The sequence below is a fragment of the Takifugu flavidus genome, chromosome 9, assembly GCF_003711565.1.
Source record: "Takifugu flavidus isolate HTHZ2018 chromosome 9, ASM371156v2, whole genome shotgun sequence".
Lineage (NCBI taxonomy): Eukaryota > Metazoa > Chordata > Actinopteri > Tetraodontiformes > Tetraodontidae > Takifugu > Takifugu flavidus.
The window spans coordinates 945,899-1,201,770 of record NC_079528.1 but is presented as its reverse complement, the minus strand read 5'-3'; the positions used below and the strand labels follow the sequence as shown (position 1 = coordinate 1,201,770).

Sequence of the window (255,872 nt, the reverse complement as noted above, 5' to 3'; positions counted from 1 at the left end):
CCTTCTGTTTCCTTCCTGTGCATGTGCGTGTGTGTGTGTGTGTGTGTTTTTTTTATTTTTCCTTTCCTGCAATTATATTTTTCTGCCTCCACACTTTGCCGCGTGTGGAAACGCTCTCATCTCTCACTGTTAATGCTGCTGGTGGCTCCAAGATGCTGAGGCAGTAAGAGAAAAATACAGAGAGAGAGAAAGAGAGGGGGGGGTGTGGTGGGCGAAGAGAGATGAAGGCTAGAGAGAGAACTGTTATTTCCCCTCCTGGTCCATCTATCAATATCATGTTCATCACGGAAGCTTGGCAGAAGGTTAATTAATGAGTCATTTCTATATCTACACATCTCTGAGAGAGAGAGAGCACAGGCACATTCTGCATACAGTGTGTGCACACATGTTCTTAGTGTATCTTATGCTAATGGAGGCTTTAAATTGCTTTTTGCAATTGAGCACACATACAGAGAGAGAAAGAGAGAGAAGAAGAGAGAGAACAACAAACAGCAGTAGAAAATCTCTTCAGGCTATCAGTATATCAACATCTCAGAGAGCCCACAGCCCCGAAGGCTCAGGGACAAAATAAATCACACTTTCATGGGGAGGGGAGAGGAGAGGAGAGGAGAGGAGAGGAGAGGAGAGGAGAGGAGAGGAGAGGAGAGGGAGGGGAGGAGAGGAGGGGAGGGGAGGGGAGGAGGAGGGGAGGGGAGGGGAGAGAGAGAGGAGAGGAGAGGAGAGGAGAGGAGAGGAGAGGAGAGGAGGGGAGGGGAGGGGGGGGAGAGGAGAGGAGAGGAGAGGAGAGGAGGGAGGAGGGGAGGGGAGGGGAGGGGATGGCAGGACAGGACAGGACAGGACAGGACAGGACAGGACAGGACAGGACAAGAAAGAATGTTGTCATTTTTAATTAGAAATATAATAGTTTTGATTCCCTGCCACTAGTGTTCTATTCCAGAGACCAGAATTCTGGAATTGTGTGTTTCACCAAGGAATCAAACAGAGTATGAACAGGGGTAAAACAGGATGAAGATCTGTAGAAGGGAATGCTTTTTGAAATTTTGACTGTGAACGACATAAAGCTGAGTCTTTTTTTCAGGCGCTTTTTTTTTCAACATTCTTCTAGTTTACCTCCTAACCTTCCACCCTACACACAGCCTCTGATTCTGATGAAATTAAAGGAGAAGAAAAACAAGATCTCTGTCAGCATGCAGAGAGGCTCATACAAGGACTGAAAGGACAAACGTGTCTTGAATTAATGATCGGAGTCAACACAGTTAAGAATCAGAGAAATGGCACCAAGTGAAGAAACTACTGAATGAGCAGATCATACAAGAGGCTACCTGTCAACACGAGTTCTTCGATCACTTTGATGTAGCTTATGGTTACAAAAGACCACATGATAGAAATGCCAAGTGGTGAACCAATAAAGGCAAATGCATCCTGCGCAGGTGCAGACAGGTCATACAAATCTAACGCCTCTGAATTATATATCAGCCCAGAATTAATTTTAAAAACTCTGCTTGATCCTGTGGATGGATATTAACAAATATGAAAATTGCTCTAAACATGAAAAGGATGTCATGCATATGATTAAGTGCCAATTCACTCAAAATGGGCCTTTTTGATTCATCCCGCAGCAGAATCCATTCCTGCTTCTGGGAGAGTTTCCTGAGGCTGCGATGTGTGTTAATCCAATTTTGTAATCTGCTTCTGAATCGAGCTTGAGTCGAGTGACTGAGGCAACTTCATTGGAAAAAACACCCTCCTGGAGTGTACGTCAGGGTAATTATGCATGAGGAAGATGGTTAGTGCCACACTGGATGTTAGCAGAAGCCTAACAGATGGTAATTCCCTCTCTCTCCTACACTTGTGGTGGTCCTCTGGATTACAAATAGTCTGGCATTCACACATGCAAACTATTCCACAGATGCAGAGGTGCAGAAGCGTTAGGAGAGTATTAGGAGTATTAGTATACGAGATTAAATGCATTATGGTCCAAAGAATCTCTAAGAAATTACCTAAAACCTCCATTGGGAGCGAGCTTTGATGTATAGCTTGAAGTGCAAATAACCCTTTTTAGGAGGATGGATCCAAAACACCTGAAGGACCGAGTACTGGAAAATATAGATTTCAGGCCCTAAAGTTGCAGCAAAGCAGAAAGTTAAAATAAATGAAGCAAATGTGTTTATTAACTTGATTTATATGAAATTAAAGATGACATTTAAAGTCAACAAGTTCTTTCTGCAAAGCATTAATAAACTAAAGTCGCTGCTGTTGCTTCTAATACGCTTGGTGGCCACGGACATCAAATGCTGCACATGCTGAACAAAAACAAGAGGCTCTTTGATGAATTATTTTCTGATTCCTATTTTGAGGCCGGATGCTACACAAATCTCTTCTTTTGACAGAAAGTGAGGATAAAAGAACAGCCGTGAACAATAAACCAAAGTCTCTATGTCTGTCCTGAAGTGAACGCCGACATGATTATAAAATAATAGAGTTCTATTTCATCTTGTTTATCTTTAACAACCTCTGCCAAATAGATCCCCGCTCAGCACATTCTTCTGTTTTGTGAATACAATGAGTTTACAAATGGGACACAGGCAACTCCGGCGAGTTTGGAAAGTTGATTAAACAAATAATAAAGTGTGACAAGTGCGTAGCTCTCCAGTGAGCTGAAACAAGTTTGTGCAGCGGAATGTGAGGAACTGCAGGTGCAGGAGTAGAATACAGAAGTATGCTGTGACTTTGCTTCTTAAAAAGTACAAATTATAGCAATCACCTGTTGTTTTGAACCAAATTACACTGTAGACCTTTTATAATTTGACTGGAAAGCTGAAGTAAATTCAAATTAATCTTTATTTACATAGCATCTATTCCAATCACAGTTGTCTCCAGGCACCAACAACAGCAGGGAAAAAGTCCCTTTTGACAGGAAGAAACCTTGAGCAGGACTTGGGGGGGAGGACCAGTGGACCCTCCTGCTGATGGCCGGCTGGGAATCAGGGTTGAGGACAGAAAGAGGAGAGAATAGACGTGCATCATACTTATAAATACATTTATTCCAGAGGAAACGAAGCAGGTCCGTGGGGTGTGTTGGCAGGTCAGCACACAACTATGAGGTGGGTTATACCTGGATGCCATGGATACAGAGCGAGGTCCAGCCTTTCCTGACTTGCACCGCAGCTTGCATGTGAATCTCCATCCTCTTCATCATATTCTCAAGCCAGGCGTGAACACATGGCAGCACTGTACATCCATCATATTTTATGAGTGGCTGAGCAAGGAAAACAGAAGGAAATATGAGGATGTTAATAACCATGCTGACCCCACGCTGAACTGATGGGATGCCCAGCAGCCGTGTAATATTGACCGGCTCCCGCGAAGACAAAGACTCAACTGAAACCAAAGGGAATGTTAAAAAGGGGGAAAAATGTCCAACATTTCAGCATAAATTCAACCTTTATTCTCTACACTAGGGGCGTGTTGTGGAGCTGTCCTGTTAGTATCTGTAATAACCAACCAGTTCATTATTAATTACTCTGAAGTTGACATTTTCATTGCAAACGGTCCATAAACCAGCGATTTGATGTTGATGGATTGAGTGTTTTATCACCCCCTCCCCAACCTCCCACCTTTTCTGCATAGATATTTGGTTTCTGTCCTCCACAAAGACATTGACTCTGTAACCAGGCGGTTGGGATGACAACATGTTTATGAAAAGTCTGCGCATTGTTGCACTATATCTTTCTCCCCGTGCAGATTGGAGACACATTCATATTCCATTTCTTCTATTTATTTCTCAAGTGAAGCAACTCTGAATATAAGTGAGTCACATGAATCTTAATTCTGAATATTTACATCGAAATGAGCTCATTACCGATTTTTCATTGCCGCTTTGTAAACAGATTTCGTAGTTCAAAACTTTAGAACAAACATTTCACAGAAATGTGTTCACTTTCTTGTTCTTCTTTTTACATTCTTCTTTGTACTATTAATAATATTTATCATCAGGCCAATTTACTGGTGACTAAAACCATCAAAAGCAATACCTCCACCTAGGTCAAGATGAATTACTCATGTAGCACAGATTTTTTTTTACCATTATTAAGATGGGTTTAGATTAATAAAGATTAAAATGAACACCTGATTTTGAGGAATATACCCAAAAAACCTGTGTATTTCTGCCAATGGCGACCAGCCACTGTTTCCTCTTTTACTCCGATACAGTAGGTGACACGATACATTAACTTGCAAGTTTTCTTCCTAAAGCATCTGTTACAGTCGGGATGCTCTGTATAGGGGCTTTACAGAAGCCCAAAGTCTCATCCCGAGAAAGCAATAGTAGCATCAAAACCTGCCTTTTGACCTTCACTGTGGGAGTCTTCAGTCATTGGTTCTTATCCTTTTTAAAACAATATGAGCACTGCCTTCACTTTTAAGGAATGCTACTTCTACCATACATCTACAGGATGGAGGTCAACCCAAGTTTGCTCATGAAACATGCTCAACATCCCTTGAATAAGCAGCCTGGTCACACTGGTCACACAAAAAAGGCTTTTGGGGGTCTAAGTCTATACAGGCAGAATATAGAAAATATAGGATGTGAAGGGCACTCCAGCTCATACAGTTGATTAGGCAAAGCAGCATGAATAACTAATAATGGCAACTAAAGGGGTTATTTGTCCTAACAACCTTTTGACAACATTCTCTTCTTGGCCTTTGTGGGCTTTTCCTCCCTGTGTTTCCTGACTGTGCAGCATCTGCAGCTGTTTGGTATGTGCATGGCGTCGTACTGCTCTGCCGAGACACTTGCAGTATTTCCTTATTTCCTCAGTATTTTGCTGCGTTCAAGACGTTTCTGGGCGGCAACCTTGGCAGTGAATGTGCTGCCTCCAGCCAAAATAAAAGATGAGATGCTGGCACATATGAAACTGTGGAAAGACAGATATTGCTGTTTCAACATTTCTGAACTGACCTCATATCATAAAGGTATTAAGTATTATGCTGTAATATTAGCACAGGCTGACATGTACATGGGCAGCTGTGTGTGTACGTGTGTGTGTGTGTGTGTGTGTGTGTGTGTGTGTGTGTGTGTGTGTGTGTGTGTGTGTGCGTGTGTGGATATGCTGCTGTGGATCGCCACAGCCAGGGAATGCTGAAGAACCATGAGTTCTCAGATGAACAGCTTTGGAGATTCACTCTGTTCAAGATCTTACCTGCACAGTAGCTCAGAAACAACAATTGTATGTGTGCCCATAGTTTCTGTTTTAGGATAGACCAATTGTGATGCATTGTAGAGATAAAAGCAGATGGCTCCAGGCCATGTCCTCATAGCGAGTCAGCTCATACGGTCCACATTAACAGACAATGCAAAATATCTCCTCCTCTAGGTCCTTGCTGGGGCAGATCCAGGACCTGGCTGTGATGGGAATAGGGCTATAAATAGCCTCTGGACCCCTAACAGTCAAAGAGCAGCGCAGCTGACAGGAGGACACACAGCAGACATGTTAGTAGAGAACCTCGGGCTCCATGGACACCAGGTCCCAGATTAATTTGTATGGTTCTTTTCCCGAACCCACACAAAACAAGCCCACAGCCCCACTCCTGCGAGGGGGTCTGGTTATTGCTGATTACTACTGCCACTCTGGCAGATCCGAATTCAGTGTTCCTGTCACATCAATGTGACTCAATATAATCGTGCATCTTATCAGACAGAGTTTACCAAGTTAAAAATGTTCGACAGAATCCCACAAACGACATGAAAAGTTGGAGCCGAGCCCAATGACCTCAGCGGTCTCACGTGAGCCATTATTCCTCGTGCCTTTTAACTTCACCAATCTCAAGATCTGGGCTTAATTATGCGTTATCTCCACCTACATTATTAACAGTTTCTCAAGGTCATTTTAATTGCTCCCACTGTTGCGGAAGGCAAATGCAGCGGACGTAATGGTTGAACCGCAGTGTGTGCAGATAAAAACAGGTACAATAGGCTGTCAAACGAAAAGGGTCAGCGTGTCTTTGATCGGCAAATATAATTAGATTGCAAAAAGCAGCGGATGGCGGATACAGTAGATTTCAAAGCAACTGAAACAAAACATTTGTTTAGCCTTGAAATATTTTGATCCACAACAACAACAGTGAAGAAGTGGATAAAAAAAAAATCCAAATAGATATATTTCAAATATAACGTCAAATGTTAATGTTTTGCTCAGTCTCTACCGTCTCATCAAGCCAAGTGGGAAAAAAGAGAAACGTTTACAAGGAGGGAAACCATTTTTCCTTCATGGAAACTCACAGATGAGTGTTGCTCTGCAAAGCCTTTGACTCACGTGTCTTCTTTCTATACCACCTGCAGGGATTTCATGTCTTCATGTGCATGTTATTCGGATGTTTCATTCAGTTCTCAAAAGAGAAGAACCTTCCGTCTTCGCTGCCCTGCTGAGATTGCGGCGCTTTTTGTTCCTCACACCACGACAGTGACATCATGCGACTTTTATTAATCTGTTTCCACCTTTGAGTCATTGAATCCTCTTGTGAAAAATTCCCCAAAGGCTAGACTGCAACCCGCAGTGACAAAACAAGTCTGAGGTCACTGAAAACAGTCATTTACGAGTAAAGGAGAGTGACAGCCTGTCACAGCAATACTTCAGCCTGATGGGGGGATGTGCTATTCAAAGGAAGAAGTTGGTGGTTAAAAGAGTGACTCGCTCTAGGATGTGTCCTTTGGTGGCACCTGGTGCTGTGGACTGTGACCAGTGGCAGCGGGACGCCACAGCTGCCATCATGTCTGCAAATTACACTCATGACATTGTCAAAAGTGCTGAGCACTAATAAGCTAAACTGTTCATAATGTTTACATAGAGGCAAACTGGCGCCACCACTCACACGAATAACCGTGTTGCCTTGTAACATTCAGCGAGGTCCCAGGTTTCCTCTCATTAGCTGACGAGACGGCCCCAGCGCCTCGAGCGTTTTGTGTGTTACATGCGTGTTGTTCCCTGGAGAGGCTGCCATCTTTTTTTAGAGCATCTCATTGTGGATCCACTCGGATTTCAGACCGTACGTTCGTCCACAGCTGATCGTGGGCTTATAAGTGCAACAATGGAGTTCTCCTCTAACAGAGCAGAACGGTGTGTGTGTGTGGGGGGGTAATTTAGCTGTTAATTAGCTGTTCCCAGGTCAGTGTGGGAGGGAAAAACTGAAATGAATGTGGGATTCCTCAACCATTTTCTGTGGATTCTAATACGTACATTTCTGGATTAGTCCCAGAAATGTGAAGCCATCTGATATTTATCAATTTATGCTGTATTTATAGGCCATTTGCATTTGTTTATGAGGCACATTGGAATCATTTGGAAACACAGGGACAGAAAAAATAGGTGCGGTGTGAAAAAAAAAGAAATCAAATCAATCTTAGTTAGCAAGGAAAAATTTAGAAGTGAGCGGGAAAAACCTGCCCTGGAGTCTGCTTCTGAATTAAAGCTGCAGCATCAGTATTTTCCTAACACCATCACAGAAAGTACCTGGCCTTGCTTCTGTCCTTCAATCAGTGATGAATAGCGCTGCATTTAGGAGTCCGGGGAAAAAGAATAAGAATCCAAGTGTACAACTTTTACTTTGGCAAAACTTTCTGTCTTTGTATCATCAAACATGGAAACTTCTAGAGAAATCCATATTATAGAAATAAAGAAGAAAAAAAAGGTTACATCAGACAACTCAGGGTTATTCTGCAAGAAAGATTCATATTTTTATGAAACTATTTCATTTACACTTTTTGCTCTCCCTCAATTGTATATGACACCATGGAGGGAATGACAATAACTGAGAGCCCGACATGAATAAGGCAGAAGTGTCACTCCACATTTGTTCCTTCATGAATCTCTCTGGATTGATGCTTCGCAGCAACACAGTGGCACGAGAGCAGGCAATCACATTTACACTGACCTTTGTTGATGGTCTATGTAGCTGGGAATCAGACAACACTTTTCTGTTATCGCAGAAAATGGCAAGAACAACATTGTTTGACCAAACCCTGCACGCTGACTCATAGTTGACTCAGCACTTTGACCATTCTTTCACACTAAATATCTCATTAGTGCTTGCTAATCCGATCCTTGCGGACTGATTTATTTTCTTACCACCCACTGGAACCATTTGAATTTCATGAGATAAAATATATAATAGTAAATAACAAATGTGTTGAATATGCACCAAATTATGCCAAAAATGTGCAGTGGCAACGCACTTGCAGGGTCAGCGCTGCTGATAAATAATACACCTTATCCAAAGAGAGGGAGCTCTAATCCCGGGCACTATTTAACCTGTTTATTATACGGCGTACTCACTGCTGACAGCCTGCAGAGGCGTGAGTTGGCAGCTCAGTTGTGTTAATGGAGCAGAAGAAAAACAATGACAGTTAAACGAGTGGCTTGTCTGTAACAATGTTTTTCTAGCGCCTGTATTTAACAGAGCGTCTCTCAAGTTTGACAAACACTTTCTGCCGGGAAGATTTTCGTGCCAGCAATTTGCACCAAATCTCTCCGGCCTTATTTTGTTGATCTGTTTTAGCTTTAAATGCTGAAGCAGACTGGTCTGATGTCTGTTTCCACCATCTTCGCTGGATGTTTTTATGTTCTAATTGCTGTTTATATCTTTTCTTGACATCAATGGGGTTCAAATCTACAGCACGATCTAAATGTGTTAATGTCATGATCTAAATATGTTCATGACTTTGTCAATCTGTTCTTGGTGCAGCAAATAACACAAACTTCTGTTTTATGTTACGTCACCGAGCAAGATTTAATTTTGAACGCTGTGCTGGTTTTATGTGATGAAGACATTAACTTAAAGTCAGAGAACTGCATTTATGTTATTTATTGTTATATACATATTTGGTCTTTCTGCAGATTTCCTTTGCATAACTTGAGTCAACATCACAGGTTAATACTTCTGTGATGGGAGCACACTGATCTGCATCAGTGTGCCAAATGGTTGTCTCATTATCAATAGCAGTAACGATGAACCACTTAAAAATGACATGTTAATGTTCATGAGTAGCACCTACTTTGTTCCTATATACCTTATCTATATAGTCTCTACATCCCATTCATGTCCTTTGGTGAATTTATGAAGTCACACAGTTTCAAAGAAAAATATCAGTGAATGTTGAAGGTGACCATAATCATGAATGATTATACTCTGCCAATAAAAAACAATTTCCAAACTATGAAATCAGAAATAAAAATAATATATGTGCTTCTTATTATTCTTATTATCTACAAAAGCCTCATCAGAGTGTATTTCTGTACATGCTAGTGCCAGTTATTGTACACTGCTACATATTAAGGTGTCAGCACTGGATTTATCGTGTGTAATACTCAGCATTAAGATGATCTATTATGGTCTGTTCTGTCACAAGTGTAGTTATTGCAGGTTTGCCTGCTGATCAGATATTCAGCCCCACTCTGAATCGACAGCTAAAGAAATGCAGCACAATCTGGAGATGATTCTACTGGGTGGTGACATGCTGTTACTGCTCCTGCTGAGCCTCCATCTTTGCAGCTGCTGTTTTTGTGTGTAGATCATGGATTACCCTTGAAGTCATCCATGTTGCAATGAAACAAATAGCAACATTTGCCACGAGATAAGATATTTATTAGTTTTCACGCTGTGTTGCCTCTGCGCAGCAGTGCTGGAGACATATTGACATAATTCTGCCCGATACTGTATATTAGAATAAATGTTTTATTTGCTGTTACAGGCAAGTCTGGGACCAGCCATATGCCATTGAGATATAAATACAGGCAAATGTGAGTTTCCTAGATGCTCAATGGGCAAAAATCCTGTTTATACAAAAATAAGAAGAAGGAAGAAAGCCTCAAAGGCTGAGCAGCATAAAGAGTCTGCACTGCTCTACCTTTGGGTGGGATCTGAAAGTTGTTCTCAGCAACTTGGCTGGTTAATCAAAAGCAGAATTTCCTGAGGGAGTTTTGAAATGTGCAGGAGTGAGAAGATGGAACAGAGACAGCGAGCAGGCCTCCTTACCTGTTGTGTCTCAATTCAAGAAAAAATATCAGACAATTTGGCAGAATAAATAAAGCAGAGATAAAGCACCAAAGAAAAAAACAACAGAAAAGAAAAAAAGGATCCAAGCAATGAGGATCATCGCTGTGACAAGACTTTAATCATACCCCCCCCCCCACACACACACACACACCACACACACACACACACACACACACACACACAAATGTGCACACATGCATGAGTGGACACGCCTCATGTCACAGAAATTGCGTGGTGGTGTCGTGCTCATAAAAGCCAGCAAATCTAATTATAGGCAAACTAAGAAGGCAAATTAAGCCTTTAAGTGGTTATTTAATCAATTTTCTCTTTAACATTTAAAATAGCTTCACCTCTAAAAAGCTGCCAGTCGCTATAATGACATAATAAAGTTTCCACTGACACGTTCCCCTGCAGCTTTCATATTTGATGTTTTTGACCTTCCTTCTAACCCAGATAATAGCTTTTGATATGCTGGGGAAGTGTGCAGGGAGACGTGCATGCATTCCCCAGTGCGGCGCGGCTTTACAGAACCTGACACCAACTCTATCAGCTGTGTGAATTGTGAAAATGAATTTATTGTCACAACAAATTTGTTGTGACTTAGCATCCACAGCTGGGGAGGAAGAGCAGCGATAATACGCTGTAGCTCGTTTCTCATGAGAACACATTTCCCTGCCTCCTCCTCGGGTTGTGCATCTGCACTGCTGTGTTGGTATAGACCAGCTCTCTTTAGACTGGATGGAAGCACAATTAAATGCACAGGTTCAACCGGCTCGCTGATGAAAATGACGGTAGGAAACACCTCAACAACCAGTGCAGAGAGACACAGTAACATAAAAAACCTGTGACTGCACAGAGAGCTGCTGTTAGCCTTCAGAGAGACCCGGTGCGCAGCATAAAGGAGTATATTTGTGTTTACGAGACATTGTTGTAGGGGTAATATGCATCCCATCATGACTCCTGGTGAGGGTGCAGAAACATGGCCATTTAAAAGATTAGTTTTCTTGTGGATTTCCCCAGGTGGCTACAACGCAGACAGGTTGCTTTCCTATAGCAAAAGCAAATAATGAGCGCAAAAAGCAACTGAATTAAATGCACTGAATGAAAATTGCCCTTACATAAAATACGACAGCAAAAACAACAAAACTAGAATCAGGTGAGCATTCATAGCTAATCCTGCTGTATTTGACCCATCTGTTTTCTTCTAAAGAACTTTGTAGATCTTGACCTTCTGTCTAACTCTATTTTTCCCCTTGTCAGTTCAAGACTACAAGTCCCGTTTACCCTTTCGTTTTCCCTCGTCTTTGTCCGTCTGTCATCTTCTGTCTTCTGCTGGTCTCCCTCAATACTCTTCATTTCTCCTATTCACTCTTCAGCTCAAGACGAGTCTCATTTCTTCACCTGTCTTGAAGTCTAAGAGAAAAATGAGCATGTGAGACTCAGCATTACAAATCGGTCCTTTGACAGTAATGGGCTTATGAGGCAGAGACTGAATATTCAAATAATGGATGGATGACGACAAACTGGTCTCTGAACATGAGGCTACACTGTGGTGGGCCCTGAATAAGCGAGGATGACAGGTAACGGGGAGAACAATAAAGGCTCTTGCCGGCTGTTAACTATTCCATCATGTGCCGTCTCATGCTGCGTGGATGAGAAGGAGAACATGGTAAGGCAGCACTCATGAGGAAGACATCCCATGGAGGCTGTGCTCGATCATTCAAGGACATCTCTCTAATAGAGTTGTTTTCATGCCAGAAGCACCCCTCTCTATTTCACACCTGCACACTCTACAGTCACACTCCTTTCAGTGTCTGTATATTACCTCCTCATGTCCATCAACACGCAAGCTAGCCCGTAAATATGCTGCTTTGTTTTTATTTATTTTATTTTTTTAACCACAGGATTTGTCTTGTTGGTGTATGTAACCAAGGAGTTTTGATGTGGGGCAGCCAATGCTGTATCACCTTGTAACCAGCCGGTGCAGCCAGCTGCTAATGGGCGCCGTGGCAGGAGCCATTTAGCATCCTCTGACTTTGCATCTGCCATGTGGTCTGGACAATTAGACCGCTTATTTGCAAAGAGGGTCCGTTTGATGCACAACCAGGACTTTGACACATTGCAAATATGTGTGGTGTCTTAATTTTTAGCGGTTTTACAATTTTCTTCGCGGAATCAGAGAGAATCTCTCAGAACATCCCAGTGGCAGCAGCAGCAGATGCAGTGCAAGACTGTTGGTTAATCAAAGGGGCCAGCCTCTGGGGCTTCAGAGTGAGACGCTGCAATCCTGGAGCCCGGGCGGGAACTGTCTCTGGCTGACTGCTTTGAAAATAAGATCCCAGGAGTCTTTGTCGACAAAGTCTCCCTTTGAAATGACAAATCCTGTTCTACTTGTGTGACGTGGGTTCCTTTAAAAGGCATGGAACAGTTGTCTCAGGGTGTGTTCAGGCTTGAGCAGTAGGGTTAAGGGACAGTGGGAGTAGAGTGGGGGCTTTATGCCTTTAGCAGTCATGTCGGGATGTTATTTAGCATATGGTGGAAAATGATGATTTTACAGATTGTAGATAAATATATCAGTTATAATTTGACTTTCATTTTACATCTTAATGTTTACCTGTATTTTACATTGAGGTTCAAAATAATAATTTTACAAATAAAACCTTGTTCACCTCATAGAATGAAATAATGATGATGTCCTTTCATTACAACGCAACATGTGTAGTTCAAAAGCACTCTTCTCTTGACCGGTGCTGCTGTGGGCCTCCATTGTGCAGCATAATGAAAAGGCATTTTAAGTAATCAATACCCTTCTCTTTTTGCCTGGAAAAGAAGAAATGACACTCATACTCAATCATGTCCTGAATCTATTAGGAATTATTGATTTTTGCGGGGGGGGGGGGGGGGTGAGGGAGTAGGAGATGAGTAGAGAGGAAGACAGATGCATGAAGACAAACAGACAAAGTAAAGTTGTCTAACATGCTCACAAATTTGTTGGGAGTTTGTTGTAAAAATTCCAAAGTCGGGTGAACCTCCATAGTGGAATCTGAGCAGCGTTCTGTAAAGTAAAATGTCTTTGATGCTTTGATGTTTTATCTTTCACCTGAATCGTCGAGCTGCGACGGTGACAGACGTGGACAGAGATTCACTTTCAGGGCACAGCCAGTAAACTAAGCCATAGACCATCAGGTCAGAAATGTGAGGGCTGGCAGGAGTGAGAACGCGCCCCATGAATCAGGGAAATCAAATCCCGCTGTCGCTTTTGTCAATAAAGAGGATGTGCAACCGAGGTGCCACATAAGAGCTGCTCCTCTCTCCATATCATGGCCAAAGTATTGCAAGAGAGCAGAGTGGAGCTTTCAGCCCCACAGCAGACAAAACATTTAAGAATCAAAGCACAGATAAATGTCATGGCAATATTATTCTATATATTCTGCTTTTAAAACAAAAATCCATCTGGATGCATAAATGAGTCCACCTATATTTAGAGCCCAAAGACATAAACATGGCTCCTTAGACCTCCAAACCACTTCAGGAAAAGCTTAAAATGCCTTTAAAGACACAAAGAAGAAACCTGAAGGAGAGCTGCAGATGGGGGCGGTGGGGGGGGGACAGGAGTGGACAGATGTGCAGTAGATGCCACATGTTCAGAGAACATCAGCTCTAACATCAGTAATATATACGGTGTCTAGAAAGGAAGCATGTGGGCCCAGGTGCTTACCTCTCCTTCAGAGATCTGGCCCACTCAGCCCTCGGGACTTGATGGATCGTATCCAAGATTGGCAAAACTAGAGCGATACAAGACCGGCTCCAGCAGTATTATGTACATTAATGTGACAAAAATGTATAATTTTGGGAAGGGTGGGGGACACGGAGCTAGATGTGCCAGTGTATTATAGAAGCACCAGTAGTCTGAGCCTATAGTGTCGCAGCACAAGACAGCATTTCTGTGTTCACTCTAATTATGAGCCTTATCAAAAAGGAAGGTTTAAGTCTGGGTTTAAATAACCACACTACGTCTGCCTCCTGGATCCAGACTGGGAGCTGGTTCCAGAGAACTGAGGTTCTGCCCCCTAAACTACTTTTGGAAACCCTATGAACTACAAGTAAACCTGAGTTTTGGGAGCGCAGCACTCTGGTTGGATGATAAGGAGGTACAAGTCCTTTTAAATTAGAGGGACCAAGATCATGAACAGCCTTAAATGTTACTAGGAGGATAACAACTTCTTCAGGTAACCCGATAAAAGTGAATTACAATAATCCTGCCTGGAAGAAGTAAATGCATGAAGTAATCTTTCTGCATCACTTTGGGACAGGAAGCTCCTAACTTTTATCATGTTGTGCAGGTAATAAAAGGCAGAGCTTGAGACATGCTTACTATGTAAAGAAAAATCCTGATTGAACAAGACACCAAGGTTCCTGAGAGTGGTATTGGGAGCCAGGGTAATGCTTCAGTAGAAAATATGTTCCTCAGGCATTTTGGACCTAGTGTGATAAAATCAGTTTTATCTGAGTTCAACTGCAGGAAAATTCTGTTCATCCATCCCTTGTGTCTTTGAGGCAAGCCTGGAGTTTCAGGAGTTTGGTCTGGCTCCATTAATAGATAGAATTAGGTGTCATCACCATAAGAATTGAAGTTTAATAAAGGCTTTCTCATTATGCTACAGAAAAGGAGTATGTATAAAATAAATAGGATTGGACCAAATACAGAACCTTGTGGAACTCCATGGTAAATTTTAGTGGGGAACACAGGATTCATAGTTAAGATGGCCTGATAGGTAAGATGTAAGCCAGTTTAAGACGGAGTCTTTTATCCCAAGTAATTTTACCACTCAGTCAGAAAATGTGATGGTCAACTGTCTCAAAAGCAGCTCTGGGGTAGAACAGGACAAGAACAGACATCAGTCCTTTAGCTGACGCTGTAAGAAGGTCATGAGCAACACATGTGCTGTTTCTGTACTATGATCACCTCTAAATCTGCACTCAAAGTCTTCAAAATGTCTATTGCTCTGTCCTGCTCTCACATAATTGCCTGGCAACCACTTTCTTGAGAATCTTGGACACAAAGGGATTGTTTATTAAACCTGCATTAAACGCCGCAGACCTCAGCAGACCCACCTAGCTTTAGAAGCTTATTGCTGAGTTTTGGCGATTAATCGGACACTTCACACCAGATTGTTCCCATGTGTGCGACCTACTGATTGTTATCAAGTGCATTTATAGTATTTTTCATTTTTTTATTATAAAAATCTGGATTAACATTTCTATGTTTATGTTGTGACGTGACTACCATGCATTTTGTCAGGAACTGTTAATAATTATTGAGGAATTTAGCACAGAAGGTTTTTGATTTGTTGGTGATAAAGCCCACATGTGGTGAGTTTTTTGGTGAATGCCGATACACCAGATAATGGATGGATAGTTAAAGTTGACATGTAGCATTTCGTGCCTTCTCCCGTGTTAGAAATGGAATTTGTACATAGTGAACAGCCTCCATGATAAAAACAAAGCTGTTCATGGGTATCTATCACATCAGCGGTGGTAAGTTGAGCATAAAATCATGCTGAGACGATTTTGTTTTTCATTAGCTGGGGGATGAAAAGCCTGTGGAGTTGTTGTTGGATGCTAAAAACATTTAATAGATTAAAGTTTTTTGCTCACATTAGATTGGACAGGCTCCTTTGGTTGACTCAGATGCCAGTTAGAAAAAGCATTTAGATCAGTCACTTGGGAGACAAATGGAGACAAATGTGAATGAAAAGAAAAGAATTTGAACAGCATCGCTTGCGTTACCTAATCCAGCCTCCCCTCATCTCTTGTTAACAGGTCTCCTGGTGTGTAAATATCAGCCTGGTGATTAATGGTGAGATGGAAGTGCTGGCATGTCTCTGCCACATCATTCATCATACAGTCTAGTGGCAGAGACAAGATGAATGAGGCTCAGTCTCCCTGCCAGCACCACGAGATGTTCCCCTTCTGCCTGTTAGTTTGCTCTCTGCTGCAGACACTGAAACTCCACCACCGCATCTCCAATTAATTGCTGCTATGACAAGAACAGAGATTGAGTTTAGATAATTGTAATGTACTGTTCTGCAGTTATAGAATTATGTAGTGGTGGTGCAATTATTTTTTTCTGTCTGAGGAGCAGAACAAAACTTTCATCCCCCTCTTGGATGAGAAGTCAAATGTTCATGCATATACTGATGTTTTGTGAGGAAATGTTTTAATTAGACATTTAAAAAATGCTCTTACTGACAATTAACTCAAACCAATTTATATATTTAGAGCTGAATCCATGTATCTGAAGGCCCTGACCTGCCTTTTTAAGATTTGATTTCTGCTACCCGGCTCTCGAGGTCAAAGGTCAGCCCATAAAAGGTCTTTGGAACATTACCACTGGACTCGACCCATGTTCATCAGTTTACCCAGGACCATCAGAAAGCCATCCCGACAAACCCCTCCACTGTGATGAGACAGATGTGAGAGCACATCCACCACCTTAAACCCAAAGAACAGTAATTTATCCCGTCTTCATGGAGTTTGCGCTCTGCTAAGTCCCCAGACCTCCCCAGTGGACGTCTTCACTGTCCTGAGCCAATCTGACGGACACTGTCTGCTGCTCCCAGCAGTATGAAATAATTGGCAACTGCTCTCAGACAATTGGAGGGGCCTGTCCTCAGGAGCAAGTCTGTCATTTATACTTCAGAATGTGGGAGTTCAGAGTGCAGCTCCTGGTGTTCTTAACGCTGCCCGGTTCATAAAAGATGACATGAACCACTGCTGCTTCATTTAAAAGAATCAATCACTTATATATGTTTTAGAATGTACAGGCCACACCGAAAGCTTTATTGACACTCCCTCACCAGAGAAACAGTAATAACAACGACCTTGAAGTATCTTTTGATAGGCAACACCCAGCTCAGATGGTCACTGTTCTCCCCATTTCTATTCAGATACCCTGAATCTTTCATCGTGTGTTGCTTTTAAATATTTGAAGAGTTGACTTGTGTTTCAGTCCTGTGGCTCCATCCAGTCAGAAATGATGCATCTCGCTCTGTCGGGAGATGAAAACTAGTGTCAAACTTGGCTGCATTTCCCTTCCGGCTCCACTCTGATGGATCACCTATGTTTGCGGCTACACGGTGCACTCTCCTTTTTAATGTCTTTGGTCATGTGACACACCCGTTAAACAGCAGTTTAGGTGAGAGACTCGAACCTAAATGTCTAAACACATCTAACAAAGGTGCTGTTACATGAAAAACAGGCTGACCCAGAAAATCCCTCAGAACACTCTGTAGTTAGATCAGCTGAAGGATGCACCTGTGGGGCCAGTACCTGCATCACTGCAAGTATCAAAAGGAGGGTCTGAGGAACATAATTTTATGTGCTCCACCCTAGATTGAAACTAATTCCTACTTGAGAATTCAGTGTTGATGCACCTCTGGATCTGGCTGAACATCTGTTCTGGTTATTTGTGGTTTATTTATTTATTTCTGGTGCTTAAGACTGACCTGTCGAACGCTCTGCTGATCTTAGCTGTGACCTTTAACTCTAAACCAGGAGGACAACTGAATGATGCATTCATCAGCACCTGAACAGAGGTGGAGAATAGAGCTCCATTTCCATTAACACACTCCAGAACCTACAATATGCACGGCCATTATCTCCAACCAGAAATAATGTGAGCGTCAGATGTTGCGTTAGGGACTTGAAATTACTCACTGTCACAGACGATTGAGTTCAGAGGGGTGTTGAAGGTACGGAGTTAAATATAGAAACGGTGTGAAAATTACAGTTCTGACGGGGGAAAATGAGGCCTTTGACTTATGGTTGTCCGAGTCGGCCTTTTAAAATGTGACGCGTTACCCCAGCTCCACGATAGTTACAGCAACGTCCTGTTATCTCAGCTAACGATCATCATTTAAAGTGAACCGGCTTTTTTTCTCCAGACTGGGATAAGAAAAAGTCCAGTTTAGCCCACAGGTAATCACCCAGCAGTTTCTCTTACGTCTCAAACTGGATTGAGAAAGTCTTTAATCACATAGTTGGGCAATTCTTTTCACTTGTCTCATCTGGACTTAGAGCTGTGCCAAAAATGACTTCATAAATGGAAAGTGTTGCACAAGCATCCATGGTTGGTTCTTTAAATATCTCTAGACTCAGTGCAGCCATTTTACTGGGCAGCTTTTGATCTCTGCATCTGGGTTTTCTTTGTCTGATGACACTGACTCTTGTTCAAGAGTGCATCACCGCAGTACCGAACACCTTTTTTAAAGTGTGTTCCCTCGAGTTTTGGCCCCAACACCCAACAACTGATCCGATAAAAGACACAACCTCTGTTTTAAAGTTTTAAAGCTATGAAAACACCATCTTCATTTCAAAGATGGTGCTTTTGTAGAGCCAGAATAGTTGTAGTTGTAGTTGCCAGAGTATCACAACAATAGTCATGATAAAGTTAAAAGAAATACATTACATGAAATACATTCATACTAAATCACCATCAATGGTAAATAGGGCCAAACATGGCCAAGTGTATGAAACGTGTTACAATACAAGGTTTTCTTGGGCCTCATCACTGGTTAAATGCTGTATTTGTCTGTTTACAAAGCTGCAGCAGCAAGATTGTATCCTGTGCAACATTAAGACGATGATCTGAGGCAGCTCTGTGGGCATCAATATTTAACCAAACCACCACACTGGCAGAGAACACTTGTCCTGGTTTATCTCCCACATGGGAGCGCACTACTCCAGTCCACAAACTGCATCAGGTTACATCACGTTACTGCAGCCGTGTGATTTACCCCTCATTCCCTCGAGAGAATGGAAAAATGCAAACTTGTGACTTAGCTATTTGGAAAACCAACATGTTCACACACTAATACACACATGCACTCACACACTCACACACACATGCACTCTCACACACTTACTGGTTTCCACAGCTGGTGATACTGATACCAGAATGATGAATTATTTTACAATATTGTACTGTTAAATATTGAAACACAGACATGCTGCAGTATGTAGATGAGGTCTCTGCCATGTTTTATGATCAATAACCCCGAGGCCTCATGTCTGCTGTTTACTTTTTAACAGGAATTTGAACTGCAGAATATTTCAGTGTGACTACAAGCTGGTTTGTGGTGTTTTTGTGGGTGTGAACTCCAGAGCATTAGCTGTATGGAGTTGTTTCCTCGGCCAGCAAACGGACATTCTCGACCAAATCGACCATGAATAGGCTCATCTGGCTCATTTCTCAAATAGTTTCTAAAGAGCTTGAATGCACACATGCAAAGACACACACCAACATATATTTTAATGCATTCACACACACCCTTTTTTTTTCTAAACATTGTATATTTCTAACAAAAGTGCTGTAATTGTGCACTTCAGTCTGCCCCCCCTGTCTTTCAGAGTCAGGAAGAAAATACCACAGACCACTTGCTGCATGTCAGGGTTACAATGAAAGAAGCTGTGTGGGTGGACTAATGTTCAGCAGTTCTTAGGGAGCGATGTCTCTGTTATTGACGTCAAAGATGACATTTTCTTTTAATGGCGTGTGTTTATTTCATGCAACATCCAACAGAAATTACAGTGCATAAATACAAGCAGCTCCTGGTGAGAAATATCAAAGTGCCACTGAGGGCAGAACATTAGCGCTGACGCTAACGTCAGCCAGAGAGAATGAAGCAGAGGTTGGCGAGCAGTCTGACAGTCTGATTTTAAATCTAAATAAAGCTTATTTCTACGGTCCACAGTATTTTAAATACAGGCCTAAATGACTTCACTTGTCTGCATGAATCAATAATCAAGTTTGAGTCCACAGTCGGGTAAATGTAAGCAGTGCACATGCACAGAGATGTAAATCCTTTAAGGGTCTCAGACATAACCAGGACTTTCAGAGTTTGATCATGCTTTACATACCCGAGTCTCATGATTGACAACCCTGGCTCTGACATTATGGCTATGGTATTTAATCAAGTTCCTGGCAAATACATGATGTCCACACACATACGGGACCCCAGAGGAATTTACAGAGATCATGGAGGAGGTTTATGATGTTCACGTGTGGTCCAGGAGTTAATCAGTCATTTCCTACAATGAAATAAATGCTTTTGAAAGCCCTCAGTGAATAAATCCTTAATAAAGACAAAAAATATATAATCCATATGTAATAACGTTGTAATAATGTAATAATTAAATAATAATAATGTAATAATGTATTATTATTATTATTATTATTATAAGTAGTAGTAGTAGTAATAATAATAATAATATAATAATAATAATAATAATAATAATAATAATAATAATAATATTAAAAGCAGCTTCTGTCACAAAACCGGGTTTATCCACGTGGAGGTATGGCTGGAGCATAACAGGTTCAATATTTACTTCTACAAAAAACATCAACATCGGAAACATTACCCTGGAAAATTTAAGGACTGCAAGTTCTCAGACAATTCTGGGATCTCTGAGTTTTTTCTCTCCTGCTTCAACCGTTAGAGGCGCGAGCTTCACCTGAGGAGTAAATCCAGTGACCTTTGGTGCAAGGCTTCTGCGATCAGACGCTCCACCAACTGCTCCTCAAACACCAGCTTGACATTAGACCTGCTGCAATGGTTCAGATGACGTTCACTTTAATGAAAACGCAGCAGATTTGCTTCTTTCCTGGATCTCAGGTAGATGTTGAGATTTTGGGGACGCTTCCTCCTCGATAAGATTCTGTAATAAACCTTTAGGCCCAGGGTTTGTGTGTGTGGTCAGCTCTGATCGGGCTGATTTCTCTCTCCGTTTATCTGATTCAGATAGAGACAGCATGCATGCTTAAAGCCTGCAGCACATTTCATTATTCAGAAAATTACTTTCTGATGGCAGCCCCAAAAGTTGCTTTTGCCTCTAAATGCTCTCATCAATCTTTCAAAATCTTTAATTTTTCATCGGGGGGGCTGGATGGCTACATTTAGATAGAGTACATAGAGTTTTTGTTAAGTCTTAAATCTGACTTAATAATATTTGTGCTGCCTTTGGGACTTCAGGGGATTTTAAACAAAAAATGTTTTTGTGTGTATTCTTTCTCTTTTGTTTAATGTCATGATTCTTGAGGTTTTGGATGCTACTTTTGTGACAGTCTTCTCCTTTTCTCATGTCCATTAACATGTGGTTTCTATTCTTAGTGCTCTCATATTTTTCTTCATGGTGAAATAAGTAAATCACACAATAAAAATGAAAATTACTCTTTTAATAGATACATTTTCTCGACTCAAAAAGTCTCTCCGATGATATTACAGTTTTATTGGTTCATTTAAGAGGCCATCAGGCTGTTATTGTAACTTAATCAAACCAGAATAAATGACTGAAATTCCAGTTCACTGTTCCTGTCTTTCTCAGCAAATAAAATGTTTGCATCTCTGCTGCTTCAAAATGAATCTTTACCCGCTTTAAGAAGTGCCTCCTTTGGCCCTTCTAATATCAGAAGCGTCCAAAATGAATCGCCTTATCGTTATAAGAGTGGAAGTCTTAACCATCCCCTTAGTTTAATTTCCCTGGACAGAAAACAAGCTTGGAATACAAATTTGTGTTCTATTAAGCATCTTGTTTCTAATATCAAAGGCAGGGCAGCAGAGCGAGCCATCAATCACTCCTCTAAACACTTAATCATCAAAACCCACAATCCATTAAGATTGAAATTATCCCTGTACCCCTGCTGATATGTTGTGGATCCAACAGGGCCTGCTTCATTGCTGTGTCATAGTTTCTAACAGTCACTGCAGCATTTGTGTGTGATCATGATTAGCTTGATAAAAAAGGAGTTTTATCGCGCATTTTTCAATACCTTTCCATCTGTAGAGCAAAGACAATCGGCTTCTTTATACAGTGGGCCTGACATGCTGATTATCTTGCTGTTTTTTGGGGGGATTCTGTCATTTAATCTTTGTAGGGCCAATTATTCAAAAAGAACAGATTTAAGTGAGCCATTACAGAGCTGACAGATGCTCTCTGTAGCAGTTCAACATTGAACTTGGTGAATTCTTTCTAATGAAGCAAATTTGCATGAATATTGCAGGTGGTTAATATTCCCCTTAAATTTGCTCTTTGTGTTCAACACCTACGTTAGTCAAGTTTCGAGAAGGTGCTTTAGTTCAGAGAATCAGTTATGTAGCATTTACTTTCTCTCCACGTCTTTCCTTTGGAATAGCAGCACAATCATCATGGTGGAATGGACTGTCCCATAGAATAGATGGAGACTGCATATGACCCAAAAAAGGACAAGTATGTGGACCTTGCAAGCTGGGTGGAGGGCATTGACCTTCCCGGTGGAGGTGGGCTCTGCACAGCGGCCCCTGAAACCATTCAGAGTCACAGGCAGCAGGGTGACAGCCCTACCGTGGTTCCTCCTCTTCGAGATGTTCTGGAGATGATGGAGCGAAACACTGGTGAAGGGTGGCCCCCGGCTGATGACCCTGAAGCCTGCACAATGGCACCGTCGGAGGTACGACAGACAGAAATACTGAGCAGAGTCCATGCTGATATCTGGCATTGATGTGATGTGGGAGTGAGAAAATCTGTTCGGCGTTGCTGTTCATTCCTAAATTCCTCCTTTAAAAGACTTTAGCTCACTTGTCCCGCTGGAGATCTGCAGTCACAAGCACGCGTTGACCTCTGAGTGGGCAGCGGAGGAGACCTCAGGCTGGAGGACTTGTATGTCAATCAAGTCACAACAGCCACACAAAGGGAAGATTCATCCAGCCATCCATTCAGTCATTTATTTCCTAAACCACTCAGTCCTAATTAGTGATGATTGATGGCAGACTACCTTTTTCCATGTCTACCTGCATCACTCTTGAGATCCATTAGTCAGGTTTGATCATTGTATTGGGCAGCCTGTAATGTTAATTTAATATTGTTTCTCTTTCTCATCATCTCCAGCTCTCCGTTTCATTACTTCTGTCATCCAGGATGCTTAGCTGCAGCTGTTGTAGTCTATTCCTCTTCTCCGGCCTCTAAAGGAGGGAACGCGGTCCCTTAAAAGGAGACTTGGACCCTGAGTTCTATTATCAAAGACACCAGATTCCTCCACAGAACAGATAAAATATAACAAAAGCGACTAACACGGTGCTGTGAGGAGATAAGGTGCATTCTCGACACGTCTCCAGTTTACAAGCCTTGAGAATCACAGGCAGGCATCGGGGAGGAAAACAAGGGTGCCTTTTTATTTCTGTTTCTCATTTGGTGTAAATCAGTTCCAACATCCAAAAACATCCCCTCTCCCTCTCCAGCATGCATCTTCTTTTCCAATCGTTTGCGTCTGGTTCGTGTGTGTTTGTGCGTAATAGAGGCGTCTGCGTTACAGGCTGTTATTTGTGTGTTTGCATTTCCTCTAATTTGATAGAGCAGTCATTATGACGGCGATCACCCGGGAGACTCTCCTCACCGAGAGCGCTGGAGCAGGAAAAAGCAGGATGGAGGATGAGAACATTAATACCAGTGGGAGGACAGAAGGCGAGTGGTGGGATACAGCTTGAAGGTGAGAAGAGGGTGCGCCGTTTTCAGGGTTGAACTTGTGATGAGTGACACTTTATTGATCTGCGGCCAAGTCGGTGCTAAGCGGCCACGTGTGAGTTTGTCATACGTGACTGGAAAGTTCAGTCTCAAAATATGTTTGTGTTCCCGACGAGTCTCCGTCCTTCTCTCATCCTTTCTTCCTTTGTTTTATGCAGGGGTTGAAATATGTGTTTCTAAATGCCCCCAAAAGATCCATTTGATTAAAGAATGCTGCCACAATATGGCGCACCGGAGGCCTTTCAGCCCTAATGTGCCCAAAGGGTTCTCTTGCTTCATTCCACTCATGAAAATGCCATGGCTCTCTCTCCTCATATAGATTTACACAAATGTAACCGCTCCTCAAAACCAACCATGTTGTTTTTTCCCTTTAGAGGCAGGGACCTTGAGACAGCTGCTGTGAATGGCAGGAAAACAATGAAGCGCTTTTTTTTCCTCCAATGAAGAGGCGTTGCCAGGCAGCAGAATGACGTTGGATGGAAGCGAGGAGGGGAGGAATGGGAGGAGGTGAGTGTATTTGTGAGTTCGTCGGAAAAAACTGTGTACAGTAAGTGTGTGTGTGTGGGAGGTGCAGGGACGACCTGGAACCATACGTCCACTCCCACATGGGCCTGTGCTCCATGCATGCCACTTTGAGATTTTGCTTCTAGTGGCAAAGCTACGACGTTGGATATGAGCGATAATCTGTCCCAGATATGTAGCATCATGTGGCCTAATCAGCTTCAATCACTCAATCTCCCGTGTGTGCTGCGGGGGTTGGGGGGGGGGGGGAGTTTTACGGTAGAAGCAGAGAGATATGACATATTCTGGTGATATGAAAACACATTATTGCCAGAATGAGGACTGTGCTTTGAGTCCTGGCACTTTGGTGGTATCGAAAGAAATGCATCTGTAGCCTTGGAGACAGGCCTCCAGCCGTATTTTCTGGCCATTTCTGTAATCTCCAATCTTACCTGATGCAGTGTACTTTTCCTCCACCTGCTCTGTCAAGGGACCACATATAATTTAACCCCCTGGAACTGTTGGTACTCACTTTAGTACCCTCTGGTAGCAGGATTGCACTTGTGAGAAAGCTGCTAGGAAATCCAATGTGCTGTTATTGTAATTAAACCATGATAGCAGCTCAGCCATAAATGAATAAAAACAAGTAGAAATAGAGGTACAAATTACACACCATTATTTTACACCACACAAAATAAATTATTGATTCATCAATATTAATTTGTCTAATATTTATAAGTATTCTGACTGGATGATCACTACAGCCCAACTCTGAAGTGAAATGAATCCTCACCTTTTGCTGACGGAGCCTGAACTGTGCTGTCACCAAATGTGGACAAAGTCAAACAAGATGCTCATTGTCAAGGTGTTTATCTTTAGCAACACAGAGGACCTTTCATGATGAGCTTCGTCGCATGTGGCAATCTTTCCTTGGCAGAAAATAAATGGAATCATCCCCAGAGCTACAAGCTTTCCCCAGGGTCACAACATGCAATCATCTATCAGCGAGGGGCTGCGTACGTCCCAACAGACCTCCAGTTCATCACAGGGTTGACATATAAAGATAAACACCCATGCCCACTCGCAACTAGGGGCAATTTAGATTACACAGTGGCGCGTCTTCTCACAGCTTCAGGAGACAAACACTGACACCACTTGTAATTCCAGACCGACTGGACCCGCCAGGCTATCATGCTAATGCTGTAGCACAGGAAGAGATAACAATACACAACAGCTGTGAACGAACACACAGGCCACCTCACCTGTTCTGAGTGGTTTCCAGTTATTCAGCTATCATCTAAAGGTTTGATGAGACTGTCAGTGAGTAGCCGTGACTCAGCTCGGAGCGGAACGGCACAATTAGTCACTGTCACCATCCCAATGTTGCTGTCTATCTGTACGTACGCACGCACACGCACGCACACACACACACACACACACACACACACACACACACACACATACACATACATACATACAGTGATTCTGTGGATCCGGAGACTGTGGGGACCTGAAAGACACAAGTTCAGCTGAAAAAATCATATTCCTACAGACAGTCATGAGGAACTAAAGAAGGGAAATGATTATGCAAATGTGTGCTAATTTTGTGTTAATTCTCCTCCTGTGGACCGTCATCCGCTGGTGTCACTGCGTCAGCTACAAAGATTGAGCAGCATGTATAGGTCTCACCGTCTTATCCCAACGCTCCCCCAGGTCCGACTCCACACAATCCCAAGTCTGTGCACAGGAAATAGCTCAAAATTAGGGGAGAAAAAAAACAGGTCAGAATTTCTAGCGTTCATTAAGATTTGTAAAAGCCGTTTATATTCCATGTGGCCTCACATGCATTACATACATTTTGCTGCTTTTTGGTGGTTTCATTTTCAGCGTGTGAGGAATCATAGTTGACTCTTACAAAACAACCAGATTTTTCATTTCTCTAGAGCACAGATGTTATTTTCATTGCCTAAAGTGGATTTTATTTATTTACAGTACACTGAGTATAATACTGCTATACTACAATACTGACAGAAATGACTATATTTCTAATGCACATTCAGCACATTCATATCAGTATTTGTGCCTACATGATTTTTTTCTAGAATAAAATATTTATTTGGTTCAGATGAATTATGCTGCTGGCTTTTATTTGATGTGAAATAGTAGCACAAATATCAATACATCCTTCCTGGCAAACCCATATTTCAGTCTGTCGGCATTAACTTGAGCTGTTAACTAAAAGGATCAAGTTATGTTTGAAGACATTTAAAGAAATTGTTACGTTCTGACAGTATTTTGAATCACCTCTTCAAGACAAAATAATAAAATACACGTGTGTCAACCAGGTCTTTACCTTGAAAAAGGTCACCTGGACTTCCTTGTGGGTTCTTGAGGACCTTTCAGCTCCTGTTTTCAGCTGAAGAAGCCCCTTGGCAGAATTGCATGCTGAAGGAAAGGATTCTATCTTTGTGGGGACTCTTATCGACCTCTTCTTGACCTCTTATTGACCCGACCTTAAACGCTAACCTTCACCCTAACTTTAGCTTAAACCCAGCCTGAACCATAAAGCCAGGTCTAAACCTTTAAATAGCCAAAATGCCCTTTACTTTGAAAAATGTCCTCACTTTGCTAGTAGAATAAGCATTTTGGCGCTCCGTATGTAGCAAGTACAAGAAAACACACGGTAGCACCATTTTCCCCACAAGCTCAGTCCCCACAACTCATGATAAACGTTTCCTGGCTCACCAACAGGACGGTTTTCATGCTGTCACTCAGTGTCTTTCAAATAAAGTTTGAAAAACTGCGTTTGTCAGCCTCGGTTGGACGTCGATGTTTGTTTTGCCGTTGTCAAATGTGACGCTTGGATCCGTCTGGGCAGTAACCCAAAGTGCCAGTGTTTGATGATCTGGAAGTCCCAGAGAGAGCGAACCGTGACCACCAACAATGTCAGGCGTCACACAAATGTTTAATTTGGGCCGTCGACAGATCACATGCACACACATTCAATTATTTATAAAAGATCCTCCTTCAATATTTAATAGGAACCACCACCTCACTGTACCCACTCCAAATTCCTGAATCCACTCATTACATTTTAAGAACCACTCATGATAAAATGATGAGGTGTCGAGATTTAAAGGCATCACAGGGCCTGGAAATAACCTCCCCAAACAAAGAATCTCATGATTAAATCATCCTCCCGTGCACCATAAAGGACTTGAGGATTACTTTGTAATGTCTTTGTCATTGTGCAGGGAGCATCTCTTTGTGAGGAAACTGGGTGGAAATAAATGAGGAAATTTGTCCATTCAAAGCTGGGGGCTATGTATATTTTCAAAAAGTATGAATAGCTCTCACCTGGGTTGAGAAAGGTCACTCCAAAGGTTCTGTGTTTATTTATTTTGACTGGCTGAGTGGTGGGCTTGTTCTCTCAGGCAAATTCATCCCTCCTCTCGGAGGCAGGGCTTTATAAAACCAGCTATTTCATCAATACAGCTGTCCGTCTTATCTCTGGGCTTCTGAAATATTTTCAGATCATTGGGCCCTGGGGGAGGGTGTCAAAAAGAGTCACCTTGCACTTAACCACAGCTCTGTGCATTGCTGAAACAGTGCTTCTGCCCTCACGCTTTCAAAGATTTACAAATTTAAATGCATCCTAAATGAATTATTAAAGCATGGAAGGTTACATCATGAAGGATTTGATGCTTTGCTATCTAACGATAATGGAATTTATGTTATATATCAGTGTGAGTGGTGATAATGGCGTCCTTACACAGAACTGCTCGGATTTGAGCTGAGAGGAGCATCATTTTGAAGCTTGTTTTTTTGTTTCAGTCCTGGAGTTGTGTTCCTCCCCTGTGAGGGTGAGAAAACTAGACTGAGAGCTGTTCCTCTCTGCTACACATCACCAGGTCCCCCCGGATGCTCCCACTGTCACCACATGCTCTATTTCCCCTTCAAATGTGAACGCTCTCAATCCCTCCATCTCCTGCTCTTCTCAGTGCCAAGTGTCCAGTGAGAGTCCTCCGGCATGTCTTCAGGAATGAAGAGTGTGTGAATCCAGCAAATCCTTTAATAAGAATAAACTCTGGATCTGAAGCTCAAACATTCTTTCCCTTCATTATTCCAGGTAATCTCGGTGTTCTTGAGGAGAGTTTGATGCTATTGTCTCTTCCTTCCCCGCTGAGCTCTGTGTGTGATTCAGTTTGTCGTAACGACGCTAAGCAGCAGCTTTTTTTGCATCTCTGTCCTATGCTACATTCTCTCCAAACATCATTACTTACTCTCATCCAAGAAGAAATATTTTGCCAGGGCCAAACCTGATCATTCAATAATCTCATCAATTTAATGCAGAATTTTCTCCTCCAATTGGGATTTTTCTGCAGCCCTAATTTAATCCACTAAGAGCTAATCCAGCCAACTGGTATGGCAGCCACGCATATAATGAATTCATCCCTCCGCTAATGGTTTGGATATAATGGGTTTGGCTTTTCTCGGCATGATAAATATAAGGGATTCAACATTGCTTAATGACGTGTCAGTCGAAGAGAAGTGGCCCGTAGTAACCATAGATCCATGCAATCACAACAATAAGAGTTTAGCACTCATATGTTCTGAATCTGCACAGCAGGGGTTATCTGTAGGCATTTGAAAGCTGCAAATCAGCCAACAAGTAACGCATCAATACAGATTTACCTGACTACTCGGGCAACAGAGCAACTGCTCATCTGCTGCCCCTAATCCAGCTCTTCTTCCCCCCCACATTTTCTCCCCGACTGGGTGCTCATTAACAGCTTAGCATGAACTGATGCCTGGCCAGAAAGGCCAGACCAGTTGTCTGTGAGCTACCACTAGTGGTTGCCATGTGTCACAGGCTCTTTAACCTTTCAAATTGAGTGCTATTTTTAGCCTCAGAATGGCAACAAAAATGAGCAGAACCATTAAATGTCTGCAGTAGATGGGTTCCCTGCATCAGCAAGAGAGATCTACTTTTTTTAAAAAAGGTTGCATTCCCGACCTTGATTGTCAAATATGCCTATGAAGCAGCCGAAACACCACTGACGTGAAAAAGTGAAGCAGCTGTGGGAGACGACTCCAAATGAGCACGAGACACTTAGGAGGACGTAGCAGATGGAAGACAGATGGAGGCAGGAGGCCGGAAGAAAAGTGACACAGAAAAGAAGGGGAGAAAGGGCAGGACTGGGGATGAATCCATCAGCTGGCTGCTGTGAAGTGTGACAGAGAGCCCGACAGGTAGATGGATGCCTGTAGGTGTGCCCAGTGAGCAGCGGAGCACCTTTTACTGTATTCACCTCAATACCTCGTGGGCACTTGCCTGTCCTCCCACAGCCACAAAACATGGTTGAAATGCACTCTGGGCCCCGCAGGGTGCAGAGCCCCAACACCACTGATCTCAGTAAATAAAAAAGAGCCAACAAACCGTTCAACTGCACTCGATGTGCCATGTGAAGGTTTGCAGAACAGTAATTAATCTGAAGCCGAGTCCAAAGGATGAGACCTGGTGGAGAAGACGATGCCGAGCGTGACGGTCACTGCGTGGGGCGAATGCAGATGCAGAAGGAGACAAGTTGGAGAGGAAGTTGATCGTTGGAGAGAGGTGCCTGAAGGCTGTGAGCCAATATCCGTCACCATGGCATTAATTATATTCTCTATTCATTAGAGCACACCCGTGGGACTGCAGTTATACACAACCCAATTAGGTCTGTGGTGAGCTAACGATGGCGGGGTGAGGGGCACCGGGACCAGATAGGAAACCTGCGAGGCTGCGTTAGTGGCTGCCTCAGCGCCTTTGCTGGGACTGGGAGGATTTCAAGCAGATGAAAGATGATTTAAAAGAAAATGTTCTCCCAAGAAATGTATCCTAAATCTGCCTTCTCAGGGAAGAGTTATATTTACAGACTATGCTTATCATCCAGCTGGTTCGGTGGCTCATTTCCCACAGAAGAACTCCACGAGGGGTCCTATTAAATGGAAACAAAGTTTGGATCAGATACAGGCGTGTAAAGGTTTTACTGGTTTGTCCTCCACCCTCTCATGATTTTGGTAAAAGCACAGGAGGTGCTGACACACACACAAACACACACACACACACAAACACACACACATACAATTTCATGAAATTCTATCAATTACTTGTTCTAAGCAGTGCTTCAAGTGGGGGGGGGGATATGTGCGGTACTGCCGTGTTTCAACTGTTGGCAGTTAAATTAAGCAGTAGATGATATTTTCAAATACAAGAACATGTTTTTGTTGTTGTTTTATTGAATTTTCCACAAAAGTATTTCATCACTTAATAGAAGGTTTCTCTGATGAAAAAGTCCTTTCTTGGTGTTTGTGCACTTGAACACTTGTGCAGTGTAGTATTGCCCGGGGAGTTTAACCTATCAATACAGTCGTATTATAAACTCTGGAGAAGTCTGTGTATCCCAGGGCTTAAATCTAGACCTGTGCATAAATATATCCTATTTGGACACTTTTCATCCAAATCGTTATGGCAACTTTTGCAGTTGCAGTGAGCAACCTCTGTGGTGGAGGTAATAGGAAGTGATGGGCACGTCTTATGCACTCAGACGGTCTTTGCTTCATATAATAAAATCCCTCAACCTTAAAAACGTTCAAAAATTTAAGTGGCCAAGTTAAGTACTCATCAAGGAGTTACTGTTGCATGAAAGACATTGACAGTTTCCTGTATTAAGGTCACTAAAGAAAGCAGTGAAGGCTCCTTGTCTTAAGGAGGTCATATTTCATATGCAATGGTGAGTAGCTCCTAAATCCAGATGGGTATTTGCTGATGAGGCAATCATCCAACAGCCTGGAAGTGAATAATGCTAATGTCAGATTTCATATTGGAGTGTATGTTACTGTTGATCTTCAGTTCCGGGAGACGTCGGGGCGGGATGTTCGGTTTTCACTCTCTTCTGATGTTGCCAGCGGAGCCGTTTCAGCGCTACATTGATCTTCGCTCCTCGCCTTTTCTTCCCTGCTGGGTTTCTTCTTTTTCAGCTTATCGCGGCGTCGGGACAGATCGTGCAAAGTTGATGCAACTGGTGATGACACGAATCAGCGTCTCAGCACTTCTCTGGTGCGCCGCCTGTTTCTCCGTAGCATGTTACTGGTTGATTAACCATGCTGACGGGTCTGTCAGCCGGTGGGCGGGATGGCCACCGTCCCTCAGTGACACTTGGCCATGCTCTAGAGGCTAAGAAAATAAATATAAAACTGGGAGAGGGGATGTCAGCAATCTGAATTTCTTTTTTGAAATTCCATCCCCCCTTCCCTCAAATCTCTAAGGCTAGATGAAGTGGGGGTGCCGCATAAATGCTGAGTAGTTGGTCATATTGTGTAATTACTGCGGCCTGCTCTTTGTCCATGAGTTGATCCCGTCTACTCTCTCCCTGTCCCTCTCCTCCGTCCTCTCACTTGCTCCCCTACAGTCGCTCTGAGCATCTGTGTTTCTCCAAGTGAACTGAAGCAGCCATATCGATGACTCCCTGACAACAGCGCATCCATGGGCTGATTACGCAATTTTCCCTCCAATCTAATCCAGCTAATGATGCAGGGATTTCATATTTATTAGGGTCTTAACCCCATTTATTATTTCCCAGCTCTAGCACATAAATAGTCATATTGGCTTTGAGTAAATGAGAAGCAGAAAAATGTAGAAGCTAACTGAGTGGAACCTGCAACGGATAATGTGTCTATATATCACAACAGGGCCTCAGCAGCAGGATTCAGCATCACAGTAGACTATAGCAAATATACACGAAACGGACATTTTCCCATTCAAGTGCATTCATCAAAGGCTGTAATGTAACTTGCTGACTCTGTCTTATATGTCTTATTTCTTATTATTTTCTTGACTGCATCCTTCCAGCAAAATAAATCAAACAAGAATTAAAAACATTTAGACACTCCCAAAGAGCATACAACAAAATATGTAATACAAAATAATAATAATAATAATAACAATAATAATATAAAATATGTATTACAATACAACGAAATATAGATAAATGATGAGCGTAAATAAGGGTGGAAGATACAAGTACAGTACCCCCCCCCAAAAAAAGTATCCATACAAACAAAAACGCTGACAATTGAGTGAACAAAGCTACCATACATGAAATATTAAATGTTACTGTCTTCCAACTGTCTACAAGAGGCTGCCTCACTGCCTCCAGCTGTATTTGAAAATGTAATATCTGCTGGGATTTTTGTCAGAGGCCTTTGCGCGAGTGGATTAGAGAAACATTTGATATAGTGTTTGTTTCAGTTGGGCCTTGTTTTAATTGATCCTATTGATTCTGTCAGGCTGATCCAGAGCCTGCAGCCCCTGAGCCAGCCCACCTCCTCTACCTCGCCTCCCCCTCCAGACCTGACTTCATTCCCTCAGCAAACACATAAACAGCATTACGCCCGGCATATAAAGCCGTTCCTTCACAGGTCATGAAACTCTTATTTTGTTCACTACCACCACCATTATGGCCACATGCTGCTCTGTGATGGGAATTTCTGTAAAGTCATTAGGTACAGCCTGCTCTACTTGCTCATTCCTGTAGCTGCGCAGTTGTAAAGCAACAAGATGCCGGCCGACGGAGGTGATGGAGGTAACCACACACGTAGATTATGTTTGCAGAAGCAACAGAATAAAGCCTGTTTGATGCTGAGGATCGAAGCCTCTTCGGATCACACTGTGGTCCCGCCACAAGCACAAACCGTCATCTGGGATCATCCCATGGAACCTCGACTGTCGGTGTCCCAAGATCTCCGAGAAGGAAAGCAAAGTTAAATCCAGAGCACGGAGCTGTTCAGGAGCATTCGTCAGCGCCTTCCAGATATCATAAATCACTCGTTTACGGTGCTGCGGTACGCAGGGGGAGCATTGAAACACCCTGGTGCTTAAATTCCACACTGCAGAGGGTCTATTCTTGTTCCATTCTGCCCTCACATCCCCCGTGCAACTCGATTGCTTTGCATTTTCCATACAACCCCGCAGCTCTGAGCGGGCGCACATATTAAAGTGCAGAGAGATGTGAAAATGAAATCTTCCAGATGCAGCCGTCTGTGATATTACAAACTTCTGCTGGCCTCACACATTCACACCCATTTTAACTTTAATGGTTGCTCTACAGGGTTCAAACATTGATACAAGGGTTAAAACGAGTCGGCGCTCATTAGCATTTTGATCAGTGGCTTTTAATTAATAAACCAAAGCGGGGAGATTTCCCTGTGAATGTGAGGCTTAGGAACGCGGGGCTGTTGGATCACTTTTGTCACATGTTGTGATTCCTGTGTCTGATAACAAGAAGTTATTCAGTCGGAATTGATTCATGTGTCGATGAAGAAAAATGAAAAAGAAAAAAATCGGAACTTGGCGGTGCCATGGCGATGCCGGGCAGGGCGTCCTGCCCACATTGTGTCTGATGAGTTTGCCAGCGTTCAAGAGCAAAGTAGGCTGACATTAATGTTTAATGGGAACGTTTAAGGCTTGGTTAATGGAGACGGGTGAGCATTTTTATTAACTGGCCAAATTAACGTAGTCACGTTAAAACTTTGTTGAGCTCTCAAGGCTGCCTTCCCGTCTGCTAAACCGAGCTTTCCAAACAGCTGGTGACCTTTTATCGGCTGCTTGTTTTGATATCAGAAGCTGCAAGTTAAGTGCATTATTCCTTGCTGTTTTTCCCCCCTCTATATATTCATATTGCGCAGACACACTCCAGAGGAAGACTGATGCATATGTAAACATAGAGCATTTAGCCTGGATTGATCTGTATTGACTCTCCCTCTATCTCCACGCCAGAAACACCAACTAGTCCATGTGGCTAATATGATCCATGTAATGCAGCAGGCCCGTGCTTTATAAAACAAAACAGCTCAAGCTTATGAACCATGTGAGGCCGGGCCGAATGGTGCTTCATACGCCTGAACTTTGTTCTGGCAGCGGGTTATTTAAGCCAGCCGCTGTTCAGAGTGACTCATGTCACTTCAATTGATTGTGGTTTATCAGATTTATCACCCTCTTCGCTCTGGCTCTGCAAAAGGATTTATACTGCTCCAAAAGGCTGTGCTGGACTGCTGTACAAAGGCTTCTCTGCAGCCTCTGTGCTCTCATTTGTCAGAGTCAAGCCACCCTAGTGTCCTGATGTGGACAGATTCATGAATATGTCAAGGTAGATTATCGGCCCATAATGCCTAATATTCTACTTAATGTGTTTTAAAAGACTGATTCTGATTTTTTTTTTTATTTTTTTTAAACCTGCCAACTGTATAAAATGGATAAGACGCACATGCACACGGGCGTCACGTCCTCTTCTCCCTGTCAAATGTGCAGGTACTAAATAGCACAATTATCTGCAGGTGAACAACTCTCACATGTACACTGCTGGTTTAAGATCAAGGTTTATGAGGCAGTTTTACTGCAAATCCCCCCATCAGTCCAGGATTTTATTGCCTCAATTAACTAAACTAAACTAAACTGATCCGTAAAATGAGTACTATGACTTAGCGCAGGGATTAAAATCTTGCTAACGTCACAGAAGTTCTATTAGTTTTCATTGAGGGCACCTATAATAATGACTATAAATTAATCAAATTTGTTAAATACAGGTCTTTGTCTGTGGGGTGAAACTGGAGCGCCCATTCCATCTAAAATTTTTAATAGTCACCAATGTTGCACCAAATATATTATGATGCATAATATAGAGATGCAACAAGAATGGATTCATTATTTCTTTGTGCATTCTGCCATTGTTGTAGATAAATGGCAAACACAAGTTCATATTAAATCACTTGAAAACTGGAAAGAGAAAACGGAATTTGTGCGCATAGCAGCAGCTGCACTTCCTCTTTTGTTTCACATGAGCAATCATAATTACGTATTGTATGAGAAGGGGCCTTTACAAGAGTCACAAAAGAGGCGGCGTCACTGCAGAAATCATGCACGTTCATTTTAATTCATTTTTAGCCCCCCCAAGCAATATGTTGTTTTCTTTCACTTTCCTTCACAGCTTGCAGTTTTCTGACAGAATCAAGAATTTGCCATGTTTGGTCAGCTAAAACTTTTAAATGACTTCCTCGGTGCTGTGCTGGGGTCCAAATCATGGGCCAAATCATCACTTACCTTCAGGATCAGTTCACGGGTCAAAGCTCGTCCTCTGCTTCTCTCCTTTAGGGAGGCCGTCTCAGGTGCACTGACGTAACTCACTATACGTTGGACTGAATCATCATCAACTCAACGCCGTCTGCAACGCAGCAACTCCACTTTTAACCTGCATTAAATTCCCCTCAGTTTCGGCCTCATTCCACTGTCTTCCTCTTCATTTCTGGATTCAATTTGAAATGCAATCACGTGTTTTTAAAGTGCTACACGTTCCAAGGTTCCGGTTTGATGGGACCAAGCATTGTCAGCGGCACCTCCAAATCTTATGCAGGTTTAGATTTCCTATCAAAACCTACTTTTACTGATTGGCTGATTTTGGCCATCTCATGCTGTCCCTTCCATGTTGTCCTTGTTTGCCTATGTTTGCTTGTTTCGTTGATGTATTGACTTTTTCAGCTGTAAAGCACTTTGGTCTTAAATGTTGCATAGATTTAAAGCTGGAGTTGAAGTTTGTGCCATCAGAAGCTCCTTTTCATGTCACCAAAATGGAGAATTTCAGCAGCCTTCTATATTATTGACAGCTTTTGCATAGAAAATGTGTACTTTCATTGTTCTGCATGCTGAATCATTCTTTGGAGGAGTAAAATGTCTCTTGTGCTGCTGTTCTCTCTCCCTCTCTGTCTCTCTCTCGCTGATGTTTCATATTTTAATGGGCTGCATGCAAAGGAGAAGATCTTTTCTAGATGTAATCATTGTGACAGTGTGTTCCATACAGGAGCACACCCTGCTTAGTGCCCCTTTTCTGCTAAAGAAGAGACAATAAGTATTATAGGAGACAGATAACACTTGTCTCTTTTCTCAAAAAGAGATATTAATACAGATATAGGATGTGCATATTGACTGGGGATTTGCTAGATGTGTCACTTCCATTTGTGGCAAGGGACATGATAAACAACTTTATGCTTTGTTAATCCTTATTCAAGATAGTCTCCCGGGTCAGCAGGTCCACTCGGTAGTCATGCATCCAAACACGCTCATGCTCGTTTATTTTGAAAGGATCTGAGTTGTGACATTTAGACTTTGTCACTAATCACTTGAACCAGTCAGAGATTGGCAGCCAGAACACAGATGGTTGAAGTACAATGTTGAAATGCCCCTGCAGGGTGAGTCTTTGACAACCTTATTGGGTCAGATCCATCGTAAAATCACAGATTTCGTCCTGTTTGCTGCTGATGAATTATTCAGATCAGACACATAATGAAGCAGCGGGAACCCAGAACTGTCCGCCGTTCATTCTTCCTCACTCCGAGGGACACTCGCAATTCCACTCCACGGTCTCCTGTTAGACAAAAAAATCAATCTCCTTATGGAGCAGCAGCCCATTTGTCCTTGGCTTTGAGGGAGGTTTGGGTCAATAAACGCACTGCATCGCCGCTCCCTCTTTTGGGCCTCCCAGCAAAGCCTGTGCTTGGCACAGCAATACTCTGACTGGCATCCATGATAGATGGCATGTGAGGGGGAGCGCTGGAGCCAGACTGAGCTATGAGGTGGTACGGGTGCCTCCCCTGCTTTTATCTCAAAGTGATGGCAAAATGGTAGCAAGATGGCAACAGCTCTGATTCAGCACGCTGGGTGCACCAGTAGATAAAACCTCTACAAATAAAAGTTTATGATAAGAGCGTACAGGAGGGTTAATCTCAGCAGTTAATCCATGATCACCATCCTGTCTGTCGCTACCTGCTACTTTTACAATAAAGGGCGCCTCTTGGTTATTGTGCGCCTGTATTACTAGTGCGAAGAATTTGGCAGCCTCTGGTGGCGAGAATGTGCATTACATCTGACCGTTACCTATTTCCTCTTGTCAACAATTATCTCTAGTCCAGATGTTGAAATATTTTATGGTATGATGGAAATATTATCCTGGCTCATCAAAAGTAGATTTAGGTCCGCTAATGATACATTTTAGACTTTTTATAAAAATCCTTTATTGCTTTTATTTCCGTCTTTCTTCAGGAAACCCGTTAATATCATCCACTTTCTCCAGCACTGACATCTCTTTTATGAAAGCACAACTTGATAAACCCACCCAGCGTTTCATCTTGTTAAACCTGCAGAATGTTACACACTGTCAGAACAGAAGAGTGATTTATGTCTGTAATGAAATGCTCACTTTTGAGCACAGATAACTTGATGACATTTACATTTGCAGCCACGGAGCAGCTCTTCTCCCCACCAAAATATCTGCCTTGGGACTATTCTTTACCACGAGTGGCCTTAAATCCGTGTGACTAAGGACATGTAAAAGAGCTAGCAAAGGAGGTGGGCTAATTAATTTTCTTAGTTTTAATAAAAGCTTCTCCCTACTTAGAGGAACATAATTAACAAAAATCCTTTAATTTACCTCATTGTCCCTTCAACGAAGGTGTGATTTCTTAATTAACCTGCTGCAGCTGCTTCCCTCAGTCTCAGTAATGAGTGCAGCGGTGAACTCTTCCACCCCGATCCTGTGATTATTTCTCACACATAAACATCACTGTTATTATCAATTTAGATCCCCGCAAGATGTAATCATACCCAACCTGTGTATCTCTTCACTTTACTTGCTATTAACGTCCTCAATAGCTCATTTAGGACGACGGCTCAGTTAACAAATACGGGTTTTCCCACATGCGTTACCATAAACACACGAGGGCCCGTCACAGACTTGGACAACCCCAAACACCCTGAATGGTTCTGAAACTGAGAAAAAAACCGAGCAAACCTTCGGAACAAGGCCAGCATTAACCATACTGGCAGTCAGCTGAAGCAGTTCTCAGCGTCACTTCCTGTTTTCGGGGGGTTTTTCGCATCATGTGGCTCCAGGTTGGAACCACTTCCTCTTTTGCTCCACAGACGACACTACTTATTTTCAATCAAACTCCTGCCAGTGGTTCCGTGAACAGAAACGCTGCAGGTTCTAGGGTGTGAGCGCTAGCGTTTCATTTACATTTAGTTTTTGAATATTTCAAGATTCGGCCTGTCATGGATGGGGATATCACATCTTTTTCATCTTCGTCATCATTATCAGCAGCAGTAAGTGAGAAAGACAGTTCACCAAAAAAGGACAACGGTATTCATCAGGAGGAAGATAAACCAGCCGAAGAATTGTGGTAGGTGATAAAAGAATCAAATACAGATGCCCAATTTCATGTAAAATGACAATAACTGCTCAGATTTACTCATAGATCTCCCCGTTTGTTGTCTACCATTTTGTTGTTGTTGTTGGGTCAAAGATTTATGGCATTTCCACACTTTCATATTTGATTTTTGAGCAATTATTCCGTCACCAGTACAGTACATGAACTTTCCTACCAACATTTGTAGACAGTCAGGTAGCACAAGTGAAAAAAAAAATGAGTGGGAGCCTGAAGGCTGGCTGGAATTTCCCATTTGCTCATGAAATGTGGGCTTCAGGTTATGATATCACAGCACGAGTTTGTGATTTTCACGGAAGATACGATGACATTAAAGATGAAATGCGAGCACTGAGCTCCAGAAGACCCTCAACCACAGTTGTGTTTACGCTTCTCATGAACTGGAATCCAGAATGTCCTTGTTGGCGTGGAACAAACACACGCGACAGCCTCGGCGTCCCCAACAGAACTCCTTGTGTGACGGTCTGAGATGATAGCAGACTTTCGCCTTCCTCTTTGGATCACGATACGGGACGCGGTTGCATAACGCGGCTTCGTATAACAGGCTAGTGAAACCTAGGTGGAGGAAAGCATGTGTTTGTGGGGGAGTTTTGCCTCAAGGGGGGGCTGAGAGTTGATCACAGACTGGGGATCTTTGTAGCACTTAGGTTTCTGAGGTTATAGCCCTTCTACATCACACACACACACACACACACACACACACACACACACACACACACACACACGCAAGACAGGCCTTTCCATCTTTGCTGTCTCCACTCACCTCTTATCATAACAAGTACAACGAAAGCCACTTGAACTAATAACGTTTAACATTTTTTTTCTTTTTTCGTGGCACCCATTTATTTTGGTTACCACCCGCCCTCCCCCCACCCAGGCTATCATCAGGAAAACACATCTGAGCTGATTCTGACTGGCTGAAGCTGCCCGTGCTGAGAAATGCATCACTCTGTGCATGAGTGTATGTGTTTGAGTCTCTGGAGTGCACAATGCCGCTGCAAATGCATGTGCGTGCGTGGGCGTGCATAATAGCTGCAATCCGATTCTCTGCAAGTGCACTCTACGGGAGTGGGTGTTCAAAAGTACTCGGGTGTTCTTTTTTGCTGGCATGTGTTTGCTTATTAATGTAAATTCTCTGGTAATGTTCTTCATCACGACTTTATTTATAGCGCATTTTCTCTCACACGTGCGCTAACAGTGTGTGTCTGTAGGACGGAGGACCCGAGCCCTGTGGGGCACAGGCTTCTGTCCACAGAGGAGCAGGTGACTCTAATCACCGAGAGCATGACTGTCACCTCCAACGATCAGGAGAAGCTGCTGCTGCTCAACAAGAACACCGAGCTCCGCAGAGTTAACAAAGAGGTAAAATGAATAAATAAATCAGCCTCTTCTGATGTGGTGAGGTCCATTTATTCCTCTCTGAAGCTCAGAGAAATGTGTAAAAACCACTGTTGGACCTGGCTCCTTTTATTTAGTTCTTTTTATGAAAGGGTCCCCTCCCCGACCCCGAAAACTGCCAAACCCCCAGCTCGCCGATCCAAAGTCTCTTTCGGATCGACAACGACAGCAGTAATGGTGCCATGAGTCAGTTGCCATATTGAAGGCCGTGGTCCTGACCTGGCGTTGTGATATGATGGCGTTCATTGTGAGTGATGAAGATGATGGTGTCTCATAGCTGATGAAGCTAAATGAGGACTGGGACCAGGTGTACCGCAGCGCCACGCTGAGTCTTCAGCAAAGAATGGCGGCGTTGGAGCTGGAGAACACGGCCATCAAAGAACTAAACAGCAGGCTGCTGCTCCGAGTGGAACACCAACAGGTAAACACAAAAGCCAAATTTACATGGTACCGGACACTGAGAAGGTGGTGGTGTTGGTGGTGGAGGAGGAGGAGGAGGAGGAGGAGGAGGAGGAATAATTAGCCTCAGTGACCAGAATGAAGTGGTTGGGAGTTGGTCACCTGTGTCAGATTGATACCTGGAGCTGCTCTCTGTACTTTGTCCTCTCTACTCTGTTGCTCCTGATGCAGTCTCTTGTTTTTTTAAGCTAACTGTTTTTCAAACAGAGAGCAAAGCTGAAGCTTACTTTAGAGTGGCTTCTGAAAGTTTCTCAGGTGGTTTTCCCTTTTCTTTTTTTTCTTGTGATGACAGAGAGCCATTCTGTGCATTTTGTCGAGTGCATGTCGTATGTCAGATGTCTGGTTGGGTATTTTTCGAGATGTGACTGCTCTGTTTGTGGCTGCAGTGTGCTAAAGAGTACTACGAGCAGACGCTAATGCAGGAGCTGAAGAAGAACCATGAACTGCAGGAATATGTCAGACTGCTGGAGAACCGAGTGTACCACCCCGACAAAGAATGCAGGCTTGACAAACAAGTATATACCTGTCACTTCTCTGCACACCTAAGCAGTTATTAATCTTTCATTTCATATTTTGTAAGTATCACTCAGGGGTGTTTCTTATTTCATGACTGGAGGATGTGATTCAGAGCTCCGCATCGTGCATCAGCAGTAATCCCATAGAGGCTGCCAATCTGTTACACAGTCATGCCTCTGGATACGACCCCACATCCTGCTTTCCCTCAGCTTCTGGCAGCCCAGAGGCCGAACAGCAAGAGGAACCCCACAGCAGCAGCAGCAGCACCCGGGTGGATGGTTTGGGAGACACCAGACAAGAAATGCAGGTTTTAAAAGAACAGCTGGAGGTCCTGAGATACCAGGTGGGCCCGCATCTTCAGCAACAGTTCCCATTTCAGATGCGATGACAGCAGAGCTGATGTCAAATCACTGTTGCCAGGGGAAGATTTGCTGAAAGCTTCCATAATAATTCGACGGAAAACTCCGCCACCTAGTGGCGACTCTGCGCTCTCTCAAATCTTTTGACTGAATAAGAACATATGACCGCAGATCATACGGAACATGACCATGACTTGTCTCATTGCCTCGTATCTACAGACCCGGATTTACGAAGCTGAATATGAGACACAGCATAATGACCACAAACACACTCTGCTGGAGAACCGAAGGCTGAGGAAGAAGAGGGAGGAGATGCGCCAACAGGTGGCACTGCTGCAGGAACAGGTGGCGTCTTCACGCACGCACGCACACAACAACGTGATGGCGTCACAAGTTCCAAATAAATTAGCCTTGTTAAAACTTTATACAAACTCGCGTGAGGATGCGCGGCGACTACAGTTAAACATGCAGGATTATCCGTGTTTGCGTTCAAACCTCAGTTGATTTTTGCGTTTGTGTTGCAGCTCAAGGTTTACGAAGACGATTTCCGACGGGAGCGGTCGGACAAGCAGATTCTGCAGCGGCTGCTGCTGAAGAAAAATCCCCCCAGCAAAGAGCTGGTGCTGACGCACCGCTGCAATAACGAGCAGCAGCCTCTAGGGGGAGACAAGCGGACAAAGAGGGAAGAGACGCGGCCGTAGCATCGTCCTCTCTGCCCCCAAAACATGAACAGGGTCAAAGAATAACCCCGGAAAGAAAATGAAAGAAAGTACATCAATATGAACATTATTTATGCAGCATGAAGCACTCACATATACAGCACTTTTATCTGATCATCGCTCGAGCACTCAGAGACATTTGTTACACTCCTGTAATTTTAGATGAGACTTTGTTTTTCTTTTCCCACAGACTATATGAGAAAGAATATATTGTACCAATATATTGAAAAAATATGGATATTAAAACAAATGACAACACAAGGTGACATGCTGTTTCTTTTCTTGTTTTTATCTCTTTGGATGCAAATATTTAATATAAAGTATACACGGACTTTAAGCAATATTACAAAGATATAAAATTAATTTATAAAAATATATATATATAATCTTTTCAGTAGATAGACATCAGTGCAACATTTTATGAGCATTGTAATTCCCAGAAGTTGACACCTGAACTGCTATCGGGTTATTAACCAGCATCTTCTATTCAGCAGGAACAAGGACATGTTTCAGTATGAATGGCCTGCCACATGTGTGTGAGGAGTTCTTCCTTCTAACCTGTCCCACATTAGTGTTTAACCAGTAAAAATAATGGTCTTTGTTTAATCATGAATTAGTCAGGAAAGTCCCACTAAGTTTGTTCTGTTTCAAGATAAGCAAGAGAAACATCCTCATCTCTGAACATTTAAGGAAGTATTAAGTCTTCCTGCTATATTGTGGCATACAGAACTGTGTGTGATGCTTTGTTCATTTAATTTAAGATTATTACTGTCAATTTCTGGTGTTACAGCTGGAGGTTTTGGGTCTGGACCATTTCCCATTATTAAAATTCATAGATGGGGAAATTTGAAGGGTCTATTTATTCATTCTGTTAATGGTATAATAGGCTGCAGCCCCATCAGGACTGCTGTGTAGTTGGTTTTTTTTACAATATAGGAAGAAATTAGGAGCAGATGATATTGTTGAATGTAGAACAGCTTCGTGTTTATGTCCTCTACTATTACACAGTCTTGTTGCTCAGATCTGAGCAGCAGCACTGATGTTAGCAGTGCACATGATACCGTAATGATATGACCATTCCTGACAGGAACTGAACAATGAACAGGGGCCAGCCAGGGGTGGTGGTAGCTCAGTCTGTTGGTGATCGGCTCCAGTACCCTCCCTGTGACGGCCGAAAACCAAAACAAAACAAGGGCGAGTGAAGTTCCACGTGTTAACGGTGCAGTCCTGAGTGCAGCAGAGCATTTGACCTTTCTGTTAGTCATTAATCATCTCCTCTGCTTTGACATTAGTATTCTATCCATACTGATTTGTGATTCAAGTCTTCCATTGTAGTCCTTTTTTTCTTTTAAAGACTGTCTGCTATTGTATCTGATAATAATGTATATTAGGGAAAAAATTCCTTATGAATCTCACTGAAACAATGTGAAACCAATTCAAATGTGTTTATTGAAAACAAGATAAACATAAACTCAACAGTGCAACATTGGGATCTTTACTCACATACAATAATATTTAGATATACAATTTTTTCTTTTCTCCTGCAGTTTTACATTACAGAGTTTCTGACACAACAATCATTTGTACAGCTTAGAGAACAGTTATTTTACTGCAGAACAGAGAAACTAAAATGCCCCCAGACTAAAGATATTGCACAGCGAAGCCCATTAAATCTTGAAGGAGCTCCTGCAGGGTCACATCATGCAGTTTTTCACTTTCTCAAAAACCTGCTGGACCTTCACGGCAGGGACACATCCTTCCCTCACAATGGTGATAGTTCCTGTGAAAACAATGAGACAGGGATGGGTTGGGACGAGTGCGTCCAACAAAAATGCAATTCGGACATATTATCCTTCTACCTTCATTGATCTTCAGGCAGTTGACCACCGTGGACGCAACAACTTCATTTGAATGTCCATCACTCAGAACCCCCTGGATCTTGTGTCCCAGTCGGCTGTGGCCAAAGAGGGGAACAGTAGTACAGCGAGTGAGTGGATATAAGCAAACATTTACGCAATACCACTCTTGAAACAAATGAGTTGTTGGTCCTTTTTGACAGAAATCATGCACTAAGGCTCCACTGCTGCACGATTCTCTGGGGACACTTACCTGATGACCATGTCGTGGTGGGTGCTGTCTGGCTCTCCACTGGGATTCGCTGAGGTAATTGCGAGGGGACCAGTGATATCACAAAGGTGGCCAGTCACTGTGTGGTCCGGGACGCGGATCATGATGCTGTCCCTGGTGCCGACGCGGTCATAAGCCGGTCCTACTCCTGTGAATAAACCAGTGATCTCAAGCCAAGTCAAATGAACTGGTGAAACAGTTCCCCCAGTACTGACCGAGTCTGAGCAGCCAGTCTCCTTTGCTGACAATGCAACTGATGCCTCCTGGGTAGACGTTCCTCATAAACTCCCAGAGTAAAGGACTGAATGGAGGCTTTGCATCCACCAACTGTTCCACATTAGAGATGCAAATGCAGATTGGTTTCTCTGCTGGTCTGTCCTGGAGGTCACAGGTACAGAGGATAAGAAGTCCTTTGTTCATTTGCATGTTCTATGTTACACTTTGGGTTTTATGTCATACTTTAATGTTGTAGATTTTCTCAATAGCATGGGGATTCTTGCACGAGGCTGCCAGGGCATAGACCGTGTCTGTGGGGATGCCACACACTCCTCCTTCGTCCAGAAGAGCAGCAATGGTCCAGAGGCTGCTGGTTAGGTGTGAGTTCGCCACTGGACATGGCAGCTCTGCAGCGGTCTCCTTCGTCACCTCCTCCTAAGGTCACGGAGCAGGAGAGAGTTGGATCAACCACAAGCTCACCACCACACTGTGATAAACGTAAAAAGTGATCTGTTTTTGAGCTACCCTAAGTAAGCGAGGGCCCAGGGGCAGCAGCTGCTGTGAAAAGGTGCTGTTCATCAGCGATGCCAGAGCTCCATATATGCAGATTACTGACAGTAGAGCAAGCATGGCCACTGCAAATAAAGGACATTTAATTTGTCAAATTGGTTCGCAGTGAAGTCCAGATCAATATTTAAAACAAACTTCACCTTCCAGTGGATATGGGAGACGCTGCAGAGTAGAAAGCAGGAAGCAGATCAGAACCACCTCCATGACCGCTGTTAGAAACAGTAACACCAGGTTCCTATAGGCTGCTGGGATTCAAATAGAGCATAAAGTCACTCTCTTAAACAAGACGGGAGTTTCATTTTTAGGATTGGTTAGATTGTTGTTTCATGAAAAGATCTGTGAATTGTGTCTTTAAGCTTACCGATCACCATGAGGAAAACGTTGATAACCAGGAGTGCTGTGATTCCCGCGGTGAAACCATAAGCTGCCTCTACGGAGAACTGAGGCAGGTTACCTGAAAAGGCAAATCTAAACCAGGACCAAGTTGCCCACACAGCGGCGTAGACAGATGGGATGACTGAGCCAAAACGACTGCCTGATGCGACTTGCAGTCGACTGACGTAAACCTGGATGATGGCTCCAGAGATCAACACCCAAGGCAGAGTCAGGTGGAGGAAGGCAGGATTCTTGCTGGATGAACTCGTGTGAAGAGCTGAGAGAGCTGCAAGTCCATTTGAGAGGTAGAACAGAGCATCTGAGGCCTGGTCAGTTTGGGACACCGCCTGTCTTTCTCGAAGCTCAATCTTGCAGGTGAGAGCGCTCTTCAGCTTGTCTATGGACGTGGGCTGCGATCCCACAGGTATGAGAGCTTTCTCTGCTATGGTGTTGATAAGACGAGCGAAGGTGCCATACAGCGAGACTGCAGTGAACAGGGACAAAGCTACACCGAAGAAAAAGTAGTATCCCTGGACAGGGATCTGAGGGATTGTTGAGACAGTGAGCAGAACGAACAGAATGTTGTGGATCAGCTCAAAGACATCTGTGGTGAGGCTTGCCACACAAAGTACTAATCCTGCTATCACAAAGAACCAGTTACCCACCATCGCTTCCCTCCCTGACATGACAGTGCTGTCCTCCACGTTCAGGAAAGACACCACAAACTCCTCCCAGGCCTTGATCAGCCAGTAGGCAGCATGAAGGCCGAACTTGGTGGTGTGGTAGCAGTCTTGGCGCAAATAGGAATAATAACTGGATAACAGCAGGGCGACAGTGATGATTGACACCCATGTTGCCCCCAACCCAAAGGACTTCATCCACCCAAAACTATAGAACGCAAAGATGAAGGAGGCAACAGTGTCACAGAAGAACCCCAATGCCATGGGCTCGGCATATTTGGTGTTTTTCTTCTTCTCCTGCCCAGTACTCTGTGCACTTGCAGAGTTGGGTATTTTTAACAGGAGAACATTAAAGAGAGGGGTACCAAAGCCTTTGAGGACCAGGCGTTGAGTCAGACCTTTGGCAAGGAGGGCAGCTGAGCCATAAATGGAAAATACCAGAATGAGGGTTTCCAGGATCCCAGAGACCACAAGGGCCCAAGGACCTGCAGCCAGACCAACCGCTTCAAAAACTAAAGTGAGGGTGATGGCCCCAAAGACAAAAGGCATTATGTAGTTGACTGTAGCAGAGCAGAATGCTAGGAGGAAGGACAGTAGAATGTAGGGCACCAGACCAGCAATGGCTGACTCATTAATGAACATCAGGATCTCTGAGGTGGCCAAACAAGATGTGTTGCTGGTGTCATTAGAGGCATATTCCATCATCTGACGTGTTCCATCACAGGCACCAAAGAAGATCCTGGTGGCACCATAACTGGCCCAAAGGGCAGCATAGCCAATGAAGGCAGTGCCACTTAGATGATCGTATTTCCTGAAGGAGAGCAGGCCAGCCACCAGTTGGCATAAACCCCCAATCAGGATGAGATGAACACCTATTTAAAAAAATAAAATAAAATAATTTTTCAAACAGTTTGCAATATTTTAGTTTTATATTTCAACGGTTTTCTTCTTCTTCACCTGCGAGTATGTTTTCCACCCCCACTGGAGCAATGCCAGTATGTGCTGTATTAAAGTTCTGTAGAAGTACCAGGAATGCACTGATCCCATTGGACAGCATGCCCAACACTCCAGGCTCACCATAGAAACTGGCGGGAAACCCTTCTGAGGTTGACATAGTGTCCCACTGTGACAATGAAAGTCATTAATCAGATGGAGAATTAAAGGAGAATATAGGAGAATTAAAGCTCTTTAAGGGTTATTTTGATCATTTAGCTCAAGACATATATTAACAAAAAGGGATGGAATTCTAATGCTGAATGCAGCAAGTTATTCTGGAATATCTAAATAACAGAGACAGCATATTACTAAAGAGCAGTGACAAACGATGAAAGTGTTTAAAATATGTTTAAAATAATGGATACAATCGCTTTTTTTTAATCAAGCATCTTGTTATTAATAGAAGAAAAAAATAATCAGCACTTACCTGAGGAAGAGACTCAGACTGGAAAGAACTGTTCAGCTGTTCTGAAAAGTGTCAGAACTTTGACCCAAATAAAGTATTTGTAGGAGGAGTTGGTGAAAATTCCCATTATATCATCCAATTCCTAACAACCTGAGAGGCAAACAACCCATTCTGCTCCTCCTTTCCTCCTCTGTATGCTGATATACTGATAGTCATGACGACCTCTAAAACTTTTCCTCCTTTTTGTGCCGTTCCTTTACAGTAATTGGTCAGTATGGGGATTTCCCATTCCTTCTGGGGATCTGACAGTCAATGTGACTATTTAAGGAACCACTTCCAAATCAAAAAGTATCACAATCCTTCACAGCCTATCGACGACAAAATTACTGCAGCAGCACCAAGGACAAGGCAACGGGCAAGAAATTACACCATGATGTCCAAATTACAGGTACAATTAGGGGTTGTTTTTTTTTTAGTGCACTACAGGGCTATTACTTGTTACTGTCTAGCATAGGGGCTTTTATTTAGGATGTACTGTGCTTAAAATATAATGTGAAAACTTAAACTGAACTGCAAAACAAAAGTCATGCTTCATTCAGAAAGCGTTAAAAAGGATGTTGAAATAACTTTTATGTATCTGTAAAGATGTGCCTTGTGTTTTATGCGACAGAAAGCCTTTAAACCTGCATGGGCTACCAGAAGATTGCATAAGTCAGCAGTAGAAGGTACTTGGTTTTCTTTTCTTTTCTTTTCTTTTCTTTTCTTTTCTTTTCTTTTCTTTTCTTTTCTTTTCTGTCAAGCAGCCGAACATCTTTGTTCTTCGCCCACAGTCCTGCAGCACCCAGAACCTGAAGACACCATCACCTCCAGCTATGGGAAGTTCATCAGCAACATAAAGGCTGAACACTTGTCACCTGTGGTGCTGCAGCGCAGCAAACGGATGGTCTTGGACAGCATCGGTGTGGGTTTGATTGGCAGCACCACAGATGTGTTTGCACTGGCTCTGCAGCACTGCCAGGTGAAGCTCAGGAGAACAATGAACTTTTCCAAAGGGTTTTTTATTTGATATGAGCGATGAAAGCATATTAGCGGCCTGAGGCTAACACTTTAATCATTATCCTTGTTAACAGCTTTGTGCAGACAGATCAAACAGAGATGTTTAACCTTATAATCTGAGCACAAGCTGCTGACCTATTAATGCCTGAGAGATAAAAAAAATCTTTATTATGCTCGCTGTGACAGACATGAGTCTCCTTTCTCCTCCAGCACATGTATGCGCACGATGAAATCAGCTCTGTGTATGGACGCAGGGATACCAAACTTTCCCCGACATTGGCAGCCTTTGTCAACGGGGTGGCAGTGAGTGATGGTGCCTTCTAAGATCAGAGGGGTCACACAGATTACATCAGTTACCAGAGCCACCCTTCAGCTGCTGAAGGCTTATCTGTTTTGTAGACTCATTCCATGGACTTTGATGACACATGGCACCCAGCCACTCACCCCTCTGGAGCGGTCCTTCCAGCTGTGTTAGCAATCAGTGACATGATGCCCGCTAACTGCAAACCCAGCGGCCTGGACCTCCTGCTGGCTTTCAATGTCGGCATTGAGATACAGGGACGGCTAATGAGGTTCTCCAATGAGGCTCACAACATCCCCAAAAGGTCAGAACTGGAGAACTGGACTGCCATTATTTTTAGATGTAACATTGAAACATATATTTCCATAGTAGTTGGTGAATTGTGGTTGTTTTATACGGAGAAGAATTATCCACATGAGTCAGTAGAGATCCGTATATGACTCTTGTGGTGCCTACAGAGCTGTTGATGGGAAAATAGTCTATTTGTGGTATCAGTGATGTGTGAAAAGCAGTTTATGAAAGTCAATCACAAGAGGGAGAGTTAGCTTTATTAGCCACGTCGTAAGCATGAACACATAAAAATGACCCTCTTGTCAGATGACCTGCCAAAAAAAAATACTGTTTTTTCCATCTTCAGGTTTCACCCTCCCAGTGTGGTGGGAACCATGGGGAGTGCGGCTGCCTGCGCTCGTCTCTTGTCATTGGATCAATCCCAGTGCAGTCATGCTTTGGCTATAGCTGCGTCCCTGTCTGGGGCACCCATGGCAAACGCTGCCACTCAGTCTAAGCCCCTGCACATCGGTAACGCCTCACGTTTGGGGCTGGAGGCTGCTCTGCTTGCCTCCCGAGGCCTGGAGGCCAGTACTCAGATTTTGGATGCTGTGGACGGGGTTTCTGGCTTTAGTGCTTTCTATGAAGACTATAAACCCTGCATGTTAGAATCCCCAAATGACTATGGCCATACTTTCCTGCTAGAAACCCAGGACATGGGCTTCAAGCGCTTCCCTGCCCATCTGGGGATGCACTGGGTGGCAGATGCTGCCACCAACATCCATAAACTTCTTCTAGAGTATGGTCGAGGTGAAGTTCAAATTCAAGATATTCTAATAAGAACCCCCAAATCAAAGTACATCAACCGGCCGTTCCCCAAATCCGAGCATGAAGCGCGCCACTCGTTTCAGTTCAACACCTGCAGTGCTCTCCTGGACGGTGAGGTTACGGTGCAGTCCTTCACCCCCACAGCTATGACGCGCCCTGACCTGCTCGCTCTCCTGAACCTCGTCCGCGTGGAGCAACCCCATGACAACCCCGCTAATTTTAACCAAATGTACGGTGAGGTTCAGGTGACGCTTGTTGGCGGCGACGTTCTGCGGGGGCGCTGCGACACCTTCTACGGTCACTGGCGCAATCCGCTGACCAATGAGAGCCTCAGGAAGAAGTTCAGGAGCAACGCGGGCGTCGTGCTTCCCCGAGAGAAGGTGGAGGGTCTGATTGATGTGGTGGAGGAGCTGGAGCAGCTCGAGGACTGCAGGGTCCTCCTGTCACAGCTGCAGTGAGCGTTCATACGCAACAAATATTTTTGCAGTCTCATGTATTAATGACACCGCTATTCAAATCATATTTCCACGTCAACAGGTTTCCTCTTTTTTTTAATCATGTGATAAAAGAAGATGCAGATAAACTAATTTTATCTATCAAATATTAATGGAGACATTATTACTGTGGTACGTAATCAACTTCAGGCGCTCTTTTGCTGTTTGATTTTGACTATTCTTGCTCTTATCTGTGGATTCATATTGACTGTAAATAGTGTCCAAGTTTAAACTGTTTCTGTGTCTTTTAAGAGGTTTTGAATGTGTAATTGATCCACAACGTGGGTCAAACATGACCTCGCTGAGTCTATATGTGTACTGTTTAAAAAAATAAAGCAATTCTATCCAACAGTATTCCACAAATTCCTCAATTAACCTTTTTGACCAAAATATTAATTTCCCTTTCCTACTATAAGGAATAGCAGTAATAATGCTAAACACAGTTCAAAACTCACCCACATGCATTATTATATGCATTATTATTATTACTATAGTATTTCCAAGATGTGTCCTGGATGTATATCTGATCAGTCATATACATTCCAGGTATTACTCCGCTAACCTCTTTCTGACCATAATCTACATACGTCTCTAATTTTCTAACTACTGTGACACAAGTCTTTGTAGTTGTTTATGAAAACACAATCAATTCAGCTTTAAAGCGCAGGAGTTAAAGCGCTATGTCGCTGTGGAGTTGGGGATGGAGGATGGGATGGAGTTGAGTCCTGCTTTGATAGGAAGCTGCTGCTGTGAACCAACAGCATGCTGTCAGATGGAACCTCCGTGGAAGTGAATCAGGAAGTGACGTGGAAGTGAAGCATCCACCTGAGTGAAGAACACCCTCTCGTACACCCCGAAGTAGCTGTATCAGTATCTAAGACTACCATCAGGTGAGGTAGCATCAGCATTTCAGAAGTCATCTCAGCATTAGAACAGTGTTCTCTGGACGGATAAGACGTAGATTAACTGTAACAAAGTGACGGAAGGAAGAAAGTCTGAAGAAGAAATGAAGGGCTCATGATCCAAAGGACACCACGTCTTCTGTAAAACATGCTGGGAGCATCGTGGTGACAGGGGCCCACGTGGCTGCCAGTGGAACTGGGTCACTGGTGTTTATTGATGAAGAGTCCGGAGCGGCCGAAGGGAATCAGAGGAGCAAATGTTCTGCTCAGATTCAGGCAAATGCCTCGAAGTGAACTGGACGGCACCTCCCAGTCCAGATAGACACTGACCCAAAGCATACCGTGGAATACAAATGTGTGATACAATGAAAAATGTTGCAAAAAATAAATGTATGGGTCACTTATGACCCATGTGGTGTAACAAAGGGTTGAATTAGAAAAAAATGAGTCAGTTTTATTTCTTTAAATGGATTCATACCGTATGGAAATATTCACATATTTGAATCATAAAGTCTAGAATATTTTCCTAGTTATTCCTAGTGCGTTATATTTTGTAGTAAGTGATTAAGAAGCATGGGGACGTTTGAATAGCTATGTGCTTTAAAAGGTAAACACGTATGTCTTCTTCAACTGATTGGGGGGGTGATTTTGCAGAAACATCAACGATGGTCTGTAAAGCAAAACAAAAAATAAGTGTGAATGTGGAGCAACCTCCTAGGAAAGGACATTTCCTCATTCCTTTTTGTTGGCTAGTCTATTGTGCCAAATAAAATATCTCCATCACCATGTGGGCAGGCTTGGATGTGTGGACAAAGGCTATTATAAATCTAAAGAGGACAATGGTTCATCTGTTAATGTAAGTTGTTGGGTGTGTCCATCAAGGAAATGTCCTCTAGAATTCCACCTGTCTCGCTGGTAAATGTCCCATGACATGTACATGATACTAACCTAACATCTGGACTTTGAAATGGTTGGAGATCGTCGGCTACTGTTCAGACAAAGTAAAGAACTAAAACTGTAGTTGTAGAAATGACAACCTCTCAGCCAAACCCAGCGATCTGGCGTCTGTCCTGGGCTCGCTGCCTCTTAGTGTTGATAGCTGTAGTTGGAACAGGTCCAAATGTACGGTCACGTTGATATTTATACTGTAGAGTCGAGTTTGATTGTGTCAATGACACGTCTGCAGAGTCTCTCGTTCATGTGCATGTCGCAAATAAAAGCTCTAATCGACTAATTTGATACACCAGCAAACATTTTCTTATCCATGAAAACCTCAGCGACCGTCCCTCCAATGATGACAAAGATTCTAATTCAGGCCACAAGAGGGATTTTTCACAATTTTTAAAATTAATTTGGAGCATCCTGCCAAACTTTGACAGGGAAAAATGTGTTTTGTATCATCCAGATCTGAGTGGCTGTCAAGATAATCCCTGAAACAGAATCAGATTATTCAGAACATCTCAGCCATCAGAGTGCTACAGTTTGTCTTGTTTTATCCCTTCTTCACCATTAGTGACCGGCCAGCCTCTTAGTTATGTTTTCCATTTTTTTAATTACATAATTTATTAATACATTTATTTTTTGATTTTTTGGAGATTTTTTAGATAAAACTTGTTTCTTTTTCTTTTTTAATGTCTTTTCTCTGCGAAACATTTGGGTTTTTTAAAACTTATTTAAACTGATTCATTTAAGATTAAGAGGGATTTGTGCTAATTTTGCTCTTGGCCAAGCAGGTGAACCTGACATGAAAATCTGCAGAGCAGAGAACTTTCAAACAAGCATTCATGTAATGAGAAATGTGTCTGTCTCCTTTTGACTCTAAAATTAAGAAAGAAGGATTTACACAAATACGCCAACAAGGAAAAGCCTTATAAATGCTGCATTATTGCCACATCAAAAGCTAGACGTATTTATATTTTGCCATAAAATTACAAGCGCTTCCCGGATGGCTACAGACCATAGCAAACTTCCCATGTAAATTGAGATGAGATAGGGAACAATAGGGAACAAAGCTCTTAATAATGTCTTAATAGGACATTTTCTTGATACAATCAATGAACTGGGTGACCTGAATTTTTTTAAAAACAACAGTCAACATTTCTTTAATCAGTATCCCTGGTGAGGTAGAGGAGTGATAGGAGCATAGCTGCGATTACTGAATATATGGGTCGGATTTATGAGAATTCAGGGAGATTTTATTTCCTGCTTGTTTAACCAGGAATGTCAGTGTGTTCCTCCTGACGCAGGTCTAAACTGACTTTTTCAGTTAAATATCAGTGGGGACATTATTACTGTGGAGTTGGATTAACGTCAAGTGCTCTTTTGCTGTTCCCTCTATTTTTGCTCTCATCCGTGGATTTATAGTTACTGTAAATTAGTGTCCAAGTTTAAACTGTTTCTGAGTCTTCTAAGAGGTTTTGAATGTGTAATCCACAATGTGGTTCAAATGTGACCTCGCTGAGTCTATATGTGTTCTTTCTTTAAAATAAAGCAATTCTATCCAACAAGATTGCACAAAGTCCTCAATTAACCTTTTTGACCAAAATTTTATTTTCCCTTTCCTACTTAACAACAAGAAATAGCAGTAATAACATGTTTTGTATCACCTCCTAATGCACAACACAGGTCAAAACTCACCCACATGCATTAACTATAGTATTTCCGAGATGTATCTTGGAAAAATATCAATTCTATCATTTATGCTTCAACACTTCTGACGGTAATTTAAATCATCTTAGCGTTGCGTTAGCTGCCATCCCATAATACAGTATAAAGGCACCATTCCTCCAACGTTGAGTTTTGAAATACCAAAGCAGAGAACTTCCAATCAAGTGAGGAAAAACATGTTATTCTCCTTTTTGACTGTGCAAACAGGAAATAAACATTTTCACAAAAAACAACACCAATAAGGAAAAGACTTAAATGTTGCGTTATTGCTGCGTTGAAAGCGGGTTATATTTTTATTTTGCCACAAAATTACAGACACTTCCTTGTTGGCTACAGTCCCAAGCAAACTTTTAGAAATCAGAAACAGAACTGTCCCTAGAGAATTAGGTCACCATTGTAAATTCCTGGAACATTCGTAATTTGCAGCAGCAACAGTCAACAATAGTAACTCGACCTCAGTGATGCAGCTCGTTTTCACAGGCACCGATGACACCGAACCCTCAGCTTTGCTGACGGAAGTGAAGGACTTATTTCTTTAACTATGTTTCACTCAATAGGATATTTTTTTATACAATCGGTGAACTGGGTCACGACTGGGTCAAACATCAGTCAACATTTCTTCTTGGAACTGTGGGTCTTGTTTCTGGGTAGAAGACTCAAGAGCGCCTTTATTTCCTTTTAATTAAACCATGAACGTCAGTGTGTTCCTCCTGACAAAGCACACAGCCATTCCAGATAACAACAGTGCAGTTTCCATGAAATTCCCCGTTGGTCTTTCCAAAAGTTTTCCTTTTGTCACGTCTTCATCCCTGAAAGAGATAAAGAGCTGGTGTGGCTGACATGCCAGAAGACGTTGGATCCAGTATATAATCTCTGCTTCTAGAGCGATAAGTCAGAGAGAGCAGAAGACAGAAGCAGGTAGAAGGATCATTTAGCACGCCGACAAACCTTGATGTGTTCCAATCAGTCGCCATAAATTTGTGACACTGCGAAACTGAAGTTCCCTAATGACCTTTTGATTTTGAAACATTTAACTTGTTTTATTTGGATACATTACGAAGACAACGCGTGTCTCATTAACTGTTTTATGCAGACACGTTTTGAGGCGCCACTGAAACCGTCTGATAGAGATGACGACGTCGCCACTTAAGCTCCGGGAGATCTACGGCCAGCAGGGCTTCCTCTCAGCGCTGCCTGTGTTGACTGATGCTGAGCTGAAGGAGGCCAGAGATGCATTTTCTGAGCTGGAGGCCAGATTTGGTGAGATGTGGGACGGATGTTAAATATGTTAAAAGCAAGGACCCCACTGACGTTTGTGTGTTTCCAGGTAAGGAGTACACCCAGTACAGCCTCCACAATGTTCACCTTCGGTATCCCTGGGTGATGGAGCTGACCAGGCACCCTTCGAGTGGTCACGGCCATCCTGGGCCCTGACGTCATCCTGCTGGACTCCCGTTTCATCTGTAAATACCCGGCCATCAGCCCTGATGGGACCAGTGGGAAGAATGGACTTCCATATGTCGCCTGGCATCAGGATATGAGGTAGCTTACTAGCAAAGAAGAGGGGTCTTGGTGTGTGAAAGTGTCAATAGAATGGCTGTGTTTGTAGGTATTGGGGCATCGCTGGTGGTCCGGTTCTGTCAGTGTGGCTCGCTTTAGATGACTCAATGAAAGAGAACGGCGCTCTTCAGGTCATCCCAGGTATTTAATTTTTCTACTGATAATAACACCCCCATAGCCTTGATTAGAGCACCTGAAACCTCATTATTCGCTCCACTAGAGGATAAGATGTTTTCCTGCCATGTAGGAACCCAGTGTGCGGGCATGTTGCCTCACCGCCAGGCCATCCGCCCAGGAAACATGCTGACAGTCAACCAGGAGATCCCAGACGAGCTGGTTCAGGCTAGTGAGGCTGTGCTTTGCCCTCTGCTAGCTGGTCAGATGTCTGTGAGTTTATTTATTTATTTTTTATTTATTTTAATATGGGTCTAAAGTACTGAGTAAATACGGCCTCTCACTGATGTCCTCAGATCCACGACGGAGTGCTCGTCCATGCCAGTGATACCAATGCATCCACGAAAAGGCGCTGCGGGTTTGTGATCCGTTACGTGCCCACCTGTGCATACCCTGTAGAGGTGAATCACACGCAAACATGTTTACTTTTATTACTTTGATGCAGTTCACACTTTATCAACCTTGATGTTGTTCTTGCCGTTGCCTTCAGGATCCTGATCGTCCCAGGAAATTTCTCGCAGCAACCCTGGCCTGTGGTGAAGATCGCTTCAATCACTTTTCAGGAAAAGCAGCATGAATATTTGGTTTTGAAAACATATGCACGCTGATGCTCTACATTCTATGCTGGGCTTTCGGGCTACTTTATTAGATTTTACAATATGAAATAACTGGCTTTGTTTTATGAGTTTATGAATATTTTATTTTGACATGAAAGGATGTGATGGAACCTTTTAAAGTGCTTAAAAATAAAGTATTTAAAGTGCTTTTCTGCTTGCAAGAACCTTGTAAAGTGTGTTTAAAATACAAAGACACTGAGAATTTGCCTTACAATCACAATTTATTCTCTTTATGAATTTATTGCATTCTTGCAAATAAAACATGTTGATATCAAAGTCCTCATAAAAAGCCTTTTGAATACGATTATTTTTCTCAGCAGCTTAGAATATTGCGTGTTTGTGCCCTGATATAAATATCAAGACGTGTGCAATACAATCTTTAGACAGCATGAAAATACAGCTATAATGCAACAAATGACATGTAATAACTTCTTAAGTGTTTGTAAAAGCAATTCAATTCATTATTTATAAATATAAGGCTATCTTTTGCTCTAGTATGTATGTAAGCAACACTGTATTTAGCCAGTAATATGAGAACTTTATGTGATTTAAGAAATAACTCTCTTCTCTGCCGTTTTACTGTTTGATAAAATCACTCCTGAGCCGAGTATAAAAAGATGCAAAAAACACATTCACCTGTTCTTTTTCATAAAGACTTTAATAATGCATTCAGACTTATTTTCACCAGAATTAGTCAGCAGTTTATTACACACAGTTCAGTCCAGTATCAAAGATGATAAGATTGAGCACAAATCCCATTACTGATGGAACTTATTGAAATATGTCCCACAGGATGTAACATAAGATAAAAGCTGATCTTTAACCTGTAATTTAGGTTATTTTAAGCCAGTTTCAGAGTCTCTGAAACCATGACACCTATTCCATCAAACACCTGATGGACGGGAGCGTTGCACATGAACGCACAGGTGGTGACCAGCTTGTTTTTGGCGTCCACGTGAGCTTTGTCCACGTCCGTGTTGACATGTTTGCAGCCCATCTCTCTCACGGCTCCAGCTGTCTGGGCGTACGGCCACCTTACAGGAGAAAAAAACATTACAGTTGAGATTCTTGGGTTTTTTCCCCCATGGGGAGATGGTGATGAAGGGATTCACGTACTTGTCGCACTCTTTGTCGTGTCCCACGGTGAGCTCACACCCGGGCAGGATTTTGGCAGCGAGCACAGGGGAGATGCAGCACATTCCCAGAGGCTTTCCAGCTTTGTGGAACGCCTTGATGAGCTTCTCTATGTCGGGCTGGACAGCACAGTTCTTGCTCTTCACTGCCCAGTCACAGAGGTTTTTCGCCGCGCCGAAGCCCCCTGAAACACGAAGAATAAGGAAAATAATAAGAACTGAGAATGAGAACGAGAATGTGGCAGGCTTACCTGGGATGATAACTGCATCAAACGCTGACACATTTAACTCCACCAGATCAGTGACGTCGCCTCTGGCAATGCGAGCGCTTTCTTGCAAAATGTTTCTCTTCTCCTCTGTGGGTTTGCCCTCGCAGTGATTTACAACATGCATCTGATCTGCATTGGGAGCAAACATCTGCACCTAAACATAAAAACAAACATAAAAATAACGCTCAACCAGGTGGAGGCTCTTTTCCAATGAAATGGAAGCTACCAAAATCTCTTACTTTTGCTCCAGCACGACTCAGGTGCACGAGCACGGCAGAGGCCTCGTGGATTTCTGTTCCATCATACACCCCACAGCCAGAGAGGATGACTGCCACACGCTTCACCATGGTTTCTGTAAAACACCTCAACTCATCAATATTTACGCCGTCTGCTGTCAGCCACCAAAATAAAACATTTACAGATAGGTGGCAGGAAGGCTGTTGCCTGGCAACACAAGTAACAATATTATTTACAGTCCTGCTACTGTCTGAAGCCATAAAGGCTTTTAAATGTTCAGATAAATGAAGTGTTACAGCCACATAGCACAAGTGAAGGTGTGTCTCTCTCACCTAATTCCTGTTGACAAAGCCCGGTCTGTCTGTGAGCTGAGCACCTGCAGGTGACTGACTATTATATACCTGTCTCACGCTGACTCCTCCCACAACCAGCTGACGTCATGCCCCTTTCTCTCATCCAGGAAAAGGTATCTAGATGAATGGTTAACCACCGCGCAATGACAGATCGTTATTTTCCAATCGTTCTTTTCCGTTTACGGGAAGCGCATGAAAGTGTCCTATTTCCTGATGTGTGTGTTTAACTGCGCAGATTTGCGGCTTTTTACCGTGGAACGTTGTCAGAGATAAATATCGGTCAGTGAGATGTAGGTGTAAATAAAGTATATCTTGTCTTTTCTTTTTTTCACCAGTGATGGCTAAGATGATAATTATCATTTGATCAACAAGACAGACCAATCTAAGGTCGGGCAACGCATCATGTTTTTATAGTTTTGGTAATAAATCTTCCTGTCGAAGCTGTTTTCTCCAGAAATCGCCTGTTTTGGATCTTTTGCCGGTCGGACTCACCTGTTTCGGGCTTTCCAGGTGTGGACTCCTGCAGCGCGCTGACGTCACCAGCGGCTCCCTATAAAGAGCGCGTCCTGGCCGCCGGGAGTCCGTGGTCGCCATGGCTCAGGTTCGCTCTCTGCATTGTCTATCGGCATGATAACCATCTCCGGAGGTAAGTCTCATTTACATCAGGTGCTCAGGTGTAGATGGGGAATTCATCTGTCTCCCGTTTTGCTGCTTTCATTCTGTCTCCAGATGACGCCCTTGTTGGGGTGAATATGGTGTCTGGCGGAAAAATAAAATAGAATAAAATACAACTTTCGGAGTTTGGTAACAATTATTCCAGAACTAAAAATGATCTAAATCTACATTTGCCATATAAAGGAAAACAAAATGAAACCTTAAAAATATCATTTTAGACAGTGAAGTAGAATGGGTTGGATTCTACTCTGCTTTTAATGGCTCAATTTAATTTTTGACAGGTTTATTTTTGCCGTGTGTATATACCGACAGAAGACTCCAGACATTAAGGTGTTTCTTCTGACTTATGCAGGTTCTCTCCTGCTTCTGGTTCACAACTATGCCAGCTCCCCTGAAAAAGCCTTCATCCCCAACACCGCGCGCTGGGAATCCTGCTCCTCATCATTGCAGTTCTATTAGCTTATGCAGGTTGGGTTTCTCTCAGCTATTTGTTTTTCATCATTTCAATAAATGTGCAAAAAATTATGTTCCCTTTCCTCTCCGAGCGCAGGTATCCTTCGCAGTCTGTCCCACGGCCGGCTGTTTGCTACCCTGTGTCTGACCCTCTCGGCCCTGTGGTGTGGTTCTGGTCTGGTGTACATCCTAGCAGGTCAAAATGTGCTGCAACCTTTAGAGTTGAGGTCTGCTCTGATCCCAGGCCTGGCTGCATTTACCTTAGCTCTGCTCATCATCGGCAGTGTTGCAGTGATAGAAAAGAAAACAGTCCTGTTCCTCATTGCTGTAGGCATTAGCTTAGCGTGTGCCCATCAGATCGCCGGTCTGGTGGCTGCAGGGTTTGGACAGTCTGCCACAGCGGCCAACTACCTTCTTGTCTGTCTGCTGGGCGTTTACTTTGGGTTTGGAAGGCTGCTGTCCACTATCACTCATGGCAAAGTGGTGCCTCCAGGAACAAGCCAACAGAGCAAAACTGGGGTGAAAACAGAGCAGAACCAGGGGTGCAGTGACGTGGCGTCAGTAGGTCTGGTAATGAACTTGCTGTCCGCTTCCGTCTTAGCCTGTCCGTTACTGGGCGTGGTCCCCACGCTGTTTGTAGGGCACGTCCCCTGGCTGTGGACGGCTGGAGTCTTTCAGCTCGGGGCCTGTGTCCTCCTCTACAGAGCCATGGACACACTAGGCGCCACTTTTTATGGCTTTGTTGCGTTGCTGAAGTTTGCTGAGGGCTACAGCGCCCTTCTAACCTTCTACGGTATCCAAACTGACTCCCCGGTTCCCTTCCCGGTGGTTTTCTCCCTGCTTTTCTTCACCTTGGCTCTATTTAGTTTCCAGAAGAGTTTTCTAGAGGGGCTCTACCACTTGTTTTTTGTTGCTTATTGTATTGCACTTGCGGTCGAGCCTCAAGGCTTCTTCCAAGCAGGCACACAAGGTGTGCAGGGAGCCATATTTGTAGTTTCTGCTGGTATGCTTTCACTTACTGCATACAACATGGTCTCTACTAGCATGGTTCCCACAGGGTCAGGCTATTTCAAGGCGTTAGTGTCCAGGCTGCAGGGGATTACTCTCAGAGCCCAGGATAAAGAGCAGCATTCACCTTACCTGGGCTATTCCAAGTATGCAGATGCAGAGGTGTTGGGCCACGCCTGCAGTGTGCTGGCTGCTTTCGCCATGACGGCCACGTTAGGTGACAGGAACCCCCTGTCTGTGTTGGTTCTACCCTGGGTGGTGGTCGCCGGAGGAGCACTCCAGCTGTTGTGCGGTTCTGTTGCATTCTCTCGCGGTAAATCATTGGAGAGCACAGTTTTTATCCTCTACGGGATGATGTGGACAGTGTGGGGGCTGACGCGATACGCCGGCCTGTACGGTGAAACCAGAGGCTTTAACCTGGCAGTCGGGATCATCGGCTTCATACTGTTTAATAGTTTAGTGATTGTCGCAGCCATGTTTCTAAACCTGGCCTGGTTTGCTTATGCGCTCACCTTTCAACTGATCCTCATCAGCTTCCTCCTGGATGCTTTGGGCGTTCTGCCGTTTGGTTACGACATCGGCGTCACCATCCTCTTTGGTGTAGTCAGTTTTTATTGTTTCCTGGCACACCTTTTCAACAGCACTTTCCAGGTGCCACAGATACCCCTGGGGAAGCCTTTAATTAAGCTGAGTGGGATAGGGGGGGGTTCAAAGGTCTGTCCTCATCTTCCGGCCCGAAAGGCCTCGTCCGTGCAGCAAATCGCAGGTGAGAATCAGCTTCGACCGGACAGTAAAAATAGACAAATAGAAAAAAGAATCAATTCTCTTTTAACATTGGCAGAAATCATGAAAAATGGCGGCATATGTGGAATGCCCACCGACACCGTCTATGTGCTGGTGGCTGCTTGCAACAGGCCTGAAGCAGTCGTCAAAGCTTACAAGTGAGACTCTGTTTTCATGATGATGATGCAAATGTCATCATTGGACCATGCAGACTCTTCTTCTGTTTTTAACTTCAGCGTGAAGAAGGCGGCGCAGGACCGACCCATGTCCATGTGGATCTCCTCCATCAAGCAGCTGGAGCCGGTGCGGCACCTTCTGAACCCTCTGCTCCTGGACTTCATGGAGGCTGCATGGCCATCCTCCATTAGCATGGTCATCCCCAGAGGTAGCCTGGGCACTTTTGTGTTCCTGTACGACTTCTAGGTGTTTTCAGGTGCATGAACGTAGTCTCACACAGGGCCGTGGATGGACATCTTTGGCTTGGGGGACGCTGCCAAGCACATAGGGACTCCACAAAGCATTGCTATCAGGAACCCAGACTGCACTGTGGCCACATACCTCATCAGTCAGGTGGAAGAAAAAGAGGTAACAGTCGAACGATCATCAGATTCAACACTGCAAAAAGTCTTTGTGATGGTATGAAGACACTGCTTCTTCTGCAGGTGGGCCCAATTGCTGTAACCTCGGCAAACCCCACAGGCGAAGCAGACACAACTCACCACAACCAACTTTATGCCAAACTCGGCAACAAGGTGAGGGGAATGTTTGTCATAATGATCATTTTTCAGTGTGGGCTCAAGCTGCATTACTCTTGGTCAGGTGGACGGAGTGTTGTGTGATGGGGCCTCCCCAGAGAACATTGCGTCCACGGTGGTTGACTGTACGAAGATCGAAACGGGCCACATTGGTTTCTTCAGAGTGGGAATTATTCCTAAATCAAAGGTGATCTCTTTTTCTATTTTTGATCACGCTCAGTGTCAGTTTGGTGTCACCCTGCAACTGAAGCTGTTGGCTCCTGTGTTTGTGTTTTAAAAGTGCTTAAAATCTTCGAAGAAGTTCAAAGGAGGCACCAACAGGGGCAGACAAATCCTGCTTTTGAGTATGATCTGGTTCTGCCGTCCACACAAAGGGAGGCAAATCCAGCAAACGAGGCCTGAAGCAGAAAATGACACAATTTCACCTGCACCAAGACCAAAAGACTCAGAACAAAAACCTCAAACAAAACCTCTCAGCAGGTTTCACATTTACATAAAATTATATCACTAAACCAACGTTAAGGGTTTTGTGGCCTGGGTAATTGTTATTCACTTGACTATTGGGTTATGTAACATCCCAAAATGATAATGTATATATTTCGGTGTATATCTAGTTTGTAATTGTATTTTAATTACATGTTGGGTTATTTATAAGCTGTGAATGAATTCTGCTATATAACTGAATGTGTTTGCAGTATTTTATTGTCTTTTATTCTGGGGGACAAAAGATCTCAATGTACTATGATTGTTTTTTGTTTTTAATAAGACAAAGATTGTTTTGTTGAATGAATTGAATTGAACTGAATGAAACAATAAAGACTAAGACATTTTGATATTTCTCAGGGCTCCCTTTGACGAACAGTGCCATTAATTCTGGAGAAAGTGCGCCACCTTACGGTCTTTTGCTGGCATGACTCTTATCTTCTGTTTGTCAGTTTGCGCTGAAATATTCTATGTCAAAGGTTTATCTTTAATATAATAAGATAAGTGTTGTTTTAGGCCTGTGGCGTTGAGATCGAGGAGGGTCCAGTGGAAAGGACTGGAGCTGTGGGCACCATCACCTCCCTGTACTTCAGGGATCCAGACCACAATCTCATTGAGGTGTCCAACTATATGCAGCCATCAGAGGGCTCCTAATGAGACTTTGGCTTTTACACAGAAATGTCTCCAACCACCAGACTGTTTCTTTCTTTTATTTCTCAGAAACAGACAAATACTAAATAGAAATTCAAATACAATTCACTGTTTCAGGATCAGTTTTGATCTGAACAGTGTAGCTTAACGAATTTCCACAGATTATGTTAAATTACTATGTTTGACGACTGAGTACTTTACTAAGTAAAATAATGTACAATTCTCTGTATCAAGTGGCAATTATCAAGAGTGTAGATTAAAATTGAGTTAACTGTTGGAATTTTTTAATGAATATGTATTTTTTTGACACCCATTCATCTGTTCAGATCTTTTGTGGTCGTTTTTGTTTTTTTCTGAGCAAAAATGGCAGAAAACAGTTTAACTTTTCATTTCTCAAGACATACTGATCAAATGTATTAAAAGTTGAATCCAAAGTTGTTGAACTCTTCATTTATTTCAGTATCAAGTGTGTTTAGTAATGATCTCCCACCAGAACACACTCCCAAAATGTATCATCAGTGATCTTATTAATCTGTCACTAAAATGCGAAGCTGAGCAAGTCCAAACGCTTCATTTTGCTGTTCATCAGAACTTAAAAATTGTAACGTCACTAATATGACAGCAAAGATGGAAACTTTCTCAGTATTATTCTATTATCCTTTTATTATCTTTTGAGAGATTACAGCGTCTGCCTCTGAGGATGAGTTGTGTTTGTAGTGAGTTTGCTATGGAATAAGTACATTTCCCAGCAGGTTTATGACATGTTTGTGTGTTCAGTTCAGTTTGCAGAGGAACATATTCGGAGACACAGGACAGTTTTGTTTGAAATAGAAGCATTGTGGTAAATTCCATCAGCTCTACCTATCGGTCAGGTTATGGTACTGCAGCAATACCAGCCGCCAGCTCTTCGCACGGAGCCTAAAAAGGTGTCCACTTTCTCCCCGTGGTGTCGCCAACGCTGAGCTTAATACAAGTCTACACAGGTATGATGGTCAAACTTTAAATACAGAAATAATTCATGTGATTGTGTATTCAAAGCACCTTTGTCACTGCACCTTTTGAAAGGTTAAAGATCAAAGTAAATTTGTTTAATAAGGGTCAGAGCCTTAGCAGCAAAGCTCCAGAGTTAACATTTAAACATTAGTTGAACAAAATCAGCTAAGAGACAAACAAAAAAAAACAAGCTCTAACATGGTTCAAGTCAACGTTGAAGTAAAAGGGCTGAACGGCGCCTTCTACGAGGTGAGGCGCTGCTAAATTTAGATATGATCTCAGCAAAAGCACCTGTATACTTAATATTCACTAGCTCACAGCTGGCATTGCACACACTTGTTAGATCAATACTTAGTTGTTAAGAATTTTAAACTTATTTAACCACGATGTCTTTGAATGTTGTCAATACTGTGACTGGTTCTTTCTCTTTAGGCCCAAATCAAGTCCATTTCTGAAAAGCTACTGGCAGTAGTTTATGAAAACAAGTAAGTTTAATGTTTTTTCTTTATACATCTTAAACCTCTGGAGTGTATTGATGTATTATTAGTTTTGATTATTGACATATATTATCTATAGTCCACAGGAGGAAGTTGAGGTGTATTGCGACTCTGTGCGGCTGCCTCCTCCAAATTTTTCCTTTAACGTGGCTGTTGGAGATGAGGTGGAGGTGAGAACTACCAGTATAACTGATGATTCAATTAATTCAGGTCTGGTAGTTGTAGTTTACCAGTTTTTATGTCCATTGTCTCACAGGTTTTCTCCAGGCTTTGTGATCAGGAACCATTTGGCTGGTGGCAGGCACGGATCACAATGATTATAGGAGAGGTAATTCAGATGTTGCTGCAGAATCAGAAGTCCTTATTTAGAAGCTGGAGTGGATTATTTTAAAAAAGCACAAAAAATAATTCAGCTTGACTGATAATTATTCATTTTCAGAGGAATGGCAATAAAAAAGCTTCCTTTCTTACACTTTTCCCAGTGGTACCTGATTGAATACAAGGATGGATTCCAGGAGTTTGTTAAATCAGGGTCCATCAGAAATAAGAACACAAACACTTTCTGCACCATAGAAATGCTCGTGCAGATCTTCTGGTCAGAAGAACCAACAGTCAGACTGCAGGTGAGCGCTCAGAGCGTACACTCCACATAGGTCTCACGAAGAATTGCACAAGCAGATGTTAAAGTCCTGGCTTTGACAGCTGTCAACCACATGTGATCCATGTCTTCCTCTGTCTGGCCATTTAGAAGGAGCAGTGCAATGCACAACCAGAGACCGAGGATAAGGGCTGTCAGACTGAAGCCGATGACGCTCACCCAACGGAATGTGCTGGTCCCAGCGAGCAAAGGGCCCACGCGACATTCAATAGCAGCTTGCAACACCAGAACTGTCCGAGCAGTGAGGTCAACGGCGGCCAGCCACCAGACTCTGGTGAGAAGAAATTAACCCATAATTCACATGTGAAAGCAATAGAGAAGATGATGATGATGATCATGACGATGGTGATGATGGTGTTTCTGAACAGGCGAACACACTGAAGAATTGTGGCAATCCGACGAAGACCAGCCGGTCTGGACTCTGAAATGTAAGTATCTGGCTTTGTTGTGAAATGAATGCAAGTCACAGGAAGGTAGAAAATTCTGAACACTAACAGACTTTTATAATATGTGTTCTAGTTGATCCCAAGCCTCCAAAGGCCAGCAAATCCGCCCGTCGTCGTCGTCGCAATTGCCAGCGTCAACTGCGTGATTACACAATGGATGATGAGTACGATGACGAAGAAATTAGGATGACCCCACAGGGACTCTGCCTATTCCGATTGTTTGGCAGCCGATGGGTGGCAATGGCCTAATCAGTTTTTCTTTTTGAAATATTTCCTTTTTAATGATCCATTTTTTTCGTGAATTTCATGAATATTTGTGATATTTGTGAGTACAATCTGAATATACTCCGGTGTTTTGACACGATTTGAGTCAATTTGGAGAAATTCAAATGCAATAAAAGCCAAACCTTAATTCTTTTAACCCCAATTCTTAGATCTCGAACATCATATTCTTATTATTATATTAAAGATAAACCTTTGACATAGAATATTTAAGCGCAAACTGACAAACAGAAGATAAGTGCCATGCCAGTAAATGACCGGAAAGTGGCGCACTTTCTCCAGAATTAATGGCACTGTTCGTCAAAGGGAGCCCTGAGAAATATCAAAATGTCTTAGTCTTAATTTGTTTCTTTCAGTTCAATTCATTTCATTCAACAAAATAATCTTTGTCTTATTAAAAACAAAAAATAATCATAGTACATTGAGATCTTTTGTCCCCCAGAATAAAAGACAATAAAATACTGCAAACACTTTCAGTTATATAGCAGAATTCATTCACAGCTTATAAATAACCCAACGTGTAATTAAAATACAATTACAAACTAGATATACACCGAAATATATACATTATCATTTTGGGATGTTACATAACCCAATAGTCAAGTGAATAACAATTACCCAGGCCACAAAACCCTTAACGTTGGTTTAGTGATATGACTTTATGTAAATGTGAAACCTGCTGAGAGGTTTTGTTTGTCTTCTGAGTCTTTCGGTCTTGGTGCAGGTGAAATTGTGGTATTTTCTGATTCAGGCCTTGTTTGCTGGATTTGCCTCCCTTTGTGTGGACGGCAGAACCAGATCATAGTCAAAAGCAGGATTTGTCTGCCCCTGTTGGTGCCTCCTTTGAACTTCCTCGAAGATTTGAAGCACTTTTAAAACACAAACACAGGAGCCAACAGCTTCAGTTGCAGGGTGACACCAAACTGACACTGAGCGTGATCAAAAATAGAAAAATAGATCATCTTTGATTTAGGAATAATTCCCACTCTGAAGGAACCAATGTGGCCCGTTTCGATCTTCGTACAGTCAACCACTGTGGACGTAATGTTCTCTGGGGAGGCCCCATCACACAAACTCCATCCACCTGACCAAGAGTAATGCCGCTGGAGCCCACACTGAAAAATGATCAGTATGACAAACATTCCCCTCACCTTGTTGCCGAGTTTGGCATAAAGTTGGTTGTGGTGAGTCGTGTCTGCTTCGCCTGTGGGGTTTGCCGAGGTTACAGCAATTGGGCCCACCTGCAGAAGAAGCAGTGTCTTCATACCATCACAAAGACTTTTTGCAGTGTTGAATCTGATGATCGTTCGACTGTTACCTCTTTTTCTTCTCACCTGACTGATGAGGTATGTGGCCACAGTGCAGTCTGGGTTCCTGATAGCAATGCTTTGTGGAGTCCCTATGTGCTTGGCAGCGTCCCCCAAGCCAAAGATGTCCATAACTAGTTGACTAACTAGTTCTTCTCCCGGCGAGGATGGCGCTTCGGACAGTGGGAAGGTGTCTGTGGAACTTTCAGAGAAACCATTCTAAGGTACCATAGTTTGATGTTTTTAGGAATATGTAGATATATATATATTTATAATTTTTTTTTTTTGAGTGGAACTCTCGACGTTCACATTATGTAAGTGGACGAAAATCGGTCACCTGCAACCAGAATTAGAGGATTTCTTCAGCGCAGATAACTAATAACGGTGAAAGTATCGGGGGAAATTTGAAAATTAATGTCGTATAAAGTAGATCAATTATTTTTATACAAGGATAGGAGCAGATATGTGGATACTGACTGCAGTACTTCCTTTGGCCACTGAGTGACGTTGTTTCGCTAACACCCTTTTTACATTCTTGACACCTATATTTAAGGCGCGCAATTTAATCATTGTTTCCTTTATAGACAGTCACTGTCAGAGGTTTCAGGTTGAAAACGACCAGCCCAGTTGAAGTGAGCCATTTAGATCATTTAGTTCTAACCGTGCAGAGTGTGCCAGACACGGTCAACTTCTACACCACGACCCTCGGCATGCAGGTCATCACTTTCAAGGTATGTCAGACGTTACCATGACACTTAGGTCATATCAACACGTGTCAGGCTGAAGAAGCTGCTAGAGAGGGCACCCATTCATCTGTTCAGATCTTGTGTGGTCGTTTTTGTTTTTTTCTGAGCAAAAATGGCAGAAAACAGTTTAACTTTTCATTTCTCAAGACATACTGATCAAATGTATTAAAAGTTGAATCCAAAGTTGTTGAACTCTTCATTTATTTCAGTATCAAGTGTGTTTAGTAATGATCTCCCACCAGAACACACTCCCAAAATTTATCATCAGTGATCTTATTAATCTGTCACTAAAATGCGAAGCTGAGCAAGTCCAAACGCTTCATTTTGCTGTTCATCAGAACTTAAAAATTGTAACGTCACTAATATGACAGCAAAGATGGAAACTTTCTCAGTATTATTCTATTATCCTTTTATTATCTTTTGAGAGATTACAGCGTCTGCCTCTGAGGATGAGTTGTGTTTGTAGTGAGTTTGCTATGGAATAAGTACATTTCCCAGCAGGTTTATGACATGTTTGTGTGTTCAGTTCAGTTTGCAGAGGAACATATTCGGAGACACAGGACAGTTTTGTTTGAAATAGAAGCATTGTGGTAAATTCCATCAGCTCTACCTATCGGTCAGGTTATGGTACTGCAGCAATACCAGCCGCCAGCTCTTCGCACGGAGCCTAAAAAGGTGTCCACTTTCTCCCCGTGGTGTCGCCAACGCTGAGCTTAATACAAGTCTACACAGGTATGATGGTCAAACTTTAAATACAGAAATAATTCATGTGATTGTGTATTCAAAGCACCTTTGTCACAGCACCTTTTGAAAGGTTAAAGATCAAAGTAAATTTGTTTAATAAGGGTCAGAGCCTTAGTAGCAAAGCTCCAGAAGTTAACATTTAAACATTAGTTGAACAAAATCAGCTAAGAGACAAACAAAAAAAACAAGCTCTAACATGGTTCAAGTCAACGTTGAAGTAAAAGGGCTGAACGGCGCCTTCTACGAGGTGAGGCGCTGCTAAATTTAGATATGATCTCAGCAAAAGCACCTGTATACTTAATATTCACTAGCTCACAGCTGGCATTGCACACATTTGTTAGATCAATACTTAGTTGTTAAGAATTTTAAACTTATTTAACCACGATGTCTTTGAATGTTGTCAATACTGTGACTGGTTCTTTCTCTTTAGGCCCAAATCAAGTCCATTTCTGAAAAGCTACTGGCAGTAGTTTATGAAAACAAGTAAGTTTAATGTTTTTTCTTTATACATCTTAAACCTCTGGAGTGTATTGATGTATTATTAGTTTTGATTATTGACATATATTATCTATAGTCCACAGGAGGAAGTTGAGGTGTATTGCGACTCTGTGCGGCTGCCTCCTCCAAATTTTTCCTTTAACGTGGCTGTTGGAGATGAGGTGGAGGTGAGAACTACCAGTATAACTGATGATTTAAGGATGACTCAGGTCTGGTAGTTGTAATTTACCAGTTTTTATGTCCATTGTCTCACAGGTTTTCTCCAGGCTCAGTGATAAGGAACCATTTGGCTGGTGGCAGGCACGGATCAAAATGATTATAGGAGAGGTAATTCAGATGTTGCTGCAGAATCACAAGTCCTTACTCAGAAGCTGGAGTGGATTATTTAAAAAAAACAGCACAAAAAATAATTCAGCTTGACTGCTAATTATTCATTTTCAAAGGGTTGGTAATAAAAAAGCTTCCTTTCTTACACTTTTCCCAGTGGTACCTGATTGAATACAAGGATGGATTCCAGGAGTTCGTCAAATCAGGGTCCATCAGGAATCAGAATAAGAACACTTTCTGCACCATAGAAATGCTCGTGCAGATCTTCTGGTCAGAAGAACCAACAGTCAGACTGCAGGTGAGTGCTCAGAGCGTACGCTCCACATAGGTCTCACGAAGAATTGCACAAGCAGATGTGAAAGTGCTGGCTTTGACAGCTGTCAACCACATGTGATCCATGTCTTCCTCTGCCTGGCCATTTAGAAGGAGCAGTGCCATGCCCAACCAGAGACCGAGGATAAGGGCTGTCAGACTGAAGCCGATGACGGTCACCCAACGAAATGTGCTGGTCCCAGCGAGCAAAGGGCCCACGCGACATTAAACAGCAGCTTGCAACACCAGAACTGTCCGAGCAGTGAGGCCCACGGCGGTCAGCCACCAGACTCCGGTGAGAATAAATGAACCCATAATTCACATGTGAAAGCAATAGAGAAGATGATGACGATCATGACGATGGTGATGATGGTGTTTCTGAACAGGCGAACACACTGAAGAACTGTGGCAATCCGACGAAGACCAGCCGGTCTGGACTCTGAAATGTAAGTATCTGGCTTTGTTGTGAAATGAATGCAAGTCACAGGAAGGTAGAAAATTCTGAACACTAACAGACTTTTATAAAATGTGTTCTAGTTGATCCCAAGCCTCCAAAGGCCAGCAAATCCGCCCGTCGTCGTCGTCGCAACGGCCAGCGTCAACTGCGTGATTACACAATGGATGATGAGTACGATGATGAAGAAATTAGGATGACCCCACAGGGACTCTGCCTATTCCGATTGTTTGGCAGCCGATGGGTGGCAATGGCCTAATCAGTTTTTCTTTTTGAAATATTTCCTTTTTAATGATCCATTTTTTTCGTGAACTTCATGAATATTTGTGATATTTGTGAGTAAAATCTGAATATACGCCGGTGTTTTGACACGATTTGAGTCAATTTGGAGAAATTCAAATGCAATAAAAGCCAAACCTTAATTCTTTTAACCCCAATTCTTAGATCTCGAACATTATATTCTTATTATATTAAAGATAAACCTTTGACATAGAATATTTAAGCGCAAACTGACAAACAGAAGATAAGTGCCATGCCAGTAAATGACCGCACGGGAGCGCATTTTCTCCAGAATTAATGGCACTGTTTGTCAAAGGGAGCCCTGAGAAATATCAAAATGTCTTAGTCTTAATTTGTTTCTTTCAGTTCAATTCATTTCATTCAACAAAATAATCTTTGTCTTATTAAAAACAAAAAATAATCATAGTACATTGAGATCTTTTGTCCCCCAGAATAAAAGACAATAAAATACTGCAAACACATTCAGTTATATAGCAGAATTCATTCACAGCTTATAAATAACCCAACGTGTAATTAAAATACAATTACAAACTAGATATACACCGAAATATATACATTATCATTTTGGGATGTTACATAACCCAATAGTCAAGTGGTAGTCAACGTTGGTTTAGCGATATGACTTTATGTAAATATGACTCGACTCTGCAACATCGCGTGGACATCGGGGGCAGTGCCGCTGGATTGGCAGACCGGGGTGGTAGTCCCTCTTTTTAAGAAGGGGGACCGGAGGGTGTGTTCAACTATAGGGGGATCACACTCCTCAGCCTCCCTGGTAAGGTCTATTCAGGGGTACTGGAGAGGAGGGTCCGCCGGATAGTCGAACCTCGGATTCAGGAGGAGCAATGTGGTTTTCGTCCTGGGCGTGGAACAGTGGACCAGCTCTACACACCGTCAACAGGGTCTTCGAGGGTGCATGGGAGTTTGCCCAACCAGTCCACATGTGTTTTGTGGACTTGGAGAAGGCATTCGACCGTGTCCCTCGGGGGATCCTGTGGGGGGTTCTCCGAGAGTATGGGTGAGTTTGGTCCGAATTGCTGGCAGTAAGTCGAACTCGTTTCCGGTGAGGGTTGGTCTCCGCCAGGGCTGCCCTTTGTCACCGATTCTGTTCATAATTTTTATGGACAGAATTTCTAGGTGCAGTCATGGTGTTGAGGGGGTCCGGTTTGGTGACCTCAGGATCGGGTCTCTGCTTTTTGCGGATGATGTGGTCCTGTTGGCGTCATCGGCCCGTGACCTCCAATAACACTGGATCGGTTCGCTGCCGCATGTGAAGCGGCTGGGATGAAAATCAGCACCTCCAAATCCGAGGCCATGGTTCTCAACCGGAAAAAGGTGGAGTGCCTTCTCTGGGTCAAGGAGGAGATCCTGCCCCAAGTGGAGGAGTTCAAGTACCTCGGGGTCTTGTTCACGAGTGAGGGAAGAATGGAGCGGGAGATCGACAGGCGGATCGGTGCGGCGTCCGCAGTAATGCGGACTCGATTTACCGGTCGATCTACCCTCACCTATGGTCATGAGCTTTGGGTAATGACCGAAAGAACAAGATCACGGGTACAAGTGGCTGAAATGAGCTTCCTCCGTAGGGTGGCTGGGCTCTCCCTTAGAGATAGGGTGAGAAGCTCTGCCATCCGGGAGGCTCGGAGTAGAGTCGCTGCTCCTTCACGTTGAGAGGAGCCAGATGAGGTGGCTTGGGCATCTAGTTAGGATGCCCCCTGGACGCCTCCCTGGTGAGGTGTTCAGGGCATGTCCCTCCAGTAGGAGACCCCCGGAAGACCCAGGACACGTTGGAGAGACTATGTCTCTCGACTGGTCTGGGAACGCCTGGGGATCCCTCCGGATGAGCTAGAGGAGGTAGCTGGGGAAAAGGAAGTCTGGGCTTCTCTCCTTAGGCTGCTGCCCCTGCAACCCGACCCCGGATAAGCGGTAGAGAATGGATGGATGGACTTTATGTAAATGTGAAACCTGCTGAGAGGTTTTGTTTGTCTTCTGAGTCTTTCGGTCTTGGTGCAGGTGAAATTGTGGTATTTTCTGATTCAGGCCTTGTTTGCTGGATTTGCCTCCCTTTGTGTGGACGGCAGAACCAGATCACGGTGGTCCTGGGATTAGCACAGGGATCACATCCTTAAACTTAGCTACAGCATTATCTGAAAGACATCTGCTATAGTAAGACTTTGTTCTGAGCATAGAAGAATCCTTAATCATAAATGTGAAAGTGATCAAAGAATGGTCTGACAGGAGGGGGTTCTGAGGGAAAACTGACACATGTTCTACCTCAACACCATAAGTCAGAACTAGATCTAGGGTGTGGTTGAAGTTATGAGTTGGTTGGTTCATCTCCTGGAGGAAACCAACTGACTCAAGTAATGAAATGAAGCCATTTCTAAAGCTGTCATTTACAACGTCTACATGGATATTAAAGTCTCCAATGATAATGACTTTATCTGTTCTGAGGACCAAGTCAGATAAGAAATCAGAGAACTCGGACAGGAACTCTGAATGTGGCCCAGCAGGGGGCCGATATACAACTACAAACAGAAGTGGCTTTTCTGCCTTCCAGTTCAGATGGGTGATGCCAAGAGTCAGGCTTTCAAATGAACTGGAGCCATATTTTGGTCTAGGATTAATTAATAACTTGGAGTGATAGATTGCTGCCACTCCCCCTCCCCGACCAGTAACAGGAGGAATATGATAATTAAGATGGGTAGGAGGAGTAGATTCATTTAAGCTAACATACTCCTCCTGAAGCCAGGTCTCAGTAAGACAAAATAAATCAATGTGATGATCCGCTATCAGGTCGTGTATGAACAGGGATTTACACAGAAGAGATCTAATATTTAACAGTCCACACTTCATTGTGATATTAGTTTCTCCAACTTGTGCTTTTGTATTAATTTTAATAAGATTATGGTGATTGACTGCTCCCCTGCTCTGTGCTTGGTGAACTTTTAACTGTGGAACAGAGACTACCTCTATAGTGTTAAATATATTATTATTGGTGGATGAGGGTTCTATGGAAGCAGCAGAGAGGTGTGTAAGACTACAACTCTGCATCCTGGTCTGGACCCTGGATTGTCAGGTCAGTTTGGGTCGAATAAAATTAGCCAAATTAATAGAAATGAGAGAGGCACCATCCCGTGTGGGATGGACACCGTCTCTCCTAATCAGACCAGTTTTTCCCCAAAGGTGCTCCAGTTGTCTATAAAGGCCACCTGGTTATCGGGGCACCACCGTGACAGCCAGCGACGAAGCGATGACATGTGGCTAAACATCTCATCGCTGGCCAGATTGGGGAGGGGACCAGAGAATGCTACGGAGTCCCACATCGTTTTTGCGTAATTGCACACCGACTCTATGTTAATTTTGGTGACCTCCGACTGACGAAGCCGGGTGTCGTTGGCTCCGACGTGAATAATAACTTTACCAAATTTGCGTTTACGTCTCGCCAGCAGCCATAAATTTGCTTCTATGTCGCCCGCTCTGGCCCCCGGAATGCACCTAACTATGGTCGCTGGAGTCGGCTTCACGTAGCGCAAAACAGAGTCTCCAATTACCAGGGACGGTTTCTCAGCGGGTGTGTCGCCGAGTGGGGAAAAGCGGTTAGCCACGGGAAGCGGTTGGTGGTGCACCGCGGGTCTTTGGTTTGGGCTACGCTTCCTGCGAACCGTCACCCAGCCGCCCTGGCTCGCCGGCTGCTCGGCTGCTGCCGGGGGACCGCTAGCTGTAGCTACGCTAGGCGGCTCCGCAGCAGCTAGCTTATCCTGGCTACCTGACGCAACTCCAGTTAACTCCAAGCTGCGGAACCGCGTCTCAAGCTCGCTAAGTCTCACCTCCATAGCCGTAAATTAACTACACTTTCTGTACCTATTCCCTCCACTCAATGAGGCAGAGGAGTAACTAAACATTTCATACGCTGAAGAGACAAAGACACCGGGTGAAACAGACGGTGAGGCCATGCTAATAGTCGGCGAAGCCCTGTATTTGGATAGTTTCTCACTGTTGTTATCAGGTGACTACAATGTCCCAAGTGTTCGAATTTTAAGTAAAGTGAATACAACACACCAAGTGTTCAATATTAAGTAAAGTAAAGTGAAGACAACATCTCGTGCACAGTGCAACTAGCGAACGATTGAGAAGAATGGAACTGACGCAATACGTTAGCAGCAGGGGACAAAGGTGAGCGAGAGGAAGAGTATTCAAAGCACCTTTTGAAAGGTTAAAGATCAAAGTAAATTTGTTTAATAAGGGTCAGAGCCTTAGCAGCAAAGCTCCAGAAGTTAACATTTAAACATTAGTTGAACAAAATCAGCTAAGAGACAAACAAAAGAAACAAGCTCTAACATGGTTCAAGTCAACGTTGAAGTAAAAGGGCTGAACGGCGCCTTCTACGAGGTGAGCTAAATTTAGATATGATCTCAGCAAAACAACCTGTATACTTAATATTCACTAGCTCACAGCTGGCATTGCACACACTTGTTAGATCAATACTTGTTAAGAATTTTAAACTTATTTAACCACGATGTGTTTGAATGTTGTCAATACTGTGACTGGTTCTTTCTCTTTAGGCCCAAATCAAGTCCATTTCTGAAAAGCTACTGGCAGTAGTTTATGAAAACAAGTAAGTTTAATGTTTTTTCTTTATACATCTTAAACCTCTGGAGTGTATTGATATTATTAGTTTTGATTATTGACATATATTATCTATAGTCCACAGGAGGAAGTTGAGGTATATTGTGACTCTGTGCGGCTGCCTCCTCCAAATTTTTCCTTTAACGTGGCTGTTGGAGATGAGGTGGAGGTGAGAACTACCAGTATAACTGATGATTCAATTAATTCAGGTCTGGTAGTTGTAGTTTACCAGTTTTTATGTCCATTGTCTCACAGGTTTTCTCCAGGCTTTGTGATCAGGAACCATTTGGCTGGTGGCAGGCACGGATCACAATGATTATAGGAGAGGTAATTCAGATGTTGCTGCAGAATCAGAAGTCCTTATTTAGAAGCTGGAGTGGATTATTTTAAAAAAAGCACAAAAAATAATTCAGCTTGACTGATAATTATTCATTTTCAGAGGGATGGTAATAAAAAAAGCTTCCTTTCTTACACTTTTCCCAGTGGTACCTGATTGAATACAAGGATGGATTCCAGGAATTTGTCAAATCAGGGTCCATCAGAAATAAGAACACGAACACTTTCTGCACCATAGAAATGCTCGTGCAGATCTTCTGGTCAGAAGAACCAACAGTCAGACTGCAGGTGAGTGCTCAGAGCGTACGCTCCACATAGGTCTCACGAAGAATTGCACAAGCAGATGTTAAAGTGCTGGCTTTGACAGCTGTCAAACACATGTGATCCATGTCTTCCTCTGCCTGGCCATTTAGAAGAAGCAGTGCCATGCACAACCAGAGACTGAGGATAAGGGCTGTCAGACTGAAGCCGATGACGCTCACCCAACGGAATGTTCTGGTCCCAGCGATCAAAGGGCCCACGCGACATTCAATAGCAGCTTGCAACACCAGAACTGTCCGAGCAGTGAGGCCCACGGCGGTCAGCCACCAGACTCCGGTGAGAATAAATGAACCCATAATTCACATGTGAAAGCAATAGAGAAGATGATGATGATCATGACGATGGTGATGATGGTGTTTCTGAACAGGCGAACACACTGAAGAACTGTGGCAATCCGACGAAGACCAGCCAGTCTGGACTCTGAAATGTAAGTATCTGGCTTTGTTGTGAAATGAATGCAAGTCACAGGAAGGGAGAAAATTCTGAACACTAACAGACTTTTTAATATGTGTTCTAGTTGATCCCAAGCCTCCAAAGGCCAGCAAATCCGCCCGTCGTCGTCGTCGCAACGGCCAGCGTCAACTGCGTGATTACACAATGGATGATGAGTACGATGACGAAGAAATTAGGATGACCCCACAGGGACTCTGCCTATTCAGATTGTTTGGCAGCCGATGGGTGGCAATGGCCTAATCAGTTTTTCTTTTTTGAAATATTTCATTTTTAATGATCCATTTTTTTCCTGAACTTCATGAATATTTGTGATATTTGTGAATAAAATCTGAATATACTCCGGTGTTTTGTGATGATTTGAGTCAATTTGGAGAAATTCAAATGCAATAAAAGCCAAACCTTAATCCTTTTAACCCCAATTCTTAGATCCCGAACATTATATTCTTATTATATTAAAGATAAACCTCTGACATAGAATATTTCAGCGCAAACTGACAAACAGAAGATAAGTGCCATGCCAGTAAAAGACCGTAAGATGGCGCACATTCTCTAGAATTAATGGCACTGTTCGTCAAAGGGAGCCCTGAGAAATATCAAAATGTTTTAATCTTAATTTGTTTCATTCACTTCAATTCATTTCATTCAACAAAATGATCTTTGTCTTATTAAAAACAAAAAAATCATAGTACATTGAGATCTTTTGTTCCCCAGAATAAAAGACAATAAAATACTGCAAACACATTCAGTTATATAGCAGAATTCATTCACAGCTTATAAATAACCCAACATGTAATTAAAATACAATTACAAACTAGATATACACCGAAATATATACATTATCATTTTGGGATGTTACATAACCCAATAGTCAAGTGAATAACAATTACCCAGGCCACAAAACCCCTAAAGTTGGTTTAGTGATATGATTTTATGTAAATGTGAAACCTGTTGAGAGGTTTTGTTTGTCTTCCGAGTCTTTTGGTTTTGGTGCAGGTGAAATTGTGGTATTTTCTGATTCAGGCCTTGTTTGCTGGATTTGCCTCCCTTTGTGTGGACGGCAGAACCAGATCATACTCAAAAGCAGGATTTGTCTGCCCCTGTTGGTGCCTCCTTTGAACTTCCTCGAAGATTTTAAGCACCTTTAAAACACAAATACAGGAGCCAACAGCTTCAGTTGCAGGGTGACACCAAACTGACACTGAGCGTGATCAAAAAGAGAAAAAGAGATCACCTTTGATTTAGGAATAATTCCCACTCTGAAGAAACCAATGTGGCCCGTTTCGATCTTCGTACAGTCAACCACCGTGGACGCAATGTTCTCTGGGGAGGCCCCATCACACAACACTCCGTCCACCTGACCAAGAGTAATGCAGCTGGAGCCCACACTGAAAAATGATCATTATGACAAACATTCCCCTCACCTTGTTGCCGAGTTTGGCATAAACCTGGTTGTGGTGAGTTGTGTCTGCTTCGCCTGTGGGGTTTGCCGAGGTTACAGCAATTGGGCCCACCTACAGAAGAAGCAGTGTCTTCATACCATCACCAAGACTTTCTGTAGTGTTGAATCTGATGATCGTTCGACCGTTACCTCTTTTTTCTTCTCACTGACTGATGAGGTATGTGGCCACAGTGCAGTCTGGGTTCCTGATAGCAATGCTTTGTGGAGTCCCTATGTGCTTGGCAGCGTCCCCCAAGCCAAAGATGTCCATCCACGGCCCTGTGTGAGACTACGTTCATGCACCCGAAAACACCTAGAAGTCGTACAGGAACACAAAAGTGCCCAGGCTACCTCTGGGGATGACCATGCTAATGGAGGATGGCCATGCAGCCTCCATGAAGTCCAGGAGCAGAGGGCTCAGAAGGTGCCGCACCGGCTCCAGCTGCTTGATGGAGGAGATCCACATGGACATGGGTCGGTCCTGCGCCGCCTTCTTCACGCTGAAGTTAAAAACAGAAGAAGAGTCTGCATGGTCCAATGATGACATTTGCATCATCATCATGAAAACAGAGTCTCACTTGTAAGCTTTGACGACTGCTTCAGGCCTGTTGCAAGCAGCCACCAGCACATAGACGGTGTCGGTGGGCATTCCACATATGCCGCCATTTTTCATGATTTCTGCCAATGTTAAAAGAGAATTGATTCTTTTTTCTATTTGTCTATTTTTACTGTCCGGTCGAAGCTGATTCTCACCTGCGATTTGCTGCACGGACGAGGCCTTTCGGGCCGGAAGATGAGGACAGACCTTTGAACCCCCCCCTATCCCACTCAGCTTAATTAAAGGCTTCCCCAGGGGTATCTGTGGCACCTGGAAAGTGCTGTTGAAAAGGTGTGCCAGGAAACAATAAAAACTGACTACACCAAAGAGGATGGTGACGCCGATGTCGTAACCAAACGGCAGAACACCCAAAGCATCCAGGAGGAAGCTGATGAGGATCAGTTGAAAGGTGAGCGCATAAGCAAACCAGGCCAGGTTTAGAAACATGGCTGCGACAATCACTAAACTATTAAACAGTATGAAGCCGATGATCCCGACTGCCAGGTTAAAGCCTCTGGTTTCACCGTACAGGCCGGCGTATCGCGTCAGCCCCCACACTGTCCACATCATCCCGTAGAGGATAAAAACTGTGCTCTCCAACGATTTACCACGAGAGAATGCAACAGAACCGCACAACAGCTGGAGTGCTCCTCCGGCGACCACCACCCAGGGTAGAACCAACACAGACAGTGGGTTCCTGTCACCTAACGTGGCCGTCATGGCGAAAGCAGCCAGCACACTGCAGGCGTGGCCCAACACCTCTGCATCTGCATACTTGGAATAGCCCAGGTAAGGTGAATGCTGCTCTTTATCCTGGGCTCTGAGAGTAATCCCCTGCAGCCTGGACACTAACGCCTTGAAATAGCCTGACCCTGTGGGAACCATGCTAGTAGAGACCATGTTGTATGCAGTAAGTGAAAGCATACCAGCAGAAACTACAAATATGGCTCCCTGCACACCTTGTGTGCCTGCTTGGAAGAAGCCTTGAGGCTCGACCGCAAGTGCAATACAATAAGCAACAAAAAACAAGTGGTAGAGTCCCTCTAGAAAACTCTTCTGGAAACTAAATAGAGCCAAGGTGAAGAAAAGCAGGGAGAAAACCACCGGGAAGGGAACCGGGGAGTCAGTTTGGATACCGTAGAAGGTTAGAAGGGCGCTGTAGCCCTCAGCAAACTTCAGCAACGCAACAAAGCCATAAAAAGTGGCGCCTAGTGTGTCCATGGCTCTGTAGAGGAGGACACAGGCCCCGAGCTGAAAGACTCCAGCCGTCCACAGCCAGGGGACGTGCCCTACAAACAGCGTGGGGACCACGCCCAGTAACGGACAGGCTAAGACGGAAGCGGACAGCAAGTTCATTACCAGACCTACTGACGCCACGTCACTGCACCCCTGGTTCTGCTCTGTTTTCACCCCAGTTTTGCTCTGTTGGCTTGTTCCTGGAGGCACTATTTTGCCGTGAGTGATGGTGGACAGCAGCCTTCCAAACCCAAAGTAAACGCCCAGCAGACAGACAAGAAGGTAGTTGGCCGCTGTGGCAGACTGTCCAACCCTGCAACCACCAGACTGGCGATCCGGAAGTAACTAGTTAACTAACTAGTTCTTCTCCCGGCGAGGATGGCGCTTCGGACAGTGGGGAGGTGTCTGTGGAACTTTCAGAGAGAAACCATTCAAAGGTACCATAGTTCAATGTTTTTAAGAAAAAATAATAAATATATACGGTTTTTTTTCATTTTTTTTGTTTTTTTTTTGAGCGAAACTCTCGACGTTCACATTATGTAAGTGGACGAAAATCGGTCACCTGCAACCAGAATTAGAGGATTTATTTAGTGCAGATAATTAATAACGGTGTGAAAGTATCGGGGGAAATTTGAAAATTAATGTTGTATAAAGTTGATCAATTATTTTTATACAAGGATAGGAGCAGATTTGTGGATACTGGCTGCAGTACTTCCTTTGGCCACGAGTGGCGTTGTTTTGCAAAACACCTTTTTACGTTCTTGACAGCGATATTTAAGGCGCACAATTTAATCATTGTTTCCACAGTCACTGTCGGGGGTTTCAGGTTAAAAACCACCTGCCCAGTTGAAGTGAGCCATTTAGATCATTTAGTTCTAACCGTGCAAAGTGTGCCAGACACGGTCAACTTCTACACCACGACCCTCGGCATGCAGGTCATCACTTTCAAAGTATGTCAGAAGTTACCATGACCTGTAGGTCATATCAAGACGTGTCAGGCTGAAGAAGCTGCCCGTAGAGGGCAGACTTTGGGTGTTTCATTTGTGTCCTGCAGCGGCGCGGAAACACATTTCTTGTGTTTTAAGGGAAACCGTAAAGCTCTGGGGTTTGGCCAGCAGAAGTTCAACCTTCACCAGCTGGGGCAGGAGTTTGAGCCCAAAGCAAAGCATCCAACTTCAGGCTCCGCTTACCTGTGTCTCATAACCAGAACCCCTCTGCTGCACATTCAAAGAAACCATTCTAAGGTACCATAGTTCAATGTTTGTAAGTCTAGTCTACCACATGGATGGACTTCTTTGGCTTGGGGGACGCTGCCAAGCACATAGGGACTCCACAAAGCATTGCTATCAGGAACCCAGACTGCACTGTGGCCACATACCTCATCAGTCAGGTGAGAAGAAAAAGAGGTAATGGTCGAACAATCATCAGATTCAACACTACAGAAAGTCTTTGTGATGGTATGAAGACACTGCTTCTTCTGCAGGTGGGCCCAATTGCTGTAACCTCGGCAAACCCCACAGGCGACGCAGACACGACTCACCACAATCAAGTTTATGCCAAACTCGGCAACAAGGTGAGGGGAATGTTTGTCATAATGATCATTTTTCAGTGTGGGCTCCAGTGGCATTACTCTTGGTCAGGTGGACGGAGTGTTGTGTGATGGGGCCTCCCCAGAGAACATTGCGTCCACGGTGGTTGACTGTACGAAGATCGAAACGGGCCACATTGGTTTCTTCAGAGTGGGAATTATTCCTAAATCAAAGGTGATCTATTTTTCTATTTTTGATCACGCTCAGTGTCAGTTTGGTGTCACCCTGCAACTGAAGCTGTTGGCTCCTGTGTTTGTGTTTTAAAGGTGCTTCAAATCTTCGAGGAAGTTCAAAGGAGGCACCAACAGGGGCAGACAAATCCTGCTTTTGAGTATGATCTGGTTCTGCCGTCCACACAAAGGGAGGCAAATCCAGCAACAAGGCCTGAAGCAGAAAATGACACAATTTCACCTGCACCAAGACCAAAAGACTCGGAAGACAAACAAAACCTCTCAACAGGTTTCACATTTACATAAAATCATTTCACTAAACCAACTTTAGGGGTTTTGTGGCTGGGTAATTGTTATTCACTTGAGAGGGAAGATGGAGGGAGCCGGAGTCGACTGTCATCTACCATCCTGGACCACCGACTACCTCACCAACAGACTACAGTACGTGAGGCTCCGTGACTGTGAGTCCGACGTGGTTGTCTGCAGCACGGGGGCCCCGCAGGGTACAGTTCTCTCTCCCTTCCTCTTCACTCTCTGCACATCGGACTTCAGCCACAACTCGGACAGCTGCCACCTCCAGAAGTTCTCCGATACAGCCATCGTTGGACGTGTGTCTGAGGGGAACGAACTGGAGTACAGGGAAGTCATCACCAACTTGTCGCCTGAACTGAACCATCTGCACATCAATGCAAGACAAAGGAGGTGGTGATCGACTTCAGTAGGAAGGCTTCTCACACTGCACCCGTGAACATCCAGGGTTTGGACATTGAGATCGTGGAGGAGTACAAATACCTGGGTGTTCATCTCAACAATAAACTGGATTGGACTCATAACACAGACACCCTGTACAAGAAGGGCCAAAGTCGTCTTCATCTGCTGAGGAGACTGAGGTCCTTTGGAGTGTGCAGGTCACTGCTTAGGACCTTTTATGACTCTGTGGTGGCATCAGTGATCTTCTACGCTGTGGTCTGGAGCTGTGGAAGCTCAGAGAGGGACAGGAAGAGACTCAACAAGCTGGTCAGAAGGGCTGGCTCACTCCTGGACTGCTCTCTGGACTCCATCGACGAGGTGGGTGAAAGGAGGATGTTGGCCAAGCTGACATCAATTATGGACACCCCCTCTCACCCCCTTCACGAGACTGTGGGTGCCTTAAGCAGCTCCTTCAGCAGCAGACTGTTACACCCACGGTGTCAAAGGGAACGTTACCGCAGGTCATTTATCCCAACTGCCGTCAGATTGTTCAACATGCACAACACTTAATTGTTGCACCAATAACCCAGGGTTGGCATATTTGCACTAACTAATCACCCTACCTCTGGAATGTCTTATTTGCACATCTTATTTGCACCTTAATTTTTCTTCACACTGTCCGACACTCCTTCTGTACATAATTTTAATTTCTGTATATACTGTACAATGTACATAGCAATGTACATAATATAAGAGTCTTTTAATTTTTTTCTTTTAGTACTTTTCTGTATTGTACACCACGGGCTACCGCTGTAACGTGCAATTTCCCAGATGTGGGGTCAATAAAGTCTTTTATCCTTATCCTTATGTGTTTTTGGGGAGTTTTGCCTCAAGCGGGGGCTGAGAGTTGATCACAGACTGGGGATCTTTGTAGCACTTAGCTTTCTGAGGTTATATAGCCCTCTACATCACGTTTATGCCCTGGGGGGTGCATGCAGCATGGCCTGTTTTTTTCCCTGAGTAGATCCCTCACGCACCCACGCACACACACACACACACACACACACACACAGACAGGGCTTTCCATCTTTGCTGTCTCCACTCACCTCTTATCATAACAAGTACAACGAAAGCCACTTGAACTAATAACGTTTAACTTTTTTTTTTTTTTCGTGGCACCCATTTATTTTGGTTACCACCCGCCCTCCCCCCACCCAGGCTATCATCAGGAAAACACATCTGAGCTGATTTTGACTGGCTGAAGCTGCCCGTGCTGAGAAATGCATCACTCTGTGCATGAGTGTAGTGTTTGAGTCTCTGGAGTGCACAATGCCGCTGCAAATGCATGTGCGTGCGTGGGCGTGCATAATAGCTGCAATCCGATTCTCTGCAAGTGCACTCTACGGGAGTGGGTGTTCAAAAGTACTCGGGTGTTCTTTTTTGCTGGCATGTGTTTGCTTATTAATGTAAATTCTCTGGTAATGTTCTTCATCACGACTTTATTTATAGCGCATTTTCTCTCACACGTGCGCTAACAGTGTGTGTCTGTAGGACGGAGGACCCGAGCCCTGTGGGGCACAGGCTTCTGTCCACAGAGGAGCAGGTGACTCTAATCACCGAGAGCATGACTGTCACCTCCAACGATCAGGAGAAGCTGCTGCTGCTCAACAAGAACACCGAGCTCCGCAGAGTTAACAAAGAGGTAAAATGAATAAATAAATCAGCCTCTTCTGATGTGGTGAGGTCCATTTATTCCTCTCTGAAGCTCAGAGAAATGTGTAAAAACCACTGTTGGACCTGGCTCCTTTTATTTAGTTCTTTTTATGAAAGGGTCCCCTCCCCGACCCCGAAAACTGCCAAACCCCCAGCTCGCCGATCCAAAGTCTCTTTCGGATCGACAACGACAGCAGTAATGGTGCCATGAGTCAGTTGCCATATTGAAGGCCGTGGTCCTGACCTGGCGTGTTGTGATATGATGGCGTTCATTGTGAGTGATGAAGATGATGGTGTCTCATAGCTGATGAAGCTAAATGAGGACTGGGACCAGGTGTACCGCAGCGCCACGCTGAGTCTTCAGCAAAGAATGGCGGCGTTGGAGCTGGAGAACACGGCCATCAAAGAACTAAACAGCAGGCTGCTGCTCCGAGTGGAACACCAACAGGTAAACACAAAAGCCAAATTTACATGGTACCGGACACTGAGAAGGTGGTGGTGTTGGTGGTGGAGGAGGAGGAGGAGGAGGAGGAATAATTAGCCTCAGTGACCAGAATGAAGTGGTTGGGAGTTGGTCACCTGTGTCAGATTGATACCTGGAGAGCTGCTCTCTGTACTTTGTCCTCTCTACTCTGTTGCTCCTGTTGCAGTCTCTTGTTTTTTTAAGCTAACTGTTTTTCAAACAGAGAGCAAAGCTGAAGCTTACTTTAGAGTGGCTTCTGAAAGTTTCTCAGGTGGTTTCCCTTTTCTTTTTTTTTCTTGTGATGACAGAGAGCCATTCTGTGCATTTTGTCGAGTGCATGTCGTATGTCAGATGTCTGGTTGGGTATTTTTCGAGATGTGACTGCTCTGTTTGTGGCTGCAGTGTGCTAAAGAGTACTACGAGCAGACGCTAATGCAGGAGCTGAAGAAGAACCATGAACTGCAGGAATATGTCAGACTGCTGGAGAACCGAGTGTACCACCCCGACAAAGAATGCAGGCTTGACAAACAAGTATATACCTGTCACTTCTCTGCACACCTAAGCAGTTATTAATCTTTCATTTCATATTTTGTAAGTATCACTCAGGGGTGTTTCTTATTTCATGACTGGAGGATGTGATTCAGAGCTCCGCATCGTGCATCAGCAGTAATCCCACAGAGGCTGCCAATCTGTTACACAGTCATGCCTCTGGATACGACCCCACATCCTGCTTTCCCTCAGCTTCTGGCAGCCCAGAGGCCGAACAGCAAGAGGAACCCCACAGCAGCAGCAGCAGCACCCGGGTGGATGGTTTGGGAGACACCAGACAAGAAATGCAGGTTTTAAAAGAACAGCTGGAGGTCCTGAGATACCAGGTGGGCCCGCATCTTCAGCAACAGTTCCCATTTCAGATGCGATGACAGCAGAGCTGATGTCAAATCACTGTTGCCAGGGGAAGATTTGCTGAAAGCTTCCATAATAATTCGACGGAAAACTCCGCCACCTAGTGGCGACTCTGCGCTCTCTCAAATCTTTTGACTGAATAAGAACATATGACCGCAGATCAACGGAACATGACCATGACTTGTCTCATTGCCTCGTATCTACAGACCCGGATTTACGAAGCTGAATATGAGACACAGCATAATGACCACAAACACACTCTGCTGGAGAACCGAAGGCTGAGGAAGAAGAGGGAGGAGATGCGCCAACAGGTGGCACTGCTGCAGGAACAGGTGGCGTCTTCACGCACGCACGCACACAACAACGTGATGGCGTCACAAGTTCCAAATAAATTAGCCTTGTTAAAACTTTATACAAACTCGCGTGAGGATGCGCGGCGACTACAGTTAAACATGCAGGATTATCCGTGTTTGCGTTCAAACCTCAGTTGATTTTTGCGTTTGTGTTGCAGCTCAAGGTTTACGAAGACGATTTCCGACGGGAGCGGTCGGACAAGCAGATTCTGCAGCGGCTGCTGCTGAAGAAAAATCCCCCCAGCAAAGAGCTGGTGCTGACGCACCGCTGCAATAACGAGCAGCAGCCTCTAGGGGGAGACAAGCGGACAAAGAGGGAAGAGACGCGGCCGTAGCATCGTCCTCTCTGCCCCCAAAACATGAACAGGGTCAAAGAATAACCCCGGAAAGAAAATGAAAGAAAGTACATCAATATGAACATTATTTATGCAGCATGAAGCACTCACATATACAGCACTTTTATCTGATCATCGCTCGAGCACTCAGAGACATTTGTTACACTCCTGTAATTTTAGATGAGACTTTGTTTTTCTTTTCCCACAGACTATATGAGAAAGAATATATTGTACCAATATATTGAAAAAATATGGATATTAAAACAAATGACAACACAAGGTGACATGCTGTTTCTTTTCTTGTTTTTATCTCTTTGGATGCAAATATTTAATATAAAGTATACACGGACTTTAAGCAATATTACAAAGATATAAAATTAATTTATAAAAATATATATATAATCTTTTCAGTAGATAGACATCAGTGCAACATTTTATGAGCATTGTAATTCCCAGAAGTTGACACCTGAACTGCTATCGGGTTATTAACCAGCATCTTCTATTCAGCAGGAACAAGGACATGTTTCAGTATGAATGGCCTGCCACATGTGTGTGAGGAGTTCTTCCTTCTAACCTGTCCCACATTAGTGTTTAACCAGTAAAAATAATGGTCTTTGTTTAATCATGAATTAGTCAGGAAAGTCCCACTAAGTTTGTTCTGTTTCAAGATAAGCAAGAGAAACATCCTCATCTCTGAACATTTAAGGAAGTATTAAGTCTTCCTGCTATATTGTGGCATACAGAACTGTGTGTGATGCTTTGTTCATTTAATTTAAGATTATTACTGTCAATTTCTGGTGTTACAGCTGGAGGTTTTGGGTCTGGACCATTTCCCATTATTAAAATTCATAGATGGGGAAATTTGAAGGGAAATTTGAAGGGTCTATTTATTCATTCTGTTAATGGTATAATAGGCTGCAGCCCCATCAGGACTGCTGTGTAGTTGTTTTTTTTACAATATAGGAAGAAATTAGGAGCAGATGATATTGTTGAATGTAGAACAGTTTCGTGTTTATGTCCTCTACTATTACACAGTCTTGTTGCTCAGATCTGAGCAGCAGCACTGATGTTAGCAGTGCACATGATACCGTAATGATATGACCATTCCTGACAGGAACTGAACAATGAACAGGGGCCAGCCAGGGGTGGTGGTAGCTCAGTCTGTTGGTGATCGGCTCCAGTACCCTCCCTGTGACGGCCGAAAACCAAAACAAAACAAGGGCGAGTGAAGTTCCACGTGTTAACGGTGCAGTCCTGAGTGCAGCAGAGCATTTGACCTTTCTGTTAGTCATTAATCATCTCCTCTGCTTTGACATTAGTATTCTATCCATACTGATTTGTGATTCAAGTCTTCCATTGTAGTCCTTTTTTTCTTTTAAAGACTGTCTGCTATTGTATCTGATAATAATGTATATTAGGGAAAAAATTCCTTATGAATCTCACTGAAACAATGTGAAACCAATTCAAATGTGTTTATTGAAAACAAGATAAACATAACCTCAACAGTGCAACATTGGGATCTTTACTCACATACAACAATATTTAGATATACAATTTTTCTTTTCTCCTGCAGTTTTACATTACAGAGTTTCTGACACAACAATCATTTGTACAGCTTAGAGAACAGTTATTTTACTGCAGAACAGAGAAACTAAAATGCCCCCAGACTAAAGATATTGCACAGCGAAGCCCATTAAATCTTGAAGGAGCTCCTGCAGGGTCACATCATGCAGTTTTTCACTTTCTCAAAAACCTGCTGGACCTTCACGGCAGGGACACATCCTTCCCTCACAATGGTGATAGTTCCTGTGAAAACAATGAGACAGGGATGGGTTGGGACGAGTGCGTCCAACAAAAATGCAATTCGGACATATTATCCTTCTACCTTCATTGATCTTCAGGCAGTTGACCACCGTGGACGCAACAACTTCATTTGAATGTCCATCACTCAGAACCCCCTGGATCTTGTGTCCCAGTCGGCTGTGGCCAAAGAGGGGAACAGTAGTACAGCGAGTGAGTGGATATAAGCAAACATTTACGCAATACCACTCTTGAAACAAATGAGTTGTTGGTCCTTTTTGACAGAAATCATGCACTAAGGCTCCACTGCTGCACGATTCTCTGGGGACACTTACCTGATGACCATGTCGTGGTGGGTGCTGTCTGGCTCTCCACTGGGATTCGCTGAGGTAATTGCGAGGGGACCAGTGATATCACAAAGGTGGCCAGTCACTGTGTGGTCCGGGACGCGGATCATGATGCTGTCCCTGGTGCCGACGCGGTCATAAGCCGGTCCTACTCCTGTGAATAAACCAGTGATCTCAAGCCAAGTCAAATGAACTGGTGAAACAGTTCCCCCAGTACTGACCGAGTCTGAGCAGCCAGTCTCCTTTGCTGACAATGCAACTGATGCCTCCTGGGTAGACGTTCCTCATAAACTCCCAGAGTAAAGGACTGAATGGAGGCTTTGCATCCACCAACTGTTCCACATTAGAGATGCAAATGCAGATTGGTTTCTCTGCTGGTCTGTCCTGGAGGTCACAGGTACAGAGGAAGAAGTCCTTTGTTCATTTGCATGTTCTATGTTACACTTTGGGTTTTATGTCATACTTTAATGTTGTAGATTTTCTCAATAGCATGGGGATTCTTGCACGAGGCTGCCAGGGCATAGACCGTGTCTGTGGGGATGCCACACACTCCTCCTTCGTCCAGAAGAGCAGCAATGGTCCAGAGGCTGCTGGTTAGGTGTGAGTTCGCCACTGGACATGGCAGCTCTGCAGCGGTCTCCTTCGTCACCTCCTCCTAAGGTCACGGAGCAGGAGAGAGTTGGATCAACCACAAGCTCACCACCACACTGTGATAAACGTAAAAAGTGATCTGTTTTTGAGCTACCCTAAGTAAGCGAGGGCCCAGGGGCAGCAGCTGCTGTGAAAAGGTGCTGTTCATCAGCGATGCCAGAGCTCCATATATGCAGATTACTGACAGTAGAGCAAGCATGGCCACTGCAAATAAAGGACATTTAAATTGTCAAATTGGTTCGCAGTGAAGTCCAGATCAATATTTAAAACAAACTTCACCTTCCAGTGGATATGGGAGACGCTGCAGAGTAGAAAGCAGGAAGCAGATCAGAACCACCTCCATGACCGCTGTTAGAAACAGTAACACCAGGTTCCTATAGGCTGCTGGGATTCAAATAGAGCATAAAGTCACTCTCTTAAACAAGACGGGAGTTTCATTTTTAGGATTGGTTAGATTGTTGTTTCATGAAAAGATCTGTGAATTGTGTCTTTAAGCTTACCGATCACCATGAGGAAAACGTTGATAACCAGGAGTGCTGTGATTCCGCGCGGTGAAACCATAAGCTGCCTCTACGGAGAACTGAGGCAGGTTACCTGAAAAGGCAAATCTAAACCAGGACCAGGTTGCCCACACAGCGGCGTAGACAGATGGGATGACTGAGCCAAAACGACTGCCTGATGCGACTTGCAGTCGACTGACGTAAACCTGGATGATGGCTCCAGAGATCAACACCCAAGGCAGAGTCAGGTGGAGGAAGGCAGGATTCTTGCTGGATGAACTCGTGTGAAGAGCTGAGAGAGCTGCAAGTCCATTTGAGAGGTAGAACAGAGCATCTGAGGCCTGGTCAGTTTGGGACACCGCCTGTCTTTCTCGAAGCTCAATCTTGCAGGTGAGAGCGCTCTTCAGCTTGTCTATGGACGTGGGCTGCGATCCCACAGGTATGAGAGCTTTCTCTGCTATGGTGTTGATAAGACGAGCGAAGGTGCCATACAGCGAGACTGCAGTGAACAGGGACAAAGCTACACCGAAGAAAAAGTAGTATCCCTGGACAGGGATCTGAGGGATTGTTGAGACAGTGAGCAGAACGAACAGAATGTTGTGGATCAGCTCAAAGACATCTGTGGTGAGGCTTGCCACACAAAGTACTAATCCTGCTATCACAAAGAACCAGTTACCCACCATCGCTTCCCTCCCTGACATGACAGTGCTGTCCTCCACGTTCAGGAAAGACACCACAAACTCCTCCCAGGCCTTGATCAGCCAGTAGGCAGCATGAAGGCCGAACTTGGTGGTGTGGTAGCAGTCTTGGCGCAAATAGGAATAATAACTGGATAACAGCAGGGCGACAGTGATGATTGACACCCATGTTGCCCCCAACCCAAAGGACTTCATCCACCCAAAACTATAGAACGCAAAGATGAAGGAGGCAACAGTGTCACAGAAGAACCCCAATGCCATGGGCTCGGCATATTTGGTGTTTTTCTTCTTCTCCTGCCCAATACTCTGTGCACTTGCAGAGTTGGGTATTTTAACAGGAGAACATTAAAGAGAGGGGTACCAAAGCCTTTGAGGACCAGGCGTTGAGTCAGACCTTTGGCAAGGAGGGCAGCTGAGCCATAAATGGAAAATACCAGAATGAGGGTTTCCAGGATCCCAGAGACCACAAGGGCCCAAGGACCTGCAGCCAGACCAACCGCTTCAAAAACTAAAGTGAGGGTGATGGCCCCAAAGACAAAAGGCATTATGTAGTTGACTGTAGCAGAGCAGAATGCTAGCAGGAAGGACAGTAGAATGTAGGGCACCAGACCAGCAATGGCTGACTCATTAATGAACATCAGGATCTCTGAGGTGGCCAACAAAGATGTGTTGCTGGTGTCATTAGAGGCATATTCCATCATCTGACGTGTTCCATCACAGGCACCAAAGAAGATCCTGGTGGCACCATAACTGGCCCAAAGGGCAGCATAGCCAATGAAGGCAGTGCCACTTAGATGATCGTATTTCCTGAAGGAGAGCAGGCCAGCCACCAGTTGGCATAAAACCCCAATCAGGATGAGATGAACACCTATTTAAAAAAATAAAATAAAATAATTTTTCAAACAGTTTGCAATATTTTAGTTTTATATTTCAACGGTTTTCTTCTTCTTCACCTGCGAGTATGTTTTCCACCCCCACTGGAGCAATGCCAGTATGTGCTGTATTAAAGTTCTGTAGAAGTACCAGGAATGCACTGATCCCATTGGACAGCATGCCCAACACTCCAGGCTCACCATAGAAACTGGCGGGAAACCCTTCTGAGGTTGACATAGTGTCCCACTGTGACAATGAAAGTCATTAATCAGATGGAGAATTAAAGGAGAATATAGGAGAATTAAAGCTCTTTAAGGGTTATTTTGATCATTTAGCTCAAGACATATATTAACAAAAAGGGATGGAATTCTAATGCTGAATGCAGCAGGTTATTCTGGAATATCTAAATAACAGAGACAGCATATTACTAAAGAGCAGTGACAAACGATGACAGTGTTTAAAATATGTTAAAAATAATGGATACAATCGCTTTTTTTTAATCAAGCATCTTGTTATTAATAGAAGAAAAAATAATCAGCACTTACCTGAGGAAGAGACTCAGACTGGAAAGAACTGTTCAGCTGTTCTGAAAAGTGTCAGAACTTTGACCGAAATAAAGTATTTGTAGGAGGAGTTGTATCATCCAATTCCTAACAACCTTCCTTTCCTCCTCTGTATGCTGATATACTGATAGTCATGACGACCTCTAAAACTTTTCCTCCTTTTTGTGCCGTTCCTTTACAGTAATTGGTCAGTATGGGGATTTCCCATTCCTTCTGAGGATCTGACAGTCAATGTGACTATTTAAGGAACCACTTCCAAATCAAAAAGTATCACAATCCTTCACAGCCTATCGACGACAAAATTACTGCAGCAGCACCAAGGACAAGGCAACGGGCGAGAAATTACACCATGATGTCCAAATTACAGGTAAAATTAGGGGTTTGTTTTTTTTAGTGCACTACAGGGCTATTACTTGTTACTGTCTAGCATAGGGGCTTTTATTTAGGATGTACTGTGCTTAAAATATAATGTGAAAACTTAAACTGAACTGCAAAACAAAAGTCATGCTTCATTCAGAAAGCGTTAAAAAGGATGTTGAAATAACTTTTATGTATCTGTAAAGATGTGCCTTGTGTTTTATGCGACAGAAAGCCTTTAAACCTGCATGGGCTTCCAGAAGATTGCATAAGTCAGCAGTAGAAGGTACTTGGTTTTCTTTTCTTTTCTTTTCTTTTCTGTCAAGCAGCCAAACATCTTTGTTCTTCGCCCACAGTCCTGCAGCACCCAGAACCTGAAGACACCATCACCTCCAGCTATGGGAAGTTCATCAGCAACATAAAGGCTGAACACTTGTCACCTGTGGTGCTCCAGCGCAGCAAACGGATGGTCTTGGACAGCATCGGTGTGGGTTTGATTGGCAGCACCACAGATGTGTTTGCACTGGCTCTGCAGCACTGCCAGGTGAAGCTCAGGAGAACAATGAACTTTTCCAAAGGGTTTTTTATTTGATATGAGCGATGAAAGCATATTAGCGGCCTGAGGCTAACACTTTAATCATTATCCTTGTTAACAGCTTTGTGCAGACCGATCAAACAGAGATGTTTAACCTTATAATCTGAGCACAAGCTGCTGACCTATTAATGCCTGAGAGATAAAAAAAATCTTTATTATGCTCGCTGTGACAGACATGAGTCTCCTTTCTCCTCCAGCACATGTATGCGCACGATGAAATCAGCTCTGTGTATGGACGCAGGGATACCAAACTTTCCCCGACATTGGCAGCCTTTGTCAACGGGGTGGCAGTGAGTGATGGTGCCTTCTAAGATCAGAGGGGGTCACACAGATTACATCAGTTACCAGAGCCACCCTTCAGCTGCTGAAGGCTTATCTGTTTTGTAGACTCATTCCATGGACTTTGATGACACATGGCACCCAGCCACTCACCCCTCTGGAGCGGTCCTTCCAGCTGTGTTAGCAATCAGTGACATGATGCCCGCTAACTGCAAACCCAGCGGCCTGGACCTCCTGCTGGCTTTCAATGTCGGCATTGAGATACAGGGACGGCTAATGAGGTTCTCCAATGAGGCTCACAACATCCCCAAAAGGTCAGAACTGGAGAACTGGACTGCCATTATTTTTAGATGTAACATTGAAACATATATTTCCACAGTAGTTGGTGAATTGTGGTTGTTTTATACGGAGAAGAATTATCCACATGAGTCAGTAGAGATCCGTATATGACTCTTGTGGTGCCTACAGAGCTGTTGATGGGAAAATAGTCTATTTGTGGTATCAGTGATGTGTGAAAAGCAGTTTATGAAAGTCAATCACAAGAGGGAGAGTTAGCTTTATTAGCCACGTCGTAAGCATGAACACATAAAAATGACCCTCTTGTCAGACGACCTGCCAAAAAAAAATACTGTTTTTTCCATCTTCAGGTTTCACCCTCCCAGTGTGGTGGGAACCATGGGGAGTGCGGCTGCCTGCGCTCGTCTCTTGTCATTGGATCAATCCCAGTGCTGTCATGCTTTGGCTATAGCTGCGTCCCTGTCTGGGGCACCCATGGCAAATGCTGCCACTCAGTCTAAGCCCCTGCACATCGGTAACGCCTCACGTTTGGGGCTGGAGGCTGCTCTGCTTGCCTCCCGAGGCCTGGAGGCCAGTACTCAGATTTTGGATGCTGTGGATGGGGTTTCTGGCTTTAGTGCTTTCTATGAAGACTATAAACCCTGCATGTTAGAATCCCCAAATGACTATGGCCATACTTTCCTGCTAGAAACCCAGGACATGGGCTTCAAGCGCTTCCCTGCCCATCTGGGGATGCACTGGGTGGCAGATGCTGCCACCAACATCTATAAACTTCTTCTAGAGTATGGTCCAGGTGAAGTTCAAATTCAAGATATTCTAATAAGAACCCCCAAATCAAAGTACATCAACCGGCCGTTCCCCAAATCCGAGCATGAAGCGCGCCACTCGTTTCAGTTCAACACCTGCAGTGCTCTCCTGGACGGTGAGGTTACGGTGCAGTCCTTCACCCCCACAGCTATGACGCGCCCTGACCTGCTCGCTCTCCTGAACCTCGTCCGCGTGGAGCATCCCCATGACAACCCCGCTAATTTTAACCAAATGTACGGTGAGGTTCAGGTGACGCTTGTTGGCGGCAACGTTCTGCGGGGGCGCTGCGACACTTTCTACGGTCACTGGCGCAATCCGCTGACCAATGAGAGCCTCAGGAAGAAGTTCAGGAGCAACGCGGGCGTCGTGCTTCCCCGAGAGAAGGTGGAGGGTCTGATTGATGTGGTGGAGGAGCTGGAGCAGCTTGAGGACTGCAGGGTCCTCCTGTCACAGCTGCAGTGAGCGTTCATACGCAACAAATATTTTTGCAGTCTCATGTATTAATGACACCGCTATTCAAGTCAGATTTCCACGTCAACAGGTTTCCTCTTTTTTTTTAATCATGTGATAAAAGAAGATGCAGATAAACTAATTTTATCTATCAAATATTAGTGGAGACATTATTACTGTGGTACGTAATCAACTTCAGGCGCTCTTTTGCTGTTTGATTTTGACTATTCTTGCTCTTATCTGTGGATTCATATTGACTGTAAATAGTGTCCAAGTTTAAACTGTTTCTGTGTCTTTTAAGAGGTTTTGAATGTGTAATTGATCCACAACGTGGGTCAAACATGATCTTGCTGAGTCTATATGTGTATTGTTTAAAAAAATAAAGCAATTCTATCCAACAGTATTCCACAAATTCCTCAATTAACCTTTTTGACCAAAATATTAATTTCCCTTTCCTACTATAAGGAATAGCAGTAATAATGCTAAACACAGGTCAAAACTCACCCACATGCATTATTATACACTGTTAGAAAAAGACCGTCGTTTTTACAGGAAAACGCTGGCAGCTGGGGTTACCAGAGAATTCCTGTAAAAAAACCAACAGGACAGTAAATAAATTTACAAAGAAAATATGTAAATGGTTTTACAGTGAATGCCAAGGCTGAACTGTTAATTCTACAAAAAAAATCTATCAATTTCATGGATCATTGTTGTATATAAATAGATCATTTCCTGTACTTTTTACATGTAACTACTTATTATGCGTCAATAAATTGTAAAATTAACGTGGAACTACCAGGCAAAAAACGATTTAAACTGGTAGAACAGTAAAACTTTGCATGTTAAATGGAGCTGTTCTGTATATTATACATACAAGCTACTCATTATATGCAGTAGCTGTATGTTTTAATAATCAGTTTAAAATGATTAGAACTACACCAAAAAAATGCAAAAATACATCATGATAAAAGACAAGAGAATATCACTTTTAGGAAATTTATTGAACAGCCATTGTGATTAGTTGCAAACAATTAGATTCATTTTTTCAAAATATAGAGCATGCAAAGAAGTTGGGGTCCAGGGTTGTGTTGCTGGTTTCTTCCTGCAGTTGCTTGGAGGAGCCACTCATCAGCCACGGCTGGCGCCGCAGGCAGACGCACCTGCGGGCTCTCTTCAATCTACCATGCTATCTTCCCTGCTTGTTCGAGGTCTCCATGTCGTCTGCTGGATCTGTGAATGTGCAGAATCGGACTCCTGAGATTCCTGCAGTCCAGGAGGACTGCCTTTGTGTCCTTGGTGTCTTCCCGGCACGGTCGAGGTCCCTGTGCCGTCCGCAGGACCGGTGAACGTTCGCAGGTCCAGCAGACGACATGGAGACCTCGAACAAGCAGGGAAGACGCAAGGGAACAGGCAGAACAAAGCATCAAAGCCACAACACACAGGAGTTCTGTCCTTAAATGGTACGGTAGAGATGAAGAGAGCCCGCAGGTGCGTCTGCATGCGGCGCCAGCCGTGGCTGATGAGTGGCTCCTCCACGCCACTGCAGGAAGAAACCAGCAACACAACCCTGGACCCCAACACAAAGAACTTTCAAGCATTGGCTCTTTTTAACTGCTGAACAGACAGAGTTACAGGTCATACTTTATCTGTGTTATTTTTTGCTAAAACATATTCTATTTGAGTAATTGAAGATAGACAAGATTTTTACAATACTGTGGAACATTGTTGGATAACAAGGACAACAAGCAGGTGGCAGAACCTCTTCATAGAAAATTACAAAATGCACCTTTAAAAACTTGCATGTTGTACATTTAACAAAGTGAAAATTAACAGCACCTCTTCTCTAGGAGTCATCAGAGTCCTTGTTTAGCCTTCACGCCACTCATGATAAGCGAGATCCTGTATTAGGGTCAGAACTCGAGGGTTCACGTTGAGACGACGCTTTGAGTTTTTATTCTCTACTTTGGTTCCTTTTTCTGGGTTTATCAAGAAAAAACACCTGTAGAATAAAAGCATATAAAACATATTAAGCATTTTAATGAGTTAAAAGAAGACTACAGGAATGAATGAATACACACATCCATATATAAACAAACAGTCTGAGTCTGGGTCCGAGCCAAGACTCAAAGTCATATCAAAACCAATGCTGCACCCAGAGCCAAGGCCGAGAATCAGACCCACACCAAGACCAGGTGTGATTACGGCTCTTAGTCTGGGTCTGACTCTTGGCCTTGGCTCTGGGTGCAGTCTGGACTCCAGGTCCCAGGAAATGTTTACTCACCTTTGAAGAAACTCCAGTGTAGAAGCCAGCTCAGATGGATAATGGATGTTGAAACAGTAGTAGCTCCCAAACATTAGCCACAATGCAGAAATGAAGGAAGAGATGTTTGTGTTGACAAGGTTCCGATCCAGACTCAGCATGTACCTTGTTGAGGAATAGCAGGACTGGCCTATAATTTAACAGGTTATATTAATAAGTGTGTGGTGGTCATAGCTCAGTCACTCACATAACAAATTCAGACACATATGCAAGAGACTTACCACAGACAATAATAGTGGGTGTCAGAGGCACCTGCCCTAGCTCAACCTCTTCTGCCAGACATGTATCATCATACATGGAAGAACATGGACTCCTCCTTCTCATCAAAGTAGCTGAGCAGAAGCAGCAGCATCTCCTTCACATCTTCTGAGCAGCCACTCTGCTGTCCCCGCATCCTCTGAAGCCTTGCATAAGTCTGATGGAATCTCTTGCGGACACAAACTGTGGTCAAGTAGTTGAGAAGCCTTTTCCCCTTCAAATCCATTCTTTATGATTCCTACACATGTGAGAAGTAAATGTGGATTTTTTTGTAAAAACGTGCTTACAACCACTTACTGGACATGACACAGACCTGCCTTCTCCAATGTGATCCTTTAAGTGTGACACTAGCTCTTTCACTGTTTGAAAATGGCGGACACACAATGAAACCGCACATTTTAAATCCGCAACAACAGAAACAGCTTGTGGCTCAAGTATATTGTGCACACGGTAAAAATGGCCCTTGAAAGCCGAGTAAGTAATAAAGGTTTTATTACAGTTGGCGCCAACACATTTGAAAAGACAGCGTGACTCATTCCGATGCACTCTGCAATGTTGCACATAGCAACTTAACGTAACCAATTTCTTTTTACAAAAGACACAGGTGATCATTTTTAAAATTTCAAGTGTTTGTCTGTCTCTTTCTGCTTAATAATTACGAACTGATGTACTGAAATATGGAGAATTGCTAACTTAAGCCATTTGCTATTAGCACACATTTTTGCTAGGTCTCCCAAAGAAAGTAAGAAAACTTACCGTGCAAACTTTAGACTTTCCAATTGCGCAGTCACTATAGACCCTGCAAAATCTTGTATGTAGTGTGTCGATTTTTAGTAAAATCTTTTGAAATGAGAAATTTCTGCGATTTCTGCTCTGTTCCGACCCGTTCGCGAGTGGTGTCAGTTGTGTCCGTCAACGAGGAGCTCGCGCCTTTCACGTCTTTCCATTATTATCCAATCAGAGACGAGCTTAACCCGCGCAATTTTAAACTCAAAAATATAAGTATCGGAAGGAGGCGGCTTTATTGCACAGGTATCAGCCTCGAGAGAGGCGCTGTTAGGTCGATTAGCCAGTGATGACGATGCACTGCCCATTACGAGTACAGTATTATGAATATTGTACCGGTATTGGCTTTCTATTTGAATTATTATATAAATAAATATTATTATATAAATAATAATAAAAATAATTGTTGTTGTTATTGTTGCTGTTATTATTATTAACATCAATAATAATAATGGGCTGTAATGCATTCAAATTTAAAGACAAAAAAATATATAAAGCAAGGATTAAGATTGAACAGTACAATAGGCTACTAAAAACAATGTCATTATAAGTTTATATTTTTTTAAAATATAAATAGATAGGCAGTAAACGGTTTCATGTTACAATGAAATTTTGTGTGAAATCACATTTGGTTGACCTCAATTAACATAATTTCATCAATGTTAAAAGGAATAATTTTGGTAAAAGAACAAACTTGTGAAGGGAATAACATATAGTTTTTGTATTTAAAAAAAAGACTAAAACAATAGTTTTTGCAATATTTGCACGTCAATTTATCAAAGTTGCTTTGTTATGAGTATTGCAGTATTTCCCGTTTCTTTTACCAATATTTGTCATTTTAACAAATAAATTCCATTTAAATCACATATTGTTGTAGTAAATCTAACAAAAAATTCTGTTTAATAGTTTACAAAATTTCACAGTGATTTAAACAAAAAATATATGTATTTGGGTTTACAAGATTTTTTTGTAGGGATTTTACAGTGTTTTTATGTACATTTCACGGTCTTTTTTTAGAGTGTATGCATTATTATTATTACTACAGTATTTCCAAGATGTCAAGATTTCCTGGATGTCTATCTGATCAGTCATATACATTCCAGGTATTACTCCGCTAACCTCTTTCTGACCATAATCTACATACGTCTCTAATCTTCTAACTACTGTGACACAAGTCTTTGTAGTTGTTTATGAAAACACAATCAATTCAGCTTTAAAGGGCAGGAGTTAAAGCGCTATGTCGCTGTGGAGTTGGGGATGGAGGATGGGATGCAGTTGAGTCCTGCTTTGATAGGAAGCTGCTGCTGTGAACCAACAGCATGCTGTCAGATGGAACTTCAGTGGAAGTGAATCAGGAAGTGACGTGGAAGTGAAGCATCCACCTGAGTGAAGAACACCCTCTCGTACACCCCGAAGTAGCTGTATCAGTATCTAAGACTACCATCAGGTGAGGTAGCATCAGCATTTCAGAAGTCATCTCAGCATTAGAACAGTGTTCTCTGGACGGATAAGACGTAGATTAACTGTAACAAAGTGACGGAAGGAAGAAAGTCTGAAGAAGAAATGAAGGGCTCATGATCCAAAGGACACCACGTCTTCTGTAAAACATGCTGGGAGCATCGTGGTGACAGAGGCCCACGTGGCTGCAAGTGAAACTGGGTCACTGGTGTTTATTGATGAAGAGTCCGGAGCGGCCGAAGGGAATCAGAAGAGCAAATGTTCTGCTCAGAATCAGGCAAATGCCTCAACTGAACGGCACCTCCCAGTCCAGATAGACACTGACCCAAAGCATACCGTGGAATACAAATGTGTGATACAATGACAAATGTTGCAAAAATGGGTCACTTATGACCCATGTGGTGTAACAAAGGGTTGAATTAGAAAAAAAATGAGTCAGTTTTATTTCTTTAAATGGATTCATACCGTATGGAAATATTCACATATTTGAATCATAAAGTCTAGAATATTTTCCTAGTTATTCCTAGTGCTTTATATTTTGTAGTAAGTGATTAAGAAGCATGGGGACGTTTGAATAGCTATGTGCTCTAAAAGGTAAACAGGTATTTCTTCTTCATCTGATTGGGGGGGTGATTTTGCAGAAACATAAACGATGGTCTGTAAAGCAAAACAAAACATAAGTGTGAATGTGGAGCAACCTCCTAGGAAAGGACATTTCCTCATTCCTTTGTGTTGGCTAGTCTATTGTGCCAAATAAAATATCTCCATCACCATGTGGGCAGGCTTGGATGTGTGAACAAAGGCTACTGTAAATCTATAGAGGACAATGGTTCATCTGTTAATGTAAGTTGTTGGGTGTGTCCATCAAGGAAATGTCCTCTAGAATTCCACCTGTCTAGCTGGTAAATGTCCCATGACATGTACATGATACTAACCTAACATCTGAACTTTGAAATGGTTGGAGATCGTCGGCTACTGTTCAGACAAAGTAAAGAACTAAAACTGTAGTTGTAGAAATGACAACCTCTCAGCCAAACCCAGCGATCTGGCATCTGTCCTGGGCTCGCTGCATCGTAGCGTTGTGTTAGCTGTAGTTGGAACAGGTCCAAATGTACGGTCACGTTGATATTTATACTGTAGAGTCGAGTTTGATTGTGTCAATGACACGTCGGCAGAGTCTCTCGTTCACGTGCATGTCGCAAATAAAAGCTCTAATCGACTAATTTGATACACCAGCAAACATTTTCTTATCCATGAAAACCTCAGCGACCGTCCCTCCAACGATGACAACGATTCTAATTCAGGCCACAAGAGGGATTTTTCACAATTTTTAAAATTAATTTGGAGCATCCTGCCAAACTTTGACCGTGAAAAATGTGTTTTGTATCATCCAGACCTGAGTGGCTGTCAAGATAATCCCTGAAACAGAATCAGATTATTCAGAACATCTCAGCCATCAGAGTTCTACAGTTTGTCTTGTTTTATCCCTTCTTCACCGTCAGTGACCGGCCAGCCTTTGAACGGCACCTCCCAGTCCAGATAGACACTGACCCAAAGCATACCGTGGAATACAAATGTGTAATACAATGACAAATGTTGCAAAAAATAAATGTATGGGTCACTTATGACCCATGTGGTGTAACATAGGGTTGAATTAGAAAAAAAATGAGTCAGTTTTATTTCTTTAAATGGATTCATACCGTATGGAAATATTCACATATTTGAATCATAAAGTCTAGAATATTTTCCTAGTTATTCCTAGTGCGTTATATTTTGTAGTAAGTGATTAAGAAGCATGGGGACGTTTGAATAGCTATGTGCTCTAAAAGGTAAACAGGTATTTCTTCTTCATCTGATTGGGGGGGTGATTTTGCAGAAACATAAACGATGGTCTGTAAAGCAAAACAAAACATAAGTGTGAATGTGGAGCAACCTCCTAGGAAAGGACATTTCCTCATTCCTTTGTGTTGGCTAGTCTATTGTGCCAAATAAAATATCTCCATCACCATGTGGGCAGGCTTGGATGTGTGAACAAAGGCTACTGTAAATCTATAGAGGACAATGGTTCATCTGTTAATGTAAGTTGTTGGGTGTGTCCATCAAGGAAATGTCCTCTAGAATTCCACCTGTCTAGCTGGTAAATGTCCCATGACATGTACATGATACTAACCTAACATCTGAACTTTGAAATGGTTGGAGATCGTCGGCTACTGTTCAGACAAAGTAAAGAACTAAAACTGTAGTTGTAGAAATGACAACCTCTCACCCAAACCCAGCGATCTGGCGTCTGTCCTGGGCTCGCTGCATCTTAGCGTCGTGTTAGCTGTAGTTGGAACAGGTCCAAATGTACGGTCACGTTGATATTTATACTGTAGAGTCGAGTTTGATTGTGTCAATGACACGTCTGCAGAGTCTCTCGTTCACGTGCATGTCGCAAATAAAAGCTCTAATCGACTAATTTGATACACCAGCAAACATTTTCTTATCCATGAAAACCTCAGCGACCGTCCCTCCAACGATGACAACGATTCTAATTCAGGCCACAAGAGGGATTTTTCACAATTTTTAAAATTAATTTGGAGCATCCTGCCAAACTTTGACCGTGAAAAATGTGTTTTGTATCATCCAGACCTGAGTGGCTGTCAAGATAATCCCTGAAACAGAATCAGATTATTCAGAACATCTCAGCCATCAGAGTTCTACAGTTTGTCTTGTTTTATCCCTTCTTCACCGTCAGTGACCGGCCAGCCTTTGAACGGTACCTCCCAGTCCAGATAGACACTGACCCAAAGCATACCGTGGAATACAAATGTGTAATACAATGACAAATGTTGCAAAAAATAAATGTATAGGTCACTTATGACCCATGTGGTGTAACATAGGGTTGAATTAGAAAAAAAATGAGTCAGTTTTATTTCTTTAAATGGATTCATACCGTATGGAAATATTCACATATTTGAATCATAAAGTCTAGAATATTTTCCTAGTTATTCCTAGTGCGTTATATTTTGTAGTAAGTGATTAAGAAGCATGGGGACGTTTGAATAGCTATGTGCTCTAAAAGGTAAACAGGTATTTCTTCTTCATCTGATTGGGGGGGTGATTTTGCAGAAACATAAACGATGGTCTGTAAAGCAAAACAAAACATAAGTGTGAATGTGGAGCAACCTCCTAGGAAAGGACATTTCCTCATTCCTTTGTGTTGGCTAGTCTATTGTGCCAAATAAAATATCTCCATCACCATGTGGGCAGGCTTGGATGTGTGAACAAAGGCTACTGTAAATCTATAGAGGACAATGGTTCATCTGTTAATGTAAGTTGTTGGGTGTGTCCATCAAGGAAATGTCCTCTAGAATTCCACCTGTCTAGCTGGTAAATGTCCCATGACATGTACATGATACTAACCTAACATCTGAACTTTGAAATGGTGGAGATCGTCGGCTACTGTTCAGACAAAGTAAAGAACTAAAACTGTAGTTGTAGAAATGACAACCTCTCAGCCAAACCCAGCGATCTGGCGTCTGTCCTGGGCTCGCTGCATCTTAGCGTCGTGTTAGCTGTAGTTGGAACAGGTCCAAATGTACGGTCACGTTGATATTTATACTGTAGAGTCGAGTTTGATTGTGTCAATGACACGTCTGCAGAGTCTCTCGTTCACGTGCATGTCGCAAATAAAAGCTCTAATCGACTAATTTGATACACCAGCAAACATTTTCTTATCCATGAAAACCTCAGCGACCGTCCCTCCAACGATGACAACGATTCTAATTCAGGCCACAAGAGGGATTTTTCACAATTTTTAAAATTAATTTGGAGCATCCTGCCAAACTTTGACCGTGAAAAATGTGTTTTGTATCATCCAGACCTGAGTGGCTGTCAAGATAATCCCTGAAACAGAATCAGATTATTCAGAACATCTCAGCCATCAGAGTTCTACAGTTGTCTTGTTTTATCCCTTCTTCACCGTCAGTGACCGGCCAGCCTTTGAACGGCACCTCCCAGTCCAGATAGACACTGACCCAAAGCATACCGTGGAATACAAATGTGTAATACAATGACAAATGTTGCAAAAAATAAATGTATAGGTCACTTATGACCCATGTGGTGTAACATAGGGTTGAATTAGAAAAAAAATGAGTCAGTTTTATTTCTTTAAATGGATTCATACCGTATGGAAATATTCACATATTTGAATCATAAAGTCTAGAATATTTTCCTAGTTATTCCTAATGCGTTATATTTTGTAGTAAGTGATTAAGAAGCATGGGGACGTTTGAATAGCTATGTGCTCTAAAAGGTAAACAGGTATTTCTTCTTCATCTGATTGGGGGGGTGATTTTGCATTTATGTTTCAACACTTCTGACGGTAATTTAAATCATCTTAGCGTTGCGTTAGCTGCCATCCCATAATACATTATAAAGGCACCATTCCTCCAACGTTGAGTTTTGAAATACCAAAGCAGAGAACTTCCAATCAAGTGAGGAAAAACATGTTATTCTCCTTTTTGACTGTGCAAACAGGAAATAAACATTTTCACAAAAAAACACCAATAAGGAAAAGACTTAAATGCGTTATTGCTGCGTTGAAAGCCGGTTATATTTTTATTTTGCCACAAAATTACAGACACCTTCTTGTTGGCTACAGTCCCAAGCAAACTTTTAGAAATCAGAAACAGAACTGTCCCTAGAGAATTAGGTCACCATTGTAAATTCCTGGAACATTCGTAATTTGCAGCAGCAACAGTCAACAATAGTAACTCGAGCTCAGTGATGCAGCTCGTTTTCACAGGCACCGATGACACCGAACCCTCAGCTTTGCTGACGGAAGTAAAGGACTTATTTCTTTAACTATGTTTCACTCAATAGGACATTTTTTTATACAATCGGTGAATTGGGTCACAACTGAGTCAAACATCAGTCAACATTTATTCTTTCACTTTTCCTGATGAGGTAGAGAGGATTGATAGAAACAAAGCTGTGATTACTGGAACTGTGGGTCTTGTTTCCGGGTAGAAGACTCAAGAGCGCCTTTATTTCCTTTTAATTAAACCATGAACGTCAGTGTGTTCCTCCTGACAAAGCACACAGCCATTCCAGATAACAACAGTGCAGTTTCCATGAAATTCCCCGTTGGTCTTTCCAAAAGTTTTCCTTTTGTCACGTCTTCATCCCTGAAAGAGATAAAGAGCTGGTGTGGCTGACATGCCAGAAGACGTTGGGTCCAGTATATAATCTCTGCTTCTAGAGCGATAAGTCAGAGAGAGCAGAAGACAGAAGCAGGTAGAAGGATCATTTAGCACGCCGACAAACCTTGATGCGTTCCAATCAGTCGCCATAAATTTGTGACACTGCGAAACTGAAGTTCCCTAATGACCTTTTGATTTTGAAACATTTAACTTGTTTTATTTGGATACATTACGAACACAACGCGTGTCTCATTAACTGTTTTATGCAGACACGTTTTGAGGCGCCACTGAAACCGTCTGATAGAGATGACGACGTCGCCACTTAAGCTCCGGGAGATCTACGGCCAGCAGGGCTTCCTCTCAGCGCTGCCTGTGTTGACTGATGCTGAGCTGAAGGAGGCCAGAGATGCATTTTCTGAGCTGGAGGCCAGATTTGGTGAGATGTGGGACGGATGTTAAATATGTTAAAAGCAAGGACCCCACTGACGTTTGTGTGTTTCCAGGTAAGGAGTACACCCAGTACAGCCTCCACAATGTTCACCTTCGGTATCCCTGGGTGATGGAGCTGACCAGGCACCCTCAGATCTTACGAGTGCTCACGGCCATCCTGGGCCCTGACGTCATCCTGCTGGACTCCCGTTTCATCTGTAAATACCCGGCCATCAGCCCTGATGGGACCAGTGGGAAGGATGGACTTCCATATGTCGCCTGGCATCAGGATATGAGGTAGCTGACTAGCAAAGAAGAGGGGTCTTGGTGTGTGAAAGTGTCAATAGAATGGCTGTGTTTGTAGGTATTGGGGCATCGCTGGTGGTCCGGTTCTGTCAGTGTGGCTCGCTTTAGATGACTCAATGAAAGAGAACGGCGCTCTTCAGGTCATCCCAGGTATTTAATTTTTCTACTGATAATAACACCCCCATAGCCTTGATTAGAGCACCTGAAACCTCATTATTCGCTCCACTAGAGGATAAAGATGCTTTCCTGCCATGTAGGAACCCAGTGCGCGGGCATGTTGCCTCACCGCCAGGCCATCCGCCCAGGAAACATGCTGACAGTCAACCAGGAGATCCCAGACGAGCTGGTTCAGGCTAGTGAGGCTGTGCTTTGCCCTCTGCTAGCTGGTCAGATGTCTGTGAGTTTATTTATTTATTTGTTTGTTTTAATATGGGTCTAAAGTACTGAGTAAATACGGCCTCTCACTGATGTCCTCAGATCCATGACGGACTGCTCGTCCACGCCAGTGATACCAATGCATCCACGAAAAGGCGCTGCGGGTTTGTGATCCGTTACGTGCCCACCTGTGCATACCCTGTAGAGGTGAATCACACGCAAACATGTTTACTTTTATTACTTTGATGCAGTTCACACTTTATCAGCCTTGATGTTGTTCTTGCCGTTGCCTTCAGGATCCTGATCGTCCCAGGAATTTCTCGCAGCAACCTGGCCTGTGGTGAAGATCGCTTCAATCACTTTTCAGGAAAAGCAGCATGAATATTTGGTTTTGAAAACATATGCACGCTGATGCTCTACATTCTATGCTGGGCTACTTTATTAGATTTTACAATATGAAATAACTGGCTTTGTTTTATGAGTTTATGAATATTTTATTTTGACATGAAAAGATGTGATGGAACCTTTTAAAGTGCTTAAAAATAAAGTATTTAAAGTGCTTTTCTGCTTGCAAGAACCTTGTAAAGTGTGTTTAAAATACAAAGACACTGAGAATTTGCCTTACAATCACAATTTATTCTCTTTATGAATTTATTGCATTCTTGCAAATAAAACATGTTGATATCAAAGTCCTCATAAAAAGCCTTTTGAATACGATTATTTTTCTCAGCAGCTTAGAATATTGCGTGTTTGTGCCCTGATATAAATATCAAGACGTGTGCAATACAATCTTTAGACAGCATGAAAATACAGCTATAATGCAACAAATGACATTTAATAACTTCTTAAGTGTTTGTAAAAGCAATTCATTATTCATTAGATAGCCTTATTTATAAATATAAGGCTATCTTTTGCTCTAGTATGTATGTAAGCAACACTGTATTTAGCCAGTAATATGAGAACTTTATGTGATTTAAGAAATAAACTCTTCTCTGCCGTTTTACTGTTTGATAAAATCACTCCTGAGCCGAGTATAAAAAGATGCAAAAAACACATTCACCTGTTCTTTTTCATAAAGACTTTAATAATGCATTCAGACTTATTTTCACCAGAATTAGTCAGCAGTTTATTACACACAGTTCAGTCCAGTATCAAAGATGATAAGATTGAGCACAAATCCCATTACTGATGGAACTTATTGAAATATGGAGTCCCACAGGATGTAACATAAGATAAAAGCTGATCTTTAACCTGTAATTTAGGTTATTTTAAGCCAGTTTCAGAGTCTCTGAAACCATGACACCTATTCCATCAAACACCTGATGGACGGGAGCGTTGCACATGAACGCACAGGTGGTGACCAGCTTGTTTTTGGCGTCCACGTGAGCTTTGTCCACGTCCGTGTTGACATGTTTGCAGCCCATCTCTCTCACGGCTCCAGCTGTCTGGGCGTACGGCCACCTTACAGGAGAAAAAAACATTACAGTTGAGATTCTTGGGTTTTTTCCCCCATGGGGAGATGGTGATGAAGGGATTCACGTACTTGTCGCACTCTTTGTCGTGTCCCACGGTGAGCTCACACCCGGGCAGGATTTTGGCAGCGAGCACAGGGGAGATGCAGCACATTCCCAGAGGCTTTCCAGCTTTGTGGAACGCCTTGATGAGCTTCTCTATGTCGGGCTGGACAGCACAGTTCTTGCTCTTCACTGCCCAGTCACAGAGGTTTTTCGCCGCGCCGAAGCCCCCTGAAACACGAAGAATAAGGAAAATAATAAGAACTGAGAATGAGAACGAGAATGTGGCAGGCTTACCTGGGATGATAACTGCATCAAACGCTGACACATTTAACTCCACCAGATCAGTGACGTCGCCTCTGGCAATGCGAGCGCTTTCTTGCAAAATGTTTCTCTTCTCCTCTGTGGGTTTGCCCTCGCAGTGATTTACAACATGCATCTGATCTGCATTGGGAGCAAACATCTGCACCTAAACATAAAAACAAACATAAAAATAACGCTCAACCAGGTGGAGGCTCTTTTCCAATGAAATGGAAGCTACCAAAATCTCTTACTTTTGCTCCAGCACGACTCAGGTGCACGAGCACGGCAGAGGCCTCGTGGATTTCTGTTCCATCATACACCCCACAGCCAGAGAGGATGACTGCCACACGCTTCACCATGGTTTCTGTAAAACACCTCAACTCATCAATATTTACGCCGTCTGCTGTCAGCCACCAAAATAAAACATTTACAGATAGGTGGCAGGAAGGCTGTTGCCTGGCAACACAAGTAACAATATTATTTACAGTCCTGCTACTGTCTGAAGCCATAAAGGCTTTTAAATGTTCAGATAAATGAAGTGTTACAGCCACATAGCACAAGTGAAGGTGTGTCTCTCTCACCTAATTCCTGTTGACAAAGCCCGGTCTGTCTGTGAGCTGAGCACCTGCAGGTGACTGACTATTATATACCTGTCTCACGCTGACTCCTCCCACAACCAGCTGACGTCATGCCCCTTTCTCTCATCCAGGAAAAGGTATCTAGATGAATGGTTAACCACCGCGCAATGACAGATCGTTATTTTCCAATCGTTCTTTTCCGTTTACGGGAAGCGCACGAAAGTGTCCTATTTCCTGATGTGTGTGTTTAACTGCGCAGATTTGCGGCTTTTTACCGTGGAACGTTGTCAGAGATAAATATCGGTCAGTGAGATGTAGGTGTAAATAAAGTATATCTTGTCTTTTCTTTTTTTCACCAGTGATGGCTAAGATGATAATTATCATTTGATCAACAAGACAGACCAATCTAAGGTCGGGCAACGCATCATGTTTTTATAGTTTTGGTAATAAATCTTCCTGTCGAAGCTGTTTTCTCCAGAAATCGCCTGTTTTGGATCTTTTGCCGGTCGGACTCACCTGTTTCGGGCTTTCCAGGTGTGGACTCCTGCAGCGCGCTGACGTCACCAGCGGCTCCCTATAAAGAGCGCGTCCTGGCCGCCGGGAGTCCGTGGTCGCCATGGCTCAGGTTCGCTCTCTGCATGTGTCTATCGGCATGATAACCATCTCCGGAGGTAAGTCTCATTTACATCAGGTGCTCAGGTGTAGATGGGGAATTCATCTGTCTCCCGTTTTGCTGCTTTCATTCTGTCTCCAGATGACGCCCTTGTTGGGGTGAATATGGTGTCTGGCGGAAAAATAAAATAGAATAAAATACAACTTTCGGAGTTTGGTAACAATTATTCCAGAACTAAAAATGATCTAAATCTACATTTGCCATATAAAGGAAAACAAAATGAAACCTTAAAAATATCATTTTAGACAGTGATGTAGAATGGGTTGGATTCTACTCTGCTTTTAATGGCTCAATTTAATTTTTGACAGGTTTATTTTTGCCGTGTGTATATACCGACAGAAGACTCCAGACATTAAGGTGTTTCTTCTGACTTATGCAGGTTCTCTCCTGCTTCTGGTTCACAACTATGCCAGCTCCCCTGAAAAAGCCTTCATCCCCAACACCGCGCTGGGAATCCTGCTCCTCATCATTGCAGTTCTATTAGCTTATGCAGGTTGGGTTTCTCTCAGCTATTTGTTTTTCATCATTTCAATAAATGTGCAAAAAATTATGTTCCCTTTCCTCTCCGAGCGCAGGTATCCTTCGCAGTCTGTCCCACGGCCGGCTGTTTGCTACCCTGTGTCTGACCCTCTCGGCCCTGTGGTGTGGTTCTGGTCTGGTGTACATCCTAGCGGGTCAAAATGTGCTGCAACCTTTAGAGTTGAGGTCTGCTCTGATCCCAGGCCTAGCTGCATTTACCTTAGCTCTGCTCATCATCGGCAGTGTTGCAGTGATAGAAAAGAAAACAGTCCTGTTCCTCATTGCTGTAGGCATTAGCTTAGCGTGTGCCCATCAGATCGCCGGTCTGGTGGCTGCAGGGTTTGGACAGTCTGCCACAGCGGCCAACTACCTTCTTGTCTGTCTGCTGGGCGTTTACTTTGGGTTTGGAAGGCTGCTGTCCACTATCACTCATGGCAAAGTGGTGCCTCCAGGAACAAGCCAACAGAGCAAAACTGGGGTGAAAACAGAGCAGAACCAGGGGTGCAGTGACGTGGCGTCAGTAGGTCTGGTAATGAACTTGCTGTCCGCTTCCGTCTTAGCCTGTCCGTTACTGGGCGTGGTCCCCACGCTGTTTGTAGGGCACGTCCCCTGGCTGTGGACGGCTGGAGTCTTTCAGCTCGGGGCCTGTGTCCTCCTCTACAGAGCCATGGACACACTAGGCGCCACTTTTTATGGCTTTGTTGCGTTGCTGAAGTTTGCTGAGGGCTACAGCGCCCTTCTAACCTTCTACGGTATCCAAACTGACTCCCCGGTTCCCTTCCCGGTGGTTTTCTCCCTGCTTTTCTTCACCTTGGCTCTATTTAGTTTCCAGAAGAGTTTTCTAGAGGGACTCTACCACTTGTTTTTTGTTGCTTATTGTATTGCACTTGCGGTCGAGCCTCAAGGCTTCTTCCAAGCAGGCACACAAGGTGTGCAGGGAGCCATATTTGTAGTTTCTGCTGGTATGCTTTCACTTACTGCATACAACATGGTCTCTACTAGCATGGTTCCCACAGGGTCAGGCTATTTCAAGGCGTTAGTGTCCAGGCTGCAGGGGATTACTCTCAGAGCCCAGGATAAAGAGCAGCATTCACCTTACCTGGGCTATTCCAAGTATGCAGATGCAGAGGTGTTGGGCCACGCCTGCAGTGTGCTGGCTGCTTTCGCCATGACGGCCACGTTAGGTGACAGGAACCCACTGTCTGTGTTGGTTCTACCCTGGGTGGTGGTCGCCGGAGGAGCACTCCAGCTGTTGTGCGGTTCTGTTGCATTCTCTCGTGGTAAATCGTTGGAGAGCACAGTTTTTATCCTCTACGGGATGATGTGGACAGTGTGGGGGCTGACGCGATACGCCGGCCTGTACGGTGAAACCAGAGGCTTTAACCTGGCAGTCGGGATCATCGGCTTCATACTGTTTAATAGTTTAGTGATTGTCGCAGCCATGTTTCTAAACCTGGCCTGGTTTGCTTATGCGCTCACCTTTCAACTGATCCTCATCAGCTTCCTCCTGGATGCTTTGGGTGTTCTGCCGTTTGGTTACGACATCGGCGTCACCATCCTCTTTGTGTGTAGTCAGTTTTTATTGTTTCCTGGCACACCTTTTCAACAGCACTTTCCAGGTGCCACAGATACCCCTGGGGAAGCCTTTAATTAAGCTGAGTGGGATAGGGGGGGGTTCAAAGGTCTGTCCTCATCTTCCGGCCCGAAAGGCCTCGTCCGTGCAGCAAATCGCAGGTGAGAATCAGCTTCGACCGGACAGTAAAAATAGACAAATAGAAAAAAGAATCAATTCTCTTTTAACATTGGCAGAAATCATGAAAAATGGCGGCATATGTGGAATGCCCACCGACACCGTCTATGTGCTGGTGGCTGCTTGCAACAGGCCTGAAGCAGTCGTCAAAGCTTACAAGTGAGACTCTGTTTTCATGATGATGATGCAAATGTCATCATTGGACCATGCAGACTCTTCTTCTGTTTTTAACTTCAGCGTGAAGAAGGCGGCGCAGGACCGACCCATGTCCATGTGGATCTCCTCCATCAAGCAGCTGGAGCCGGTGCGGCACCTTCTGAGCCCTCTGCTCCTGGACTTCATGGAGGCTGCATGGCCATCCTCCATTAGCATGGTCATCCCCAGAGGTAGCCTGGGCACTTTTGTGTTCCTGTACGACTTCTAGGTGTTTTCGGGTGCATGAACGTAGTCTCACACAGGGCCGTGGATGGACATCTTTGGCTTGGGGGACGCTGCCAAGCACATAGGGACTCCACAAAGCATTGCTATCAGGAACCCAGACTGCACTGTGGCCACATACCTCATCAGTCAGGTGAGAAGAAAAAGAGGTAACGGTCGAACGATCATCAGATTCAACACTACAGAAAGTCTTGGTGATGGTATGAAGACACTGCTTCTTCTGTAGGTGGGCCCAATTGCTGTAACCTCGGCAAACCCCACAGGCGAAGCAGACACAACTCACCACAACCAGGTTTATGCCAAACTCGGCAACAAGGTGAGGGGAATGTTTGTCATAATGATCATTTTTCAGTGTGGGCCCAGCTGCATTACTCTTGGTCAGGTGGATGGAGTTTGTGTGATGGGGCCTCCCCAGAGAACATTGCGTCCACGGTGGTTGACTGTACGAAGATCGAAACGGGCCACATTGGTTTCTTCAGAGTGGGAATTATTCCTAAATCAAAGGTGATCTATTTTTCTATTTTTGATCACGCTCAGTGTCAGTTTGGTGTCACCCTGCAACTGAAGCTGTTGGCTCCTGTGTTTGTGTTTTAAAGGTGCTTAAAATCTTCGAGGAAGTTCAAAGGAGGCACCAACAGGGGCAGACAAATCCTGCTTTTGAGTATGATCTGGTTCTGCCGTCCACACAAAGGGAGGCAAATCCAGCAAACGAGGCCTGAAGCAGAAAATGACACAATTTCACCTGCACCAAAACCAAAAGACTCGGAAGACAAACAAAACCTCTCAACAGGTTTCACATTTACATAAATCATATCACTAAACCAACTTTAGGGGTTTTGTGGCCTGGGTAATTGTTATTCACTTGACTATTGGGTTATGTAACATCCCAAAATGATAATGTATATATTTCGGTATATATCTAGTTTGTAATTGTATTTTAATTACATGTTGGGTTATTTATAAGCTGCGAATGAATTCTGCTATATAACTGAATGGGTTTGCAGTATTTTATTGTCTTTTATTCTGGGGAACAAAAGATCTCAATGTACTATGATTGTTTTTTGTTTTTAATAAGACAAAGATCATTTTGTTGAATGAAATGAATTGAAGTGAATGAAACAAATTAAGATTAAAACATTTTGATATTTCTCAGGGCTCCCTTTGACGAACAGTGCCATTAATTCTAGAGAATGTGCGCCATCTTACGGTCTTTTACTGGCATGGCACTTATCTTCTGTCAGTTTGCGCTGAAATATTCTATGTCAAAGGTTTATCTTTAATATAATAAGAATATAATGTTCGGGATCTAAGAATTGGGGTTAAAAGGATTAAGGTTTGGCTTTTATTGCATTTGAATTTCTCCAAATTGACTCAAATCATCACAAAACACCGGAGTATATTCAGATTTTATTCACAAATATCACAAATATTCATGAAGTTCACGAAAAAAATGGATCATTAAAAAGAAATATTTCAAAAAAGAAAAACTGATTGAGCCATTGCCACCCATCGGCTGCCAAACAATCTGAATAGGCAGAGTCCCTGTGGGGTCATCCTAATTTCTTCATCATCATCCATTGTGTAATCACGCAGCGGACGCTGGCAATTACGACGACAGGCGGATTTGCTGGCCTTTGGAGGCTTGGGATCAACTAGAACACATTTTATAAAAGTCTGTTAGTGTTCAGAATTTTCTCCCTTCCTGTGACTTGCATTCATTTCACAACAAAGCCAGATACTTACATTTCAGAGTCCAGACTGGCTGGTCTTCGTCGGATTGCCACAGTTCATCAGTGTGTTCGCCTGTTCAGAAACACCATCGTCATGATCATCACCATCTTCTCTATTGCTTTCACATGTGAATTATGGGTTCATTTATTCTCACCGGAGTCTGGTGGCTGGCCGCCGTTGGCCTCACTGCTTGGACAGTTCTGGTGTTGCAAGCTGCTGTTTAATGTCGCGTGGGCCCTTTGATCGCTGGGACCAGAACATTCTGTTGGGTGAGCGTCATCGGCTTCAGTCTGACAGCCCTTATCCTCGGTCTCTGGTTGTGCATGGCACTGCTTCTTCTAAATGGCCAGGCAGAGGAAGACATGGATCACATGTGGTTGACAGCTGTCAAAGCCAGCACTTTTTTTGGAGGAGGCAGCCGCACTGAGTCACAATACACCTCAACTTCCTCCTGTGGACTATAGATAATATACTGTATGTCAATAATCAAAACTAATAATACATCAATACACTCCAGAAGTTTAAGATGTATAAAGAAAAAACATTAAACTTACTTGTTTTCATAAACTACTGCCAGTAGCTTTTCAGAAATGGACTTGATTTGGGCCTAAAGAGAAAGAACCAGTCACAGTATTGACAACATTCAAACACATCGTGGTTAAATAAGTTTAAAATTCTTAACAACTAAGTATTGATCTATCAAGTGTGTGCAATGCCAGCTGTGAGCTAGTGAATATTAAGTATACAGGTTGTTTTGCTGAGATCATATCTAAATTTAGCAGCGCCTCACCTCGTAGAAGGCGCCGTTCAGCCCTTTTACTTCAACGTTGACTTGAACCATGTTAGAGCTTGTTTCTTTTGTTTGTCTCTTAGCTGATTTTGTTTAACTAATGTTTAAATGTTAACTTCTGGAGCTTTGCTGCTAAGGCTCTGACCCTTATTAAACAAATTTACTTTGATCTTTAACCTTTCAAAAGGTGCTTTGAATACTCTTCCTCTCGCTCACCTTTGTCCCCTGCTGCTAACGTATTGCGTCAGTTCCATTCTTCTCAATCGTTCGCTAGTTGCACTGTGCACGAGATGTTGTCTTCACTTTACTTTACTTAATATTGAACACTTGGTGTGTTGTATTCACTTTACTTAAAATTCGAACACTTGGGACATTGTAGTCACCTGATAACAACAGTGAGAAACTATCCATATTAAACAAATACAGGGCTTCGCCGACTATTAGCATGGCCTCACCGTCTGTTTCACCCGGTGTCTTTGTCTCTTCAGCGTATGAAATGTTTAGTTACTCCTCTGCCTCATTGAGTGGAGGGAATAGGTACAGAAAGTGTAGTTAATTTACGGCTATGGAGGTGAGACTTAGCGAGCTTGAGACGCGGTTCCGCAGCTTGGAGTTAACTGGAGTTGCGTCAGGTAGCCAGGCTAAGCTAGCTGCTGCGGAGCCGCCTAGCGTAGCTACAGCTAGCGGTCCCCCGGCAGCAGCCGAGCAGCCGGCGAGCCAGGGCGGCTGGGTGACGGTTCGCAGGAAGCGTAGCCCAAACCAAAGGCCCACGGTGCACCACCAACCGCTTCCCGTGGCTAACCGCTTTTCCCCACTCGGCGACACACCCGCTGAGAAACCGTCCCTGGTAATTGGAGACTCTGTTTTGCGCTACGTGAAGCCGACTCCAGCGACCATAGTTAGGTGCATTCCGGGGGCCAGAGCGGGCGACATAGAAGCAAATTTATGGCTGCTGGCGAGACGTAAACGCAAATTTGGTAAAGTTATTATTCACGTCGGAGCCAACGACACCCGGCTTCGTCAGTCGGAGGTCACCAAAATTAACATAGAGTCGGTGTGCAATTACGCAAAAACGATGTGGGACTCCGTAGCATTCTCTGGTCCCCTCCCCAATCTGGCCAGCGATAAGATGTTTAGCCGCATGTCATCGCTTCGTCGCTGGCTGTCACGGTGGTGCCCCGATAACCAGGTGGCCTTTATAGACAACTGGAGCACCTTTGGGGAAAAACTGGTCTGATTAGGAGAGACGGTGTCCATCCCACACGGGATGGTGCCTCTCTCATTTCTATTAATTTGGCTAATTTTATTAGACCCAAACTGACCTGACAATCCAGGGTCCAGACCAGGATGCAGAGTTGTAGTCTTACACACCTCTCTGCTGCTTCCATAGAACCCTCATCCACCAATAATAATATATTTAACACTATAGAGGTAGTCTCTGTTCCACAGTTAAAAGTTCACCAAGCACAGAGCAGGGGAGCAGTCAATCACCATAATCTTATTAAAATTAATACAAAAGCACAAGTTGGAGAAACTAATATCACAATGAAGTGTGGACTGTTAAATATTAGATCTCTTCTGTGTAAATCCCTGTTCATACACGACCTGATAGCGGATCATCACATTGATTTATTTTGTCTTACTGAGACCTGGCTTCAGGAGGAGGAGTATGTTAGCTTAAATGAATCTACTCCTCCTACCCATCTTAATTATCATATTCCTCCTGTTACTGGTCGGGGAGGGGGAGTGGCAGCAATCTATCACTCCAAGTTATTAATTAATCCTAGACCAAAATATGGCTCCAGTTCATTTGAAAGCCTGACTCTTGGCATCACCCATCTGAACTGGAAGGCAGAAAAGCCACTTCTGTTTGTAGTTGTATATCGGCCCCCTGCTGGGCCACATTCAGAGTTCCTGTCCGAGTTCTCTGATTTCTTATCTGACTTGGTCCTTAGAAGGGACAAAGTCATTATCATTGGAGACTTTAATATCCATGTAGACGTTGTAAATGACAGCTTTAGAAATGGCTTCATTTCATTACTTGAGTCAGATGGTTTCCTCCAGGAGATGAACCAACCAACTCATAACTTCAACCACACCCTAGATCTAGTTCTGACTTGTGTTGAGGTAGAACATGTGTCAGTGTTCCCTCAGAACCCCCTCCTGTCAGACCATTCTTTGATCACTTTCACATTTATGATTAAGGATTCTTCTATGCTCAGAACAAAGTCTTACTATAGCAGATGTCTTTCAGATAATGCTGTAGCTAAGTTTAAGGATGTGATCCCTGTGCTAATCCCAGGACCACCGTGATCTGGTTCTGCCGTCCACACAAAGGGAGGCAAATCCAGCAAACAAGGCCTGAATCAGAAAATACCACAATTTCACCTGCACCAAGACCGAAAGACTCAGAAGACAAACAAAACCTCTCAGCAGGTTTCACATTTACATAAAGTCCATCCATCCATTCTCTACCGCTTATCCGGGGTCGGGTTGCAGGGGCAGCAGCCTAAGGAGAGAAGCCCAGACTTCCTTTTCCCCAGCTACCTCCTCTAGCTCATCCGGAGGGATCCCCAGGCGTTCCCAGTCCAGTCGAGAGACATAGTCTCTCCAACGTGTCCTGGGTCTTCCCGGGGGTCTCCTACTGGAGGGACATGCCCTGAACACCTCACCAGGGAGGCGTCCAGGGGGCATCCTAACTAGATGCCCAAGCCACCTCATCTGGCTCCTCTCAACGCGGAGGAGCAGCGACTCTACTCTGAGCTCCTCCCGGATGGCAGAGCTTCTCACCCTATCTCTAAGGGAGAGCCCAGCCACCCTACGGAGGAAGCTCATTTCAGCCACTTGTACCCGTGATCTTGTTCTTTCGGTCATTACCCAAAGCTCATGACCATAGGTGAGGGTAGATCGACCGGTAAATCGAGAGCTTCGCCTTTCGGCTCAGCTCTCTCTTCACCACTACGGACCGGTGCAGAGTCCGCATTACTGCGGACGCCGCACCGATCCGCCTGTCGATCTCCCGCTCCATTCTTCCCTCACTCGTGAACAAGACCCCGAGGTACTTGAACTCCTCCACTTGGGGCAGGATCTCCTCCTTGACCCAGAGAAGGCACTCCACCTTTTTCCGGTTGAGAACCATGGCCTCGGATTTGGAGGTGCTGATTTTCATCCCAGCCGCTTCACATGCGGCAGCGAACCGATCCAGTGTTATTGGAGGTCACGGGCCGATGACGCCAACAGGACCACATCATCCGCAAAAAGCAGAGACCCGATCCTGAGGTCACCAAACCGGACCCCCTCAACACCATGACTGCACCTAGAAATTCTGTCCATAAAAATTATGAACAGAATCGGTGACAAAGGGCAGCCCTGGCGGAGACCAACCCTCACCGGAAACGAGTTCGACTTACTGCCAGCAATTCGGACCAAACTCACCCATACTCTCGGAGAACCCCCCACAGGATCCCCCGAGGGACACGGTCGAATGCCTTCTCCAAGTCCACAAAACACATGTGGACTGGTTGGGCAAACTCCCATGCACCCTCGAAGACCCTGTTGACGGTGTAGAGCTGGTCCACTGTTCCACGCCCAGGACGAAAACCACATTGCTCCTCCTGAATCCGAGGTTCGACTATCCGGCGGACCCTCCTCTCCAGTACCCCTGAATAGACCTTACCAGGGAGGCTGAGGAGTGTGATCCCCCTATAGTTGAACACACCCTCCGGTCCCCCTTCTTAAAAAGAGGGACTACCACCCCGGTCTGCCAATCCAGCGGCACTGCCCCCGATGTCCACGCGATGTTGCAGAGTCGAGTCATATTTACATAAAGTCATATCGCTAAACCAACGTTGACTACCACTTGACTATTGGGTTATGTAACATCCCAAAATGATAATGTATATATTTCGGTGTATATCTAGTTTGTAATTGTATTTTAATTACACGTTGGGTTATTTATAAGCTGTGAATGAATTCTGCTATATAACTGAATGTGTTTGCAGTATTTTATTGTCTTTTATTCTGGGGGACAAAAGATCTCAATGTACTATGATTATTTTTTGTTTTTAATAAGACAAAGATTATTTTGTTGAATGAAATGAATTGAACTGAAAGAAACAAATTAAGACTAAGACATTTTGATATTTCTCAGGGCTCCCTTTGACAAACAGTGCCATTAATTCTGGAGAAAATGCGCTCCCGTGCGGTCATTTACTGGCATGGCACTTATCTTCTGTTTGTCAGTTTGCGCTTAAATATTCTATGTCAAAGGTTTATCTTTAATATAATAAGAATATAATGTTCGAGATCTAAGAATTGGGGTTAAAAGAATTAAGGTTTGGCTTTTATTGCATTTGAATTTCTCCAAATTGACTCAAATCGTGTCAAAACACCGGCGTATATTCAGATTTTACTCACAAATATCACAAATATTCATGAAGTTCACGAAAAAAATGGATCATTAAAAAGGAAATATTTCAAAAAGAAAAACTGATTAGGCCATTGCCACCCATCGGCTGCCAAACAATCTGAATAGGCAGAGTCCCTGTGGGGTCATCCTAATTTCTTCGTCATCGTACTCATCATCCATTGTGTAATCACGCAGTTGACGCTGGCCGTTGCGACGACGACGACGGGCGGATTTGCTGGCCTTTGGAGGCTTGGGATCAACTAGAACACATTTTATAAAAGTCTGTTAGTGTTCAGAATTTTCTACCTTCCTGTGACTTGCATTCATTTCACAACAAAGCCAGATACTTACATTTCAGAGTCCAGACCGGCTGGTCTTCGTCGGATTGCCACAGTTCTTCAGTGTGTTCGCCTGTTCAGAAACACCATCATCACCATCGTCATGATCGTCATCATCTTCTCTATTGCTTTCACATGTGAATTATGGGTTAATTTATTCTCACCGGAGTCTGGTGGCTGACCGCCGTGGGCCTCACTGCTCGGACAGTTCTGGTGTTGCAAGCTGCTGTTTAATGTCGCGTGGGCCCTTTGCTCGCTGGGACCAGCACATTTCGTTGGGTGACCGTCATCGGCTTCAGTCTGACAGCCCTTATCCTCGGTCTCTGGTTGTGCATGGCACTGCTCCTTCTAAATGGCCAGGCAGAGGAAGACATGGATCACATGTGGTTGACAGCTGTCAAAGCCAGCACTTTCACATCTGCTTGTGCAATTCTTCGTGAGACCTATGTGGAGTGTACGCTCTGAGCACTCACCTGCAGTCTGACTGTTGGTTCTTCTGACCAGAAGATCTGCACGAGCATTTCTATGGTGCAGAAAGTGTTCTTATTCTGATTCCTGATGGACCCTGATTTGACAAACTCCTGGAATCCATCCTTGTATTCAATCAGGTACCACTGGGAAAAGTGTAAGAAAGGAAGCTTTTTTATTACCAACCCTTTGAAAATGAATAATTATCAGTCAAGCTGAATTATTTTTTGTGCTTTTTTTTTAAAATAATCCACTCCAGCTTCTGAGTAAGGACTTGTGATTCTGCAGCAACATCTGAATTACCTCTCCTATAATCATTGTGATCCGTGCCTGCCACCAGCCAAATGGTTCCTGATCACTGAGCCTGGAGAAAACCTGTGAGACAATGGACATAAAAACTGGTAAATTACAACTACCAGACCTGAGTCATCCTTAAATCATCAGTTATACTGGTAGTTCTCACCTCCACCTCATCTCCAACAGCCACGTTAAAGGAAAAATTTGGAGGAGGCAGCCGCACAGAGTCGCAATACACCTCAACTTCCTCCTGTGGACTATAGATAATATATGTCAATAATCAAAACTAATAATACATCAATACACTCCAGAGGTTTAAGATGTATAAAGAAAAAACATTAAACTTACTTGTTTTCATAAACTACTGCCAGTAGCTTTTCAGAAATGGACTTGATTTGGGCCTAAAGAGAAAGAACCAGTCACAGTATTGACAACATTCAAACACATCGTGGTTAAAAAGGTTTAAAATTCTTAACAAGTATTGATCTAACAAGTGTGTGCAATGGCAGCTGTGAGCTAGTGAATATTAAGTATGCAGGTGCTTTTACTGAGATCATCTGTAAATTTAGCAGCGCCTCACCTCGTAGAAGGCGCCGTTCAGCCCTTTTACTTCAACGTTGACTTGAACCATGTTAGAGCTTGTTTCTTTTGTTTGTCTCTTAGCTGATTTTGTTTAACTAATGTTTAAATGTTAACTTCTGGAGCTTTGCTGCTAAGGCTCTGACCCTTATTAAACAAATTTACTTTGATCTTTAACCTTTCAAAAGGTGCTGTGACAAAGGTGCTTTGAATACACAATCACATGAATTATTTCTGTATTTAAAGTTTGACCATCATACCTGTGTAGACTTGTATTAAGCTCAGCGTTGGCGACACCACGGGGAGAAAGTGGACACCTTTTTAGGCTCCGTGCGAAGAGCTGGCGGCTGGTATTGCTGCAGTACCATAACCTGACCGATAGGTAGAGCTGATGGAATTTACCACAATGCTTCTATTTCAAACAAAACTGTCCTGTGTCTCCGAATATGTTCCTCTGCAAACTGAACTGAACACACAAACATGTCATAAACCTGCTGGGAAATGTACTTATTCCATAGCAAACTCACTACAAACACAACTCATCCTCAGAGGCAGACGCTGTAATCTCGCATAAGATAATAAGGATAATAGAATAATACTGAGAAAGTTTCCATCTTTGCTGTCATATTAGTGACGTTACAATTTTTAAGTTCTGATGAACAGCAAAATGAAGCGTTTGGACTTGCTCAGCTTCGCATTTTAGTGACAGATTAATAAGATCACTGATGATACATTTTGGGAGTGTGTTCTGGTGGGAGATCATTACTAAACACACTTGATACTGAAATAAATGAAGAGTTCAACAACTTTGGATTCAACTTTTAATACATTTGATCAGTATGTCTTGAGAAATGAAAAGTTAAACTGTTTTCTGCCATTTTTGCTCAGAAAAAAACAAAAACGACCACAAAAGATCTGAACAGATGAATGCGTGTCAAAAAAATACATATTAATTAAAAAATTCCAACAGGTAACTCAATTTTTATCTACACTCCTGATAATTGGCACTTTGATACAGAGAATTGTACATTATTTTACTTAGTAAAGTACTCATTTGTCAAACATAGTAATTTAACATAATCTCTGGAAATTCGTTAAACTACACTGTTCAGATCTAAACTGATCCTGAAACAGTGAATTGTATTTGAATTTCTATTTAGTAATTGTCTGTTTCTGAGAAATAAAAGAAAGAAACAGTCTGGTGGTTGGAGACATTTCTGTGTAAAAGCCAAAGTCTCATTAGGAGCCCTCTGATGGCCGCATATAGTTGGACACCTCAATGAGATTGTGGTCTGGATCCCTGAAGTACAGGGAGGTGATGGTGCCCACAGCTCCAGTCCTTTCCACTGGACCCTCTTCGATCTCAACGCCACAAGCCTAAAACAACACCGTAAATAAACCGAGTGGACTTTATCTCAAAGTATCACCCAAGAAATGTGGTGGCAGTGGGTCAAATACCTTCAGATGTGCAGCTACTTGGGCCAGAGGGGTTCTGGTTATGAGACACAGGTCAGCGGAGCCTGAAGTTGGATGCTTTGCTTTGGGCTCAAATTCCTGCCCCAGCTGGTGAAGGTTGAACTTCTGCTGGCCAAACCCCAGAGCTTTACACATGTGTGGACATCACATTTTGGGCTAGATTTCCCACAGTAATTAATTCTGCTTAACTGGGGCCTAATGGCCACATATGTGGATACTTACACCACCCCCTAGTGGTGTCAGAAGAGTACTACACTATACCGTGACTCAAAATGGCGGAGAACACGTTCGAAAATTCCGGTAGCAACTCCAAACAAAAATATCGACCAGGTAAGAGGTCCAGTCAAAGTTAATGGCTTATTCTTGTTTAGATTTGCATACAAGCATTGTAAGTTTGCTATGGCATACAAATTTGACAAAGTTTAGTAAAGGTATTGATGTAATATGCTGCTAAACCTGATGTACACATGTGTACAGAGGGACCGAAAATGTTATTTTTAGGGGTGGGCAAGTGGTGAAGCCTCACGAAGCACTGAGGCTTCCCCACTTCACCACTTTCCTAACAATTGTGTCGAAAAAGATTCAAAGCTTCGAGACTTCAGTGATGGGGATATCTGGTGGACAACCGAAGCCATAGAAACCTCCGAAGAGCACGACTGAAGCACCGGCACTGTTTCAATCCCATGACGCTAATAAAAGTTCATTGTGTGGTCATCCAGGTGTTTTGTTCATTCATAACAAATAATGATTATATTTCCATTACAATAAAATATGCCGATACTCCCCCCTTACTCTAAAAGATAAAAATAATAGTTTGTCATTTGTCTTATGTTTGATTTGGAATGATTTTTCACAGAAGCAGAACATTTATTTGTCCTCACAAACTCTAGAATGTCGCTTATTGGTGGTACTCGCCATGAAACTTGCCAAAATACTCTCACTCTTCAAATCTCTATCTCCTCACAAACCAACAATTTTATTTCCAGATCGTTTTTCTCTGCAAAGAGCACTGGAATTACTCAGTGCAATGGATGGAGACACGTCAGATTTAGATTTGTCTGACAATGATGACGACATCCTGGATGCCAGTTATCAACCCCAACCTCAGGAGCAAAGCAGCAGTGAGGATGAGAACAGTGGTGATGAGTACCCCATTCCACAGCCCACTGAACAGAGCAGGGGACGTAAACGTCTCCGTGGTGAAGATAATGGTTAGCCAAGACTTAGTGGATATTTGTTTATTTTAGGGCTTTAGGGCTAAGTTAATGTTTTAGAGGAGTACATAAAGGTACCGCACCATTCAATGTTTCTAGCAAAATGCCAATTCACAACACTTGCTGACATTCAGGGACAGGTACAGGTTCAGGCTATGGCGCGGCCAGATCCAACACTCCCAGAAGTAGCTGTCGAACTCGGCATGAGGCTGATTGCTCAAATGATGGCCCAGAAGAGCCAACAACAGGACCAAGCCCTCAGGGACAATCTTATGAAGGTAATAATAATAATGGTTCTTATTTTGGCATGCCTTGAAGGCAAATCATAAAATTTCATATAAATGTTCACTCAGATTCAACTATGTTATGCACCAATACACCTCAGTGAATTGCTTGTGTGAGTCGTCTTCGCAATAAGCACAATTTGTATTTTAATTCTTGTTGTGCAGGACGTGGAATGCGCTGGAGGGCAGCTCCATTGATGCCAAACCTAGTAGAGTTTAAGAATGAGGATGAAACTGAGCATGACCGAAATAGCTGGACCCCACTGAGCTATTTGGAACAGTATATAGATCAAGATTTAATGAAAACCATTGCAGATTGCACAAACGCTATGTCACTGAGTAGGAGTGGGGACCTACTCAAAACATCAGTAGATGAGGTCTACCATTTTTTTGGTGCCTGTATTCTGATGTCCTGTGTCCCATACCCCAAAATAAGAATGTACTGGTCCAAATCCTTCAGTGTCACTCCTATCACTGAAAGATTCACTCGGGACAGATTCTTCAGACTGAGACAATCATTAAAAGTCCTAATTGATGATGATGTGCCAGAAGACCTGAGGAAGCGGGACAAATTCTGGAAGGTGCGACCTTTCCTGGATAGGATTTTGCAAGGCTGCAGGTCTCAGACTCGGCCTGAATGCGTATCTATAGATGAACAGATGATTCCTTTCACAGGAACCTGTCCATGTAGGCAGTATTTGCCAATGAAGCCAAACCCTGTTGGCATAAAGAACTTTGTTTGTGCCACAACAGATGGGATTGTGCTGGACTTTGATCTCTATCAAGGTTCAGCTGCATTGCGCGAGCAGGTCGAAGAACCAGAGGGTCTGGGTTTGGGAAGTTTAGTAATGTCTCGTCTGTGTCAAACTCTGCATCGTGGCACAAAAGTGTACTGTGACCAGCTCTTCACAAGCATCCAAGGTGCGGAGCAAATGCTGAAAAAGACCTGTACATTACTGGTACAGTAATGAAGAACCGGGTCACTGCAGCAGTGCAGAAGTTAACTACCGATAAAATAATGCAAAATTCAGGAAGAGGTACTTCAAAAGAAGTTTCTACCAAAGATGGACAGTTGTGTGTCGTGAAGTGGTTTGACAACAAACCAGTTCTAATGATATCTGCTGTTCATGGGACACAGCCTGAAGACACCTGCCAGCGCTGGGACAAGAAACAAAAAAAATGTGTCTGTCTCCCGACCATGCATTGTTCGGGAGTACAACCTCAAAATGGGTGGAGTTGACCTGATCGACAGAATGATTAGTTATTATCGAATGAGCAGCCGTACTAAGAAGTGGACATTTAGGATGCTAATGCACTTTACAGATCTGGCTTTAGCCAACAGCTGGCTACTCTATCGGAAAGATCTGGCAACGTGTGGTGCACCAAGGAAGAGCATCATGCAGTTCCTGGAGTTCCGCATTGACGTGGCCAGGACCTTCTTGGCCCAGCATCATAGCCAAGAAGATGATGCAGACTTTCCAGAGCTGTCAGAGGGAGAAGATGACTCGTTAGAAAGGAAAAAACGTCCAGTGATGGCAGTGCCCCATGTGTCTGTCCGCAGGAGGGCTAATGCACATCTCCCAGAGATGGTCAACATGAAGAATGCAGCACGATGCAGAGCAGCAGGCTGCACAGGGAGAACCCGAGTGCGTTGCGTGACCTGCAAGGTGTTCTTGTGCTTACAAACCGAGCGCAACTGTTTCTTAGAATTTCATAAATAGATGTGACAGACATATGACGTGTTATTTTGTTTTGTTTTTTGGGCTGTGATGTTAAAACATGTTCAAAACTATGTTTGTATGTGTTATTAATAATGTGTTATTATTGTCATTACAGTCTAACCTGTTCAAAACATGTTCAAAACTATGTATGTGTTATTAATGTGTTATTATTGTCATTACAGTCTAACCTGTTCAAAAAAGGTTCAAAACTATGTTTGTATGTGTTATTAATGTGTTATTATTGTCATTACAGTATAACCTGTTCAAAACATGTTCAAAACTATGTAAATAAAGAGTTTTTCATTCTATTACACAAAAACTGTATTATTGATTTTTGTGCTTTATGGTAATTCAGACCAAGTGTACACATATGTGGCCATCATTTTTCTCTAAAACTACATCATGTCAAAAGATGATGCTTAGTTTTTATACTTATTGGGTTCCAATAAGCCCAAATAGCAAAGAGAAATAAAAATGCATATCAAACAAGAGCTCGGGTCTTAAGAGGTTTTAAAGTTCGGCCATCATACCTGTGTAGACCTGTATTAAGCTCAGCGTTGGCGACACCACGGGGAGAAAATGGACACCTTTTTAGGCTCCGTGCGAAGAGCTGGCGGCTGGTATTGCTGCAGTACCATAACCTGACCGATAAGTGGAGCTGATGGAATTTACCACAATGCTTCTATTTCAAACAAAACTGTCCTGTGTCTCCTGATATGTTCCTCTGCAAACTGAACTGAACACACAAACATGTCATAACCTGCTGGGAAATGTACTTATTCCATAGCAAACTCACTACAAACACAACTCATCCTCAGAGGCAGACGCTGTAATCTCGCATAAGATAATAAAAGGATAATAGAATAATACTGAGAAAGTTTCCATCTTTGCTGTCATATTAGTGACGTTACAATTTTTAAGTTCTGATGAACAGCAAAATGAAGCGTTTGGACTGGCTCAGCTTCGCATTTTAGTGACAGATTAATAAGATCACTGATGAAAAAAAACGACCACAAAAGATCTGAACAGATGAATGCGTGTCAAAAAATACATATTCATTAAAAAATTCAAACAGGTAACTCAATTTTAATCTACACTCTTGATAATTGGCACTTGATACAGAGAATTGTACATTATTTTACTTAGTAAAGTACTCATTCGTCAAACATAGTAATTTAACATAATCTCTGGAAATTCGTTGAGCTACACTGTTCAGATCAAAACTGATCCTGAAACAGTGAATTGTATTTGAATTTCTATTTAGTATTTGTCTGTTTCTGAGAAATAAAAGAAAGAAACAGTCTGGTGGTTGGAGACATTTCTGTGTAAAAGCCAAAGTCTCATTAGGAGCCCTCTGATGGCTGCATATAGTTGGACACCTCAATGAGATTGTGGTCTGGATCCCTGAAGTACAGGGAGGTGATGGTGCCCACAGCTCCAGTCCTTTCCACTGGACCCTCCTCAATCTCAACGCCACAGGCCTAAAACAACACCGTAAATGAACCGAGTGGACTTTATCTCAAAGTATCACCCAGGAAATGTGGTAGCAGTGGGTCAAATACCTTCAGATGTGCAGCTACTTGGGCCAGAGGGGTTCTGGTTATGAGACACAGGTCAGCGGAGCCTGAAGTTGGATGCTTTGCTTTGGGCTCAAATTCCTGCCCCAGCTGGTGAAGGTTGAACTTCTGCTGGCCAAACCCCAGAGCTTTACGGTTTCCCTTAAAACACAAGAAATGTGTTTCCGCGCTGCCGCAGGACAAAAATGGAACACCCAAAGTCTGCCCTCTACTAGCAGCTTCTTCAGCCTGACACGTGTTGATATGACCTAAGTGTCATGGTAACTTCTGACATACCTTAAAAGTGATGACCTGCATGCCGAGGGTCGTGGTGTAGAAGTTGACCGTGTCTGGCACACTCTGCACGGTTAGAACTAAATGATCTAAATGGCTCACTTCAACTGGGCAGGTCGTTTTTAACCTGAAACCCCCGACAGTGACTGTCTATAAAGGAAACAATGATTAAATTGCGCGCCTTAAATATCGCTGTCAATTAGGTAAAAAGGGTGTTAGCGAAACAACGCTACTCAGTGGCCAAAGGAAGTACTGCAGTCAGTATCCACATATCTGCTCCTATCCTTGTATAAAAATAATTGATCTACTTTATACGACATTAATTTTCAAATTTCCCCCGATACTTTCACCGTTATTAGTTATCTGCGCTGAAGAAATCCTCTAATTCTGGTTGCAGGTGACCGATTTTCGTCCAGTGACATGTGAACGTCGAGAGTTCCACTCAAAAAAATTTTCACATATATATATATATTCTTACAAACATTGAACTATGGTACCTTAGAATGGTTTCTCTGAAAGTTCCACAGACACCTTCCCACTGTCCGAAGCGCCATCCTCGCCGGAGAAGAACTAGTTAGTCAACTAGTTACTTCCTGGTTTTCTGACCTGTGGACGTGAAACTCGGCGTGACGTCACAAACGATGTCCGCATTTTCTTCACCTTATTTGATTTTTTCCGAGCTTAAGTCCGTTTATTTTAATGTATAAAATATAGCCAGTATAAAAACAACTATTTATTATTTACTTTAGCATAAGTTTAATCCACACCAGTCAACGTGTTCAGAGGTCAATACAGGTTTTGTATGGAAGAGCGTGACGTGAAATTCTGACCTGATTTGAATTCATGAATATAATCACTTTGCAAATGCAGTCTAAAACCCACACATTTCATTTATGCTTATTTGACTTTAGATCCAATTTTTGCTCTAAGAAACAAACAAAAAAAACACATTAGAGTGAACTCAGAAACATGACAGCATGGCCGGTGCACTTTCCTCTTCATTGCCAAGTCTTTTGAATGAAGCTCTAAATAGAATTAAATTAGATTCAGCACATTTTAAAAACAAGTCTTTGCTTCGAACGGTGACCACGGGTGATCCAGGCTTTCCACCTGTACACCAATGGTGTTATAAATGCAAAATAAAGAAAAGCAGGAGTTCAAATTAACACATATTAATTAATAGGACTAAAACAGTACAATCACTTGTTTCCAATATCACTCACTTTCAATAAGAAAATAAAGACGGCTCCAGAACAGACTCCCTGGACTTTCACACATTTTTCAAGACCATTTAATGTTCAACTCTATATGCACCTTTAATATAGATGAGTTTTTTTTACAGGCGAATTAAAAAGAACAAGACACAACATACATTTCAAGTCCTTGTCCAGTATCAGGCGGACATAATCTTCAAATTGTTGACTGCACAATCCCCTCTAGACATGGATTCTTCCATCTGCAGACTGGTGGCAAAGGCGCTCTAACTTCTCGTGACATTATTTGCAATTCAAAAGCAACTCACTGATACAAAGCATGATGACTCAAAAAGTTTACAAGCTTATTTACAGCTAATACTTTTAAACTGGTGCAATAACGCCCTAATATCGAATGCCTGGTGTCCATGTGTGTGTGTGCGTGTGTGTGTATACGGAGCGTGCTTACACAGAAACAGCCTGTGTGCCCGACCCACCTGCAGGCTGGTGTCAGCGGGCTTTTCGGTCCGAGTGAGAGCAGAATTTACTGTGATGCGATCAACTGTTGGCTCACTACAGGGTCAAACAGCATGCTGTGTTTGTGCCTAACCTTGGACAATAAATAGCATACTACAAACGGCATGGAGAAATCAAATCTAATGGGTGACTTCAGGATGATCAAACAACGGTATAAAGAGTGAACAGTGTCCTATGGGTTATTACCAGGCCCGCGGGCTGACGGGCTAAACCACGCTCTCTCGGTTAGCTGAAACCAACACGGCCCTGCGACAAATGGGGCAAGTCGAGTTCTCAGACAGCCAGCGGTCGATGCAGTGCACGTGGTACTCGTGAGAACAGGGAAGTTTCCGTAGCTTGTTGCCTTCTGCGTACTCCGTTATGCACACGCTGCAAGTCTTCAAGGCGTCGCTCTCGCCAAAGCTGCGCATGGAGAGGTTGTCTATCTGCTCTTTGGTGAGTCCTTGGGGCTGATCGTCGTCGTCGTCGTTCAGGAGGAAGAAGTGGGCGAGCCGAAGGAAGGGCAGCGAGCTGGGCTCCTCCAGGCCGGCAGGGGGTCGGGGTCGAGCTCTGCCGCCGGAGGAAGGTGGAGCAGCAGCGAGGCCTTCGTCCACAGGAGGCTCGGCTCTCCTTGCTCTGGCTCCTGCTGCTACGGGAGGCTCGCCGTCAACGTCGGTGGCGGGAGCAGCGGCGGGGGCAGGGTTGTCGCTGTTGACAACGTCGGCGTGGTCAGTGGAGGGGTTGGCCCCGCGGGTCGAGTCTAAAGAATCAGAGTCTGAATCCATGAGGTAGCCCAGTTCCCCGAAACCAGTCATGATCTGGCGGATCATAGACTGGAGGGCCATTGACGTGGCCTCGCCCAAACTGGCGTCCGAGATTCTACGGATGGGAATGCGAATTGTGCTGATGTAAGTCCTTACGCCGGCCCGTTCGGAGCGCGAGAAAGTCCTGCGGAACCCACCTCGCTCGCTCTCATATAGAAACGTGTTGTTTGAGTTCTGGGAGCGTGAGCGCGTGCGACTGGCAATGCTGTCTCTCTGCCGATACTCGCCCGGGCGGACGCGGCGCACCTGCAGATCGAGCATAATAGTCGGAGGGCGGCGACCCGAAGCGCCGCCTTCTGCCGCAGTAGCTTCACCTTCCTGGGAGGAAACATTTGGGGCTTCGGGGGGAGATTCCACAGACGCTCTAGACAGCTGAACATCAGCATCACCGGTGCTCTGCCTGGGGATGTGGTGTCGAGTCCGAGAACTGCCCTCAACCTGAGGCACAGGGGCAGAGTTAGCGGCCGAGTTTGGGCCGAGAGAGCTGTAATTAGAGAGACCGTCCAACTGGTCCAGGTTTAAAGGGGAGCGACTCCTGGCTGTTCGGGTTCTCGTCCTGCGCGGCTCCGTACTGAGGCTGCACGGCCTCCGTAATCCTCTGCGTGGGGAAGGAGAGAGGGGGCGCTGTGCCGGTGGGGAAGCGGGTGACACCGTCTCTTCTACCTCTGGCTCTGGTTCCACAATTACAGCCATCTCTTCAACGACCGGTTCCTCGACTACTTCTGTCTCCATTGGAACCTGTGGCGCAGCATTCGCCGCCGCCTCTGGACCGACAGGGGCCATCTCAGGGGCCATCTCAGGGGCCACCTCAGGAACCACCTCAGGAACCACCTCAGGGGCCATCTCAGGGGCCACCTCAGGAACCACCTCAGGGGCCACCTCAGGGGCCACCTCAGGCGTCTGCTCAGGTGCCTCCTCCCCTTCAGCGGCGGCCTGCTGTTCGGCCAGGTCTCGGTTCACGCTGATCTCCAGGCTGAAGTGAAAATCGCCGCTGTTGGGGTTTGTGTGGCTCACGGCTCGCCACGACTGGTTTCCACGGTGCCCAGTTCTGGTTGTGTTGCCCGGCTGCCTGACTGTGTTCAGCCAATCCAAGAGACTGGCGGAATCCTCAGCACTCTCAGTTGGCTCTGGGAAAAGTCAGCAGCGTCAAGAACCATGTCTGCAACACCAAACTGAGGGCAAAGAGAGCCAATCTTACCGATAGGTTCTTCTCCCCGATCGTTACTGGGGGCACTATTTTGCTGCTCTTGGCCTTCTTTGACTTGCTGGAGTCTACTTAAGAGCTCATCTGCTGTTGCCTCTCCTGGATAACACAACATATGTATATTATTTTCAAAATTCTGTTAATAAAATGTGATTACACCCAGCCGACAAATTCCTCGTTGACCAAACGTCTCTAGTCAGACCTCCCCTGCGTGTGTGAGGACGATGTTCCAGCATCACTGATACATCCACTCATTTCCCAACTCCAAAGGTGAAAAGTTCTTAATTGGAGCATAAAGCACCCCAAAAGCTTTGGGACCCTTTAGCAGAATATGCAGGGATTCATTTTTTTACCATGAACCCAGGATCAACCTTTTGTTTTGTCACATTTATGTCAGCAGCCTAACTGGTGCCTGAATAAAGATCCCAGTAACCATCTCCAACACAAACTGTCATTGTCCGCCACATCCATGTGACTGACTTTGGTGCAGTGGCACGACGTGGTCAACAAAAACACAATTCCTGCAAAAGAGGTTGGAAGGATTAAGACACGGGGCATTTCTTGGTTAGAAGCAGCTACAGCTTTACAGTTGCAGACAGACAAAAATGGGGTAAAAGTCTGCACTTTATTAGACCACAGGGCTGTTTTCTTCTAACACGGCATCACGACAATACTGAAAACCACCAGACTTACCAGGGCATGCCATTCTCCCTCCAATGCCCTCTCCTTGCAGGTTGCTCCACTAAAGGATGCTCCAAACTTACATCCCCCTTCCCACTGTCCTGGGACAGAAATGGATTGGGCGCCTTCAGTCTCCGCATGCTGTCGCACTTTGACCAAAGTAAGACACTAGAGACAGCCACTATATAACAGCAGTCTTTGCTTATTACTTATTAGAACATATGCTCATACTGGGAACCTTAGAGTTCATTTTAAATGTTATCTCTGCTCCCCAGACACACACAGTTAAGCAACACTCACAGATAAGTATTGTAAAGGAGGGTTTAATACCTGGGGTGCCTAGCAGGTTGTTGTCTCTCATGAGGCGATAGTCCTCATCGCTGAGATTGTTGACAAACTGATAGAAGGCCTCCTCTCGGCCCAAACGGTCCTGCTGCCTCCTGCGGAGCGACTCTGGCCGGTCACCGCCATTCTGGTCTGAACTGTCGGAGCCCTCCATTGATTCAGAGAGGAGGGAGGTGAATGAGCTCCAAACTTCAGCAACGTCCAGCAGCTGCAGGATGTAATAAGAATACAGAAGATACAGATTAGCATAGGCATTATATATATATATACACACACACACACACACACACACACCACAAACAATAGCAGTGATTGAGCACCAAACGTTTAAAAGAAAGTGTCTCTTGCAAATCATTAATCGAGTAAAGGGGGGGAAGGCTTTTTTTGTCACACCAGTGTCATCAGCAAATGTCAGGACGGAATTTAGTCACTGGTTCCAAAGGTTTCTGACATTAACAAACGGAACTTCTTAGCTACCCGAGTGAGGTCATGCAATTATAGAACTTCATTTTCACAATATGGCACATTCTTCAATCGGGTGTGTTTTACCGGCATAAATACAGAGTATTTGTCCAAGAAATGATAAAACAAAATGGCCATCATGTAGCCAAATACACGCTAGCCCCTCAGCAGTTAGCATTATCCAAGGATGCGAACTGACATCTACTACCGGGAATATCTAATACCCATTAACAAACTGATTATAAATAAAACAATTATACTTCATTATACCTCTGACGTGGTTCAGATTTGTGTGCTGTTCCTAATTGGATTCCCGAGGAGATCACCCGAATCCGAGAATCCAAAAACTTTCCCTGTGCTAACGCTAGTTAGCTTCAAATGACCGATTGGCTAACTTGCATACACTACCATGGGGGGATCTAAGGTTAGCTGTGACTATCTTAGCAACGAACCCCGCAAATCTGTCCCCATCGCATGTATACTTACCAGGGATATCGGTAGTGTGAGGATAATGTATCAATTGCATTTTTCCTATCGGCACTGGCTGTTTGATAAAGGCAAAACAAGGTTATGTCTGAAGAAGAAAACTTTGCCAACGTGCTAAAGCATCGCTGCCTGCTAATAATATGAACGGACGACGTCAACCGGTGACGTACGCGTCCCAAACCTAGCTAGCGAGCTAAACTTGGCTAGCTGGTGAAAATAAACATAATGTGGAATAATGTAGAGTCTGTCAATTTAAAAAGCATTCGATTACCTGTTCAGTGATGTCTGTAATAGCAGAATCGTACGCCCAAGTTCGACTCGTTGTTCAAAAATTCCACCGAAAGAGGCCTGATTATGTAGCTTAGAGCGATTTCAGGATTCCATTTTCTTTCTTTCAGGAAGGCAACAACGATCGGACGCAGGGTCCTGAGGGTTAATACACCCTCGGTATATTCTGACAGGCAGACATTTCGAACGCTGTGCGCGGAGACGGGAGCGCGCAGGAAGGGAATTTTGCCTTACAGGTGATACCCAGGAAATAATTCACACGGAGGAACACGGATATATTTGGAAGGCGAGTGTTGTCAAAATGTTGTTTGCGTGCTGCAGCGCCACCACGTGGTTACAAATGTATAGACTCGTCCTCTCTGCGCAATAGGAGATAATAAATGCGCGCACACAGCCAGTTTGAATAAAATCAAATCCAACCAAACCACATATTGCCTGACTAATTAATTTAATAAAGACAAAGAGCCCTCAACTTAAACAAAATCCTACACTTCAGTGAAACTGGGGAAACGATTTGTGTTTATGTTTTTCTACATTGGCATTTTAGCTGTTCTATAAAGCAATAAAAGCAAGTTGAGCCATTCAATTGGTCATAACGTCTGACATTTATGCCTTCTTTTTTTTATCTCCTAAAGCGGCAACAGACATAAGATGATTAAATGATCCCCACTTTGTCAGAAACCTGCTGATTATTGAAACAAATGATCTCTATATAATAAATAATAATTTCGGACAACCTGAGTCACGAAACAGTTTTACAGGAAAATTTAACATTTTCCTATTCAGCTGTTTAGAAATTAAGGAAGTAACCATTTTCATCACGTATTTATAGACATCTATGATGTGATGGTGAACTTAAGTCTCAGCTGTAGTGAATGGGAGAAAGGATTGTTTTGTCTCCAGATACCGGTTACACACTCATTTTCAGCCTAACTGTGTAATCTCATGATTCACTTTGTAGTTGTGACTACAGGAATAGTACAACCATAAAATCGGATGGTTTGATCATTGGAAGCAACAGAAGGTTGTTTTCTCCTTAGACGGTCAGTACAGAGCAAATCATTCCAAAACCCCAAAATGTCTGCATGAACATTAACAAAAACAGAAGAAAGAGTCCATCCATTCATCCATTCATTCATCCAGCCATCAACTAATAGTTTATTCCTGATCAGGGTCAAAGGGAGTGCTGGAAACCCAAAAACAATTTTAAAAAATCCCTGCATAAAAAGTTACGTGCAGTCTGGCAGGCAGCTGTTTTTATATTAAACTGTTGGTGGCATATTTTAGAAATAAAATCCCTCTTTCTGCAGTGTGTTGTTACCTGGCAGTAGTGAACATTGTATACGCTGCTGTTAAGGTCACAGCTGTTATATATTTAGCCATAGTTTTACCGATGGCTGCTGTAGAGTACGCTATCGACGACTGAGCATCTGATTTAGTGGCCTCCCGGCTTGCCCTTTGACGACCTTGTCAACATTTCACAAGCACAGAAAAACAGCAGATTTTCAGCTTTATACCTGAGTGTTTTCTGGCACATCTGTGGTGGGTTTTAAATAGCTCATTGGCATGTGGGGGTATGTTTTCTTACCAAGCTGTAAAGAAAATCCATATGGGAGGGATTCAGAATCAGATTTACCACTGGGATTTGTGGTTTTCACTGGGCTGGATGCAACAACCTGGTAAGTGAAGCTTTGCGATAGTCAAAGAAACACTTTTGCATTGGAATTTTACGTGGCACAAAATGAAAACACTCTAGTATTGCTAATATAGAAAGCACCCTGAATTTTGCCTTACATTATCGCTCTCCTTAATGAGACTCTGCAAAGGTGTGAGCAGGCGCTAAAAACAGGGTCTCATTTTCCAACCACAAGTGTGTCTGATCCCTTCTATTACCATTTGCATCGTATCATTTGCCCACTCCCCGATCTGTTATGGGTGACTGAAGAACAAAAACAATGCTAATACCGCCTGACAATTTGGGAGGCGCACGTCACAGGATCTGTTTATGGTTTGAGTCTGTATCTCCAGCTCCAATTAGGGATGGCAGAGCGAGCAGCAGCGTGGACCGCAGCCGCATGGTTCAGCGCCGTGGAGGAGAATTCAACTCCAGCAATGCTCGACCCTGCGTGCTAATTAGATATGACATTAAAATCACACCAAGCTGACTTGAGCCGAAATTAAAATGCCTTTCATCCATGAGCTCCAGAAGGTATCCTCACCTAATCGCCGCATTTGTTGAAATGTGACTGCTTATATGGCCACGGAGAATATCCTTGACCTTTTTACGATTACATTTTTATCAACATCGAACGAATATAAACATTTTCGTCAGCCTCCAGGCATCAGCTTGGAGTTATTATCTTTCATTTATTATACGTATATAATTTTTTTAAAAATCTCCTCATGCATTTCGCTTTTTCTGCATTGCTTTGATTTTTCTAAAAGTTAAAAATCAAGAAAAGCTCTATTAAACAACAGGCAGAGTTTAATCTTGGAATACACCCACAGATATTTAACTTCTATTATAGTTGGTGGTCAAATAAAAACATAGCCCAAATCTCTTCAGAAAGCAGCATTCAAAATCTTATTTTAATTTGTATATTTACTCCATAAACATTATTACAAAACTCAGCAAGTTACCAATATTACATTATCACCATACAGGCTTGATCACAAATATTTAAAACCTTTGCAACAGTTACAACGAAACAAAAAGAAAAAAGAAAAGAAGAGAACAAAATCATACTCAAATAATTTACATGTAAATCTATAAAACAGCAAATTGTTCACAAATTATATTTTTTCTGAGTTTTCTTTTTTTTTTTCTTTGCTTATTTGTGTTTTGCACAGTAACACAACACTCCCACAACAAGATCATGGTCTTATTACAAAACTTCCAACAAAATGTAAATATTTCTAATTTTCTGTTGATACTTTCGTATTTTTGGTTTTTAAAACCAGAAACTTGTCATCGTATATCCTTTCCACTGCCCAGAGAGGCGCATAAAAGGTTACTCACACACACAAATACTTCACAGCACTTTCTAAGAAAAATATACACTTACAAAATATGTTACAAATTGGCACACAAAAAATATACAAGATTTTGTAGTGTCAAGAGTTCATTAAGATACCTTCTGGTAACAACTCTAGACAGTATATATAAAGCTTGGTAATCTTTTAATTAAAAGAGCAAAAGTAATTCCAATCAATGTCAAAGAATCATGAAGTGAATACATCAAACGGAACATTAGAATATACATTCATAAAGAGGGTTAGGTACCTAATCTAGTTTGCATTTCTTTTTTTCATCTTGTTAACTCTGGAAATAAAAGAAAAGAGAAAAAGAAAATCTGTAAGCTTTCTTAGCACCATTAACATGAGGCAGCTCAACAGTGGCACGTTTAAAACCCCAAAGAAGGAGAAACAAAAATCTGAACTCAGAGAAGTACATTCAATTTGACAACAGGCAGAAATGAGAGAAGGCAGACTAAATGGGCACGAGGCCCACATGGAGCTTTCCCATCAGCAGCTTGTCTTGGTCCTAACCCTGATACGCTGGGGGGGGGGGGGGGATGGGAGGAAAAAAAGAGGAAAAAACAAAGGATTATGGCAGAGAGGAGAGAAAACAGACAGAGAAATATTGATTGTGATCCTTGTCATATGTGAACTATCAATTACTGCATCAGAATGTGCCTGTTTCTACATCAAGCCTTCATTTGTCTGCACGTCTGTGTGCGGCATCATGTAATTACTGCCACATAATTAAAAAAATAAATGTCTAACATTCAAATGAAAAGAAAAGGAGGTCAAATGTCTGAAAAAAAGGCCTTTTTTAAAAGCAAAGGGCTCCACAAAAAAGGAATCAATTCAATATTTTAGGAACCATGCGTGAGGAAGTGACTGAGCCCAGACGGCAAGCTTTTATTATTAGTGATATTATTATCGTTATTTGTGCCTTCTGTGTCCCCTTTTTTAAGGTGCCAATATTTTCTGCCAAATCAAAAACAGTTAAAGACGGAGTACTAAAGAAAGAGGTCACATTTAGACGTGAGGTGGAAAGCAACCCAAAATGAAAACACCATTGATGCAGGTTCAACTCATTGGGAAATAAAATGAAGGATTACTCTCAAATGATCATTTCAGGTTGGAAAAAAAGAGTCTCACGTGGAGCCGATGCAAATACATGCTTCCTTCATTTACAATATCACCGATCTCGTTTTGCACTTAAAACTGCGTTCACATTCACATTTAATCGAGCTGCAAAAATGCAATGTTCATTCGCGACTGATGTGGACATCAGAATCTCTCTGAGGAATGGATTGGATTTTCAGTACAAAATGAGCTTTTCATTGAGGCACAGCCCCAACTGGCAAATAATTTCCTTGCTTACCCTCAAACATCTGCACTACGCGCTCCTTGGTCCAGAGAAAGCTTGTTTGAGCATCTCCTTTTTTGCCCCCCACGTGCTTCCTCTAAAGTGGCCTTCAGAGCAGATCTCCCCCTCTCCCTTCCTGCTTCTCAGTGCCAGACGATGTTGAGGTAAATTGAATTTGGCAAACAAAGTTGAGGGTGGGGAGGAATAAGGAGAATTTGGAGTCTTTCTGATTTGGTTTCGTGAGTGGCGGTGTACCACTGCCAGCTGTTGGTGCCTTTCATCGAGAGAAGAGAGAAAAGTCCCAAATAAATTCCTGTAGTGGCGAGTCTCTGTGAGGAACCTCTAACCCGAGCAGCTAATGCTCCAGTGGATAAAAAAAGAGCAACAGCCAATATTCACACACATAGATAAGAGGTCATTTACACAGCATTGTTACTTTTGGCACATTGATTTTTAAGATTATAATCTTTTTTTCTGTTTTTTTTTTTTGTTTTTTTTTGCAAATATTGCATGTCCCTGTACAACATTGACAAAAATACTCTGAGGGTGGAGGTTATGAATTGCAAAGGCGTAGAAATGTAAATTTTGATAAATGGTTCGTCTAAACGCCAAAACGAAAGAAAAACAAAACAAAAAACAGCTCAACTCGATAAAAAGAAAAAGAAAGTTGTTCCAACTCGTAGCGAAAAAAAAAAAAGACAATGTCTGATATGTCATCAATACAAAAATGGTCCCATCTTGTGTTTCAAGATGTCTTGGGGCTTAGATAGGGCTCATTAGAATTCCCTCTTGAAATGAGCCAGGCAGTGTATGAAGGACGGCAACAACTGGACATCCATATTCTGCATACAGAAACAGATGAAGAGGGGGATGCGTAGATGTCACTCAATGCATTTGTGTATATAGCTACATCTTTAGGGGAGGGGGAGATACATAATTCGGGGGAGCTAGTTCTGCTGAGAACACACAAAAACAAAGTTCCTCATCAAGGCGACAGAACAGTTTTCAAGGCTTATTCCTTTTTTTTTCAGACCAAGTAAACCAAAAACGACTATAAGAAGAACAAAGCAGAAACAACAAAAGCAAGAAAAATGCAGCCATGGTCATTTCAAATCTCAGTCAAGCTTGACACAATCACTCAATAGGTAGTTTGCAAAGTACAAGAAGTTTTTCATGCAGATAGTAATTTCCTCTTTGGGGAGGGTTAAAAGGAAGTGGGAGGAGTCAGGGGGAGACGTAGTACTCATGCAGCTCTGGCATAGCATCAGTGTAGGTATGCTTGGTGGGGGGACCGAACAGGTAGCGGGGAAAGCGAGAAGGGTTGCAACAGTGGCTGATAACAAAATATTACCTCAGTTTCTCAAAAGAGGTCATCAGTGCTATATCCTTGTTTGGGTCTCTCTCAGCTCGCTTCCCCTTCAGTGTCTCAATCCGAGGAAACTTTGCACTGGTTTTATGACGGTACAGCTTTTTATGGGCAGGCCCGGGATTTATAAAGTTGGGTTTATCGAACATATTGCACCCAAGAGCGAGCTGGGGGAAGAGAGGGTGAGTGGGGTTATATTTTGCCTGGGTTTTTCCTCCCTTGCCCCCAACCTTCCTGCCTCTCCCAGCCCCTGTTAACACAGCGCCTTTTTTCTTCAGGTCAGCCTCTGTACCTGCCAAGATTTTGAGGGTCTTTAGGTTGAGGCTGTTGGCCTCAGAGGGCATGCAGGCCTCAGACATAGGATTCCACAGTGGCTCAATGGAGGCCATCATGAACCTTTGGACCTCCGCCATGCCTGATACAATGTTGGACAGAATGTTGGAGGGCTCCTCAAATTCTCTCTGGTCGTCTCCCACCAGGGTGTTGCTCTCAGACCAGCCAGTGCCAGACCAGTCGCCAGTGCCGCTGCTGTCAGTCAGACTTGTGCCGCAACCACCGGCCTGGTTCTTTGCTGCCTTACTCTCCAACATGGCCTTAATTTTTTTAGTGGAGCGTGAATTCTGTTTCGGCGTCTTGACCTTATCTGATTTTGGAGCTCTGGGAGCCCGGACTTTCTTTGGACTCTGTCCTGCGCTTGTCTGTTTACAATTGCCTTTTCTCTTTGACTTAATACCTTTCTCACCAGCTAACATCTCAGCAGTCTGTTCATCAAACTCTGTACCTCCCAGCTCCTTTTTGTCAGCAGACACATCATGATTGTTAAAGTTGCGCAGTGGAAATTGACTGTCTTCCACGTTGTATGTGTTTGTTGTGTGCTTTTGTTGCCGCATAACTTCACAGTTCCACTTTACCTCCCTGTTGCAGTCCACACTCATGTCGTTCACATCTTGGTATTCTCCTGAATTCCCTGCTATTTTCACCTCACGCCCAACCACCTGGGGAGACAGGTTTGGGGTCTCGGGGGGCGAAAGCTCTGACAACGATGAGTGTCTAAATTTGTCAGGGGTGAAGTTAGAGATGTCCAGCAGGTCTGAGGACTCCCTGAGTGGAGTAAGGGCATCCACACTCTGCTGAATCACCACTTTAGGACTGCAGTGAGCTAAGAAGCTGTCTCTGCCCTCCTCCTCACCCTCACGCTCGCAAGACTTGAGGCTGAGGGAGCTGTAATTGCTGGAGGAGGCTGATAGAGAGCCCACTGAGTCATAGCTGATAAGCCTACCATTGTCTGTGCACAGGGAACCTCTCTGGTATTGCGCCTGGCCTTCTACAACGGCAGATTGACACACTTGCAGATCTGCTCCAGGCTGCAGCCCAGCCTCAGCCAGGTAGCTCTTCTCGTAAAGTAGTCTGTCAGCCTCAGGGCTCAGCTGGCTGTAGTTAGAAACTGGCAGGTTCTCATTCAGAGGCACGGCAGCTGAGAAGTCATTGGGCAAGATAGGAGTCTCAGGGGTCTCCGGCTCAAAGCTCTGGCTGTGACTTGCGCATAGTTGCGGGTGCCACATCTGCGGGAAGCTGGGGCAGTTTTGAGGAGACTGCTGGAGCTCGGACTCTGACGGTGGAGAGAGGACACAGCTCTGGGCCAGCTGCAAAGAAGAAAACTGTTTCTCCTCAAGGGATAGCCCCAGAGGATATTGCTGCCTAGAAGATTGCTGGGGGAAATAAGAGATAGCTGCTCCATTCGAAGAGTCAGAGGCATCTAACAGGGTCTGCAGGTAGCCCCCAGGGATGACAGGGACACCCGTCTCCACCCCCTCTGAGGAGGAAGCTTTGTCAGGAGAGCAGGTGGGTGAAACAAAGGGGTATTTCTCCTCAGACGTGTGAGCGGCGTTGGCACTGTTCGGAAAGGGGGGTTTGTCTGTTGTTGAGCTGATGCCTGCCTCGTCCAACCCAGCAGTAGGACCCTGTATCTGCGCCACGGCAACGGAGGCATCTGTTTCATTTGTCATGCTCTTTCCCTCCTCACCTTCTGCTTCTTTCATTTTCTTGCTCCTCAGTCTGGCTTCACTTTTGAATTTCCTTATCCTGACTATTTTATTTCCTCCCAATCGCCTCCCCTCCCTCTCCTCCCTCTCCTGGGAGCGACTCTTGGCTGTGACAGCGTGCATGATAGAGTTTGTGTCCAATGTCACTGAGAGGCCTGGGGGTGCTATTATTTCCTCTACCCTGGTGGTGGACTCTTCCTTAGTGACACCGCCATGGCCCCGTTCAGACAGAGGAGAGCACTGTGCTATTACTGATTGCTCCACTGTGTGAATCCTCTGAATCTTGAGTCTGTTTTCAATCTTGAATTTCCTTTTAGGATGACTGGAATTACAAAGGCGATGGTGGCGACCATTTAGATGAAAACCACGTTGTTGTTTATCCCTGGCAGCCAACATGAGCTGTTCCCGTCTCTCTCTTTGCCTCTCCTGCCAGAAGTCCTTCAGAGGAGCCAGTGTTTCATATTTGCTTAATGTGCCTGTGTTTAAGCTGACGGTAGCATCCACAGGGTCCAACTTTCCCACTTTCACAGACATTAATCTCTCTCCTTTAAACCTGTTGATGATGATGTACTTGATCACCACTGGCGGCTCTTTGCGATAGGATTTCCGACGTTTTTTCGGGCACCAGTCAACGTCCTCTTCCTCTTTTTGGCCAGCAGGAGCTTTCTCCTTTTTCTCTGCATTCTTTTCGCTCTCGAGCGAGTCAACGTCATACAAGTAATCATCACTGTATCGTACCTTCCGTTTGGAACGTAAACCGTAGTTGAGAGGGTTAGAAGGGCTGAGTAATCTCTTTGAGTGGCCTTTTTTATACTTTCTCTCCTGCAGTGTGTCTGAGGAAGAGCCGGTGCAGGAGCTGTCGTCGCTGAATTCGCCTGATTCCTCGGTAGAATTGAAGTCCATTAAGTAGTTGACTTTCGAAGTTGACATTGGGGAGCCCTGGGAGCCATCAAGGGGGCTCCTACCACTGAAGTCCCCAGCCTTTTCATCATGGCCTGTCTCCAGGATGAGGTCCTCTGTTTTGGACTGAATCTCATCAGCACTTCTCTTTAAGACACCGGCTCCTTCCTCCTTCTTGGCGCAGTTAGCCAGGACACTTGGGAAGAAGTTGAACTGCGTCTCCTCCTGGAGCACATTTGTTTTTTCCCTCATGTTGTCTTGGAACGATTCATATCGGATTTTCAGCGAGCAGACATCGCTGCTTAAGGTTGAATCGTCGTCTTCGTCGTCAAATAAATTGTCAACATCTTCCTCAGAGAAGAGGTTGACTGACAGCTCATTCTTCGAACAGAGGTCCAACAGCTCCATCTTACTCTCACTGATAAACGACTCAAAGTAACCCCAGTCCTGGCTGGCATTAGCCAGAAGAACCTCTTCTCCACTCACTTTGTCCAATAATAGTCCCTCATACAGGTTCTTAGCTGCTGCATCATCCTCTGGGTCATCAGAGTCCTCCATTGTTTTGTTTCCATCCTCTCTCTTGCCCTCACTTGGGGCTTTCGGCAGTGGAAAACTCAGTAGCTGGTCATTAAGGAGCTGTTCTCCATAATGACTCACTGCCTCCCCTGCATGGCTCAGGCACTGAATGCTGATGTTGTTGATGTCAGAGAAGTCTTCTCGGCTCACGTCCCCTATCCGAACGCTCAGCCCGGACTCCGTGTCAGTGTTACTGTTTGGGTCATGGGGTGGATTTTGGTTAGAACTGGGGCGAGTGGCATCACGGGTTTCGATGAAACAGCCAAGGCAGGTGCGGGCAGGTTGAAGGAGACACTCCTCTGTAAGGGCAGACACGGTACCAGGCTCCATCATTGTAGCTGACAGAGGGAGGTCAACGGGCAGCAGAGGGGAAGTCTTCTGGGCCGCTCCCGTCGGGCCCCAGGAGCTCGCAGGAGGATTAGGAAGAGTTGCAGGAGTGTGGTGAAGGTGAGGGACTACAGTTGAAGCATCACTGGGGGGATTGCAGGGGGCTACGGTAGGTGAGCTTTTCTGATGTGTCACGCAGGCCCGTTGTGAGGTTTTTGCAGCAGGAGCAGGTTGGAATGGAGTGAGAGCTGCATCAACGAGTCCGCACAGACTCAGATCCCCACCGGGCTCACATGCCCCTGCAGAGACAATAAAAAGACAACATATCAGCTCCACCAACTCTGTGAACTGTAACTGTTGGGTTAATATTACGTTGTTTTTGTCTGCAGTGAAACCGACATATCTCCTTGACGGCTGAACGGCAATTAGCATCAATTAACCCCCCACAACTCAGCGTGTCATTTTTTGATGCCATTCTTAATCATTAATACTTTCCTTTGAGACACGGGGGGCTGGCGATGTCAAGCTTGCCAAGATGAGCTGATTATTTTTTACAAAATTTCAAGATGGCATCTTGGGAATAGAATAATTTTATGTTCAATTATACATGACAACTTCATGTTGAAATATGACATAGGAGAAAATGTTAAATCTGCTTGGACTGCAGTTGTGTTTGATGTCACAGAACATTTTAACATCCCCGTGAAAGGAAAAGAAAGGAACACATTTTTTTGGATCCTGTATTAATAGTCACTGAATTTTACAGTAAATACAAACTTTTATTTAAAAGCAGGTTAGCTGGAAATATACAATAATAAGAAATGTCCTTTATAATTGGTTTTCTGTCAATTGTATTCACTCAGGGTGCAACTACCGTATAATAATAGTAATTTACCAGAGTATCATATGTCTTCCTTTATCAACCAAAAACTAATATATGAAATCAAATACATGCTGTCATCTTATGTTACCTCCCCCTCTTGTTAGCATTTCATCAGCTCGTAGGAGCTGCAGCTCAACTCTAAGGTAACATAATTACACAGATTGGCAGCAACAACGGCAGTAATGACTAAATTGAAAATAGGGTTTAACAATTTTCCATTGTGACAAAGTTTTAATCAGCTGAAAGCATCCATCTGATGAGCAACATTCAAAACCCAGGGAAGCGGGCTCGTTGCAGCAGGCAGAACGCTTTGTTTGCTCGGCGTGATTAGACGACAGCACTGGAGGCAGGTACACACACGGGATGCGACAGAACCATATGTTGGAGCCAGTATAACTAATATGATCCACACCTCCTCCCCCTTCCACTCCCAACCTACTAACACACTATTCTTCAAATTCAATTCTAAAAAAAATTGGACTCAAAGAAAGCAGATGACAATTAATGTGCACTCACAGAGGTTAACTACTGTTTTCGATTTTACCATGGATGCTCCTAATCACAGCTGAGATAAAATGTTAACACAGCTTATATAACCTCAGCCTGCAGACGGGTTGCACTTAAGTGCTTCCTATTAGATTGCGGCAGTTTGTGAGCTCAGTGTAAAACTGTGTTCCAAATTTACAGATTTTTATTTCTGTGGGGCTGATTTCCAACACTAGCCTGTCACATCTGTCAACAGGAGGATACAATAATAGGAATAAAAACTGGGTTAAAACAGGCACTTTATGTGAAAACCTTGTAAATCAGTCAGGACAAGGAGATGAGTGTTCATCTAATAAACCGGGATGACACGTATAAGGAACCTGCATTAAAACACGACGCCCCCTGGTGGCGACAGGATGGATGAATGGATGAATGGATGAATGGATGAATGGATGAATGGATGAATGGATGAATGGATGAATGGATGAATGAATGAATGAATGGATGGATGGATGGATGGATGTGCCCGGAGGATTATATGAAAAGAAAGGGTTTTATTATGTAAAGCTTACCTACCAGTCTTAGATAACTCAAAAATTAAAAAAAATCGAGTGTTTTAAGGAGAAAGAAAAGCCAACAAAAGAGAGAAATTATGCAGGGGGGAGGGGGGGGAGGGCGATTCCAGGCTCTTAGGAAATCCAAAATCTCACTAATTTTGAAACGAGTGGGTTTGGAATTGCAAAGAAACATTAAACTCGTACCGAATGGCTCGTTTCCTCAGGGTTTACAATAGATTTACAATCTCTCCCCTCCACTGTGTGTGTACATCCAACTCTCTGGTGTGCGCCTATTTGAGAGCTGATGCACAAGTGCGTGTGCCCTCATGCGTATGTGTGTATGTATGAGAGAGAGTGACAGAGTGTGAGTATTGGCTTGGGGGTATAGTGTTATCGAGAGGCCATCTGTCTCCAGCTGGACCATTAGCTCTTCAGCTGTTCAGAATGTGCCACAGATCAGTCAGTCAGACAGGTAGAACACACACACACACACACACACACACACACACACACACACACACACACACACACACACACACACACACGTGCACACAAACAAGGTCTAATGGCAATGAGTGGATGGGACAAATCAGCTTTGACGTTAGAGGTCAAAAGGGGAATCAGCACCCTTATATATGTTATACGCTACGGTATAATATGTGAAATGTCCACCAGTTAGCTTGAGAAAGAGCAGCTCGTTCAAAAGTGATGCTTCATACTAAGATCACCCGACCAGTTAACACAGCAGAAGAACGTTTGGCTGGATGTGACATAGCTCATAAATTTGGCATGGACCGACACTACGGAGCATATGGAGGGACCCCAGCTGCTGGCAGGAGGCGCTGATCTTATGATCCCTGCAAAACCCAGCCGTGCTAGACAGCGAAGCCGCCGCCAAACTGGACCAGACCGGTCCAGCGAGTGCTCGGGGTACTGGAAGTTTGGCCTGCCTTTGTCTGACACTCGGAGCTCTGTCGTGGTCGCCTGTGGTACACCTAAGCTCTGTGCCAGGTGGCTCTGCGGGGAGATGAATGCTCGGTGAGGGCCACGTCGGGGTGCGGAGACGCGCTGGAGCCTGCGGCCGTAACAATTAGTGTCTGACTCCGTACACGTGGCCACGCGTGCACAGCTATGCTGTGAGACAAAACCCAGCAACCTGTTCCCACATATGTGCTGACTGCCTTTCGCAGATTTCATAAATTCAAACCAGAACCACTCAAATGTCCTAAACCCATGATGCAAAAGTATAGTTCCGTGCATGTGAAGATTGCTGACATCACCCTTTCTTCATTTGAACTGATCCCGCCCCCCTCCTTCTCATCCCCCTCTCATCTCCTTTGTCACCCTTTTCTGCAGGCTGTCGTCTTCGCCTTATCCTGGTTCTATGGAGGCTTTCTCGCAGTCATAAAATGCAGAGCGAGCTCTTCTGCAGCTCAGCCACCTGGGGCGATTATCCAGCTGTTTCGCCAAAACCAGAAGCCGCCTGCTGCCTGGGCTCCAGCTCATGTGATATATTTGTGCATGGGGCGAGGATCAGTCCGGTAGCCGGTGCGGCACGGCCATGGCTAACTGCAGTACGGTTATTGGTGATCTACTTTCCTCCTCAGTGCACTTTCTTTTTCCTCCCTTTTCCTCCAAAAGAACAGGCCTGAGGTGGGGATAATCTGGATTGTCACAGGGAGCCTGACACGCTGAACCTGACAACAGCACAGACACAGAATAAGCCCCCCTGAAGGATCAGCAACCTCTGGTCCAGGAGGACAGGACAGAGTCATGGCAGATGCAGGATTTCAGGCAGTTTTTCGTGGGACTTCATGAAGAAAGGGTGAGTGGGCAGGTCTCAAGGGCCAGAGTGGATCCATTTCACTGTCGGAAACACTCCATGACAAATAGGTGTGTGTACAAGCTATAATTGTGTCAAATTTGAGGCTTTCACAGCTATATGTGTAATATATATATATATATATATATATATATATATATATATATATGTAATTTGGAATGTTTCTCATTTATTTAAGATAAAGTGAAATTGCTTGGTTAGTTTTGTCCAACTGGTCCAAAGAGCCCAGTACTGATTGAGTAATCTGATTTAAGACCAGCATCATTTATCTCCATGTACCTGCCATGGAAAGTAGAATTCAGTAATTTAGTCATTTGCAATAAGCTTTTTCAAAGCAGTGCATAGAAACTGTGAATCTCAAAAATACACCTTTCTGACCTTTATATGAGTTTTCTTTTGCAGCGTTTGTGTTGATGAAGTTACTCATCTAAGTGCACAGTTTCGTCCTTATAAAATCTCGATGCGAATGTCTCGGGATGAGAAATGATGCGTCTTTACAGCCCTAATGAGTCCAGCGTCAGCCATCACTTCATTAAAAATGCTCAGGGAGAAGAATCATTCAAGTTCTACTTTCATATTTTACTTATATAAAAGGTCTTCAACCAGCGTGGTCAGCAAGTTTTTGTTTTAGATATCGAAAGTAATAAAAAAAAAATCATCCACACACCCACTTTGGCTGATGCTGATGAATGTAAATGAGTGCAAGAGAATTAGTGGTTACACCTTCTCTTACATTTGCACCTTTTTATGAGAGAAGGTAGTTGCTATCATGGCAGGAGCACTGGGTGAGAGGATTAGTGATAGCTTAAAAAGGCAAATTTAATGTTTCTTTCTCACTTTTGGTTTTAAAATAGGACTCAGCATCCCCCTATCTTGTTCAAGAGCTTAAAAATTGAATGCAGAGAGCTAATTAAAGGAAGCCGGTTCCGTGGTGTTTCCTAATCACCTCCTTTTCTAACTTTGAACAGTGTTCTGAGATGAATCGTGTCCTTAAGATTTCATACATCCTGACGAGTTCTTTACTGCTCTCAACTTTTAGTAACAACTTCAAATATCGCTGGCCGACACATGTGAGTCCGAGCTGTGGTGCAAACGTGAGGAGTCTCCACCTGTGTTCTCCAGTGCGTTTGCATTGTCCTGCTCCGAAGTCTTCACGATCAATGTGAGACTGCTGTCTGTTAACACGTCCATCAATACAGCCCAGCGCTTCACCTCCTACGCATCATTTCAACTGTCCCACCTGTTGAACGGAAGAAACAGGACAGAGAGTGAGTGGAATAACCTTAGTCCCACAACAACAACAACATCACCCACGAATATAAAGGTGCAGTAATGAGAGAAATGATTTCAAATACAATTTAAAAAAAGCACCGCAAAGTCTCTCAGGGCACAAACGATCACTCTTCATTCTTCACAGCGATTCGTGACTAAGATTAATTTAGACCAACTGGCAGAGCACATAAAGAATCACTGCTAAGATCGCTATGGCAACTGTATGCAACACATTCCTATTTTAAGCTTCAGTTAACATTTGTATCAGAGTTATTAACCTATGCAAACCTTACATGGGTGTCGTGCTTGTAATTAGCTAACTTTTCTGCTTCTGTGCGAAGCGGCATGAAAACCAACCCCCAACAGGACATTTTAAGAGCAAAAACAACCATTTATTCCAAGATAATGTAGATATTTCTCTTGAAATCTGATTAATAAACCTTAAACTTATACATGTGGGGGTGAAGAGAAGCTTTTTTTTTTAAAATCCTTTTCTGCAGAGAGCAGAACACGACCCCAGTGATTTCTTAAAGAAGAATGGCGCTACAACCGACTCTGAGCCAGTAAATGATGAACATTTGATGCGGTGGCCTCCTGACTGTTTGTATTGTTTTCTTTCTTCAGCTCCCGCAGTTCCTCTCTGGAGGAGCGGGGCTGCGGGATGACAAACGAGCAGGGGAGGGAATCTAATAACATGATCTCCTTGAGGTGTGAAAACGGCGCCTGGGAGATTAAGACAGACGGCAGACAATAAGAGAAAGGTAGTGTGCAGCTGACTGCAAACAACTGCCATCTCTTTCATCCCTCGCTCGGAACTGTCATTAGCTGTTCACTGACCGGAGCGGGAGGGCTACCTGACGGGAGCCCCTGCTTCATCTTACACTTGCATACACACCAGCTCGGCGGGTAATTATCTCATGAGCCATCACACCTGCTCATGTGTGCAGCAGGTACCAGGACCCCGTGGGCCTGCTCAACCAACACCGGCTCTGGTTGTCAGAACCGCCGCTGAAGCTCGGGCTTAGGCGCATGTGGTTATTTTCAGATCTGGGACGCGTTGCATGCTTGATTAATTAAAATTCCACGTCAATAAAAACCACCTCCACGTCAAGCAGCACAAATAAAAATGAGATGCTTTTCCATCCCTTTCTTTTTTAACCACGTAGCAACTTTTGCTTGCACCGATTTAAAGGTGCTGTAGAGAAACGATATAAGACATGAGTAAAAAAAAGCTTCTTTTTCCTTTTAATTGTAGTTGATTTTTTGAAAGAACTCACAGCTTTTTCATTTAACGTAACAAAAACCCCATTAAATATGGAATGAAGTATAGTAACCCATGTCAGGTAGTGCTTTAATTCAGACTGAATGCTTTTGCTTCAATACTTTTAGGGGTTTTGCACCTAAAAATCATAGTTGTGCAACAGACAAGTGAGTCATCATGTATACAGATTATGGCCATTTTGGGGCTCATTCCCCTGATATTGTTCTGGTAACATTGAACTAAACACCAGTCTCTCACCATTTCCCGAATCTGAAGCCGTAATGTAAGAAATTCGTTGCTCATCTGAATATATTAGACAGTGAATATTCTAATTTCCCCCCACACCTCTGGGTTTTGCACGCAACGACAGCTGCGGCCTCCAGTGGCAGAAGCTGCACATGCATGGGGGTGTTTCTTCACACAGCTCCAGCACCTGAAACAGTTTTATTTCCAGGCTTATTTATACTGGATTATTTTCTTCCCCCCTCCCCCTGTACCGACTGCAACACTCTGCAGAGACGTGACGAGAGGCCATTTCAATAATGAAGATGGACTAACTGCAATAGAGAGTGCACATAAATTGGCGCTCCAGCCAACAAGCATGTCCAATTTGCCCAGCAGTTAAGCCTGATGTCTGCGTGCAGCTTCAGTAGCGCGCCCCGGCAGCCGTCAACAGGTTTTTCAACGACCTGATTCATTCATCCACATCATTAATACTTCACAGAGGGCACCATCACGGGTACCCTGCTGCAGGAAACCGCTTTTTAAACACCGCGCATTAGTGCACGTAATCACCATGCGCTCATCTCAGGAGCATTCAGCAGGTGCAGGAAAATGGCTGGTACTGCTGACCCCCTCTATTGTTCCTGTGTGTGCACCAGGCGCTCTGCGCGGTGAGGGGCAGAAACAGAGACAAAGAACAGACAGCAGGACAAGTCAAAGAGACAGATTAGGACTTGATTTATCCTCCCTAACCCTCTCCTACCTCCTCCACGCACCATGTGTTAATGTGAAAGCTAGATAACAAGATAAGAACATGTTTACTTGCTCTATGTGGAACTTATCTGTACCGCAATCTAATTCCTGAAAGCTCCTCGCCGCTTCCCTATTTCAGAGCGTTTACCATCGATTTGATTACGGGTCTCTCAGACGAGGCCCCGGCAGCAGGCCTGCCTGGAGAGGAGCCGCGTTCGACAGCACAACACGCAGCAGTAGCACAAAGGATCCGTTGTGTCAACACTGGGGGTCTGGAGGAGGGCATGGCACTGCAGGAAACAGTCACCCAAACAGACAGCACCAAAATGGCCACTCCAGTTTCCAGCACAGGTACCGAGCAGGTTCACCGGACGTTTGCATAGGAGCCGAGTGAGCTGCCCCTCGTACTACCTCCTGAGGAAAATGTAATTAAATACAAAAAAAATCAAACCCTCATCATCTGTATACGCGCTGATATTTCACAGATATTAGCAGACAGTGTAGATAGTTGGGGGAGGGGGGAGAGGTATTACATGTATCTTTTTATCCTTTGGAAGACTATTATACTATTACTGCTCTTTTTTTTATAACAGAAGAGGCCACAACAAAGGGATTATTCATTACTACTTAATAATATTCTTTTAATAGAGCGTCCTCCTCAGCTCATTACACTTCACCTGCTCTTTGGGGGAGAAGGGGCCATTTGCTGACGTCACGGCGACTACGACACTTGCTACCATGAAATGCTGAAAGATCTTAGCGGCCTGGAGACCGAAGACAAGACAGGGAGGAACGACTGAGCTGCATTCAGGCTGAAATTAATAATCTGATTACTGTCACTGAAACTGAATGTTTTAACCACTGCAAGCCCCCCAACTGCGCCACAATTTAGACAAGTTGCATTTGGTTCAGGTGACATATTGATATGGTGCCTGCAAGAAAGCACAATAAGAAAAGTAGGGCTGCAGAATGTGCGCCATCGCTTCGTGGAACAGAGCGAGCTGACGGCCTGTCCTTAAGAGTCAAGACTATCGCTACAGAATATTACTACAGAAGTCATTGATTTTCACCACTTGAACTGAGCGAGTGGCCGCAGTCATGTGGTATTTTCTTGCTGTTAGCCAAAATGTCGTGAAGGCGGTGTCAATATGTGCGGCGGCAGAGGACATTCGCGCTCACGCCGAGTCAGATAACACACATCTCCACTTGTAATGAATTTCATCACAACACAGATCAATTCAAAACTCCTCCTCAAACGAATCGCTCGAGGCTACAAAAATGCAAGCAAACGTCAGCTGTAAAGCAGCACAAAGATGAAACGGCAGCAAGCGGGTTCGGTTACTTTGGAGTTACCACGTGAGTTAATTTTCTTTGAAATAAAAAGAAAGGGGGGGGGGGGGGGGGGGGGGCGTGTTTTCTGTTTAACTGAGCACTGGTGGTGGAGAGGACTGCAGCACCGTGCCAAATTTTGCCTGGGGAAGCCAATTAGCCAGGGTCGGCACTGTGTATTAGAACATTTGAATCTTATCTTAAAGGCCAGAAATTCCAAACCTAGGAAGCAAATCTTCTCTCCTGCTGAGCACCTGACTAAAACCGTCCTAGAGGGCAAATTCGGCCTCCAGAGAGCCTCTAACATGACGGAGGCAGAACTAGAAATCACTCCAGGACACCCTAGGTGGGCCCTTTTCATTTCTACTTGCCAATCAGACCTCATATATTTTCGCTAAGATTGTTAAATAATACAAAGCAAAGGAAAAAGCATCGGCCTATTCTGATTACAGGAGTGAAATGACGTAAAATTGCAAATATTAGATTATGGTTGGATGGTTTTACTCATTTTTATTAAATAACTATTGATTCAGTAGCCATAAAAATGACGGGATACATCTTTATACTGGTTGTGTGTAACCTTTTCATGATGGTTATTCTGTCAGCCACAGCAAAGATTTAAAAAGCAGGAGGTGATCCGCAGCACAGGGGTACGCCTGTGCCATTGCTAAAACAAAAAAATTACAAAAATCACTATTTGTTTTCTACAGAAGAGAAAAAAGAATAAAGAAAAGGACGGAGCCCAGGGAATTTAAACAAAGTGAAGAGGGGAAGTAACATTTAAAGATGAAGAGGGTTTGAAACTAGCATAGAGTTAGTGTTGCCTCATTATCTGGGCTTGTTGTTGCACTCAGACAAGGCGTCTCAGAGTCCCACCTTGAATAATACAGTCCATCTGACACAGAGTGAGAAAAGAACATTGCTTCTGTAGAAAAGGTCTATTTTTTGAGCTACTATAAGCGCTCTCAATGCTGCATACATTCTGACCCATTCTGAGCATCAAGAAGGGCTGCATTAACTGATGGATAGCAAAATGGCAAATTACCATGGCTTATTCAACAAAAAGGCATAATATAGATTCTTTTGGTTTGTACTAAACCTGATAGACCGAATTTCTCAGATTATTTTGGATGTTAAAGTGACTACTTTCTGGACTGAACAGGTCCCTTAAATTTAGCTAATCATTCTCAGTGATAGAAGACTGTACCCAGGAGGCAGAACGGCGCCAGGCTCACAGTCGGGAAGCGTGATGATAACAAAAACGGTAACTTCTTATACTGCTCTTGGGAACTGTAGCATTCTTCTGAGTGTTCAGATTTTTTTATGTGCTCATCCTTTTGTTCTGCTATACGACAACAACAAACACAATGATAATGTCTTTCTTTTAACGTGTCCTCAAACCAACAACGACAGTCAACTTTATACAGCCATCTATTGTCCCCCTACGCTGACGTTCCTGTCAGGGTTGGAGATTAGGGATGGGGGTGGGTGAGTCCCTGACAGCTGTTACAGGATTCCCAGTCCCAGAGTGTGAACTTCCAGGGCCATGTTCTGCAGCTCTGCAGCTGGAATGTCTCAATGATTGTATCCGTGTAACCTCCTTCACCCCCAACGCTCACACCTATCATCATTTTCATCGACAGGCAGTGAGGAAAATTACAGGGGATAAATAAAAAAGTTGCTTACTGGTACCTTAATTCTGTGGCACGTCTCCGTGCTCCAGGCTGACATACCAGATCAAGCAACAGCACCAAAAATCCCCGACATGGTCACAGATGACATCAGATATCTGATATCTGCGCCAGATAGCAACTGTCAATCACAAGCAGCGGAAGAGGCCGCACGATTCTGATAGGCGGAGACCGATTATGAATCAGGATCACAGTGGATCCTTATCAGCAGCACAACCTGCAGAATCACTGTAACAATCAAAGGCTCACGGCAGCCTCGCCTTAGAGACGCGCGCCTCTTCATGTCATGTTTTTGTCTCTCGTGTGTCTACCCTCAGTTGTTGAGGACGTGTCTTGTGTGCAGATATATCAACCATTTAAAGTTTAAAAAGCAGAACTTCACTGCCAGTTTATGGGAACAGAGGCACTGTTGTTCACCAAATGACAGCAACGGCAAATATTCTCACTGGAAATCTCACATCAGGCAAGCACTCGTTTCAAACGCAGCACGCCACACAATTTTGATCTCGTTAAAACGGCATTTTCCATAATTCTCCAGAGTTCCTCGCTGTAAAATCAACTTTGGAAATTAGTGGCTGACAGCAGAAGGTGACAGGAAGGTGGTGGGAAACAGCACAAAGGTCTGAGCATCTGGGCTGAAGGAGTCTTGAGTTGAAATCCAGTCTCACTTTGACCCAAATGTCCCATTTGTGATAAGTTGTGCTGCAGTGTTTCACACTGAAGCTGAGGCTGAAATGTGAGTTTGCACTGGGTTGTAGTCCACCTTTATGTGTGTGTGTGTGTGGGGGGGGGGGGGGGGGGGGGGGGGGGGGGGGGGGGGGGGCATGCTCATGCTGTGGACTGGATGACTGAAGATGAGAACATTAACTGATAAACCCGTATTTCATTGGAAGACATAAAGAAATCAGTTGTAAAGTACAGTGTTCGCGTTTCTGTTTATCATTTGTGCAAACTGAGCACTTGAACTGCACAGAGAGGAAGAGAGAGTGATGAGGAGGAAGAAAGGAGGAGGAGAAACAAGCAGAGGGGAGGTCAAGAGTGTGAATCACTACATGCCTCCAGAGACTGTTTCTGCTGCCTGTGTGTGTGTGTGTGTGTGTGTGTGTGTGTGTGTGTTAGTGTGTGAGTGAGTGTCTCTGTAGACAATCGTGCTTCATTCATCCGTCCTCAGACGATCAGTTAAAACAAAGCTTCTGATTAATTTTTTTTTTTTTTTAAAAACAGTCTAACTGGGGATCAGCCCTTTCCTGTGAGTGACACGAGGAAGAATGGCAATAAAGCAGGAGGTAGCCGAGGTGTTAAAAGTTGATTAGGTTGTTAAAGGTCACATAGTCAGGCCTCATCAGTTGTCCCACCTGAGCAAGAAGCAGCTCTGGGCCTCAGCCCTGCTGCTAATGAGACGGAGGCGGCGTTAGCGTCCACGCTAACATATGCAAACGGCGTTCTCCCATGTTCACCTGTGGAATTTGCTAGTGCTCAGAGTTCTGACCCATTTCGATGGGTTCCACAGCAAAATGAAGGCATCTGCATGCCTGGCGTGAGGCGAAGCCCAGGTAAGAAGGTCCTGAAGTCATATTCACCTTATGGTAGCTTGAGTTAATCAAATAGTTCAATAGTTCATGCTATAAATGCTGACATTAGCGCATCAACATCTGCATCTTTTCAGACTATTTCCCACCCACTCTTGTGGCAATGCAGCAGTTCACGGATGGAATTATCAGAGATATTCATGAAAAAATGATCGAAATGTATAATAATGATGTAAGGAGTCATCCCACACGAGCACACACAGTACAGTGTGAGAGCGCTGAGTGTATCATATATCATATATATTTCAACAAATAATTGGAAAATGTATTATCAAAATATCGTCAAAGTATTCACACACGTGTAAAAATATCAAAAAACACGCGCAGCAGACAATAAACTTCTGCAATCCAGATTTCTGTGCAAATCTGTGTTTTGTCCACCCACTGCTCTTGGTCTGGGTCAGTCTTTGGAAACAACTGCAGATTTAATGAGGCTGCGCATACACGTGCGCACACACTCATGCACTCGCACGATCATGTCCGCAGCGCAACACACATTCGTTAAGCGCGCGGTTCACCCACTCGCTAGAGCTAAAAAGATGCTGATGTATGAGTAACTGTCCACAAATACAGAAAGATGCACCCAACAACACAGAGCTGAGAACTGCCAATGACCAACCTTTTAACTCCAGAGACACATACAAAGCACACACACACACAAGCGTGCACGCACACATCTCACTTTATAATCATCGACACCCTCCATCAGAAACACAATTATCATATTTTTGCGCGCTGTTACAGTCAGGCTGTGCTGAATCTGAGTCTGGGGGCCCCTGCACCAACGCGATGGCCGCTGATACGGTGACACCCCGCAGGCTTACGCTCCCACAACAACTCCTGTCAGACCCATTAGAGCTGGAACTGATCAATAGTTTTTATTATTGAAGCTTTGTTCCACCTTACCCGCATTAGCTGCAGAATAACTGACATTAACGTCATTTTCAGGGCCACTGCTTTGTGTTGCTCAACACACCGTCTGTGCCTCATGGCTCTGTATGTCTGCTTTTTACCCTGCTACGGCACTTGGCTGTGCTCCTGTATTAAGCGGGGAGTTTTTGTGAGTGCCTTTGAGTTATCCAGTGCATGTTACGTATTTACTGCGTGCACTTGTGCGGGCAGTACATGTCTGCTTTTGTAAGTGTCACAAAAAGCCTTTCATAATGAGAAGCCCTTAAAAGGTGAGGTTGGATCAAAAAGGCACCGTGTCAGAACAAGCAGTGATGGTGGTCGCTGTGGTTCTTGGTCTCCATGGTAGCCACTCACACCTTAGAAAAAAAGAAAAAAGTAGCAGCATTTGAAATGACACATTTATATATTGTACCTAGTTAATTGAACCGCTGTGAGAACAGACGGGCCCAGCACACATATGGTGGCCAAAAAAGAAGATTTGCACTAGCAATCAGTGTAGAATACACCTGCTATCGATGGCTAATCAATGCAGCAGTGTGTGGAGGGGAGACATGTTCCATTAAGTCTGGGGGTCAGTGTGTTTGCCAGAAGATAGCACTAGTTTATTCTCCTGGATGCTTGTCTACAGCTCGGTTCCCCACATGCTTTATTAACTGACCCGCATGAATCCAATGATGTGTATCAGCAGTCACCCCCGGAGTCCCATCAGTCAGAAGGCAGGAGGCGAACCCGTGTGACCCGCAACCTCTGCCCCTTGACCCGCAATGACCCTCGGTTAATTAGGTGTGTGTGTGTGTGTGTGTGTGTGTGTGTGTTTACCAAAGAATCTGCTCCAACAGCGCCATTAATCTGTTGTCTAAGAAAAAGCCAAATCTCTTTTACAGCGGACAGCAACATTGTGAACCGGCTGGTTTCAGGCTTTCCTGCCTCCAAACAGAAACAAACGCTCCATCTTTTGTCAGACAGAATAAGAGCAAAGTGCCACAAAGGCGCCCTGCAGCGTGGTCACTCATGGACCCCCCCAATTAAAAAGTGGAACATTTCTGCTGTGACATCTTACACCCAACAACGCAACAGAGTGATGACGCCTCGCTATTGCTGCTATTTGGGAACCAATTTGTCCGTCGGTACGCTGTATGCTGGGTCTTCTGTCTGGCCAACAAATTTGCTGGATGGGGTTGAGGTTTCAGACCTTGGGGGGAGTGGGGGCAGACCATCATTTTCAGTGTTCCAGCAGATTCTATCTGTTGTAGGTAGTTCTCCAATAGTTATGGTGATTTTTTCGAATGGCCATTTGAACTCCAACCTTTTCAACACACCAAGCCTAATCATTTGTGGGTCACACTTCACATTGCAACACCATCCACTTGAACATTCAGCAGAATTGGTCGGTTATGACCTCACAAAACTTGGAGTTCCCCATGATTCCAGATGTCCAAATTGTTCAGAAGCACCTATGAGAAATGAAAACATCTTTTTGGTTGGGGAAAAAACGATTTAGAGCGTTTCGGTTTGTTTCTGTGATTAGGACGGGGGAAGGTTCTTGTTGTGCTACTGCAGTCGGCCGACAGGGGGCGCTCATGATCCTTTCCCACTTTCTCATTCCATACACATATTTCCTTGAGTTACCTTCAAATGACTGATAGAAATGTAATATTGAGGGACGGAGGGAGCTATCGAACAACCGTCCAATATTTTTTCAGCTGGTTAATTTAAATAATTGAAACCAAAAATTTGCATTTTTTTTATTTGCAAAGGGTCACTCAGCGTGTTCATGTCATCACTCACACACCAAATGTGAGAACACGCACAGTACATAAAACAAGAGCAGTAATTAATGAAATGACCTCCGAATGCAGCCTCAGCAGCCTCTTTCTCATCAATGCCACACACACACACACACACACACACAGGAATAGAAAGCCTGCCTGAAGCTGGTGGAACCTGCCAATTATTCTGTACTTTACTGGACCCTCGCTGCATCAGGGGTGTGATTGGAATAACAACCATCCTCCGAACCACGCAATTCTCCATTCCCTGTAGGGCGGCACTACAGGAGCAATAGAAGGAGGAAGGAAGCGTGACGAGATGGTAGCTTTGATGAAGAAGTGGCAGAAGCCAGAGAAAGGAGAAGATGAGGAGAGGAAAAGCATGATGAAGGAGAGGAAGGAGGAAAAGTCAAAGCTGGGTCCCTGACAACCTGCGGAAGGGGAACGAGGCTGAGTGCTCTGTGAGTGACACTCACTCTCATATCCCCCCTCTGGGGAAATAACCCCCTTAATCCAGCATGTTCTTTCAGATAGACAAGATCACCCTTCTTCTCCCAGCAAGGATATGAAACGCTCCCCCTTGTGATTCAAATACCAGAGATGAGGGCTGGAAATCGAATAGACAACATGACGTGGCGCTGCTGGAGAGAGACATCAGTGTCTCTGTCTCCTCCTCTGTGGCAGCTGACTCAAGGAGGCGCGATGACATTGGCTCACGCAGAAGGAAGTGGCCTCTGATTGGCCTGTTTGTTGGGAGGTGGCGTGTTATTGATAATATTACTTTTTTATTGTTCGATCATGAGACCAGCTTTGCGTAAGAAAAACATTTCATTTTGGTATTTTTTAAAATGAGGGATCATTTTTATTTTTGCACTAATTTCTAATACATTTATTACCCACTATGATCCCGCACTAAACGAATAAAATAAGTACTTACTAAATTCTAAGGTCTCAAAGAGAACCAGATCGTACCACCTTCACAACGATTGCGTATCTGAGTGAATCAGGCATGACTGAAACACAAAGATATCTGAATCCTCGGAGGTGGTGTTACTGTGTTTCCATATCTGTCCTAATTTCTCATTCCACCATGACCCATGAGCTGCACTGCCGTCTCTAAATGTGCAGTTTCAAGTGCTGTCAGCCTCATCCAAGTCGCTCTGTCCTGAGGTTTTTAACAGCCCCATCTCCCTTTGTATAATCAGTTTTAATAAGCTCAGACAATGCGAAAAGCACTCAGAGGCCGAGTTAATTAACAGCACAAAACACTGGATGCACCATGGAATCAATAATGTAAAGGCGGGACCGGTCGCAGCAGGCCGGGCAGCAAGACCGGCCGACCACACAGCCATTCAGGGAAAACCGAGGGAGGTCTTTTTCTCCACAGAGGGGTAAATCACTCCACAGTCAGGCTGCTTGGCACACAGAGGAAACTGCAGTGCTAGGCCGACACAGTGTGATATTATATTAGCATTACAAAGGCTTTCCCACCATCTGTGACACACAGTGGGGAAAAAAATTACTTTTCTGCCTCCAACCCCCATGTGCTGATGTTTCCACAGGCTGGAAAGTGAGTTCTGGAGTGTGGCTGGGGACTACAAACAAATGATCCATTTATTATAGGCTTTCCGGCACATGTGATTCACCTCCGTATGTACAGCACTTATCGTGCACTCACTACGGTACAAGTCAGCAAATCTGGATATTCACAGCCGTCAGAAACCTGTTAGCATGGCACCGCCACTTCCCAGCGTTTGTGCTGTCACGCCGAGGCAGACAGACCGAGTTTATGATCGTTTCCAACGTCGAGCGCAATACCATAAAACAAATCCTTAAAGATCCGCGTTCTCCTCAGCGAGAGCAGATCGAGTTCTGTGCTTCAGTCGGCGGCCTCGGGAAATGAATAGACTTGGCTCGTGCACAGCTCTCCTTGCTTCCCACTGTAGCCTGTTGTCACTAGCCCCTGGTCGAACGCCAGTCGCCTACTTGGCAGGGAGAGGTGCTGTACAAAGCAACTGGCAGGCCTGGAAAATAATGCTGATGGAGTGTGATAGAGAGTGGAGCATCTCCTTTATTCCACACAGTTACTCTATCTGTTTCAGCACAGACAGAAGAGAGACAAATGGTGCCTGTGTGTTATTAGCCAATCGAGTTGACCAGACTTGCCTTACCTACTCTTTGTGCTATCTTTATAGTGTTTGCCAGCTTAAGAAAAAAGAACAATAACAATCAGATAACGGCTTACCACAGCAGAGAGCACTGCAGCAGCAGAGAACCTGCCAGCAGCTGGGATTTCCAGCTCCATGCATACATTTAAACAGACGAAGGCGGAACATGTGAGCGGCAGAGCGATGCAGCATTAAGGTGAAACAATCAGCCAGGCTAAGCTCTGCTCATATCAGCCCTGCAAGAATTACACAGATTTGGGTTTGGCTTGATTTTTTTTCTTTTCCTTTTTGCAGCAAACATTGTGTCTTCGATGATACTAACAAATGTGCACGTGAACGTGCAAAAATAGCACAAGTGTCCGTGTTCACAGTCAGGACACGAAGCACAAAACTAAACCATATTCACAAGTGTAAAAAACAGATTTTCGCCACTCGCAAACAAATGCGGCTGCAGCATGATGTCCCCGGCTTGTTGTCTTGGTTTCGGAGCTGCTCTCCCTGGCTGGTTTCGCAGTGAAAAGGTGACTTTAGTCAGAAACAGAGCGCTTCGCCTCATGTAAGACAGGACTCTTGCTGTTTTGAATATAGGGTTTTATTCATTACACCACTGGCGTGAAAATGCCCTTTGGATGATTTATACACGTCTATCATGAATGTTCGAAGATCATTACATAAAATTGCGGGGTTGTGCTGAATATTCAAGGTCTGAATGCAATATGCTGTCCTTTGTCTCAGCATATGACCATTTCTAACATTTGTACCTGAATAGAGAGCAAAACCCAACCTTGTATTCATACGCTGCAGTAAACAGTGCCGTCTGCATCTCTGTGTAGCCACAGCTTTGGCAGAGCAGAAAGAAAAAAAATACCCGTCAATGGTTTTCATTATCAAACAGCAACTTGGTGGCATGAAGGAACTGGGAATCTAACCATATTAGATAGACATGGAGACCCCAATAGTAAAAAAAACATGAATATTTATCAGTGGCATGGGGGAAATACTGTACATGACAACACAAGATCACACATACAGACCCTAAATTAACCTGAAATTTATTTATGTAAATGAATACATTCCAAATATGAATAGCTGATATCTAATATTGAAATCAGAGGGATATTGTTAGCCAACACCAACATCCCCCCGATCAGTCTGAAATATCCAGCCTGGTGTAAAATTGAGCCTCCGTCACCTGTAGACGGATCCGGCATCCAGCCTTTCATTGAGTGTAACTCACATTAGCATATGGCCTAAGTAGCCCAGCCAGGTGAAGCAGCCAGGAAGACCACCTGCTGAGAGCGGAGGCAACAGGGTGAGCCCTCTTGTCAAATGCAATATCCAGCTCTTAAAGGTTAGATTGGGGAGAGGCAGCCAAAATCATCTGCATAAGGGAGAGGCACCGAAATCACCTCTCGTAAAATACGACAGGGGAGCCAGCTCACACTGGTTAAACATGATGAAAGGAATGGAATCCAGCACAGCTCCCTGTCTGTGGATAATCAAACAACCCTGGTGCTAAAAGCACAGCATTCAAATTCAAATAGATGCGAGGGGAAAAATACGTGGCTGTTGTTTTGAACTCCGCAGGAGCTTGAAAGACATTTTATAATGCCTTCCATTAGAAACAAACACAATAATGCTAAAATCAGAGCAATTAACACTTGGTATGTATCGAAATGAAAAAAATATAAAGCAATTTAGCCAGATGATGATTGATTGGTGATGCAATAAAAACAATAAAGACATATGGGGGGGGGGGGTGGCATCTGTGCAATTTCATAGTCTCTGCAGTCCCCAAGGAAACAGCAGCACACATTAACAAGCAGGTGATGGCAGAATAATACAAATGATCACATCACATTTATATCCTTTGTCCTACAAGCACATCACCTTGTGCAGCTGAAGTGAAATCGATACATGTCAGAGAGCACGTATTCGCTGAGACAACAGCAGGCGTTTACACTTGGACTGCAATGTAGTGGTGCAGCAAAACAGCAGAGGCACCAGAGACGCTGTGCGAATGCCTCAATACAGCGGATGAAGCCGAGCTGGAGGCAGGGAGGGAGAGGAGCACGTCTCAGTGACAGAGACTCATCTGCACGCAGCTGACGCATGACACAGCTCGCAGCCGCTCGGCCGCCCAGGACGGGATCGCATTCACGCAGCCCCCATGTATATTTGAACACACACACACACACACACACACACACACACAGGGCTAGAAACCATGCTCTGAATTTCTGGACCGAGGAGCTGAGAAGAGGAGAGGACAGAGGATCCTATGGGAGGGGAGGGAAAGCACACGGGCGCTTTGTTGGTTTTTTTTATTTTAATTTTGCAGATTAAGATATTAACTGTGCATGTGTCGTGTCACCCACACATTAAAACCGCATGATCCACACACACACGGGCGTATCTTCAAGGCCGCTGCCGCGCGTGTGATAGCCGTCGACGTGGAGTGCGTGGGCACGTATTTGCTTGACTACATTTTGTGTAAAGAAAAATCACACGATGCCGCACATAGGTGACGCAGGAAGTGTGTGTGTGTGGGGGGGGGGGGGGGGGGCAGGAAAGAGCAAGGTGCTGGCGTTGGGGTGGGGGTGGGGTCTGAGAGAGCCCAGGGGGTGGGTAAGATTACAGATGTATACACAATGTTCTGGAGCACAGGCCAAGGGCTGAATAACCGAGTGTTGCTGTTTCTCGAGAGCTGCTTGCTTCAGCTCGCTCTGCGCCTTGTTCTGCTGAAAGCCCAGGGCAGCCATTCACAGACGCTGCCTCAGCAGCAGCCGCACAGACGCACTCTCACATCCCACTTCTTCCATCAGAACAGCACCGGTGTTAATGAGCCCTAAAAAAAAAACAACCACCCAGGGCACAGAAATTCAACGAGGGGGCTCACGTCTTTTTCACTCTGATGTTATTTGTCATTAGGCCTCGCAAAGAGATTTCCTGCTGCCGGTCTTGTATAATGTATGCAGGCATTTAGCTGTTATTGCTGGTATTATGCTCGAATGTGGGGCAGTGGGTAATTGCCGCTCTGTAGCATCTCTTACATCATCTTTATTATGAGATGAGATCAGATTTCAGGGATACTACAATTATCTCATCCGTGCTGTAAATGTTCAGGGTTCATGTTGGTCACTTTGAAATAGAAATACAAAACAAAAAAAAAAAAAAGATGAAATATGAAAACTGTCACGACACTATTTGTAATGCAACGCAAAAACAGCGCAGGACCCATCAGACCATGCAAAGTTCTGCAGGGGAGGGAGAGACTAATAAACATTCAGTGAAGCACACGTGCACTGGTGACTGTCATGGTTCTGCAGCTCTGCAGAACTATTCCTTTCTGTTCCATCAACATCACATTGTGTCAAATAAATAGGATTCTTGCAATTATGCATATCCTTCAGAGCCAATAATCTGGTCTAATCTTGTATAATCTTGCGCTGAGACAGGCAAACCTATTACTAATCATTTATTACTATCATTTATGCGTGTTGCTCTGCTGTGTATCTTTCCACAAGTATAATTTCACTGGGTTATAGCACGCATCAGGCCTGCCTCCTACCAATACTGACATTTAGTTGTTCAACGAGAATGCGAGCTACAATAGCACTGTCAGTCTGACGGCAACATACACCGCATCGATAAAAGGCGTCCAGCCTGTGTTGGGCCATCACAACAGTGATATTAAAATACGGCCTCTGCTGCTGGCAGTCTATTTTATATGAATATGTTAAGAAGATGTCAAAGGGGAAATTCATTACCCAGATACAACTGTTTATTTGAGCTTAAAGAGATAAACGCATTGGGAAATAGTTACCTGAGAGGAATTCATACGGAATGACTGCCTGTTTCCATCAGGCAATCATGCGCAAACATCATTTGTAGATAACTTATTTGAATGTGGATGTTGTTGTTGTTTCAGGTTCTTTCAAGTCGAACGGTCTGATTTGATATTGCCAGCCTGGGTTAATACAAATGGAGTTTGACTGCTGTGTGAGTCAGACACGCGAGTGCTGCAGAGTAAAGTTGCGTCTGGGATCGAGATAAAATTCAGCACGTGTGGAGGAGACCTACCCCTCATTATCTCCTGTTGCCTGGAGAGACCGGGGGGGCGGGGGGGTGGGGGGGGGCGGTCTGGGTGTGAGCTGCTGGCCAGAGCTTCAGTACCAACCGAAGAACATCATCACAGGCGTGGAGCGTGAATTCCCAGGTCCAGACTCTGATGGCTTTTACATAACACATCCACAACATGTGGGACGTGCAGCCTGTGGCGTTTCTGAGCCCTTGTGTATTCCCGCACACATGCAAAGACTTGCAAAAACAACTCTAACTCCTCCCACGAGACATTGGTCACACGTGCTAGTCCGGACATAATGGTGGTTTCTGGAATGATGGAGTCATTCAGCTGTTTTTTTTTCAAACCTGCATTGGGACAGAAATCTGCATCAGCAAATTCTGTCATTTGTAAGTTAAGGTGTGGACAAAGATGTGTCTCCAAAGAAATACACCGACCAGTGCTAAGTACGTGAAAGGAAAAAGGACACTTTTTGGTTGTCTCTAAGACAAGAAAAAGATGATTTTGTTTTTTTACTGAAAGTGCAAATGTTGAATTGATTATATTAAAAAAAAAAAACATATTCCAAAACAAAGAGATTTTCAATGAGGAAAACAGAGGTGCAATCATGCGAAGCACTAAAGCAAAATAGGCAATTGCTTTTACACAATAGGAAGGCAACGGCGGTGCAACATAATGTCATTGTGTAATTGTGCGTAGTGTAAGTGCTGATTGTTTTGCAACCATATATATTTTCTAGAAGGCTAAGGGAGAATAGCAATAGTCTAATGGGGATCCAAATGCATAAAGAGACAAAGTGAACGATATGTGGTGACAGAACACAGGGCACATAAATAGGATGAAAGTTCAGGCAGCTGTAAAGGCACCCCTCTCTCGTTCACTGTACATCATTACACTTGGAATAAGAAAATCATTGTTTCACTAAAGCGTCCCCCTCATACCACATATTCTTCACATTTAGACGCCATTTTGGACTTCTTAGTTAAGCGCCTGCTACAGAATGAGATGTGAGGAGCTGATTTGATTGAACTTCCCTGCTGCTACAGTAATTCACTGCTCACCAACAATCATTTCTGCTTCCTTTTCTTCACGCGGGTTGTCTATAGTCACACATACTGATGATACATTTCCAGAATCTTTCTGTAAACATTTGCACTGTAATTGTTACGTTCTCAATATGTGGATAAATGAGGGCCCCTCTCCTTGGTCGAGAATAGATGAGAAGTCAGATCCACTGTAAGCTTAATGGGTGGAAAATAGTCCCACTCACAAAGTCCAGAATGATTGAACTGGGTCTCTTCATCAACCAGCCTGCACTGAAAAATACCAGAACATTTCAAAGGTTTTTGTTAATCCTGTACATCTTCCTTGTTTTTGGGCCGAGCGCTGCGGCGCTCTCCAAGGTGCTGAAGCTGCTGCCGTCCTCATCGTTCAGACTTCAGGGAGGTGAGATTGACCGGAATTTTGTAAATTCCCCTCTATAATTTTGTAAATTCCCTTCTATACACCTCATTTTGACGCCAACACACGTGCAGCTGCTCAGCAGGGCAAATGTGCATCTGCTATTAAAACAGTGTCGGGTGGGGAAGTAAAAATAGCAAAGACGCTTGCATTCCACATTGTTCCGCTGTGCATGAGAGCGCGCAGTCTTTGTGAAAAGTGAGAAAAATGAACAAAATATTCACATCATCCCCACCTGCATATGGAATATTAGGAACTTTCCTGTTAAGTGATGTGGCAGAGGAACCACGCAGCTCAAACCGCAACCCGATCGTTAAAATTTATGAGAAACCTCAGAGGGGGAAACATTTATAATCATATCACATAGGTGTCGGATATATTTAAATCTGTTTATGTTTTTTTTTAAAGGCAGACAATTTTAAACTGGCACATTGGTTAGAAAACTGACTTTTAAAATGATTTTATGGGCTATTGTAAACAGGAAACCTGTAAAAAGTAAATTCTCACATTTTAGCCGATAAAAGGCCTACATGTCAACCACTCACATCTGTGTCCGTCCTAAACCACAGTCTCCAGCGCCTTTCCATCAAATATAATAATAAGCCGTTATTTTTTCATGCCTTTTGCAGGCGTTAATGTGAAGTGATGATGACATTATAACCTTCCACCACAGACGTAGCTTTCCTCACTCTGTGTCAACACGGTTTGACAAATTTGCATAATTGTTATATTAACTTTTCATAGAGCGACCAAACAAAGATTCACACGCGGTTTTAGTTTTAATCGCATGGAGATTTCCACTTCAATTACCTTTCCGAGAGCGAAATTAAGTCCCGCCCACCTGGAGGGGAATACAATTCCCTCTCTTGACTTCTGTGTTGTGTAATGGCGCCACTCTTACCCCCGTCACTGTAACAGCAGTAAAATGTCTAAAAGCAGTTCCACACTGGCTGTAGGAAAGCCTGAATTGTGTTTTGAGAAGGTGCTGATCTGAAAAAAAAAAAAGAAAAACAGAACACAAGAGCGTTCCGTGTTATTATGTGAGCTCTTAAATTAGTAATGAGCCTCACTAAAATACTGCAGCGAGTTGGGTTTGATGTTGCAAATGTGTTCGTTGTTAAAACTGCTGAATCCGGGTTCAGTGTGGGATGTTTCTGTGGAAAGAATCGGTCGGTCCAGCCGAGCTGACTGACGCAGGTTTTCCTAGCTTGTAGTCTTGGTAATTTTCGTGGTCTATCGCGCTAATGCTACCAGCTGAATCATTTGTTTTGGAGTCTAGTGCGATAAAGAGACCTTATGTAAACGTGTTGTTATCAGAATAAACATTTGGTTGAAACCTGCGCAAACCTGAGAGCGTCAGTGGACGCCTCTATCCAACAGCAGCTCGTACATTTTTCATCTTCTTAACAAAGAAGCTACTTGATCACACATTGTTTTTTCCTGTCGAGTGGCCACGCTTTCCTGACTGCCAGGCGTTCTGATTTATCTCTCTGGCATATAAATAGTGCTTTATTAACAGGTTTACCTGGAGAGGTCAAAGGCAGGAATACATGCTCATTATCTCGTGGAAAAACAGGGTTTCCATGAGAAAAAGTGACGCAAGGCACCTCTAAAACCGACCGCTCATGCACGACTGGGACGCACCAAGCAGACGGTTGGCTGAAGGTGTTGACAGCGTCAGATGCTCGCGTGCTCGTCAATAGACTGCCTGTTCGGACCGGAGTCTCTGCTTCGTGTTAGAGAAGTGTGAAACGTGATCACGTTCAAAGCTGAAACAGGTCAAATTTCAGCTGACGTTTCAGCCGCGTTTTTAATCTATCACATTCCTTAAATTATAAATACTAAGAAGGGGAAATGGGGCAGCGAGTTTTTATCATTTTTTTATCAAATATACACCTCAACAGACGTGCTCGTAGTTTCCAAAGTGCCACAAGTCATCAGAAGTTCTCATGAAAAATACAGAGATTTTACTGTTTTAATTAAAACATGACTTCAAGGAATCTGGTTTGCTGCTAATTATCATTTGATTCATCGATGCAAAATTGAAATCTGAGGTACCGCGGCTCCTCTCCGTATAAAGCACGAGTAAATAGTTCAAAAAGTATCGATGTCCTAATCTCCGTAGACGTCTTTCATTATTCAGAAGACCAGTTTGATCAGAACTGACATAGAAATGCTGTTACAACACATCTGAGATGTCACAGCTGAGCTTAGTCTACCCCAGCCCACCAGCATTCGGGAAGAGATTCAAACCTTCCCAGCATTCTGAAACGCGGGTTTGCGGCTCCGAACCAAGGTTGCGCCGTTGTTTTGCTGCTGAAACCACACATTGACTGGAGCGCCGCATCTCTCCTGCCTTGTTAGCTGCCATTTATTCCTAACAATTACAGCCCAGTATCAGGCTTTTGTCCTGTGCCATGCTGAGGTGGCCTTGCAGTCTATATCCAGCTTTGGCTGGAGGAATGACAGCTTATAAAAGCCTTGGGCCGCCAGTACATAATTCCACTGCAAGGGAGTGTGCTTTCAGCTATGAAGCCCACCACTGCAAGAGCACTAAAGACAGGGGCAGAAGCCATCACCCAATTGCCCTTAAGCTCCCGCAACATTTCCTCTGACAATTCATTGACAGAAACAATTGTCACTGTACGCTATTGCTTTTATTGCATCAGCGGCCCAAAGCACGGCTGCAGGAGACGCGGCTGCATCAAACGCGGCCACCCTAATTACAAAGGGTCCGCATTAAAATTTCAAAACATAAAAAACAAGATGACAATAAAGCCACTCGAATCAATAATGCAGGGAAGCAGCCAAATCGTTTTCAACAGTCCAAAAACCCCCAGACAAACCCCCCCAATGCATCTTATTCATGTTTATAGGAGAGGGAGTGTGAGTGTGTGTGCGTGTGAGCGCGTGTGTGTGAGCGGGAGAGGGGGGAGAAAGAGGGAGCATAAGTGCAACGGGAGGAGACGCTGCAGCATTCAGGGAGAGAGAGGCAGGCTAACTGTGAGTCAGCCTCTCCCCCCTCTCTCTTCAGCCTTTACCTTCCACTTCCACTCTCCCCTTCTCCTCCCTCTCTCAGCACTTAAGCAGCTGCCTCCACTTATGCAGGGCACATTTCAGATCACAGCGGGGGGAGGGAGGGAGGAGAACCGGGGGGGGTAATGCAGGAGGAGCAGGGTGTGCGTGTGGAGAAGGGGGGATACACCGACCACTCAAAAGCTGCTGGAGGGGGACATTCCAGTCAAGGTGAGGATGCTTCCCCCGTCCACCCCCCCCTTCCTTTTCCTCCTCCTCTAAAAATCCATGGTGCTATACATTAGAGAGGAGAAGGTTAACTGCTAGACACAGTAACCTCTGTAATAGAACTGTTTTCTAATGACCATCAAAGAGTGTTTACTACCTCTGGGCCTGTGATTAATGGCAACCTCCTCTTTCACACCCCCTCTGCTCCTGCTCAGAGATGCTGAGGGAGATACTGGGCAAAAAAAAAAAAAAAAAACAGGAGAAGAGTCTTCTTTGCTTTTGTGGCATGCAATGCAGGAATGAGACGGTTTAATGTAGATGGTGGTTAAAATGTTGTTCCGTATGGCTGACAGGAGACAAATTAAAGCTTATTATAAAAGTTCCCCTCTCCCGCCTTAAAACAACAGCAGAAAAACTTTACTTTTTATTTGTTTCCTGCAAACCAATGCCTTTTCCTCATTACGGCTGCTGGAGCCCAGTTATCGGTGAGAGGCAGGAATCCACCCTGGACAGGTCACCGGTCGCACTCTGTCAAATGTGCTCAGTGTGAACCTGTTCTCCTCTGTGGAGAGAACAGGGCACCGATAGATAATCTGCTGTTTCCTGGCAAATGCCAATCAGGCAGCACAGCGCTCGCTGTAAACACAGGCCTCGCTCACGCATGGCCTTCGGGCCACCCTAATGGAGCTTCTTTCTGAGGGTTTAGGCAAAAATAGGCACACAAGTGGCCTGCTGGAGGTCATTTAGTAGAGTTCAGGCTAGTTGCCTTGCTAAGGCCCCTTCCACCTCACCTGGTGTCTCCTGGTATCTCCTGGATGCTCCTCACACAGATCATCTGACTACGGAATGTATTCATCTGATATCCTGGAGAAGCTGCACTACCCAAGCACCCTCTTGGTGTTGCTGGTAGCACCTTGTGGGTTGGGGTTTTGTTATTTGGGCAAAACAGCAGCATTATTATAACCTAACCTGAACAATATTCCAAATACGTGCATTGCTGTCAATGTGGTGCCGCTACAAAAGGAATAACTGCACTGTTCACAGTTATTTTTTATTAATCTGAAATGGAATTATGCGGATTTCAATGAAGAATAATGCTTCTTCATGCATTTACTGGGAGCTGGCATGAGATGTGATGAGGTAAGGATTGGTTTTACCCATAAAGGAGATTTGTGCTTGTCACAGTTACAATAATAAACATGCATATGAGGTAACCTGGTGATTAAAAAAACGTGGTAGAGGTGGGAGGGTTCATCTCCGGGTTAAACTGTGCAAATCCTCTATCATGACAAATAATTCAAATGTTTACATCCAAATACACAATTTGAAAAATCAAATTGAGCAAATATTATATAAAACATCATATCTCTTAAACTCCCACAAGATTGATCTCCGTGGAACGCAGGGCGGCTGCTCCTTAAACTGCTTATTCCGTTTGTGTTTTCACCGCTCAAACAATTATTGCAATTGTATTATTGACCCCCCCATTGACCGAATATTGAGGGAACTTGTCAACAACTAGCTGATTTTTCTCTGGAGCTGAGAGAAGTAGAACGATGACTTCACGTTAGCCGGAGTCTTGGGGCGAATGTGAAAATAGGTATTGATTAGCTAGCATGCTAGCAATGGTAATTTTCACAGCAAACACTTAGTCATTTGTTTCCGAGTGAAAAAAAAAAGAATTGAATTTCTCAGCAACGGCTCAGCCGCCATCAGCAGAAAAGTCCAGCAGTTGTGAAGCCAAGATGCAGTGGACAAAAAAGGGGTCATTAAATCCCACTTGAGCGCACCACTTCACTTTCTTTAGACAGCACTGCAAATGTTACTTTTTCAATTCAGAATTATTTAATAGCACATTTTTGGGTCTCTTTGAAGAAGTTGCACATCTCACCCACGGACTCACGTGTTCATGTTTGGTGAACAGAGTAGACGGCACGTTTAATCTGAAGGAAGACTGTCGGGTAAAAAAAACCCTCTGGAGGTTTGGATTCAGGTGCCTAACTTTCCTCAGCCTAGTTTTAAGTTGTATAAAATAAAATTGGGGGAGGGGGGCAATGCTGTGATGGAAAACAGCCATTGAGGCCTGAATAGAACAGGCCTGTATTCAGAAATCGGCATCTTTGGCTTCTTAACTCGTCTTTTCTCACACAATTAATGTGGTGCTAATACATCAGTGGTCTCTTGAGCCGTGACAAAAGCAGTGCATTGATCAGTTCGATAAGGAAGCACGGAGGTCTGTGGGGGGCTTTGAGGAATCTACAGTCAATAAGTGAACCGTAATGGATTGCACACGGCGCCTTTTTAAAACTGGAACCACAATTTGACACATCCTACCCGACCCCAGCCAAATACAAGACAAAAAAAAAGCCTCCAATGAATTTCTAATTATCTTTATCCACCAAACGTTACACCCTGTTAACACTTCTAATGTCACAGGCTTTCGTCAGACGTTTGTTTTTTCGAAACACAGTTTCCATCCGCCTCGCAAAAATCCATTTTATTACGCCCGCAGTGAAGATTTCCTTTTGTTCTCTGCGCCACAAATTATTTCCCCATTGCTTCAGAAAAAATGACTCGTTTGCTCGGCTTTGGAACCAAAGGACAGGGGACGGGGGCAGCCGGGATGATGGGGGGGGGGGAGGCAGAGAATAAAAGAGGTTAAAAAAAATAGGGAAAATGAGGGTCATGGGAGAGACAGGGCCACTCAGGAAATTGACGGGAAAAACCCACAATGTGTTTGTATGTGTTGGTGGGTAATAATGAGGAGGACACAGGACAAAACAGCCGTCCGTCTCTGCCCTTTAGATGGTCTATAAACCCAAATCTCAATATTCATCTCCGGGCACTTATACGGCGCCTTCCTTTGATATTTGTTTTAGCCTTTAAAGTCGCTGATGTTATTAGTTTTTGAAACCCAGCTTAGAGGCTCTTTGACAGGCTGCATAGACACAAACGGCCTCCAAATCTCTGACGAGAGGCAGCAATAATTCCTGTCTGTTGCTCTACGTAAAGCTGCAGCACAAATATAACATCCTAACCAAGTGGTGGTGTGTGTGTGTGTGTGTGTGTGGGGGGGGTCTGTGCAATGATGCAGTCTTACACGGGAAGCTAATACCAATAACAATGTGGCGCTCCCGTGAAACGCTCGATCCGACTGTAGGGAGTGAAGGAGAGCAGCAGAAGGAGCCCACTGTTGGGGCTTCAAACGTGCGCCTGTGTGCAGTTGGGGAGGAGGGGTTAGACCCTGTGATGTGCCACAGCTCAAATTGGCAGACTATCAGTCGCATCCCTGCAACACAACATGCAGCAATGCTGAGCGGGACGAGGGGACGCGACAGCCGAGGAGGCAGACGGGAGGAGGGGAGAGGAGGTGCTGTTTTTAGAAGGCTAATGCGCATCTATATGTTTTCTTTAACTGGGTTAGAGCAGCCCTCCCAGCTGATATCAGGCAGCTTTTCCAGGTAAAACTCCCCTTTAAACCGTCTTTTGAGAGGGCGGGGTGCGAGCGTCTTCTGTCCACATATGAGAACAAAGCCCCCTTTGCCTACTTGTTGATAATCAAGCCTATTGATTAGAGGCCTTGTGGGTGTGTGAGGGAGTTGGGAGGTGGCGGCTGTGTGCATATGCACGGGGGTATTAACAGCCCTTATTCCCTGGGCCTCTGGGACAATGCAGCTTGTGAGTGAGGTGATTAAATGGCCCCAGTTATTGAGCTCCTCCAATCAATGGCTGTCTGTGCTGGAGGACAGAGCAGCGGGCTGCTTCCAAAACAACAGCATCACTAAAATCATAACCTGCTAGATCACCTCCTGCAACCAACACCCCCATCCCCCCCCACACACACACACACATCCTAAAGCGGCTTCATTAAAGCGTCAGGATGAAGATCACTTGCGTGGCACAAGCACTCTGCGTTGCAAGGGAACGTGCCACTTTCATCACGCACAATGTCCAATTAAACAAATATAATGGTAGGTTTTGAAAAAAGCTAGTGTAGGTTTAAAGCAGTAGCTTTTCATTTAAACGGAGAAGGTTAATGAATTATTTGTATGGGTGACGTATTTCCATTTGTTTAAAAGGTTAGACGTTTCTACGGAGTTGCCCTTTGGAGTGATCTCCTCCGTTTCACGCTCCCCGAAACAGTGGTAATGAGAGGTCACCGTGCACCGTGAGGGCCCTGGGAGCCCACGGCCCCACCCAGACAGCCCTCCCAGACACCGCCATATTACTATTTCCTGCAAAGCAAACAGCCCAGAAGAAGAGAACAGGTCATTTCAGCCCTTTCTCTTCACCTGCCTCGTTCTCTCTCTCTCTCTCTTTCAATATCCCAACAAGTGGTCTGCTCTCAGCTCGCCATGGCCAGACTGCACCCCCCCACTTGTTTTTGTGGAACATCCACTTTAGTGTTTTCAACAACGGCAGAATCTTTTTTTTGTTGCCGTTGTTGTTGCCCGAGATGGGAGCGCGTGTTGTTTTTTTTGTTTACCTCATGTGTTGGCGCTGCAGAACAGGCCTCAGCTTTGCATCCGCTGCCACAATCAGACCCAAAATACAGTCGTAACGCCGTAACGCCGTAATTACAGGACAACTGGTGGCAATTCCCAGGGTGAATCAACGAAATTCAATTAAACGTTTATCGTTGTTATTCTTGCATACCGGTACTGCCGGTAGTAAACCGTCTGTCTCAGTTACGACGCAGCCGACTATGAAAAGAACCTGCAGAAACAACAGTGGAAATAGAGATGTAAAAGATAAGTAGCAAAGAATTTAGAAAATGGAAAATAAAGTGCAGTAAATTAAGTACGTTACACACATGCTACCAATGCTTCTCCCAGACCCTGTGCTAATGAGAATAAACCAATAACGTTTATTGAATTAAGTGTTTTATTATGTTCTATATGAAGCTATTATGAATTGCACCCTCCTGCACCCCTTACATATTCATGGTCGCGTTGCAGCCACTGACTTGGAGCAATGTAGGAGAGAAAAGACCTCACTTTGCTTAATTCGAACCTATTGATTTAGTAATTATTCCATAAGCCTGCATGTTCAAACACTCACAGGCGCAGAAAAGCTCATATCACAGGCGGCCAGGCGGCCTGGGGTGTGCTGCTGTCAGGTTTGTCGGTGTGAGGGGATCGAGGCGGTGGGCTCTGCTTAAGACAGAGTATTGGACAAACATAAACAAACGAGGCAGCGGCCACTGTGACTCAGTGCTCTAATGAACCAGCGTATTGACTTGCCAGCTTTCTCTCTCTGCCTCAATGTCTCTCTCTCTCCCACTCTCTCTCTCTCTCTCTCTCTCACACACACACACACACACCCTGCCTTGCTCACTCTCTCCCCGTCTGCTGCGTTTGTATGGATCTCAGCTGCCACTCGGAATACCAATTACTGTGGGCCCAGGAGTGTGGGGGGTTGAGGGGTGGTGGGGAGACAACAAGCAGGAAAATGAAGGAAAATGGCAAGAAAGGGAGGTGAGGGTCACTGGCACACAATCTACAAAGGTTGTCCTCACTTGGTGGCCAGGAAAAGAAGCTTCAACCTCTCTCACACAGGCGCTTGCTAACAGCTCCATAATGGGAGATCCAAGTTGTTCCACCTCTGTGGTGACATCAGAGGGAGCAACAGCGCTGGATCCACGCTGTGCGCGGGCAAAGCCCACGTTTCGGGGATCACACCAGACACCAGCTGTGGTGCTCACCGAGTGTGACCCGGTACCATGAGCTTAAATATCAGCTAGCTACAGTTAGCCGCCAACTCCAAGAACAACATCCTAAAGTGCTCAACTGAGGATTTGACATGTGTCACACAGCAGCAATCATAAATCGCTGTTATTGACGCCGTATCCATGTGAAACGTCAAAACAGAGTCCCATCACACCTTTTAATTGCAGAGCTCCAAATCTGAAAACACACTGGGGCCTCATTATGATGTCTTGTTTTTCCTTCCGCGTAAGAAGATGTGATTTTGTTTTTCGATGTTGGGAAAATTGTATGTGAAAAGGGCTTCAGAGTTCTGCTGAGCAGGTTGGGGTTGGGGGGTGTCGCCGATGCTTCAGGAGCTAGCATGGGAAAAAGAAAAATGAAGACGTCTCACGTGAGGCACTCAGTGCTGGGGAACATTTGCAGCTGATGCAGGAGGAGGAAGACTCAAAGGGGACCCTTTTGTGGTACACGACAAATAGGAGCACCGCTGCTCAGTAAGGGGAAGGAGGCAGGGAGGGTGGGGTGGGGGGGGCAGCCGGAAGCGACATTTTCCATGTGAATTGCCGGGCGACGTTTCGAAATCCTCGCGTTTAATGTAAAAGACCTGGACCAGGGAGGGCTGTGGGTTCCAGCGACACTCCTTCTCTCCCTTTCTTTTCCTCCACCAACCACCGCAACAATTCTCATGACAGCCATAATGAGCATGCTCACATTCTGCGCGATACCACTAATTTGAGAAATTTCCAGCACAAAGACATAATTAGACAAACTAATTAGACGAAGACTCTGCCGCACAGAGATCCTCTGCAGTTCAACTCATCCGCCTACCTGTCGATGACTAAAATAGGAAGCAGCCGTCAAGCCCGTCCATGCTTGTTTCCCTTGGTTAGCGCGGTCAGATGTTTGTGAGATGGCTCACCAGGGAGAATAACATAATCTCTCCCAGGGGCCACAGCCTCTCTTCAGCAGAAGTGGAGCGGCGGCTTTGTGGTGGCATTTAGTGTCACGCAGACCGAACAGATCTCGCCCGACCCCTGACGCGTTTTTATCTGAAGCGTGGAGAAAATAAGATTAAAACAATTGTGCGGCGAACAATATTTAAGACACAGAGAGGCACTCAAAGGTGTCAGGAAGGCTTAAATATACACAGAGTTCCGGTTAAGTTGCTCATTGTGAGTTAGAGGTGAAGTGGTGGGTTTTCTAATAAATAATAGGAGAGTGCTTGGAGAGAGTTGGAGAGGCGAGGGAGGTAGAACGGTAATTGATTTTTAAAGTGATGGGAAAACCCACTGGTCTCAGGAGGGAGCAGCACACCGTCTCGACGGATACAGGAGCCCCTGCTGCCTCCAAGAATAGTGGAATTAATTCTTAGCCTGATTTAAATACATTTTATAGCGGGAATTACCATTTCCTAACGCCCCCGGAGAGGAAGTCAAAGTGTAAACTGTTACCAAATTTTTCCGTTTTCCTTCCGACAGCGGCGCCTTTGTCGCTGCATTCCTCGCAGCCCCTCTGCGTTATCCAAATAGCAGTGTTTGCTTTTATCCTTTCTGCACGTAAGTGCACGCGCGCTCGCACACGCTCGGGTGGCTAAATAACAATGTAAACATGGGTGTGCGCTCATCAACTGCTTGGCAGGCTGTCACTGGGTTCACTGTGCCTGATACTTGCAGATTTGAGACTGACAGACAGACAGATGGAGGTTTGGTACGGCTAATTTTTCTGTACCACCATTACCGGCCAGTCGTTGCAGGCAGCACGGGGGGCTCCTATATTCACCGGCTGACCCGACAGCAGATAATTGCACACCCCGCACACGCGGTGTAATACATATATACATGCAGATACCTTATCCCACCTCTCCAGAGGCCTCATCACTGGACCAAAAGCACTGCAGCAGCAGACATTGATTCAGACTTTTAACACTATTAGATCATACAGCTGTTAGGTATGCATGCACGGTGTGCACGGGCTCTCCCCTGACAGCGACCGCCACCTCTCAATGGAATTACCTACATAAATAAACCAAAAGCAAGCCCACTAAAACGAGTGGACAACAGTAAAGGATACATACCTATACATATACAAAATAATAAATAATCTCGTCCTCGTCCTCCTAGGCGGTGCCTCCTTCCTTCAGACTTGGGTCCTCTACCAGACGCCTGGGGGTCTGTTGGAGCCATCTACTCAGCTTGGGGGTTACTGCCCCTAGTGTCCAAATCACTACTGGGACCACTGGTGCCTTCACACCCCACATTCTCTCTATCTCCTCTTTCAGCCCTTCGTATTTCTCCAGTTTCTTCTGTTCTTTGCATATATATGTGTGTGTGTGTGTGTGTGTCTGTGTGTGTGTGAGACAGATCTCAGAGGACTAAGTTATTTGAATAGGAAAAAGGAACGCGTGGTGCTTCAGTGGTCGCAGTATGTAGGAGTATTTAGCCCACGAGTATTAAAAATGGGGGCAGAATAGGGACTATTCTGCTAATGGCCGTTCACACCCTAACCCTAAGAATGCCAAAACCTAAGCGTCGATGACCAAACTGCACATTGGGATGAACTTTTGCGCGTGATTCAACAGTTTGAGTCTCAGCCCTGAGCAAGATTCTGTACCCAGCTCGAATCAAATTATTATGACGTTATTACACCCTTGAACTAGGTTTTTCCTCCTGTTTTGAAACATTTGAAATAAAATTCAATGTATGATTTGAGAACTAAATGATCTACTTCATCGAGAAACAAAGCCTCAACATAAACCGCCGCTGCAGGAAAAAGCCATTATTATTCAGTAAATCCAGATCCCCCAGACTCAACCGTCGCACAATATATTACAAAGAATCTCGAAGGCTTTGGGTGACTAAATGATGAATTAGCTCTTTTATCGGCGGCAGCTACACCAAGGTGCATATTTGACTCCTTCTAGAGAGCATTTTACTGGCTCAGCTGTGATGTATGTGGGCTGTATTCTGATGCTGTTGCTGAATGATGACTTGGGGAAATGGGTTAGAAGCGTGCGGGGAGATGGCGTGCTGGAAAAAAAAAGGCCTATTTGCAGATGACGGAGCTTCAGTGCGTCACTGAGGGTTTCTGTCAGCGGGTGAGCCCGGAATACAGGCGGAGCAGGAGCCCTGGCCCTTCACATCAGGTTATTTTTATGCTTTTAGCCTTATGACAGCGGACTGGGTCACTGTCATATTGCAAAATCTCTCTCTCTCTCTCTCAGAATCCAGACCCACGCTGGAGACACAGCAGCGACGCACAGCTGTAAATCCTCAAAAAGTCACAATACGCACTTCATGCACTCTTCAGCAATGCCTCTAAAAGTCTTAATTATTATTTCCATTGTTTCCTGCTCCTGTGACGAGGGCTGCTGGCTGCGGGTGATTATAATCATTACCCATAGTACAACAGCCGTCACGCTGTTGTGTCATCAGCAACATCGCCCGACAGATCGGGGATGAATCCGACTTGAAAATGCATTTATTCAATTGAACTCCACTTTGCAAAAACACCCCTCATTTGACTTGTGCTGACATGTCGCTCGCTGGATGCGGCTTTGCCCGCGGCGCGCTGCAGGAAATGGAAAGTAAGGCGCCATCTGACCGTATTTGACGGGAAGGCTATTGCATCTGTTCCACCAGACTTTTGTCATCCCGCCCTGCGTCAGCAGTAACGCGAGAACGCTATTGAATTAGAGCTGAAGTTTGAATAAGGCGCAAACGGCGGCGTCCTCCCAAACGCAGTAATTAAACGGCCTTCCAATCACAACTTCAGGCCCAGCAGCGATGCCGCTTGGATTCGGCGGCAAAAACATAGCCTGTCCCTCATTTGTATATAAATCCACAACATTGGTGAGCGTCGCAAACAAGCCAAGTCTTGAATGGCTGGTAATTATGTACAGCGGCAAATAAAGCGCGTTTTCGTTCGGAGGCACTGCTGCCTTGTTAAGTGGTGAACAGACAAAACAGCATTTAGAAAATGAAAGGTGCAGGGAAACATCCAAGGCGCAGCGAGCTTCTCTCCCATTAGAAACAGCCTGTCTGTCTCACGGCCGTTTGTTTGTTCCAGCTGGCTGTGCCGGGAGGATGCGCCCTCAGCCCCCCCACCCCCACCATACCCCACCCATTGCTACAGTAACCCTTTTCCTCTCCTCTAATCTTCCACCAGCCACCATCCTACCTCTCCTCTGTACATTCCACCCTGTTTTCCACCTTGTGTTAGTGCCTTTATTTTTTATCTCCCACCCACACCCCCTTTCTCCTATCCACCAAGTCAAAGAGGGGGCTAATGAAGGTGGCCTGTGAATCCTTCTCCCAAGACCCTGCCAGGATACAGATCCAGTGTAACAAACTCTGTGGGCTACTGGAAAGGAAGGGGGGGACATTAAAGAGACAATAAATCTATTAGTGTTATTATAGAACAAAAAGCAAGCTGTTATTGCCACTGTGTGTGCCGTTACAGAGGCAACAATCCAGGGGAGGACACTCTGAGAAAGCAATTAAACCCCAGCCACATCATATAGCGTCCTCCCTCGTGCTGTCATGTTGTGAATACGCTGCCTTCACGCCGTTCCTGACGCTGCACCTGTGTCCACCACAGTTCATCTCCGCCCCTGGAGGCGCCGGTTCTCCCGGCATCGCATCATCACTGTCTGTTTCAAGCATCCTGCCAGTCCAAATGTGAGGGGACCCCAGAGAGCCCGGGCAGAACCAGGGAAATTTCACATTATCAATCCAACCGCAATTTTGGGGTCTGATGTGGAAGCGGGAAATGAGCTGTGAACGTCAAGCTCGTGTGCCCGGGGTCCCTGTGGCCCCCAGCCTACAGATTGAGATCAAGTAGGCAATGCAGGGAGTGCTTTAATAGACCCCGGCTTAATTGGACTTTTATTTGTTAATAGCAGAAATCCTGATGCATTACTTTAATTACCCTGGCAGAACTAATTCATGAGCACTGTGCAAAAAGAAAGGAAAAAAAGGAAAAAGGTGGCTGGACTCAGTGTTAAATCAGCATGCGATCACATTGTCTGAGCTTTTCTGAGCCTCTGTTTGCTTTCTTCAGGCCGATCTCGCTCATCGCACCGAGCTCATTGGGACCATTTGACTATTTTAACCAACGGCCTGTCATAACTGAATTCAGAGAGACGGGAGGTGAAAGGACATCCCCCCCCCCACCCTTAAAAGCACCGGGACTCTTAATAGATCCTACGTGTGACAAATGGCCTGGTTAGATCATCACAGCACACAGCAACAAAGGAAGGGGAGGAGGGAGGAGGTAAGGAGCCAGACAGACAGGCTGCTCCCTACTGGCCCAAATCATGATTAAAATCATTCGAAACCTGGTCAGAGACGCCGGCATTATATCCATATTGTGACTGAAGATAATCATTCAGAGACTTCTGAGACATTTAAAGGCAATTTAAAAGAAAAATATCAGCTAATGTTAGCATGCTAGCTGAAGGTAAAGTGGTTCAGGTCCACAAAGAATCTGTCAAAGGTTGGTCATCAATACTAAAAGTCTGCTTTCACTGTCCACTAACCATGCTAGCACCACTTTGGCCTTGTTGTTGCCTTCTTTGGGCTCTTGGCTTTTATTAAATAAAGTTTGACAACCGCAGTGTGGGCAAATTGCTCCCAATTTATCTAAAATGGCTGGTGTCCTTGTACAACAGTTCCGGCATATCTGGTATTTTCCTGCCTGGTTCTCAGAGTTATCATTGGAAAAAAAGACTTATTGTACTCATCACTGGCTTAATGGTATGTTTAAAATGAAACATATGCAGATGTTAGGGTGTAAAAATGTAACTGGAATTCAAATAAACTACATTCAACATAGAAATCTTTGAATCTTGAATCTTCTGCTAGAACTGTTTTGATTTTTTTTTTTTTTTTAAAAAACAAGAACTGTCACAGCAAACTGTTCCTTTTTGTTAGAATGTGGGTGTTAAATAAAATGTAAATTATCCAATTATATCGGGAAAAAAATGTGAATTTTCAGTTATTATACATGTTTTTTGGAGAAATGGTGTCAGGTCTTCATACCTCGCAGACCTGTGCACTTTGTTTTTGAATTATAATCGTGTTAAACCCACAACAGTAACCAGAAATGGAATAAAATATATAATCTACAGAATAATCTGATCAAAGCACGCCAGCATGCAATGCAGAATATGTGGTATTAAGAAGGAGACGCTAGCAGAGGCGCTCAGACGGAGGTCAAACATCACAACATGTGTCCACACGTGCAGTTGTGATGAAGAAGTGAAGGCAAAAATGGAAAGAAGACCTCGGTGACTCCACGGGGTTTGTCCAGCCGGAATGCAGGTGGCAAAAGCAGCAGTAAACAGGAGCAATGCGCGAGGACAGTGATGCAGAACCGAGGGCTGAACGTGGTGGCGGTTTCATTTTTATGCCACCGACTGGTGGGATTTAAAGCCCCGTACCTACAGATACATCCCAGCGAGGAGCGACACACCCCAGCAAGCACAGTCACCACTAGCCAATCACAACCCTGCTTTATGTTTATCTCACAGCTCTCACCCAGAGCAGCCAATGGAGGGAGAGATCCAGGACGTTTCCCGTACTGGGTTTGCCTCACTCCTCATCCTGGCACATATTTTCTAAAATAGAGCTTCTCCAGAGTGGATCAGCACGTTTTGAGCGGGAGCTACAGTACAGATGTGTTCTTCTGCTCAGCTACCGCGTGTGTGTTGCAGAATGCGCTGGAGCACCTGTGCGTGAGCGCACGTGCACATGTCGGTAGCGTGAGACAACAAATGCGTAGCTTCCCGCAAACGTCTCCCTTTCAAGCAGGCAGCAAAGAGCTGAGCAGCGCCTCGGTCCCTCGGGACGAGCTGCAGCTTTCTCCTCGAGGCCATGAAAAGCAATCAGAGCGCAGCCTTCTCCCCTGGACTTACCTCTGCCTTTAATTACAGAACTCAGCAGCAGCAGCAGCGCGGGGAAAGACTGCCTCCGCCGGGCCCCAGCCGGCAGGTCCTGGCCCCGATGCAGGGACGGGGCAGCCGTGCTGTCGGCTTCCATCTATTGTATCAGCTGGGAGAGGCGGCCGGCGTCGTGGCTGCAGCGATATTAGAAGCAGGAGACGCTGCAGCGCCACAGATTTACCGCCCATTAACCTGAATGTTCTGCCATTAGTGACTCTCAAACCTTGCAGCGACAAAATGAGGACACCGACTCCACGCAAGGGTTGGAACCCCATGTGCATAAACTAGTATGAACCAGGAGAATATATATACTTCATATTAGTGAAATCAATTAAAGCTGGTTTAATTATCGCTGGCTTCCTATGAGCGCATTTGTTCACACTTATATCATTACACGTTTCATCTACTTGACGTATTTATAATGGGCCAATATATCAGAGCTCTGGATAGTTGTGCACCAAAGACAGATTTGAGGATGTTGCAACTGATACCATTAAACAAAGTCCAATTCTCTATGAAAGCACAACTGAAAAATGGTCTAAAGGAAACAGCTGTATCCTTCAGTGTCCTGCCGAGAGGCGAGTTCTGACTCATGAGCGTCACTGCTCACATCAAAAACACAAAAAAATTATCTAAATGTGCCATTTCTGCTTTTGCCTTCATATTGGCGGTCTTCTCCTACATATCGAATCATTCGTCCAGATTTGTGACATTGTCAGCAACCAGGACCAAAAGCCGTCATCCTTTCGCTCATCTCGTGCTTTGATTATTACTTCATCTTTCTCTGAACTTGAGGACATGTCCTGAAACGATTGGCGGCCAGTCTGTGTTTCTATCGCCTATCTACAGTAACCAACCGTTAACCAGCACGTGGACCAACCGTGAAGCGACCTACTGTTTAAAAGGTAATAAAACTGGGTGTCAGTTGCAGCCCCGGTGGCTCAGATCAGGACTTTCCCATCGGCAGACCCGGCAGCGCAGGTCCAGGACTGCGCACGGGCCTCAGGCTGGAGCACAGGTGCACACACGGGCAGGCAAAGATAAGAGAGTGTGTACACACAAGCTGCTGCGTTTTATTGCCGCAGCATAAAGCTCAGGCAGCATTTTAAACACATTTGCAGAAAAAAAAACGAAAACTGGTTTTCGCGCTGCCCCTCGCCACTGTGGACGGGAGCCACGGCGTCCACTGGACGTGCCTCTGGACGCTAATCTCTCACCCAGTTTAAGCCAGTTGGAACGAGGCGCCCAGGAGGAAACGGGAGCTGCAGAGGTTGTCCAAACAACTCTCCACGGTGGCAGCTGACTGCAGGACGGGGACACAGTTTTATGCCATAGATCTTGTTAGTTCCTCCCTCAACAGCCCTCAACGAAGCCCAGGTGGACAGAGGAGGGAGGCCCTCTGCCCTTCGGCACGTCACGTGGCCCAGGGGCCCGATGGTGTGACGGCGCGAATGACAGCACATGATAATGACTCCCACATCAACATGTCAACTCAATTTGGGCCTCTTATGGGCTCTCTTTGACTCAATCAATGCACGGCCTTCCATCTGTTTTCCACTGCTGTCTTCACATTAGCCAAGGAGAGATTTTCCCTAACTGCTTTCTACCAGTTCCATGTTATGTCTCATTTAATGGGGGGGGGGGGGGCAGCCAGCTAAACGTGAGTCAGATCCAGTCAGGTCAGGTCAGGTCGGTAAGCACCAGCTACGACTTTGGGTGGGGGACAAAAAAAAAATCCACCTTAACAAGCGGGCCAGCTCATTGGGGGGGGGGGGGGGGGGGGGAGTACAGTCCAATTAAAATCTGATTTCCAACAAAGTTAACAACTGAGTCAGACACCTCCACACCAGCACCGGGGCTGTTATTATGGGCTGCAGCTCGTTATTCCTCCAGCTTGACTTGTCTGGCTCTGCTGGCAGAGCGGCTGACTGGGACATCCAGTAAACATCTGTCAGGACGCATCCTTAAAGGGGAGCAGACACAGTAAGCTACTGATCCAGTGACCCCACAGTGCAGGCATTTTTCACTCACACACACGCACGCCTTTGACGCACCTGTGTGTGTGCTCCTGAGCTCCCATCCCATTTAGGCCATTTTCTTGAGAATTTGGCGCTTATAAACCGTTTATGAATCATTTATTCACCACACCACAGAGGGGGGCTAGCTGTAAGACTATGTGTTATCCCACTGGGGTGAAGTAGTGCATCCATGAATGATTAATCAGTTTCGGACTGTGGATTAATCCCCTTTTATTCATTTTTGATTCTTTTTTTTAAGGGGGGTGGGTGGGGGGGTGCACAGCGCTGCTCGGGATGCATAACATCGATTCAAAATGACGTCCACAGGCCACTGTTTGTCTCCAAAACATACAAACAACGGACGGCTGCTGGCTTCCGAGCGAACCACACGTGGAATCTGTATTTCTGCAGCATTTCCGAGGCTAAAAGCGAACCGGTGGGTGTCTGTGCAGCAGAGAAGTGGGGGTATTTTTCCCCCCTCTCCTTTTTCGCAGGGTGATCAATGGAGCGGAGACGAATGAATGTAACGCTACGCCAGCTGTCCCGAGGAGGCAGGGCAGCCACTATACACCGCAGAGCCGCTGAATAAAATCGCATCAAATGCAGCCAAAGCGGGGGCATAAATCACCGCGCGTGTGGAAATCAAGCTGTCATGTGCATACCTGAGAGAGACACGGTCGCCTAATTCACACACACAGGCTGAATAGCGACCTAATAATAACAACGATTCCACTGCCTACCTCCATGAGCGTGTGTGCGCGCCCGAGCTGCGTTGCCGTTTTCTCCCTCGCCGCAATGGGATCCTTCTCCGCCGCTTCGGGTAGTATCAGAGATGCGTCTTTGCCCCGAAATGCAAACGCTCCCCCTGCATGTCGCCCCCCACCCTCCCCGCCACTACTACCAGCAGCAGCAGCAGCAGCAGCAGCGGCGGCGGCAGCAGCAGCAGCAGCAGCAGCAGCAGCCCGGGCCTCCAGTATTAGCAGGTGGACGCGCCTCTCACTGGCAGAGACAGCGCGACTCTTCTCTCCCCCGCCGCTCCATTTTTTTTTTCAATTACAGAAGAATTCGTATTCCAGGAAAGGCGCTATCGGGCAGCCAGCATGTCCTAATATCGCCTCTTTTCCTCAGACAAACACGGCGCGCACAAACTCCCGATGCGCGGCGCCCCTCCGCCAGTCCTCCTGTCGTTTAAGAGATGCTGAACGTTGCCATTGTCGCGGCGGATTCTCTTCTTCCTCCTCTTCTTCTTGTTTTTTCCTCTTTTCTTTTCTTTTTTTGGCAGCTGGACCTCTCCCCCTCCTTGCGGCGCGCAGTCTCGCAGGCGCGCACTCCTCTTGCTCTCTCTCTGATTCTCCTCGGTCCGACCTATGAGCGCGCACAGCCAGCCGACGCAGGGCCACGCACCGCTTTGACGGACGCGCTGAGCAAATCAGGTAGTCCACTCTGAACAGGACTGTATCATAACAGGGCAACTGCAATGACATGAATAATGAATGTCTTACTCACGTCTGCTCCTGCCGATGGAGCCACTCTCAACATCTATGGATCATATCTGCAGCCTTTATTTTCCTAACCCATAGATTAAATGATAATGGCACTACAATCGACAGGAGAGTCGATACATGATCGATTGGAGGCAGGTTGCAGCTGAGAAGGAATTATACAAATAGATATGTTCAGTATTCCTTATGGATCAATAAGAATTATAGTTCATTAGTTCATATATGACCAAAGTGAAACTATAAGTTCCACAGCCATCTCAAGTTATACATATTTAGACTGTTTCCACTATCGCTGATGTGATTTTAATAAAAGTGTATTGAAAAACTAGGTTTTGGTATTTGTTGACAGCGACACACCAAACCGGGTTTCTCTCTCTCTCTGTCTTAGTTACACCTCTTTCTGCTTAACTTGACTTTGAAACACGGTCAACCAGCCTCAGTTTTGGCTCCATAGTAACACAAATTTCTAAATCTATGGCTAAAAATATTACTTCTGCAGTCAAATTGCAGAACAAAAGTCTCTTGTCTTTTTTTGCTAATTTATAACATATTTTTTTGATGAAATATGAAAATGACTGTCCCTGCTTCTCTCTCTGGCTCTAAAAGCTCCTTACTAACACATACATAATGAACTTTCCCATGTGATTGGCCTGATAATTTGCCTAAAACAGGTTCATTAAAATCAATTAAAACGCTGTTTGTGCAAAACTATTAAACTTATCTGCAGTGTTGGAAGTGCAAAAGCAAATCTACGTGAAGTTTATTCATTAGAAAAGCACAATAACAAAGATGTGGCGCGTTATTACAACGCACCATTTAAAGAAACACCCTGAATTGTACACCGTCACAGGTGTGCTGCTCTGATTTTTGTCATTAACCTGTTTGGTGTGGCTGTTTTCCAGTGTCTTGGAGTGTTGTGTGGGTCTCACCGTGACCGCGAGCGTGCCGCTATGCTCTGTGAACCCTCTGTGAAATTGTGCGGCGTTGAAAAAAGCCTGAAGGAAATGTAGCACACCTATGGGGCTGCAGCAAACCCACATGTCAAGCTAACGCCGACACACTGGACTCGTGTCCTGGTGCGTCCACACTGCGTGTTCAACATAACAACATCATGACTCCATCAATGGGACCAGTGGTGTTTCACTAATTGTCTTCTTCAAGATGGCGGAACCGTTGCTCGCCTGCCTTTAGGCGCCAGTGTCGCTGCACGCTAAACTTTCCTTCTTTCACCTTTAAAAGCTGAAGCTGAATGGTGAGTAAACAAACGGAGCAAAATCACGTATCTGTGCGGAAGATGGAAGGTTCGCCACGGTGAAAAGAGCTTTAGGCACTAATAGCGATTAGAAAACTGGACTATTACATGAAAAGTCTCCTGAATCTCTGCAAATCTTTAAGCAAATGGACCGGCGCTGAGAGTAGGGGACAAAAGCAGATCGCTTGGTCTGACCCTCACTGGCTGACGGCTGCCACCAAATCTCTGCTAGGATTACCACATTTGGAACCTGCACGCCTCCTTCGCTGGATTAGCATCAGCAAAAAAGAAAAACCAAAAGAAAACCCACATCGGAGCTCATTTGTCAGCTCTGCCTGAGATGCGAGTGTACTGATGCAAACAGCCGTCCTGGAACACGCAGTCGCTCTTGCTGATTCACCTGAAAGCCTGGAAGGCCGCTGAATGACGGCAGATGTGACAGGAACAAATGTGTATTCCGTAACCAGCTTCCAGTTTTCCACCTACAGAAACAGGAACCTGCACTTTAGGTGAGTGGAGCTGCTGAACTGCCTGTAGATGTGTAAACAGCGTCTGCGCTCTGTGATGGGCCTGTGCTCCGTCCTGCTGTTTATTGATCTCCATTCCAACAAATGTCTATTTCCTGATTCCTTGTCTTGCTGGATGAAAATGTGTTTTTTTTAAACATTTTAATAGAGAATTAAACCATTCAGATATGATTTGAAGTCACTAGAGTTGATCCATTAAGGGTGGGTGGGCTTTAAGTCACATCAGATTGTTTTGCCTGTGTTATGTTTCAGATCCAGGAGTTATTTGACTTAATTCCTTAACTCCTCTGGCAAAGGCCCCCGAAGCTGCTCTGTAGACGGTGAATAATGGAACGACTCCCGCGGGACTCTCAGCAGCAGCTGCTCTCATTTAACTGGAACAGAGGGGGCATTTTTGGAATCACAAGTGGCAGCTACAGTTTCACAACGTGGAGGGATGAGAAGTCGGGTCACCTGTAACGCCGGCCGACGACACCAGCTGGAGGGAGGGCGGGAACCAGCCGATGCTTCGGGAGAACACGAGAAACTTTTAGCAGGCTGAGGCGCGATTTGGAAAGAGGACGGGGACGGGCTCGGTGATTTTCCTGACATTAATGAAGGCGTGCAGGACATTCAGACGTGAGGGTTTTTTCTGCAGTATGAATGTGAACAAACAGTCCGGATCAATCAATACGCTGCTCAGAGGGTGTGTTATCTGCAGTGTGCTGTATCCAGAGATGCTTTTTTATTGACTTTAAAAGGAACTGTGTGTGTGTGTGTGTGTGTGTGTGTGTGTGTGTGTGTGTGTGTGTGCTGTGTGAATATTCATTCTCATCCTGACCAGGAGCATCAATACACTACACAGGGATTACGCACATAAATTTAGACTCCCACACACAATGGTGGAAATAAGTGCATCTTCTCCGAGGCGTCGATGCATATTCATGGGGGCAGAGCCGCCCTTGGCCACAAACTAGTTCCATTGTAGTGGTACAAGGGCGAGCTGGCTGTCTGGTGCAGAGGGATGGGCCCGAGTCTCAGTCGGCTCTGCCCGTTATCATCACAAAACCCTGCACGGTGCACTTCGGCAGCAGGCCACGGTGGGGGGTCGGCTGGGATTTGATATGTGTGTGTGTGTGTGTGTGTGTGTGTGTGTGTGTGTGTGTGTGTGTGTGTGTGCGTGCGCCACGACCCCTTTCATCACCAGCAGGCTACACTTGTGGCATCTCCGATCAGACCTCTGCTTAAGTTTAGACAACACCGCGCGTTTGTTGCATCGCCGAAACGTAGCGAGCCGTGCGCGCCCAGAAAAGAGCGGGTTCAACAAGAAAATGGAATATCTGCTCATCAGCAGCGAGTTCTTTGAAAATCTCTCCTTGAGCAGAAGGTCGTGGTTAGTATTATGGGCCCGGCTCTCCTGCTGCGGTCCATATTAAGGATGCTATTAAAGGCTTCTGCGCGCCCGTCTCTCTTTGTGCCTGCAGAATGCTGCATGCTAAACAGTGGAAATGTCTTTCTCATTACCTCTGGAGGACACGCCGGCACACAGCTCCGCATCTGCGCGCATCACTTCCACACCGCGCAGAAAAATGAAGCGTCACCGCAGGATAGATGGCGTGATGCAGGATTAAAACTAGTTAAGAAAGCAAACACCTCCCCGCGCAAGCCCCTTTCAGAACGCTCGGCAGCTTTAATAATCGACAGTATTATGTCCTTGACCCTCTCAGATAAAGCTTTGCCTCCACAGAAGACGGAGAAGTGGAATAATCCTGCGGCCGGGTACACCTAAGGCTCGCCAGCAAAGCCAGAGCAGATCGCAGGGAGCGACGTTCACCCAAAAATGACTGAATAGCCAGTTAGGAGCAGGTTTGAGGATTGCGGTGTTGCTAATGAACAGTAATAATCACTTCCCAGGGTTGTACACCATTAACACCGACTCATCTGCACAGACATCTGCTCCATGAAAGCGCGCCCATCCATCCAGTAATCACCCAGTTGCTTTCCTTTTAAGCAGGCCTCTATCAAAGTCCACTTTCATCCCTAATGCCACGCCGTGGCGGAGGGAGGGGGTCATTACGCAGCAGAGCGGGGCCAGGTCGTTGTTTTTCCGCCATTGTCGGTGGCAATTACGTTTCCCGCCGTAACGCCTCCCAGAAAGCGTTCCAAGGCATATCTGGTCCCAGAGCGGGAGCCGGAGAGCAGCAGGTGGATCCACCGGGGACTTTATTACACACCAATTTGGACGTATTGAGGTGCATTAAAATCATGACGGGGTAAATTTTTCCATCAAAATTGTTCTGAGAAAAGCTATTGTGAGATACACATTTCCTAGCGATGCTAACTCCATGGTTCGACATGCTAACTGAAATCCAAGTCATTCAGCCATCTGTGTGTTGACGGGAGATCTAATATGGGAATCTCCCAAGTGCCCCGTGTCTGGAGCCATCACGCAACATTGATTAGAAGAGCGCTGACAACTTTTTGATTAGACAGAATCTTTATTAATCCTACTGCAGTGTTCTTTCACCACCAATACCTCTATAAACAAGAAAAAAAAAACAACACTGGGTGCGTAGGAATCAATCCCAATTATATTTAGAAACATCATGAGAGCCACAGCAGCCCTCCAGAAACTGAGGACATGCATGCGTGTACAATTTTTAAATATAAGGTCTCCATATTCTGATTATACAGCCCGAACAATCTCACAGTTCCCGTAAGATCTATATTGCGGCATATTAAATATTACCAAAGGAGGCAAACGGAGGCTCCGTCCGTGGTGAAAAAGACTCATGATTTCTATCAGTGACATATTGAATATTGAGCGTATGCAGCTGGGATAGCACCCTCCAGCACCTCCCCATATTGTCATGGAGATGATTTACACTTTTAGTCTGATTTGTGTTTGACTGAGACGACTTGATTCTAAAACTTGGTTCTAAATGTGATTCTTTCAGAGCAGCGCAGTCATTAAAAGTGGGATCTTAAAAGCGTTTTATCTGCATTCATAAACAGCACGCTGTAAGAAGTTGACATTGGTCATATAAAACAAATTAATCTTAAATTTATTTCAAAAATAACGTTAAAAATTCAACTAACAGGAAATTTACATCAATGTCAAGGCAAATAAATGTCATCGTATAGCTCACCAGCGTCCAGTGCACAGGAAGATGTCAACAAACCAGACATCAGTAATGACGGCGGGGGGTCGATTGTGCTGACAGTGTTACACATGTATGTGATACACGCACATGGTCTCTGTTTGGAGACTTCACCGCTCCTCCTCCCCGACTTGAGCGAGGTGCGGCCTTGATTCACAGGAGTCAGGGGAGGAGACAGTTACATAAGCGGGCATTTGGCTGAAGTGGGCGTGGTTAGAGAAGCCGTACCCCGATCCCGCCCTTTCCCCCCCAGACTCCGGCAGATTGCGGGGTAAACCATCTGCGAGGGAAGAAGGAGACACGGAGGCAGCGCCTCCCCTAACAGGAGCAGTTCCCGCAGCCCTTCACACTGTTCAGGATCTCCTCCTGCAGCTTCTTCCTCTCCTCCTCCTTCTGGGAGAGTCGCTCAGCTGCTGGCTTTGATGCGTTCTGGCCGTTCTTGAGGATTTTGCTGTTCTGAGTGTGCCACAGTTCGGCGTACAAGCTGCTCGGGTTGCTGAGGAGCGTGTGGTGGCTGCCTCGCTCGGCCACTTTACCCTGGCGAAGGAGCAAAAAAAAGAATGTATGATAAATAAACTGCAGCACGCATGAAGTTAAACTGAACAGGCTACAGACGTTAGTTAGCGGCTCTCTAAGACCACACAATGCTGACCACACTGCAGAGAGCTGGCTCCCCCCCAAAATCTTTACCGCCTCCCCAACAACTGTTACAATCTCTCGCAAAGGCGCGCACTCACAGACAGGCACGCGAGCACGCACGCACGCGCGCGCGCGCATCCCTCCCACACAGCCAAACACAAATGAAGGCACCCCCTTCCCCCACCTCCCATGAGCATGCAGAGGTGTTGGCATCGTCTTTTAGTGCGCCCGAGATAAGCATGTGACTGCTTCTGCTCGTTATTTTAATGAGCACCCCAGGCAGTCCTCTGCTGGTGACACAAGCAAACGCCATGGCGACATCACACGCAAACATGCCTCATCGGCACGATCCCTCAGATCCCCGCCATCTGACTTTGGAACATGGAACCACTCGCGTCCTCTACCAACGGTTCAAAGGAGCCTCTTTTCATTCCGAGTTTAACGCAGGTCCAAAAAGGTCACATAGCGCCAATAATTGACATCACCCTACACGTATGCACGGTTACATTAAAAAGTCAGAACATACAAATGCCTTCGGTCAGAGGTGGACGGAAGTTTTACTTTAAACAAGCGTTGAGGTCGTTCTGAACGGTGTCCAGATACAGATGTTTCAATAAGGTCTGGCAGCGTCTCTGCCCCACGCTAATGAGACAAACCTCAGCCTTTGGTGATGAACTGGTGGCAGACCCACATTTGCCAGAAGTGCTCGCTGCCACTGGTTGAAAGGCACTCCCCGCCTACTAAGATGGCTGAGATCTAGTCTTGGGTGACTGGTGGGTGGGATGATCTCTCCAGGTAGCCGCTGCCATTAAGTCGATTGCGAGGACTCGGAGCCCACGAGCTAGCGTTAGCGAGCACGAGGCAATACGTTTTTGTTTTCTTCTACAGGAGACTTGTTGCTGTCAGAATGGTTCATTTAAAGATCCAAGTCTTCAACGACCACCTGACACTCAGTTAAAGATTCATTCTCCATGTAAACAGCAAGTCTGATCGGAATGATTTGCTCTGGTTTAAAAGGGCTTTTGTACATGGGACCACACTGTAGCTAATGGCGATCTATAGAGAAACGACATGCTTACTCTGAGGCCTCAGCAGTGTCTGGGAACACGGCCCATACATTATTAGTCACCGAGACAAACAAGACACGCCATCTGACCAAAACAGCCAAGGAAGCAGCCTGACCGCTTTAATGAGCCCTTATGGAAAAAATAATACATTCAATGCTACTAACAGTGTCCTGCTGTTGTTGAAGATAATGAGAAAAGCCAAACAAAGCATGTTATCATCACGTACACTGGAGAAAGGTGATTCAAAAATAAATGAGTGCTAACGACACAGGCTACTCGCTGATTTCGTGCTGCTGGCAGATTCGGTGCAAAACAGGTCACATCGAGCCCGAGACCTCATCCTTCCTTCAATGTAAGAAACATCTAATTGGACCAGCAATTAACACGGTGCAGGGTAACAGAATAGTGATAGATCATTTACTCTCTGTGGGCCCGAGATTCCAGCTGGAGAAAATATAGACGAGGAAAGGTATGAGATCAAGTAAGTAAATGAGTTTGCACCTCGCTGAGAACGATGATCTCATCGGCGTCTACAATGGTGGACAGCCTGTGGGCGATGAACACCGACGTCCTCTCTTTCACCATCTCCTTCATCGACGTCAGGATGTTCTGCAAAAACACAAATTCAACTCAATCGCCGACAACAGTAATAGCTCTGACGATGACCCGGGTCCGAGATCTGCGGTGTGCACCCGTCTGAAACTGCGCACGTTGTGTAGCTCATTGTTCATTAAAGACAGACGTGTTCTGTTTGCATTTGTTCCACTTCTCGCTTCACTAATCACCAATTTATTCATGTTTTAAAAGAAACACACAAATACATTTAGAGTTCCGATTTAAATAATATTTTTTTAAATAACCAGCATCTGCACATCAGAAGTTTGACATAAATTAATATAACATCAAAATGGAAAAAAATCCATTGAGTAAATATCATTAAAAAAACAATAAGATTGACTTTAATATAATTTATATCGATATCAGTTGAAGTTCTATATTAATATCAACTCGTACGCTGCTGCACCCACAGGATATATATACTGTGTGAAATGCCTTTGTCAGAGAAGCTAATTCAGTAGGATATTGCACAGCAACAACCCGCCTCATATGCTCAATGTTTACTTATGATAATTTTAAATACCATTGTGAGCAGCAAACGCAAATCTCAATTAACATCCACATCTGCAGCCCCACTCCTGCCCGCCAAGTTCAGAGCGGCCGCGCTGATCTTTCTCATTAAGTGTAACATTTACAAAGACTCCGGGCTTTAGGCTGAGCTGCAGATTAGGGGGGAGGAAACAGTGGCAGTTGGCAGCAGAGCGCAGGGGGAGGTGTGTTCATGAGCGGAGTGTGTGTGAGCCTGCATGTGTTGGGGGTGCAGCGTTTTGTTTTTGGGTTGTTTTTTGGGGGGGGGGGGTGTCTCACAGCAGGTACGTGATGACGCAGTAGTGAGCAGAGAGGGCGTCTGTTCTGCTAAATGCGTACGCGGGAACAGAGAGGTGTCGGCGTGGACGTGCGAGAGAGGGCGGCCGTCTCTGGGAGTGTTGCCGCCGTTGTCTGTCAGACCCACCTCCTCCGTGATGGAGTCAAGGGAAGACGTAGCCTCGTCATACAGGAGGACGGGTGGGTTCTTCAGGATGGCGCGGGCGATGGCGACACGTTGCTTCTCCCCGCCTGAGTCAAAACAACAGGTGTCACAAATAAAAGCGGACCGGACCCAACGCCGAGTGTGCAGCAACGCAGGGCTGAAGAAAGCGACTTTTTTTAATTGAGAAGCAAAAGCAGTGGGACAAAAAGATTCCTCCCACTGTGCCTGACTTGGCCTTTATTACATACAAGCTGTGTGCAGCGGCAATTAAGGGAGTAAGTAGCCTCACAGACCAAGCTGCCCACCACTCCCACCCCCTGAAACCCCCCCACCACCTCCCCTCCTGACAGAGTCACTGGCAGCTGTCAAAGAAACAGTGAAATTAATGAGGATAGTCATGTCTTCATTATATCACTCCCTCACTCCCTACCTACCTACTACCTACCTACCTACCTACCTACCTCACTCACTCACTCACTCACTCCCTACCTCACTCACTCACTCCCTAACTCACTCCCCACCTACCTCACTCACTCCCTCACTCGTAAAATAAACAAGGCTCAGTAATCGTACAGAAAGAATGAGCCCATTAATTTGTGTGGGTGAGTCCAGTATCTTCTGAACAGACATAAGATATTTTTATTGTTCATACGTCACCTCAGCTGGCCTTTTCTAATGAGAGTTATGAGTGGATGAGTGGAAAGTAACCTAGTAAGAGGAGTTCTATCTTGTTCTTCTGTTTTTACCAAACATTGCAATGATTTAATCTAAGGCTACATGCTGGATGTTCAAAATAAGACCAAAAGACAGTCAGCCCCCCGTTATTTCTATAAAAACATTCTGCTTTCAATTAAAAGCATTTTTTACGTTAATTTCAGAGTATTTTTAAACAATCAAACTGAGCATAAAACACTTTGGACATTTTCCTTTCATCAAGAATCTACAATTAAGTGTGTAGCGGCAACATTGTAAATGTGGATTGGGGTTTTCAATAGTTCCAGCATATGCAAAGAAACGTGTAATACCACCTAGGGAGATGAAAACACCGCTACTTTATTTGGCTCTGCTGTGAGAATGATATCTAAATTGCAGCCAGGATAATGTAACACACCTGACAGCTTGAGGCCTCGCTCGCCAACCTGCGTGTCGTAGCCATGAGGCATCCTGAGGATCGCATCGTGGATGCCTGCTAGACGCGCCACTTGGTGCACGTCCTCCACCGTTGCGTTGATGTTCCCATACAGGAGGTTGTAGTAGATGGTGTTGTGGAACAGCACTGCATCCTGACACCATTACAGAAGCAAAACAAAAATCAGGCTTCAGAGCAGTTTACTGCAGCAGAAGGCTGCAGTTAGAAAAGGGAGGGTAGGAGGGAGAAGCAGACCACACGGATGACAACAACACTGGTTTCGTACCATCTGTTCAGATTAGCCTCTGAGCTCCACTGCAGACTGAATTGTACTTATTTCAACTGGCATTAATGTTAAACTCTGCTGCTCTGCTGTTGCAAGTAAGAACTGGAAATTACATTCAAGCCCAAACATTTCATTTGTGGCCATCAGCTTGAAACTGTGTTCTCATCATGTCTCCTTCCAGAGTGCTAGTATTTCATTGTCGTGTACTTTGTGTGTGTGTGTGTGTGTGTGTGTCACACACCTGAGGAACGACCCCCAAAGACTTCCTCAGGCTGTCTAAGCTGACTTCTCGGATATTCTGCCCAGCTATGTAGATGTTGCCCTTCTGAGGCTCATAGAAGCGAAATAAAAGCCGCACAATGGTGCTCTTTCTGCAACCAGAGGAGGAACAAATCATCAGAACAGCGTTGCACCTCCACGGTATCGGTCACATCTGATGGCACGGCTGCGCCGCACATATACAAACGACCTGACATACAGTTAAAGATTTAATAAAGATCTGTGTACTTACCCTGACCCACTGCCACCGACGATAGCCACCTTTTTCCCAGCGGGCACTTCGAAGGACACCCCATTTAAAACTTTCTGGCCTTCCAAGTACTCAAAATAGACATCCTCAAAGCGAATGGTCGCTTCCTGCGGTGTGATGGCTAATGGCGGTGCGAGATCCTTTTCCTACATAAAAGCAGGGGGTTGAGTCACTGGGATAAAGAGAAGACACATACAAAACAGCCAGTGGCAGACGCGGCCCAACATGATGCAATTCCACTCCAACACCTTGCAAAGAGGGATTTTGCTGCTGCTCCCAGCCGACGTGAACTGCATAAAGCCAAGGCATTCAAAGCCAATTGAAGAGGTTGTTTCTAAAGGCCATCTGAATCTCCACACACATGCCCTTCATAGCAACTGAAGGATCAATAGCTGTGAAAACTTTCAGTACATACAGAGCTGCGGCCAAGGCCAGCAGTGAATAGAATTCTCTACTTTCTGTGCATAAAAGCCCGATCTGCACCATTACCACGCTACCTATTAGCATGTGCCTGAATCGACCGCAGCCAATTAATACAAATACGTAACTCAAAGTCCATTAGTATAATGAGATGATAATCCCCGCAATCCCAAACATGGGGCCTGAAAATTTTATGCAACAATTTTGAGCAACAGGGAGCTTTAAATTATTTTGCAGCTACATAATATGCCTATGTTTGACACAAAAAATAACATTAAGGCAGCTGCGGCCTGCTGGGCAGTGCCATTCCAGAGGGAATCACAACTGAAAGGAGATTTACTGATGAATTAAAAAGTAAATGGACAGATTTGCTTCTCCAACTGCAATTACTCGGTGAAAACTGTGACAGCTCACTCACATTTTCAATGGGATTTTCTGATAAAGGGTGCTATCATAATGATAAATGTAATCAAGTGTTACCAATGTATGTGGCCATGGGTGCAGAGATGGACATGTAGGCGAACTAGAACTGGCATCAAAAAGGAGCTCAGTGCACCATTAAACATCTTAACTCTGAATCGGTCTAATAGATTTTCTCATATTGAACTCTGCGCTCTGCGGTATTCAGAAGTGAAATTGTAAAAAACAAAAAAAACAAACACACACACGCACACACACACACACACACACACACAAAAGAACAAAATCTCTTTTGCAATTTAAGGCTACAAAGAGAGGCATGCTAAGCTAACAAGTTACCTTGATCTTGGTGTCAACGTTGAGGAGAGTAAAAAGAATGTTCATATCTATTAGGGCCTGTCTGGTCTCTCTGTAGACTGTGCCCAAGAAGTTGAGAGGAAGGGAGAGCTGAAAGAGGAGTCCGTTCACCATCACCAGGTCTCCAACCGTCATCGTACCTTTGCCACAACAACAAAACAACATCGCTCCTGAATGTCTGTCTCTGCTGCATCATTTGAATTTGAATGAGCCTAAAACACACGTCCACTATCAAAGTCTTTGGGAGAAAATGTTGAGCGTGACAGTCTTCACTCACTCAGTCTTAACTTCCAATTTGCTGAATTGAGGTAGTTAAAGCTCCTGTTCTTTTTTCATCGCACAATGCTTCAGTTCAGATGATTTTTTTGTATTAGATGAGGTTGTTTTGGTTCTTTATTCCAAATTCATATTTTCTTTTTGTGCAGTGGACACAAACCTGGGGCACAAAGCAGTAAAATCTAGCTGGGTAATTGCCAATTTGTATATTTATACCTCGGTGATCTCAGACTTTTTTCACAAAGTGTATCCTGTTGTGCATGTTTGTTGGACTGCCAGATCAATAAGGGCTGAACAGGCTGAAATACAATTCAACAGCCAAGAATAAACCCACCTGTAAAAACACCACGACGTTCAAATTTTAAACTATCAGTCTGTTTGTGTTTTAATTCCTTCACCAATCACTCAGCCAGGTGACTGCAGATGTTGCCATTCTTGCCAACAGGATACACAATGTAACTTTAAATAAAAGCTAAAATCTGCATGCTGCACAGGTGGTGTTGGTGTCCGAAGTCAGACGTCAGTAACACATCGGTTTGGAAATGAAACTCGAAAGGTCTGACAATGGCTACAAGCATACCATAGTTATCCAAGTGGAAACCAGTAAAGCAAATATAAATTTAGGAGATAAAATTAGTGTCACACTTATCTAAATCCAATGCAAGAGAGACGATGCCTCCAAACACCCACTCAGGCCAGCCAGCCCCAGGCCATTGAAGACATCTCAGAATCATTTTTAATGATTTGTTAACATACACACACAAACACGCGCATGCGCGCGCACAAACACACCAAATTCTCGGCTCACCTGCAGCGATGCCCTTACTGGCGAGCAGCATGATGCCCGTGAGTCCAACACTGAAGATGGCACTCTGGCCAAAGTTGAGCATGGCCAGTGTGGATGTGGTCTTCAAAGAGGCCGACTCATAGGTCTTCAGGAACCCATCGTACCGTTCTGCTTCATATTTTTCATTGTTGAAGTACTGCAGCCAGGACGAAGGAAGGAGGATGGGAGCGGGACAAAAATGAGATTCACGATAAGACTAAACTCTGAGCTGAGAGAAGAAAGAAATAAAAAAGGCTGCAAAATATGGTAAAGGTTAAAAGTTAGGGAAGCGTGGAGGGAAGTGTCAGGTAGACAGACACTTAAAGTGCAGCAGGACTAAAGGCAACATTTGTTCCAAGGGACCACTGTAGGCATAGTTGAGGTCTCAGTCGGCGTTTTGAGCAGTTTTTCCTCTCTAATTCTTCATCTTCGTGTACTAAAAGGATGTGGAGATTAATAAAATGGAAATCAGACCAATTCAGTTCAGAATTCAGTTCAGAATTCGGTTTGGTGACCTCAGGATCGGGTCTCTGCTCTTTGCAGATGATGTGGTCCTGTGGGCGTCATCGGCCCATGACCTCCAACTATCACTGGGTCCAAGTACCTCAGGGTCTTGTTCACGAGTGAGGGAAGAATGGAGCAGGAGATCGACAGCGTATCGGTGCAGACGCCGGTCGATCTTCGTTCCTAGCCTCACCTATGGTCATGAGCTTTGGGTAATGACTGAAAGAACAAGATCACGGGTACAAGTGGCCAAAATGAGCTTCCTCCGTAGGGTGGCTGGGCTCTCCCTTAGAGATAGGGTGAGAAGCTCTGCCATCCGGGAGGAGCTCGGAGTAGAGCCGCTGCTCCTCCGCGTTGAGAGGAGCCAGATGAGGTGGCTTGGGCATCTAGTCAGGATGCCCCCTGGACGCCTCCCTGGTGACGTGTTCAGGGCATGTCCCTCCGGTAGGAGACCCCCGGGAAGACCCAGGACACGTTGGAGAGTCTCTATGTCTCTCGACTGGTCTGGGAACGCCTGGGGATCCCTCCGGATGAGCTGGAAGAAGTAGCTGGGGAGAGGGAAGTCTGGGCTTCTCTTCTTAGGCTGCTGCCCCACCGCGACCCGACCCCGGATAAGCGGTAGAGGGAGGGAGGGAGGGATGGATGGATGGATGGATGGATGGAATTCAGACCATGGTCCAGTGTGTGTAAATGATTAAAATTAAAGCATTTCTAAAAAAGCAGGGGATTATTTTTTCTAAGAAATTCTAGACCGCACTTGAAAACGAATTACGGTACTAATTTCCATCAGACCCTGGATTTATCTAAAAGATGAGACTAAAACAACCAACAATAGATTTCCTGTATAGATCCCAGTTTAATCAAGTAACACACAAACACATTTCCACATCTATCTTCGACATATCTTTCTGACCAAATGCGACCCCATGACCCATGACCTTAAAAGTCCAAATCCTCGATCCATTAACCTTTGCAGGTGAAAAGCATATCCTGCCCACTAAGCACAAGAACACACACACCTGGCACACACGCAAACCAATAGCAGCTCTTGAATTCAGAACATAAAACTCTAGCATAATCACAATAACAGCCCTCCTCAACTCTGGTACCAATTACCTAATATTGCTGTTTGTTTAGTTTGCACTATTGTTCCTCTGCTCTGGTTAAGTGGGCGATTTGCTTCACTAGCTAACAGCAGTGGTACCATGCTGCTACTGACTTGCCACTGATTTGCATATAGGGAAATGCAGGAAATCAGAGATTGAAAAGAAAGTAGCACATGGAAGGCAAACAGAGGCAGTGCAAGGCAACATGTTCAGGTTCTCATCCAGCCCTTTGTGAAAGTGGAACGGATTTCTGAGTGGGTGGAGATCTAATTACATATGCACACTCACAGCTCAGAGTGATGCTAAATCCAGCCGCATTGGCACAGATGACACAAAATAACTGAACAAAACGTTAAGAAAAACAGGGTTGCAAAATAATACTGCAAAAGAAATCACGTGGGTACCAAAATACACCTGGAACAACAACTAAAGCACCCAAAACAGGGGGCTGATTATGTCCAAACATGTTTGACAGGGTGACCTAAACAGCCAATGATTCATGACAACCAGGCCACTGAGACTAACGTCTGTCAGAGCACAATAACATCCTTATCTTTAACCAACGGGCCATCTTTGTGTGACAGCAATATAGGAAAATGTAATCAGTGACATTTAAGGTTTAGACTCAAAAAAGACAGTGAGAGACTAAATAATGAGAAGGAGCATTAAAAATGATAAATGCCTGAGTCAGTAGAAAACCTTTTTTGCTCAGCATTCTGGGGAGTTGACTGAAAGGATTTTTTTAAATTTTTTTTAAAGTAAAAGGGGAGGATGTGCCAAGTGTACAGTTTTTGTGTGAAAGTAAGCCAAAGATCTCAAGGTTGTAAGCGGTCAGTTAGACAAAATGAACTATTTCAATGTCTGTGACTAAAATGCAAATTCTGATGGTGACAATCATGCACCTAAAATACTGCTACCATGGCCTCGTAAATACATGTTTACTCAAATGAAGAGGAGAAAATAAAGAGAAGATGATAAAGGAGAGTGAAATGTAAAAATAAGAAGCAGCATGGGATGAAAAGTGTGATTGTGTGTGCGGGACGTGCTTCACCTTAACAGTCTCATAGTTGAGGAGAGAGTCAATAGCTGCGTTGCCAGCGTCATTGTCGGCTTTATTCATTTCTATCCTGAAGCGAGTCCTGTGCAGAGACACATTCCTGTAAGCACTTTCTTAAGCACACATTTCAGTCAAAAGCTGAAGCTTGTTACTGTCTGTGCAGTGATGGGCAGAAACATTTATTGAATAGTATTTACGTGATAAGAACCACGAGCAGTAAAGCAGCAATTTGAATGACAAACAGACACAAGACCGACACAAACATCCTCGTTACCTCCACTGAGTGAAGAGAATAGTGAAGAGCGCGTATGCAGATAAGGTGCCCAAGGCCACTGCTGCAAATTGTCCGCCACACTTGTAATACTGCAGAAGGAAAAAAAGCAAAGGAAAAAAAATATCAAAGGATGAGTCTAATTCTGTGATTCAACAGCTCTGATAAAATGTCTAGAGATGTCAGCCAGCCGGGCCCTAAAACTGATGTCAAACTCTACCATTTTTCATCAACCCAGTAAGAAATTTCATGTTGCGAATTAATAAGAAGCTAAGTGAGACTTTATTTATTTGGACAATGCTGTCTTCTCATTAGAGAGAAACTGACATCAAGATCCTGAGCAGAGTAATATCAGGAACTACAGATGAGCCTTTCTGTCACTGGTGGCCGAGAAGAAAGACATCTGTTCGTGACGTGCTCCACAGAAGGACATTAAGCTGCAACAAAGCTTTGAGATTTATCCCTGACGCTAACAGGCACTCTGTTGCCACTACAGGTTCATTGGAATCCTGTTACATTTAGAATGCAAATGAGACAATATGTCCAGAATTAATATTCCAACAATCTGCTGTGATGGCCATCAAGGTGATGGATTGTCTCAAGGAAGGACTGAAACAGCCACAAGAAAAGGAGGAAAAACTAAAGCAAAAAAAACTCTTTCGGCCAATAGGTTTGCCAATCTGTACAATATTTACAGTAATCTGATCAGTCAGGGCGCTTCCATTTTGTGACCAAAGTCATTTCCATGTAAATGGCAAAGTTAAGATGCAGACAGAAGCTCACATTCCCCAATCCTTTTCATTCAAAATAAAAATGAATTGATGCATCACTGAAATACCTCTAGTGAAGCCGACTTGGAAGATGAAAGATTCTCTAATCTAGTTTTCAATGACAACCGATTGTGAGCTCTGGCTGACCTAGACTTTGCTTCTTTTTTTTTTTTAAGTGATTTTAAAATTGTAGTTTAGCAGTATTACACTATAATGTAGTTTGTAAAAAGATTCTTAAAAAATTCATAGTAATGTTTTGCAAAGCCCCAGTTTTTCAAGTCAACAATCACAAAGTCAGGTGAATCCTTTCCAATCAACATCTTTGGTATTAGCTTGCATAGCTAACGCACGGACTCACCAAGATGGCACTGACGAGGCCTACTTCAAAGACCGTGGGTCCTAGATTGAAGACGAGCGCACTCAGGACAAAGGAGATGCCCCGCGTGCCACGGTCAATAGCCTTGGATAGCGCCCCCGTCTGTCGGCTAAGATGAAACCCCAGATCGAGGCTGTGCAGATGAAGGAAGACGTTCTTGGCGATGCGACGGATGGAGCTCTGGGCCACCTTCCCAAACACAGTGTTCCTCAGCTCGTTGAAGAAGGCTGCGCAAGCCCGCGATCCACCATCTGGGACCAACAGAGGAGATGAAGATTTGAACAGCTGTTGTGAAAAGCAGTGAGGTTCAGACAAAGAGGCTCCAAGGCGATGAAGGCCGAACATATTCTATTCTCATCCCCAACAACTTAGAACTGCTCTGAAGCTCTAAAAATGCTGTGATGCAACAAAAGAATATAACCTTCATGGTCTTGTGATATCTAATATAGTGCTGACAATTTGCAGCTGCTGCAATGTGAAGGCTTATATGAGGTGCCAATTTTTTTTGCACATCATCTCTGGTGTGAGAGCAGTGCAGAGACATGTAATTATGAAGCTGGGGGCAGCCTCGCTACTATGACAGGCCAGCACACTGCAGACACAGCAAAGGGAGCGTATCTGACCGTACACACGTCTGTTCAGAGTGCTGGGGGGAGCAAACTACAAGTGTGAGCAGAATACCAGAGGAGCGAGGTGGGATTCAATAAGAGCATTGTGCAGAAACGTGACGAAGTTGCCAGTGAAGAGATTTGATCTATTATCTATGCTTTCTGTCCAGCTCCAAACAACATGCCCACCATTTATATCAAGTAGATATTTAGTTATAAATAAAAGCATATTATTAAAAAGAGATAGCAAATACAGCCAAGATGAAAAAAAAACAATAGTGAAACACCAGTACAATTATGCAGAGGCAGCACATGTAATCCAAAAATACAAAAGCAACACACAATATAATCATAGACAATAAGCACATACCATCACATTCAGGGATGCAGACTGTCATCACATATAGACAGCTTCCATGGTCATGACGCAAATGACAGCCATGTATTAGTGTGAGCAGGTGTAGTTGTCGGCAAACCATCTTTTTGTCTTGGCTGTGAAAGTGGAGTATGTATGTATGGCTTTAATATGGGGGGGAAGTGAAATTTATAGTTACCCACACCCCTCTCTTGAGCTGCTGCAGAAAATGTAGTGCATGTCTTTTTCAAATTAATATTAATCTGTGTTTGAATGACAAATTGCTTTCGTGCTGTGCCTTCACCTTCCTGTACATTATTTCCCTGCTGAGACCAAAGTTGGGGTTAGAATCTCGCTCCGTCCTCCAGCTTCAGCAGGCTGTAATGCGGCGTTAAATGGAAATGCTCATCCAATGAACAATGTGTCCACATCTGACAAGACAACCTGCACATTTATGAAGACTCTGTGCAACCTTTTCGGCAAATTACACCCGTCACGGCACACTCAGGTTGTTGGGGGCCCAAGTGTTGCAAATGGAGGGGGAATTCTTCTTTAAAACCCCTTCATTCTCCCATGTCATCTTAATGTGTGTGATTTGGTGCCATTTTCCTGCACTTCCCTGATCCAACAGTCTATATAAATGTGCAGGCAGTGGGCTCCTTAAAGAAATAAATCATCTTCAGCCTACGTGTCACCACTCCTCACTTACAGGGGGAACTGAACAAAAACAAGATATATCACAGCTCTTTAAAGATGCTCTCTGGCCTTCATGATGCAGAAACTGCAAACAGTTCCAAAAGGACGTGAACTGCAACCTCATCACTGCAACAGAAATCCATCTACCTGTCTTCCTCGATTAAAGTATGATAAGAAAACCTCTCTCGAGAGGGCAGCGTGATCCGGTATGAAGTGGGGCACAGAAAGAGGAGCACAATGTAAATACTTTTGTGTAGAGGGACTGGTTGTGCAGCGCCAGTGATTTGAATGTGCTGAGAAAAGGTCAGCCTGCAGATAATAAGCACTCCCATCGTCCCTTTTTGATGAGCGCGGCACCTGCCAACAAAACACAAGTCTGGGACTTACAGCCAATCAGGACAGCCGTTGCCATGGTAGCCACGGTGTTTGGCGCGTCATTCAGGTTCAGCATGTGTCCTGACATCTGGTTAAGCTCGTCCACTGCATACTTAAACATGAAGGGCACCGTCACATTGGTGAGCTGGGAGGGATTCAGAGGAGAAACCGGAGAGGACACTTTCAAACAGACTGTAAAGTTAACACATCTACATTTACGTATACACACGTAAAGGAGGGCTTCCCACTAACTGTAGGTGATAAATGTTATTGTTAATAGACAGCTGGATGCATATGTGTATAGCCACAAGAATACTGTTCTGTGTAAGCCATGGTTACTCTCCCTGACAGGCTGAACCGAGGCGAGGAGGCTGGAGCTTCCTGCTAATGGAATTGAAATGGTTATTACAGATAATTAAAAGCACAGGGACAGCTGTGTGACTCAGACTGGGTGCTTAGGACAGCTACACAACACAGGAACATGCAGAGCCCGTTTCACTCGAGTATCTTCCCCCATTTTTTACTTTGCTTTCTCTAATGTTACCAATGCAAAAAAGTAAACAAAGTATAATAAAATGGCTTATAGTCTGCTAAAGCTATATCTCTGGGGCTTTTAACACATTTGTGCATTATACTGAGACAATACAAATCCTCTTGGGCCCCTCAAGGAAAGAAACAATATAGTTGCTACCAAGACAACAGGAAAACGACACAAAAATAGCCCGAGCTATTATCACTTGTTCGAAATGCGTCTCAATTTTTCCAATATAAATGATAAGCCAGCGCGCATTCAACCCATTATGAGCCAACTGGAGATTAAATTGACACAATGTCAGTCTGTTCCCGTCCATATACGACCTCACAGCAGTGATAGTGTGTAAAATACTAGAGGGACCAGAGGTATGGTCTGCTGTAGCCACTGACTTATTCCACGTAATAATTGCTTTCACACTACTGATGGGTTGAGTTCAAACTAATTGGAGAACGGGAGGTAAGGCTGGACGGTGTGTGTGTTCTCTTCATCTTTAGCAAACACAAGACCACGCTGGGAGGCAGCAGCACATGCTTATTTAGGAGCTGAGAATTTGATTGTTTTCCAGGGTGTTAATTAGAGACCATTGAATAAAGGAAGAGGAAATGCTCCATGCACTGATTGATGCCTGCAATTAATTATTTAAAAACAAAACAAAAAACTGTCTCTGAATAGTTTTTACACAGGAGTTTTCAGCAAACAGGTCATCTGATTTAACAACGACATTTCTGATTACAAATGTCTCAACAAGTTTGACTTTGACTTTTAATGCACTAAACCACTTTGTGACTGAATTATACACTTCATGTTCTTGACATAATCTGATGGCAGCATTTTATGCCATGATTAGGAGTAATGGCTGTTTCTGACCGACTCGGCTGTTCATTATGGCCAACAGTTAAAACACTAGGGGTGAAATGAAACATCAGAATCAAATCCTCACCATGCAGAAATTGCAAAAGGTTATAAAAGAAGCCAATTGCTTTCACAGGCTTACAGAGTTCAAGAATGCGCACAAAGTGATAGAGTGGTTGATCTACAGTAAATCCCGTTTCAATAACTGCTGCATAAAACTCACTTTGGCTGCAGCAAGCAGGCCCAGAGAGACGGCAACTCGGGCTCGTAGGTCAGGTCTGTCCTTGGGCCATATGTAGGACAGCATTGCAGACAGGATCTGAGTTGAATTTATCTCCTTTAACTGTGGAAACAAAACAAAAGGTAAATTATTTCTTCGATTATAAATACCATAACAATCGGTACAGGATCATTTTGAAGACCACTTAACATTTGCTGTGCTACCTTGCTAAGCCATGAATAAACCGATATTGCATTTCATTGTAAATAAATTAAATTAAAGACGGCAGACACACAGAATGTTGAATGTCAGCAGTGGTCCCTTAGGAGCGCCAGGGAGAGGCAGTGACAGCCGAGTTTCCAGGTGAACCTGGGACACTGGTTTGACACGACAAGTCCCAGGAGACACCTGAACTGTCATCCCAGCTGAATATGAGAGCATACTGCCAACATGGATGTTTACCAACGCTCCAACACACACCTGCCACAGGGACTGACTGCAGGCCAAAGAATATGCAATAATTCCTCTAATCCACTCAATATGGTGGCAGTGAAATACAGCGTCGCTGTGTGCCATCATCCCTAAAAATATTACAGTGAGACTGTGCCCGGCACCTGCTTTCAATGCAATCAAGAAGGATGTGACATTCCAAATTGAGAATTAATATTAAAATGACGGTTCGCCCAAAAGGAAATTGCACTCATTTCAAATGCTTTTGAATCTGAATCCATAAAGTAATCCAGTTTCCAAGGTTAAATTATTATCATAAATTGGTAAAAGGCTGTTCAAGATGTCAACTCAAAACAGCATCATACAGCTACTGTAGGGCTAGCTAGTTCGGAAACATATTAAACCAGATGTGCTGGAGAAAGGAGAGAGGATGTGTGCAAATACTGGCGCTAACAGGCTAAAACATAGAACTGAATATGGCTCAAGTCTTGAATGTTGAAGTGCAAGATCAATATGGAAGCTTTTATGCTTCTTCTGGGTTTTAATGTTTGAAGGTCAGTGATTCACTCGACTGAACAATTCAGGACCTCAATGAACCTTAAACATGGCCCTTACTTCACCTCCCCCTTCATGTAGCAGGGATGAATGGATAATTTTCATTTAGAATCCATATCCGAGGTCCCTTTCTCATTTTCAGCCTTTGAGGCGAGCAGGATGCAGAGAGGGAAACGTTATTTACCTGCTCAGGGAACAGAACTCTGTAGCACAGTTTAGGATCATCTGCAGCCTCACAAATCATTTAATGCATGTTCCAAGGTGAGTGTTAACTGTTTTTACTATACCACCCCCCCACCCCCCACACACAAAAGAAATGAGGTTTGTGTGATTGGCAGAATATGTGGGTAATTTAATTACGGTCGAAAAAAATACTGTAACTTACTTTTAGCAACTGTGAGCTCACTCAGCTAACCTGTATTTTTATTATTACATAAGAACACATACTTGTTACTGAAGACTGTTTTTGTTCTGAATTAATGTGTTTGTTTCCAGCATTGCGACATCACTTCTAGAATCAGTATTCTGCTTGGCTAAATATTAGCTCTGTGATAAGAGGGTCCTACCTGTGTTGTTTTTAAAAGCATTGCTCCTCATTTAGCCTGATTTGAATAACAATAGCAACCTTGTCAGTGGAGTTGGTCTCCCCAGGTGTTTTCAGTTGAGAGTCCAACAGTCACTCCATTAATAAATAAGCACTATTTGCTTTAAATGAAATATCAGAACAGCATTTCGAGGACATAAAGCTGAAAGCAGGTTGAGTACTCACCACATTTTGTGGATCTGCATTTAGCCGTCCTCCCGCATTTCCATGCCAACATGTTCTTTTGTCTGTAATCTGCAAGTGCTGCAGAAGAGTCATGGTTAGGATGTGCGTGTGATTAGTGCCATTATCAAAGCCAATGAAACACGTGAATTATACATGAAGGAATGATCAAATATATCGAGCTAACTTACTTTTGCTGCCTCTAAAATCCGATGGTTTCCACTCCTGCTTGAACTCCATGTAGCACTTCTTTGTTGTGGCTTGGACGTCAGCTGTAAAGGATGACATGTCAAATCAAAAAAGCTGTCACAAAAAAGTAAAGCAAAGCAAACAGCTGTTTGATTCCACACAGAAGAGCAAACACACAAAAATCAGATTTGACACATCTTTTCAAAGAAAATTAACACCACACATTCATCAATTCAAGGATTTGCATTGATATCCCAGAATAACCTCGACCCACCGATACTGTATGTTGCCATGCCTATAAGGGATTAAGAAACGGATATACTCATCACCTGAGCGACTGCTCTACAAACCAACCACCACTGCCAAATTGAAGAATAGAATATTAAAAGCTCTAAATTAAAGCACCATATAAGTTAGATTGGTTGCAATTATTATTATAAAGATATACTATGTTTAAAGCCATTTAATATGCTCAAACTGAAGAGCTGGGCATGTGTTTGTATTTAGACTCAAAAAGGTCATTCTGGTATTGGGAGGGAGTCAATACTCTTTATTCCCCCTGTAAATCATTGATGGTTACCACTTTACCCAAGAATCATCACATGTTGGGTAAGTCATTTGGAATAGTCTTTTAAGATCATAAAGTCTGTAAATGTGCTTTTGTTTGCAAGGATCCAAACTCAGATGGACAGGAACACCTCCATAAACCAAAAATGATAATGGCTTCAATGAAATGAACAATTATGAAAGGCCCCAAGATTAGCTGCTGTATGCTGTACATGAGCAGCTATTTGTGCATGTACATTTTGTCAAATAACTACTAAGTGGATGTTAAGAGAGTAAAGCGCTGCAGACAGCAACACTGGGTGGGCCAAACAAGCAGCGTTATCATCCACAGACAGTTCCAACACGTGATGCAGATCACTCACATGCCAAAGAACAAGTAACGACTGGTAGACCTCTATAGAAAAAAGAAATCGATAAGGAACGAAGTAGTTTGACTATTTCGAAAGACACATGTGTGTGTTTAAACAAATGACGTAAGACTGCAGCGACAGTAACTCTTAAGTTAGCTAGCTACCCAGCTCTTGTTTGTCTCCCCCTGTTCCTCATTAATAGGACAGTGACGACAGCTGGACATAGAGGCGAAACGCTGTCCATTTCATTCCATCAAAAACTTTCCTGGAAGTTTGACGGAAGCACTCGGCTCCTGCCCTTGTCCGGTGACTGTCACACCACAAACACACTGTCCTCCCTGCGGCCGACCTTTCACTCACCGCATGTGCACTTTGGCGCCTGTGGTCCGTCCGAATGTCACCGACGCAACTATTCCAGTGATGAAAAGAGCGCGCCTGTCCAAGGAGGTACGCCAATTTTCGTCTTTGGAAGTGAAAGCCGCATTTCAGAGGCGCTAACATCGGCGCCATGTTGACGACAGTGGAAGGCAGGGGCTCGAAGCACCGGCTGTTACGTCATTTCCGCTTTGCGCCTCCGTTATTGTCAAAGCTAGTAAGCTAGTAAGCTGCTTTTTCGAACTCAGTATGTATATTTTTACTTATCGAGCACTATTTTGATTTCGATTCAACGCTGTTAAGTATTCTGAAGCTCGCCTTTGCGGACCCAATGATTAATCCCTGCGCGGCAGCAGTGCGAATCGGAGATTTTGACTTTAAAGCAAGTGTCCGGGCACAGGGAAGAACACGTTTTCTCCTTTGTCAGACATCGTGCGTCGGTAAGTGGGTCGCCCGGCCAAGCCACAGCCTTAGCAATTTTGTGGAAGGACCTTCAATAAGTAGCTCAGGATGCCATGCCACAACCAGCAAATGAACAATATCAACACCGGCCAGGAGCACCCAATGAAGCAAGTGCGATTTGCCAGCAGCAGCCCTGCAGTCCTGTCAAATTCTGAACCAAGTGATTCCAGCAACCCTCCTGTCAACCAGGACAGCATCGGTCCACAGCTGAAGCTGCTGCCTTTGAATGACCAGATCCGTGAATTACAGACTATAATCAGAGACAAGTGAGTGCACACAGGCGTGTTGGGCGACACCACACACCTGCTGTATAATCTGCAGTCTTTAGGCGATGAAGACATCCGTCTATTTTTATATAGTTGTGTCGATTCTGTTGCGCCCATTAAATGCACGTCGGCATTGTGCAGCACCACTAAACATGTAAATGGTTTAAAGACATGTACACGTTTCAAATGCAGGATTGACAAATCTTCTGGAACGACACAATAATTAAAAAAAAAAAAAAGCACATTTATCCAACACTGATAAATAGTGTCCTGTTATGCACTGGAACAGGATATCAGTGTTACATAATAGCACATATTTATAGAAGAGTAGGTGAAATGGTAGTAATGGGCGAGGTACATTGTCCGCTACCTAACAAATCCTTTCCCTTCATATTTCAGGACAACTAGTAGAGGAGACTTTGTGTTTTGTGCTGATCGGCTGGTAAGAATTAACACTGGACGTTGTAATAAAACACCTAGTGTGCGATTGCAGACATCCATTGGATTCTAAGATACAAAACTATTGTTTATTCCAGATCAGACTGGTAGTTGAAGAGGGTTTGAATCAGCTCCCCTTCTCGGAGTGCACGGTGACGACTCCAACAGGTAAAGATCTGTTCATCTAATAACAAATTTAAGGTCTAAAATGGTGACATTCACACTGGGCCAAGCAGAATGTGTAAATTAGTAGTAGTAGGAGTGCAGCCCGCTCATTCTGAGCCATTGCATTTAAACTTTTTTTAATACTTTTTCTCATAGGGTACAAGTATGACGGTGTCAAGTTTGAACGAGGCAACTGTGGAGTGAGCATAATGCGGAGTGGTGAGTGGTCACTCAGCTGTTAAACTGGAATGTTTTTTAATGATCTGTTGAATGCACAAATAGAATAATCGGTTAGACCTTTACACCAATCAACCACAGTTGACTTTTACATTGATCTGTTGCCTTTATTGTAAATGTGACATGTGAAATTCCTGGTACACATACAAAATCTCTATTTGGAACAGTGTATGTAACAGTTTTAGTTTAAACTGCCTGTGTGTCACGTTAACACCTGTGTTTGTAGATTGAGGGTAGTTGACATGTCAGAGTACACCCACAGATGGTGGAGTGCACAAAGACGCTGCAGTCTGAGATGAGCAAATTTGAGTTCTCAGAGTGACTATACGCACCATGAGCCTGCTGAGGAGGGGTTTGTGAAAAAACCAACATGACACAGTTACAGGAAATGATTCATCTCAAATATGCTAAAACTTTGTCTGGTTTCACAGTAACTAAAGATCTCACCTCAGCACCTCAGATCTCACTTCAGCAAACTATTTGTGTGGGGGCTTTAGTTGGTCAGGTGGTTGGGCAAAAGTATGTGCCCAGCAAATGAGATCAGCGGACTGCAGGAATACGCTTGATTACTCGGGTCAGAGGCGAACTTACAACTGTAACGCTGCTTTTTGGTCAAGTTTCAAGGAGGAGTTTTTTCTGCTCGGCCATCGTCAACACGGGATGAAAATAATCCAACTCCGGGAGAAAATAAATGTTTATCTCAACGCAGACTCCTACAACGTTGGCTCTGCATGAGGCTGGGTGATTCACAGGGTGAAGGAATTAATCACACTGGCATCTGCGTTTGTCTCCGCCCAGGTGAAGCCATGGAGCAGGGCCTCAGGGACTGCTGTCGCTCGATTCGCATCGGCAAGATCCTCATCCAGAGCGACGAGGAGACGCAGAAAGCCAAAGTCTACTACGCCAAGTTCCCTCCAGACGTATACAGGAGAAAAGTGCTGCTCATGTACCCCATCCTGAGTAAGTAACCAGAGGCATCCAGTTCCCTGCATGGAAATGTCAAGATATTCCCTTCTTCTTGAAAATGCAAACAGTTTCATGTGGTTATTCATTTTGACCTTCAGAACCATGTCTGCCATCTGCATTACCACATCATACTGGTCCATTCACACTGTTCTGATAATTATAGCTTTCATGGGGAAATTATACGCTGCTGGGGAGATGGCCACCAAGCTGCGGAATACCATAATGACGACTAACAAAAATAGTATCTTAATGGCCTTCATCCCCTGGTGTCAAAAAGCATAATTTTTCCTCTTTCACTTTTTAAAGTGAGTGGTCAAAATGTTTGTTAATATATGGGAAATAAATTGTCTTTATTCTGTCAGTTTCAGCACTACGGCAACTGGCCTGAAAACCACAGGAGATTTCTGCTAACAGATAATGTTTACTTGTTGCAAAAAAGAAAGTTAAGATAAAGTTATGTGTCATATGCAGTATAATGCACAGTGAAATGCATTTATTTAACCTACAGGCAATAGCCAATAAAAAAACAGTATTTACACATTACAGCATACAAGACAAGGAAAAAACATACAAATCTACACCTGAAATATAAAAATTGTAGGTGTTTGAACATCAGATTTATTTATTTTTAAAGTTGTTTTCTTAAATGAGTAATTCTCTGCAGCTGCAGCTCCACATTAAAGTGTTGGTATGGAGTCTCTGCCGTTCAGGTTGTTGGTGTCATAAAGCCTGAATAATAGAGCCATTATCAACAGGCTTGTTTAAGCGGTGCGGTCCAAGTCTGTCAGAATGATGGACCATATGGTGACGCTGACGCAACACTAACAGTAGCAGACATTACAGCTTGCCAAGAGGCCAGGCTCATTGACAGAGCAGCCATCAAACATCTTAAGAGATCTACTAGAAGCTAACATACTGTAATTTATCAGCCATACGCTAACTGCAAAATCCTAGCAGCTCATGTTAAAGTGGATGTATGAGAAAATAACCTTCCTGTTCTGCGTCTGCAGGCACAGGGAACACGGTGATCGAGGCAGTGAGGGTGCTGATCGAGCACGGAGTGCAGCCTAAACACATCATCCTCCTCAGCCTCTTCTCCACGCCTCATGGTAATAACACCAGACAGCTCACCACAACCGCATCTCGGTGTCAGGGCAGGTTTTTTTTTTTAACCCCCCTCCTCGCAAATAGACTCCAATCTTCTCCCTCTGCATCTGGTCTGCTCTGTCATCGAACTCCGGGAACCCTCCTGAGTGGCAGCACAAAGTCTTGAAAGACTTTAACCATTGTTAGTTGTGATGACTGGACATTATAGCAGGTTCTGTGTTGATTAGGATGGAACTTATGTTTTCCTGGACAAAACTTTCTGTGGATTTAAATATAATACTGTCCAGTCTCTGGTAGTTCACCGGAACTGTAGCCTCGCGAACATTGGCATTCAAAATACAGTTTATGCATATTTTATTCATTCACACCTACGCTCTGAATACATTTTTTTTTCAAGCTGAATTGGAATCACTTTGACCTTTTAACTGATATTAAAAGTCTATAAAATACTCCATTTCAACAATTCCCTTTACTTTTCCCATCTAGGAGCCAAGTCTATAATCCAGGAGTTTCCAGATATCACCATTTTAACCACAGAGGTTCATCCTGTGGCACCCACACATTTTGGACAGAGGTATTTCGGCACAGATTGAACCGGGGACAATGCGAGGAATGTGACCTGCTCCTGCTTTCTCTATACTGTGTTTGAGTGTGTCCCGTTTTCGCTTCTTGCCAAATGCTGGTACTTTGTCTCCAAAGCATCAAAATCAGGTGTATTTATTTGCTTTTGCTGTGGAAAGAACACAAAATTTAAATATTTAAGGGGTTGAAGTTTGATTTTATTTTGCATGTTGCAACAACCGATGGAAAATAAAGACTTTATATTTGTTAACAACTGAGAACTGTGAGTGATTCATCAGAGTCGGTACTGAGCAAAAGCAATGCAGTCTTGTCCTCCGGCGAGAACAAAAGCCAACGTGCCATAACGCAATACTGCAAGGGCTGGATTAGGATTTGTATTGTTACAAAATACAGGAATCCAAGATAAAACCTTAAAAAATATATCAGAAAATACACAAAATACCACAAGCAGCAGTGTTGAAACAGTAAACTCAGTACACAGTAAAATAGCTGACCAATAAATAGACACAAGACATACCGACATATTCTCTATTCTATACATGCTTTCGGTCTCACCACAGACTCGACACAGTTTGAGTCCAATAGGTTACGTGCGTTCAAGTCCTGAGCAGCATTTATTTCACCCAACAGAAGGAAAAACAAGCAGGTCCATAAAGCGTCTCAGAACAGCCACTGCACTGATATGGAAACATTTAACAGGGAAAAAGAAGAAGATAATCACTGCGGATGACTGTTGACCTCTGCCACCCAGTGGACGAGCGTCAAACATGATATTCACATATACACACCTAATTAAGATGATTACAACAGCACAATGAATCCTGTTTGTTTTCCTTTTACTGCAAGTGCACGATCAATGGAGAGCTCATGCTAGGGAGATCTCACTGTGATGCTTCTAATTTCTTTCAAGGCAGGAAATTAAACTGCATTTTACGACCGCTACGATGCCATCATCTTTCACTTAAGATATTACCAAGGTCGTCAGAAAGAACTCCGGTCCTCCTTCAAAAGAAAATTGTACTCAAAAGAGGCTTTGAAGCAGGGCTGCAGATTATACTTTTGTGATGTCTTACGACTCGTTATTGAGAGAGAAACATTCTCGGGGAGAAAAACGGCTTTTAAAAACTGTTAATGAGGCAAAGGATGGATTTTTAATGTTGCGTTATTAAAAAAAAAAAAAAAAAAAAAAAAGAAAGAAAGAAAAACTTTAACCTTGATTAAATACTTTGCACAACCATAACTAGTGGAGGCGATGCAGCTGCAGCGAGCTTTGTACTGAACACCACTAGGCCAGTGCTGGGGGCTGAAAAAGTGGCAGAAAATATGGTATAAAGAAGGTTTTGTTTCATCAACGGACAGAGAAGGAAGTAAATAGAGGGCGGGAGGAAATCAATGTGGCATCAATTCCCCGAATTAACCACTTCTGACTCAAATATGTTACAATAATAGATTATAAAAGGTTTGTGTTCCACAAGTTACTGTACAAAGTAGAATTTTCTGCCTCTACACAGAACAGGAAGTGGAACCACTAAAGTACGAGAAGTATTTTAGACATAAATACAGCAGGTAGTAATTTGACAGATTCTGAATCTTATTGATGCTGCTGAGGAGATGTGGTGCTACTGTTCATGATTCCAGTTCCTCCGCGTATCATGACGTACACTCAAACAGCTGGGACTAAGGACATGTTTGGACCTCTGTCAAACCTGTCAGAAGACCCTGCATGTTTCAGAAAGCATTTGCACTGTGCAGCAATGATATGCACCATGTTAATACACATCACACAGTCTTCATGTGGAGAAACTATTCATCTATCTCGATGGTGACGGAGGGATCATGGTCCTCCCCTGGAAAAAAGAAGACAAAATAAAGTGTTTGTTGTGGCTGGTTCAGATCTTATGGTCAGAGGATATGATACGTTTGTCCACCAGGGGGCAGCACCAGAAACTTGACGAAGCTGACGGCACTGAACACAAAATGTGCAGAGGAAGACTGGCAAATTTTAATTATTATTTAAAACAATTATTTAATTATTATATTTAATTTTTTCATCTGCACATCGCTTTCCCAAGTCCTTTTTAAAGAGTTTGCTAAGTAAAAACTTCCCAAGGCAAACTCAATGTTCCTGGGTTGGTTTGACTATTGAAGGGTAATGTGCAGTTTCTTGTTTAAAGAACAAGTATTTACATATTAAAATAATAATAAAGTGACATACCCTGGCTCTCTGCCTCCGAGCCATCATCAGATTCCTCCCACATATCCTCGTTGGCTAGCAAGGGATTGTGGGACTCAGAACTCTGGTTCTTCAAGGGGAAATAGTGACCATTTCCCTGGCTGATGAACAAATTTACAAGACCATTATCTCCAAGATCATTCCTTCTTCTAATCTCTTGGCTACATGTGTTTCTTCATGCGTATCGTGTGTTTTATTATGGAATTCATATAGGCCACAATATTTCTAGCTCTAGGTTTTAATACACCAAAATATACAACATATCTATTAAAAATGAGTAAAAAAAAAAGCCAATAATGCTGTATTGACTGGCCTTGTGAAAACAGGGACGAGCCACAGTCGTCGATCCTCTCCCAGGATCTGCTGCACATTTCTGCGGACTCCCACATTGAAGCCATTTCTGTCTGGGCCAGAGACAAACACTGGAGCTGAGAAGGCCTCTGGGGAACAGGAAAAATCATTTCACATGTCAGTATATATTAAACACATAAAAGAATGAGTGGTGATGGGATTTAACTAAAACATTTAATGTGGGACGACCAACAACTTAAACACAAATGATTTTCCAGATAAAATCTCACCTAAAGTTGATCTGTTTTTGGCCACCAGCCAACAGTGGTAACTAAAGAGGAACATGAGACTGACGAAGAACATGACCGCCACAAACATCAGGAAGAGGACGTGGAACTTTGCACGCCCGTTTGGCAGCTCTCCCTAGGAGAGAGAAAGAGAAGAGCTACAGTAGAAACCCGAGGAAAACCCCAGGGTAGTAAACAGGAATAAATACATACATTCACAACAAGTTTCAGCCACATGACTCGGTCACCAGCTGATGGGTTTTGTTATTTATCAGCTGTTTTTTTTAGTTACTCACCACCCAGAATTTGAGGAAATACTGACAGACTGTTGTTGCAATGAACACACAGTACAGTATGGAGTAGGAAAGGAAAAGCAGAAAGAATTTGTAGTTGGAAAAGCCAACACAGTTGTTCACCCTAGAAGAAAAAGAAATGTGGTATCAGAGCAAAAGTAAATCACTTCAGGCAGGGAAATTCAGCCATGTTTAACTTACCATGGGCAGTGATGGTCCATTTTCAAAACACATCTGCAAAAGAAAAGTTTGATTAATATTAAAATGTAGCAGCTCCTGTAAAATCTGTAACAGTATGAAGAGTTTGTTTTGAAAATTTACGGTGGCACTTTTGACACTGGTCAATTTGTTGTTTCCTTGTGGTAAATCTGAGTCGTGGTGAGGAGTTCAGTTTTTTCTTTTTAGCAAAGAGGGAGCTTACGTTTCACACACTGAGCAGTGGTGACAGCGGTCAGGCTTCAGCACTTGGCAGCGGTCACAAAACCTGATAGCTAGAGAAAAGATGAGGACAGGGTGAATTAGGGACATCTGAGCCGAGCCTACCCTTCAGCCGCCTCCCAGAGCCAAGAAACGACCCTTAACGACCAGCACTAATGAAATGAAATGCTTTGACTGCTTGTTCTGAATGGGACTGCTCATTGCCCAGGCTGTCTACCTTCATTACGCGCAGATTAGGTTCAATTTGACAGAGTGCGGCTAATCTACCAAGGTTTTCTTGATAAAACGAGAGGAAATATTGAAAACAATAAACTGAAAAATACTTTGAGAAGGACGCTTACCTCCTGACTGTGCTCGGGTGAAAATGGGGAGCTTCCTCGCAATCTCAACCAGGATTTGTTTTTGAACATCTGGCCTTTCCTCCATCTCATACCTGTGTTTGTCTGAGTAGGACAGCTGGAACTGCAGCAACAAACATACAGCCCACATCCCATGTTTGAAGTCGCCTCACTGTCTCATGCACATTAAAAGGTAAAGAATCAGTGCAGCTGATATACTGCACAGCATTTTATACCTTTTTGCATGGTGATGAAGGGGGTGTGAATATGGACTTCCAGTAGGTCCAGCAGAACATCACAAAACAAACATGGAATACCAGTAGATAGGCCACTGGAAGCACAAGCAATACATAAAAGCTTTACCAGGCAACCAGGAAAATGTCCACACATGTTGTCCAACAACATTTTAATCTTATGACCATGTAGACGAGCAGATCACTCACCTTTTTCAACCGTGTTTTTAAGCGTAACTGTGAAAAACGAGGGGGAAAGATGTTTTTATTAAATCAAAGGAAACAACAAGCTAACATACGGTACTAGCCAAACTAAAAGTTGCATAGAGGAAAAGACGGTTCCGGCTATGTATAAATCCTGAGTCTAATCGGCCAACATTAGTACCGGTGATAAATTAGATGCCACATTTTTAAGGCAACATTTAACGTAATTAAAGCAGCTTTTACACTTCCGCCTAACGTGCTAGCTACGTTTTATTTGTCAACACTGCTGTGCGGCAATCTGCGGTCTCTGCAGTTAAATGGCCAATAATCATATATTTTTTTAAAAACGTGACTGGTTTATTATACTTACAAAGACACAGCTCAAACACGTAGGCATAGTAGGACCACAACACCACGGAGGTTATAATAAGCACCGGTATCCAAGAGAAAACCCTCTGGCAGCATCTCAAACCTCTGGAGAGCGCCATGTTCCAACAAACCTCTGCTCTTATCAGGGTTTGACTAACATTCCTGGGATTGATCCGCCTTTGATATCGGAGAGCGATTAACTACACTGACTGTCGGGTGACGCTGGGCTATTAATGCCCGTTGATTTATTTATTTTTTTCAAAGGGCTGGGTTGAGTTTTGTTGAAGTCTGATGGATTTCAGAGCGAAATGACAGATAATGACAGACCGAACTATAGCAGTATATCGATTTAAAGTAAATATTACGGTTATACCAGCTGTGCAGCAGCCAGTTCAGCCCTGTTGATCAACTCTACATGTCATTCACAAAGTTCACCAGCAGGCGGCACCAGAAGACTTTATGAAGCGTAAACCCGTAAATCCCCCAGTAGGATATGAAGACAGATTGTGTTTTATAATATTGCTTCATTACTAAGTACTGTTAGCAACTAACTTTTTATAAATACATGGAGCTGATATTAAACCTCCATAGTCAACCCCACACTTTCATTTGCTTCTTTTGTCCTCTGCATTCACGTCTCTGTTCTGCGAAACTTGTAATAATGGAAACCTGAGAATCACCGGAGCATTAAACTGACTGTTAACAGCCCAGCAATGCTGTTCATCAGACTTTGAGTGTTCTTCAGAACTAGCTGCTTTCCAACATTTACGAAATGCAGATTCCCTCTGCGCACTGAGCTCTGGAACAAGGGTGTGAGGCAAACTGCAGCCGGTGCTGACCTCCTCACCTTCAACGCACATCCTCCTCACTATCAGCCTGCCCCTTTCTCTGAAATCTTATCCCTCTTCAACACATCGTTGCTCCGTCCAGCTCTTTTTGTCACCCTGCAGCTTCCTCCTCAGCACAGCTGGTTGATGACAGCTCCTCACTCATTCAAGCATTCACTGGAGGAAGGGAGCAGCCGTCCATCCATCAGAAGGGAGGCAAAGCCCTCTATGAGCCAATATGTCTAGCTTGATCGTAGCAACATTTATTTCAAATATTTAAGCCTTTTTAAAAGTTAAACACCTGCAGGTTGCATCAGCAGGTCCACACTGACTCCTCATCTCAGAGGTGTTTGTGTATGCATGTAGTGCTGCATTCACTGCCCCCTTGATTGTGGTCTACATACAGAGAGCAGGGGCTGGGGGGACCCCTTTTGAGAGGAAATCATGTGTGGTTTCTGAAGAGGACCCTGGAGTGTGATAAGGCCCAACGGCTGAGACAGCTTTTTCTTTACCCGCTGCTCGCTGTTGTGTCTTGATGAAGGGGCACTCTGCGTTTCATTCCACGCCGAGGTCGTCTTCCTCAGTCGTCAGAGAATGCTGACGATGCAAAGCACTCTGTTCCGCATCCTTGCATGTTGATGCAGTTGCACGTTTGAAAGGATACTTTTCACTCCCGCGGGGCCTCGATGCCTGGAGGAATGTTGGTAAAGCTGAAGTCAATATGCTTCACGTAATGAGGAAAAGGCTGAACATCCAAACATGTTTTCATTGGTGTGAATCCAGGTGAACATAAAATCTCTGCTGGCTGCATTCCGTATCAAGTTGTGTGTGCAGATTTCTGACACAAGCACAGGAGTAATTAGTAGACAGACCAGTGCAAGAAAGCAGAGCACAGAACACGGTCACATGCACGTCAATTTCAATTGAGCGTAACACACTACAGGATGAAGTGCATTCTCCCATTGACCTATGAATGCATCACACCGAGAAATATCAGTTTCGGTGCATTAGGCGTGTGTGAATCAGTCACGGATGCCACATGCGGAGCCAAATGTCATCAGCAGAGAGCCTGGAATTTGATGTCCAGACTCAGCAGAACAAACAATGACAGGGTGGGGAGGAACTGTAGACACCTCACCCTGCATGTGGGAAAATAAATGTGCTGCAGGGTGGAGACCCATGTGTCTTCAGCAATAATGGAAAATGCACTAGCTGCGCCACAAAAGGCTGCCACATGCACTTTAATAAAGACATTTCTTTGTGTAGTTTTGTTCCATTATCAGGCAAATGACTCAAAAGTGAAGTGACACATTGCGTCTGACCGCAAAATGATACATGAGGCATAAATTCAAGTTTAAACCACCTAAACCTAAATACTGAGAGGATGGAAAATCCGATCCAGAGGTAGCCTCTCTCTTGCTTGGTGGTGCTGAGAACAAGAGGGGAGCCGCTTTCATCACCTCTGGCTGATTTTCCATAAATACCGTCGGCTGCAGGGATACGTGTCGGTCAGGCTGACTGAGTGAAAAGGAAGTGGCTGTTCAGTGCTGGTGGTGTGACACAGACAGAGCCGATGAGAAGGCAGAGCGCCACACTGGACGCGGAGGACAGGCGGAAACCCTCGAAGGATTAAGTGCTGCTTGCCTCGAACTGCACATTAGCCTCCAGCAGCCCCTGAGGACGACAATCTGCGCCAGTGAATGCTTTCCACAAGAATTCACAGCACCACACGCAGGAAAACCTGTTTATTATATTTGTATGAGTGTGAACAATGTGAAGCAGATGTATAAGGGGAGAATAACAGCGCTGAATACAGAAGAGAAAGTGGCACTATTCTGATACGTCTTCTACCTAAATTCTGACAAAGGATGTAGAGTTCCAGTGGCAGCACAGGAAGATTCTGCAGTTCTCGGTGTAAATGAAATTCCAGGGTTGCTGGATGATTCCTGTTTGCTGATGGATGGGTGGAAAAGAGTTGCAAATGCAGCTGATCTCTCAGGACTGAGTGGAAGCAGCCAAATGAGGCACAGTCTCTGACTTGTAAAACACGTTGTCAGGAAACAGAACCATTCGGTCTAACCGACCCCGGCCCCCCCACACTGACGCTGATGCGCTTTCCTGCTCAAGGTTGCCAAAACAAATTGTGTGACCATGTTTTTGCTCTGCTTTGTGAGGAATGCAGCAGATGCAGTCTGGAGCCGTGGGGGACTCTTTGGTAGTCATAATACCGATGTCCTTCTCTGCACCGCAGCGAGACCTGCACCTCGCCTGGTATCCAGTGCACGTGCACCTCTGAAGTGCAGACGGACTGAGAGATGAGGGGGGGCCAAACAACTGGTGACAGTTTAGATCACTGCCAGGGAGAACTGGGACGATTCAGCTAGTATCGACTCATTAATGAGGATGGTAATGTGAGTTTTTAATTGTGCGTCCTTCTGTCACAACAGAAGGTTTTAGATGCATCTCATGTTTAAAAAAGAAAGAGAATCACTGATTATACTGCTGCTTCAAACCTTTGCCTGTAAGATTTTACAAGCGACTCAACTATAATAATCAAAATGACTAAAAACAAACACCACAGCTATCAATCAATTCAAATTTCCTGTCAGCCACGGCTAATGTCTCCGAGGGTCTTTCCCCCGATTTATTTTAAAGGCTTCGTCTTTCCATTAACGCCGTCACTTTGCATGACGGCGCCTGACTCTGTTTCCTCTGCGTCAGATGAGGTCTCAGAAGCTGCCGACCCGACCGACAGCTGCCTGGAGAGCGATTCTGACCTTTAGTCTGGGTCCTTTAGGTGTCAGCGTGCCACTGGGCCCCAAACACACGGACACATTCCAACGTGCACATGACAGTGGCAGGTCAAGAAGATGATAATTTTAACAACATGCGTCATGACTGTAGACAAGTCACAGACACACACACATTCAGAGTTGATGCTGTTGGATTCGTTGATGTAAAAACACCCAAAGGCGGAATATCACAAATTCAATCTTGACATAATTTTTTTTAAGAAAAAAAAGTCTTAAATCATTAGATATAAAACAACTCTCTCACTAATCAAAGACAGCATTTGCATCAGGAGGCTGTTGATGAATTCCTGCAGCGTCCAGTATCTTGAAACAAGCCTCGCTCAAACTGTCATGGCCGCTTAGTTCAGCGCGCTGGATGGAAATCAGAAGAATCAGAACGGTGCCAAAGTTGGTTTTCAAAGTCATTTCTGGTCGGAGGGCCGAAGATACCACAACTGATGATGTTTGTCTTACACTGATTTAAAGTCAGACGTCAGCCTGCAGCGTTTCCCGGCGAAACAGATCTGTATCGGTGGTGTCTTATTCCCATGACAACCGCTTCTGCTCCCTCACATGTCAGTAGGCTGCTGGTAACAGACGTGTCTTGTGATGATGTCACGGCTTACACATGAAAGAGTGCCCTGGCGGAGGAGAGGTTTCATTCTCAAAAACAAAAACCTCTGCTTTGAGTCTGGCATTAGGTGGAATTACAGCATCAGTGTCACCCCCGAATAGTTACCCCATCCTTTAAAGTCACATTAAAAGTTAAATATACTCGATTGGACAGCAACAAGAATTTTACAACTTGGTGTTTTCCATTTGATCTCAAGAGCCAAGAAAAATATGGCACAACCATCAGAGTCAGCCATCAAAGACAGGGGTGGCACAGAGAGGGGAGGAAAGGCAGCTCATCGAGAGGAGGGGTTCAAATCCCACCGCTCCAGGGTACCCCTGCTTTTTCTACCTAAAGCTGTCCAGCAACGGCCTCAGCAGCTATACAGCCATGTCTTCTCCTCCTCCTTCTCACCATCTGAGGCCCCCTTGAAAGTTAAAGTGGATAAAAGCTGCAGCTTCATCTCACCTCCACTGCAGCATCACTCGTTTGAATTGAATTTCAAAATGAAACCCGACACGAGAGGTGACGCCCCCTGGTGGCCATCTGTCATCAAGGGAAAATCCTGTTCTTCCCTATAAATCTTGGTGGATGTCTCCAGATGCTGCAGGAGATTCTAAGTAGTTGTTATCATGCTGATGTTCAGAGGTTCAGTTTTTCAAAAAGTCATCATATATCTGTAACCATGAGGTTACGATCACCCTGAGATCCGCTGACCAGCACAGAGCCTCCTGACCCCTTTGCTAGGCAGCAGAGTGATTTCAGGAGGTCACATCATCTCCCCTCCACATGTGGCCCTTCTGCTGCGTCTAAACCGCAGGAACACACGCCTCCTCATTCTGATACGTACATAATACCACCGGTAAGCTGTATCTTATCCGTCTCTCTCTCCTTTCCAGCCAGTTTTGTCCACGCACCTGCAGGCGCGTGTGATGCCTGCGCGACTCTGCAACCTTGACAGACAGAGACAAGTCGCGCCGCTTGACGTTTGAGCCAGTTGAGAGCCAAACGTGGCGGCTCACTTTGCTCTGAACCCGCGTTGGATCCCATTGACAGCAGCACCAAGACAATCTCTCATTCCTATCCCTGCTGCATAGCGAAGGTCTGTGATCGGCCCCTAATAGAAAACAGACACTGTTAATAGCGGATTCCTGCCCATGATTAATGATATTGATTCGGTTTCCCAAGCCCGTGTTTTTCTCCTCCTGAAATGTTTCATCAGTGTTGCCATGGATAATTAGCCTGATTGCTCTTTGCTGGCATCCGAGGCTGGCCGGGAAAGCGGGCCTGATGGGTCCTGCGCCGACTGTTCGACATGCACAAGAGGACTGAAAAACAAGCCTCATTAGAATCTTTCTCACGTAATCAAACCAGACTCGGGGAAAATGACAGCTATTCCAACTATGCTTTCATGTCAGCGGCTGAAATCTTCTCCAAATGGTCACCGGGGGATTGAGACCATCAGTCATGGGAGGATTGTTTCTGCAGGTGTCACACATCACTTTTTGGTTCTGTATCTTCGGGTTTGATATGGTTGACTGGGTGACGCTCTGACACGGGAGATTAACGCGGGGAAAGAAATTATTTCTGATGAGGAAACGTCAAGAAAAAATCCACTTTTATTCCGCTGGGGATTCACACACGCAGCACCAAGAGTGGAAACAATCAGCGCAAATTTCCCAAAGCAACTTTCTCTCCCCGGACCAGCTGTGCTGCCAGACAGCTCACACAGGTACGTCTGTTTCCTGCTCCAGTTCATTCACAGTACCGTCAGTGTTATAACAAATACACCTGAATCCAGATGCAGGTGTCTGCGTTTACACTTCCCAGAATCAGCCTTGTTTATTCCTGTGAAAGTTGAGGTGTTGCCATGGCAAAGGTTGAATCCCAGTTTTGGACCGCAGCATCTCTCAACACATGTAGGAACTGGAAGGGTGTCAGATGTACCACAGCATCTAAGTTCTCACACCAGAAGCAGAGAGACGTGACCTGGAGGTCGAGGAGACAGTCTGAGCACAGACACTGAGTCCTACTTAGCAAATCCAGTTTTTGTTAGAAACCTTGAGCCCAAACTGCTAAAAGCTCTTTATCGATTTAGTAATGACATTCCCGTCCACTCTATCTCCACAGGGTGCCCCACCCTAACTCAATCCAGATGAACTCCATCGTGTCATACTTGGAGGGGAACCAATCTTACATGACAGAAGTGGGTGGGTACTTCTTTGCTTCTGATAAAACTGGGGAAAGTAGGGGGAAAAAACCTCTCTAAGGGGACGCGCTATTAAAGCAAAGGCATGGGGCCTTTTCCACAGCTGTTTTGCACATTGGCCTAAGTCAAGTGGCGGGGCTGGTAATGGAGTGATAGGCAGTGAGGAGGTTCGCTCTACTGAGGGACGCTGTACGCATTCAAGGTGTTGAAGAAGCACATTAGCAGGACCGCACACACACACACACACACACAACACACACACACACACACACACACCACACACACACACACACACACACACATATTCCTAGACTCAGACCAAGTCAAATTGAAAGGGAATTACACGAAGAAAGAGCGCCACCACAGATCACAGGCTTCTACTGTTGCTGTCATGACCCGCAGGTGTCCAGCAGGACAGCCCAGCCCCACTGCCGGGTGTGTGCACAGGTAGAACACCATGTTTCTCAGCAGTGAGACTGCAATATTAATTAAAAACCCTTTGTACAGTTTTACTTGAATATATCTCAACTACTTTTGAGAAACACATATCGCCACTTCCTCAACAGTATAACGGTGAAGACACTAGATGCAGTATTATTTTTGCTTCCTTTTAACAGAGGATAAGGTTAAATATTGGGGGGGGGGGTTATTGAGCACTTTCTGAATAATGCTTTTAATAAATAACTAAAAAACAATAAAGTGTGTGTGCTTTAAATATGTTGAAATGTATTAATCGGCCTTTTTCCAGTCAGGTGAAGTGATTATTGTCATTATCTCTGCCTGCCAGGAGGTGTCAGGTTGTTTGAGGATGGCTTTTAGCTGCCTTTACTGTTCACACATTACTGTTCTTTTTCTAATTGGCTGAATCTTCACAGCAGACCCCTCAGACACCTCAACAGGCCCTGATCGACTCAATCTGTCCTCCCGTCCCCTAAATGCCTCCCGTGCAAGAAAAGTGATTACACAGTGCACATCTAAGTGGTTCATTTGAGCTCCACCAGCGCTGATTGCCTCACTCCCACGGTAAAGCCATGAGCGACATTAAAACAGGCTGTAAAATGAGATTCTAGCACTAATGCTTAAAGCTGTCCTTGATGTTTGCTGCGCAGCAGCAGACTTAATATTTCCTCGTCCGTGGCCAGGCCTTATTGCAGAGCAATGGTCCAGGGAGTTTCTGAATGGACATATCTAGAATAATCTTTGGTTTGATATTAAATGTCATTAATTTATGATATAGAGAGAAAGACAGAAGAGAAAAAAATCAAACCTCACACCGAATCTTGTAGAATTATTGGTTTATTTCTTACAGTATATATTGTCATTTGTGATTGGTTGATTGATTCGCACTTATTGTGAAGAAACATCATCTGCTGACTATAGCCTGGAACCTGTTGCCATCGACGATAGGAAATCCTTACCTGCTACATGGTTGCATGGTCTAGTAGATACAGTACAGGCTCAGAGAGCAGCAGTGGATCTAAAACAGGCCCTGCGGCAGCTCTGACTCAGGTGGCTGAGTAGCTTAGTGGGTTTTGGCTCAGCTACCGACGTAGATCCAAACTGGAAAGCCTGTTGTTAGCATAGCAGAGTCTCTGTAGCAAGAACAGGCTTCAAACCATGGGTCTGGGGCAGGATGCAAGGAGAAGGGCGAGAAGAGATCGTGCTATCTCACAGGCTTAAATAACACAGAAGGAGCACATCAGAGAAGCAACTTGGTATACTTGTTTGGAAATATAGAGTCATTAAATCATATATAAATGGACAGAAATGTTTAACGCGCAGTTGTGTAGATTGCGCACGTTGATACATCAGAATAGATTGGACAACGTCCATCTGGCTGCTGGAGGCTGCTGGTCCTCTCATTCCAGGACATTGAAGGAAGTCCTCCTGACTGCTACTGTGATGTGTTGTAGAACCTAAAAAAACAGCCCATAAGTTATCACTGACGGTAAACAAGTGGATTTAAGTTGTATAAATGTATGTAATAATCTTTTACTGACAAAATCCTATCTGTTGGTCCAGGGCCAGGAATTTCCTACCACCCTCCTCAGCTGCCAAACACAAAGACTCTATTAGTTAACACTTTGTAGTGCAATGAAACATATGTGTGCCAGTTTTACAGGGTTTGGCCAGCAGTCCTCGGGATCCAGGCTGACCAGTAAAAGTCTCAGAGTGCACAGTGGAAAGTCAATGTAGTTGGCCCATGTGTGCAATCAGACAGGCGAAGTGGAAGAGATACATCCAGAGTCTCAGCTCAGCAGCCACACAATAATGTCACAGAGTGGAGAAATGAATCCATGGAAAAGACACATAATCCTCATTACAAAGGATTTTGGCATCTCATTTTATAAGACATGTGACTGGCGAACAATTATGAATTCTCTAATCCCATCAAGCATTCAGCAGCTGGAGGATTAACTTTTACAGGAACAACAGAGTCGCCTGATCGAAACATGACGCGTTCACCTCTCAGGCGCTGCAGCTTCCACTAATTTCCCATGAACTGTCTCTATTACCTCATATATCAGGCCATCAGGTTTATGCTCATATAAATCAGTGTGGGACAAACATTGAATGAATGTGATCAGTACAACATGTGGTTTGTGGACTTCAACCTGGCTCCTGGAATCTGCAGTGAAAGACATACGTGACTTTGCAATATGCACAAGTGTATCGGCTCCCAGAGTCATTAAGCATGTGGTTCACTCAATGACCCCGTGCAGGGCTCCTCCAGCAGCCTGCTAGGGTCGCTGATTCCGTCCCAAGGATGTCTTATTCAAGTGGAAGTCAAGCTTCAAACACAGAAAGAAATAAAGAGCCCTTGGGCCCCATTTGCCACAAACCACGACAGATTTTACAGTACTGAGCGCGTACGTACACATGCATTTCAACAATTGTTTCCCACATTGTTCAATCCTGTGTACAGTTGTTTTGTTTTTCTGTTTTCCAGGTCTTGATTTCTATGGTGACAGTGGGTTTCCAAGGAATCAGGGAGGCCTGGGGATTAGAAGGCGTGAAGGCGGATGGATGGCTTTCTCATGAATAGGTAGGAAACTCCTGGAGCTGGGTGGATGGGATCAGCAGATGTGTGACATGAGCTCAAACTCTAATTGGAGGCTTTTCTATCTCCAGGAGGTGCAGACAACCAGCAAACTTTCACATGGATCCATTCGTTTCACCTGAACCCAGTAAGATCTGCACACAGGTTGATTACCAAAGGCTGGAAACACACACAAGACTTGCAGCTGTACGCTGACAGAATCCCAGCAAAGCTCCAGAACGGCACTGGAAGCATGCACACAACCACACCACACACACCCACACACACACACACACCACACACACCCACACACACCCACACACACACGCACACGCACGCATGCACGCACGCACGCAAAAACCTCAAGTCAAAACATATCAAAACATTCACCACACACACACACGGGCAGCAAAAAAAAAAGTCACTGTTTACACTTCAAATTGACTTGTTTGGATGCTGCGTTAGGTATTGATGGGCTCTCAGGAATGTTCACTCCAGCTCCAGTAAAGCTAACAGAGAGAGGCGGCTGTTTTCAACAGGCAGTTTGGTAAAAGGTTGTGCCAGCGTACGTGTTTGTGTTTCTGAGCCTTGGTGTGTTGGAGAGGCCGGGACATTCAGTAGCTGCTGTGCTCCATATTTGCCTAACCGCCATAACCGCAGGCCAGCCACAGCTTAGCCTCTAAAGCCAATTAAAATGTTATGAAGTGCAGTTCCCTTTATTTATTTATTTATCGCCCCTGGCGGGGATCTGCCAGACAGTTTCTGCGAGTACACATGACTGGCTGCGAGCATCAGGCGTCTTCCTGCTCCTGCTACATGTGGGAAACTGTGAGCAAGGGCTCCCACTGGGGCTTGGCGGGGCAGGCCAAACCCAGAAATTTCTGAATAAGCTTTCTGACAGACTGACAGCAGAGGAGAGACGGGGAGAGTCCTGGCTGCCACAGAGCAGAACTAAGACACAGGTCTCAGGAAAGGCCCCACTGTTGCGCTGGGACCAACCTACGCTCTGCATACCAAACCTATTGCACAGTGACGTGTGTTGCATTGACCACGTAACCCTGCACTGTCAATCTGTGTGTGGGTGTGTGTGTGTGTGTGTGTGTGTGGGGACAGGAGAGGATCACCTCCCTAATAAAAACATCCTGCAGGTCCAGCTGAACACACACCGACAGCGCTGAGCTTTACATACTAGGCTCCATGGCAAACACCTCAGGAGCACACACTTCTTCAGAGTTCACACACCCTGGTCTGCCCCTCCATTCCCCCCAAACCTCCCCAAGGGACCCACAACCATGCTTTTCCCAGGCTCTGCTCCTATTGTGCCTCACAGGTGTTAAAGTAGGGAAACAGCGGCGAGGCTTCGGAAAGAAAATCGCCGTGCCACTTGCAGGCGTGAAAGAACATGCTGGATATTACCTGTTTCATCTCATCAAAATGCTTCTCACCACTGTTCAACACCAACTGCCTACATCTGTCAAGGCATCACCTGAAGTAATACTGATGTGATCCACCTGGCCTCTCAGCAGCACGAGGGTGCGTGTGTGTGTGTGTGTGTTTCCATATTGTGTGTGTGTCTGTGTGTGTGTGTGTGCGCGCATGCATTAGAGGTTGCAGCAGAAAATGGGTACATGTTCAGTGATGAATGAAAATGCAATAAAATAATCCTCAACATTTCCATCCCTGCATCCACAGCTGCCTACACATAATTATACTTCTATCTTTGCGAGGACATAATGTATTCCCCAGCCCCGTACCCTAACCATCACAACTAAGTGCCTGACCTGCACCCAACCCAATTCTAACCTCAACCTCAAAACCATGTCTTAACCCTCAAACAGTCCTTTGAAGTTGTAGGGATCAGCCAAAATGTCCTCACTTCCCAAAAATATCCTTAGATTGCTAGTAGAATGAGGATTTTGGTACTCGATATGTAACAAGTACAATACAAGATCACACACACACACTAACACACACACTTTCAGCCCTTCAGGGCACTTCCACATTCAAACTGAAGAATGTTTTTCCCCGCACAGCCATCATTGCAGGGGAAATTGTTTGCGCTCAAATTTATGTGCATCCCTGCGTGTGTGCAGGCATGAGAGACAGCTTGTAGAATGCCTGTGAGTAGGAAGGCAATATTTCATGTCTTAGCAGGTTGAAGACACAAAGTAAACAGAGAGTACAGCCTCGGCTCAGGAACAAACGCAAGCTTTGCTTTCCATCAGCTAATCTAGATTTTGGTACTGGTAAAATCTAATTTTCAGTTATTAGCATTCACCTTGAAATGGAAGATGTACAGCACGGAAACAAGACATCTGCAAATAATATTACGGCACAACGGAAAAAGAAAAAGTTTTCCCCCCACGTGTATCGGCTAAAAGGAGATGGAGGTTGTTTAATGTTTTTTCAATCACACATTTTTCCCACTCTGGCACTAGAGGTCGCAGTTTGCCCTGAAGAACAAGTTGTCAACACTAACCCAGGATCCAGGATGAGGTGATGAGAAGGATACTATGAGAGGAATGAAGGAATGCAGATTACACATTCACAATGACAAGCAAGGAGCCTGATCTAGTCTGCTGATGAAAGCGTAATCACGAACGCTTCCCCGCTCTCCAAAAGCACTTGCCAAAATGGAAAGTTAGAGGGACAGAGTGAGAGACCGATTCCACAGCTCTGAGATCCAACCTTGAAGGAACACACGCACAACAGCTTTCACTTAACTGTGGAGGCCTCAGAGTTTTGCAGTGTTGTATTTACTGTCTTCTCAGGTTGGGAATCTCCAACCTCAAGAGTAGTTTTTTCTCCTGTGTGAACTTTGTCCTACCCATGAAGAGTTATGGTATGGCAAAAAACAACTCTTTTGGTTTTCCCTCATGAGGGCAGGGGCCGTAACTCACGGAGCTCCCCATGCAGACCATCTCGTATCAATCTGCCGACTTGAAAAGAGATTTTTCCTCAGCTTGAAAAAAACAAACAGTGGCATTCCTTCCAACTGATTCTACTGTATGTGCATATTTGCTTTCACTGCCTCTTCTCTTTTTCCCCCACTTCCAATCAATTCCTGATGGAATTACTATATTATTCCATGGAAACTGCCTATGCGGGCAGGTGTTGCAGCGTCTTGCCGCTGATTGCCAGACGGAGCAGGGCTGGGGTGCAGCTGACTGTTAGTGCTAATGTGAAGTGACAGGGCCTCTGAAGCCAAGGAAACAACAGAGGACCGTTCTACTTTCCAGAGCTTCCCGAGAAGCTATCAGGTTAATCGCAGGTTAAAGACAAATCAAATTTTTTTTTAAAAAAGATTCTTTGTTAACTTTTTTACTGGATAGTTTCCATATCCAAATGACGCGTTCAAGTGCTGAAAGAAATGTTACAGTTAAGAAAAACAAGGCTCCCAACAAATCCTGAACATCCGACCTAATCCGGCTCCCGGAGACCATAAGTAGCGACGTTGATTCGACATGCGCTGCAGCGCGGTAGGTGTTGCTAAGGAAGAGAGACACTCCATAAATCCACAGAAGAACATGTTCGCAGGCAAGCAAAATGTCATCAATCCCATTGTCTGCTGTGTTTTCGACCTTAAACAGAATCCGGCGGCAGCGAGGCCCACATCTGTTTCTTGTGACGTCGATGGACAAAAATCGTGAAATCACTCCTTTGATACAGAGGCGGAGAGGTATGGAAGGAGAGGCAAGGTGGTTCCAATTAGTGAGCTATAGATAACCTCTCTTTTATTTCAGTCTTGGCCCCAAAGAACAAAAATAAAGTTCACACCATCGGCTAATACGGACTTTAAAAAAAGGAAAGTGATATTTCTATTCACTCCTGGACTCAGCTGCTGTTTTTAGATTCATCTCATCATGCTAAAGGGATGAAGAGTAACCCCAGGGAGGCCCAAAGTCCTTGGTCTGAGCCTCCGACGGAGAAAAGCTGAACCGCTGCCATGACAGCCTGGACACGGAACAGAGAGCGGGCCACATCTGTTAGACTCATGACTGGACCGCTCCACATCGGGTCCACCAGGCTAAACTCTCAATTCAGAGCCACCTTATTTCACACGTCTCAGAGTCCGTGTCACACAAGCTTGCGCTCGATATTTCCACGATCTTTTGGACTTCTCGCTACTCTGCCAGAGAGCAGAGATGACGGCACCGCTGCGTCGAACGTTTGGGTCAGAATTTTTAATAATCTGAGGTGGAGCACTTCTGAGTGCAATCCTAGGAGCCAGGTGCATCCGCAGAGCGGTGCCAGATTCACTGATTGAGACACAGAGAGAGGAGGCAGACAATAGACAGGCTTTGTGAGGACAATGAAAAATCCATGTGTCCGTGTGGGCATTTCCAGAGCCCGGGGTCGCACAAGTAAGGTTTCATAATTCTAAACAAGGATTTTTTAGCATTGCTGCTCTCCAACCTCACTGGAAAAAAGACTTTTTCCTGGGCTTCGGGAATGTGTTTATAGTCGGCCGTCCACCTGACAAAGCCATTGACGGCTCTATGAACTAGTGTCAGCAGTTGCTTCAAAGGTGAGGCCCGTGTCTTTGGGAGAAGGGTCCTCCGTGTGTGTTCCCCCTCCAACACCCCCCTGCTTCATTTAAGAGACGGAAACGTACTTCTTACCAAAGACCACAGCTGAAATTTCTCTGTTCCCCACAACATCTTGAAGTCACCACCATCAGATCCTCTCTTTGTTGCAAATTGTCTATTAATTAAATCCTTTCCCAGAGCCGTGACTCAGCTGGGAATCTGCAGCTGGAAGTGGCCACAGCAGGCCTGTGGAGCTGTGGCTTCCTTTACGTACTGAAGTAGAGTTTAGTTGATGAGAATTTATTGCAGACAGTTATTGCAAAGACACAAAGTGTTTAAAAATGTCGGTAGTTTTCCACTTAGACGAGGTTCTGGCTTGCAGAACTGTAACACCAAGAAGGAAAAGTGTCATAGCCACACATTCAACACATAACAGGTTTGAAGGAAATCAAGACATCTGCACTGATGAGAAAAATGACAAAACCGTACAAGATTGGAGTAAAAGACAAACTAACACGAGTTGCGTCAATGTAAAATCACAATGTGAGGATGTTGAATCCCTCCAAACAAACCATTTAATCACAAACTACATGTGTATTTATACTTCAGCAAATCCAAATCAATACAACCCCCCTGCAAGGTGGATTGCATCATTGTATTTACCTCATTGTTATTTTTAGTGGGTTCAGTCTTTCTTAGTCTGGATGTGTTACATTTACACTCAACTATCAAACTGTCATTATTATGTGTTGATGTAACCTGCTAAACTCTGGAATCCTGCATCAATTCGATCTGCAGAGATAAATAATCTTGTTGTATTTGCATGAAGGCATATTTATTTGATCTGCCTCCACCAATGCTGACATCTCAGCCTTTTATATCCTAACCTCACATGACTACTTGGGTTTTTTAAACCATCCAAACATGTGAACAAAACATTGTTGGCAACTGTTTCAGCATCCCTCAGGAGTGATTAATTATCATATTGTCTAATTTCCACTCTTGCAATCTATAACTATGTCTATAACAGATGTAATAAAATGTGCTTTGTCGCTGGTGTCACCAGTAGGTCACATAGTTTGACGCGAGATTAGGCCTCTGGTCTCAAGCAGTCCAGTCCATCAGACTGACTGACAGTCTGATGGACTGTATCTTCAAATCCACTGGGAAATCAAAGCCTGCCTCTTGATTCCATAAATCCGGTTGGTGCATAAACAAGGGCCACCTCACTACAAGAGCTCCCCCAAAAGCCGCGGCGCCTCATCGAGTTACCTTAGCTATTCATATCTTCCCCTGGAAAATTTGTGGAGAATGAATCCCATCTTTCCCCAGTACGTGTATGACCCGACCATTAGTCTGCAGTCTTTCTGCAACTGAGTCATCTCAGCCCTGCTTTGTTTACGGTAATGAAGTTCCCGTGTGTTACGCAGGGCGGAAGGGGGGGTGGGGGGTACATTTCTGACAAATATCGGGTCAAATGTGCCTTTAAGGCATTAATCAAAATGTCGGCAACGGGTGCAAGAGGGTTTCATCTATCATTTCTGACATGTCTTCGGCTTTATGCGGCGCTGCAGGAAAGCCGATTCCTCTGCTGTAGGAGGTTCTCGGGGTTCCTTCATTTAAGCAGATTGTTACATCCCGGTGTCCCGCAGGGCTGATGTTTCCTCCCACTCAGAAAATCTATCACCTGACTACAGCCTAGCAGCACGCTAGCGTCTCATTCAGGTTTGCAGAGACTCATATCTGCTTTAGAGTGCTTCGCACTATCGTGAGGGCGGAGACCTGATACCAAAGCATGTGCGATCAGCACAGCCAGCTCCAAAATGAACTCAGCATTTAGCATCAGGCAAACACATATAGACTGGATACAGAACGGCATTCGTGTTTGTTTGGTTGCAAGTCTACGGATTGATAAAGTTTTTCTACAAGAGTCAAACAACAGGTGTCTTTGTGCATGTAAGGCTGCAGCAGGCTGAGAGCGGCCGGCGCTTAGAGTTTCACTCTTTGAAACCGATATGGGTGAGCTGCTTTTCTCAGGCCTAACCCCAAATCTGCTGTTGATGGACAGACCACCCAACTCTCAGCTCTTATAGGCGCACAGTGGGGCCGCTCACAGCGAGGGCTGCCTCTGTCAGTCCCTTTTGGGGAGGAAATGTATCAGCCGAGTGTTTGTCAAATACTCTGTCAGAGTCTCCCTCACAATCAGAGGCCATGTTCCTGAAACAACGCCACGACACTAATGGATACCACTGGAGTGCACGCAGAGCTTTGCAAGCCCAATGCCTTTCCTCTGTTTTCACATAGCTTTGTAGTGACAGCAAAAAAAAAGTGATGAAACCGTGCACACGAAGCTATGTTGTAGGGAAGATTGAGCAGAATGCACAAATCAAATAAAGAGCGTTTGATGCTCATTTGTCATCTTGTCTGTGTGATTTTATTGTGGGTCTTTATAGGTTTCATCTGCACTCCGATCGCATTAAAAACTGGCCCCGGGATGATGCAGTATCGAAGCCCAGGAGGCTAGAATCATAGCTGAAAGGCTGTGACTTACCCGTGCTGGGATGCGTTGCTAAAAATGGACTCAGACCAAGAATGAAGTTTCACACCCATCGTGTTCTAGAAGAATCCATTCCCTTCTGATCAGTCATAAGACTGAGTCACCCTGTTTTCTGCTCCATCTTAAATTATAGCTTAGACAGTCGTACTGGGGTAAATATCCACGTACTGGGCTATAGCACTGAGATGGAAATTGAGAGATGGCGTCCCTCCTCCTCATTTTTTCCCCTCAATAACGAGAGGCCAACCTTGAGAAAAGACAAATGTTGCGTCAAACCCCGGGCCAAGTGAAGCCGCTCTACCTTTGGTCTTGGCACATCACCCTCACCATCTCCTTGGACACGGCCCATGCGCTCTTCTCACTGTACTCTGGCAAAGGAACTGTTGCCCAGCTTCTCAAACAGGAGACAAGTTGTGTTTGACTGGTGATGGGGGGCAACCATGCATACTCCCAAATACTAAACATATGTTTTCCACCCCCCACCCCCCCTCGCTGGATGAGATCTGAGATACTGATCATTACTTTCATGGCTTTTGGGAGTGGGCTCTTGTGAGGGGAACCCCCTCCCCAATTAAACCGGGGGGCCCACGTGTCTCTCCAATCAATAAAACGAGAACCGGCTCGAATGGCTCGGCCGGCAAACCACCGTGGCCCTCGTGAGAAGTAAACACGCTCTTTGGCTTCCATCTAATGTCGTTCCTGTCAGGTTACAAACATTTCACGAGGAATTTCCCGCTCCAATCCATCCTTTCGCCCCTGATATACATCAGTCCGCTGCCACATAAATCACAGGCCGTATTAAAAACCAGGCTGTGAAAAAATTAAGCAAGTGATTAATTTTTCTGCGGACATTTCTGCCTAAACGCTTACCGGTACTTCACCCTGCGCTTTGTTCATTACTCAAACACATCTGGCTGACAGGTGCCCCATCTGCTAAGCGTTGAGTAATTTCATTCCAGCAAAGAGGAGCAAAGGAGTGGTGAATAAGGTACTCTATCTTCTATCTGCGATGACATCAGGGCTCAGGGGGGGCTTGTTAGGGACGGAGGGCTGCAGCGGCCCTGCTTAGGTTCTACCCGCAGTAATCCAGTCCGCCGCTGTCATACCCTTTAGAGCACTGATTACTCCTTTTCCAAGGGCCTAATCTCTGTAAACAATCTCTATTTTCATTATCTTTTAAACTGATTAGCCCTATGAATATAACTTTCCGGCACCGGACTTAAAAAGAACAAAAAAAAAAGCCCTCCGCCATATTGATGCCAGCTGTAGCCGGATGACCTTACGAGGGAAGCAAACACACAAGAGGTGTGGTCTACACGGCAATGTGTACGAATTAGCTTGAAAAACAGCGAGATCTCTCGAGGGCAAACCTGTTTGTGGTTTCACGCGACACGCAGCTGACTGTTAAACTCCAAACGCAGGCATAAACACACCATCCGCCGTTGTTTTTTGAACTAGACTGATCGTTTAGAAAGAGAAAAATGAAAACTTGGGACTTTCTATCTTGATGTCCTTCGTGCCGTTGGATGTTTAAGGCTTTCCACTGCGCTCTTTTTTCCCCCTCCCTGTTTTTTGGGGAGAGAGTGATGTAACAATTGCCAGCACATGTCTCCATCTGTTGACGAACAATTCCAACATGCCTGGAGCAACATCTTGGCCCCTGCTCTCCTCCACCAGGATGTGCTGAAGTGTGCACCTGCCTCAGCCTCCAGCTCTAGCTCTGACAGCGGGGGAGAAAGTCCCAGACCGACAGCTCCCCAACATCAAAGCTTGAGAGGATGAAGCACGGAGGGTTTCTGCGCTTTCAATGGACCTGCTGCCCACGGTAGTTAGACCGGCAGTTTCCCGTGTGCCAAAAGTCACTCTGAGCCAATTAAAATGTGCGTTTGTTTGATATCAGCAAGCACGGAAAAGACCCAATTTCTATTACCGGTAATCCTATTTGATAAACTTTAAACATTCACATGCACGCAGCCACACTTTCACCCCAAACAGTAAATCACTCTAGACAGAAAATGATGCTCGCTAATATATCAGATCTGAGCGTTTGCTTGAGTCAACATCAGAGGCAAAACACCAGAAACTACGTCAGGAGGCGAAGCAGCCTTGATTGCAGAAAAGAGGAAAGATCTCATCCAATCACGCCAGGAGAGTCGGCGAGTTGGACTTGGCTCTGCCTTCGCAGGAATGTTTAAGAATGGAGGGAATGGCCGTCCAGCGTCACCCCACCCTGAACTCCACAGTTTAATTAACTAATGGGCCTCCATTTTTCACAGCGTGACATTGCATGATTCCGAGGCAATCTGAGACTCTGGCCGGTCTCTGAGAAGCGAAAACAACAGTACCCTCTTCTGACAGGCCAGAAAGCTTTGGGTTTGATGTCATTTCCCTTCGCACAAAAGTCGCTGGTGTAATTATCGTCTTATGATAATGATGCCGCTGACCTGCCAGCTAATGGAGATCAGGTTATTTCCAAAGCTGGAAGAAAAGTGGTGTTGGGTTTTTTTTTGTATGTTTTTTGCATCAGTTTACAGCTACAGTTTACAAAGGATTGCAAAATGTTAGAAGAGCATTATTTGGAATCAGTTACATGAAAAACACTAATCATTAGCGGCCAACAGCATATAAACGCCGCATCCCGAGTCAGGATGGGATCCATTTTTGTTGTTGCTCTTCAAATTCAACAGGTTTTGGACTCTTGAATCAAGTTCCAGAAAGTGATGATTAAATGTGGCTTCGAGGCACATTTGAACATCTGAGAAAATCTGGTTACGATCATGATAAACAGTGTTATAATTTCAGCCATTGCTGGCTTTGTAAAACTATTATTCATCATCTTTGCAGGCCTATTTTAAGCTAACTTGTGGACATCAAAGATCTTTGTTGCCGCAGCTACAGCCCACGTCTATTAATGCAGGAACTTTTCTTTTTGTTGATTTTTTTTTTATATGACTGCTTTACTAGGGTAATGGATTAGCTCAACAAAAAGAAACAAACAACTTCTAAAAATGACTTTGCTTTGGGTATGCATGCATCAAAACCTAAAATAGAAGAGCCAGTGTGTTTTACACCGCATCCCATGATTAGTGAGAAAGTAAATATAAACTCTGATTCCAGTAAAGGCTATGATTACAAAAGTTTCTCCCCCACATCTGCCTGGACTGGAAGGGACCATAAGTCGTAGCAGGTACAGAACTTTCAGGGTTATTTTTAGCATCTCTGTGAAAGCAAAGGGCCAAATATCAGGAGTAAAGTTTCTGGAGCGATGTTGCGGCACACGGGACGCCTGGCCTTTTTCATCTCCGTGTAACCGAGCCGACATCAGCATGTCGCCGTCTCCCCCAGCTTAGCAAATTAGTGCGTTTGATTGATCAAAGTTGATATGAGGGCGGCTATTTGATTTCAAACGGAGAGAAGGGAGAGGAGTAAAGACAAAAAGAAGAAAGGGAGAGACGGAGCAGCTGGATTGCCATGTAAATAGCTGTGCAGATAGGTAGACTTGGGCTCTGTGCCAAAGGCTCTACAAAGGGCTCCTAACATCTGTTTGAGGGTAGATTCCTGCTCTGTGTTGTTGTAAGAATAATAGTCCCGCTCCTAGGGCCGCTCCGCTCATCAGACTGGATCATGATCACGCATATACCCTCTCTAACGTCGGGGCTGCAGAGGTCCCGAACCCACGTCGAAGCTGTTATTGTTGTCATTAGCCTGCCCAGCGGCTCAATCATCGGCATGGGACGGACAGGTGGAGCGCCGCTCAGTCGGCTGAGGCCTCACCCCTACTGGAGCAGGAGACAAACATGACACAGCAGCTAATTAGACTCATTAGCACCCAGAAGGTGCCTGCTGTTTGATGAATAGGTGGCTGCGTTTCAAGTTTAGACTACAAAATCAAGCACTTAGCGGCACAGTTTCCATTTAATTCAGCCATCTGGTGAAAATAGCAAAAAAACACAGTTTGGGAGGATGGGATAATTGAGCACGAAACCAAAATACTGGAGACAAATTCATATTGTTGCCACTGAGGTTTTCCCAGTCAAGTAGAAATATAACAAAAAATAAAAATCAGCCTGACATCTCTGTTGGTGTGTCATGACAAGGATCCATTTCCCTCTTCCGAGCACATATGCAAGTAATTTGTACAACAAATGTTGGTTTAGACTGTGTACTCTGCATACCAGTGGCTTCTCAAAACCTGGAGGCTTCCATTCATTAGCCATTGAAAGCAAAGCTAACAAATTAATTAACACTGTCTTTACATGGGACAGCCAAGTAAAAGCAGGCCCTGAAATGTTACACCATTACTTAAATTCGCATGCATCTGTCCGTGCCCCCCTCCCCAACCACTACCAGCACCCACCCGCCCCGCACAGACTCCCAACCCTGCCCCGGCACTCGCAGCGCCCTTGAACAAGGCCGAAAAGACCACCTGCGTGAAAGAGGAGCCCCTCTCTGTTATGTCTCTGCTCGGGAATGAAATAACACGGAATCCAGCTCTGCAAATAACTCACAGTGAAGATCATTTTCCACATGCTGCTCGACAAAAGGTAAAATAAGAACAGATGATGTCCTCCCTCTCTCTCTCTCCCTCTCTCTCTCTCTCTCTCTGGGAGATCGTAGCTGTGCTCCGAAGCTGCGTTCAGCAGTCGCTCCAGGTCTGATCCCTGCGGCGGCCTTGTTAACCAGGTAGTGGGAGATACGAGGTCTCAATCCTAAAAGCCGCTGACATCGAGAGAGCCGCTTTTTTTATGCCCCCGCTTGGCCGAGGTTAAGAGGGGTCCGAGGAACATGATCCCAGATCTGATGATTATATGTGAGCCATCAGGAGCAGCGGGAGGCCTTTTTTCTAAACTGGGCATCCATCACAGGAGAGGGAGGCGGCAACTGGCTCCACTATGTATGGGGGATGGGGGGGGGGGCTGTTTTTAAGATTGTGACATTCTTGACTGTTTATTTTTGTTTGTTTGTTTGCATTTTGTTGTCAGCAATAATTAGTCTGCTCAAAAATAAACAAATAAATATGACCAGATAAAGAGGATGATGGCAACAGTCAGCTCACCCTATTTGTTTATTTGATGAGGTTTTTAAGGGAAGAAAATGGAGTTTCACAGGCGGATTATGTGCCAGACAACTTCCTGCCTGGATTTGAAACTTCCTGTTACCGTACGAATCACGAACGTGAAGCACGAACTTGAGGCTCCATGATGCCACAAAGTGGGAAAGGCAGTGAACCGAGCAGGGTGGAACTCATGAGTAACTGGCTAAAAGAGACAAAATATCACTGTCAGGCTTGTAGTACATGATTAGCATGAGAAAAAAAACACTTTACAGTGTAGGTGACAGGGTATCTGTGTAATTAAATTAACACTTTATGTGACAGATAATGGCGGTCTGTAACCCCAAACCCACTTCTGAAATGTCTGCTGAGTTGGACCGTTTCAAGCCTCCAAACTCTTTCTCTGACTTCACAAATGAATGAAACAGTGGGAGCATGCTGACGTTATTCCTCAGGGAGGACCTTTGCTCTGCCTCCCACGAGGACACACATGACGTTTGTCTAATCCAAATAAACAGGTGAGGCTCCTATTAGCTCCCAAACTCTGCTACAAGTGTATCTTCATTTCCAATTTTGGACCCTCCTCTCGCAACTCTTGGGAGAGTGACTTCAAAGTGGCAGCCGTGCGCTTGAGGTCATTATCTCCATTTCTATATCCTCTGCAGGTTCTCAGCATATGGGAGCATTTAAGCTGTGGACCGTGTGTGTGTGTGTGTGTGTGTGTGTGCAGACATAAATCTGCCATGTCAGCTATAAAATATGGCTGATCAGCCACAGATGTAGCAGCTACTAAAATATAAAATCAAAATTGACCATTCTAGTTGATGAATACACCCAAGATTGATTTGAGTTCCGTGCACGGGGCCGAGGACTGTGAGTAGAAGTCAGAAGATGGGTGCTGGGCCCTCCTTTCTTCCTTTCTGTCTTTCTTCCATCACTCTCCTCCCAGCCTTTTAGCTGAGACAAATCCTCCTTTCATCCTCTCCTGGACCAAGGGCCCTGGTGTCTCTGCTCACAAAGCCTGACCATCCCTGACTTCTCCTCAACCTCTTGCCCAATTCATCAAGCGGAGGCCCATGGCATTCATCACCACCACCACCTTTCATGCACCATACCAGCTGAAAGCTACTGTCCCTCCCCTGACTTCAATGCCACCGTGACACACCCGTAAGATTTATAGTAGCATAATTAGTGACAATAAAAAAAAACCTGCCTGCTTTGAAGGGTCAGCCGTACTGTATCGGACTCGGAGGAGCGCTGAGCGTCCATCACGTCCACCTCTAGAGAGATCAAGCCCCCACCGCAGATGTTGAAACGTTTAAGATGAATTGGCCAAAAAACAAGAGAGTCAGAAATTCATCAAGGTCTGACACTGACATCGCAACAAAAACACACACTTTGGGTCATTTTATCATACTATTTGTCACCATTCATGGAAGCGAGGTCCCGGTCATAAATTACACCTCTCTACAGGGGGGCCGCTGCCGCTGCCTCTACTGCTGCTGGAGATGAGGAGCTCCCACAATACAGAGGTTTGTTGTTGGGGGGGGGGGGGTTTAGGATAAAAGGCCAAATCTGTTGATTTACTCATGGCCTGATTCACGCCTGACCCACCTTAACAGCACAAATAATTAAACTCTTCTTCACTTTGTTTTCATTGTGAATCTCAAGGAAATTTCCAAAAAGTGCACCAAGTACCCTCAAATTTACACTGTTACCCTTTTTTTTCCTCCGAGTTGCATAATTGCTGCCCAAGTCGGGTCAGAGCTGCTCTCCTTCCTTGCGGGTGCTGGTGGTGGCAGAGCTGCTGCCTTGCTGGAGCACATTTCAAACGTTGTGCAGAGGGGCGAGGAAGCACCTGCTTCCAACGGGGAGGTGGAGAAAATGCTCTCGTGAAAACGTCCAGCTGCAGCGGCTGGCACTTGTGTGGGATATTGGATTGCTTGGAGATTATGCGCCGTTTATTTTTGTAATCTCATGTCTGAATCGCTTGATGCTCTGTGGTTTCTCTCCCTCTCTCGGTCTCTCGCTCTCTTCCAGGGGAGCGTGACCAAAAGAACCAAAGTAAATTATGGATTGCTTTTGCGGTGCGGTGGTTGTCACAGTTTATGTTGACTTTTTGCATTTGTGTCAGTTCTTATTTGTTGTATGAGCCGTGACGATCGTCTGTAGCGCACATGCGTCGCGTTCCAAATGCTCTCAGGGGTTCCTGCCCCTGGACAGGCGATGTGGTCTGATCGCGCAGCGCCGGAGCGCAAAAAGAGGAAGGCAGGAGCTCTGCGGAGGCGCTGGCACACTCGGATTTGCAATTATTTGGGGACAGTGACAGAAAGACAAAGCCGGAGCGCGGCATCATCAGTGGCAAAAGTTGGAGTGAGAGGACGCGGTCAGCAAAGGAAACTGAAGCGCGTGAGAACAGATGCCAGCCAGGCGTGGCCTGTCTGAATATCCAATGTGAGAATGCGTGGGGAGTATGTATATAATAGTCTTTCCATCTGATAACCAAAGAATATCAAACTGATGATTACAGCGCAAGACGATCGATAAACTGAACGGACGCCTCTGATTCGGAGGAGCACCGCGCACCGGTGCTTTGCGGGCGCACGGACCGGACTTGTTTAAAGTTTTCTGGACTTGCCCCCTCATTGATTCGCCGCCGATTTTTAAATGCCTTCGCTTAATTTGACAGCTGTACACACGATGGCAGAGGTCGGGAGTTTCCTGGGGACGGCCGACTTGGATTTACAAAGTTTCCCTGCGCTCGGTACTGTGCCCGTGCCAGAGGCTCCGGTGGGCTTGAATGAGCGGCTGGGGCAGATTGAAGGGAGGCTGCAGCGGGGGACACCGACGGATTTCGGACACCTTAAGGGAATCCTGAGGCGGCGGCAGCTCTACTGCAGGATCGGCTTCCAGCTGGAGATATTCCCCAATGGGACAGTGCATGGGACAAGGCAGGACCACAGCCGATTTGGTGAGACTCGGTTTATGTGTGCCAGTGGTTTAAAATCGGCCAAGTCAAAGCCGCTCACTTTTCATTTGTTTTTTACAGTTATCGAGCATGTGGTGATGACGAGCTGCACTCTTCAAAAACAGAAAATGCAAATATTAACAGATCACAGATCTGTTAGAGGTCATGTGATTCATCAGCAATTTGCTTCTTTTCCTCTGTTGAAAACAAGGTGAACTTAATTAAGAGGTTACAGCCGACCGAACGTCCCCAGCGGCTAAACTCGTGCGTCACTGTCACCTGGCGCACGAGGGGTGGGGTGGGGGGGAGAAAATCACCGCACACACCTTTTTCCGGCAATCCCCGGCAGGTGTCTCACCTCAGCCTTGAAAGAGCTGCGCGTGCGTCCGGTGGACACGGCAACGACGCGCCCGGGACTCGCACGCGCAAGCGCGCGGCCACAACGCAAGTGGAGCGAGGCGCGGCTCGCGGCAGAACGATAAACACATGAGGTCAGGGACGAGAAACGCACGTCTCGCGCCTCGTGTCCTCAGAGTCGTCCCGCAGGTGCACGAGGTCACCAAAAGACGCAGAGACAATGTGGACAAACTTTCTTTCTTTCTTCTTTCTTTCTTTCTTTCTTTTTCTTTCTTTCTTTCTTTCTTTCTTTCTTTCCTCCAGTTTACAGGGATGGGTGGTCCGGGCGTTCGCTTCTGGCTCCACTTAGTATTTAAAATGCGAAGTCTTTGTCGAAGCTACAGGGAGGACATGGCTTTGATTAGAGGGATATTAAACACACTCTTCAAGCCACAAAAAATTAGAGGGATGTTCTCTGTCATCCTCTGGCATCGGATGAGGTCGCGGAGATGGGGACCAGGTGTCTGTAAAGCTGGACCCTGCCTGGCAGCAGCAGCCAGCTGGATCCTCTCTGACTAACCTCTGCACAAGCACAGCTTTTAATTTGACCGGTTGTTTCCCAGCCTTTGAAGTGCATGTTCACAGCACTGCATCTTCCTGTGAGTCAGCAGCCCACTCCACAGAGCACCCACAGCTTCATAAAAGTAGATGAGAGATGGGAACTTCCAACGGCAGGATAAACACTTTTATAGATGCCGCAAACCTGCCATCAAATTAGTCTTGTTTTTCATTTGTGGCATAGCCTAAAGAGTTGGGAATGTGCCTTTGTCTGGGGCGTCCGATGGAAATAAAGTGTTGACTAACTTAAAGGGCACGTGGCCGCAACCAGTGTCACAACTGTGCACATTTGTCCCTGTTTGTGGGCTTTCCTAAATGATTCCCTCTGCATCTCCTCTTGTGTGTGTTGTTTGATCTCAGGCATCCTGGAGTTCATCAGTCTGGCGGTGGGTCTGGTCAGCATCAGAGGGGTGGACGCTGGCCTCTACCTCGGTATGAATGAGAAAGGAGAGCTCTATGGGTCGGTAAGTCCAAAGAGAAACGGAAGAAAAACCCACTTTCATTCACATCTTTCAGCCTCGCATCACATCATGCAGCCTGGGGTCTCATTCACATGTCAGGCATTTGATACACATGGCTGCATTTGCAGAATACAGTTTTTTTTTCCTTTTAACAGCCGTACATTTTTGCAGAATTCACAGGAGCACCGAGTGCTCAGGAAGGAGGAGACTCAGTTGGTTATCAAGGTTCCCATAGGTGACAGATGGGAAAGCTGCAGCGAGACAAAACAAATAGGAATTTCTCTCACACTCTCGGCACACACGCGCACTTTCCTCTCCAGTAGAGTCAGTAATCAAAAGAAATGGAGATGGACTTGTGACCAAAAACAACACTGGTAGCAGTGGAGGAAGAAAAAGGACATTTTTTCCATGCAAAATGTTTCGAGGAAGAGCAGATTACACAGCTTTAGAGAGCAAACCAGGCGCTTCATTTGGTTTTGATACATGCAGAAATATTTACATTTTTCCCCAAAGTGGAGACAGGAGTGTTTGGGGTCAGGCCCGGTGTTGGAGGTGAACTTGGTCTGGATGAGGTCTCTGTGCTCAAATACGCTGCAAACATTTTATTTCCTATAAAAGCTGCAGTGGAACTTTCTTTCTTTTTTCTCTCTCCAAACTCGGAGTTTGACTTTGTGAGATTGTAATCTAGACAGAGACAGAGCGAGGGGAGAGATCGCTGAGGAAAATGAAGGGGAACTATGTGAGGGGTTACCTGTATCAGGTGTCCCAGAGCATTACCTGAGGGCCTCTCAGGGCTCAGCCCCCCCCAACCACCCCTGGATATGAAGGTTACGAACAGAGGCTACATTTAAGCGCAGCCATTATGTGGAGATATTGTTACTGCGCGTTATCACAGTCTGGCATCCCGGAGCGTCGACCCTGAGATGGGATGGGGGGGTAATTGCACACCTGACTGAGTCACCTGACTGACAGAGGGAGTGATGCAGACGTGTCTGTCTGAGGGCGAGAGGCCGTGAAGTGGAGGGGGGGGTAGGGTCACAGGTAGAATCCTGCTTCCGTCCCGTGACCACCAGACCGTGACTGGCTTTTGATCCGATGAGCAATGTGTGTGTGTGTGTGTGTGTGTGTGTGGTGTGTGTGTGTGTGTGTGTGTGTGTGTGTGTGTTCTTATAGTGGCTAGTGAGAACAAAAACAAGTTTCTCAAAACAAAACGAGGAAATTTTAAAAAATCTGAACCTCTTCGGAATGTAGTACTGATGGTAGGTGGGACAAGAGACTGGGGATCTGAATGATAGAGAGACGAGTGTGTGTGTGTGTGTGTGTGTGTGTGTGTGTGTGTGTGTGTGTGTGTGTGTGCCGAGCCCAGGCCCAGGCCCAGGCCCAGTCATGTGCCCCCAGGGCTGTGTTTACAGGCAACAGCTTCACTACACACCCACAGCCAAGTCGAGCCCAACAGCCGATCAACAAAATTGCTGCTGGGATAAAAAGAAGGATCCTGACAAAAAACGCTCGCTAAAACCGTGACCGTAACCGCCAGCGGTGGCGAGGAAGCGATCAGGTGCGTGGAGGAGGGAGAGCTCGGGGTCAGAAAGGGTTGCACATGGCATCCCGCCTCCAGCTGGCCCGAGGATGGAGCCTCGTGCAGAGCGGCTGCGTGACTGGGCGGTCCTGGCAGCAGAGCTCCGCTGACCCTGGCGTCTCTCATTGTTCTCATGCTCCCGCTTGGCGCAGCTTGTTCTCACCTGCTGAACTTCCAGCCATCGCTCACGCTGTGCCGTCGATGGCTCCTGAAGCTGGGCCAGCGAGCAAATAGGGGAAGGCGGCGTGACCGCTGTCCTGCATCACAGGGAGGTGAACGATTCTCCGGGCACAATGAGAGGTGAACAGGTCTGAGGAGGGCGTGTGGGGGCGCGGGGTGGAAAGCCGCTGATAATGACTTCCCTTCTTCTGTGGTAATGAGCACCTGCCTGAATGAGTTTCTCCTGGTTGAGTTCAGCCTCTGCGAACAGTCCAGGACAGTTAATGAAACACCTAAACTAGTGCGGCCGGAATCTGCAGCCTCATGCAAAGTGACCTCATCTATCTGGGTCCCAGCTGACTTTGGTGCCTTCGAATATTTTGTCCCTTTCCTTCTAGTGATCAGTGTCCACGTGACTAATGTGTTGCTTTCTGTCCTGCAGAAGAAGCTGACGGGAGAATGTGTGTTCAGGGAGCAGTTTGAGGAGAACTGGTACAACACCTACGCATCCACTCTGTACAAGCACGCGGACACGGGACGCCTCTACTACGTGGCCTTGAACAAGGACGGCTCGCCCAGGGAAGGAGGAAGGACTAAAAAACACCAGAAGCTCACCCACTTCTTACCACGCCCAGTGGAGATCGAGAAGATCCCTCAGGCATACAGGGACACGTTCCTGTACAGCTGACCAGCGCTTCCATTTGGAGAACTGGCAACAGTTGGAGCAAAGCGGTGTTGTGGATTTAACCTGGTACAGGACTGTTCCCTCCAAACTCCCTCTGAGGTTGTGGGGCTGGCATCTCGGCCCAGTGCGGGGCGAGCGTCAGCTCTGATACAGACACCGCGCACGTTCCTCAACGGTCTCACAGAGGAGCGCGAGTGACCTTTTCGGAACCACTAAGGATACGGATCATTGAGACTGCCCAGCTGTGAGGTAATCCAATTGACCCCCCCTCGCAAATCACCAGGGGACAGATCACGGAAGCACCAGCATGGCGTGAATTTTCATCCCTTAGCATTAGCACTAAACTGGTGTGGGCCAATTAGGACGCCAAAAAGAGACTTTACAGAAATTTGAATATGAGAGAAAGTGAGGCCGACTGCCACACTAGGGACACGTTCCTCGTAGAACGACGGGAGTTTGCCACAGTCGGGTATCCGAGCAGGAAAGGAGTTGCGGCGATTCGTAATCTGGAGACGCTACAATGGAGGAGTGAATGTGTGAGGTGAGCGCTTGCATCCCAGCGGCGGGTTCACGGCCTCCACTGACCAGCTGGTTCATCATGTTAGCACCACAGCGCATCAACGCCACGCCAGCGGTGGCATTTGGGGACAAAAGCACTTCTCGTATTGTGGTTGTAACCAATAAATGATGGTTTTTGGTGACTTGTGATGTTCAGAGTGTGAGGAACATTATTAAAAATGCAAGCAGCTGAGGTGTACATATGGGTGGTCCTATTTATGAGATGTACAATATATTTATTTTCTACATATAAGATATAAATATAAATCTATATATTTATTTATTGTGAAGACTTTATTTTGTAATGAACTTGAAGTTATCTGGGCTGTAGATTCTACTGAAATTACAAAAAAGCAACAAAAAAAATGCAATGACTGACAATAAAATTGTCCTGCTATTGAAAAAAATAATTCATTGTGACCCTTTTTTTTTGTCATCTAGCAGCACCCAGATGCTGCGACCTGGAGTCTGAAAGCATATGAGCAGGGTCAGAGGCAGCAGGCCTGGATTTTACGACACGGAGAAACATAAGCCGGGTTCTACGGGACAAAAAATGCCAGAGTCTGACAGGTCGAGTTTCTTGTGCCCATTCAAGTGTGAACCGTCTGCTCGCATGCACTCTGGGTCAGACACCACAAGGGTTTCCACTATTGGGCTGGCTGAACTTAGAACCAAGACCTGGTCCAGCAGGGACTGATGCGGGCTTTATGTACGTCACAGTTGTCCTGGTCCTTCCTATGCAGTGATGCTCGGCCCGGCTTTATTTACGCGCGTGGGTTCGCAGCATTGGCCCAGCTTGCAATAACACAGCAACTGTTGCACAAACATCACCGATTCCGGAGGACGTCAGTTTCGCAACTTTCTAGCTGCAGCGTCGAGGTTTTGCCCAAGTGTCCACAAGGCAGCATGGAAAAGGGAAGAGGTAATGAGATACAACTTCTTCCCAGAGAGCTCTGATACAACCCTGTGCCAGTTTGCCCCCCCCGTAAAGCCTCCAGCATGTGCACAGACGCTCTCCGTCTCCAGCAGGTCTCAGCCAGCTTACATCCACCGTACATAATCAGATTCCTCATGCAACTGAATCCCGGCTTCTAATTGGCTTTACACATCCGCGTGGATTTCGAGCGGTGATTGGTCGTTGGTCGCGGGGCCTCAGGGCCTCGGTCACGGTGCGGCCCGACCACAGGTCCGCTCAACGGACAGAAACAGCTGCCTGCCGTGCTCAGGAGCGGCGGGGATGTGCAGCGAACCTGGAGCGGCGGTAATCCGGGGCCAAGAGGGGATGGGATCAACATTTCAACATCTGCAATAGTTGTAATGTTTCTCCACTGGCAGATATCTGTGAGCTGCGAGAGCAAGCTTCCCTGGGGGAAGGGAATGGAAAAGTCAAAGACATGCAGGGGAAAACCCTGGCAGACTGAGAAAAGAAAACAATACCAGGAGAAGGAAACTAGATGAAAGCCTGAAAGGAGCAGGGAGCGGGACTCGAAGAGGCTCGGCATCGTGAGGGGACACCAGAGATATTCGAGCAGCTTGGTTTCCGAAATATAAAAAAAAAAAGAGCGCAGAGCTCCACCAGTTGTATGTGCTCATGAGCATTTTCAAATATGAGCCGTTTTTACTATTTAAAGATAAGATAGGGGTTTTATTTTGATAGTTAGGGTAACAGGACCACTGTGGCCCAGTCCAGATGTCCACCATTACATACTATTCCCAGAACATCTACGAGGACGCCTTCTTCTCCACACTGATGGGTTTCTCAATGAGCTCTCACCCATTCGACAGGCAGAGAACCTGCAGTCTTCATCCCGGGGTTGGGAGCACGAGTCCAAAGGGTTTCTGTTTTTATCAAAACAAGACGGCATTAACTGGGATCCCATCCTGAGATACTGCAGACTCTCGTCAGGAAGCAACATCACTTAAATCCATCAGATGACACAACAGCACAAAGATTTAGAGGGAAAACTGGACAACAGAGACAAGCTGGAGAGTTATTCCTTTCGTATTCCCCAGATACTATCATGTAAAAGTCATTCACCGATCACTCCTCAATTTAACAATTTTCTTTAACCGTCTGCCTGGTCAAAATATCAGAATAATAGTGGATATGTAATAACATATGGAATAACCATTATAGCCAGCAGTCTTGGTTCTGGATTAATTATTATTCTGCAGTTTCTTTTATCATCAACATTCACTTCGCTTTATTCATGAGGATAGTGGATGTGGACATCCCAAGAAATCAAAAACAGACAATTTCACGCTTTTGGTCACTTTAATAAATGTTATATTAAATACTTATCAAGATAATAGCAGGTGAAATGCATGGCAAATGTCGATTGCTAAAATAAGAACATCCTTAAAAGAGAGCAAAAACATTTTTTCTAAATTCATGGAATTACATCTTGTGCAAACACAGGAGCCAAATTAGGAGACAACAAGCATCTTTTCATGAGGAATCCAAACATTCCTTATGATCAACAGCAACACCAGGTGAAGTATTTAAAAGCGAACATGTGCCAAAGTAGAGTACAGGTAGTCTGGAGGGGGGCCGCCTGCTGAAACTACAGTATCCAGGAGATAATCTCACAAAGCAGAGCAGCAGATCAGCCCTAACCCACATTTTGGGTCTAATTTCTGAGGCTGGCTGTGCTTTGGGAGAGCCAGTCACTCGTAGGGTCAACGCGAGAGGACCATAAACGGTGGACAGGACACACAGGCTATGCTAGACGACACATGACGATGAGAATGAGGTCTTGAAAAAAGAAAAAAGAAAAAAAAAAAAAAAAAGGTCTTAGGAACCGGCAGGCAGCTCTGAATAACACAAGCATTCCAATATGTTCAGCGACTATTGTAAACACACTAAAAGCGAAATAGAAAAGACCCTTAACAAATGTCAGAACTTTACAGAACCTATTTTTTCAGTAAATTAAGGTAAGGCCATAACTTTTCTAAAAGACATTTTGTTTACTCAATTGTATTACCCCCCTAAAAAAGCAGGACTCTGCTTTGATAGATGTAGTATCTACTGGGGAGAATAATCAGGATGAGGCCACCAATGAAACTGGTCCCACTCACTTATTGTAGGTATTTCAAACAGTATAAAAAACTGAATTTAAATAATGGGAGAAACCCTCTTTTAAGGGGGGAGGGAATAATGCTTCAAAGCATCAGGGGTTTGTTTTTTTTAGTCTTTAAATACATGAAAAAAAACCAGAATAGAACTTGAATAACATTAAGGCGGTATATACACTTTTTTTTCTCTGTTGAAATTCCTAATGGATTTCTTTTACACAGACATTTACACATTATGTCCAACCTCCTCTCGCTGAAGTAACGAGAGAAAACGGAGATTTTAACCCAGTGGAGGCCTGAGAGGACAGCAGTCTCCTACAAACGCTTCTGACCGGTTCAGAAATTCACCTCAGCTCTGAGCAGTGCACGTAGCGCATTACAGAGAACCGAGTCTCGCTCGGCCGGGGCCGCTAGGGGCCAGCTAGCTTATCGGGGCTTGTAGAAGAGTCTCCCAGTCTTAAAGGCCCTTAGAGGGCCCTGGGTTCTTCCCCATGCCTTGATGGGGGCCGTGGAGTCCGTGGAGCTGCTGGTAAAGCCCCAGCAGGTCTAACTGACTCAGACCGCCGGCTCCAATTAAACCATTCTGCAGGGCCAGCTGGTTCAAGTAGACGGCCTGGTTGGCCAGGGCCATCTGCTGCTCCTGCACCTTCCTGTTGTTGATCAGCTTCTGGACAACTGTCATCAGCTGTGAGAAACCAAACAGAGAAGCAATGAAATACCAATCAAACTTAAAGATGGACAAGAGTACTTATTCCTGGGTCGCTGAGGTGGTTTTACCCCCTGCTGCCGGCTGAGAACGTCCCTGTACACGTTCTCTCTGCGCTTGATCTCCATCTCCACTGTTGCGTGACGACCCAGAGCGAAGGACTGGACCTGACTCTCCGTCAGGGACGGGTTTTCCTTCCACTGTGGTGCGAGAGGACAGCTCAGGCACGGGGCCCTTCGCCACGGTCAAAACAAAACTTGCCGAACTCACCACTTTGGCGATCACATCCTCCAGGGATTCTCGTGGCAGAGCCTTCAGCGCGTTTGTGGCCTCGATGACTTTCTGGCGTCCCTGGTTTATAAGGCTCTGAAAGTTTCAAAGCAAAGAAGGGAAATGATGTGGTAAGTGGCTTGCCTTGACAACAAAGTAGGTAAAACTCTGATCTGCCAAGTTTGCTATGAATAATCTGATTTCTAGGAACGGAATCTCACCCTCTCTTAATCCACAAACCTTTGACAAAGACAATGTCTGAATATTGACCTTTCACAGCCATGACCCCCGGGCTCCGAGGGTGTTAGCTCGGCTTGAGAAACTCGGACCGCCTTCTGGTCCCTCACTCAGATGGACCAGCACGTATTAATAGCTGCTGCCCCAGACAGGGGGTATTATGAACTGTTGGGTGGAAGAGTGGGGCAGAGCGGGCATGACGACCAGGAGACTGGTGTCACAATTAGCAGTGAGGTCCCAGGAATGTGGGGCGCCGGGCCGTGGGGGGAGAGAGGGTGGGACGAGTGCATGTGGAGCTCATTACTTACCTCCAGCTGCTGGTTGGTCATGGAGACCAAAGCGTCCACGTTGTAGGAGAAGAAGTTAGGGGAGCCCATGTCCATCGGGTTATATGCAGTCTGGTAGTTGTTCCTCATTAACAAGCCCTGAGAAATGAAGACAGAAGTAGAGGAGTGACACGTCTGATAAAAGAGGGGGACAAGTCCTCCATCACAGGGCGAGAGCTGATCTCCTGCTGGCAGTCTTTGCCGCAACGCTTTAAAGTCAAAAAACATGCTGCTTCTTTAATGCCATGATGGGTAACAAGTGGCCTCAAATGGTTTCCTCTTAACTATGTGTGAGCGTGAGAGAAAGACAGATGGAGAAAAGTGACCTGAAACAATCCTGTCCCTGTAAAGTAGGATGCCGATGCTTGTGTGTAATTGAGCCTCTGTTGCAGATGGTTTTCCTGTGCTCTGTAATCTGGCCATCCGGTATGTAGGGGTGGGTGGGTGCATGTGTGTGCATGTGTGTGTGTGTGTGGATGTGGGTGTCAGGGGCCTGTGAGGGTCTCTGGACCTGGTCAGAGACAGGTGTGCAGGCTTAAACAGTACAAAACCTCAAAACAACCACAAACCTACAGCACAGAAGGCTCCAGGAGGGAACCATTGCAGGCCCACATGTACCCAAAGATGTTTAAGATGCAACTAAAACACTTAATGCCTCTTTTTTAAAAAAAAAAAAAACAACATAAAACCCTGCATATTATCTCCACAGTGAATTTTAGTTTACGTGGTGACAAAAATGATCTTAAATTTGATTCCCTTTACGCTGTGTTTTGAACTACCATCAGGATTATAGAGGCTTATTATCCTCCCAGTATTGATGTGTGCTGATCTGAAGCATCTCAAAAGAAGCCTGGCTCCTGACACATGAATGTGCAGCTTGGACTTCTGTATCTTCAGATGTTTCGCAGACTTTGAGCCTCATCAGACAGGGAGACGCAGAATCTATATTTGACCTAATTTCCAACAGTCAGCATCTGAATTCTTAATCAATTACCAGACTCAGGGCGGAGCTGAAGTCATCCCAGTGAAACCGAAGACTGGGTTCACTTTGGGTGCTCAATTGTTCTCAGTTTCTCCATTTCCTGGACTGCAAACCTGATATTCATACAAAGCCAACTGCTAACCTTTACCGAGAGAAGTGATGACATTAGCAAAGACCAAGTCCAGTTTTTCTTCCACAGAGTTCAAGAGAAGACACTGAGGCCCGGAGATACCTGAACCTTACAGGAATCGGCCATATTTTTTAGTATTTACAGCCACAATCCAGAGCTGCTTTACTTCCATATCTAGCGGCTAAACCATCATTCTCATAGTAATCCTGCTTAATATATCCCTTCAATATGACCTGCAAATGAGTCAACGCCCACACAGAATCTAAACTGAAGGTTGATGTGACATTCATGGCCATATTTGTCCAGAATAAGCAGGACTAATCATACTTTATCGAATAATATAATTGTAAATAATTGTGAATAAAAGCAGAGTAGTGTACGGGTTAAACACTGAGCACGAGCCAATCCTTGTGCAGGTCATGTTAATTAAGGCTCAGTAAAGTACATTTCTGTCTAATTACCAAGGATGGAAATTACCAAAATAAAATCAAAAGAGGAAACTAAAAATTACAAATCTGAGCTGTCCTCCATTTTTCCCCCCGTGACTGGGAACCCTCTATTCTCTTGAAAAGCAAAGGAAACCCTTCTGGCACACACAGGGAACAGGAGAGTGAAGGAAAAATAATCATTAGAGTGAATTAGAATCTAGGATTACGTGTGTGTGAGAGAGAGAGACAGCGTGTATCTGCCGTTTCTCTTTTTGCAGTTATAATTAAATAAAACTAGTAGGTTTTTCTAAATTTCTCGACAGCCCTCCTTAAAAAGCAGCCTGTCCTCTCCTCTGGACACCATCAACCACACCGTCGTCCTCTCCCAGTTGGAGTTGTCCCTTCACATCACCTGGTTCAGGTCCTACCTCTGTGACTGACACTGATTCAGCTGCACCTCTTCCATCACTACGCTGACAATGTCCAAAGCTACAATTCCACCAAATCCATCACCATCTCCACCTACTGCCTGCCTGAAATCAAAATCCTGGAAGCAAACCAACATCCTCCAGCTAAACACTGACACAGCTGCTCCATCCTCATAAAAGGCCCAAACCCCTCAGCTGAAGCCCACCATCAACACCTCCCCGACTCCCTCCTCTTGCACCAACTTCCTTAAGACTCGTCTTTGACTCCCACTTCACCTTCAACACTACATCAAACATGTCACTAAAACAGCCTTATTCCTCCTGAAGAACACTGGTTGTGCTTGATCTTCCAAATCCTTAAACTACGCATCCATCACCTTGAGACCTTGAGCTACTGACATCTACTACTGCTACTGACCGCTGATGTCCACCTCCATTCCCCACCCAGAGCCAAGAACCCTGTCCTCTTACTACTCCTCTGCTGAAGAGGACTCACCTCTGCAGAACGGTTTCGATATGTGACTGGTTTTTCTTTATTTTCATATTTATCGGTTTTTGGGTCTGTTTTTCTCTTGCTGTTTTCAGTAGTCTGAATTTTAATTCATTTTTATTGCTGTGAAGGGAGAGTTTGTCCTAAAACCACTGTATAATATAAATGTATTATTAGTTTATTTCTTGCCTTTTTCTCTGCTTCATATTCAGCCCAAGCAGCCTTTCGGTCCTCCTCGCTCAGCGCTTCCTCCTCCTTGTGGTCCAGCAGGGAGTCGTGCTCATGGTAACATGCAATCTGGTCCTTATTGTTCTGCAGCATCTCAGCCAGAAAAGGATCCTACCACAGAGAAAGAAGCACAAGTGAACAGGAATGATCAGGATGTGTTTAAAGCCACCCAACAAAGGAAGGCAAGTGGACTGCAGAAGGCTCCTGATCTGTGATGACCTCTACCAGGATTAACATTAAGTGCTTCGTGTCACCAAAACTCAAATCAAACTTCAAATCAGCTATGAAGCATTTAATGCTTAACAAAACACTTTTCTTTAGGTCACAGTTAATGCAGGTAGTGCTTTTATAAGTCGCTTTAGACACTGACTAAATGTCCTGTGTGTGAGTGTGTTTGTGAGTGTGAGAGCGAGAGCGAGAGACCTACAGTGTAATACTTGAATTACATCATAATATAAACCTGAGATCTGCCTGTAAAATTATAAATACACAAATGAAGTTGGTTTTGGGACTCTGGTTTCCATGGTTACATTGTTATTGAAAACAATACCTGAGTAAAATTTAGACAGCTCGGCTAAATTCTCCTCACACAAACATGGATTACATTACTTGCTCTGATGCATGTTTGCTTTTCTTTCTGCTGACATGAATCTGGAAATAATATAATACACGTTTCATCATGGACCTTCACATGGGGCCAGTTCACAGGTGGGCTCCAGTTTCAACAGTGACAATTAGTGTGAGGCTGCAAACAGAATTAATCATATAAGTCACCAGTATTAAATTAGAAAGAGAAGCAAAACAGAAGGATCAAACGGAGAAATGTATTGAAAAAACAACCAAAAAAATACCAGACCAGATGGTAACTGGATCTCAAAAATGAGAGAATTGAGCTGCCAAAAGAACCTATTTTAAGGCCCCGCGAGTGATGAGTGTCAGATTAATGGGCGGAAGCACAAACATGGCCACGCTTTTCCAGATCCATCAGCTGAACTCTGCACCCGATGGTACACTCCCCATAGAGTCCGTGTGTGTACACGCTACATTACATCTGCCAAAGCAGCTGAGTAATACATTTCTTTAAAGGGGAAAAAAATGCTTAAACGTTGATGAGACGGAGGAGAACGAACGAGAACGAACATGTACCAGGTCTTCAATATCAGGCAGGAGAGAAAGTCTAGAAAATGACAAAATATTGACTCATGATCGTTTACTATCAAATAAACAACTAAATAATTAAAATATTACAACTTCAATGAATAATGATGAGCAACAGTCAGCTTAAAGTAGTATAATAAGAAGAATATATCTTTGATTTAAATTGGGGGGGGGGGGTATCACTCAATGTGTGGCCTGTGGAACGCTGTTTTTCTGAAAAGGTTCTGATCCATTTATCCATTCTGACAACTGCAGCTTTGACCGCAGCAAGACGAAAGCTTTGGTGTTGATATATGTGACTCATGGTGTGTTTGCCATGTGGCACAATACCGACATGCGTTTTACCACTGGACTTCAGGACTATATAGTGTCTGAATTTAACACCCTCCCCACACACTAACTGTTTGGGTTTTGCACAGGCGGAACTTTTGGCTTCGAAGTCAGATATTTTCCCAAGCTGAGAACATTTTCATACATATTAAACCAATTTCCTCATCCTAAACAACTCAAAACCTCACATGTGGCTACGCACAAACAGCACAAAGGCAGAGAAGAGGTGACGCAACTGATCTGAAGACGACGCTGGACCCAGAGGAGATAAAGCAGCAGTTTCTTTAGTATCATTTAACAGCAAAAAAAAATAAAAATCAGAAAATTCCGTAAATCTATTCAAAATATGTCTGCCAGAAGCTGCTTTGGACACACAGGTGCATTAACCTTGGCAACAGAGGGGGCGAGACAGGGTCCCGACAACAGGAATGTGAGCGGCTGGGATATTTGTAATACCTAAACATAGCCAGTCCAGCTCCTCTCCCACAGCCGAGCGACGGGCACAAACTGCTGTGTGACGGGCGCATAAGCAAGCGTAACAAATGTTCTGCATTCCTATAGAAACAAGCCTCCGCCTAGAGGGTGCTCTCCATGGGGGTTCATAAATCAAACGCTGAAATCGGTTCTCTGAATAAATCTGCGGCGGAGACGTGAAATCGGGGCAGACGAGGACTGCGGGACTGTTGAGTTCTTCAACAGGTGTCTGCATTGGCCCGGGTTTCTGTCAGGGTTTCCCCAGGTGCGGCGCAGGCACGCTGTGCTGCCAGGCCTCACCCCCCCAGGACCCGAGCCAAGTGAAGAGGTGTGTAAACTCCAACCTTCTTGTCTTGGTCCAAAAACCCATCCCCAGACCCCCCCGCTCCCTCTCGCTGTGGTATAGGCGGACGTTCCACGCAAGCCATCGGTATCTCCACACACGGTAGTCTCAACAGAAGACAAAGCAGTGACGCATCGCTCTGGTTTGTCTTCACTTGTCACAAACGTCTCTTGTTATCGCTGTTCTCTTCACCTGTCGCCCAACAAGCTCTGGCACGTTTCATGAATGCTGGCAACAAAAAAAGCCTTCCCCGAGATTAGAGAAAAACTCCTTCCAAAGTCAGGGTTATATTGTCAAAATAGACTAAATAACTCCCAAGTTATCTGCTAAACAAGACATATAGACAATGCAAAGGGGACTGTTCCTGGAAGGTCAGACTGACTTCCTTTAAGTTATGTACAAATATATTACGGTTTTCCTGTTTTAGCCTGTTGCTATCTGCTGTATGTTGTGACTTGAGCATTGCTGTACACCCTGCAAAAGCCTTAAAGCCTACTGAGATACAACGTACTACACTTTCAGAGTTTGATATAGATGTGTAAAAATATATATATCCATAAAGTCAGATGGCATATTTAAAAGATGTGAGACGAAGAGAGGAAGAAGGTGAGGGCGTCTCGGAAGAGTGGGCGGGGAGTCTGGTGTCTGAACGTCCAAGGACCTTCTTTGTCATTAGGGGGGGGGCTCCTCTGTCCTTTGTCTCCAATTACCTTCACCGAAGACAACTTTAAGAGAGGGGTCCATGTAATAACCCATGTACATTAGGTCAGACAGGAGTTAAAGCAACTTTAGTGAGCTGGCTTTGAACATTGAGAGACAAAAACAGTCAGTCAGTCCAACAAATGGTTACACTGATGGTGGGGGAACATCAGAAAGGGGACAAGAATAGAGGAGTGCAGAAACCCATGGTAAATAAGCTAGTAGATGATAGAAAATCAGGACAGATGGAGCTGAAACTAGAACTAGATGTGATGAAGAAACGTGTATTGAGTGTTTCGTCTGAAGAAAATTCCATTATGAACGAGACATAAATCCCGTTACTTAAGAGCCTTAAAATGCTTCCATTGTAAGACACAAAGGGAGGCAACAAGTAACATTTGAAAACTTCACAGTAGCCAATTATTTACTTACTAGATGTCAAAGTGTTACTCAAAAGACACTTGAGAAAGCCTTAAAAAGTAAGCTGGACTGAGTCAAGATGTATCAATGCATTAAAAATGTAGTGACAGTTGAGTTTTACAAAATCTACCGACAATTGTGCGACCACGTGTGATACAACAATATGATCTTTGATGCACTAGCAGCACATAGAAACTCAAGGAAAGATGATGTCAAATTACCACCCATTTCTAAACTATGCTGATCTTTTTTTTTTAACCACACCTTTTAATCTAATTGTGCACGTCATCTCTAGCTGAACAACCTAAATCTAAACAGAGCTTCCTTTGCTGAGGCTCAAATCACTTTCTCCTCTGCAGAGTGCTGTTGGCTGAACGTGATGGAGGGCGTCTGACTCATCTTCACATCATTCCAGATGGCAAATTCCTTCCGTAATACTCCAAGTACCGCTGCCACATCACCGTTAATCTCATGGCCAAAACAGGTCTGCCAGTTATGGAGCCTGTCAGCTTCTCTATCTTTAAAGCCATGTCACAGAAATGTCACTGGGCTCATAAAGGCCGCACGCATCTGAC

General features: G+C 44.5%; 23 protein-coding genes, 6 long non-coding RNA genes and 2 pseudogenes across 51 annotated transcripts in view; 16 read left to right on the top strand and 15 right to left on the bottom strand.

The window, feature by feature from the left end:
* The first annotated feature begins 22,603 nt into the window (after window positions 1-22,603).
* Window positions 22,604-28,216, top strand: LOC130531312 (uncharacterized). Its single transcript, XR_008952068.1, has 3 exons — window positions 22,604-23,575; window positions 23,985-24,117; window positions 27,946-28,216. It is a non-coding gene; the product is annotated as an uncharacterized LOC130531312 (long non-coding RNA).
* Window positions 28,217-38,104: 9,888 nt separating this feature from the next.
* Window positions 38,105-42,136, top strand: LOC130531610 (TNFAIP3-interacting protein 3-like). Of its 2 annotated transcripts, none has more exons than XM_057043686.1 (7): window positions 38,105-38,379; window positions 39,636-39,786; window positions 40,100-40,243; window positions 40,668-40,796; window positions 40,898-41,140; window positions 41,376-41,501; window positions 41,681-42,136. In XM_057043686.1, the coding sequence occupies exons 1-7, from the start codon at window positions 38,252-38,254 to the stop codon at window positions 41,855-41,857; spliced, it is 1,098 nt and encodes a 365-aa protein (XP_056899666.1). In that variant the 5' UTR covers window positions 38,105-38,251; the 3' UTR covers window positions 41,858-42,136. The 2 variants fall into 2 exon arrangements, with proteins under 2 accessions (XP_056899666.1, XP_056899667.1); XM_057043687.1 differs by having other exon boundaries at window positions 38,151-38,379; window positions 39,623-39,786.
* Window positions 42,137-43,304: 1,168 nt separating this feature from the next.
* On the bottom strand, window positions 43,305-47,424 carry si:ch211-153b23.3 (uncharacterized). The gene is made up of 10 exons (XM_057043734.1): window positions 47,267-47,424; window positions 46,801-46,966; window positions 45,150-46,715; window positions 44,929-45,033; window positions 44,744-44,853; window positions 44,462-44,653; window positions 44,218-44,380; window positions 43,985-44,150; window positions 43,735-43,829; window positions 43,305-43,655 (listed from the first exon to the last, which is right to left on the bottom strand). Exons 2-10 carry the CDS (start codon window positions 46,955-46,957, stop codon window positions 43,570-43,572), a joined length of 2,640 nt encoding a protein of 879 aa, XP_056899714.1. The 5' UTR covers window positions 46,958-46,966; window positions 47,267-47,424; the 3' UTR covers window positions 43,305-43,569.
* Window positions 47,425-47,504: 80 nt separating this feature from the next.
* Window positions 47,505-50,584, top strand: LOC130531649 (cis-aconitate decarboxylase-like). The gene is made up of 6 exons (XM_057043735.1): window positions 47,505-47,693; window positions 47,916-47,970; window positions 48,076-48,263; window positions 48,512-48,604; window positions 48,701-48,906; window positions 49,240-50,584. The coding sequence occupies exons 1-6, from the start codon at window positions 47,520-47,522 to the stop codon at window positions 50,156-50,158; spliced, it is 1,635 nt and encodes a 544-aa protein (XP_056899715.1). The 5' UTR covers window positions 47,505-47,519; the 3' UTR covers window positions 50,159-50,584.
* Window positions 50,585-54,597: 4,013 nt separating this feature from the next.
* Window positions 54,598-56,487, top strand: LOC130531620 (L-threonyl-[L-threonyl-carrier protein] 4-chlorinase-like; annotated as a pseudogene).
* Window positions 56,488-56,753: 266 nt separating this feature from the next.
* LOC130531621 (glutamine amidotransferase-like class 1 domain-containing protein 3, mitochondrial) lies at window positions 56,754-58,132 on the bottom strand. Its single transcript, XM_057043701.1, has 5 exons — window positions 58,086-58,132; window positions 57,756-57,868; window positions 57,499-57,670; window positions 57,231-57,432; window positions 56,754-57,148 (listed from the first exon to the last, which is right to left on the bottom strand). Exons 2-5 carry the CDS (start codon window positions 57,861-57,863, stop codon window positions 56,956-56,958), a joined length of 675 nt encoding a protein of 224 aa, XP_056899681.1. The 5' UTR covers window positions 57,864-57,868; window positions 58,086-58,132; the 3' UTR covers window positions 56,754-56,955.
* Window positions 58,133-58,332: 200 nt separating this feature from the next.
* Window positions 58,333-62,583, top strand: LOC130531622 (uncharacterized; annotated as a pseudogene).
* Window positions 62,584-66,261: 3,678 nt separating this feature from the next.
* Window positions 66,262-67,229, bottom strand: LOC130531603 (uncharacterized). Its single transcript, XR_008952144.1, has 2 exons — window positions 67,125-67,229; window positions 66,262-67,031 (listed from the first exon to the last, which is right to left on the bottom strand). It is a non-coding gene; the product is annotated as an uncharacterized LOC130531603 (long non-coding RNA).
* Window positions 67,000-70,957, top strand: LOC130531601 (fragile X messenger ribonucleoprotein 1 homolog). Of its 2 annotated transcripts, none has more exons than XM_057043676.1 (8): window positions 67,000-67,321; window positions 69,018-69,070; window positions 69,162-69,252; window positions 69,341-69,412; window positions 69,570-69,710; window positions 69,836-70,019; window positions 70,111-70,170; window positions 70,262-70,922. In XM_057043676.1, the coding sequence occupies exons 1-8, from the start codon at window positions 67,265-67,267 to the stop codon at window positions 70,435-70,437; spliced, it is 834 nt and encodes a 277-aa protein (XP_056899656.1). In that variant the 5' UTR covers window positions 67,000-67,264; the 3' UTR covers window positions 70,438-70,922. The 2 variants fall into 2 exon arrangements, with proteins under 2 accessions (XP_056899656.1, XP_056899657.1); XM_057043677.1 differs by lacking the exon at window positions 67,000-67,321 and adding an exon at window positions 67,932-68,834 and having other exon boundaries at window positions 70,262-70,957.
* A 3,701-nt stretch (window positions 70,958-74,658) lies between these two features.
* Window positions 74,659-76,653, top strand: LOC130531602 (uncharacterized). Its single transcript, XM_057043679.1, has 8 exons — window positions 74,659-74,867; window positions 75,041-75,093; window positions 75,183-75,273; window positions 75,360-75,431; window positions 75,588-75,728; window positions 75,854-76,037; window positions 76,129-76,188; window positions 76,279-76,653. Exons 1-8 carry the CDS (start codon window positions 74,817-74,819, stop codon window positions 76,452-76,454), a joined length of 828 nt encoding a protein of 275 aa, XP_056899659.1. The 5' UTR covers window positions 74,659-74,816; the 3' UTR covers window positions 76,455-76,653.
* A 142-nt stretch (window positions 76,654-76,795) lies between these two features.
* On the bottom strand, window positions 76,796-80,282 carry LOC130531880 (uncharacterized). Its single transcript, XM_057044056.1, has 8 exons — window positions 80,236-80,282; window positions 78,406-79,799; window positions 78,231-78,330; window positions 78,004-78,152; window positions 77,821-77,931; window positions 77,636-77,727; window positions 77,446-77,568; window positions 76,796-77,353 (listed from the first exon to the last, which is right to left on the bottom strand). Exons 1-8 carry the CDS (start codon window positions 80,280-80,282, stop codon window positions 77,231-77,233), a joined length of 2,139 nt encoding a protein of 712 aa, XP_056900036.1. The 3' UTR covers window positions 76,796-77,230.
* A 486-nt stretch (window positions 80,283-80,768) lies between these two features.
* LOC130531640 (uncharacterized) lies at window positions 80,769-82,802 on the top strand. Of its 2 annotated transcripts, none has more exons than XR_008952166.1 (4): window positions 80,769-80,876; window positions 80,970-81,059; window positions 81,127-81,249; window positions 81,342-82,802. It is a non-coding gene; the product is annotated as an uncharacterized LOC130531640 (long non-coding RNA). The 2 variants fall into 2 exon arrangements; XR_008952167.1 differs by having other exon boundaries at window positions 80,770-80,892.
* A 489-nt stretch (window positions 82,803-83,291) lies between these two features.
* LOC130531639 (TNFAIP3-interacting protein 3-like) lies at window positions 83,292-85,981 on the top strand. Its single transcript, XM_057043724.1, has 6 exons — window positions 83,292-83,637; window positions 83,953-84,096; window positions 84,514-84,642; window positions 84,744-84,986; window positions 85,221-85,346; window positions 85,526-85,981. Exons 1-6 carry the CDS (start codon window positions 83,560-83,562, stop codon window positions 85,700-85,702), a joined length of 897 nt encoding a protein of 298 aa, XP_056899704.1. The 5' UTR covers window positions 83,292-83,559; the 3' UTR covers window positions 85,703-85,981.
* A 1,361-nt stretch (window positions 85,982-87,342) lies between these two features.
* Window positions 87,343-91,253, bottom strand: LOC130531651 (putative threonylcarbamoyl-AMP synthase). Its single transcript, XM_057043737.1, has 10 exons — window positions 91,117-91,253; window positions 90,652-90,817; window positions 89,001-90,566; window positions 88,780-88,884; window positions 88,595-88,704; window positions 88,313-88,504; window positions 88,071-88,233; window positions 87,838-88,003; window positions 87,588-87,682; window positions 87,343-87,508 (listed from the first exon to the last, which is right to left on the bottom strand). The coding sequence occupies exons 3-10, from the start codon at window positions 89,059-89,061 to the stop codon at window positions 87,423-87,425; spliced, it is 978 nt and encodes a 325-aa protein (XP_056899717.1). The 5' UTR covers window positions 89,062-90,566; window positions 90,652-90,817; window positions 91,117-91,253; the 3' UTR covers window positions 87,343-87,422.
* Window positions 91,254-91,345: 92 nt separating this feature from the next.
* Window positions 91,346-94,315, top strand: LOC130531650 (cis-aconitate decarboxylase-like). Its single transcript, XM_057043736.1, has 6 exons — window positions 91,346-91,501; window positions 91,723-91,777; window positions 91,848-92,035; window positions 92,284-92,376; window positions 92,474-92,679; window positions 93,013-94,315. The coding sequence occupies exons 1-6, from the start codon at window positions 91,484-91,486 to the stop codon at window positions 93,929-93,931; spliced, it is 1,479 nt and encodes a 492-aa protein (XP_056899716.1). The 5' UTR covers window positions 91,346-91,483; the 3' UTR covers window positions 93,932-94,315.
* A 1,082-nt stretch (window positions 94,316-95,397) lies between these two features.
* On the bottom strand, window positions 95,398-97,467 carry LOC130531761 (uncharacterized). Of its 3 annotated transcripts, none has more exons than XR_008952183.1 (4): window positions 97,254-97,467; window positions 96,795-96,856; window positions 96,201-96,369; window positions 95,398-95,918 (listed from the first exon to the last, which is right to left on the bottom strand). It is a non-coding gene; the product is annotated as an uncharacterized LOC130531761 (long non-coding RNA). The 3 variants fall into 3 exon arrangements; XR_008952185.1 differs by having other exon boundaries at window positions 96,811-96,856; XR_008952184.1 differs by lacking the exons at window positions 96,795-96,856; window positions 97,254-97,467 and adding an exon at window positions 96,461-96,529.
* Window positions 97,468-103,293: 5,826 nt separating this feature from the next.
* LOC130531606 (probable alpha-ketoglutarate-dependent hypophosphite dioxygenase) lies at window positions 103,294-105,739 on the top strand. The gene is given in 8 exon segments (XM_057043683.1): window positions 103,294-104,021; window positions 104,197-104,363; window positions 104,431-104,653; window positions 104,721-104,812; window positions 104,920-105,059; window positions 105,140-105,244; window positions 105,334-105,365; window positions 105,367-105,739. Coding segments are annotated over 7 exon segments (774 nt in total). The 5' UTR covers window positions 103,294-104,021; window positions 104,197-104,233; the 3' UTR covers window positions 105,419-105,739.
* Window positions 105,740-106,100: 361 nt separating this feature from the next.
* Window positions 106,101-107,482, bottom strand: si:ch211-153b23.5 (uncharacterized protein LOC321177 homolog). The gene is made up of 5 exons (XM_057043684.1): window positions 107,436-107,482; window positions 107,106-107,218; window positions 106,849-107,020; window positions 106,581-106,782; window positions 106,101-106,498 (listed from the first exon to the last, which is right to left on the bottom strand). Exons 2-5 carry the CDS (start codon window positions 107,211-107,213, stop codon window positions 106,306-106,308), a joined length of 675 nt encoding a protein of 224 aa, XP_056899664.1. The 5' UTR covers window positions 107,214-107,218; window positions 107,436-107,482; the 3' UTR covers window positions 106,101-106,305.
* Window positions 107,483-107,628: 146 nt separating this feature from the next.
* Window positions 107,629-111,967, top strand: LOC130531605 (uncharacterized). The gene is given in 11 exon segments (XM_057043682.1): window positions 107,629-107,875; window positions 107,967-108,103; window positions 108,485-108,598; window positions 108,681-110,185; window positions 110,187-110,358; window positions 110,434-110,533; window positions 110,612-110,760; window positions 110,833-110,945; window positions 111,039-111,139; window positions 111,205-111,316; window positions 111,409-111,967. Coding segments are annotated over 10 exon segments (2,544 nt in total). The 5' UTR covers window positions 107,629-107,875; window positions 107,967-108,048; the 3' UTR covers window positions 111,532-111,967.
* A 240-nt stretch (window positions 111,968-112,207) lies between these two features.
* On the bottom strand, window positions 112,208-115,401 carry LOC130531609 (uncharacterized). Of its 5 annotated transcripts, none has more exons than XR_008952147.1 (5): window positions 113,789-115,401; window positions 113,098-113,150; window positions 112,698-113,001; window positions 112,556-112,615; window positions 112,208-112,464 (listed from the first exon to the last, which is right to left on the bottom strand). It is a non-coding gene; the product is annotated as an uncharacterized LOC130531609 (long non-coding RNA). The 5 variants fall into 5 exon arrangements; XR_008952145.1 differs by having other exon boundaries at window positions 113,334-115,400; XR_008952148.1 differs by having other exon boundaries at window positions 112,698-112,881; window positions 113,334-115,400.
* Window positions 115,402-115,598: 197 nt separating this feature from the next.
* On the bottom strand, window positions 115,599-119,994 carry LOC130531186 (fragile X messenger ribonucleoprotein 1 homolog). Its single transcript, XM_057043037.1, has 8 exons — window positions 119,425-119,994; window positions 119,193-119,245; window positions 119,011-119,101; window positions 118,851-118,922; window positions 118,553-118,693; window positions 118,244-118,427; window positions 118,093-118,152; window positions 115,599-118,001 (listed from the first exon to the last, which is right to left on the bottom strand). The coding sequence occupies exons 1-8, from the start codon at window positions 119,473-119,475 to the stop codon at window positions 117,826-117,828; spliced, it is 828 nt and encodes a 275-aa protein (XP_056899017.1). The 5' UTR covers window positions 119,476-119,994; the 3' UTR covers window positions 115,599-117,825.
* Window positions 119,995-121,165: 1,171 nt separating this feature from the next.
* Window positions 121,166-124,437, top strand: LOC130531185 (uncharacterized). Of its 3 annotated transcripts, XR_008952030.1 has the most exons (5): window positions 121,166-121,229; window positions 121,886-122,110; window positions 122,248-122,391; window positions 122,563-124,252; window positions 124,320-124,437. XR_008952030.1 is itself a non-coding variant. In XM_057043036.1 (4 exons), the coding sequence occupies exons 1-4, from the start codon at window positions 121,172-121,174 to the stop codon at window positions 123,363-123,365; spliced, it is 1,224 nt and encodes a 407-aa protein (XP_056899016.1). In that variant the 5' UTR covers window positions 121,166-121,171; the 3' UTR covers window positions 123,366-124,437. The 3 variants fall into 3 exon arrangements, 2 of the variants coding, with proteins under 2 accessions (XP_056899016.1, XP_056899015.1); XM_057043036.1 differs by having other exon boundaries at window positions 122,254-122,391; window positions 122,563-124,437; XM_057043035.1 differs by having other exon boundaries at window positions 122,563-124,437.
* Window positions 124,438-125,097: 660 nt separating this feature from the next.
* Window positions 125,098-126,611, bottom strand: LOC130531184 (glyoxalase domain-containing protein 5-like). The gene is made up of 4 exons (XM_057043034.1): window positions 126,466-126,611; window positions 125,972-126,118; window positions 125,681-125,836; window positions 125,098-125,599 (listed from the first exon to the last, which is right to left on the bottom strand). Exons 1-4 carry the CDS (start codon window positions 126,520-126,522, stop codon window positions 125,462-125,464), a joined length of 498 nt encoding a protein of 165 aa, XP_056899014.1. The 5' UTR covers window positions 126,523-126,611; the 3' UTR covers window positions 125,098-125,461.
* A 632-nt stretch (window positions 126,612-127,243) lies between these two features.
* rlim (ring finger protein, LIM domain interacting) lies at window positions 127,244-132,220 on the bottom strand. 5 transcript variants are annotated; one of them, XM_057043032.1, is made up of 5 exons: window positions 131,951-132,220; window positions 130,717-130,939; window positions 129,700-129,804; window positions 129,333-129,628; window positions 127,244-129,296 (listed from the first exon to the last, which is right to left on the bottom strand). In XM_057043032.1, the coding sequence occupies exons 2-5, from the start codon at window positions 130,883-130,885 to the stop codon at window positions 127,905-127,907; spliced, it is 1,962 nt and encodes a 653-aa protein (XP_056899012.1). In that variant the 5' UTR covers window positions 130,886-130,939; window positions 131,951-132,220; the 3' UTR covers window positions 127,244-127,904. The 5 variants fall into 5 exon arrangements, with proteins under 5 accessions (XP_056899012.1, XP_056899011.1, XP_056899008.1 ...); XM_057043031.1 differs by having other exon boundaries at window positions 127,244-129,332; window positions 129,369-129,628; XM_057043028.1 differs by having other exon boundaries at window positions 127,244-129,628; window positions 131,951-132,219.
* Window positions 132,221-134,528: 2,308 nt separating this feature from the next.
* nexmifb (neurite extension and migration factor b) lies at window positions 134,529-182,640 on the bottom strand. 5 transcript variants are annotated; one of them, XM_057042516.1, is made up of 4 exons: window positions 182,486-182,602; window positions 164,647-164,826; window positions 146,435-146,565; window positions 134,529-141,855 (listed from the first exon to the last, which is right to left on the bottom strand). In XM_057042516.1, exons 3-4 carry the CDS (start codon window positions 146,514-146,516, stop codon window positions 137,693-137,695), a joined length of 4,245 nt encoding a protein of 1,414 aa, XP_056898496.1. In that variant the 5' UTR covers window positions 146,517-146,565; window positions 164,647-164,826; window positions 182,486-182,602; the 3' UTR covers window positions 134,529-137,692. The 5 variants fall into 5 exon arrangements, with proteins under 5 accessions (XP_056898496.1, XP_056898497.1, XP_056898499.1 ...); XM_057042517.1 differs by having other exon boundaries at window positions 164,738-164,826; XM_057042519.1 differs by lacking the exon at window positions 164,647-164,826 and adding an exon at window positions 173,616-173,836 and having other exon boundaries at window positions 182,486-182,599.
* A 398-nt stretch (window positions 182,641-183,038) lies between these two features.
* On the top strand, window positions 183,039-199,762 carry LOC130530941 (uncharacterized). Of its 2 annotated transcripts, none has more exons than XR_008951951.1 (3): window positions 183,039-183,178; window positions 184,150-185,008; window positions 198,959-199,762. It is a non-coding gene; the product is annotated as an uncharacterized LOC130530941 (long non-coding RNA). The 2 variants fall into 2 exon arrangements; XR_008951950.1 differs by lacking the exon at window positions 198,959-199,762 and adding an exon at window positions 185,279-185,643.
* abcb7 (ATP-binding cassette, sub-family B (MDR/TAP), member 7) lies at window positions 187,484-206,820 on the bottom strand. The gene is made up of 16 exons (XM_057042527.1): window positions 206,666-206,820; window positions 205,391-205,471; window positions 205,203-205,280; window positions 203,432-203,551; window positions 201,834-201,966; window positions 199,770-200,038; window positions 198,645-198,733; window positions 198,365-198,452; window positions 195,686-195,860; window positions 194,584-194,741; window positions 193,387-193,550; window positions 193,117-193,246; window positions 192,572-192,743; window positions 191,443-191,546; window positions 190,374-190,481; window positions 187,484-188,703 (listed from the first exon to the last, which is right to left on the bottom strand). Exons 1-16 carry the CDS (start codon window positions 206,813-206,815, stop codon window positions 188,485-188,487), a joined length of 2,238 nt encoding a protein of 745 aa, XP_056898507.1. The 5' UTR covers window positions 206,816-206,820; the 3' UTR covers window positions 187,484-188,484.
* A 304-nt stretch (window positions 206,821-207,124) lies between these two features.
* On the top strand, window positions 207,125-211,163 carry uprt (uracil phosphoribosyltransferase (FUR1) homolog (S. cerevisiae)). The gene is made up of 7 exons (XM_057042534.1): window positions 207,125-207,408; window positions 207,808-207,850; window positions 207,945-208,014; window positions 208,168-208,230; window positions 209,047-209,208; window positions 210,225-210,323; window positions 210,808-211,163. The coding sequence occupies exons 1-7, from the start codon at window positions 207,191-207,193 to the stop codon at window positions 210,912-210,914; spliced, it is 762 nt and encodes a 253-aa protein (XP_056898514.1). The 5' UTR covers window positions 207,125-207,190; the 3' UTR covers window positions 210,915-211,163.
* Window positions 211,079-215,973, bottom strand: zdhhc15b (zinc finger DHHC-type palmitoyltransferase 15b). The gene is made up of 11 exons (XM_057042532.1): window positions 215,591-215,973; window positions 215,227-215,253; window positions 215,020-215,114; window positions 214,787-214,907; window positions 214,429-214,498; window positions 214,209-214,241; window positions 214,011-214,131; window positions 213,718-213,850; window positions 213,446-213,576; window positions 213,119-213,233; window positions 211,079-212,750 (listed from the first exon to the last, which is right to left on the bottom strand). Exons 1-11 carry the CDS (start codon window positions 215,706-215,708, stop codon window positions 212,707-212,709), a joined length of 1,008 nt encoding a protein of 335 aa, XP_056898512.1. The 5' UTR covers window positions 215,709-215,973; the 3' UTR covers window positions 211,079-212,706.
* A 23,064-nt stretch (window positions 215,974-239,037) lies between these two features.
* On the top strand, window positions 239,038-244,994 carry fgf16 (fibroblast growth factor 16). The gene is made up of 3 exons (XM_057042536.1): window positions 239,038-240,180; window positions 241,492-241,595; window positions 243,773-244,994. Exons 1-3 carry the CDS (start codon window positions 239,877-239,879, stop codon window positions 244,016-244,018), a joined length of 654 nt encoding a protein of 217 aa, XP_056898516.1. The 5' UTR covers window positions 239,038-239,876; the 3' UTR covers window positions 244,019-244,994.
* Window positions 244,995-246,829: 1,835 nt separating this feature from the next.
* Window positions 246,830-255,872, bottom strand: part of atrx (ATRX chromatin remodeler) — a 24,169-nt gene continuing 15,126 nt past the window's right edge. For all 3 annotated transcript variants that reach the window (XM_057042513.1, XM_057042512.1, XM_057042514.1), the window contains exons 30-34: window positions 251,835-251,984; window positions 249,170-249,286; window positions 248,625-248,720; window positions 248,426-248,554; window positions 246,830-248,333 (exon numbers count right to left, since the gene is read on the bottom strand). In XM_057042513.1, coding sequence (XP_056898493.1) covers window positions 248,106-248,333; window positions 248,426-248,554; window positions 248,625-248,720; window positions 249,170-249,286; window positions 251,835-251,984 — 720 coding nt within the window. In that variant the 3' untranslated portion in view covers window positions 246,830-248,105. The remainder of the gene's footprint in view (window positions 248,334-248,425; window positions 248,555-248,624; window positions 248,721-249,169; window positions 249,287-251,834; window positions 251,985-255,872) is intronic.

Bases quoted from the DNA above. Each gene is read 5' to 3' on its own strand.
- LOC130531610 (XM_057043686.1), top strand. From the start codon at position 38,252: ATGGATGGGGATATCACATCTTTTTCATCTTCGTCATCATTATCAGCA. The intron at 39,787-40,099 runs GTAAAATGAATA...GGTGTCTCATAG, and splicing joins TCCGCAGAGTTAACAAAGAG to CTGATGAAGCTAAATGAGGA. The intron at 41,141-41,375 runs GTGGGCCCGCAT...TCGTATCTACAG, and splicing joins TGGAGGTCCTGAGATACCAG to ACCCGGATTTACGAAGCTGA.
- si:ch211-153b23.3 (XM_057043734.1), bottom strand. From the start codon at position 46,957: ATGTCAACCTCAGAAGGGTTTCCCGCCAGTTTCTATGGTGAGCCTGGA. The intron at 45,034-45,149 runs GTAAGCTTAAAG...TTTGAATCCCAG, and splicing joins CGTTTTCCTCATGGTGATCG to CAGCCTATAGGAACCTGGTG. The intron at 43,656-43,734 runs GTAGAAGGATAA...TTGTTTTCACAG, and splicing joins CTGCCTGAAGATCAATGAAG to GAACTATCACCATTGTGAGG.
- LOC130531649 (XM_057043735.1), top strand. From the start codon at position 47,520: ATGGGGATTTCCCATTCCTTCTGGGGATCTGACAGTCAATGTGACTAT. The intron at 47,694-47,915 runs GTACAATTAGGG...TTTATGCGACAG, and splicing joins CCATGATGTCCAAATTACAG to AAAGCCTTTAAACCTGCATG. The intron at 48,264-48,511 runs GTGAAGCTCAGG...TTTCTCCTCCAG, and splicing joins TGGCTCTGCAGCACTGCCAG to CACATGTATGCGCACGATGA.
- LOC130531621 (XM_057043701.1), bottom strand. From the start codon at position 57,863: ATGGTGAAGCGTGTGGCAGTCATCCTCTCTGGCTGTGGGGTGTATGAT. The intron at 57,671-57,755 runs GTAAGAGATTTT...TTTTATGTTTAG, and splicing joins TGAGTCGTGCTGGAGCAAAA to GTGCAGATGTTTGCTCCCAA. The intron at 57,433-57,498 runs GTAAGCCTGCCA...TTCGTGTTTCAG, and splicing joins TGATGCAGTTATCATCCCAG to GGGGCTTCGGCGCGGCGAAA.
- LOC130531601 (XM_057043676.1), top strand. From the start codon at position 67,265: ATGGCGCTTCGGACAGTGGGAAGGTGTCTGTGGAACTTTCAGAGAAAC. The intron at 69,413-69,569 runs GTAATTCAGATG...CACTTTTCCCAG, and splicing joins TCAAAATGATTATAGGAGAG to TGGTACCTGATTGAATACAA. The intron at 69,711-69,835 runs GTGAGTGCTCAG...CTGGCCATTTAG, and splicing joins AACCAACAGTCAGACTGCAG to AAGGAGCAGTGCCATGCCCA.
- LOC130531602 (XM_057043679.1), top strand. From the start codon at position 74,817: ATGGTTCAAGTCAACGTTGAAGTAAAAGGGCTGAACGGCGCCTTCTAC. The intron at 75,094-75,182 runs GTAAGTTTAATG...TATTATCTATAG, and splicing joins GCAGTAGTTTATGAAAACAA to TCCACAGGAGGAAGTTGAGG. The intron at 75,729-75,853 runs GTGAGTGCTCAG...CTGGCCATTTAG, and splicing joins AACCAACAGTCAGACTGCAG to AAGAAGCAGTGCCATGCACA.
- LOC130531880 (XM_057044056.1), bottom strand. From the start codon at position 80,282: ATGATTAAATTGTGCGCCTTAAATATCGCTGTCAAGAACGTAAAAAG. The intron at 77,932-78,003 runs GTAGCCTGGGCA...AGTCTCACACAG, and splicing joins TAGCATGGTCATCCCCAGAG to GGCCGTGGATGGACATCTTT. The intron at 77,354-77,445 runs GTGATCTCTTTT...TGTGTTTTAAAG, and splicing joins GAATTATTCCTAAATCAAAG to GTGCTTAAAATCTTCGAGGA.
- LOC130531639 (XM_057043724.1), top strand. From the start codon at position 83,560: ATGACTGTCACCTCCAACGATCAGGAGAAGCTGCTGCTGCTCAACAAG. The intron at 84,643-84,743 runs GTATATACCTGT...TCATGACTGGAG, and splicing joins AATGCAGGCTTGACAAACAA to GATGTGATTCAGAGCTCCGC. The intron at 85,347-85,525 runs GTGGCGTCTTCA...TTTGTGTTGCAG, and splicing joins TGGCACTGCTGCAGGAACAG to CTCAAGGTTTACGAAGACGA.
- LOC130531651 (XM_057043737.1), bottom strand. From the start codon at position 89,061: ATGGTTTCACCGCGCGGAATCACAGCACTCCTGGTTATCAACGTTTTC. The intron at 87,683-87,837 runs GTAAGTGTCCCC...CTTTGGCCACAG, and splicing joins CACCACGACATGGTCATCAG to CCGACTGGGACACAAGATCC. The intron at 87,509-87,587 runs GTAGAAGGATAA...TTGTTTTCACAG, and splicing joins CTGCCTGAAGATCAATGAAG to GAACTATCACCATTGTGAGG.
- LOC130531650 (XM_057043736.1), top strand. The intron at 91,778-91,847 runs GTACTTGGTTTT...CTTCGCCCACAG, and splicing joins GCATAAGTCAGCAGTAGAAG to TCCTGCAGCACCCAGAACCT. The intron at 92,377-92,473 runs GTGAGTGATGGT...TCTGTTTTGTAG, and splicing joins CCTTTGTCAACGGGGTGGCA to ACTCATTCCATGGACTTTGA.
- si:ch211-153b23.5 (XM_057043684.1), bottom strand. From the start codon at position 107,213: ATGGTGAAGCGTGTGGCAGTCATCCTCTCTGGCTGTGGGGTGTATGAT. The intron at 106,783-106,848 runs GTAAGCCTGCCA...TTCGTGTTTCAG, and splicing joins TGATGCAGTTATCATCCCAG to GGGGCTTCGGCGCGGCGAAA. The intron at 106,499-106,580 runs GTACGTGAATCC...TTCTCCTGTAAG, and splicing joins CACGACAAAGAGTGCGACAA to GTGGCCGTACGCCCAGACAG.
- LOC130531186 (XM_057043037.1), bottom strand. From the start codon at position 119,475: ATGGTTCAAGTCAACGTTGAAGTAAAAGGGCTGAACGGCGCCTTCTAC. The intron at 118,694-118,850 runs GTAATTCAGATG...CACTTTTCCCAG, and splicing joins TCACAATGATTATAGGAGAG to TGGTACCTGATTGAATACAA. The intron at 118,153-118,243 runs GTGAGAATAAAT...GTTTCTGAACAG, and splicing joins CGGTCAGCCACCAGACTCCG to GCGAACACACTGAAGAACTG.
- LOC130531185 (XM_057043035.1), top strand. From the start codon at position 121,172: ATGGCGGAGAACACGTTCGAAAATTCCGGTAGCAACTCCAAACAAAAA. The intron at 121,230-121,885 runs GTAAGAGGTCCA...TTTTATTTCCAG, and splicing joins CAAACAAAAATATCGACCAG to ATCGTTTTTCTCTGCAAAGA. The intron at 122,392-122,562 runs GTAATAATAATA...CTTGTTGTGCAG, and splicing joins TCAGGGACAATCTTATGAAG to GACGTGGAATGCGCTGGAGG.
- LOC130531184 (XM_057043034.1), bottom strand. From the start codon at position 126,522: ATGGCGCTTCGGACAGTGGGAAGGTGTCTGTGGAACTTTCAGAGAAAC. The intron at 126,119-126,465 runs GTACCATAGTTC...TTTCCTTTATAG, and splicing joins TTCAGAGAAACCATTCTAAG to ACAGTCACTGTCGGGGGTTT. The intron at 125,837-125,971 runs GTATGTCAGAAG...TTGTGTTTTAAG, and splicing joins TGCAGGTCATCACTTTTAAG to GGAAACCGTAAAGCTCTGGG.
- rlim (XM_057043028.1), bottom strand. From the start codon at position 130,885: ATGGAGGGCTCCGACAGTTCAGACCAGAATGGCGGTGACCGGCCAGAG. The intron at 129,805-130,716 runs GTATTAAACCCT...TGTGTTATCCAG, and splicing joins CAACCTGCTAGGCACCCCAG to GAGAGGCAACAGCAGATGAG. The intron at 129,629-129,699 runs GTAAGATTGGCT...GACTTTTCCCAG, and splicing joins TCGGGGAGAAGAACCTATCG to AGCCAACTGAGAGTGCTGAG.
- nexmifb (XM_057042515.1), bottom strand. From the start codon at position 146,516: ATGGACGTGTTAACAGACAGCAGTCTCACATTGATCGTGAAGACTTCG. The intron at 141,856-146,434 runs GTGGAGACTCCT...TTGTCTCTGCAG, and splicing joins AAACGCACTGGAGAACACAG to GGGCATGTGAGCCCGGTGGG.
- abcb7 (XM_057042527.1), bottom strand. From the start codon at position 206,815: ATGGCGCCGATGTTAGCGCCTCTGAAATGCGGCTTTCACTTCCAAAGA. The intron at 201,967-203,431 runs GTGAGTTTTATG...AATCCCTCCCAG, and splicing joins GCCTGCTTGCTGCAGCCAAA to CTCACCAATGTGACGGTGCC. The intron at 192,744-193,116 runs GTGTGTGACACA...TAATGGTGTCAG, and splicing joins CTTTGGGGGTCGTTCCTCAG to GATGCAGTGCTGTTCCACAA.
- uprt (XM_057042534.1), top strand. From the start codon at position 207,191: ATGCCATGCCACAACCAGCAAATGAACAATATCAACACCGGCCAGGAG. The intron at 208,015-208,167 runs GTAAAGATCTGT...TTTTTCTCATAG, and splicing joins CACGGTGACGACTCCAACAG to GGTACAAGTATGACGGTGTC. The intron at 208,231-209,046 runs GTGAGTGGTCAC...GTCTCCGCCCAG, and splicing joins AGTGAGCATAATGCGGAGTG to GTGAAGCCATGGAGCAGGGC.
- zdhhc15b (XM_057042532.1), bottom strand. From the start codon at position 215,708: ATGGCGCTCTCCAGAGGTTTGAGATGCTGCCAGAGGGTTTTCTCTTGG. The intron at 214,908-215,019 runs GTATAAAATGCT...TTGTTGCTGCAG, and splicing joins CTTCATCACCATGCAAAAAG to TTCCAGCTGTCCTACTCAGA. The intron at 213,577-213,717 runs GTGAGATTTTAT...CCTGTTCCCCAG, and splicing joins CAAAAACAGATCAACTTTAG to AGGCCTTCTCAGCTCCAGTG.
- fgf16 (XM_057042536.1), top strand. From the start codon at position 239,877: ATGCCTTCGCTTAATTTGACAGCTGTACACACGATGGCAGAGGTCGGG. The intron at 240,181-241,491 runs GTGAGACTCGGT...GTTTGATCTCAG, and splicing joins GCAGGACCACAGCCGATTTG to GCATCCTGGAGTTCATCAGT. The intron at 241,596-243,772 runs GTAAGTCCAAAG...TCTGTCCTGCAG, and splicing joins AAGGAGAGCTCTATGGGTCG to AAGAAGCTGACGGGAGAATG.